The sequence below is a fragment of the Varanus komodoensis genome, unplaced genomic scaffold, assembly GCF_004798865.1.
Source record: "Varanus komodoensis strain SLA01 unplaced genomic scaffold, ASM479886v1 scaffold17, whole genome shotgun sequence".
Lineage (NCBI taxonomy): Eukaryota > Metazoa > Chordata > Lepidosauria > Squamata > Varanidae > Varanus > Varanus komodoensis.
In genome coordinates, this window is record NW_025335505.1 from 1,218,261 (window position 1) to 1,506,618 (window position 288,358).

Here is a 288,358-nt window from a genome sequence, read left to right on the forward strand (position 1 = left end):
TCATTCCTACATCTGCTTTTGTTTAAACCTCTGTGCATAGTTGATCAGATAAAAGGCAGCATTTTAAAATAAGATAAAGACTTTCCAGAATAATTCATGTGCACATTTCCCTCCAGTGAACTTGTGAAAATAGAAGAGGCCAGATCCATGATGACCTTTCTTTTTCAACATCATAAGCTTGAAACATTCTACTTGAACATTCTACTTCAATTTTCATCCCTGCTGAAATGTTACTGGCCTGTTCTGTTCTGCTGAGGACTGTGGTAGACCTCCATGGTGGAATGGCAGTGAGCCACTCCCTTCCATCATGAAGATAGTTTCCACTGTGAAATGGGTACACTGCAGAATAACCTGATCAGAGGCCTGATTTATGTGACCTCTCTCCACTTCTGAAAGTATCACAGAGGATCTTCCCTCTACGGAAAGAGCTGATTGATCTCACCATGAGTGAAGGAAGTCAGAGGAGCAAGATCATCTCAACTGACCAGAATAAAAGCCTTTGTCCTGCTGATGTTTTTTCTGCTGGTGGATAGCTGAATAAAACAGCTGGCTCTTTCCTAACTTAAATCTGGATGGGCTGGATGAGGGTCAATAAACTGAAACTCAATCCAGACAAGATGGAGGTCCTGTTGGTAGGCGGATCGGGCTTCGAGGAAGGGGACCTGGACCTTGTCCTGAATGGGGTTGCACTCCCTCTTAGGGACAAGGTCCGCAGCTTGGGAGTGCTCCTTGACCCAGAGCTTTCACTTGAAGCTCAGGTGACAGTGGTGGCACGGAGCGCTTTCTTTCAGCTTCAGTTGGTCCATCAGCTGCGTCCCTACCTGGAGAACGACTGCCTGGTGACAGTGACACACACATTGGTAACTTCCCAACTAGACTTCTGCAACGCGCTCTACATGGGGCTGCCCTTGAAGACGGTCTGGATACTTCAATTGGTGCAAAATATTGCTGCCAGGCTGCTGACGGGGATTGGGCGTTATATTCACATGACTCCAGTCCGTCAGCTTCACTGGCTTCTCATTGAAGTCCGGGCCCAATTCAAGGTGTTGGTTATAACCTATAAAGCCCTTAACGGCTTGGGTCCTGGCTACCTAAAGGAGCGCTTATGTCCATATGTGCCCCCCCACTCCTTGTGATCAATGGGAGAGGCCCTCCTCAGGGAACCCTCTGTGAAGGATATTAGGAGGGTAAGTACCCGGAGGAGGGCTTTCTCTGCAGTGGCACCCAATCTATGGAATGTGCTCCCCAGAGAAGTCCGCCTGGTGCCACCATTGTATGTTTTTTGACGCCAGGCCAAGACCTTTTTATTTAAATGGCATTTTAATTGTTAGCTTATTTATTGATTTAATATCTTTAGCCAGGGCATTTCCAATTATATTGCTTTTATATGATCATATGCATTTATTGTTGTAAGCCACCCCAAGGCTTCGGCGAATGGGGTGGCATAGAAGTTTACTAAATAAAATAAAATAAAAAATAAATCTTTGATATCAGGAGGGCAACTGGAGGGACGATTGCTCCTCATCACTTTTAGAACATGCTGTAGATGGAATTGCCCATGAGGGGCCACTATTCTTTAGGGGAAGAAGAGTGACGGGGAAATTCAGCATTCTCTTCCCTTGGTAGTTCCTCTCCCACATTCTGACACAATAAATTATTTCAATTTCACATTAAGGGACTTCTTACTTCAAATGTTAGATAATATTTCCAGAGATATTTTTTCTATGTCATATGCTTCTTTCTAAGGCTTTCATATCAGTAGGTCCCACTGGACTTGCAACTTAAGAGCTACATTTGACATTGTGGAAGCAGACTTTCACTCATGCAATTTAACTTTCCTTTCTTCTCCTCCCTATTGTGCAACCCACCTACCCTCACCACTGGTCCAGTTGGTCCCATAAGCCTCTAGTACAGTTGTGGGGGGGGGGGGCAATAGTGTATGTAGAAGAGAATCCATTCCACCAATGATGACCATTCTGATGGTGGATAGATACAACCCAGTATGTTGTTTAGTCGAAAGGTTAGGACTGTTTAGTAGATTTGGAAATAAGTGCTTTCAAAGATTTCTTAAGAAGTAGGAAGGGGATTTGGTGACTGATGTGAGGGAACAGGCACAGATGCTAAATGATTATTTTGCTTCTGTGTTCTCCCCAAAGCAGGATGGGGGGTATCAGCATAGGAGATTAGATGAGGCTGGGGATTTAGGGGCACAGGTTAGAGTCACTCCCCTAGAAGTTGAGGGGCTCCTCAGGGCACTGGACATTACAAAGACAACAGGTCCTGACAGGTTACACCCAAGGGTACTTCGGGAGTTGGCAGAGGTACTCTCATGCCTGTTGGCCTCCACCTTTGTGGCCTCGTGGAGAATAGTTGAGGTTCCAGAGGACTGGAGGGTGGCATCAGTGGTCCCAATCTTCAAAAAGGGGAGTAGAGGGAACATGGGGAATTACATGCCAGCTAGCCTTACATCCATTCTGGGAAAGATGATGGAGAGCTCATAATAGGGATTGCTCTAGAAACTCTGGATAGGGAAGGGAGGTTGGCAGCCACACAGCGCGGCTTCCACAAACACAGGTCCTGCCAGATGAACCTGTTTTTGTGGTGGGTAGACAGAGGGGATGCGGTGGGTGTGGTTTACCTGTATTTCAGCAAGGCCTTTGACAAAGTGCTGCATGACATCCTGGTTGAGAAATTGAGGAGATAAACCAATGCACTGTCCAATGGATTAGGGCATGGTTGGCAGACTGCAAGCAGAGAGTGACTATTACTGGGGAATCATTGGGATGGCAGCCAGTGATGAGCAGGGACCCCCAGGGCTCAGTCCTGGAACCGATCCTGTTCAATCTTTGCATCAATGACCTGGAAGAGGGGGTGACCAGTCTGCTGATCAAATTCACAGATGATAAATGGGGGTGATGGCCACAACTGAGGAGCACGTTCTCTGGATCCAGAAGGATCCAGGAAGTGGGCAGGGGACAACAGGATTGTGTTCAACATGGATAAGTGCAAGGTTTTGCACTTGGGACACAGGTACAGGTGTCCTAGGTACATGATGGGGGGCAGGTTGCGAAAGGGATCTCAGGGTACTAGTCGACAGCAGGCTGGACATGAGCCAGCAGCGTGATGCAGCACTTAAGGTAAATGCCGCCCTGGATGCATAGCCGGAAGAGTAGCTTCTAGATCAAGAGAAGTATAACTGCCACTCTTTATGACTTTGCTGCACCCACAACTGGTATATTGTGTTCAGTTCTGGGCAAGATAGCCAGGTTGGAATCAGTGCAGCGTAGGGCCACAAGGATGGTGGCCAGATTGTGGGGGAACCCATATGAGGTAAGACTGAGGGAATTGGCTCTTTTCAGCTTGGAGAAGAGGAGACCCTGAGCAGATCTGTTGGGGACATATAGTTATGTGAGGGGGTGTCAAGTAGAGGTGGGTCAAGGCCTCTTTTCCTCTGCAGAGGAGGACAGGACACATTCCATTGGGGCACAGTTCAAGGAACCAAGCTTCAGTTTGGATGCCAGGAAGTACTTCCTGACAGTTTAGGACCTTTAGGACATGGAATGGGCTTCCACGGGAGGTGGTTGAAGCCCCATCAGTGAGGATGTTCTAGGATAGGCTAGACATGCATATGGTAGGCATGTCATGAGCAGAGCCAGCTGGAGCTGGGGGTCAGACTAGATGACCCAGGAGACCTCTTCTGACTTGATTTGTTTCTATGATTCTAAAGAAACACCAAAAAACCTTGAAGGAAAAAAACAAGCATAACTTTGTGGTAGGAAACACCACAGGGTTTAAGCAACCAGGAATGCCTGTGATTCCAATGGATTCTGCGCCTCTTACTGTATCTGGGCTGCTTTCCATTTTGTTAGGATTGAAGAATTAACTACAATTATGAGCAAAATATTTCCCAGCCACAGTAGTGTGATGCCCTTCTTTAGAGCAGGTGGAAGTGTGGAGGAAAGATTGTTTTGCCTTGCTGGAATATTTCCTAGCCATTGGGAAGAAAGGAATCACCTTTCTTACCTCCTTAGATCACTGCTAATCCCTTGAACTGGAGATTACTGAATATGCGTAATCATAAGCTCGGTGCACAATCATTGTTTATGCTCAAAGTATGGTACAATCAGCTTGCAGTCCACAATGTACAGAGCAGGAATTTCCCTCCCCGCACCCCAGTTTGAATGTTTTAATACACCAAGCATCACACAGAGGCAGGATAGAAATAACAGTGCAATGCTAAGTTAATGGGGACTGATAAGGCATGAGAATCATAGAGAGAATGGCAATTCTTTTCTTTCTCTTTTCCAGTCCTGAAGGTTCATAACTTCTGCCATTTGTCACAGAACGACATAGCACTGGAGTGGATACACGAATCAAATATAGCAAGCCTGCAGAAGCTGTTCGTGATACAAAAGCACAGTTGGAGAACATTGTGGTAAGAACACATCAAAGGAACCACATAGCAGAATCAGCAGAGCTGAATCTTGGCTAGTGTTTGGCGTGATCCTCCATTTAAACTCTCTGGGACCTCAGGGTTAGTCCTTAACGTTTCTATAGTTAGGGTAGCATTTCCAAAAGAGAGCCTTTCTGGCTAAAGGGGCAGGATGGAAATCCAAGAAATAGTAAACAAAAGTAGAGCAGGCACAGTTTCCTCATGCATATGCCCTCCTCTTGAATGCTAGATGCCTCTTGAAGAGCTTCTAAAACATCATGAGGGTTTTCTTTGCAACTGCAGGACAGCCTCCCAGTCCTGTGCCCAAAGACCCATGAGATTCCCTAGTATTCTGCGGATGTATAAGAGTCCCAGAAAATGCTGAAATTATGAGCTTCTTTTATCCCTAGGTTTCTTTGTCAATATTTAATGTTTTAACCTTTAGGACACTTCAACTCAGCCAAAAAGACAGTAGCTTCTGAATTATGAGCTGATTCTTTCAGGGCAGTCCTAAGGTTTCTGAGAAAGTCTACAGCTTGAGGCAACCTTCTGCTAATAGTGGAACCCTTTTCCACCATCATGTTTTTGAGGGCTGTCGGACCAGTTACACTTAATGGGTCTTCAGCACCAGTTATGGGCTGTTTTTGCATATCATCCTCTTCCTCCGTATCATGACCACTAACTCAGTAGGGAGAAAGCCAGTGAGTAATCAGACATTGCTGTTGTTTTTGGCTTGAGGCAGAGTGAGGCACAGGTGAGGAAGAAGATTGAAATAGTGAAGAGGAGAAGGAAGTCCAAGGAGCTCTTGTAAGTGAGCCCCTGCTGGGATGAAGGTACATGGCAGGTGCCCAAACATGCCTGGCCTTGTGAGGGCACTGGCTTTGACAGAGGTTGGGAGCAAAAAGGAATGTGCAGGCGGCAGATTAAGGAAGGTTATGAATTTGCAGAATTCAAAGCTAGTATGATCTCAAATGGAAAAGTATCTATACCAGCTCTGGTGCTGGTGCCGCAAAAAAGAAAAAAGAAAAGACTCCATTCTTCTACCCTGAGCGACAAAACCCTGCAGGGAAGTCTTCCTCCCTAACTTCTGAAGGATTGCTCCGCCCATGCTATAAATTCAGTCAAACATCTCCTGTGAGTGAAAGGCACCCATTCCCAGAATGCCAGCTGTGTCTTTGCCAAATTTTCTGCTATAGCTTCGCTTCCTTCTAGTCAGCCACAACTATGGGCAGCTAACTCGAGGTATGATCTGATGAGAGATTTTTTGTCACATTGTGCATGACTTGCATTCTTTATGTGCCCTGTATATATATACGTGCATTCTATATGTGGAGGCAATCCCATATAAACAATTCCTGCAGAAACGCAAGGGCTAGGTGCTTCTGAGAGTGGGTCATTCTTAAATGCCATGGAGTCTGATAATAATAATTTTTGACAGTTTTCAGCATGCCTCTAATTTCAGTTCTGAACAATTGTTGCTTCAGGTCATTAGAAGTTTGGGAAACACCAATATAACTAGTGGGTGGAGGAGGGAATTCTTTAGTGGAAAAGAAAGATGTACCAAGGAAGTAACTGAAGCCCATTTCTTGCACAATGAGGTGAATGATGGCCATAGCCTTGATATAACACTAGTTCAGTTCAGAGACAAAAGGTGCAAAGTTAGGATATTTATTCAAAGATGTTTGCAATCTTCTACCTCTATGTTTGGAGTGCAGAAGCTGTGTTTGCTGTTCCAGTGCTCTTGTGCTGAGGGCCAAAGCATCAATAATACAAGGCAGGATAGCCCAAGCTATTTGAGGCAAAGAATAGGAGGTGTTTCCCCATAGTCTTTGTCTAGGAGCAACCTGGCCATTGAATCTCACTTCAGCGCTGGCAAAGGACACCTAAAGGGCAGCATTATAGCTCTCAGGGAGCCACATGAGCCCTGCCCTCCAGCGTCTTAACACTGGTCCCTGACTGCCAGCATCTGCCCTGAGACAGCTGCCCCTCTCTGCCTAATAGTAGGGTCAGCCCTGATGACTCTCTGGAGATGTTCCCAAGGGGCTCCATTGATCATGCAATTTCACCCTTATTTTGCCAACCAAGAACATAATTATGCAGGAGTGTAATTGCAGCAGACGTTTGTCAAGTCAGGATTTCATCTAAATTTGAACTGTTATGAGGGCCTGGTCATTAGAAAGGTGGAGAGCAAAGCTAACACATTAAGCATGAACTGGTGAGACATAAAATAGTACAGTTTTCTTCATTAATAGCCTTTGCTAAATTGGAGTACTGAGTACTGAATAGGAAAGCCAGTTAGTATGTCTTCCCCCGCACCCCAATGTGGCTGTGATACAAAGCCACTAAATTGCAGCCAAAGAGAAATTTATTAGCAATGAAGAAAGTACCCTTTTGTGCCCTGCCACACCTGTGAAATTAATCTCGTACTGCAAAAAGAAGGTAACAACTAATTGCCTAGAAATAGCACTTCTGTCTCTTATACATGCATACATTTCTGCAAACACTGCCAAAAATATGGTTATGGAACATTAGGGGAGGTTGTCAACCCATTAATTATACATGAAATTGCTAAAATGAACTGTAGTACTGATAGGACCCTTTCTTGGCACCTTCTGACACGGAGCCACAATCTAACCAATGGGCTTAAGAAGCACAGACCTGATGGAATCTTCCTGTCCATGCATATACCTATGTGGCACATTGGGAACGGCTATCTAGACAAGTGTCCAGTGCAGGAAGCTCTGTTTCATGCCCAACCTTTTCTAGAAGTGGATCTCGGGATTTTGTTCACTTGATACTCAATTAAAAAATAATGCTCCCTTTCTTTTGTGCTCAAAGGATTACGCTAGATATGACATCTGTGCCTTGTCTCTTCCTTAAAGTAGTCCAATACTTAGCACTACCAACAGGGCACATGAGAGCTGCATCTTTCTTTGTCAATTTTTATTATAACAGAATAGAACTTTTCAGATGTTTCTGGCAATGCCAGAAACTGTTTTGTAGGATCAAAACTGCTTTATCATCCAGGATCCTGGATTTAAGACACAGCAGGATGAATGTAAAATTGCATGCAGTCTTTGACTCTTAAAACCAAGGCAATACAAAGCTGCCTTGCTTGCTACCAGTTCACTGGGGGGAGTTGACCTGCAACTTCCAAATATATTGTGTGCTGCTACAATTGAGGGTAGGAGTCCCATGTTCTTACAATATATTTTCAGAAAACACTGATGTAATTTTACTGCTATACTTTGCTGCCAGTAACATGGGTGTCTCACACTGGTATTGCCTTCTGAGGCCCTGCATGGACTACATCAAGCCCATTTGGCTTAAGAGATAAAATTGACATGTGCCTTTGTGCCTATAGGTCATTTGTTTCCCCCAATGTTCTGCTATTAGAAGCCAAGACTTACACTGGAATCGTATGATGTCAGCCTTCCCCACTCTGGTATCTTGCAGGTTTGGCAGATTACCATTCTTGTCAGCCCAGCTTCTCTGACCAAGGTCAGGTATGAGAAGATTTGTTAACTGTTGGGCTGCTCAGGTTGGGAGAGGCTGCTCTTTACCATTAATGCATTTTTAGATTCAAAGCAGCATATGGCTGGTTACATTTAACGTACATTTCACCAGTACCACTGAAGCCCAGCGCATTGAGGCTGTTGCATAGGTTAACACATATGTTTCCTTTTAAAACTTAGAAAGCTTCTTTGTGTTCTGCTTCATTGCAGAAAGGAATTCTATATGATTCAATTTAAATTAAAGGACAGGAGAACTTATGCTTTAAAAAGTCGTTCAAAGTAACAGGTGAAATACTATAAATGGAAAGCAAAATAGCATCAGTCAGTAATTGCAAAGTTCAAAAGTTGGGCAGATTATGTGCTTGTTTCAATAAACAACAATTTAATGCTTGCTTCGCTCTCTCTCTCTGTGGATGGAAAGATTAGGACTGGCCAGTGAAATGTTGCATTCTTTAACATATTTCAGGGTTTCAGTAAAATTCAGCTGAATGTAAGTAATGGCAGACACTAAAATGGTACTTCACTGGATAATTCAAATACTCCATTCTGAAAGAAATATTGTTGCTGGGGTTTATTAAAACAGAAGCAAATTATACCTCGCTCACCTGATTACCTTAAACCCCTAAGCCTGGAAACAAAGTGAGATACATAATGCCACAACCACTCAAATATTAGTTCTTCTCATGAGTAGGCATCACTATATAGTCACTGAAGCTCTGGTATGTTAAGGGATATTGCAAGAATATCAGCCATTGCTTGGTTTGCTTAAGGTATCGTTACTGATACTGCACCATGGACTTTATTGAGCCATTAAAAATATACACAAAGGGACAATCTTTTCTCTTTTGGGAGTATTTTTTTTTCCAAAATTTGACTTTCTTCCAATTGAAGAACCCAGTTTCAAATGAGAAAAGGGCACTTGTTCCTACAGTAACTGTGCTTCTTGCTCAGTTTGTTCCAAGTACTGTATTCTCTCATATATGTATCAAAAGATATACAAGAATATATCTTTTGATTTTATACCATTGTTGCCATTATGTCTCCAAGTTGCTTGGTGAACTAAAATGTTCTTATTTAGGGGATGATAAAGATAATTAATTTGTTCTTTCAGATTCTATTTCTCCATAAAGTTCGGCAAGCTTCTTAAACTCTGGTCCCCAGTCACCAAGGTAATTATAATCCTGATCAGAATGTGTGGTAGCTGAATCCAAAGAGCTGATAGAACCAGCTTCTGACCTTTGGCCTTCATATGCATATGTCTGTAGTGAATCATAAGGGGGCACACTGGGATCCAGGTCTGCTTCTGCCAGTCTTTGCTTAATGAATTCATGGACATCTATGCTGTCAAGGCTAGATGAAGTGGGATGCCTGGGTGTGGGCTTTGTTTCAGGCCGAACATCTCTTCGATACTTCAGTTCTTCGGCAGCTGATGGGTTCCGCAAAGCAGTGATGTCAAAAGCCTCAGTGTCTTCCTCACCTCCACCCTCGTCATCATAGGTGACAACATTTTCCCGGACGTCCTCCTCCGAAATGATCAAAGGCTCCTTTTTGCTGCGTCTTAGAGTGATGAAAAGAACCACTATTGCTGATGGGAAAAATAAGGATATGAAATTAGTAGGACTGCTGGTGGGTTAATTCATTTTTGGTCAGTTAATTACCTCCCTTTAAGTAAATGTATCCTTCCTCCCTTCCTTCCCAGATGAATAGATTAAAATTGTGCCTCACCAACAAATTATAGTTTATGGATATACTCATTAAGATGATTAAAGATTACATCCCTAGATATTAGGCATATGAGTGAAAGGAAAGACAGATTGATTGGTACATTGGTGTCTGTCTGTCCTACAGAAATACCTGCTTTTAATGAATTATGATACATGGATATAAACCCACACTCTAATCATTTTCCCATGTGCTAGGAAGATGTAATTTGCCACATAAATAATTTGTTGAGAGATCATAAAGGGGGAAATCCAAATGTCCAGGTGATTTTTTTTAATAATTGAAGGAAGAACATATATCATAAAATATCAACATGAATATCAATCAACAGCCAGTGGTCCCAGATTCCATTGATTTCACTGGAATGACATTTTAATCCAGATTGGGGCATGAGAGATCAACTTAATGAGAAAGGGGGGAAAAAACTTTTGCTTTTCGTTTTTAACTTCATATGGATTGCTTCCTATCAGAAAACTGCAACAGCAATGGAAAATTTTCTCCAGTGAAGGGAGGCAAGACTGCTAATACAATTGTTTTAAAAATATTTCCATATATTGAATAAAACCTTAAAAGATTTTACTTTGAAGATAATTGATCTATGGCTCATTGAGTTGGATCCAAACTTATGGTGTGTCCTGTGGGAATACCTATAACCCCCGGAGTCTGAAACTCATGGCCATCCAAGGCAGGGGGAGCATCAAAGGAGATTTCCTCCCTTCCATTCCTCCTGCTCTGCATTTTTTGCGACTCAGACATTTTCATTTCCCTAGTGATGGCACTTCAGAAGGAGAGAGAAGAATGCTGGCTGCTCCAGTCTCATTCCCTTCCCACCCCACCCCGCCCTTCTCCGTCCCACTCCTTTGCTCTTCTAGGTTCTCTCTGATCCTCAGAGAGCAGCTGGTACAGTCCTTTCCAAGCTAGCTGTGAGGGGCTATGGAGGAGACTGGATCTCCAGTGCTCAGCTCCGGAGTCAGTGTTGCACCCAGTGTCAGATTTGGGAATTCAAACTATCTGATTCCCCCGGTCCCCCTGAGGATGACTAGGGGCCTTCATGTTTGGAGTAGAGCAAATCATGACTAAGTTGTCTCACAGACTTCAGTGGGTCTCCTCCTAGTGTTCTTAAGTCCAGAATTGCATATAAATCCCATTGTGTGCAAAGTTTCTTCTTCAGAAAGGACTTTATTCTGAAGCCCTGTTTGGTCTCTGTGTGCACATTGTGTGACAGTATGAATGAGCTGAACCTCAGCCAAATGAGAATATTAGCTAATGGGTACTATTCAAATTAGTCTAGGCATATAATGTGCGCAGAAAGAAATAGTTTCCCAAGGACACTTATCTAATGGAACCATCTCTTGTCTCTTTTGTCCCTCTCCCCTCCCAATTACACTCTGTGCTGTTATCAGTCCCTCCCACAGAGATAATTAGCAAATGGCTTTCATACACTCCTGATAGTGCCTGTGGTAGAGGAATCTCTTTCAAACCACCTCTCCTCATCTCTTCTTTTTCTCACTTCCCCCAGTAGTTCTGGACATGCAACTTGAGTTGGTGGTTTCCTGAAACCTGACCAAATTACCTGGGTAGATCGACAATGCTAATTACTGAGTGGCCAGTGCAAAATTAATTCCACTGAATGCCAGTAGTTCAGCCATCTGCTATAAAGGCTTCTGAGCTCTACTAATTTTAGTTTGAGCCTTTTAAAGAGAAAATAGAAAGATCAAAGCTTTATATTTCTAATCACCTCCTATCACAAGTGATTCTTAGTTTGGAGTAGCATTGCATTTAAAAGGCACCATGGTGCTGCAATCAGCTGAGGGCTACGGGAAGGACACGGATCTTTAATGCTGAGAGAGGCTCACCCAAGAGAATGATGACACACAGCAGGATGGCAATTAAGGCTCCTGTGCTCAGTCCAGCAGAGGAGAGAAACGCTTCTGCATGGCAGGTCCGTACCCGTCCATCCCTTTCGCAGGCACATACTCGTATCACAAGGGTGCTGCTGCTGCTAAGAGAAGGGACCCCTCCATCCGAGATCAAAATTGGCAGGTAATACACATCCTGGGTGGTTCGACTAAATCGCCGCCGCCGCGTCAGAATATTGGCTGTGTTATCTACAGGAGCAAGAAGCGGGTTGGTAGTCTTAATAAAGATCATGCTGTTTTTATTTCTGTTTCTCTCTTCCATTTTGGTCATCCATGAAGATAGCTTGATAGCTCACATAGCAAACTGAGGTAATTCTGGGGTCTGTTTCAGTGTCAGTGTTCCACCAGCTCAGACAGATTCATAAAACCCCGCTCCACTAGGCTCTCTTCCCTGTAACTATTCCTAGCTATGTCCTAAGGCATCAGGCTGGGAACATGGGATGCTCCAGCGTGGACATGTTGTAAGAATCACCATGCCAGCCAACAAATGCATTATGAATGCCCTTCGTTGCATCAATACTAAGGTATATTGTAAAACTCATGGTCCACAGGCAAAGTGGCCACAGGCTCCTCTGTGGAGACCACTGGAGACCAACTCCTCTTAAGTGTTTTGTGTGGGCCACCATGACTCCTGCTACCAGCATCTTACTGCTTAATATATTACACTGTTGATGTTGTTGAAGCAAAAGATTCTGTGTACCCCACTAGAGAGCCATTGATTTCTAGGTGATGCTGCAGGCCAGGCCAGGCCATCTCCTGGGAGACATTTTACAGCTCTTGTGGAAGGACCCTATGACTCTCTGATGGTTAGGGTTATTATTACTGTTGCTGCTAAGAGGAGGATGCAGAGGGTTTTTTGTTCGTTTGTTTGTTAAGTGTGTGCAAACCAAATTGATGCTGGAGATAAAAGGGAATTTAACATCAATTTGCATCAATTTAATGACATAACCATGGAAAATAAAAGGGATGGTGGAAGGAATGTTTGGACAGCAATTGGAAATTATGGCCAAAGTGTCCAATCCTCTGATAACAGGGCTAGTAGCTATTGATAGCCTCTTCCTTTCCGAATCTGTCCAATCCACCTTCCAAATTGGTGTCCATCATACTTCTTGTGGTGGTGAATTCCCTAGTTTAACTCCATGTTGTGTGAAGAAGTACTTCCTTTTATTTGTCCCAAATCTCCCACCAATCAGCTTCGTGGGATGACTAGTTCTAGTACTATGGAAGAGAAAGAAAAATGTTTCGCTTTGCCCTTTCTCCATACCATGCACAATCCTGAACATCTCAATCATGTCTCCCTTTAACCACCCTTTTTTCTAAGCTGAACAATGCCATTCCTACCATTGGTATTCCTCTCATCCCAGTAGCCATTCCTTTCCCCTCTGTCCCTGCCACTTCATCTGGATGGGGGCGGGGATGACGCACCCAAGGCTCCACAGCAGCTGGGGCTGCCTCAACAGGCTTGCGTGCAACTGTGGAGGAGGGACATCGCACTGCTCTCTGACTTGCTGAGTGCGTTTGTCTCTAATCGTAGCTTCTCAAACATTATAAATTGACCACTGTTTCGATGGTTGCTTTAGAAATGCCAAATTGTGCATAATAAAAGATGTACCACCCAATACAATTGCTTAAGGAGGTCTTTATGCAAGAACTAGAGACATGAGAAACAAAACGATGAAGAAACATTCATCATTTATGTTAAATGATCAGTAAGCTTCACTGGTTTTTTTCTTAACCTGTGACCCAATGTGCAGCAGCTGAGATAAAAAAGTAAATTCGAGAATGGGGATCATTAGTAAAGGGACCACAAATAAATCTGCCAATATACAAATACAATGTGCAAATCAGCCACATTGGGAATACCATGTATCATTCTGGATGCCACACCTCCAGCTTGATAGAACAAAGCATGCTGGATCATATCAAAACTATATCGATACAGTTCCTACCAGAATGTCTATGGGGAGCCTAGAAGCAGGATATGAATACAGTGTTACTTTCCCACTTGTATTCTCCAGTAACTGCTACTGAAAGTCATCTCTCCCTTGCTACTGCTGGCCATATATAGCCATCATGATTAGTAGCCACTGATAGTTTTATCATCCATGAATTTCTGCAGGTCCCTTTATAGATGCACATGGTTATGACCATCACAACTATGCTTTCTCAGAAGTACTTCCTTGCATCTGTCTGAATTCTCTCATGTTTCAGCTTCACTGGCTGACCCTTAGTTCTACCTCTATCACCTTTCTCCACCCTATGCCTAATTTTATATGCCACTATCATTTCCCCCACTCCTGTTTCACCATTTTTTTAAAGCAGAAAAACCACCAAACACACCTTGGTGCTTCAGCATTTTGCTCATTTTATTGTCTTTTCCTGCCTGTTTTTCCAGCTCTGTGATATCCTGTTTTTCAGATGCAATGATTACAGCTGTGCACATACTGCAAAGCTGTTAAAGGGGAAGCAAAGAGAACCTAAACAATCCCTCCCTTAGGAAAGGTGACAATTTAGGGGAATACTTAGATTAACAAAATGGTGAATAAATGGGGATATAACAGAGATGTATAAAGTAGATCTGGTATGAAGAGTGTATGTGGAGAACAGCCTTTCCCACTCTCATAAAGTTAGAATCCAGGGTCACCCAATGAAGCAGAATGGTGGGAAATTTAGGACGGAAAGAAGAAAGTACAAAGTGTACAGTTAAACTATGGAATTTGCTGCCACATGATGTAACAGCCATTCTTAAAGACAATGGCTTTAAAAGGGGATTGTACAAAAGCACAGCAGATAATGAACTCACTGACTAATAGTTATGATCGCTGTATAACCTGTTCCAGAAGTAATTTAGTACTAGTGGATGAGGGCATGCTATTGTCCACCAGACCAGAATACTTAATATGATTTTGAGATGGAAAATGAAATCAGGGAAGCTTCCCCATGAGGAAGTATAATAATAGGTGGCTTGAATTAGCCTCCTGTTGAAGGCATACATATATGTTCTAGTCATGACAACAAGGTTAGGGACATGATCCAGCAGCTCCATACTCTGATATATAACGCTCCAACGTCAAAGGCTTCCATGCATCCAATGTCCATAATGAGATGTGGAAGTCACAGGGGCAAGAGAAACTCCACAGTCACCATGCTTCACTCAATGCAATTTATCTAGATGGCCATTTTTGGGTGACTAGCTAAACCACTGGGGATGGAAAGGGAGGGCACCAAAGGAAAATTGCATAGTTAGGTGACCTGAGGCCCTTCCTCTCCCCATCTCCAGTATGCCCCTTACAACTCTCACCAAGATGTATTTCTGCTCTCGGAGAGGCAACTCTTCAGCATCTCCCCACATCAGCTGTGGAGCAGCGGAGCATGGGTTTGGCCTTCAAAGTCCCACCTCTGAAAAACGCTCTAGCCTCCAGGCAATGTCAGCAGGCCCTAAGACAGATCCCTAAAGTTCTCAGTTCCTGGGAGATGGTTGAAGCCCCATCACTGAGGGTGTTCAAGGATAGGCTGGACATGCACATGGTAGGCATGTCATGAGCAGAGTTGGCTGGAGCCGGGGGTCAGACTAGGTGGCCCAGGGGGCACCTTCTGACTTACTCTGTTTCTAAACCATTGTGTCTGGGACATTTGGCCATGAAACTAACCAGATGGGAGAGATCAATGGAGTTAATCCTAAGTCGTGCTTTCCAGGACCTAATGTGAGATGGTAGCATTGTCAAACCAACTGGAAACAGTGAGCACAGTGCTGTAGCTTTAAGTGGGAACTTGCCAAGGAAGTCCAACACAGCCACATTAAACATCAAAAGAGGAAATTTCTCTAAAATGAAGCAACTGTTGAAAGGAATTGAAAGGTGGAGTCAAAACAGTCGAGTCTCCTCAAAATGCTTGGAGATTACTCATATCCACAATAATAGCTAAGATATAATATATATCACAGATAAGGAAAGGTAGCACCAACTACAAGGTAAAAACACTTTATGAGTGGAGTCAAGAAAGTTATTAGAGAACAGAAAGTTCCTTCAGAAAATGGAAGTCCTGTACAAAGGAGAACAAAAATCGACACAAACACACTCAAAGAAAATGAGGGAAGAGGTGCAAATGAGTTTGAAGAGCATGTTGCTAACAACATTAAGACCAACCATAAATCCTTCTTTCAATATATCAGGAGAAAGAAAACAGCTAGGGAGCACAGTTAGACCACTGGTGGGATCTGAGTCAGCTGGTGGGATTTGACAAGAGATTTTGGAGTTGTGGTGGCCAGCTCAATGAAAATGTCAGCTTCCTAAAACTGAAAAGGAAGAGAAAAAAAGGGCAAATTCTGTACTAGGCCTAACTGAGAAGGGAACGAGAAAGGACAGCGTCAATATCAAATCTATGCTTTAACTGCACTTTGAATACCACGTACAGTTTGGGTCACCCATAAAAAAGGATATTGTAGATCTGCAAAAAGGCAGAGAAAGGCCAGTAAAATGATGAAGGGGCAGGAGAAGCTCCTGAATGAGGAAAGGTTACAGATGTGGGATGTTGAGCTTAGTAAAATGCAAGCTAGAGAAGACAACAATAGAGGTGCATTTTTTTGCCCCCTGTCTCATACTAGTAGAATCCAGGGTTATTCAATGAAACTGGTAGGAGATTCAGGATAGATAAAATGAAATGCTTCTTAACACAGAACATAATTAAACGACTCATAATTCACTGCCACAGGAAGCAGTGATGGCCACCAAACTGGATGGCTTTGAAAAGGGATTGCAGAAGTTCATGGAGAGGAAAGCTACCTATTGCTGGCTATTGCTACATTCGTCATCAGAGGCAGTATGCTTGCATATGCCAGCTACTGAGGGGCTTGGGTAGAGGGACCTCGTGCACTTAGAGTTAAACAACAAAATTTGCTACTGCAAGATGCAGTGATTGTTCCCAGTTTGGATGACTTTAAAGGGGGACTGGACAAATTAAAGGGGATAAGGTTATCAGTGCCTACTATGACTGTATACTACTTCACTGTTTGCTGGGAAACTTTCTTGGAAGGGGGCTGCTGCATGCAAGTCCTGTTTTGGGGTTTCCCTGAGGTATCTGGGTAAACACTGTGGAGCAGTGATATATAGCAGGGTTCTTCTTCTGTTATTGTTACATAACTGAAAGTCTATTTAATCCCAATATCACATTTTGAAGTGTTTTACCAACTGTGTGAGGGTTAATACATGTGTGTTGCAGTTTGCAACACATAACAGGGTTATATTAAAAGAAAACAGGAATGAGGCCCAGTCAAGTGCGCAAGCAAACCTTTCACACTATCAATTTGCCTGGACCGGTATGCCTGGCTTTCTCCTTAAATCTGGCCAGGAAAGTATAACCCCTTCTCTCTCCTTTTGACAAAGAAGGGCCATTCTGGTGTGTTTGGACATGGGAACCCTGACAAAAAGGCAGACTTTAAAAGAAAAGACACAGAGTTGTGCTTTGCAGATTTTTTAAAACATAAGAATGCTTAGATTCACAAACAGAGCATGAGTATCAGTCCAACAATGATGAAATAATTTAACCACAGAAGATTATCTGCAAAGCAGCAAAAAGTGGGGAGGGGATTGAAATGTGAGTGCAGATACAAAATAAAGGAGCAGATAAAAGCAAAAAAGGGAAAAAATAGTATTTTGAAGATTAAAACCCAAGCTGGGGAAAAATAGAAAAGTACAAAGCTGGAAAGAATGCAAAAACAAACCATAAAAACTGAGTTTGAGACAAGATGAAATAAAATCTCAAAGATGCAAGTTGGCAACTGTAACAGAATAATGGCTGCAGGGACCCTGAATGACCGAAGCTTAAAATAAGCTTTGGAAAAGCTTGCCAGATTTGGGGTGGTGCCGGTAGAAGACTTGTGCAAGATAAAATAAATATGTATAAGTCAAAGGCCCGAAATGTATAAGCCAAGGACCTGATATTTTGGTTATCTTAATCTTAGCAACTCTCCCAAAAAGGATCAATAAAATTCAAGGGCCATGGCTTCAAGTGTTTCCTGCTACCTGGATTCCTAGTGACAGCTTTGGAAAAGAAAGAAGAGTGTTCACATGCAACCAGAAGTTTGTCTTTCAACAGGTGACAACAAAAATAGCAGCAGCTTGCTGTCTTCTTCATCACAATCAGAAGTGGCAACTAGATTGTTGACATCTGTTGTTCAAAGCTAGACCTTGACTTGTGTCATGAAATAATCTCCCGTTCCCTGGCTCTAAAGCTGCAAAACAACAAACCATTTTTTCCTCGTGTCTGAAAATGAGAGCAGAGTTACTTATAGTTACAGGGAGTGAGGGTTGCCTGGGAAAGGCTTCTATATTGCATGATATCCCTGTGTGAGTCCATGTGTGTGTTGCAGTATAACTGTGTGTTCCCAAATGAAAAACTTTACTTACCCAATTCTATAGGTAGTTTGGCTGCTTATGCACCAAAAAATAGGGCAAAACAGGAGACTGATTCACACAACATTCGTGTATATGTGTATGCACAGACACACATTTAGAAATATGTACATCTCACAGTGGTGCAGAAGACTGTGACTAAGCTCCTGCTATCCAAGGGCTGACTCTTAATGAGCAAGCGGTCTTATGATTCATAATCTTTGTAATGGAATTAGACAGGACAGCTCTTCAAATAGAGGATGGCCCTTCAAATAGAGGACTGCCATCTATAAAAGAGGACACTTGGACACCCTTCCCATAGGACCACATGCCAAAGCATTTTCCTGTAATATGGCAGAAAACAAAGAAATGCAATTCGCTACAGGTTAAATCTGTTCCCTTCCCTTCCCCTTGATAGCCCCTAAGAATCAAGTCTGCTTTTATCTGGGTTGTTGAATCATCCCATCCTGAGTTGCTTTGATTAGTCCCATCTGAGGGCAGCAGAATTCTGGCAAACTAAAATGCAATGCTGGAAACTAATATATTAATCATTGTTAAAATATTGTAGGACGTTTTGCGGCCAGTTGGATATGCCATCTTGCAGGATGCATGTCCCCCTCCTTTTTCCCCAGTGGTGGCTCTAAGGTTAGTGAAGATTGTTCATTTAGAGTTTTTGTCTGTACTTTAAAGGAACCAACCACAGTGCTGAACACAGGCAGTCTTGTTCAGTACCATGGAGAGCTCCTTTAAAGAACAGAGTAGAACCCAGAGTGGATAACCAGTCCAATGTCACTGGAATCACCAGTCTCAACTACACATCCTCCCAAAATAACTTGGGGTTTGATGGCCATTTGACAGGTATTTTTTGAGGTTTGTTTTTGTACAAACTGAATGGTGGAAGTTTGGGGGAAAGATACACATACATGCATGCAGACACATATATCTATAAAATGAGACTTATGGATTGGTACATGCTTCAGCACATCACTGATCAAGAAAATAATACAATTCATTTCTCATTCATTCACCCATCAAAGTTTTTTCAGGATTTCCCAGTATTTAATTACAATCAGTCTGGCTGTAGCAGTCTTTTTCAGTGAAATATGTGCCATTTAATAACCAACTCCTTTGCAATATCCAATAGGAATAGTTCTGGACAAAAAGGTATTTCATACTCTGATAGCACTGGTATTCTTCTTATATTATTTAGGTATGTTTTGATTGCCATGCATTGCCAAAATATCTGTATAAATGTAAAGTTGTGGGAGCAGCACCTCCATCACCTGTCACTATTGGTATTGCATACCTTCTATTAGTTGAACTAGGATCAACTGTCTTCTAAACAGAGTTTTAAAATTGTCTTCTTTATAACTTACAATGCAAGAAGTAAGGCATATTCAACTGAATAAATGTGAGAAGAAAAGAAAGCTACCAAAGAGACAGGTAATGATGGAAGATGAGGAATTTCCCTGGTTCTCTGTTCAAATAACATTGAATTCACATAATGTTATTTTTCTCAAGACTCCCAGATGGAATTGTGCATTGTAAAAAGGCCATCTCCATTTGTTTGGCATGCTGGCTACCACAGATGTGAAGGGGGTAAATCTATCCATTTTGGTTCTGCCCAGTTTTTCTAAGCTTATGTTTCAGCCTAACTGTGCATCAGAATATTAAATTTTGCAGTACATATTTGCCTGAAAATCTGTATTAGTTTGTGTGCACTTTTCCCCCCTTTCGTGCTCACTTTTCTTTTGCTATTTCTTCCCCCTGTCCATAGTAGTTTCATCATTTTTCTTCTCACTCTAACTGGCTCTGACTGACTTCAGCCTAAGGCTTCAGCAGAGAACATACTCTCAAACTAACAAAACAGGAACATGCATACAAAACTGTAGCAAAGTCAAAACCAGACACCTATAGCACCCTTCACAATGAATGCAGCATTCAGCTTTTGTGCTCAGGTATGATTCCTGTCCCCCATCCCCCCACCCCCAAAAAGCCACTGAAAACTAGATATGTGCAGATGCCTGGTCAAATGCATAGGGCTACAAAACACAAAACGATTATTGAAGACTGGCATCCAATGTTTCATGGGTAGACTTTTGCTCATGCAGTATAACTTCACCTTCATCCCCGCAGGTGTTGTGATACAAGCTACCATTTCTAATTCTTTGTGAAGAATGGCCTAGCTACAGATGCAGTTTGATCTTAAAAATGCAAAATTCTGATAATCAAGAATCAAGCAACTCCAAATGTAGCTCTCCGAAAACAACTATTTTGTCAATTGTTTTCAATTATTATAAAGTATTATACAATGTTGTCATTTTATAGAATCAGTTTTTATAAGGCTGTAATTTTTATATTGGGAGTTATTGCCACATTTTACCAAGTTAGGTTCTGTAAATGCAAGTCTGATGTGACAAGGTGTTTTTTTTTTCTCTTTTAATTTTGTCCATAGATCAACTTTAAAGCCTTAGAAAAAGACAAAAGAACACAAGGTCATAAGATCTGTTACGAAGTTGGTGTCTGTGCTATTCAAGCAAGGAGCTAAAAGAAACTCTGTATCCCCAGCAGTTCTCTCAAAAACCTTTTAAACAGCAGGCAAAATGAGTATAAAACATAATGGAATATGGATGAGGAAGGAAATATTGTAATGGGATTTCCCCCCAGAATAATCCCTAGATATTCATCATTCACAATACAAAGGGTATGAATATGGTATCATCGTTATAAACTATTTCTGCCCTGGTGGATTATGGTTTTCACCTGCTGACAAAAAAACATTATGAAAAAAGAACTCATTTTGTTCAATGATACATCCCAGACAAATGTACAGTTCTGCCTATAGAGTAATATCTTTGATTTACCTTCATTGTCCTTTAATGTAAAGTTGGGATTCAAAGAAAAATTGTTGTCTAGAGAAAAATGGAATCTCTGTCCATTTGCAAAGTCATCTCTGTCAGTGGCACTGATTGTCTGAATAACCTGGAAAGAAAATTGAATAGTGGAGGCGATTAACTTCAACCTGGATCTAAATTCTGCCACAATTCAGCATGATTTTATAAGCTCAGCTTTCTTTCATAATTTTCTACTGGAGTAATGGAGCAATCTGCATGTGAAACACCACTGGCTTATTTTTGTTTTTGTTTCTTTCTTTGCAAGTCAGTATATTTAAATGAGAGTGTGAAATTGTGAGCTGCCCCGAGGCTTTGTTGCGATGGGGGTGGCATAGAAATGTTTTAAATAAATAAATAAATGAATGAACTTAGAGCAGCATCAATACTCTTGTAGTAGATTGGCAAAGCCTTTGATGACCCAAACACATCCTAAAGATTCACAGAAATATTTACTGAAAGGGAAAAAATGTATAGGTTAAACAAATATTCTGCCCTAATATGGACTACAAGGTCCATTCCCCTAGGAACCCCTTCTGAAGCATTTGCTATTTTTGATACTCTCTTGACCTTAATTGAAACCCTTTGCATGAGTATGTATGTATGTATTTTGCTGCACACTACACCTCTGTTGTAGTCTATCCTGTTGTGCAGTATAAAAAGGAAGATTCAGATATATGCCGTTATGTACAATTTGTGGTGGGAAACTTATGTACCTACTGAAATGGGACAACACGCCCAGACAGGGGAATTAAAAGACGATTCAGCAATTTTGTCTGCAATGCAATCCAAAAGGCAGCACATGTGTGCAAGTCTGTGCAAGTGGACCTGCTCGCCACATCAGGCAAAGCACCTATGAAGCTCTGAAAAGAACGTAAGAAGAGCTGTAGGTAAGTTATTGCAAGAATGAGGATAGACTACACCAACAGTGCACAGTGCTGATCATTTGCTTAACACAGTGCTTAACACCAACAGTGCACAGTGCTGATCATTTTGGCACTGCAAGTGACTTGCACACATGTCTGGATTGGGGCCAATGTCGCTTACTCAGCACAATGACAATTGACAGTTCCCCTGCACTGACATTGCCAGGCAAAGCTGTTAAATTGGGAACAGAGGGGTTTATATTATTTCCCTAGCTATGATGCAGCTGTGAACTGCAGTCTAAGCAAATATACCACAGCTATGGAGTTCATTTTGTCCTACACAAATACAAAGATGAACATCAGCTAGCTCTGGGAAATAAAAAATAAGATCTGGGGGGGTGGAATTCTGCCACCCCCCCCCACACACACATCTGCAGATTGCTAGAATACAATTCTGGACACTCAAGGGAGTGCCTCTGTATATGCCATGAACCCTTACAACCAACCCCACAAAATGCAGGGGTAGCGTTATCTCTAGGAGCACTTTATCCCTTATTTCTTTAGTTACTAATTTCTTTATAATATTTCTTGGTTGACTTTCAGGACACAAGTCTTCCAAAGGCAATGTGAACCAATAAAATGCATAATCAAAACAGACATAGTTCTGAACCCTCCCACTAAAGCAGCAGCAGCAGCAAACTTTCTAGAAAATGGCAAAAAAATCTCACGAGAGGCAACTGTAGCTACAACCCCATCCAATAAAACTTTAGCAGGAGAAGGGCCAATTAAAATAGAAAGTTTCAGGGCATTCTCATATGCCTCCAGTGATAAGACCTGCTGGACTCCCAATGACAGCCTATCCCAGGCATGATCCTGCCTGGTGCCATGGCCCTCAGAACCTACATTGGTGCTTATGGGGGGGGAGGTGGCTTTTTTGGTGGTGGTGCTCTGCCAACCCTCGTCATGGGCTGTGGGGTGTCATTCAGGAGCTTCCCAATGACTTTCATACTATTCAAGTATCTAATTCAATGTTGATCCTGATTGCATTCCTGCCATTTTTTTCAGGTCTTAAATATTCTGGTTGCTCTGTTCTTATAGCACATTGTTTGTATTAGAAGCTGTCCTCATGGGCTGAAGGGTAGCATGTAATCTGTATGTCATCCTATGCAAGAGTTTGCCTGGTTGCATGTAGGTGTAATGTGCTTAGGAGGACATGGCACATATGTAAGCTTCAGCCTTGGCATACCCAGCCACTGGCAGCAAAAAATTAAGCAGGCTCTGTAAACACATTAAAGAATTCCCATGAATGCAAACCCTTCTGATTGCAGAAACTATGTAAGTGTTTGCAGTAAATAGCTGAAGACTTTCCTGACCAGCACATTGAGTTCCTGTCCGTACAGTTTGAAGACATTGGGAAATTAGTATTATTGTTTTAGGCCCTCCCTGCTGGTGGAGGGCAGCCCATGCACTGGGAATGGAGTGCACAGACCCTCTCACATGAGGTTAAATGGCTGTATTATGGCCAGAAAAGTGGTTGGTATGCTATCAACATGCCTTCATAGGGCAGGCACAATGTGTCTACTTTTGCCAGCTGGTAACATCACTTGAAGGTTCTACTGTTATCAAACTAAGAGCTAATCTAACCAATGAGAAGCTGGGTCCACTCACTAGAATAAAATTTTAAAAATGAAAGAAACACAACTTTTGGATTGAGATGCTTTAAATTATGACATAAAGAGCGTATTTAGCATGTTACCTGGCCTGGTTTTGCATTCTCACAAACAACTACATCATAATCTCCAGCAAGCTCTGGAGGGTTGTCATTGATGTCAAGAATTTTAACTCCAACAGGGACATGGCTCAGGAGGCCAGGGCTTTCTGTAAAACAAAGAAACAAGAAAAATGAAGTCTTCCCTCAGTTTCAGAAGACACTTACCCTTGTCCCTGAAACATAATCTGGCCCTGGAAGTAGATACTCTGAACAGGATTTAAAGCAATGTCTTCTTTGAAGTTCAAAACATCACTGCAGAAACTGAAGTCCAAAGACATTTTTGGAAATATGTAGCTTGCTAAGTTTTGCTAGGTTTTTAAATAAATAAAATTGAAGTCAAGACATGAATGTTAAACTAGAGACTTTGAACATCTAGTGTGGTACATATTGAAAGACAAGAATGGGAGAAGTTTGGAGACTCTACAGAATGCTGTCATGTTCTGACCAAAAATTAACCAAGTGACTTCATGTTATAGTGTCTCATCCATGTTGAATGAAAAGCAGAAAGGGATTACCTTTTGATTTCAAGGACCAGAATTAAAATATGAAAAAGGACAATTCTGTTTCAATGCCACTTTTTACTGTGGTTGTTTTTGATGTTGCAATGTACAGTATAACTAGGTCAGCTTGTTTAATTGTATAGAATCATGGAACTGTAGAATTGGAAGGGGGCAGAAGGCGATCCAGTCCAACCTGCTGCTCAGTGCTGTGCTCAGTGCAAGTTTAACTGTCCCTCTCAAATGGCTGCCAAGTTGCATCCTGTATGCCTGTAGTGGAGACGAGCTCACAACCTTCTTATTTATTTGTTTGTTTGTTTGTTTGTTTGAAATATTTCTAGCCCGTCCAATCACTCTGCATCTCTAGATGGCTTAGCTCATTGGTTCCATTGCTGTTGTTCCAGATGCTGTCTAGGGACCATGTGATAGATCTACAAAGCAATTCAGTTTGGCTGGTCTGTGCCCATAAGTAATTATTTCATGGAAAGTCAGACCCAGGGTTTTTGCTGATCTCCCAAAAAAGGAGAAGGTGATCAGAAGAAGATCCTGATCTTTGAATCCATAGGGCTTGCTTATGCCAAAAATGCAAGCTGAAGCTCTTCATGCAGATGATCATTGACCTGTCATTGCCTAACCCCCCGCTAAACCTTCTCAGTTTCTAATGCCATATGATTGGCAATGGGTAGAAGATTCCTGCATTCCCTGAAGAACAGAGGAACCCACAGGGAATTTTACGGGTTGTCTGTAAAAGTCCAATAATAATTGAATTCCTAAAAACCACAGGAATTCTCAAGTTGATTTGAAGCATGACCCTGAGCATGTTCACTCAGAAGTAAAGCCCACTGAGTCCAATGGGACTTACTTTTCATGCTACACGTTGAGAAACTTGTAGCTTTACAATATTCATTTTATGTCCATAGAATCCTAGAATAATAGAGTTGGAAGGGGCCAGAGGGCAAGCAGGTCCTATCCCTTGCTCAGTGCAAGACTCCAGGTTAAACCATCCCTCTCAGATGGCTCTCCAGTTGCCTCTTGAATGCCTCTAGTGTGGGGGAGCCCATGACCTTACCTAGCTCATTGGTTCCATTGTCATACTGCTCTCACAGGCAGGACATTTGTCCTGATATCTAGCTGGAATCTGGCTTCCTGTAATTTGAACCCATTATTCTGTGTCCTGCACTCTAGGATGATCAAGAAGAGATCATGACCTTCCGCTCTGTGACAGCTTACTTAGTGCTCTCATATCTCCCCTCAGTTTTCTCAAGGCTAAACATGCCCAGTTCTTCCAATATCTCCTCACAGGGCTCTGTTTTTAGTCCTTGGATCATCCTTGCTGCCCTCCTCTGAACCCTTTCCAGCTTGCCTGCATCTTTCTTCAGCTCAGGTGCCCAGTGCTGGACACAGGACTCCAGAAGAGACTGAACCAGTGCTGAGTAAAGGGGACATAGTGTTTTTGATTTGGAAGTGATACTTCTATTCATGCAGCCTAAAAAAGCACCTGCCCTTTTTGCAGCTGCATCGCTTTGTTGATTCATATATTCAGCTTGTGATCTAAAACAATTCCAAGGTCCTTCTCGCTTGCAGCACTGTTGAGCCAAGTAATCCTACCTTGCAACCATGCATTTGCTTTCTTTTTCCTAGGTGTAGAACTTGGCATTTGTCCCCATGAGCTTCACCCCAGCAATCCAGCCTATCAAGCTGACTGAGCCAAAGTAGACTTTGAGCATTCTGCCATTTCTCTGTCATCTGTTCTTATTTTGCCATCCACACTGAGTAGCTGGACCCCCATTGCTTTCCTCTGTCTTTTACTTTGGTCATATCTGAAGAAGGCCTTTTTGTTGCTTTTAGTATCCCTTAATAGCCTCAGTTCCTTCCTAGCTACTGATAGGTTCAAAATTGGGAAAGGAGTATGGCAAGGCTGCATAGTGTCTCCCTGGCTTTTAACTCATATGCAGAGCACATCATGAGAAAGGCGGGGCTGGATGAATCACCAGTTGGAATTAAGATTGCCAGGAGAAATATCAACAACCTCAGATATGCAGATGATACCACTCTAATGGCAGAAAGTGAAGGGGAACTAAAGAACCTCTTGATGTGAGTGAAAGAGGAGAGCGCAAAAGTTTATTTATTTTACTTAATTTATTTAAAACTTTTATATGCTGTCCTCTATTCGTGGCATCTCAGGACGACTTACAAATGTTAAAATAAAAATTAATAAAGAATTAATACAAATGTAAAACAATATACAGCCAATAAAAATAAATTAAATCAAGAGCAACTGATTAAAACTATTAAAATACTATTTTTAATATAATGCTTAAATAAAAAGGTTTTAAATAAAAAGTTGGCTTGAAACTCAACATTAAGAAAATTAAGATCATGCCAGCTGGTCCTATCACTTCCTAGGGAAGAAATGGAGGTAGTGACAGATTTTATTTTCCTGAGCTCCAAGATCACTGTAGATGGTGATTGCAGCCAAGACACTTGCTCCTTGGGAGGAAAGCTATGGTAAATATAGACAACATTGTAAAAAGCAGAGACAACATCTTGCCCACAAACGTGCTTATAGTCAAAGCGATGGTTTCCCCAGTTGCACTGTATGGCTGTGAAAGTTGGAGCATAAGGAAGGCTGAATGATGAAGAATTGAGGCCTTTGAATTGTGGTGCTGGAGAAAACTCCTGCGAGTCCCTTGGATTGCAAGGAGATCAAACTAGTCAGTCCTAGAGGAGATCAACCCTGACTGCTCTTTAGAAGGCCAGATACTGAAGATGAAACTCAAATACTTTGGCCACCTGAGAAGGAAGGACTCCCTGGAGAAGAGCCTAATGCTGGGAACAATTGATGACAAAAGAAAAAGGGGACAGCAGAGGATGAGGTGGCTAGATGGAGTCACTGAGGTGGTTGGTGTGAGCTTGAGTGGACTCTGGGGGATGGTGGAGGACAGGGGGGCCTGGAGGAATGTTGTCCATGGGGTCATGATGGGTCGGATGCAACTTCCTGACCAGCATAGCATAGCACAGTACTGAGTTTATTAAAATTGGCTTTTTTGAAATCCATGCTACATCTCTGGCTACATTTGATTTTTGATTCCTTTAGAAAGGAAGGTTGGACAATGAAAAAGTTAGACAAGAGAAAATTGACTCATTCGAACTGTGGTGTTGGCGGAGGCTCCTGAGCATTCCATGGACTGCAGGAGTCATGAACAAGCAGGTGCTGGCGCATAATAACCCAGTTACATCTCTGATCAGCAAGATAACAAAACTGAGGCTCACATATTTTGACTACGTTACGCGATCAAGCTTGTTAGAAAAAAGATATAATGCTTGGAATGCTCAGTGGCAAGAGAAAACCAGGTTGCCAGATAACAAGCTGGTTAGACTCCATCAAAGAGGATGTGAGCCAGAGCATAGTTTAGCTTAAAGAAGTGGCATGGGATCAGAAAGTGTGGCGAGATTTGGCCCACAGGATCACTTATAGTTAGACACAACTAAACAGCTGAATAACAAGAATCAAGCCTTCAGGCATGGCCACTTTCCCTTAGAGTTCCTGTATCTGCCACTTTGTCCACTAGATCACCCCTGTTGATAGGATATCCATGGATATCCATGTTGGGGATTACAAGAGTGGAGCCAGCTAGAGCTGAGGGTCAGACCTGATGGCCCAGGAGGCTCCTTCTGACTTGCTTTTTTTCTATGCTTCTACATTCTATGTTTCATTGCTCTTTTTCCTTCCTCCAATTTCTCCTGGAGTAGACAACTGTGATGGGTAAGTAAAAATCTGGCACAGATTACAACAAACTACAAATCAGGTAACACATAGCTTCTTGAAAGCTTCCCTTCATGGTAGAATATCCCTCCTCTTAGAAAATATGCACAGCAGAAAATGGGCTGGACTACAACCTTTCTTCCGATTAAAAAGAGAAAAAAGAAGGGGCAGGGGTTCTTGGAAAGCAGCAGGACTTGAAAGATGCTGCCCTTGAAATACTCCACAGACATAAAATCCCAAGTAAATTAGCCACCAGGACCAACAAAACAGTTACATTAGCATTGTCATTGCACGGGCAATCATCCAGCACTCTCTGCCAAATACAAGGCAGGTTAGGTGATTAACACGCTGGAACAATTGAGTGTGCAAATAAATTTTACATTATCTTTTCCATTTGCAACCTGGTAATGAAGGTTGAACAATGAAAGGTTGAACTCATTTGCTTTAATTATCTGATATCAGACATTAGAATCACCTGAAAATTTGCTGTTTCAGGAATACTAGGATGAAAACAAAATAAACTTAAAATGTACTCTATTCCTGGATTTGTTTGTTTGTTTTTAAATCTCCTTAAATAATGTGTTCCAGGGGAAAAAGAAACACTTTGCTTCTTTATATCATTTTTAATGACCAGGGATGTATTGGTCATTAATGACATTATGATGGCAGGGTAGAGATGCTAAAATGTCATGTTTTCACACTGATGGGTAATGAGAGAGGCCCAAGTTCACAATGGAAAGATCCCTGTTGCAGCTTCTGAAGATGGCCAGCAGCCATGCAGTGAGGGGCAGTGTGGGCTTTTCCCCCACTGCATGTCACTCCAACACCCTCGGAAGGAACCACAGTTCCAACATTTGCACTGCGCAGAGGGCTGCCTTCTATCTTTGGTACTGCTCCCTGCATTATGATTTTAGGAGGTTACAGGCCAGGCCTGCTTTGGTCTCCTAACTCTATTCAAGGCCTGACTAAATTTGGCTAAAACTGAGAGGAATGGAGTTGTGGTTTTCATTAAACGCCACTACTACCTCACCATGTAGTCTGAGCAGCACCCCATACTTCCAGTGAAGTATAAAGGCCCCACCAAGAATAAGGTCCAGCTAACACGGTCCATTTGCCTTGGAGGAAGCTATCTGAAAGATGATCCTTGCGACGAGTTCTTCTCCTTCCATTATTTCTCCATGTTTCAGATGCATTTGCATGGTTGCTGCTTGCAGGAGCAAAAAATCTTACAATAGGGTGAATAGCAATAATAAAGCAGATTTGTGAACTCCCTAGCTGAATGCAGCCTTCGAGTCATGTATTTTGGGTGAAGCACTTTACAATGCTCCCTGCTCCTGTTACTTCTGTGCCTGGCAGGGCATAATACAAGGCGCTTTATCTCTGTCAGGCTAAATTTGGCTTGATAGGCAACGAAGAGGGTAGGCTTTGTTTACACTCCCAGACCTGTGTCATGTACCGTTAACAAGGACAAAGTGGTTCTTTGAGGGTAGGAGAGTTACACTAGATACATGGGAGTATTGAGTTCTGTGTCCTTTGCTATCCTACGGTTCTTCCATCCTGGAACTCAAGAGGTACAAGTGGGTTCCCAGCTGTTCTCCCATCCAACCATGGAGGCTTTCATGTCCACTTCAGGACATGCAGAGAAACCCCATGCATGTGCAGTGCAGCAGCCATCACTGCTGAAAGGAACAGGGAAGGCTTCTAACTGAATTCCCACATGGTACGTGAAGTCCCAGGGCAGGGGAGCGACTCCAAATTTCTCTGCCATTCACTTAGAAAAAGTCAGCTTCCTCCAACCTGCACCTTTGCATCTGGGACTGGTAGTACCACTTCTGGAAGGAAGTTCACCATAAGCCATGATTTTATTCGTATTTATGCATCTGCTGCATTTTCAGCTTTGTATTAAGATGTCTCAATAACTGAACAGCCTGGCTGCATCTCAGAAGAAGAGCGAAGAGTAGTTGCCTGCTGTTTTGCATGTTTCCATTGACTTGTTTTGATTAGAATTCATTGCTCCAACCTCAAAGTAGCTTTGAAAATGTTGCTACCTTGCTGAGCTATTGTACTGACAGCATTTTCTTGGAATTGTTTTCAGTTCCACTGGTGCATAACATGGAAGGTTTTATCCATATAGCAATGAACTGCTCCCTTTACACTTGTGGGATAAGAAATCTTGAAATTTTGTTTGGAACAAAAAGTCTGAAGAGGAAGCATGAATCATCCTTTCCTACATAGCTATAGCCTTGAGGATTGTGCTTTGTAAAATCATGCAGTCATGCAGGCGATCAAAGCTGTGTTTACATGTAGCAGCCTTTCCCATGGTCATTTCTCCTTACACTTTGGTATTTAAGGCAGGCAGAGCTTAATAAAGCCTGTGATAATCTGACATTTTCCTTCTTCAGGCATATCTATTATTCTCAGATCTTTTTCTTTCAGCTGTTCTGTACATCCTGTTCTTCACAATCTAGCATCTTCTTAGGAAGCCAAATAAACAAAAGCATTCAAATCTAAAAGAAATGTCCTGGATAGGGTCTTCGCAAACAATCCATTGAGAATTGCTTTGTGAAATACACTTCAATTGCTAAGGAACCATTTTTGTAATTTTCTTTTGAATAGAAATTTCAGAGGTTTTACCACCCCTTTTCCCTTTGGGAGCTGTTATACAAAGAAAGCATAAGGTAAATGTATAAATTTTTCAAGAATTATTTTCTAGCTATTCAGAACTATTTTGGTAGGACAGTACAGCATAAACATATGCATAAATAAATGGACTGAAAGTATACTTCAACTGTATTGCAAATAGAGAAAATGTTTACCCTTGGGGATAAACTGGGGAAAGCAATTCTATTTATTTAATTTCAGTTGACAAAAAGTAACTCATTTTAAAACAACACTGGCATGCAGTATCCCCACTGCTTCTGGAAAACCAAGCCACTTGTCTTTCAATTTCTCACCATGACATGAACAGTCAGGACCATTTGCCAGATGGCCCAGTGAACAAATTCTATGTATCTTTGAGAAGATAAACTTGTTGTTTTTTGTTTTGGTTTGTGTTGTGCTGCATTGCATTTTGTTTTGTTCCATTTTGTGGAAGGAAGCTCCACACACAGTTTGAGGATACCTTCATGTATACTGTAAACAAGTTCTGCCTTGTTTATTAATTTTTGTCCAGTGCCTAAAATTGTTGAAGATTAATCACTTAATGATAATATGTAATAATAATTAAAGATTAAGACTACTATAGATTGGCTTCAGATTTGCATTGGACTAATTATGCTGGCAAAAGAGGACTTCACCAGTCTCTCCTTCTCCTCACAGTGCTTCCAGCCCTATGAAAATGCTATATAGGGGGTCAGGAGACCTTGCTGAATAAACTGATTGTGTGTGTGTGTGTGGGGGGGGGGGGATCTTCCAAAACTGGGCAGAGGAACCTTGCTCTTACAGAAGGTAGACTTAAAATCCAGACCACCACCTGCACTAGATCATTGGAATCTTTGTACAAGAACAAATAATCTCTCTTTGTATTTGTCCAGTCAAAATTGAATGAAGTCTATTTTAACTCAGAGAAAAAGAACACAGCTAATTCTACGGCATGTATGCTTTACTGGAACAGGCACAGTTTTAATGTTTTGTTAAAAATCAATAATGCTCCGATTTTATTTAAAAATAATGTAAACATAATGTGTAAATGGATGACTGCCACCTGTATACATGCAGTTCTAAGATCTAAATCACTTTCCAATTGACTGGATTTGGTCATGATGCCAAACTGTAATTCAATAGCATAAAAGTGGGTTTGGGGGTTTTGTGTCCCCCTTTTCTTTGGTACAGCTGTGAGGTGACAGAAAGCATTTGCATCTTCAACTCATTGGGTTTTGTAATGTGAGAACCTGGTACAGTGATTACATTTAACTTTATCTGAAGGAAACAAGCCTGCTACCTTGTTTCCCTTAAGACTAACCATGTTTTCTTGGGGTTCACACATGACAAACTAACCATGGTTAGCTGAAATGGAAGTAAAAATTTCCAATATCCTCTCTGTGGCCAGGGGACTATGAACTGGTGGCTTGTTCAAATAGCACTAAATTATAATTTAGCATTATGTCTAAACACAATGCATTATTTCACTTCTCCAAACAAATCAGAATGGCTGAGGAATGGTATCCAAAGGAGCTGTTTAGAAGACTATAATTTTTGGCTTTGGAAGTAAAACTGTTTGATGTGATTTCAGTTCAACCATTTTTGGATGAACAAGAGTGTCCAAGAAGAAATTGGAAAAGTGATGGCTCATTTAAACTGAGCCAGACACAGATGACATTGACAGGATGGAAGAAGAAACACTGGTACCATGGCCAAAAACATCTGTGGACTGAGAAATCATTCCACCAAGATCCTTATGAGCTTCTTCCATTGTGTTAATTCTTGAACCATTCTGGCATTGAACTGCTTGAATGTCTTTCAACTTTAAACCTCATTGGAAGGCAGCAAACCCAAATTGGCATGATAGTGGGAGACTTGTCTTGCGTTGAGCCGCCTGCTTCATTTCCACATGCTGACTTGCACTTTGATTGCAAAAGAGTTTCCAAGTGGAGACTGCAAAAGAGCTACAGATGGTGTAGCATATGGCCATGCATCTTCAGAGAAATAAAAGGCAACGAAAGCATGTGCTTTCAGGGCTGTGCGTTTGGTGCTTGCACCTTGTTCCATCCAAGATTTGATTTCCCATTTCTCACCTGCCATCTCTCATTTTTAGGCCAAGGGAGCATGCAAGCAATATGAACAAAATACTTTCTGGATAAGAAAAGGACTGACCAAAGCACAGCACAAATTTCCTTTAGAAAAATACATACGTACATAAGCATGCACTTAAGTTTCTCCCACTGAAATCAGTGAGAAAGGAAAGGGCTTAATTTGGGCTGGATCTTAGGTACCCTGAATTTTCCATATGTCTGTGTATGTCCCCCCTGTCTGATAGACAGAATTGCAGAAATGCTGACTTTAAGACAGCATTCCATAAGTACTCTAAGCCATTCTGTTTCAGTTAAATAATGATGATAGTTGATAATGAGGAGGAGGAGGAGAAGGGGGAATGTTCTATCTTTCTGTGAAGTATCATTTCTGTGGCTGTGCCAATTTTATAGAAGGCAACTTTGGTATGGCAATGCATTTCAGCTAAACTGCCACGTCAGAGAGTTCCTTTGCCTCCACAACTAAGCCTCAATAGCTACTACAGGGCAGGCAAGTTCACAAATAAGCCCCTACAAGGCTTTTAAAACTTAATTAAAGCTCCCTCTTGCTGTACACCTGTTTATGATTAGAGCTAAATTATAGCTGCGTGTGGGGTGGTGGGAGAAGAGAACACAAAGCATGAAGACACTGCAGTGCATATCTAGGTCTCAGGGGCTGAGCACTTAGCTTTTAAATGATAAACCTGTAGAAATGTACCTAGTTTGAAGTATTAACTCAATCCCAAGAACAGGAATCACTATAAAAAGCAGTTTGTTGTCTTCATAAAATGTCTTTGCACAATGCTAAGACAGCCCTTGCCAGTGACAACTCCTATAAATTTAACTACAGAGAAAATTCCATTATCTGGTAGCAGAGAACAGCAGATGGAAATATGATGGCAGAAAAGAGGAGACCTACTGATATATTTGTCCTATGATGTGTTTTCAGTCATTCCACCTGGCATCAGCTTGTGGTGATCAAGGGCTACAGAGGTCACAATTGTGTGCACACATATCTAGGAGTAAGCTCCACTGAGTGCATTAGGATTTCCTAAGTAAACAGGAATAGAATTTGACTACTCAGGGCAGAAACAGAAAATACTTTCCTTCCATAGCCATCATAAAGACCGATGAAGAGAATAAAAAGGTCTGTCTAGACATTCATCGCTCTCTTTAGTCTTAAACAGTTGAGGGTTCTTCCCAGCCAGCCCTTCCACTCCGGAAGCTACACTGGTCTTCTCTCTGGAGTTCCCAAATGGGAGGTTAACTTTTGACTGTTATGCTCCAGCTCCCATATTGTCACTGAACAGAACTATTTCCAGCACAAAACACTCTTTAAAGTCCAGGACTACACACTGTGGCAAAGCTAAGGTGGCTTTTGAAGGTGACAAGAGCATCTTTCTCTTTCTCTCTCTCTTTCTCTCTCTCTCTCTCTGTGTGAATATAGAGAGTAAAAGAACCTCCATTGGAAATAGTACCTGGAGGAGGGCCTTCTCTGCGGTGGCGCCCCACCTATGGAATGCGCTCCCCAGAGAGGTCCGCCTGGTGCCGTCGTTATTTGTTTTTCGGCGCCAGGCTAAGACCTTTTTATTTAAAACTTATTTTAAGTGTTAATTTATTATGTAGGATTTAAAAAAAATTAAGCCGAGATGCACCGGGTTTTAATATTTTTTGTGTATATTTTTTGTATAATTTTGTATGTTTTTGTTTTTGTCATGAGCCGCCCCGAGGCTTTGTTGCGATGGGGGTGGCATAGAAATGTTTTAAATAAATAAATAAATAAATAAATAAATAGCAGCACCCTGAGCATTTCTGGCCCTTCTCACTTTACTTCATTGTCTAATGCTTACAAGGGAGGGGGAACTCCTACCTTGCTGCATGTTCCAAATTCTTTACTGGGAGACAGAGGAGATCTCTCCAAGTAGAGCAGGCAAAATGTGTCCCTAAAATCCAGTGTGAGGCAGCTTCCTACCCTCCTAGGAGGGGGAGATGTGAGACTGACACATTTGGCAACAACTGCACATCACTGATAGCATAGTTCTAACCACAGTAATCAGCTGATTGCATCTGTCCATTGATACCCCAAGTTCTCCTTTAACTAATCACTGCTGTAGGGCATGGCTTCTGAGCACATAATGTAGCAAGCTTGCTAAAGTTAAGCAGAAGTAGGGATAATTGGAAGGCTATCTGGGAACCCCAAGGTAACTTGTCTAGGGGTTGCCCATAAGGCCCTGGCCACACATTTTCCCAGGACTCTCCAACAACACTAGGTGCTACCATGTACTAGTTAAGAAAAGCATTAGCACTTCCCTTTTCAATCTGTAGCATGTGTGGTGAGATATATCAGTCCTCAACTCCATCAGGCCAGAACGTAAGTATTTTAAAGAATGGACTTTTATTTAACAGACAACATTCAGAACAAAATAATCTCATTCAATGATTAAAAAAAAAACCCTTGCCTGTTTAAGACTATGGTTATCTCATGTTGACTCAAGTTCTACAAAGGCCAGAATCTAAGAGCAATGTCTTTACAGATGTGTCCTGGAATAAATGACCATGTTTTGCAATGCCACAAACTGTGCTTGCTTAACATAACATTTCATGCATCCAGACTGGGATTTTGGGGGTGTGAAAAATTAAAGTCCCCCTACCCAGTGAACCCGTCCTAGGATTCCAATGCATTTAGTAACATGACTTTCTGATTGCCGTATTCCATAATCAAAGGAACTTCACAGTTGGTCCACTACTGCTGCTTTTTTTATATCCATGTACAGGGACTTGAGTTCCATGTTGGAAGAAAGGCATGAAGTGAATGTGCTAAAGAATAGGTAAATACAATGGCTAGAATCTATTTCCAGGCAATGTCAATGTTGTAAGTGTACACACAAGTTCCATTTCTGCATAAATGTTCAGTTGCTTCACTGAAATTTACACATGAAAAGTTACATATGAACACAGATTTAAATACATGTTCTAGGAATACATTTTCTTACAAAGCACACATTTCTAATTGTACATAGAAACATAGAAACAAAGCGAATCAGAAGGGGTCTCCCGGGCCATCCAGTCTGACCTCCAGCACCAGCTGGCTTCACTCACAACATGCCCACCATGTGCACGTCCAGCCTATCCTTGAACACCCACACTGATGGGGCCTCAAGGACCTCTCGTGGAAGCCCATTCCACACCCTCGGGGTCCTAACTCTCAGGAAATGCTTCCTGGAGTTCAAATGGAACCTTGGCTCCCTGAGCTTTGCTCTGTTGGAGCGCGTCCTGCCTTCCTCTGCAGAGGAGAACAAGACTCAACCCTCCTCTGTGTGACATCCCCTCACATACCAGTATGTCACCAACATATCCCCTCTGAGTATCCTCTTCTCCAGACTGAAGAGACCCAGTTCCCCCAGTCTCGCCTCAAACCCCATCCCCTGCAAACCAGCCACCAACCTTGTGGCCCTAAGCTACACTGACTCTAACCTGGCTATATCCTTTCTGTAATGAGGGGCCCAAAACTGAGCACAATACTCCAGTTGTGGGCACACCAGAGTCGTATAAAGTGGTAGTAATACCTCTCTCAATCTAGAAGCCACACTTCTGGCTATGCAACCAAGGGTGGCATTCGCCCTCTTGACCACCGCATCACACCGCTGACTCATGTTTAGCCTGCAGTCAACCAGTACCCCAAGGTCCCTTTCACAAGTGCTGCTCTCCAGCCACTTGTCACCTAACCTGTACTTAGGACACCTATTCCTATGCCCAAGTGCAAGACCTTGCTCTTATCCACATTGAATGCCATCCTGTTGTCTCCTGCCCACTTCCATAGTCTGTCCAGATCCTTTTGGATCTGGAGTACCTGCTCCTCAGTTGTAGCCACTGCTCCAGTTTTAGTGTCGTCTGCGAATTTGATCAGCAGACTGTTCACCCCTTCTTCCATGTCATTAATGAAAAGATTAAACAGGATCAGCCCCAGGACAGAGCCCTGGGGGACCCCGCTTGTTACTGGCCACCATCCCAATGATTCCCCACTAATTGTGTTTTATTTCAGTGGATGGATTTCTAAGCATTTTTCAGATCCTAAAATGCACCTTTTAAGTCGTTCTTGGTATGCTTTTGGAGCTGAGAACTGCAATACACAACTTGGAGAAGTGCAATATTTGAAGGCTACTTATATTGCAATCCATACATCCAGGAATTATGGATCTGGTTAGTTCACACCAGAATTCTTAAACTGTTCCTAATAAAATATAGGAGATTTTTTAAAAGAATTGTGTCCTTTTCCTTTCCTTTTTCATGGAAGTTTTGTATAGACTTTTGGCTGTATGAACGTCTTACCTACCCATTTCAGTAGCAGTGACTGTGATGTTATACCAAGGGGTTTCTTCTCTGTCAAAGACCTTGGCAGTCTTAATGGTCCCAGTATTTGCATCAATGGTAAAATAGTTATCCTCTTCTGTTTTGTGCTCAATGAAATATCTAAGGGAAAAAGCAAAACAAAACTGCTTAAAAAAAGAAATGTTATTCATTTAGTAGTGGGCTAAATCCTCAGCCACTGAAATCTCCACTGCAAAAGGTGAAAATGATGTAACTTGATGGTAGTTTTCCTTCAGTCCCTGGGATCTCTGATTGCAGGGCCGAGGAAGCCCACCACAGTCTTGAGACAACTCTGACTGCTTGGAAAAGGCAGTGTGGGGTTAGCTTACTCAATGCCCATAATGCATTTCAGACAAAATTGGGAGTTTGCCAAAGGAAATCAATATTTTCATTCATATATGACCTCATTTAAAGTATATTTACAAGCATACAGGGATCACATTCACAGAGAGAGATGTGCATTAAAGCATTCTGATCTCAAAATAGAATCTAGCCAACATTTAAACCAATCAACTCTAAACCTGAGATTGTTTATGTGGTTTGCTTAACCAACAAGTACTTATTTGAAGCCACTAAGGCTAGGTTCTCCCACATAACCAGGAATCTGTAAAAGTGAAACTGAAACCTAGTTCATTTTTCTTACATGAGTGAGCAGGAACGAGCCTTTGGGAATCAGCATAGAATCACTTTTATGGATTACTGGTTAGTTGTTTTGTGTGAAGTAGGAATTGATGGTTTAAAATATGTTCTTGTTTGATAAGCAAAGCACAAAAAAAAAAAAAAAAAAAAAAATCCACATTGGCAACCCAGGAATCTGCTAGAAGCCTTTTATTCCTTCTTCCAACCCTGCAGGCAGCAGAAAGAGGAGCGGGGAGGGCTTGAGTCCAATGGCTTGCATAGATGGGTTCCTGCTCATGCACATAATGCTAAATTATGGGTTAGAACTGTATGTTAACTTTGGGAAAATGTCTTAATGAAGTGTGAGTATTTCAAAGGAATTTTAATAGGAATATACCAAAAATAGTAATTTTCTTCCTGTAAGCGATCAGAAGAACCTGAGATAGGAGGGGAAGGGGAGGAAGTTGGTGAACCCAAAGCTGTGGGAGATTAGGTCGTAAAAATCTGGGTTTTAATTCATGGGTCTGTTCAACCATGTTAGTGTTGAATTAGGGTTACATTTTCTCATCTTTAACAGCTATATGCAAGGCAGAAAAGATTATTCATTCAATGCTGGGATTACTACAGTTATAAAACGAGTAATGAGGTTTCTTTTTCATGTTTTTAAGAATTTACCAAAATTTGCACATTTTTTCATATCTGGGACAGAAACCTTGAGATGATGATGATGATGATGATGATGATGATGATGATGATGATGATTTCAGGAGAAAGTAAAATTGACTTTGAATATCTGAATTTATGTACAGTAAGTTAGGGCTGTACAAAAATGTTTTGCTTCATTTTTTACTTGAATTTGTTCCAGTTTCATTTCTAGACATGAACACAAGTGCATTTTTCAGGGAAAACTTGCCTGTTTACAACTTTGCTTTTATGTTTATTTTAATTTTTGCATTTAAAATGCCCATATTTCCACACAGGAGTCTGTGAGGAAAACATAAGCATTTTCAACAAACCATTTCTGACATGTGTACATTTCCCATCTGAGTGAAAAGAAAAAAAGAGTAAAGCATACCAGTCTTCAATGGGGCACTCAAGCCCTGCTTGTCTCTCATCCCTACAATAAATAAGAAGCTATTTTTCTGTATTTGTTTTGCAAAAATCCCCAAAGGCAAAGACAATGACTAGCTGTTTTATATAGCTTTTACATCTCTGGCACAGAGCGCAAGAGACAGCATCAGCTCCTTATAAAAGACCCACAAACGAGCCCTGAACACAAATTTGCACTATCTACATACACATTGCATCTGCTGGGATAACTCCATGGATAAGCCACTCTTACACTGCTTGTTCTATGTGTGTGTGTGTGTGTGTGTGTGTGTGTGTGTGTACACGGATGCATGCACACACGTGCTGTGCAGGTACGGGCTTTAGCTCCTTCCATTTCTGTATGGAACCAGTGTTCACTGGTTTCTGTCACCATTCCCCTTACTTTCCTTTAAGATAACCATGCATTCTCCCATTTTTGCCTAGAATACCCCAGAAGGGCACATCATTAACTGTGTCCTTTTGGGGAAAAATACAAGGGAATGAGGATGCAGGAATGAATATTTACACATGGAATACTGGTAGCATTTTATTTATTTATTTATTTATTTATTTAGGAGACTTCTATGCCGCCCCATTCGCCAAAGCCTCGGGGCAGCTCACAAACATAAATAAACTTCAAAATAGAATAATATAAATTAACAATATAAATTAAGTCGCCCTGGCCAAAGAATAAAATGAATAAATAATATTAACAATTAAAATAACATTTGAATAAAAAGGTCTTTGCCTGGCACCGAAAAACAAATAACGATGGCGCCCGGCGGACCTCTCTGGGGAGCACATTCCATAAGTGGGGCGCCACCACAGAGAAAGCCCTCCTCCAGATACTCACCCTCCTAATATCTTTCATGGAGGGCTCCCTGAGAAGGGCCTCTCCTGCTGATCTCAAGGGGTGGGCAGGCACGTATGGACGTAAGCGCTCCTTCAGGTAACCAGTATCTGGTTTGATGGATGTAGCTGAAATTCTCAGTGAGTTCTCAAGGTGCTCATCAGATATTTTGGTTCTAATTTTACTCTTAGTTGCTCACAAATGTGGGTGTTGCGAAAAAGTGAAGATATGTATAAGGTGTGATTGTGAAGCGTAGGATATTTGTTTCTGGGGAAATAGAATCTATAAAAATTCATGATCATTTTTTCTTCAAGTTAATTGTCAGATGGCGGGTGTATGCATTCCATTTGAAAATTGGCAGGTAACATATTTATGTCAAATGAAAATGGAGTCGCAAACATACCAAAATAGTGATTATTTTCCTAGACATCTTGAAAGATGTTTTCAAATTCTTGTGTTGAAATGTATAAAATTGTTTGCAACGGTACATTGAAATAATATTGATAATAGCTGCATTTCACTCGCCAAGTCACATGTAATGTCTGATGGTGTCAATTTGACTGTCTGTAGATGATAACATTGTCACGTAAAATAAACATATGTATGCTCTTGCTTTTTGTATGCAATCATGGCTTCAGTTTTACAGTGGTGTGTGGCTTCCAGTGTGTTATCTTCCAATCACAAAGTTCACACTAGTGAACTGTGCAATTGAGTTGCAAAAAAAAAAAAAAAAAATCGCAAAAAAAATCTCATAATGTTTTCAGTAAGTTTATAATTTTGTGTTGCACCACATTCATAGCCAACCTGGGCTGTATGTGGCCCACAGGCCATGGGTCGGACACCCCTGTTCTATGTGGAAAATTTTTGCAATTTTGGAAATTATGTACTTTGCTAATTGCATGACTAGCTGAGAAATGCTGGTAGCTAAAGGACTTAAAACTAGGTAGATAAAACTGCATAGGACTGCACTTCAAATCCTAAACAAATGCATAGTAGTAGCCAGAGGTAAATCATGTAGAAACAAAAAAGAAAAGAGACAGAAATAGAACCTGGAAAACACAGAATAACATGTATCACAAACAAACAAACAATGGGATAAATTAGAGGTGGGCAAATTTGGGGGAAAAATTTTGCTCCTGGCTTCCCATGGGCTATACTCTATGGGGTGCCTATTTTCCCTTTAGATAATTAATGCTACAAGGTACAAAGGGGGCTAAATATTCCTTGTTTTTTAATTACCCCCTCCCAAATTTGGCCCATTTGGCATTCCATAGCATCAGCAGATATGTTTATACAAACACATACCCTGTCATGTAGTGATTGGAGGTATATGTTCCCCAACTTTGATATAAATACTAAAAGAACCAACATGGAACACTACCTCAAAGGCTACCTCATGTTCTCACTAAGGAGAACATGCTCAATACATCCAAAATGTGTGGATGAATGAAATGCTGAATAAACTATAGTAGGTTTACAGGGATATGAAGTTGCATGATAGCTCAGTCTTCAAATCACCTGAAACTGTCCCTGTTCACAAGTCCATACATAGATGCAAATTTCCTTTCTTCAAAAGTGCAAATTCTGAACTTATATTCACATTTGCAAAATTTTTACTTGGGAAATGAGCAACCTTCAAAGAATATGAAACTTTCTTAAAACACACTATGTACACAAGACCCATACTTTAGAGTCATGGGGAAATCTGTGCAAATTTGGGAATGGATTACACAACTTTCACCTCCATGCCTGTTCACTTTGCACAATTTTCCAGCTCATGCAAAATATGAGAGCAAATTGAGGAGACAAGCATCGGGCCTGATGTTTGGAGGATTTTAGTGAGCTCAAGTTAATGTTCATTTCCTCATATGAAGCATACATGGTGGGCTTGCATGCCTAACAGTCTCAATATAGACTAGATTTTGATAGAAGGGGGTTAGATCAGGGTTGGCATTTAAAAAAGAAGGGGCAGCCTTTAAAAAAGAAGGGGCAGATGATTCTTCTGAAGTGATTATTACCAGTAATTGAGATTATTATGAAGCAGGAAAACAATAATAGCAAATGCTATTAAAATGCTGTTTCCCTTTGCAATTTAATTTTAAAATAATCTTTTAAGACAGTCTTTCAGAGCCCCCATCCCCACAGAAGCCTGGTTTGGATATAGGAGCTCCACAGATGGAAAAACAAGAAGGGTTGACAGCAAAACTGTTGCTTCCACTGGATAGAACAATGCCATGCAATTGATTTCTTCCTTTCCATGAGAACTATGCTCCTTTCAGTTAAAGCAAGCTGTTGGCTATGTTTATGATACACACAAGCATTGCCAGAGGTTGCAATTTTCAGCAGCAATACTTAAATGAAACACGTGATGCTTCTTATTCTTAATGGCTTACTTAAGGCAGGGCGGTGAGGAAAAAGAAAGTCAAATGCATTACTAATTATTGGCTGCCATCTTCTTGATGGAGCCTGTTCTTCACTGCAGGGTGTCTTCTCAATGTAAATCGTGACGATAGAAATACTTCCCCCATACCACCTGATAAATGTGACAACAGGCTCATGGATGGTTATGAAGAAGTGCAACAACCCTAAGACACAACAAAGGAGTTCTGCTTGCACTGGAAGTGAGAGTATCAAAGCAGAGAAAAGAAACAAGCACAATGAAGGGGCTCTGGGGAAGAGATTGACAAGCAATGACCTTCAGTGAAGGTCACCATTCACAATTGAAGCAATTACAAATTTCAAAAAGGCTTCAGAGCGGCTTACAAAACTTGATTGAAAAGTAATGGAGGCGTTTCTCTTCCAGAAGCATGGCTTTGCTGATACTCAAAATGTTTTATGCCTCATTATGGCTTTTCTTTTGTTAACTATTATCTGCACTCCTCCATTCTTTCTGCACAGTCATACCAAGACTGTGTAAGGACTTTTCTTGTATCTGAGGTAGAATAAAAGCTTCCACTTAATTACTTTACAGTAAGAAATCCAAAAACCTTGGTGCAATGCATATGGGGAGAACATGTATTACATATGCATATGTGAAAACTGGGGGCATAGTCAATGTGATCTTAGTATGAATTTCAGAACAAAAACATCAAAACACCTTCAGGCATATAGGTGTTTTCTCCTATGGATAACCTATGCCCTCAGGTTTCTTTGTTGATCTCAACACACTGGAGCAATTTCTACAATGAGGGCTGGCTTGGCTGTCTTCCCTAACAGATGCAGCTAGTTGATTTCCTTGATGTTCATTAAAAAGAATCAGTATCACAGTAGTACCTCCATTTTCCTAAGTCTAGTGTAGTACCTGAAAGATCGATTGAAAGGCCTCTGTAACTCCAGCAAAGCTCTCAAGGTGCAGCAATCTGGACTTAAATTGAGCACAAAATGCTGGGGCCTATTTGATGCCACTCCATGCTGTTAAAGAAATTGTTTTGTTTTTGAGAGAGAGAGTTGGAAGACTGAGGAATGCATTGTGAGAGAGGCAGAGGTATATTCAAGACAGAAATAAAGCAGCCTAGCAAACTGTCAATCTAAAGATGAACTCACATTAGAGATATACAGCTGAAAAACCTATGGCTTGAAAAAGCACCCAGATATCTAGCAAGAGCATGGATTTGGGGATTAATTGGACTGGATTCAACTGAATTTAGTGAATTTATCTGAATGTAAGTGACTTTCATTGTCAATAATTTGTAAACCACCCAGAGTGTCCAATGGGCTTTGGGGCTGTCTAAAATTGTACTAAATAATTGAATGAAATTGTTTTTAATTTGATGATTTGATTAGATCACCTATGGTGATTAGGTCACTGCTTCCTGTGCCAGGGCTCTTGCCTGTAGATAGAGAGGTACCAAAAGAGGGACATTCAGCTTGTTTGAGCTGACCAGATTTCCTGTCTTCTTCTGGTTAAGATCTAGACCTGCTCCATGACCTTGGTAATACATTTATTTGTTTGTTTATTAAATTCATTTAAAAGCTACCCATTAGCGACATGCTTTCTGAGCAGCCATTACAATATAAAATCAACAAATGACATTAATAAAAGAATACAATTAAAATACCATAGTAAATAAACAAAATAAAGTAACAATAAAATAATCTAATAAAATGAAACATACACTAATGTAACTAACAAGTGTGCACTGATGTAATAGTCTAGATTAGTGATGGTGAACCTTTTAGGGACCGAGTGCCCAAACTGCAACCCAAAACCCACTTATTTATGGCAAAGTGCCAACACTGCAATAGAACCTGAATACTGAGACTGTAGTTTAGAAAAAACAACTCACAGCCAGTCCAAGCATTTCTCTCTCTCTCTCTCTCTCTCTCTCTCTCTCTCTCTCTCTCTCTCTCTCTCTCATCTTGGCAGTGCACTGACTGGCCATGTGAAAGCTTGGAAGAGTTGCGGCTCATGACATCATCGCCTGGCACCACGACTCCTTTCCAAGCATGTGCATGGCCTCTGTGTGTGCTGTTATCTGATGCTCGGCTGCTGGCTCTGCATGTCTGCTGCGGCACCCGTGCCATAGATTTGCCACCACTGGTCTAGATGGTGCCAAAGGTGTGCTGGAAAATGAAAGGTTTTTCCAGGCACCTGACACTCAAGAAGGGAGGAGCCTGGCAAATCTCTGGCAGTAGAGTGTTCCCCAAAAAAAAGTCCCTCCTCCCCCTTAACCTCCTTGGGGAGAGTCTGATACAAAGCAGAGTTAACTAGGTACTTGTCCATCACAGCTTCCAGCTCAAACAAATGTGTCAAGAAATTGGGATTTTCTATACCACCTACAAGAGTATCACAATATATCACTTAATACTAGATAAAAGTGCACAATTAGAAAAGTGGAAAGCCAGAGGAAGCAATAAAACTCTCCTGCATGCTCTACTAACTCCTCATAAATGAACGCCTTGAACAGCACAGAAAAAGCTCTTTAAAATTATGCAAGGCGTTTTTCATTTGGAATGGAAATTCAATATCACCTGGGAATAAAGCTGGTTCTTGTACTTCATACTGAAATAGTTCCTATATTTACTTATTTAGCAGTTTTCCATTCTTAAGCATTCCACAAGATGATCAGCAAAATGCCAAAATTGTTTGTGGGTTTCTATCTCCTATGAGGCACAGTCAGTGCCCGAGGAGGTGTTTACAAGAGGTTGCCATAGATTGGGGTGGCAATCTGTGGCCCTCAGCTTGATATAATGGGCTCCTCAGCCTAGGAATGTGTGAAGAATCCATTGGGGGGGGGGAATACATTGGGTTTTCTTGGACTCCGATCTGCCACTCCTGCATTGGTGTTGACTTCATTGGATGTGTGTTAAGCCAAGACACAGACATGCATTTTTAAAACAGGTCACAATGTGCATTTTAAAAGCAAGAGAAATTTATGAAATACCTGGGTTTCTGCTCTTCATACATTGGTACAAATTGCAGAGTGGAGGCCCAAATTTTGCACAAAACTTGAATTAGAAAATTCATGGTGGATTGCATCATATACGGTGAGTGGAGGTTGCTTCCATACATTTATATTAAATGCTACAAGAACATGCCATCATGGGCTACTTGATGGACTCAGTGCCTTCCCTCCTTGTCCAGCTGCTCTGCCACACCTCCTCTCCCTGTTCCAGTTAGCCAGTCTTGGCTGGTGGCAGCAGCTGGAGCTGAGCTCTTGGAAGGCGGCTGCAGCCAACGCCTGTGGCACCACCTGTGGCACTGAGGAGGAGGAGACAGGCCTTCTGGCCCAGAGGACATCTGGGGCCTATTTAAGGGCCTGCCCTCTAGAGCAGCACTCCTGGGTGGCTGCAAAAGGGTGTTGCTTCCAAGACACCAGGGCAGCAGGGGTGGAAGACTCTTGTTTGGGGGTTCTGGGCCTGATTTTATTTGGGCCTGAGTCCAATGAGAATCTAGTCATACCCACATTTTATTATGACACTGGTTGTGCCTGGGGAGTAATGGGGTGCCTCTATAAAGGTGATTGTGAGTAGGGGAAGAATGGTTTGGGAGGGTGGCTTGCCAACAAAGGAGAATGGGGGACAGATGTTGGATGACTGTCCCCTCTTCTGGTCACCCTCCAGACCTGCCAACTCCTGGCAACCTTATCAACCTGCCCTCAGGCATACTGGAGCTATTGCTGAATGTCAGGTCAGTCCAAAGTAAAACCTCTCTCATCCATGATTTGATGGGCTGACCCAGACCATATCACAGAGACGTGGATATGAGGAGAGGGAGTAGATTTTTCTCAGTTCTGCCCCCCTGGGTACTCTGTTCAGAAGAGGGGAGGGGAGGGGACGAGAGGGGGTGGCCATGATCTGTAGAAATTTTCTTTCACTCTCAAGGCTCCCTGTTCACTTGAGAGCAGGTCTTGCCTTGAACTCATGGGACAGATTAGGGATTTTGCTGTTACATTGCCCACCCAGCTGCGCAGCTAATTCCCTGCCTGAGCTGACAGAGATGATCTTGGAACTGGTGCTGAGGAGCCCCAGAATGTTGGTTCTGCGGGACTCCAACTTCCACACTGAGGCCATTTTATCTGGGGCAGCTCAGGACTTCATGGCTACCATGACAACTATGGGACAGTCTCAACATGTCACTGGCCCAACACATAAACGGTCACACTATAGACCTGATTTTTTCTACTGGCCAGGGATATGGTGATCTGGAGATGGGGGGGGGAGGGACTAACATCAATCCCTTTGTCATGGTCAGATCACTTCCTTTTGAAGTTTAGGCTTTTGGCCCCCTTTTCCCATCTGCAAGGGTGGAGGACCTATTAGAATGGCCCACCCATGAAGGATGGTGGATCCAGATGGTTTCCAGAGGACTCTGCAGGTGATTCTAGTTGATATGGCTGGAGCTCCTTTCAAAGCCCAGGAATCCAGAGATGGCCCAGGCAGCTGAAACAATCACACCCAAGCGTCCTTCTCCCTTATGTGGAGCCTGTACAGCCCCGTGGTATATGTTGCAGCTGAGGTTGATGAAATAGGTGGGAAGACAAGTGGAACTTAGATGGAGAAAAAACCATGATGAAGCTGACCAAACACGGCTTAGAGTTCATTATTAAGCCTACACTGTGGCAGTGAAGATGGCAAAGAAAGCCATTTCCACCTCCATTGTATCCTCTCAGTGCCATTCAGCAAAGCTGTTCCAAATGGTTCAGAGACTCTTACTGGCCGTATGAAAGAAAAGTGGCCTGCTGTGGCTTGGCCTTCCTCAGTGGCCTGATGTGAGGAATTTGCGTGGCACTTTGAGGGTAAAATTGCTCAGATCCATCAGGAGCTGGACTCCATAGTTGATGCAATTCCTCTGGCTGAGGTGTCCAGTGCACCCTCTGGTCCAAGTTTCTTGGATGAGTTTCAGTTGAAGAGGCCTGCATATGCAGACAAGGTGCTTGGATTGGATTGGCCTACTGCTTGTATGCACGACCCTTGCCCATCATGGCTGGGTATGCAAAGTACAGAGGGGGTGTACCTCTGGCTCCTGGGGGATTAGTCCCACAGGCTCTATTTATCCAGCATGCCTTTTAACAGACACGTGAACATGCTGGCACAGGTCAAAATGCAAAGAAAAACCCATTATCAATAGAAACATTTAAAACAATATTTATTTATTTATTTATTTATTTATTTATTTATTTATTTATTTATTTATTGCATTTATATACCACCCCAGTAGCCCAGAGGCTATATAAGATGGCCACATTTAAACCCAGAGTTAAAATGCTACTAGAACACGTTAACAATTAAAATAGCACCAAATAAAAAGATTTTCTCCTGGTGCCTAAAAGACTGTAAGGAAGGCACCTGGTGAACATCTCTGGGGAGCTCGTTCCTAAGTCAGAGTGCCACTACAGAAAAGACCCTTCTTATTTCCTGAGGGGTTTTCTTCAGAAGGGCCTCAGTTTGCCTCCTTTAATTCATGATATGCTGAACATCTGTGAACAACTTCCAGAAGGAATTTTCTCCAGCTTTTTAATAAAGTGCGGATGGCTTTATGACTAGAGAAGACGTTCTACTGAGACAGTGGCTTTTAGGCAATTGTTTGTCAGCTGGAAGGTTTTGTGGAAGAAATTTCTATCCAGCAGAAATATTTCTGTTAAGAAAAGCATTAGCTGTCAATGCTCTCATGATTGAAGAACCCTTGTAGCATGTTGTGAAAACCAATGGAACCCCTAAAGAGTTAAATCAAGCAAACAAAAAAGTAAAAACTAATAGGTGATTTATTTAGCAACTGCACAACACAAAAGACAAAATGTATATTCAGTGATCCTGATAGCTTGGTATATTATCATGCAACAAATGGGAAATTAAGATCATAGAAAAGTAGAGTTGTAAGGCACGAAGAAGGCCATCGAGCCCAGCCCTCTGCTGTTGCAGGCCACCAAATTATACCATCCCACTCAGATGACTGTCCAGCTTCTTTTTGAATGTCTCTAGTGTGGGACAGCATGCCACCTCTCTAGGTAACTGGTTCCACTGTTGCACTGGTCTGACAGTGAGTGAGGAAACTTTTCCTGATATCTAGCCTGAATCTCATTTGTTGAAACTTGAACTGATTATTCCATGTCCCACACTCTGGTATCAGCAAGAAGAGATATTTTCCTTCCTCTTCATGACAGCCTTTGAGGTACTAATCGAGGGATATCATACCCCCCCCGCCCAGTCTTCGCTTCTCAAGCTTAGCATGGCCACTTCTCTCAGACTCCCCTCATAGAGCAGTGATTCCAAACCCTGGATAATTTTTGTTGCCATCTCTGGTCCCTTTCTAATTTTTCTGCACCTTTCTTCAATCTTGCTGCTCTGTACCAGGCACAGTATTCCAGGTGAGGTCTGACTAGTGAGGACTATACGGGAACTACTACTTCCCATGATTTGGAAGTAATACTTCTTTTAATGCACCCCAAAATAGCATTTGCCCTTTTGGCGGCTGCATCACATTGTCAGCTCATATTTAGCCTTGCTGTCTACAATAACTCCGATGTCTTTTTTCTTTTTCAGTTCTGTTGAGCCACATATTCCCCATCTTGTATAGATGCCTTTGATTTCTTTTTCCTAGCGGGAGGACTTGGCACTTGTCCTTATTGAATCTCATTCTGTTCCTTTCAGCCAGCATTCAGGTCTATCAGTACTGCCCTAGATCTTCATTCTGTCTTCAAGGAATGTTTGCTATTCCACCCAGTTTGGTATCATCTGAACATCTGATTATCTTCCCTTGTACTTCCTCATCTAAATCATTGATAAAGATGTTGAAGAGCACTGGGTCTAGGACTAGGGGGCCTGCACCACCCCAACAGTTACCTCCCTCCAGGTTGAGAGGGTGTCAGAGGTGCCAAGACGTTTCACAGAAGCCAAGTGTCTTGTATCCAGCACTGCAATCTGACACAGTGCACAACGTGATACTGCTCTGACAGAGAACTCATGAACTTTCAGTCTATGAATGTCATTAGGATGGGCTGGGTGTTATAACAAATAAGCCACTAAAGAATTTTTTCATGCGTGATTCCTTGATCATAGAAAGCTACCCGATACTGAGTTAGACCGTCAGTCTACCCACTGGATGATTCCCCTGCCCCCATTTTCAAGTGGCAGCAGCGTTTCAATTTTTCCAGAACTGGTTGGGTTTTCCTAGTATTAATGCCCAAGATCCTGAAATTGAAACTCAAATCACATCCCCTAAGTATGGTGCTGTTCGCTAATGATCTCAGGGAGTAAACAATAACATGGCCCTCGATGGTCCCTCCTGATGTGGTCCTCACAGCTGCCTCGTGTTCCCTGACACATCCTGCACTGGAATTCCAAAAACAGCAAACAAGCAAACCATGAAAACAAAACAAAACGAAATATTTAGTCTTTAAAATCAGTAAATCCTCAGGTAAACAAATGCATCTCTGGCAGTGTTGGTGTGTGCACATGGGAGAGAATTCCAAAAGCTGGGTACCAAAACCAAGAAGCCCTTCCATTACCTGCCATCAGAGATATGCATCAGAGGTCCTGATTCATAAATCTCAATAAATGTGCAGATAGATATTGAGAAAGTTGCTTCCCCAGATACTTTGGTTCCCATTTATTTCGGGTCTACTATGTCAATAGCATCACCCTGAATGTGGGTGAGTAGCATATTGGCAATCAGTGCAAAGGTTGAGCAAAGGTTCAGGATATCCACTTTTAGGTGTATCTGTGCTATGAAAAACAGCTGCCATAGCCAAATTAGCATGCACAATGAGAAAACAAAGAAAATTCCAAAAGACAGTGGTAGATCCTAACAATGACTCTTTTTATCTTAACAAGCAGTAGCTTGTTGAATGGCATGGACATGATGCTGTTCTGCTCTGCTGAACTTATAATTAGAATGAATTTTGATACTGAGAATCAAAGAAAGCTCCTCTCAGAGAAAAAGAAAAAAAGGAGGGGAGGAAGGCAGGGAGGAAGGGGAGGGGAGGAGGGACAGAGTGCAGTTCATGTGAAAACAGATAGCAAACCTCTACATATGTTTCAAGGCAAATAGTCCTTGTCCAAGGACACCTAAGTTAGAAACATAGAAAACAGGGTGAGTCAGGGGCCTCCTGGGCCATCTAGTCTGACCTCTGGCTCCAGCCAGCTCTGCTCATGATATGCCTACCATGTGCATGTACAGCCTATGTTTAAACATCCTCATCAATGGGGCTTCAACCTCCTCCCATGGAAGCCCATCCCATACCCTAAGGGTCCTTACCATCAGGAAGTACTTTCTGGCATCCACCTTGAATCTTGGTTTCCTGAGCTTTGCTCCATTGGAATGTGTACTGCCCTCCTCTGCAGGGGAAAAGAGGTCACAACTCACCTCCACATACCTATATGTTGCTAACAGGTCCCTTGCAGGCACACCAGAGTAATATAGAGTGGCAGTATTACTTCTCTCGATCTAGAAGCCATGCTTCTGGCTATGCATCCAAGGGTGGCTTTCTCCCGCTTGACCAACATGTCGCACTGCTGACTCGTGTTTAGCCTCCAGTCGATCAGCACCCTGAGATCCATTTCACAAGTTCTGCTATCCAGCCACTTTTCCCCTTACCCGTACTTATGACACCCATTCCCACATCCCAAGTGCAAGACCTTGCACTTATCCAAAATGAATACCATCCTGTAGTCCCTGGCCCACTTCCATAGTCTATCCAGATCCTTCTGGATCCGGAGTACCTGCTCCTCAGTTGTGGCCACTGCCCCCATTTAATACCATCTGTAAATTTGATCAGCAGACTGGTCACTTCCTCCTCCAGAGGAAAAGACTGAACAGGATCAGTCCCAGGACAGAGCCCTGGGGGTCACTGCTTGTCATCGACCACCATCCCAATGATTCCTCACTAATAGTTACCCTCTGCTTTCAGTCTATCAACCATGCCCTAATCCAAGGGACAGTGGATCAGGCTATCCCAAAACTCCTCCATTTCTCAACTGGGATTTCTCCCATCCTGTTTTAGTGAGATCACAGAGGCAAAATAATCATTTAGCATCTGTGCCTGTTCCCTCACATCAGTCATCAAATCCCCTTCCTCCTTATTAAGCAGTCCCACCCCCTTTCTCCCCTTCCTCTTGCTATTTACATGTTGATGTTGTTGTTAGTCGTGAAGTCATGTCCAACCCAATGCAACCCCATGGACAACATTCCTCCAGGCCTTCCTGTCCTCCACCATCCCCTGGAGTCCACTTAAGCTCACGCCGACTGCTTCAGTGACTCCATCTAGCCACCTCATTCTCTGCCATCCCCTTCTTCTTTTGCCATCTCTTGTTCCCAGCATTAGGCTCTTCTCCAGGGAGTCCTTCCTTCTCATTAGGAGGCCAAAGTCATGTTGATAGAAACCCTTTTTGTTGCTCCTGATATTCTTTGCAAGTCTCAGCTTATAATAAGCCTTAGCCTTGCAAAGAATCCTTCTGTAACAAGCCTCTTGCTCCTGGTATACCCTCTTGTCTACTTGCTCCAGTGCCCATTTCCTGTGGGGGTTTCTCTTACACCTAGTGCCTCTTACCACTTCTCTTCTCATCCATGATGGTGCTCTCCTTCACCTCCCTGCCTTGCTAACTAGCAGTATCATCAAGACTTGCACCTCCAAGGCCTCCCTTTTGAGGGGTGCCATCCACCCGTCCTGAACTCCCTAGCCTTCCAGTACCCTCTCCCAGGAGACTTTCCCCAGTGTGGCCTTCAATTGAACAAAGCTGGCCCTTGTGAAGTCCCAGCTTCTAATATTCGACCTGCCACTCATCCCCATTCCCCTGATCTCAAAGCAAGGGATGGAGTGACCACTTGCATCCAGAGCTCTCCTAATCTGCAACCCAGCTATCAGCTCCTCCCTGTTGGTCAACACCAAGACAAGGATATCCCCCCCCACACCCTTCTTACCTTCAGACTCTCTGCATGAAAAACCCTCCCTCTGTAACATCTAGGAAGCGGCTTGATCTGGCCATTGTTGCAGAGTGAGTCTCCCAACTAATATCTGGGAGATTGAAATCCCAGAATTACCATGTCCTTCTCCTGAGATATCCTTTGAATCTGGTCTGTCAGGGGTCTCAAGTTAACTTGGGGGGTGATATCATACCCCCACTGTCTGGTCCCTCCCCCCATTGAAACCCTTTAGTTTTATCAGATCCTCATCTCCACCACCTTCTATCTGACTGCATCCTATCCCTTCCCTGACATATAACATTATGCCCCCTCCCCTCTTTCCTTTCTAAACAGGTGATGCCCCTCTTTGTTTACATTCCAGTATTGCCTTTCATTCCACCAAGTTTCCGTGATCCCCACCAGGTCATTCCCTCCTATTCCCAGAAGACCCTCAAGCTCTTCCTGCTTTGGCATGCATGCATCTCAACTTCTTCCTATAAACCCCTTTCTTTGGGTCCCCTGGCCTCTTCCTTCCTCCCTGCCTCTTCATAGGGGTCCCACCAGCCCCTGCACTACCTCTAACACCCTGATCCCAAAATCCTGGTGCTATCCCCTCACTTGTCCAATCAGGGCAAGTTTCTGGAGGGCCTGAGCCCCCTCCCCCCTTCCGGTTCAGTGGAAAGCCTTCCAGATGATGGTCGCTAGGGCATTTTTGAAGGTCCTTTTCCCCATCCCTGTGAGGTGCACCCTGTCCCTCGCCAGAAGTCCTTTGACAAGAGACCAGGAGACGTGGTTGAGGAACCTGTAGCGTTCCTTCTGACACCCTGCCATAAGCCAGGTGTTCATCTCTGCAACCCTCCTTTCCCTGGCTGGCCCAAATAAGTTAACACGTATTTGTTAATTTTTGATTAAATGGTAATGTATATGGAACTTTTTTTTCTACAGAGACAAATTAATGGATAAATGGTGTTATATTTTAAAACAAATTCTGGTAGGTCTAGATCTTAGGAGAAGATGTAATAAGTTGCATCTGATAGAGTTATTCTGTGTGTGTAGTTTTTATTATTTTTAGAAACCCTGTTTTCATTTTTGCACAAATGTCAAATGCGGTTTTTACCAACACAGCATTTCAGAGGTCATTAAGAGTTCATTATGCTATATGTTGTTTGCTGTTCTCACCCTGCTTCTTTCCCTAGGATGTGGCAGCACTGGGAAGTCCAGCTCTTTGAACTAAATAGATTCCCTTCCTTCTTGTGATCTGATCTGATGATCAGAAGAAAGCTGAGTCAGTTTTTTCAGCGGGCTTCTATCTTTAAGAAAGGCCACAGTTTGCACATTTTGAAGGTGAAGAAATCCCTAGTACTTCATGGAATCTGAATGAATTTACAGAAATGACACCAATTTACAGAAATAATGCTAACTGTGCATATCACAAGCAAGGAACTACATAGCTCTATTGCAATTTGTAAAAATGCTTGGCTTCCAATTTGCACAAATAGTATGTTTTGTGCAAATGTTCTTACTGTTTGTTTTCAAATGCACAAATCATGCCCTGTCTTAAAGACAGAAGGCCATGAGCCACCTCATTTTGCACAACACTGAATCAGAACCAGTACAGGGCTAACAAATCAAAATGGAGGGGAAGGGGTAAATCAAACCCCTCCCATTGAATTCCTCACACATGCACTAACAGAAGACTACCACTTGTACCTTTTCTGCTAGAGTAATTTTGGATACAATCTAGCATACGACTCTGGCATTACAGAATCCTTCAACCCACCCCCGCTTTCCAAGTTACTAAGAACATCAGAATTAAAACTTAAGATACACTAGGAAAAGTAAGAGATCCAGACATGTAAACATTAGGTAGAAATTCAGGTCACAGCAGAATCCTGTGGACAAATATGGGAAAGGGGTACGGTGACAATTGGGGAGCATGTGTCAGTATGGCAACACCAGGTGGCAACGTCCATTGCCAACATTTCCCTGAAGCGCATCATGCAGCTTATGGGCCTGCATGCATCCTATGCTTCCCTTGCTGTGGCCCCCACCGTTGAAACCACTGCCACAAGCCATGACAGCAACAATTGCCTATTTGTCAAAAATGGGTGGCAAACTACTGCTGCGCTGCAAGGCTGCCCAATTTAGCTTGTTTCAAGGTATATTTTGTCATTGCGGTAATCCATAGAAGAACTGTGGGTTTTTGGGGGGCAGGGTTGGTTGGTTGGTTTTGAGACACTGACATATTTCACAGGATCTCAGGAGCAGAGCACTGTAACTCATGAATGGTGTGGAAACAGCCCCTGGCTGTCCCAGAACTGTCCATCCCTGCCTTATACTGCAGCATTTTTTAAAAAGCATTTCCTTCCATCTCAGGCAAAACATCTGAAAATGTCAAGGATAGGGTGGGATGAAACCTTTCAGAATCCATTCCTTCAGCATCTGCAGATTTGCTCTCATGCTCCGCCTGGTCCTGCAGAGTGAGCCAAACCAAGAGGAGCTCCACAAACTTGGACAACCATTGCACAACCAGCAACCTTCCCATCAGTAGCAGCCACTGAAAGAGCTGCTGCTGCAGAGATGCTACATGCGCAGGCAAGGAGCTCCAAGTGGCCAAACCAGGCACCGTTCCCGGTGACCACCCTCCTTCCCTACCCAGTCCAGCTGGTGATGGCCATACTGGGCATGGGGGAGAGGTGCTGTGAGTGGCTGTGACAGGTGCCTTAACTGTCAATGAAGCTTCAAATGTCTTGAGAGAGTTTGGTCCTTCCTTAGGTTGACACGGAAATTTTGTTGAAAATAAAATTTGGAATTTTCCTCTCATGAATGCTCAAGAAAATTGTAAGAATTCTACACATCATTGATGGTTAACTCTCATCAGCTTGGTCATAAATGGCTTTGGCAAATACAAAAACTTTCCACCCAGATCAGAAATTAATATATCTTCCTTGCTTGTTCCCACAATTGGCAACTGATGGCATTATCAGGAGAGTCATGTAATGTCAATGCCTCCTCCACAAGTCATCTGTCTGTCCACTGAGTCTTCAGTCTCCCCAAGATGTGATCCTGGCTTATTTTCCTGGTTTGTTAACTGACATTAGGCCAGAGTTCCCTCACGTAGATATAACATGTCAGAGTATCTTAAGGATCTTCCTTTAACAAAGGGATGGGCAAAGTGCAGCGAAGAGCCACTAGGATGGTGGCTGGTTAGCAGGGTAAGCTATATGAGGAGAAACTGAGGGAGCTGCGTCTTTTCAGCCTGGAGAGGAGGAGACTCAGAGGGGACCCGGTAGCGACATACGGGTAAGTGAGGGGGTGCCACGCTTAGGTGGGACATGACCTTTTTCCCCCTGCAGAGGAGGGCAGTACACATTCCAATAGAGCAAAACTCAGGAAACTAAGATGCCAGGAAGTACCTCCTGACAGTTAGGACTCCTAAGGTATGGAATGGGCTTTCAAGGGAAGTGGTTGAAGCCCCATTGGTGAGGGTGTTTAAGGATAGGCTGCACATGCACATGGTAGACATGTCAAGAGTGGAGCTGGCTGGAGCCGCAGGTCAGACTAGATGGCCCAGGAGACCCCTTCTGACTCGCCCTGTTTTCTGTGTTTCTATGTTTCTAACTTAGGTGCCCTTGGGCAATTTGCTTTGAAATATACCTAGAGGTTTGCTATCTGTTTTCACACGAGCTGCATTCTGTCCCCTCTCCCCTCTCCTCCCCTCCCCTCCTTCTTCTTTTCTTTTTCTCTGAGAGGAAGTTTCTTTGATTTTCAGTATCAAAATTCATTTTAATTATAAGTTCAGCAGAGCAGAACAATGTCAGCATCCATGCCATTCAACAAGCTACTGCTTGTTAAGATAAAAAGAGTCATTTTTAGGCTCTACCACTGTCTTTTGGAATTTTCTTTGATTTCTCATTGTGCATGCTAATTTGGCTATGGCAGCCGTTTTTCACACCACAGACACACCTAAAAGGACATGAGCAGTTGTCTAACACTTTCTTTGGATTCCTTAAGTTTCTACTCAATGATTTTTAGTCTCTCTCCCCTCTTTGTTTCTATGTTCTAAAGGTTTGGGCCCAATGCTCATCCATAGCCTCATAGCTTGTTATGTATGAAGCCTCAAATGGATCAATATTTGTGTTGACAAATTAATACATTGTTTTGATCTTACTATGTGTCTGGATTTTACAGCTAGCTAGGAGAAAGAAATACTTAGCTCCCAACCACATCCACAGTTGGAAGGCCCTGGAATCCACACGCCTCAGGGCTTCTCGCAGGCGTGCGAATGCTGAGCATGGCTCTAGCAGAGTCCCAGATGCAAAATGCTCTCAGGATTGTGCTTTCCGTAGCACCAGCCATCCTTATGGAGCACTATGTTTCCCTCAGAGGCACTGCAGATTCCAGGGTTATTTACTGACCTGCACATGCTTAGAGGTCAATTTCCTTCCAACCCAGAAGAGGACATCTCAGTGATTCAGTGAAAAGTTTGAGCTGGTGAAAATTAAATATCTAAACAAATAATAACTAATCTGGCAACACCACTGTCAGGAATCCTAGCAATATTTTGTGGGGTGGCTTTCTCATATGCCTTGGGATAGAGAACTATCTTGATACAATCAATTGACAACCACTAACTGTCTCCAACTTCTGAGGATAAAAACATGGGTTGGAATGATTAAAATGGCATCCTGTAGTATTGCATGCTAATCATCTGGTTATATTGGTAATACCAAACACAAAAGATATGCTTTAATTAATAATCTATCTTAAAGTGCACAAAACATGATTAAATTTAGAAATTAATCTTCAGTTTCCTTCTGACAGTGTTAAATAACAAGTTACAACAATTTCATAATAAAAAGGATTAGGCTTATACAACACATATCCATTAGGATTTAGGTTCTTTTTGCTAAAATGGTTTATTCTAATGCTACCTTAGAGATTGCTGCTTTGCTTTCAGAATGCATACATTTAGAGACAGCAATACAATTTTAATTTCTTTTTTGTTAAAGGGGGAAAAGTCTCACCTCCCACATCCAACCATACCCCAAGCAAACAACTGTTCTATTTAAAAATCCCTGGCACATCGAAACCATGGTGCTGGATTTAATCTTTCATCTAAACTAGAAGAAATATATAAGGGAGGGAGCAGGTTCAGACTTGGAGAATGAACATCCCAACATTAAAATATTTCCATCATTAAGCAACTTCATAACCACATCCTTCCAGTTCCGATATGGTGTTATGATTTGTGACATCACGACAATGCCTTTTCTTAAACATTGTGATCCTAAACTACACAGAATAAGTGATTAGATAGTCTGTATTTGATCATTTGATTGTTTACAAATCCCAAGCTTTTGGGCACATTCTTGTCCTATTCATCCTTTAGGCATTTGTACACTTCATTCACTCACACTGAAATAAGATCAGCTGGGGAAAATTAATGGACTGAAATCAGCAACATGGTTGGGGAAAAGCAAAACCTGTGCTTCTCCAGGAAATGTGGGTCACTAGGGCCAGGCTATACTTTTGGCTCCTTCACCAATATTGCCTCTCAGGACACAAGTTCAGATTCTGTAAATAAATAGCTTAAATAGACATTCATACCTGAAAGGGAAAAACAAAGTTCTGCAGTTGTGGAATTTGTCTTAGTGGAAGAAAAACTCCCCCCTGCACCCCTGCCAATGTGCACCAACCTCCATTAGGAGATGCTTCACAGGAAGTACATCCACAATGGACTTAGCAGCGCACACACACACACACACACACACACACACACAGCCTTCCTTTTGGCATTTTGCCATTTAATATTTCCAGGTTGTTTCTCAGAGTTCAAAGAAACTTCAAGCATCTTTATGTACTCCTCATGTCAGCAGTGTTTCAGAGAAGGTTTTGCACAATATGTGCAACAGAGTAACTTGACAAACTCTCTGTCTCAGCATTCTTTAATATGCCACTTACTACCTAGTTAATTCATCACATTTAACCCCCTTTTTAACAGAAAGTACTATGAAGCATTATCTTTGCAGCGCACAAACCTACCTGCTATGAGAAGCAGGCAACAAGCATAGTTCTTCTTTTTAACTGAAGATACCAAAGTGATCTACCACTGAGGTACAAAGGATTTAAAAAAAAAACTTGACTAGCAGTTTTGCTGTCAACTTTGTCCCAGTCAACTTAGGAGAAAATTTCAGTGGTGAGTGCCAACAGGACTCTAGATAAATGGGGCCACCAAGATATAAGAATGAGGAATCAGCATGCACAAAGGAACCCCAGGTGGTTCAGACATACAAAAAGTCAATTTCAAAATGGGGGAAAATCCCCTTCCAAATTCTAGCCTGAGACAGGGGATGGACAGGTAGATGGACAGGTGGACTGGCATCCTGAATTAAATTCCATTCAGACATGCCAGATATGAAACAGGCCCTTAAATCTGGATGGCTATCCCCTCTCCCCTCCCTGCATCTTCTTGTAAACTTGGACTTAAGGCAAGGAATTCTTAAGACATCTACCTATAATGCTACAATAGTAAGAAATGCGACAGCATCAAAATATCTCATACTTCAGAATGGATCGATGCATCCATAAAATCAGTTTCATGACACACACGCATCATCGACCGCTCTTTTTCCCTCAGTCCATGCAACTGGAGTTCTGTGAAGATCCATTAAGACCACTGTACCTTACTAAGTTGTTAGCACCATCTGGATCTTGTGCTGTTACTGTGCCCACAACAGTCCCAATCTTGGCATTTTCATAAACGTCCATGACATAGGAAGGCAGAGTGAAGAGTGGAGGCTCATCCACATCCCCAACAATGATCTTCAACATAGTTACATCTTTAAAAGGTCCTAAGTGTGAGAAGCGGAAATCGAGGTGGGTATTTGCTCCTTCTATATTAAGAGTATAGGATTTCTTTTTTTCATAGTTGAGTGGCTGTGGGAAGAAAAGAAATGTAGCATTACCACTGTGAGTTTGGGTTCACTGATTTCACTGGAAGCTTGGCAGCTTAGCCAATCAGCCAATATAGTTGAGCCTACTTAAACCAGCTGCACCTTCCCTAAGACATCTTTCTAGTGGCAATGCTCCTACCCACACAGTGCAAGAGGGTGATGTTAGCCATCACTCAACAGAGCTAAGAAGGATTATTTTCCTCATATCCAGGGCCACTGGAAGAGGTGGCTTTTTATTTCTTTAATTTACTGTACTCTGTTGGCTGGTAGGGGAAGGGGAAAGGCTGAGCCATTTTGCCTCAAGTTAGCTACTTATTGTTGATGGGTAAGACAGCGACAGTTAAACTAGTCTCTTTTGACAGAAACAACCAAGAGACTTGGGGCACTTCCATCCATCACACATGTTAAGGTGCCAGCATATGTGCACTTACCTGGGAGTAAGCCTCATGGAACACAGCAGGACTTGCTTCCAAGTAAATATGCATATGATCGCCCTGTTATTGGAATATAAGTATTCATAGAGCACAACGTACTTCATCAAATGCCTGCAATGTTACCCTCGGTTGGTAGGGGTGTGAGCCACACACAGACACACACAAAAAACATGCAAAGCATGCCACTTTCAGAAGAGGTTCCTACTGTGCAATTACACTGCTGCACCCATCAAATGTTGTGGGGAGCTTCAGGATGGGGTCTGCATGACCAAATATCCCTACATTTTCCCACCACTTCTTCCATCTTTTGTATACCAGAAAAAAAGAAAAGAGCAGAAAACAAAGAGGGAAGGTGCAGTGCCTGTTCTCAGTAGAAAGCCTAAAATGGGAAAACATTCAGCAACTCACAGGCACATGTTGGATACAAACAAACACGCACGTGCGAATAGGAAAAAAGTAAATGCTGAACCCATGGAAAGTGCAAGATCAGTTTGGAACAATTCTATATAAAGCTCAGATATACATAAGTGCAGTGATAATTCACAACAGCTTAGTTTACTGCTTTTTGTGACCAGATTTGGAGTGAAATAGGGACTGATAGAGTTTAAATATGCGTTATAGAGGGGACTGTATAATGAGTGAATTGCCAAAAAAAAAAAAAAAGACTGGAATTGAATAAAATAATACATAAACACATACACACATTTATATGGAGCAAAATTAAACATTTTTAAAACACTCATGCCATTTGAAATCCTTGTTTTTATTCAATAGCCCCCTAGATGGTTTTTTTTAAAAAATATGCTTAACTAACTCAGTGTTACTTTTTCTAATTTATCTGTTATATTTATATCCTATCTTTTATTCCATCGAGGAGCTCAAGGTTGCTTACATAATCCTCCTCTTCCTCTCCATCTTGTCCACACAGCAGCCCTGTGATGCAGGTTAGTACATAACTGGACCCAAGTCATCCAGTGAGCTTCATGGTCCAGTGGGGACTGGAACGCAGATCTCCAGGGTCCTGGTGCGACCCTCTAGCCACTATTCCTCACTTTTTCCTGAACTATGCAATTTCTTAGGAGTTTACATTGCCTTCCAGACAGATTAACCCCCACCCAGCTTTGACTTTTCCACTTTTTGTTGTTTGCCACCTGGAATCAATTTGATTGGCATTGTTACCTTGTTACTACATGATGCACACAGGATACTCAATGGTGTGAAGGTGCAAAATTGCTTTACTGTGGCACAAAACAAGCTCCCATTTATCAATGGCACAATAATTCATTCCCCAAGTCACTGCTTGGGAGAAGCACCTTTGGCAGCAATGGCAGCTGTGAATCCTTCTGGGCAAATCTCTATCACCTTTGTACATCCAGATCTTGCAGTGAATGCTCATTCTTCTTAGCCAAACTTCTCCAGCTCTGTTTAGTTGGATGGGGGCCACACATCTTTGGACAGACTCTCAAGCAGATTGAGGCCTGGGCTTTGCCTGGGTCATCCTCAGACATCCAGGTTCTTGATTTTAAGCCACTCCAATAAAACTTTGAGTGTGCGTTTAGGGTCATTATCCTGCTGGAAGTGAACTTTCAACCCAGTTCCAGGTGCCTTGAAGACTGAAACAGGGTTTCCTCTATTTGTCTCCATTTATCTTACCCTCAATCCTGACTAGTTTCCTAGTCCTTGCCAAGGAAAAGCATCCCCAGAACGTGGTGTTCTCAGGGCAATGACTCTGGTTGGCTTTGTGCCACACATAACATTCTGCAGCAAGGCCAATAAATAAATGAATAGTTTCATTAGACCAGAGAACCCTTTTCCAGATATTTACAATATCTCCCACACTCTCCAAGCCAGCTTTGATGTGGCTTTGTTTCAGCAATGGCTGTCTTCTTACCACTCTTCCATAAAGGCCAGCTTTGTGGGGCATCTGGTGATAGCTTTTCTATGGATGGTTTCTCCCATCTTGGCTTCAATGCTCCCACGCTCCTTCAGAGTCACCATGGTCTTCTTGGTTGCATCTTTAACTAATGACTTCCTTACCCAGTCAGTAAAGTTTGGTGGATGGCCTTCTCTAGGCAGAGTCAATGTTGAGCCATGTCCCTTCCATTTTGCAATCATGGATTTAATGGTGCTCTGAGGGATTCTTACACTTTTGGGATTTTTTATGTATTGCATTTATACCCTGCTTATGGTTTTCCTGTGGAAAGCCAAATGGCATGTTGAGAATGGGATGCTGAACTAGATGGGTACCTTACATGGCTCTTCTGATGTTCCTATATGCAGTCAAAATAGCCATACACTGCCAAACATATACTTCCATTTCATTTGCAAATTTCCCAATTTGTGCAAATATCCCCCAAAGACAGTATCAGCCATACTTTAATCTATGGGAGAGAGCTACACACACATGCAGAAATCTGCACAAACTTCGCATTTGATCACTGCTCAATTGGTACAAATTCCCTATTTGTGCAGAACAAGCAGCAATCACAAATGCAAACCATGCACAAGACGGGCAGCAAGATGATGTGTCGAGAGTCCTGACCATAGAATCGTAGAATAGTAGGACTGGAAGGGGCCTGAAGGCCATCCAGTCCAACCTCCTGCTCAGCGTAGAACTTCCAGTTAAACCATCCCTCTCAGGTGGCTGTCCAGTTCATTCTCTAGTGTGGGAGAGCCCTCAGCCTCCCTAGCTCATTGGCTCCATTGTCATACCACTCTCACAGTCAGGACATTTTTTCTTGATATCTAGCTGGCATCTGGCTTTCTGCAAATTGAGCCCATTATTCCGTGTTCTGCATTCTGGGATGATCATGAAGAGATACTGGCCCTCCTCAGTCTGACAGCCTTCCAAGTACTTCTACAAGCTCTCATATCTCCCCTCAAGCTTCTCTTCTTGAGGCTAAACTTGCCCAGTTCCTTCAATTTCTCCTCATAGGGCTTGGTTTCCAGTCCTCAGATCATCCTTGCTGTCCCCTGGATTCCTCAGCAAGCCAGATTCTACTGAGTCACATGGATTCCTTTTGCTATTTTTCCTACATACTTTAAATAAAATCTGTAATTGTTTGCAAAATGTAGAAAAACACAGAAAGATCAGCCCTTACTAAATACGAGCATTTTGCCTTTAGACTGCAGCATGAAAAGACATATTTTCCCAGAAATTTGTGTATTTGGGAAGTGGGAAAATGCAAATACATGTAAACACATCTACACAAAGTTTGATTCTGTCAGTGGGGAGACAATGAAACAGAAGGTGCCTGACAATTCATGACTAGAATGCATTTCACAGTCCTTATGTCTCTGCTTGCAGATGAGGAAGTTCAAGTTAGGTAATACCAGTTCCTCATTTGATTCCCCTAGATAACAGGAGAGCAAATGCTTTTGAATATAACACTTGTCATTGCATATATGTTTGCTGGAAAAGCCCTTGACAGGTAATATTCCTGCCACCATCCCATCTTTTGGATCCGCTTCCCCAAATCAGCAAACTTTCAGAAGTTTTTCTAAAGCTTCCCAGCAGATTTGCCGACGTGATCGACATAAATGATCAAGGCTCAAGTGGTTCAGTTGGCACAGAGCTTCTTCTTAATACTGGCATATTTTATTACATGGCCCTTTAATGCTATTCAAAAGAAAAGTCAGATAGGAGTGTGCTTATATATTCCTTTATTTTAGCTGGTCTGTGGAATGACAATTAACGTAATGTGCACAGAATAATAATACACCGGGTAGAAATGTGCATGCTAATACTTTTCAGTGTGTTGCATTTTTACACAATAATTTCCATATAAAACACTGTGTATTTCCATATATATATAACACACTCTGTTCAATGTAGCTATCCATTTCCTTTGCAGCTGCAAGATGCCATGTTGAACTTTTCTGAAATGCTTATTTTCACCTTGCCCAAAGAATACTAGCAGCCAAGCACACCACACTGTCTTGTGTATAAAGGGTTGAAGACTGTAATTCAACATGCAATTACCTGGGAGTAGGTCCCACTGAATTCATTTGGGCTAACTTTGGAGTAAACATGTATAGACACTGTCAGTCACTTACCTTACCTGATACTTTGTGTGTGGTGATACAAGAACAATCTGTGTGTGTTTTGACCATAAGGATAACTGTAAGGTGAGAAAAGGATAATTTCTCACATCTTATAATAGAGAATCAGAGCAGTATTAACATAGCTTTGTAAGTGTTTCAGGAATGGGCTGCAGTTATCACAAGGCCAGCCTTCCAACTTCTCCTCATATACTCAAAAGTGGTCAATTTTGATCACACTTACTTTAGAAGTTCCATAACTGTGACAACAAAATATGTGCCATTGGTAAGACCTGGCAGGAGGCCTTGAGTCCTGCTAAAAGATCTGTTTTGAGCACTCCTTTTTGATGGGTAATTCTCACATAACACTCATAAATTCCCAAGGCAGCCTCAGACAAGAAAGATAAAAGCAACTTGATCAGCATCTGTAGTTCATCCAACAATAAAGAAGATTTCAGGAAGAGTTGGGGTAAGGGCCCTGTGAAAGCTGGGTGCACATGCTTATTATTTTGGAAATAATGGCTGAGCCATTGCACCCTTTAAGTGTCTCTGCTAGAAAGTGCCGCATGAAAGGCAGATATGCATTCTACTTAAGGTTGATCAATTAAGGCTGATCTATTTAGATCTGAGGATATACTATAGTAAATTCTATACCTAGTTTGTGAAATTTTAGTTTCTATTTGTCATTTCACTTCATGATAACAGATGGCCCAAAAAGCTAAACAAAAAGAAAACCCTTTTTTTACGATTTGTGTTTAAAAGCTTCATACTGAATGGCTAATTGTAGATCATAAACAGTCTTTTTCAGATTTCAGATTTCTCCTACTGCATGAGAGACTCCTGAAAGGAATAACCATACGATTTAAGAAGTGAAATATCCTGTTGTTGTTTCTATACCTACCAATGTATTTATTAGTAAAAATACACAGTGCCTTAATGCAATTAAGTGTCTTACTAAACAGGAAATAATAGCCATTTAGATAGCAGGTAGCATTCATACAATGCTTGTCTTCTCAGATATGCCCTTTCAGATGTTATCCTCATTACATTTTCCATACAGAGTTAAAGGCTCTAGATGAATTGGTACAGAGAAACTTTGGATCTATTCAGGCATTCAGGGTTCAGTAAACACTTGTGGAGGGGCATGCTAGCCCCTCTCCCTCTGTCACTGTTCCCATCATCCTCTACATACCATCATCCTCTCCTTTTGAGAGTGAGAGCCTCCATCTATTCATCCCATAATAAAGAACTCTGATTTTCCATGATACTAGTGTACCCTCCTTCTACTCTGAATAAAAGATCTGACTGTGGCTACTTTTGTTTTCACATCTGGCTGTTTTTCAGCCCCTTCAGAAATAGCTACCACTGACATAGAAAACTGGGCCAGGCCCTTTTCATGAGTGAAGCTAACAGGATCTCTTTTGTGTTTCTGGTAATTATGGCTGCGAAGCCCTTTCTTCTGTAATTCTGCAAATAATGATGTGTGTGGAATCCATTTTGGGGGTAGGAATCTATCAGATCTCCTCAGCTTGACTCCATTTTCTCTCTACCCTAAATATGCTTCCAACTGAGCATTTGTGTGGGCATCTGCCAAGAAGCAAGTCCAGGTGGGCCTGTGAGGTTGGCTTGTGCACAGGCCATCCTCTGTGCGGGGTTCTGCTTCTGCATATCATGGGCTCTGTGTGCTCCACATGCCTTGTGCCAAGAATTATGTACTCTGTGCACTTTGTGTTTGCATAAAGAAGTTGCTGGTGTTCCCAAGAGTTTGAGAACTTGAACTTGGCTTGGCTCACTTCCAGGCCATGGCTGGGAAAGGCATCCGGAGAGTGCAAGAGGACCTGATTTGGACCTGACCTCTGCATCCCTGTGTATCTCTGGTCATTTTTATAGGGCCAGGTCACTCTACACTCTGTTTTGTATATTTCTGCAGCCGGCACACCAGGCCCCAAGGCAGCCCAATCTGATGCAGTTTGACTCGAGAAAATGTCCCACTGAGTTCAAAGCTGCTCATATCATGTAAACATAAGGCTAAGTTTTGAAATGTTATGTGAGTGAGCAGTGTAACTTTCTCTTGCCAATGGCCTTTCTTCTATAGCCCAAGAGTTTTTCTACCACTGAGGGACACTCATTTTGCTGGTGCTTGGCTGAGAAGAAGAATATTCCAGAAAATAAGCTGTGGAGGTGGGTAAGTCACAGCTTTGGACACACTTCTCCACCTCTCATCCATGTTTCATTTTCTTTTAACATTGTACATTTTCAGCCTCTTCATACATGATAAGGACAATCACCGGTTTAAATACATGGAAGTGTTGCTGTTGTATTTGGCTTATCTCCTATGTTTTTTGCAGGACTGCAGCTTTCAGGATCTTTCACATAGGAACCTTTTACAAGGTAAGTTTTTGCTTACCTTTTTCAAGGAGAGAATTCCTTCCCGTGTTTCTTTGTCAGTTGATATGGCAAACACTGCAGCTCCATCCCCGTTTATGATGGTGTATTTCATGTCTGCATTTGAGCCCATGTCTGCATCATTGGCCTTGATCTTGCCTACTGCAGAGCCAACTTGTGCCGACTCAGGAACATAGAGCTGATAATGTTCTGGAAAAGACAATCGGGCAACTTTTCTAAAAAGGATGCTGAAAGAGCATTTCAATTAGTCAAAGTCATCCTCTAGCTGAGTACAGGTTTTCGGAGTTCAGTGCAATATACTAACATTGTTTTGCCAATCTAAAGTGTAAATTGCTTAAGAAAGGTTTTCCTGCCAGATTGAGAAATATTGTGCTCTGGAAAGAATGAAAGAATGAAGTAACAAGAGAAAATCTGATAGCTGTAACAATCAAAGACTAGCACCTGTCTGCCAATTTGGAAGCCCAGAAACATGGGCTGAAGGCAGGCCTTCTCACTATTATCCATCTCTAGAAGTTGATATTCAGAGAGATATTACGTTTGTTTGTTTGTTTGTTATCATGAATTAGAGTCACTGATGAATCAGTCTAATCCTGTCTTTCCCAACCTTATATGTTGTGAAATATAAGGTTGGATCATCAGATGTTGTAGGACTGCAGCTCCCAAAATCCAGGGGTACCAGTCATGTTGGAAAGAATGATGGGAGTTGCAGTTCCACAGCATATACAGGGCCCCAGGCTGGGAACAGCTGGATTAAAATGCTTCATATTAGATAGGTTATCAGTGTCTGGTCACAAAAAGGCAGTGCAGTCTTTTTTCCAGTCATCACATCTGGTGGCACTAAAACCCTTAGGTTAATTCAGCACTGTGTGAAGATGCACTTTCTTCTGTAAATCTGGAATTGGGAATCAATTTCATTTGTTTACTCTGAATTCTAGTACTAGAAACAGAAAAACTTGTGCAGCTCATTAGTTTAAAAATAGAGCAGGCAAAATTTTAAATTGACATAAAGCACCTGAGATCTTACAAGTTAAAAGCTAAGCAACTTTAAAAACTTTCATGAGTTCTCCTCCTCCTACATTCATATATTTTGTGGTTGTGAGAAACTTTACTGCTCAAAATTGTATTATGCTAAACCAAACTGGATTATATCCTGTGTGCGCCCTGTTTCTTGACCTTAATGAAAAAAGAAAAGAAAGCATATCCAAGTGAAGGGGCTGTGAAAGGTGAAATTCTGGCCGCAGTGGCCTGTGAAGAGCAGGTGAAGGCACAATCCTACACACGTTTAGCCAGGAAAAACATCCTACAACTACCGGAATGTTGTAGGAGTTCTTTTTCCTATTCAAACATGCATAAAATTTTCACATTAAGAAAACCTCTTTGGCTAAAAGAGAGGGAGGGAGGGAGGGAGGGAGGGGAAGAAGAGGAGGGACCAGCAGTGGAGGAGGCGGCGGGGCTGCGGCAGTGGCAACAGAGCTGCCAGATTGCTTACTAGGACTGGCAGACATGACCGCATAACATCAGTCCTATATCATCTTCACTGGCTACAAATTGAAGCGAGAGCCAAATTTAAGGTGTTAACTTTGACAGTTTAGGGACTGGATATCTGAAGGAAGATCCCTTTCCATTTGCAGCTGTCAAAATGCTGAGAACTTTCACTGAGATTCTTCTCCAGGAGTCCTCTATGAAAGAAGTTAAAAGAGTGGCTATGGGGGGAAGGGCCTTTTCTGAGGCAGCACCTTGGCTATGGAAGCTGCTCTCCAGAGAGGTACACCTGGCACCAACACTTTACTCATTTTGGTGCCAGACCAAAACTTTTTTATTTACCCAGAATTTGAATGGTTGATTGATTTCATTATACAATACAGAATTGTTTTTACTGTATATTTATATATAGATATTGAAACTATGTTATCTAATGAGCTGTTACACTTTTACTTTTGTAAGCAGTCTTGAGATCCATTCTCAGATATAGATGGGATAGGAATGTTTTCAATCAATCAATCAAATTTTTCCTGTATTTTAGTATACATCAAGCATTTCCGACAAAGAGCATTAAGATCCAGATGTGAAAACCATGCCTAGTCAGTGCAAACATCTCCAGAAAATATTGATAAATTTATGAAATAAGATATGACAATGTGAAAAATCAGTAAAAGAAAACATATTTCCAACTATTTTCTTTTCAATAATGGCTTTTCATTTGAAAAAACACGTAGTCCTTGACCTACCATAAGCTTTTGTAAAAAAATTAGGCAGACAATCATTGGGTTTCTATGCATTCCAGACCCATGTAGGAACACATTTAACTTGGGTAGACATGCCCATTCTGCTGTATGAATTCTGTTGCTGCCATTTTCCAAAATGGCTGACACCCGCATGGGGATGCACTATAACACCTAAACAAATGCATGCAGAAAGCTTACTTTGGTGACCAAATATACAGTATCTTAGTCAATTTGGGCAGAACGCTCTCTAATTATGGCTACTATCTTTATCATCTTGTAGACAGAATGTCAAATTTGGATTTGTGCTCTACTTTGAAGTTTTTCAAGGGTATTTCAGAAAATTACACTCTCCTAGACTAACCTACTTCAACAAGATTCCTCCAAGTATTAGATAACATTTACAGTATCCTGATTTCTTTGAAGAAAAAGTGGAATAAAAACAAATCTTAATTTAACAGCATTGAAATAGATACTAACACTGGGGGGAATGCAAAAAGCAGAGTTTCTCTCTAATTAATGTTCCTCCATGTTTTGGCTCCCAGCATGTCTGCACAAGGACATCCTAGTTTGCCAGTATAAGGCATGATTCAAGCAGCTCTGAAATTCAATCATGCATAGTGCATCTGAAGACAATTTGCCTCCTTAACAATGTTCTGCCCCTTCTCAATTTCAAAGACTGCCTGCCTTCTCGTTAGCAATCACATAATATTCATTCAGCAACTACTCACATATCATCATCATCATCATCATCATCATCATCATCATCATCATCATCGAGGCTTAAAATATAACTCCACAGTTAGCAGTTAGTGGTGCTTTTTTAAATAGGAAATTGGGTTCACTGCAGATCTCCATAGAATCTATGCCACTTATTATTTCAAGGTCCAGCTCAGGAATGCATGTAAGTGAATGGCTATAACTTAAGACTGTGCTTATTAAAAGGAGATAAATGCATGAGAATTACACTTCTGAGAAGAAAATCAGTAAAGCTGCCTTCTAAATGTTGACTGTAGCTCTTTAAAATGTACAAGTAGCCCCAAAGAAACATAAAAACTGAGCAAATCAGAAGGGGCCTCCTGGGCCATCTACTCTGAACTCCGGCTCCAGCCAGCTCTGCTCATGACATGCCTACCATGTGCAGGTCCAGCCTTTCCTTATGCACCATCACCGATGGGGCTTCAACCACCTCCCATGAAAGCCCATTCCATACCCTAGGGATCCTAACTGTCATGAAGTACTTCCTGCCATCCACCTTAAATCCTGCTTCCCTGAGCTTTGCTCCATTGGAATGTGTCCTGCCCTCATCCGCAGGGGGAAAAGGTCATGATCCACTTGTGCATGAAACCCTCTCACATACTTATATGTCACTAACAGGTCCCCTCTGAGTCTCCTCTTCTCCAGGCTAAAAAGACCCAGCTCCCTCAGTATCTCTTCATATGGCTTACCCTGCAAACCACCCACCATCTTGGTGGTCCTTTGCTGCATCAATTCTAACCTTGCTATATCCATCAAACCCTTGACTGCTGTGCCACACTGCTGACTCATGTTTAGCCGGTAGTCAACCAGCACCCTAAGATCCCTTTCGCAAGTGCTGCTGTCCAGCCACTTCTCCCCTAACCTGTACTTATGACGCCCATTCCAATGCTCCAATGTGCATTTATCCACATTGCATGCCATCCTGTTATCCCTGGCTCACTTCCATTGTTAGTCCAGATCCTTTTGGATCCAGAATACTTGCTCCTCAGTTGTGGCCACAGCCCCCATTGTCTATGAATTTGATCAGCAGACTTGTCACATCCTCTTCCAGGTCATCGAAGAAAAGATTAAACAGGATCAGTCCCTGGACAGAGCCCTGGGGTCCCTGCCCATCACTGACTGCCATCCCGACAATTCATCACTAATAGTTACCCCTGCTTTTGGTCTGTCAATCATGCCCTAATCCATGGGACAGTGCATTGGTCCATCCCAAAACTCCCAGCCCCTCCCAGCCCCTGCAGCACCTGTAACACCCTGGTCCCCAAACCCTGGCCCTCTCTCCTCACTTGTCCCATCAGGACAAGTTTCTGGGGGACTTGAACCCATCCTCAGGCTCAGTTAAAAGCCTTTCACTTGGAACTTGCTAAAGCATGAATGCATTTGTTACTTGATTTAAAGAAACAAATTTAGAAATAAAACATTATCTATGTCATAAGATTTGTGTAGGATTGCTACTATAGAGAACTGAGTAATATATTTCAATAACAAAGAGATATGTTTATATTCCATATTATTTAGAGTAAAATCTTTCATACAAAAATCTTTCATTTCATTCGTATACATGACACATTATCCCGTCCAGTAAACACTCTTGGATGTTGTATGCATAATAATGGCCAATTCTGTCAGATACTGCATCCACCCGTCTTTTCTGTGCATGCTCACAAGACTGGATTGCTGCATGAGCCCATGAAGAAGGAACACACTTCAGCCCTTTGTATGGAAGCAAAATGCACATATAACTCAACAGTTTTTAACCACTTTTGGTTTGTAGAATTCATGAGCTTATCAAAGACAGACATGCTCCTAACAAATTATTAAATGGGATCTAAAACACTGAGGGAAACGGCCACAATTGTTTTCCTGCCTTATTCCTGAAAACAACAGGGATTTGTGAACCTGCAAAACTCCAGCTTGTTAAGTTTCTCCAACTTGTACCTCAATGCTTTTTCCAGCTCATGCATATATCAGATTTCACACTTCATTTATCATACAAAAATGGTGCATATTTTCATGCATACATTTTAAAAATGTGAACATCAATTTTGCATGTTTTCTCATTGATTAAAGCTTGTCTGACTGCATTTTTCCATGTAGCTGTGGTGGTGGCTCTGTGCACTCCACCGTAAGTGTGGAAAGATGCAGATTTTGACTGAAGACTGTATTCAGCCTGACTGTAAGTGAGAGAGCAGAGGTAAAGAGTACAAATTAGCTAATCTGGGTTGGGGGAAAAAGCCCCGGCTGAAACAGATTTCTCATACATTCCTGGAAGATAATCTAGGCAAGTGACCCACGGTCAAGAGCACCATAGGTGTAGGAACTAATTTTCACTCTAAACATTGAGAAGCTATTCTTTCTGTCCTTTGAGAGAGTGATCTTGCTCAGGCATAACCAAAGCAATGGGGTCATGATCTCACACTGCTCTGTTAATGTTTCCAGGCTGAGATTTTGGGGGGTAAGAAGATCTTATGAAGACTATCCATCCTGGTTTGGGAATGGACAAAGTTGGGATATAAGTCCCAGTTGATTGAAGAGGAACAGGTAGGAACTGATGAGTGATCCAGTGAGGTCTGATTTCACACACACAATGGGAAGAAGTGGGGATGGAAATGAAGCACTGGCAGAAAAACTAAACATTCCATCCAAAGGAAGGTAATGTTAGGTTCCTAGCCAGATCCTCAAGGCAGTGTGTGGGTTACTCCATGAATAGAGATGGACTGGAAATATGAAATGTCTGTGTTATTGTCCATAAAGGATGCCACATTTTTCAAGGTTTTCAAAACCCTGCTCTTGCCCTTGTCACACAGTTTGTCCCATTTAAAGCAATACCCAAGAGTCTCAACACTGCTACTCTGGCCATCTGTCTGCTCCATCCCTTGCAACTGATTAATAACGTACTTGCCATACTCCATTCTCTTCAAAAGTGTATGTCAGTTTGTTAGGCTTTTATTTGTACAACTGAGGAGCAGAAACCCTACCATCTGACCAAATAGTATCTGTATATGTTGTGGAAGAATATTAAAGGTTAACAAGAAGCAAAGTATAACCAATGCCAAAGATCTCTCAGTGAACTCTATAGGCTATGTTTCTGGGGAAAACAAAACAAACCAAAACAAAACAAATCAAACCCTTTTATTTTGCATTATTTTATTTTTTTATTTTGCTGTTACAGTAGGTACTTTGAAATTGCTAGATCTAAGACCCAGTAAAAGTCACTACATGATAACTGTTTTGTATACCAGGTTCCTTCTTTCCTGTTTATGTTCCATGAAGAACTGGGTACAACTAAAATGGCATATAAAAAGCTGTCTTTGTAACTTGAGGGAGAGTTGCTCCTGGCTAACTACATTGGCACTCCGTAATGCTGACAAGCTGGTCAAGGACCTATTCCTACCATCTTGTAGCATTAATAAAAGTCTGCTTGGATTATAATTTTCTCTTAATTGGACTGGAGTTTCTTTTAATTTAAAGGGGGGGGGTTTCCCCCTTCCACAGTCTATCTATATTAGTTTTTGGATCACTGCTTGCAATACTTCACAGCTAGTTCTAAAGTAATGGCAGCAAAACACACACACATACAGAGAGAGAGAGAGAGAGAGAGAGAGAATCTGCATTGGACAGGACACAAAAAATAACTATGGTTTGACAAATGGGTGAAAATTCACGGTCATCCTTGAGATCTCACATACTATACACCACTGCTTCAAGCACAGGTAGAGTGGAAACTGTAAAATGTCATCCAGTTCACTGAGACTTATATCTTTTAACACTCTGTTTCCCTATGAAGATATTGATTTTTTTTTGCTCCTAAATAACCCTGCATTTTTACCTCAAGTGCTTTTGCTAGACAGGAGACTCTAAATAATTATTGCTGTGAGAGAGGAACAGATTCTGACAGATTTTGTTTCTCTATCACTTGAGCAAGTTATCTCAGTTTCAAAAATACCTCATGCAAATGTGTTTTGCTTCCCCACCACCCCACCCACTTCAGTTCAGATTCCAGCTGAGAAAATTTGTCAGGCTCTGCAAGCTGGGAAAACCAGATACACTAATAATCTAACCTCTTCGACTCCTAGCCAGCTTTGCCCTGAATAAAAGGTGCAGGGCATTTGCTGTTTTGCTGTTTTTAAATAAAGACCCATTAGATTCAAGTACACTGGAGACTTGCTGCATGAGGCATTTATTTGTTAACAGAAGGGAGGAAAATCAATGTATGCATTGCTAAACAATTACTGAAGTGTGGTCAATCATTAGGCTGTACAGAAAGATTGTATGCCACTGCAAATTGGTCTATATCCTTAGAATACAAGAAGGTTACATAGTTTTGTATTTGAAAGATATGGAACATTAACAATCCAGAACTTTTAAAATTATTTAGTAATTAATTTTTATTAAGTTGCAATCTTAAGCACTCTTGCTGAGTAATAATGTCACTGAACTTAGTAAACAGGAAGAGTAAACATGTTTAGGATGGGACTAATAATGTCACTCATTATTGGAAATTGTCAGTGATGGTTTTCAGGGTACAATACTATGATTGCTAGGGCCAGTAAACTGAAGCTGAATCCAGACAAGATGGAAGTGCTGTGTGTGTGTGTGGGGGTGGGGGGGAGATGGGCTGGTCAATGACCACAAGAGGATGTTGAGAAGAAAGCTCCCAATGCCTCATTAAAAATAACAAGCAAAACTAGGAGACAGCAAACAATTGTTGATGTGATCTGAAGAAGAGGGAGACTGCCACTGGAGAGGAATTTAATAGAAGGTGTTGTTTTATGGACTGTAAATAAATTCAATTTATAAACTCTCATTGGAAAAGCTTCAGTGGGGGGAATGATTGTGACTGTGCTGGATGAAGTCAAAGATTATGCTGGAAAAAATTGGGGGAAAGGAGCTTTGAAATGTAAAGCTAATTAAAGAGACTGGTTTATAGACTGTAAAAGTTTCAGCAGTTAAATTTAATTGAATTTGGCACAGTTCCAGTAGAAGACAATATAGTAAACAATACTAATGAGACCAATTTGTGATTTGTGAGAAAGTGAAAGCTTCATTTTCAGTTGATTAAAATGTTCAGTGGAAATGAATTTTAAAATAAGTAAAATATAAAGACTTACACGGATAATTGAAAAGCTATAAACAAAGAAGATTGTGTACATTCTTAAGTATCAGCTGAGAGTTGTTATGTCTCAAGAAAAGTAAACATTTTTTAAAGCCACTGAGAGCTCCCTCTGCTGCATGAAGGATACACAATGGTTCTAACTTGGTGGAATAAAACTCAGTAGCTGGATAAGAATACAGAGCTCCATCTGCTGGAAGAATATTGAATGGACTTTTACTCTGGTGGAATAAAGCTTAAAGAATATGCAATTTAATTGCATTTTGAACAGTGGCTGGTGGGTTGTATATTGCTGATGCCATGAAGACAACCACAATGAAATCTTACTTTGGCTGGATACATGAAATGGGAAGAGCATTGGATCGGAGCCTAACTAGGGCTTCTAAATTAATATGTAAAGAGAGTGAAAAAAGATAGAGGGATCCTCAGAAGTCATGGCAGAAGAAAAAATCCTTCAAGGATTTAAGATCTTGGATACAAGTATGATGGAATGGAAAAAAAAAGATAATTTTCAGGAAATGAAACAAATGAGAGAGCAGCTGAAAGAGGATAAAAATTAAACAGATTGAAAATGAGAGTGCTTTTACAAAATTGATGAATTAAAGGTCTTGGAAAAAAATTGAAGAAACAGAGGTACTGGTAAAGCTAATAAATTGGATATTTTTCTCCATTCTGAAAGAATAATGGAGTTGGAGAAGAAGATGATTGATTTGGAGGACAGCGATCACAGAAGGAACTTACGACTGAGAAATATATCAGAATGATAATCAACAGAAGAAAAGCAACTTAGGAATGATGTGCTTGCATAGTTTAAAGAACTCATGCCAGATGAAAAATGAGAAGAAGACAATATAGAGGAAAGACATCATATGGGCTCCCAATGCCAAGCTAGAATAACTCACAGAGATGTATTGATAAGATTTTTCTAATTATTATAAGAAGGAGCAGTTGATGACAAGGTTGAGAGAAAACATGGGTGAGCTAAAGTTTAAAGAGGCACCCATTTAGGTGTTTCAGGATCTATGCTTCTAGACTATTTCATTCAGGCATTTGTTGCAAGCATTCAAGATTATTTTGTTGGAAAAAATGGACAGGGAGTTGATGGAACAATTAGAAGATACTATTGAAAAGTTAAAAGTAGGGAAAACACCTGGGATAGATGGATTAGGTCCAGTATATTATCAAACTTTTAAGATGCTGATTCCAAAATTAAAATCTTTATTCAATAGTATATTGAAAGGAGATGAGATGCCAGCATCTTGAAAATACTCTTCAATACTTTAAATCCCAAAACCCAATAAGAATCTGACAGATCCTGGTGCTTATAGACCTATATCCCTGATTAATCAAGATGCAAAACTTTTTACAGCAATATTCACAAAGAGGATGAGTAGTTTTATTGGTAATTATGCAAATGTGGATGAAAGTGGTTTTATAATAGGTAGGCAGATGGCAGATTTGACTAGAACAGTATTAAATAAAATTGAATATATACACAAGAAAAATTTAAAAGCTGACATTATTGCATTAGCTATTTTAAAGCCTTTGACTGTGTGGAATGGCCACAATAAAGATATTAATAGAACTAATGGGATTTGGTACACAATTTAGAAATATAATAAATTGAGAAACTTTGCAATGGTAATAGTAAATGATGGCTTAACAGATCAAATACTCCTAAGCTGAGGTACTAGACAGGGTTGCCCTCTTTCTCTGATTCTGTTTGTTTTAGTTATAGAACTCCTTGCAAATAGTATTCAGAATGATAATTTAACGAAAGGTATAGGATTTCAGAATAACAAGATTAGCTTATCTGCAGATGATACATTAGTAACAATAAAGGACCCAGTTAAGGTTATGGATCAGATTAAAATACATTTAACAGAATTTGGAAAAATAACAGGTTTACAAGTAAATCAGAGATTGTGTTATTTAATTGTAATAAAGTGGAAAAGGATGAGATTAAAAGCAAGTTAGAAGTTATAATATGTAATAGTATTATGTATTTAAGAGTAAATATTACAAAACAAGTGTAATGTTTAAAAAAGAATAATTTTAATAAGTTAAAATATGAAGTGAAAGAGAAGATGAATGATTTTAAGAAGATTGGTCTATAATGGTTTGGTAGAATGCAAGCATTCAAAATGAAGATTTTACATAAGATGAATTGCTTGCTTATGATGTTACCAATCAAGTTAACAGAAAAAGATTTGAGAGAAGGGCAAAATATGATTAATAATTTTTAACAGGGATAGAAAAGCAAGAAGTAATTTAAAAAAAGATTGCATATGACCCAGAGAACAGGGTGTTTAGGCATCCCCAATGTGATTGTTTATTATATAGCTAATCAATGGAGGCAGATACCAGATATTGTATTGCAACTGAATAAGGTAATATGGGGTAAATTAGAATATCAAGATGTAGAGGGATCCTTATTAAGTAATTTTCTTCAACAAGATAATATTGTTATTAAAATGATAGGAAGCCCCTTTTTAAGAATATGGTTGACATTTGGAATAAATATAGGGATATGTTTATCCCATTGATCCTACCGTTATACCCAGTTATGGAATTAGAAAGATTCCCAGTAAATCTGAAGAGTAATTTGAAGGAAGTATTGAAGAGTAAACATGTCATTAGGTTAAAAAATTGGTTAGAGAAAATGAAGAGTAATGAAATGATACAAGCAATGCTGGGACAAGGTAAAATAAATTGGTTCAATATATTTCAATTAGATTATCGGACTAAGAATTGGTTGAAGAAAAATAGTAAATGAAGAGAATATATTAAATTTGAAGGTATAATTTTACAGAAAGAAAACAAGACAATATGTGGATGAGAGGAATGACAAGTAAAATCTACACTATATTACTAGAAGAGGAGGATCGCTATGATCCTCTTAAATAGTCTTGGGAAACAGATTTAAAAAGTAATATTAGTGCTGAAGAATGGAATAATATGTTGACCCTGGATTAGCATTATTGTTATGATTTGGAGAACAGATGGGGCGAAATACTAAAGAATTGATGATAAATTTATTAACAGCAGTAAGATTAATAATAGCAAGGAACTGGAAAACAAAAGGTGAATATAATATAGTTGACCGGTATAAAGAAGTTTGGAATATAGTTACTAATTCCAGGTAAGTTAACCTGTGATATTAAATGGAAAAAAGGTTTGACAAGTGAAAATAAATTTGATAATATTTAGAAACCTTTTATTGAAAACATTTTAATAAAAGGAAAGGGGTGTGAACCACCGCAAGAGTCAATGCAGTTCTGGAAGGGAAGTGGGCAACCTGAATGAATAAATGATCTTACATTAAGTAATTAGAGTAGCTGATCCTGGTGGAGGTAGCATTGATGTTGATGTGTTGTTTGATCAGTGATGTTTAGTCATAATTGTTGTTAATTCTATTGTTTTTCTTAGTTGCAAATCAATAAAGAAATAAAGCATTAAAAAGAGGAAGAGGAAGAGGAAGAGGAAGAGAAAGAAGTAGTGCTGTTTGTAAGCAGCATGAAATTTTCAACCAACCCTGGACTGGGTTGCACTTCCTCTGAAGGATAAGGTTCATAGCATAGGGGTGCTCCTAGACCCCAAGCTTCCCTGGTTTCTCAGGTGGGCTCAGTGGCCAGGAGCACCTTTCTTCAGCTTTGGCTGATCTTTCAGCAATATTCCTACTTGGGTTAGTGGAGCTGTGCCACAGTGGCCCATGTACTGGTAACCTCTCACCGGGATTACTGAAATCCATTCCACATGGGGCTGCCTTTGAAAATGGTCTGGACAGTACAACGAATGCAGAAAAGAGTGGCACAGCTGCTTATGAGGACCAGTTGGCGCAAGCATGTTACACCTGTCCTCCATCAGTTGCAACAGTGCCCTGTTTCAGTTTGGGCCCAATTCAAAGTGCTGTCTGACATATAAAGCCCTAAATGGCTTGGGACCAGGGTGTCTGAGGGAACGCCTCTTTCCATAAATACCTACCCACCCACTTAGATCCTCCTCTGACCTCCTCCTCCATATACCCCCACCTAGTGAGATCAAGCAGGAAAGGGCTAGGAGGGGGCATTTTTGGCAGTAGCACCCAAACTTTGGAAAACTGTTCAAACAAGGTTTTGGTTAATTTACTTTATTTAACTTATAATTTATATTTTATTGATTATTTATTTGGGCTGTTAATTTATTGGTTATATTCTATCATGCTGTGTGGTTTTGTAATTTTATTTGTGAGATGGCTATAATCTATCAATATTACTGTTTTTATCTATTTTACTGTTTTCAGCATTTGTAAGCCACCCAGAAAACCTTTGGATCATGATGATGATGATGATGATGATGATGATGATGATGATTATAACATTTCTATGCCGCCCCTTGCCGAAGCCTTGGGGCGGCTTACATGGAAACGGAATAAAATACATAGAATAAATAATCTTGGGTCTTGGCAACTGGACCACCTTTGTTTTGCTGCATGGATATTTGCATGGTAAAAGTTGTTGCATGGGCTTTTCCAATGAGTTATGTGGTATGGTGGATGCTTTACCCCTTTTCCTCTTGCCACTTTTTAAATGCAAACCTACTACACTAGCGTATTTTCTGTAGCAACACTGAGAAAATATTGGCAGTTGGGGAATCAAACATGGTGCAAATTTAAGCACCTTTCTTCCTGTCGCTTTTCACCAGCTAATGTTTCCATGCAGACGTGTAGGCCCAGGTTCCCAGTTCCAAGGCTGTGCCACCATAAAGTTGGCCCTTGCATGAATCCAAGTTGCACTGATTTCCTTGACTGGGTTAGCTACCTGCCGTCAAGAACATGCATGCAAGAGCAAAGGCAACAGCAAGAAGGAGGTGAAGGCAAGTGGGACTGCAGATGAATGTAATCACTGTGAATCTACTCCGGGGATAGGAGTGAAAGAATTTCAAAATCTCTCTTGATGATCCACAGTTTATCTGATTTTTTTAAAGCAAAGGCCTGCTGACAAACAAATAGCCTGTAATTATGATTGACTTAGCATTCGTGGGGAAAAAGTAAATCAGATCAAACCTTTACATACTCTGAGGAAACCTGGGGGGATTGTCGTTGACATCCGTGAGGGTTATATTTACAGTGGTAGATCCTGACAGCCCCCCAACTTGTCCAGCCATATCTTTGGCTTGAATGACGACTGAATAATGCTCTCTGGCTTCCCTGTCCATGTTATGCAAGGCTGTTCTGATGACTCCTGTGATGTTAAAAAGAAGAGGTTGGGGGGAGAGAGAGAAAAGCAGCATTACTCTTGACTTCTTAAGGAAGGTTCACCCACCTACACATCTTCTCATCAACAGAATGAGACATAAAACCATTTAACATCCCAAGCAAACTATATTTCATTGAAATTCTGATTTATGTTGAGTGGATTTTCCATCTTTACTATGCCACATCTCTTCTGGGAGAATGGCATATGTAAGGCATTACAAAGAAATGTCAACCCACTGCACCATTTTCTTCAAAGGAAATGGGGCAGCACATGACAGATTGCCAGCTTGCTGGAGGATATGTAGAAATTAAAAAACACTCCTATTACTAGAATGTATAATATATTAATAAATGATTAATACAATCTATGCAAACTAGATAATGCTGCCAAAAGAGATACTGTTTTATCACATATGATAATTGCTTAAGTAGCAATTGAACTGAATTATTAACACACTCAATATTGTGCCTGACCTGTGTGGCCTAAAAAAATCTGATTTGTTAAATGTTTTGCTTTTCATCAATGAGGTGGGTAATTCTCATTAATTATTTCCCTAATGCAAACCACGAATAAAGTTCCAAAACACAAGTTTCTTAGCTAAGGTCAGATTCAGTGGGCTTCAGTGCGATAGTATTCAGTTCCTGGAGAATGAATGGAACTGTTGAACTAGCTGTTTTAACTCTCAATAACTAAGGCTACATTTATAACTATATTTACTTGTCAGCAAAACCGTGGTACGTACTCATGAGCAGAAAAGCTACCACCAACACTTGCCCTGCTTTCTAATTTATTTAATAGCTTTCTACCCTGTGTTTTGAAGAAAAGCACTCACAGAGTCTTGCAATAAAAATACCTGCCAATCTAACTGATCTTAGAGGCAGGTCAGCAAACAGTTCTCTGAGGTTGCTCTTGGGGTCCGGGGAGGTTTATATGGGTCTATCTGGTCCTTCTAATGGCCCATTCCCCAAATAGTAAGATATTTAGGGTTATCCCTACTGGCAGTTTCCATTGATCCTCCAATTGATGCAAAAATGGTGCAACATGATCAAGCTGCCAAGCCATCACAATTCTAGTTGCTAATTTTTTCAGGCTGCCTTTAAAGCAGAGATGTGCAAACTCAGCAATGCTCAAGCTTGTTGCAATTCCCCTGATGCTCATTCTGACTTGTGCCAGAATCAAATGACAAGCTTTACTTTCACTTGCTTTTCTGTCATATGAAAATGTGTGTGTTTTTGTCCATTCTTCACCAAATTTCCATAATCAAATAGTACCTCGTTTTGAAGTCTAACTAATGTACCCTATTGATGAAAGCATTTTTCAAAAGTTTGCATGTTAACGCACCTTCCCTCGAAAGTATGCATATTCCATGCATATTTCAAATACATGCATTTTTTTCAAACACTTTTGCTCTGCAAGTCACATGGCAAATGCAGAAAATGAACGGACTCTGGCTTGGGTCTGTGTGATGTGAACTGGGAACATTCTACCTAAAAAGAATGGAAATGCATGTCTCAAACATCTTTTAACCTCAGGCAGATCTGCTTTCTCTTGGCAGGTGTGCTGTTTGTGAACCATCCCAAACTGATAAAAGGTACACCCAGTTCTTTTAAAATACTTATTTATTTAATTTCAGTTTTACACTGCCAAGGTTCTCTGGACTCCTGCTCTGAACATCATCACACATGCAAGTGTAGCTGCCAGAATAATGTCCTGTATAATGGAAATAGCTGTCATTATAATTAATCTAATAAAACTGCTTTGAAACCTGTCTCCTCCCCTGTCCCTCCCACCGCACCCAGGAGTCTGCTGTTCAGATCATATAGTGAAAATTTACATGTGTTGGTAGTTTAAGCTAGGTAGCAAGAAGAACACAAGATACATCAAAATTGCAGAACATAAAGGAATGTTTTAATAGAAGCAGCAACAGGAAAAACTATGTTTGCCTGGTGGTAGCCGTGGGATCCACAAGGGAGGAATGATATGATGCTTTCCTCCATCTCATACAGTACATGGTGCCAAGGCCACACCTTCACAGCATTGCGCTGGGAAAATAAAATGGCAGCTTTCAGGACAGTCACCATCATTGTCAAGTAAATTGCTCGTGGTCTGATGTCGTGAACTACCTTGAACAAGGATTGAGATAAGCAGCATTTAAAAAATAGGACTGGATCTAAGGTGTTCACACTTACATCCCATTGAAATCAATGTGAAAAGTTAGTCACAGAAGACACATCTAGTATTGATGTCAGCTGAAGCTACGTGCTACTCAATCTGACTTTGGCTCTCTATGTGAGCCTAGCTGTTTACCCCTCCCTTTCGCAAACAAGGGATAGTTTTGCAAAAGGGAGTGACACTTATTAGAGCTATACCCCCTTCTTTCTTTTAAAGAACTCAAAGCAACTTAGAGCATTCTCCTTCGCTGCTCTCAATCTTATTCCCACTAAAACAACCCTGTGTCTGTGACTTGCCCAAAGACACCCAGTTGGCTCCATGGTTGAGTGGGGACTAGAACTCAGATCTCCCAGGTCCCAGTCCTGCACTCTTAACCACTGCACTACATTGGCTCTTAATTAACCAAACAATTTGACTCCTTGTTTATTTAGAACATTTTAAATAAATGACTTATTCTTCCTTGCTTGTCTCTGAAACATTTATTTAATAATTGTGTAGGTTTATTTGGGAAAAGCATAGGGTTCTTAGAATTTTGGAAACTGTTTAGGTCTTTTTATAGTTCACAATCAAAAGTGGTTGTTGGGATGAGGGGGTATATTGACTTCTTCCTGCAGAGTCAGTGGCATGCTATCCAAAACATCACTCATGTTGTCTCATGAAGTAGTTCCTAGAGAAAGTTCAGAGCTTGCCAAAGAGTCAAAAGGTTGGGAACTAATTCAGGTAACAACAACTAGACTAGTACAACTATAAACTGTCATGGAACTGTGAGGCACAAACCCATTAGTTGCCCTCTTTATCCCTGCCATTACTTTGATGGCAAAGGAAAAACTGTTTGTTTGTTCATCTAGCATTTGCTAGCAGTATGTCTTACTGCTCCTAGCATTCTTGGCCAGCCACAATAACAATTCAGTATCCTGGATAATTTCTGAATGTTCCCACTGGTACAGTAATGTGCTCAATTCTGCTATCTGGATCCAAACAGTCAGGGTTCAGGTGTGTTTTTGGCATGATTGTATTGTATAATGACTTACTTAGGAACATGATAGCTGATGTATCTCCTGACATTCATCTACCCAGACACTACAATCAAATTTTGGGGCCTATCTCCAACTCCCTCCTCTGAGGGAGGCTTAGATGGTGGCAACAAGGAAACAGAGAAACATAGAAACAGAACGAGTCAGAAGGGACATCCTGGGCCATCTAGTCTGACCCTTGGCTTCAGCCAGCTCTGCTCACGACATGCCCACCATGTGCATGTCTAGCCTATCTTTGAACACCCGCACCGATGGGACCTCAACCACCTCCTATGGAAGCCCATTCCATACCCTCGGAGTCCTAACTGTCAGAAAGTACTTCCTGGCATCTAAATTGAACCTTGGATCAAGGAGAAGGGATTTTTCTGTGCCCCCCCCCCCTCCACCAGTTATGGCACAAGCTCCCCACTGAGGCCTGCCTGGAACCTACTGCACTATCTTTTTGGAGCCAGATAAAGACCATCCTCTGCTGCAGGACATACAAGTAGCCTATTGGGCCAAATAGTTCAATTTAGATGCCAGATCTAAATTGAAGATCTTTAAGATTTGGTTTTAAATGTTTTATTGTCAATTGTAATGACATGTTAATACATTTTAATATAATGCATCTTTTATTGTTATTTTTAATTTGCTTTGTGAACCACCCAGCAAGCTTCAGCTATTGGGCAGTACAAGAATTAATTAAATAATAAACTTAAATGATTAAAAACAAAAAACCACAATCCTGTTCCTATAAGCCAGGTGCAGGCAAATCATACTATCTTGACAATGTAATTGAATCATAATTTAATCATAAGTGATGGAGAGGATGTTTTAAATTTACATTTCGTATTGTAAGCTGAAAGAACGTAGCTAAGGCTATAGGGATGCTGAAGATCATCCACCATCCATAACTTTTCCCCCTTATGCAGTTAAGAATTTTCAATTAAAGACAATATGGAACATTTCTATGTCGCTTAAATGAAATTCCAACCTAACCTATAGAAAGGTCTCGAACTTTCTTGTTTTCTTTTCTTTTTGTAGATAATAATTTGACAATAAGGAGAGCAAAAACAATTAGAAAATGGTGAAGTCCAAGGCCCTTTAAGTCTAAGGTTAGGATGTAGCTTTCAATTAAACCTCAATCTCCCCCACCTATGGAATGCGCTCCCCAGAGAGGTCCGCCTAGTGCTGTCGTTATTTGTTTTTTGGCACCAGGCCAAGACTTTTTTATTTAAAAGTTATTTTAATTGTTAATTGATTATTTATGGGGTTTTATATTGGGTTTTATACTGTGCTGAAATGTCTCCAAAATATTTAAGGTTAATTTTTAAGGTTAATTGTGTAAATGATATTTGTTTTGTAAGTTGCACTGAGGCTCTTTGTGAATGGGGTGGCATATAAATGTTTTAAATAAAATAAATAAATAAATCTCCTAAACAAATTAGCTATTTAGGGCTAAATATGTTGCACAGTGATTTCTAGATCTATGCCTTTAGTAGCATTGATGCCACACTAACATCTTTATCATGATTACCCACCAATCCAATATAAATTCTTGGGGCACTCTTAGAACACTGTTAAATAAGTCTCTAATGCTATCTAAATTCTTCATATTTGCATCCCAAATAAAGATAATGTTTAGTTACTTGCATGAAATTGACTTATTGCATCACTTCTCATGGAATACCTTTGTTATGTAAATTTAGAGAATTCATGATTTTTAAGTGGTATATCAATGTTACAAATTAAAATAAAACATTATTTATACTGATTTATTCCTGGATTTAGGCTGCACTCTTTATCTTAGAGTAAGTCCCATTAAGTTCCACTTGAGTTAAAGCTGAATAGACATTCATAGGATTGCAGAGTTAAACAATTTCCCTGAGTAGAGTACTTCATTTTAGGCTTCACTGTTATGAAGGCCACTTAGGAAGATGAATGAGGGAGTGGTTTCCATAAAGTGAGCAGAGATATAAACCCACCAGTCTCTGGTGGGTTTCTAAAGCATCAATTTTAATGATATTCTTAGTGCATAACAAACATTAAGGACTGTGTGCATGGGTGTGCATGCACATCACTTAATGTGTAGACAGAAAGCAGTAGCATGAGTTATTGAGAGTTAAATAACCACAAGATTTGAAATCAAGTGATTTACATGCATGTATAAAACCATTTAAGATACACAAAATAAACAGCACTTCATTCCTTATGAATATGTAGCTGTGTGTACTAAAGGGTTGATGTAAACTTCCTCCATATTTCTATGTCAACATCATCCACCACCACAGAAGTGCATTTTTTCTATTTTGTATATTATTTTAATTTTATTTTTAATTAGAATGTATCAGCAAAACAATGCAAAAGCAAAAAAAAAAAAAAAAAGTGAAATGGGGGAAGTGTAGCTATATAGATTGAATATGTCCATTTCAATGAATGCATATGAAACCTGGTTGTGATTTGTTTCTGTCATGTAATATGCAATGATATCATGCAGCTGAAGACTAAAGTTCCATCACATTATTGAAACCAATGGCTGTTGATTGGCCCGTCTTCTATGAATTTGCACAGGTAGCTAGTGACTATCACAGTTCCTTGTCGCAGAAAATTCCATATCAGTTACCACTCTTCAGTATCTTCTAATCTGATCTCTCTTGGTAATATAAAGTAAATATTCTGGTACTGTTTTGGTGGTAGGTCCCTAATAATCTTAATATTCTGGGAAATGCTTGACTTAGCCCAGCTTTGGAGCCCTTAACTCTGCTTTTCGGAATTTAAACTAGAAAGTTGATCATTTTATATTTTGAAAGCAGAGAACTATATGAACACAGTATTTCATGTCAAAGATGCCCACATGAGTCTATGGAAAGTTTAATGAAAACATTCAGTTCCCAAGTAACATGCTATACAAGAAATGGCCCAAGTGAAATAAAACAAAAACTGTGGCGTTGCTAAGCAACCATTTTTGGAGGAAATTTTTTGCAGGGTTTATGAGCATTCCCTCCCCTGATGAATTTTATTCTTCTTATGGAAACTCTTCTTATCTATTTCAAATTTCACTCATTTTTGCCCCAGCTGGGGGTCTCCATTTTTTCCTTGAAATAGCACGTTAGGCAAATTTGATGGCTACTATAATTCCTTCTCAATTCTTCATGTGAAAGTAACCAATGCCTTTACCAACACACCTTTTCTGGCCTTATGGATCTTCTTCCAGCAATGTGTTTGAAACTTCAAAGCAGAGATGTACCAAAACCCATCTCACATGAAATGCTTCTTAACATTTTCCCATGAAATTTCATAATGGCATTAGAAATAACCCACACTTTGATCAAACCTGTTCAGCAAACAGCATGATATTTAATATTTTAATAACAATTGCTACTACTTCACTATTATATCTGATCATTTATTGCCTACAGATTTGGCAAATTACCGACAGAGCTGAGAAGTGGCATGAGACATGACTTTTAGTCATTCTATCATGTTCTTTATTATTCTGTTCAGAATTTGTATGGAGTGAACAGCTGCTTTTATTGCTTTCTGACACCAAGAAGATCCGGCAAACCAAATGAAAATCAATTCAAGAAGTCTATGGCAAGTGTCTTTACAAATACTGCATTATATTTTTGATCCAACATAACATTTGTGCCTATTAAGTTGTTTAATGGGTAGCTATTGACTTTGTCAAGAATTGATGATCAAGATTTATTGACCAAACAGTTAAATAATCCTTGAACTGAAGGTAAAGATTTGCCTGAAATGCCAATAAATCTTAACAGTAATTGTAAAAACTTATCCGTGCTGTTTTACTAATATGGGGATGGTAATATTAGTATAGACACTGTCAAGTACTGCTTTTCTTCTTCCACCTCATATCATATAAAGATCAGCATGATATCAGAAACTTACTGAAACTTAAATAGTTTAAACAATCTGAGTCACACAAATTTAGGACCAGGAACCACTGGGCTTAAGCCACAACTGCACAGCACTTTGACCATTGACTGCAGCAAGTCCATCTCAGTCCCCTAATCCAATCAAACATCAGATAATTGGTACTCCCAGACAGAAGCTTAATGAAATCCGCAATCCATTTAACCCTCCCACTGGACCCCAATATGATATGAAAGTGTATGAAACAGTTTTAGCACTGTACAAAACTGTGCTATCAGAGTTAAGTGTTCTGTGAAGGCCTTTATTCATTCATTCCATTTATTCATTGAATATATGTCTGTTATTACCAATAGCCAAAACAATTGGCAGTTTTCAAATGCAAATACAGCTGCATTTATATCCTTCATTTTTCCTTTTTGTGAGGAACCCGAGGTGACTCGCATAACTCCAGTTCATCCTCACAACAATAACCCTGGGACGTATCTTAGACTAAGAATGAAAGTGAGGCCCAAAGTCACCCAGTAAGCTTCATGGTTCAATGGGGGACAGAAGCCACGTCTCCCATCCCTCACTAATCACAACACCATACTGGCTATTATTAAAATCCTAATAATACAACTTAATAACCTATCTATTAACAGCTGTACATGTAAAGGCAGATGCTTGCTGGGTATGGACGAATGTCAATGGAATGCATGTAACATGCACGTCATCGGAATGAAGCTACTCAGTAGGACCCTATTTGTGTGTTCTTGTGAAATTAGTACCTGAATAGGTCCTAGGGTGTCACCCAAGATGTTACATTTCAAAATTTCAAAAAAAACCCCCAATGTTCTCCAGTTGAATTTTGAATCCATGAAATTTAGTTGCACTTTATGTTCTGGCACACAAATAGAGACTTTGAAAAATGATTCATCACTTTAGTTTGCCTTCACTTAGGTTTTTGCAACTTTATTTTTCTAAATTGCCATACAGAAGCCATTTTCAAAGAAATTCCAATACAAGAACAGACTTGTATTATCCTTCTGGAAGCAGCTATTCATCATGGGGAAAGTGAACCATAAATATCATCTAAAACTTCAGATATTTAAATCATGAGAAAAGCATACTTTGCAGAACATGAATAGATGGTTCAGTTATGAACAATGAGTATTCTCTGGAGAAAGCTGCAATGAAAAGGGAGTTTGGAAAGGATAGAATTTAACATAAAATGCTTGAATTTAAAAGTGACCTGCAGCTAAACACCCGAGTACATACTCTAAATCTGTATATAAAATCCAGCCTCCTTCCTTGGGCAATTCTGCATGCTTTTTTTGGTCTTTTTTAATGTTTCAAGTACAGTGGTACCTCAGCTCACAAACCTAATCTGTTCCACAACTCTAGTCATGACCTGAATTGGTCATAAGCCAAGTCAAATTTCCCCATAAGGTTCAATGTAAATAAGGTAAATCTATTCTGTAATTTTTTTTAATCACAAAAATTTGAAACAAAGTAACAAAGTATAGTACAGTAGAGAACATTAACCTAGGTGGGGCGGGGGGGGGGGGGTTATTGGTTGGAGGGAGAGTCCAAACCAGAATAAGTGATATCGATCTTGTGCCTGAAATTCAATCCCAAGATCACATTAAGGTTGGGTGGATGGAGGAGTTCCTGCATTTTATTATTTATTTATTGGAAGCTTTTATATCCCATCCAACTACAAGCATCTCAGGATGGTTTTACAATAAAAGCAACACAAATGAAATGTAGCACAGCATCCAATGCTTCAAGTATAACAAAACCCACATTAAAATCTATTAAACATTAAAATAATGGGAAAATTAAATGGTTTTCGACTGGCACCAAAAGGAATAAAGCATCAGTGCCAGGAAAACCTCTCTGGGGAGCATATCCCATAATCAGGGTGCCACTGCAGAGAAGGCATTTCTCCAGGTAATCATCTTCAAGCCCTAATCTCCTTCAAGGAGGGCTCCCGGAGAAGGACCTCCACCTCAGATTTTGAGGGGCGGGAAGGCACATAGGAAAGGAGTTCAGGGATGCAGGACCCAAGCCATTTAGTGTTTTATAGGTCATCACCAGCACCTTAAATTGGACCCAGTCTTCACATGGTGGAAGCAGTAGAGGACCGGCATTACATATGAATACCTGTCGGTTCCCATTAACATCCTGGCAGCTGTACTCTGAACCAACAGAAGTATCTGGACCGTCTTCAAGGGCATCTCCAAATAGAGCGTGTTTACAATAGTCCAGTTTGGAAGTTACCAGAGCACGGGTCACCATTGCTAGACATCGCTCATCCAGGTAAGGGCACAGTTGGTAGATCAGCTGAAGCTGAAGAAAAGCACTCCTCACCACTGCTGCCACCTGAGACTCCAGTGACAGCTCTAGGTCAAGCAGCACTCCCAAACTGCCCACCCTGTTCTACAGGGGGAAGTACAACCCTGTCCAAAACAGGGCTAAAGTCATTCACCCAAAGGGTGAACCACCCACCGACAGGACGTCCATCTTTTCTGGATTCAGCCTCAGTTTATTGGCCCTCATCCAGCCCATCACCCTGGACAGGCACCATTTATGGACATCCACTGCTTCATCTGGATTAGATGTAAAAGAGAGGCAGAGCTGAGTGGCATTAGCATACTGATGACTCCACTGTCCATACCCTCAGATGACCTCTCCCAGCAGTTTCATGTAGCTGTTAAAAAGCATGGGGGGTGATATGGAACCCTGCGGTACTCCATGGCAAAGCTGCCATGGCACAGAGCCATAATCCCCCAGCACCACCTTCTAGAATTGGCCAGTCAAGTAGGAGTGGAACCACTGCAAAGCAGTGCCTCCAACTTCCAACCTGGCCAGCCTATCCAGAAGGATGTCATATTTGATGCTATTCAAAGCCACCAAGAAGTCCAGGAGAACCAACAGGGACACACACCCCTGTCCCTTTCCCTGCACAGGTTATCATACAGGATGACCAAGGCAGTTTCAGTTCCATAGCCAGGCCTGAAACCAGACTGAAATGGGTCTAGATGGTCAGTTTCCTCCAAGAGCTCCTGGAGTTGTTTGGCCACCACCTGCTCAAGCACCTTGTCCAAATACAGGGTATTAGTCACCAGCTTATAATTGGCAGCTATACCTGGGTCCAGGGTCATCCTCTTCAGGACAAGCCTGATCACCACCACCTTCAAAGGGGCAGGGACCCGGCCCTCCTGCAGAGAGATATTGATGACCTCCCAGGCCCAGGTGCTTAACCCATTTTTGGCTTTCATGAGCAGCCACAAGGGGCAAGGGTCGAGTAGACAGGTAGTGGGTTAGACCAATCCAAGCACCTTGTCCACATGCTCAGTCTGCAACAATTGAAACTCATCCAATAAAGGTAGACCAGACAGCACTCCCCATTCTAGTAACATATAAACTGTGGAGTCCAGCTTATGGTGAATCTGAATGATTTTATTGTTAAAGTGCTGGACAAAGTCATCACAGCAAGCTACAGATGGTGCAATAAGATCCTTTTTAGGGCCGGAATGTAATAGTCCATGCACCTCTGGAAAAAGCTCAGCTGGACAGCACTGTGAGGATGCAACGGAAGTGGTGAAGAATTCCTTCTTCCCTGCCCTCTCCACCACAGCATAGACTAGATAATGAGCTCTTAGTTGTGATCCATCAGATTCGTCCCGGGATTTCCTCCACATGTGCTCCACTTGTCTCCTAGCCTGCTTTATCGCCCACAGCTCAGGCATGTACCATGGCACCTACATTCTAGGGGTCCTCAACACCAGCTCCAAGACAATCTCCGTCAGCTCAGGCAGGGAGTCTGCTGGGCAGAAGGGTGCATGGTACACCAACAGAATCCCAAATCTGTCTTGATCACCCAGTGCCAGACAGTCTAGATCTGGCCCTGAAGGGACAGGAAGCCCCATGAGAGAAATTGAATCTCAGTAAATTAGGGACACACACCCTCCCCTTCCCTCTAGGCAGGGTTGGTGCTGCACCTGATATCTGGGCTGGCACAGCTGGGTGAGCAACACAACCCCCACTTCTCCTGCCCAGGTTTCTGTGATACATGCCAGGTTGGCTCCCTCACCCACAATTAAATAATGGATGAGAGATTTTTTTTTGTATTTTGGACCAACCTGGCATTCAACAGCAGCACCATCAAGCCTGAAGGCCGGCTGATATCACTCCCTGGAACCTTGCAGTTGGGGTAGAAACCAGAAGAGTGGACAGGTAAACTGCCTCCCCTTCTTCTGTAATGACTCATTAAACCCTCAGTGCCATACCTTCCCCTGCCCATAACCACCCCAATGTGGGGCCCTCCTGCTCCCCAGGAACTCCCATAACCAATTAAAACCCGAATAAAAATAAAATACATTACAAGATAAAACTACAAGATGAAACTAGGATGCTGTGCATTAAAAACAGAGCCCTGCTGCACAAAATGCTTTTGGCTCCACACAAAAAGACATAGCATTGCAATAGTTAAAATTGCCAAACCCAGCCTCCCCCAGTACAAACCAACAAGGCCTTGGGAACACCTACTGGCCCCAAACAGCTGCAAATGCCTTAATGCCCTTTGGCCACAGCTGGAGAATTAAGCGCTCCGACACCACCCAGCCCCTCCCCCCATGAATACTCCCCCACCATAGACCTCATGGGCATTGTTGTGAGGGGTGGTTAAGTGCACAGGTGTTGGGAAGCATGGAAGCAGCGGTGGGAGGAGCCGGGCACAGACCTCTTCCCTTGTCAGCAGCACCGGCAGCAGCATCCCTGGAGGCCCTCATAGGACGGTACGATGTTGGGTGGGCAAGCGAGCCGGCAAGTGGCAGATGGTCATTTAGTTGGTACTTTCCAGAGGACTCTGTGGTAGTTGCTTTCCAGGCCCATGGAAACTATGATCTTGGGTTCAGACAGCACGGCAAGCCATGGTGGTATAGAGAAACCATAGGAAAAAAAATTGTTTCTTTTCATGGAAAAAGACCAAATTTGCTATGGACAAATACCATGACTGGGTTCGGACAAAACAACTCACCAACAACGGTCAGAGCAGAGCAGAGTACCGTGGCTTGTCATGTTGTCTGAACCCAGCCACCGCTTTTGAGGTTTCTCATATAGAGGCTTGTCCTACTTACTTCTGAGTAGACATGAAGAGGCTTGTCCTGCTTAATTTTGAATATAGAAACTTCATGTGCTCATGCTTATTTCCACACAGACATGCAGAGAAGCTTAGTGTTCGGCCCACTATTTGAAACTGCTCCTGAGTTATTCAGTCCTGCTCATCTAGAAAACATGTATGTTGGATATATGAAGAATACTTAAAATACTACCTGAAAGTGCTTTGAAATCATTTAGTAACATGTACTGGAAAATGAATAGAAAATGTTACATACCCTCCTGCATAACTTTGGTATAACTCTCCACCAAATCTCACACATCTCTTAAAACAGACACTAAAAAGTAAATTTTGAGGAAAAGTACACAAAGAAGTATTGTTGGTATTTATATTTGAAACCCACAGACTAATGCAGGAGCAAAATGGGATTATGGCTAAAAAGACATGAAAGTGACATGGTCAGAAATAGATAGATTTACTCATCTCTACTGTTTCCTTTCCAAAACTTCCTTCAGCAAAATCCACAGTGGTCCAACTGATAGGAGTGACTTACACTGATGTTGTTAGGCTTCCCCCCACCTCCGACCCCAGCCCTGAGTTCATCAGCTGAAAACTTTATCTCATCCTCTATTCTGATTTTCAACAGGAAAATAGAATGTGTGGCAGATGACCCCCCCGCCCCCGGGATCAGGGTTCCCTTGGCTTCTTTTTGTAAAAGAATACCAATGTTACAGTGAGCTCAATGTTTACATCCAGGCTGCAACAGAAACCACTCAAATGTTTGCAGCTGGACATCCATGTTAAAAAGTACAGGCATTTAAAATATATATTGAATTTAAAAGGCTGAGGAGGGAAAGGAAACATAAGGGGAAAGGGAAAAGTGAGTTCAGTTATATGACATTAACATGACCAAAACTTTCCCAAGATAGATAGGAACTACCCCAAGGTTAGTTTTATGGCTAAGCAGAGACATGAGAACTATACAGGCTAACAGGGATGGGCCATGGATGTGTCCACAACTTCTTTCTCCATTTTCTCATCCTCTCAGGCCTTAACTTCCCTGCACTGAAGAAGGAAGGGGCCACGCAGGGCTCTATTTGTGTTTGTTTGAACACGATGTGTAGAGACATCATGATCAGAAGTCCTCATAAGGCAGGTTTCCCAAATGCATGGAGGTTTCCATGCCTGTTCAAGCAAGTATGTGCAGAAGCCCCCTTCAGACCTTCCTGGGAAGACTGGGAAGCAAGAGGACAGAGATGGAGATATTAGGGTGGAGGGTGTTGAGTGTCCATCTCTCCTCCCTACTTTTAGCCCTCACAAAAGCAGGCTGAAAAATTCTTTGTGCTGATTGTATCAGTGGTACAATGGTAGTCCTCAGAATATGCATTCTCACTCAAAGAGTGCACTATTGACCAACATTGTATAGTTTGATTTTCTGTTTATCTTGGTTTTCTTCTGCTGCACAGGGCAGAGACAGAAACGGAGGGTGAAATGGTCTCATGTTACATTCAAAATGATTTGCAGATATGAAACCCTTTTCACAATTCATTGCTTATTACCAAGAGATAATGGTGTGGTCCTACTATGAAAAGTGACCTTGGAAAAATCTACTGTTACCGTTTTTGAACAATTTCCACACCATATTCCCTAAAAGCAACATTTCTAACTGTCAGCCTTTCAAAAGAGTGTAAAGCTCACTATTGTTCTTGCTGTCTAGAGTTCCGTTTATTTCAGAATGGGGCAAGGAAAACTATTATTAATCAAACAAAATGACAGTTCTCACAGAACTGTGAGTCACAAACACAGAAGTGACCAAATGCATGAACATAACCCCACTCTTCTTACCAAACATGGGACTCTCATGCTCAACTGCAAACTATTGTGTATTTTTTTTCTTCCAATGAAAAAGATAGAGCCAATCTGAACATGATGGGCTAAGATGACGCCTTCTGCTCTCCATCCCCCAAGTAACAGCATATTTCTTAAATAATCCAATCAAATCAATTCTTTATTCAGTCATTGACCAGCCAATAAATAAAACATAAAAGGACAATTAGTTAAAAATAAGAAATAGAAAATATTTATTAATTTGCTTTGATTTGGGTTCAAGATTCTGGAACTCTGATGGTCTTAAAAAAGGGAAACATTTTTTATTTTATTTTATTTTATTTTATTTTATTTTATTTTATTTTATTTTATTTTTATTTTTATTTTTATTTTTATTTTTATTTTTATTTTTATTTATTTATTTATTTATTTATTTATTTTTGGCAACAATCTGCTCTATCAAGAATAATGCCCATGGAACTCCATTTTTGTGGCCATGTCTGCAATCCCAGAGAAGCAGCTGGCACAGTTCATTCTGTACTAGCTGTGAGGAGGGGAGGTGCTCTGGGCTTGGGGCCTGAGCTCCACTAGGACTCCAAAACCTTCTAGATGCTGCAAGTACACATATAAAGATTGTGCACAGTTCACAATGTGAGTGATCAATATTGTCAACATTCCACACATGAAGAAAAAATGGTGGTATATAAATTCACTGTGATGGTGGTGGTGGTGGTGATGATGATAGAAACGTTGAAGCAGAGCAAGTGGGAAGGGGTTCCCTGGGCCATCTAGTCTGACCCCCAGCTCCAGCCAGCTCTGCTCATGACATGCCTACCATGTGCATGTCCTATGTATTCTTGAATACCCTCACTGATGATGATCAGACATCTGAGCTTTGTAAAAGAAAAGAAGGTAAAATGATCAGGACAACTACTGGTACTTTGGAAAGCAACAAGCATTAAGTTTAGACGGTAATTTTGTGGCGTATGCCAGTGTATTTATAGGGGCAGCTGACATTATATCTTTCTTTAGCAACTAAACTCTTTGTTGAAGTCACCTAATGAAACCAATTAATTATTTACTCTCTTCTTTCTTTTAAAGAAAAGAGGAAAAATTCAGGAAACATATGGGAAATAGAAAAGGAGAATGGTGCTTCCCTAAGCTGGAAAACATGGCAGTATATGCTTAAGCCTGACAATAAAAATAGGGAGAAATATAAGCTTTTTTCCCAGAGATTTTAACTAGCATAGCACACGTTACAGACAGTTTGATATTTCATTCCTGCATTCTGCAGCAGTGTCTGTATTTCACACTTTTCATGGCGTTTATAACAGAGAGGAGATCACCACGCCCTACACATATTCCTATATACAGCTGTTGAGCAATCCTGAAATCATTTTCCAGGTCATTAAGTGCATTTTGCCACTTTTAAAGACTGCGTTGTTGAGAATAAACCCAGAGACAATTCAAACAAGAGCAGGCAGGTGCAAATCTGTCAAATGGCAGAACACTAGAAGGGTAACTGCTCTGAACTACTACTCACAATTCCCTCCTTGCAGAAAAATTTAAGCATTCGATGCATATCCCTCCTGTGCAGATGGCATATTATGATCCTGTAGTATATGAACATTTGCACAGTCAAAACAATAGCATCCCCCAAAAAACATCCCAAAGTCTGGATATATTAGGTGACATCAACATAGGATCCAACAGGGAAATATAGACTATTATGGAAAGCCAGGTGCTCAAATAAAGTTACAGGAATAGTTCTGCAAATGTAAAACCAGCCACGGAGTACATAAGAGCCTAAAAGCCACCAACCTGTTGAGGTACAGATATAGCAGTTTTGCATATAAAATTACTTGCCCTGTTTTGTGACACTTGGAGCTGTACTCTCTAAACTAGACTTCCCCAACCTGGCGATAGCTTGTACTACCATTCCCAGCATTCCTGACTACTGGTCATGCTGGCTGGGACTGATGGGAATTGAAGTCCAGGACAGCTGGAGAGCACTAGGTTGGGTAAACAAACGAATTCTAGTGCTAGTGACCCAAATTAATTTATTATTTATCTGTTTAACTTCTTTTGGAAGCAAAAATGACAAAACTGAAGCTGCCATGCTTTCGGCACAGCATGTGATGGCAAGACTCCCTGGACATGACAACAATGCTAAGGAATGTCAAAGGCAGAAGAATGAAAGGAAGGCCAAGCAAGGGATGGATGCACCCCACAAAGGAAGCCACAGCCCGGAATTTCCAAAATCTGAACGGGCTGTCCAGGACAGGAATTTCTGGAGGAAACTCATGGTGGTTCATATCAGCAACAACACATTTGTGCAGGGGAAACTGACAGCTGAGAGAAGTGGTGAAAGAGCAATCTATGGCTGAGTTTTTCCAAGCTTTCAAGAATTCTGGGAGAAAACCTGAGTGTTTTGTGAGAATCTTCCAAAGAAGAATGGAAAGACCAGCCTGAGGCATGATAGGGACATCATGCCCATTACTAGTGCAAAACTGCTTGAAAAACTGCCATTGTTTCAAAGAGAAGCACAGAAATCAATTCCTTTTCTCTAAGGCATTGATGGCAAACCTATGGAATGCATGCCCTCTCTGTTGGCACACAATCACCCCAGCAGCCATGCACATATTTGGAAAGATTAAGGGTGCCAGGCAACGATGTCACTCATTAGCTGTGTCTCACCGAGCTTTCATATGGTCAGTCAGTGAGCTGCCAGGGATTTGCTTAGACTGTGATTTTAACAGAAGGTAGGAAAGGTAGGAAATACACTCAGATACCTTTTTCAGGGCCAGCCAAAAGCTGGTGGTCAGTGGAATGTTGCCCCCTTGTGCTGGTGGTCAGCAAATTCAGGTTTTATTGCAGTGTTGGCACTTTGCGATGAATAAGTGGGTTCTGAGTTGCAGTTTGGGCCCTCGGTCTCTAAAAGGTTCACCATTGAAACAGAGCGAGTCAGAAGGGGCCTCCCGGGCCATCTGGTCTGACCCCGGGCACCAGCCGGCTCCGCTCACGACATGCCCACCATGTGCACATCCAGCCTATCCTTGAACACCCGCACTGATGGGACCTCAACCACCTCCCGGGGAAGCCCATTCCACACCCTTGGGGTCCGGACTGTCAGGAGGTGCTTCCTGGCATCCAAATGGAACCTTGGCTCCCTGAGCTTTGCTCTGTTGGAGCGCGTCCTGCCTTCCTCTGCAGGGGAGAACAGGTCTCTACCATCACTGCTCTAAGGCAAAAAGAAGAAGGCTAGAAGGTTGGATTGGGATGCATGGAGCTCAGTGCTTGTGTTTGAGGTCAAGACCACTATTTCCATTGAGGATTCAGACCCTCCTTCAGGCCCACGAAGGAATAGATAATTCCTAACACCAGCATCTTAGCAAGAGGCCTGCATGCATAATGAACAGAACAGATATCTTGGCTTAATCTCTAGCCTGTCTTTCTCCCTGCACAATTCTTGCTGCATTGCTTTGTCTTTGCATCAATACGGTACCTGACTCCTGGACCTTTCACCATTTGACTACTTATTTATTCATTTAAATATGTGTAATCTATCTTTCTGAATCAAGTCTACCTAGAGTGGTGATAGATTTGTGACAGTCTATAGAACTCCAGAATGGGAAGTGTCCAGAGCTCCATCTGTTCTATCTTTATTGGATGAGTTCCAGTTGTTGCAGCCTGACATCCTACCACCTGTTTACTCAACTCTTGCCCTTGATGGCTGCTTGCCAAAGCCAAACATGGGATTGGCACCTGGGTCCAGGAGGTCATCAACCTCTCTGAGGGAGCACTGAGTTCCTGCCCCTTTGAAGGAGGTGGTGATCAGACCTGTCCTAAAGAAGGCATCCCTGGATCCAGAGGTGACTGCCAATTATAGATCAGTGGCCAACATCCAATTTCTGGGCAAGGTGCTTGAACAGGTAGTGGTGGGACAACTTCAGGCACTCTTGGAGGAAACTGCTCATCTGGACCCATTTCAGTCTGGTTTCAGACCTGGCTATGGTACAGAATCTGCCTTGGTTGCTCTGTGCAGGGAGAGGGATGGGGAAGTGCATCCCTGTTGGTTCTCCTGGACATCTCAGCAACTTTCAATACCATTGACCATGGTATACTTCTGGATAGGCTGGCTGATCTGGGAGTAGGAGGCACTGCTTGGCAGTGGTTCCACTCCTACCTATCTGGCTGATTCCAGAAGGTAGTGCTGGGGGATTATGGCTCTGTGCCATAGCAGCTTTGCCATGGAGTACCGCACAGTTCCATATCATTCCCCATGCTTTTCAACATCTACATGAAACCGCTGGGGGGTCATCTGGAAGTTTGGGCTGAGGAGTCACCAGTACGCTGATGACACCCAGCTCTACCTCTCTTTTACAACTAATCCAGGTTAGGCAGTGGCTGTCTGGAACTCGTGCCTGGCTGAGGTAATGGGCTGGATGAGGGCCAATAAACTGAGGCTCAGTCCAGATAAGATGGAGGTCCTTTTAGCAGGCAGTTTGGGTTTTCAAATAAGTGATTTTAGCCCTGTCCTGGATGGGGTTGCACTCCCTCTAAGGGACAGGGTCCACAGCTTGGGAGTGCTCCTTGACCCAGAGCTGCCCCTGGAGGCCCAGGTGGTGCTGGTGGTGAGGAGCACTTTCCTTCAGCTTCAGCTTATCCATCAGCTGCATACTTACCTGGAGAAGCACTGCTTGGCAATGGTGACACGCGCTCTGGTAATTTCCCGGTTGGATTATTGTAACATGCTCTATGTGGGGCTGCCCTTGAAAACAGTCCGAATACTTCAGCTGGTTCAAAACTGAGCTGCCAGATTTTTGATGGGGTGACATCATTATTCTCATATAACATCGGTACTCTGTCAACTACACTGGTGACCGATGGAAGTCCGGGCCCAATTAAAGGTACTGGTGTTGACATATATAACCCTAAAAAGCTTGGGACCAGGATACCTGAAGGAACATCTTCTTCCTTATATGCTCTCCTGCCCCTTAAGATCTGAGGCAGAGGCCCTATTCTGGGAACCCTCCTTGAAGGACGTTAGGAGACTGAATACCTGGGGGAGGGTCTTCTCTGTGGTGGCATCCCGACTGTGGAATTTGCTCCCCAGAGAGGTTTGCCTGGCGCCGACACTATATTCTTTTCGGCACGAGGCAAAGCCTTTTTATTTGCCCAGTATTTTAATATTTAATTATTTTAACTAGATTTTAACATCGTTATGCTCAGCTATGTTCTGTTCGCTGTTATGTTTTATTTCGCTGTATTTATAGTTTGATTTATTTATGGTTGTAATCATCCTGGGACATTTTGTAAAGGATGGGGTATAAATATTGTTAATAAGTAAATAAATGGTGAGTAAAATACAAGCATAAAAATACAATTATCTTTAATGTTTAAAAAATCAAGTATAATTTCATTGTTCTGTGCCAACAAGTTGTCTCTGAGTTATGGCGACCCTAGCTCTTCAAAATATCCTGCTCAGCTCTTGTATATTCTAGGCCATGGCTTCCTTTATGTAATCAGCCCATTCATATTTGGATTTCCTTAACATCTTTTTCTTTGATTTTCCCTAGCATGATTTTTTTCTCCCAGAAGTTTTGCCTTCTCATGATGGGCCAGAAGTATGAAAGTCTCAGCTTTGTCATTTTTGTTTTGAGTGAAAGCTCTGTCTTGATTTGATCTAGGGCCCATTGGTTCATCTTTCTCTCACTCCAGCATATTTGTAAAACTCTCCTCCAGCACCATGTTTCAAATGCATCAATTTCCCTCTGGTCAGCTTTCTTCACTGTCCAGCTTTCACAGCCATACACGATGATCAGGAAGACAATAATATAGATTGAGTTGAGTTGGCCTTGGTTTCTTGTGAAGTATCTAGAAATATTTCTAGAGTCATAGTCATAAAGCAGTAGCCTGAGCAAAATGACCCATCAGTTAAAAGACTGACCATCTAGTGCTCTGATTCCTGAATTTGTACCTCCTTTCTCTCCACCTTACTTCTGTGGTTGGCAATGATTAATGTTCCTTGTTCACCCACCCTGCTTTGGCCCAGATCAAGTTACTACTTACCACAAGATAGAGAAAGCAACAAGAATCCTCAAGGACATGCCAGACTTTCTGAAAGTATGCATTCTTTGTAAAGGGATGAAAACATAGGCACTCGTTCCACCAAAAAATATATCTGAGTCAGCATTCATCTAAAATTATCTTGTACTGTACAAGATGCAGGGCAGCAAATAATCAACTTGGATTTCTGCAGGGACTCTGTTGGATTACAATCCTGCTTGTATTTCTTCAAGATACAATTTATTTATTTGATTTTGAGTCAATGTCTCAAAACTACCCCTATTGCAGATATTGCAGTTTTAAATTGCTGAACATTACCTTGGTGGCTTTTTAGAAAATTCATATAAATATTGCTAATCATAGTAAATAACACTACATTACACTTTCCTATATATTTCATAAGTATTGCAGAAATTTCCTGGAAAGATGCCCTCTGTGTGGACTATCAAACACTAAAGCACTTTGACGTTAGTGCACTTTATTCATTAAAGGAATTACAATCCCTTTAATTGTACTTCAAAAGCCTTTATTACAGCACCAAGACCTCATTAATTTCATTGGTGTCCTAATAAATGACAAGGAATTCCAAACAAACAAAGAGCACCTACTAGTGAACCCTAGCATGATCAATCGCCAAAGCTTTCTAGCAGGCAGTGATAGATGGATTTGATAGTTATAAATCTACGTATGATACATACTTCACAAGAATCATCAGAACTGGTAAGTCAAAAGAAAAGAACATGCACTGTAACTATGGCACAAAGTGATCATCTGTAATAATGAAAATGCAGCAATAGGCCTACAGAATGTTGTACTCTTGCTAGCTGCATGGTTCTCTAGTGGCATCAGAGAAAAGATTTAATTAGAAGGATCAATTAAAGCCTTTCCTGTTGAAAGCTGTTTAATTTGTCAGCATTAAACTGAGGATGTTATGGCTTGAATGGCTATTGTATCATTTTTCCTCCACCATACACGTCTGCCTAGAAGGTTGTTTTTAAAAGGACATTACTGTGTTTGAATCCCTTTAATGTTGTTGCCCCTGGCCTCGTACCTCAGCCTCCTAATCATCTACTGGTGCATTCAAAGGCAGCTTGTCTTTCAGGGGGTTGTTTTGTAAGCTTTACTTCAAAACTGCAGGTAATGTTGTGCCCTCTCAGACAAATGCTGTGGGTGTAAAATACAGTCCGTTTTGGATGCCCATGTCAGTCCACCATTTGTGGGAGAAGGTGGGGAACTCCCAAGAATCCTAACATTATCCCCATTAATGTTATCATTGCCTTAATTTTGACTTCCCCTTAGCTATGTGCACCATTTGTGTTCTGCATGTTCCTCCCCATAGCAATCACACATAACATTCCTCTACTGTGCAACCTGGACTGTGCAACCTGTGTGTAGGAGGGAGGGAAAGGTGATAAATCAATGATGCCATTTAAGGCAAAAGGGTCGACTAGCACAGGCAATCAATATATGGCTTTAGCTTGTATTATTGCACTACTGCTCATAGGCCAGAAACTTTTTACCTATTCGAGGTAAAAAGTTGTAGGTTCTTCCAATAAGCATGGTGCAGTGCATATCAATGGCTCAGTTTGTACTCACACTGCCCAACTGCTTAGCTTTTCTATTTTGGCTGCCGTACTAAATATGGTTAGACAAAGAAAAAGAGAAAGGTGTAGTCTGAAATGGAGAAGAGGGAGGCGAATGTGTGCCCGGGGCATCTTCCCTCTGCCCCATGTGACACCTAGACTAAACACCTGACACTTTCAGGGAGTGTGAATGTATTCTTACTTTCTTCAATTCCATGAAGAATGTCAAGAAGAATCGGTAACAAACAAATGAAAAAATAGATTATATTTCTGAAACCAGCCTCCATTTCTATCTTTAAAAAAGAAGAGAGAAGAGAGAAGATTTTTCTTTCATCATAAGTAACTTCCTTTGGCAGAAGCCACCACTTTTCCAATGGACATGAATCCAACAGTTTTACTTGACAGTATTAGGACTACGCTCCTTCTCTTCCCAAGAAAGCATACACAGCCCGCGTGCTGCTTCCCACATAGATTGCCACTGGGTGTACACCCTCCAATTCTCTACTTGCTACATTTGTAGAAGGAAGGCATTTTTTCTGCATAAATCCATCACATGCTTTCATTAAAATTCTATCAGTTAACTAAGCATATACCCTTGCTGCTGCATTCATCATCATAATTATGTAGTGCATGGTGTATTTCTCCAATCAAGTACCTCCTACATATTTGATATAAACCTTTTGAGCTGCAAGGAAGAAATAAAATGAGACCAAGTCTCAGAGCTGTGTGGGGTGATTGGAAGAATCACTTATACATGTGTCACAGAGCTGCAGAATCAATTAACGTGTTTCATCATCTTCAGAAAGCGCTATCTACCACACTGCCTGGAACTAATTACTCTGGCTATTCCAAAAAGCAATTGCTTCCTCTATTTAGGATTAGGATTAAGTGAAACTGGTCTTTGCTTTACAAGTGTAGAACACAAGAAAGCATACTGATTGTTTGCAGCTCTTTAAATGCATTTCAGCAGGAGTTGTTGCACTGAACCACAATTTTCCAATTACAGTTTTGGAACATACATGCATGAGTGGTATGTGGAACAAATTAAAGCCAGAGACCAGACATGTTTGCAAAAACCTTTTCATCAAAAGAACTCTGGACTGATCTGCAAAAATCACTTTAGGGAGAAGTGACACTAAGTTAAATTAGCACTGAACAGGCTACTAGATGCTTTGTGTATTGTTAGTGAAAAACACTGTCCTTTTATATAATTTTTCAAGATTATTTGTCAAAATGTTTACTACTTCAGACATTGGTGTTAGGGATGGGTGTGGAACCCACCCTGAGGGTGGAAATTCATGGGATTCCCTCAGGGTGTATCCTCAGACACCAGCCCACTTTCTTGTGGACCAGAGTCTAACTTGGCAACAAGTGCACCAAATGTTTGCATGGGTGCACACCAGAAACCAAGTTTACACAAAACTCCACAAGCAATGCCCCTCTTCTGCGCACATGACTTGCGGCTTTGGTTCTGCTGTCTGCACAGTGGAGGATCAACAGGAATTTTGCAGACTTCCTCTCACTTTGGCTCACTTCTTAAGCCAAGGATGAGAGGAAGTCTGAGGAACAGGGAAAAGCCAGAATCTGGGAAGATCATCACAATCCTGCTTGGTGTTATCAGAGATAATGCCTGATGCCTTCTATTCCTCTCCTTCTCATATTGTATTGTGATGAAGCCACATCAGACTGAGAGTTGCCTTATTCATACTCGCTGGCCCTGCGTCCTTGTCAAAGCTCCACTGCTTCTCTCCGCTGTTTTCTGGAGATCCTTCCTATGCACTGCCTAAATGTTTGGGACCTCTCTGCCTTCCCCCAACATCTGGAAGTCTCTGATGCCAGGTGGCAGGGACATGAGCTCTTCTCACAAATCATAATCTTATAAGGATCAGTGTCCAAAATAGGGTGCAGGAGTCTCACAGTGGTGGTCTCTCCCCACTCCTTGCCACTGCATTCATAGCCCACCTCCTCCTCTTGCAAGGAATTCAAGGTGGCTTATAGTCTCCCCCAGCTCCATTTTATTCTCAAAACAATCCTGTGAGGGACAGTAGCTTGGGCCGAGAGTCTGTGACTGGGTGCTGAATACAAGCTTCTTTAAACCATTACTGCATCTACCTAGAAGTAAACTCCACTGACTATGATGCTAGATACTTCCAGGCAAACATAGAAACGTAGCAAATCAGGCCTCCTGGGCCAACTGGTCTGACCCCAGCCTCCAGGCAACTATGCTCATATAATATCCAATATGCAGGTGTCCAGTCTTTCATTGAATGCCCTCACCGATGGGGCCCTGGCCCCCTCCCATGGAAGCCCATTCCATATCCTAGGGGTCCTAATCCTCAAAAAGTACTTCCTGGCATCCAACCTAAAACCCAGTTCCTTGAGCTTTGCCCCATTGCATTGCGTCCTTTTCTTCACTGCAGGGGAGAACAGGTCACAATCCCCTACTGTGTGACACCACATACCTACATGTCACTATAAGAACCCCTCTCAGTTTCCTCTTCCCTGGGCTGAAAAGACTCAATAACTTCTCATTTGCCATCCTCCACAATCTGGCTATCATCCTTGTGATCTTGTGATAGACTGATTCTAACCTATGTCTCTCCAGCTGTGGGTGCACCAGAGTCTTACAGGGTGGTACTAACAACTCTCTCAATCTGGAAACCATGTTTCTAGCCATACATCGACGATTGGCATACACTGCCACATCACTCTGCTGGCTCAAGTCACAGTCTTCTAACTTGTGACGGCCCTCCACATTCTTACAAGTCACAATAAGATTCCCTCAGATTCTCTTCTTCTCCAAGCTGAAAAGTCCCCTGGTTCCCTCAATATCATCTTATATGCCCCCACCTCAAAAACATCTGGGTACCATCCTTGTGATCCTATGCTGAACTAATTCTAACCTTGCTATGTCCCTCTTGTAATGTGGAGCCCAGATATGGACATGGTATTCCAGTTTTGGGTGCATGTCAAGACCCGAGGCAGCTTCAGGACCAGCATAACAGCCCCAGTAGTTGTAGGATTACTGCCCCAATTTACTGCAGCTGTCAGGGCTCTCAAGAGCACCACCTGGGAGCCCTGAGGGTAAGGAAGCTATATAACAACTGGCTTTTCCCTCCAGAAGCTGCCTCGTTAATGAAAGTCTTCTGATTTGTTGTAGCATTCCTTGGTTCTTGGACTTTGTTCCTGGATGCTGCCCAGATTCCTGATCCTTGCTTGTTCCTTCTCCTGCTTCAGCTCTCAGGTCCCCACTCCCCTTGGCATTGTCTCCTCAGTTTCCTGGCTTGTTTGACCATGCTTGTCTCTTAGACTGACTCTACCTTGTTTTTCCACTCCTGGCTCTGACCCTGGACTGCTTTACTACAATTTGCACTGAGCCTTGAGCCCTAACCTGGTTGCCTGGGTCCTGGTGCCCCTGCCAGTTAGTCACCTGCCCATGCTCCAGAAGCTGAGAGCACACCAGAGTCTTACAGAGCAGTATCAGCACCTCTCTCAGTCTGGAAGCCCTGCCTCTGGCTATATATCCAGGGGTATTATTTCCTCTCTTAACTGATGCATCTCGTTGCTGACTCAAGTTTAGCTTGCTGTTGACAAGCACCCGTGATCCCTTTCACAAGTGCTGCTCTCCAGCCATTTGTCCCCACATTCTGTACCTATGACACTTATTCTGCTCCCGCTTTGGTAGTCTGTGAATTTGGTCACCAGACTGGTAGCCCCCTCCTCCAGTTCATTGATAAAAAGGTTGAACAGAATCGGTCTTAGAAGTGAACACATATCAGATTGCAGCCTTACAGGAAATGGCTTGGCAAGCCATTCAGAGCAAATTTTTGATGGGCATTTGATGCTGCAGTAAACCAACCAATGAATACTGAGAGGGAGAATCACTGAGGAAGCAGACTTTCTCTGTTTGCATTGCTGGAATAATACTGGCAGAGGAAACTCTCATATCTCTCCTATGGTGAGATGTGAGGTTTCAAGCTATAGGGAAAGTTCACACAGAAGAGAAAAACATGTTGTCCTTATGTACAATGGTCCAGAAGAACAAGCTATGAAGTGTGATTACTGTTCATATCTCCTTGAAACTACCCTAAATTGCTCTGGGAAAATTACCCACTTATTAATGCAAAAGTGTACCAGCACTTCATGGAGGACAACAGAAATAAAACTAAAAATTCTTCTGCTACTACAGAGTGGTACGCGGCCGAGGGGGTAACACAGCCATAAGTTTAAATTGCATTTTTATTATCTCTTAATTTTTATGTTTCTATTGTTTTCTTGACAAACTAAATGCAGAAAGAAGAAAGGTGTGTGCATATATGAAGAAAAGTAAAATTGCCAAGGCATTTTGAACAAGTATAACCAATACATTCAAGCCCACAATTGTCAAAGAGACTGAAAATATCCATCTTTCTATTATTCAATACTCTAAGGAAGTTCAGCAAAAAGGGGATTATTATTCTGCATACTGACAATCACTTCAAATCAATTATAAATCATCAGTTACTTTTAAAAGAGCTTTCTTTTACATTCTATTAATTGTACTGGGTATAATAGAATTTCCATTTGTCATTAAATTCTTCAACCAGTTTTCTGTTGACATAATTAGTTAATTGCCATCACTGCGTACTCTGCCAACTTACATTGCCAATCTTCCATTGTTGGGGATTCTGGTGGTTTCCAGTTAGGGGCAATTGTAATTCTTACTGCAGTTGTCATATATTTAAATAACTCTGACATATTCTTTGAAAAAGTCTCTGGCATTATATTCAAAAGCATATTCTTAGGACTCATAGGAAACTGTTTTAAAGGTTTTTTGTATTTCTGCATGTATCAATTTCTAAAATCTTTTAACTGTTTCACAATTCCACCACATATGGTAAAGGTCCCATCCCTGTTACATTTCCCATTATAGTTCTTATCTATTTTTTCTATATCTTTTTGGCTAGTTGTGAATTTAATGTCTTTCTTCCATAAAGCTTCTCATTGACAAGGTGATATTTCTTTTCCAAGATTTTACTTCCAAATTGTCATATATTTCTTGTTCTGTTGATTTTCAGTGTCATGCTGTAACAGTTGTTTGTAAAGTCCTCTTAATAAATGATCATTTTGTTGTGCAATCAACTTTTCAAAATCTGTCAAATCTCTTACAGGACCTTTCTTTGATTGTATTTCCCTTTTCAATCTTGAAGCCAGTTGGTGATAAACAAACCATTGTATATTTTTTCCTTCATCTTTTAGTTGTTGCCAAGATTTGACTTGTCCTTGTTGGTCAACCATATCCCCATAAATTAAAAAATCATTATTTTTCCTTAAGTATTTTCCATATGCTTCAACTGTGGGCATCAGAGGTTAGAGGACTATTTTTTTTTCTCATGGAATACAAAATTTTTATTAGGCTGTGTCTTAATGCATGATTATAATTTGATATCAAGACCTTTTAAATTGACTCTTTAACCCATAAGACGTTGTGTATTTCATCTTCAAGATCTGCTATTTCTAACTTCACTAGCCTGTCATTAGCATTTATAGTCTGATCTGCAATCCAAACTGGGGCAGTTCCATAGTAGTATTAGGTACTGCATGGTATCCTCTCTCCTTTTCATCCTGAATGATTTTAAATCTAATCCTCAACTTTTTGCCAATCCAAATAAAGATATTTAGATGTCTTTGCCGCTCTTGGAGAGTTTTTCCCCATATAGCAATTGCTATATCCCCATATAGCAATTCATCTGGAATAGAAAATTCAATTTATGTAGTACATTCATTTTTATAATGAACATTCTTCCCAACCCTGATACTTTTAGTTTAGTCCATTTTTGTAAATCTTTTTGTATCTCCATTCACATTATTTGATAATTATCTTGAAATAGTGTATCATTAAATCATGCTATATTTATCCTAAATATTTAACTGGGTTTGAGGTTATTTCACATCCTGAAATATTTTTTATACTTTCCTCTTCCTATTTTGTTGCAAATATTAGTATACTTTTTCTTATTAATAAGATAGCCTGAATAAAGTCCAGATTTTAAAATTTGCTCTATTATATATGAAATAGACTGATGTGGATTTAGAATGGTCAAGACTATGTCATCAGCATAACATTTCATTTTATATTCTACTCCATCTGCTATTAAGCCTGTAAATTTTGGATCTTGTCTTATCTTTTTTGCTAAAATTTCCAGTGCAAGAATAAATAAAAGAGGCAATTTAAAAAGGCATCCTTCGTGTGTTCCCTTCTCCATTTGAAAACTGATAGTTAATACACTATTAATTAAGATCTTAGAATGTTGCTTAATATAGTTTGCTTGAATCCAATTCATAAAGCTTGAACCACAGTCGAAGTATTGGAGAGTTTTTATTAAAATGGGCCGACACATTATTAAAAGCTTTCTCTGCATTTAAAAATATAAATGCAGCTATCTTCTTTTTCTTGGCAAATTCAATTGCATCAATCACAGAACAAATGTTATCTTTCATAAATCTTTTTGGAATAAATCCAGTCTGATCTGTATGAATCTGCTTTTTAATACATGTTCTTACTCTTTCTGCCTTTATTGAAGTAAAACGTTTGTAATCCACATTTAATAGTGATATAGGTTGGTAAGAATGTGATAACATAGGATCATTACCTTCTTTATGTAGCAATGTTATATGAGCTTCCTGCCATGTTGCAGGTAATAGTTTCACTTCTTTAATTCATTACTTGTTGAAGTAGTAATATTATTTTTTCCTCTAAACACTTATAATACATAGCAGTAAGTCCATCAGGACCAGGTGTTTTGTCTTTTTCAAATTTTATAATAGCTTGTGATAGTCCTTGAACAGTAATAGTATCATTCAGTATTTTCCTCTGCTCAAGTCATGTTTCTTTTACATACTGTTCCATTCCATTTCTTAACTGTCTGAGTTCATACACTCAGATTTCTTAACTGTCTGAGTTCAGCTAAGATTTATTTTTACTTTGTTTTGATTTCTCTATCTTTTTCTTAGACAAGTGTCCTCTCATATAAGCTTTACTCACCTCCCATATTGGAGCTATAGAGATGTTACTTGTATTATTTAGTCTAAAAAATTCTCCCACTTCTTCCAACTTTTTCAAGATAATTTTTTGAAGCAAAACGTTGTGATTGAGTTCTCCAACTTGGCCTTCCTGCTATGTTATCTCCAATGGGTTGTGGTCAGAAAGTATCTTGGGTTGAATCTTTACAGCCCCTAGATTCATATTGAAATTTTTAGAAACTCAACACATATCAATCCTTGAGTATATCTGGTATCTATTAGGGAAAAAATATAGTCTCTAGCTCTTGGTTTTCTGAATCTACATCTTCTAAATGTAAATATTTCTATAAAATTAAAAACATTTTTAGGAAGTTTGCTCCCTCTTACTTTTTTAAATTCATCCTTGTTAGGATCTATAGCTCCATATCACCAAAAAAACTTTTTGGAAATCCAATATTGATTGGAAAAAAATTAATAAAATTGTTCCTTTGCATCACTTGGAACATATATCATTGAAAGGGTATTTGGTTTCCCATTCAGGAGCCTTATGTTCAAAACAAGGAATCTTTCTTCTGGGTCTTAAATTCTTCTACAACTTTAAAACCTTGATTATTGATATAAATGGCAACCACTTTCTTTTTTGTGTCAGCTGTGGCTTCATACACTTTATCCAGCCTCTTGTAGTTCAAAATATGAGCAAAATCTTTTCTTTATGAGTTTCTCAAATACATATTATATCTGCCCTTTATTTTTTTTTTTTAAAGTTGAAAGCTTTAGTTCACTTGGAAGGGGAGTTCATTCCATTGATACTTATTGAAAAAAAATCTTCATTCTGTCTCTGTTATTCAATTTCAGGAGCTTAAGCAATTGTCTCCTTTCAAATATATTATCAATATTTATAAAGTTTATCTGATCTTACTCTCAGAGCCTTCAAAGTACCTTCTGATTCACAGATGGCTAAATTTTCTCCATATTCTCTGTCCATCTCCATTTGCCGCCCCTCCCCCAAATCTCCATCATCCAGTTCAGACTTTCTTTCTCGAATTTATTCTACTTTCCTCCTCCACACATCCACCCTTCACATTTCTTTGTAACTGAAAAGCAAGCTCACAATTTGACATAACACTTTAAAGTAGAAGAGTTAGAAGAGAAGGAGAGGCAAGAAAAAAATGGAGGAGACACAAGAAACAAAAATAGATCAAGTCAATGTGTCAGCCTTATAAGAATGTTACAGTTATTAGTAAGATTCTATCTTTATAAAAGTATTAGTTTAAATTAATTTGTTAGAAAAAGAAATGGTCTTGAGTTTTCCCATCACGGGCTTTTTTGCTTCTGTTTTTTACCAACAGGTGGCCCTGATGGTCTCCAACTCATTTTATTTCTGTGTCACAGCTTGGTCAGCCTTTGTTTAATTAATTCTTCCTTCAAAACTCAGGAGTGAAGGAGACCTTAATTCCCCAAATTCTCAAGTTTGGATCAGAACTGTCTGGGAGGCACAATTGTCCTTCACCACAATTTACGTCTAAGTCAGTTTAAGAGCAAGAAAAAGGGCAAGAAAGCACCTCCCCAGCTCAAACATCCATCGGATCCTATTATAGAAAAAGAATGGAGATGAAAGCAAGGAAAGGAGAGAGCCTTTTGTTGCTTCACCTGTATCAAAGACAGCTTTCGTTATCCATAATTCTTAGTTTCTTAAGCAAAGACATCAGACAACTTTGCAGCTGTTAAGATCCAATTAAAGTTCAGATAAAGCCTCGCTAATCACCAGCAAACTGTCCATTTCAAAATCCTTTCCAAATATGCATACAAAAATGCCTTAAAAATCTAGGTCGAAGCAACTTAGAACATTATTTCCTAAGCAAAAAAAGTAGAATAAAAATGAACAGTATGAAGAAAATCATAAGAAGAGAAGAGAAAGAAGATATATATATATAGGGGTCGATTCTGTAACATTTCAGTTTACCTTATCTGGCCATCTCGCTGTAATCAGAACTAAAAACAGAGAGTTTTCAAGCCCACCTGTCATTTAGAGAGGTAAAAACACTCTCAAAGATGAAATAAATGTCTCATATAAATGTCTAAATGAGAGAAGGTATGGAGCACTAGACAGTACTGCCTGTTGAGTTGCCATTTCCCCAGAAGTCTTAAAATTGATATCTATTACTCAGCAAGTGACAGAAAAGTAAATGCACTGAGATTCATGCAAAAGCTCTACTGTGTATTCACATCTGAACCAAACTCCCTGCATGTAAATCTTTAACTTACATTCTTGTCTATTGTGAGCTACCTGAAGATCTTCCTTTACTGGCATGTTCACCCCTTCATTTGATGCTTCCTTGGCTTAGTATCCAAATGCTTAAACATGCACAGAATCATGTACATGTAAAATGTATGCTTGTATTGACAAGAGAATTAATATTCTTAACCATAACTGCACTATTTTTAAAAGTCCTTAAGGCTGCAATCCCAGAAACATTTATCCATAAGTAAGTCCCATAAATTACACAGTATCAATGAAGAGGTGGAAACTAAGCATCATCCTTCCAGAAGAATTATTATGAATGTGGAGCTCTTTGAGAAACAAGGTGAGTTCTGATGCATAGTCCTCCAGAGATTCCAACCAGGATCGTGAAAATCCTCTCATCATCCTTCCTCACACCTCCTGAAGTTATGATCTGTTATTTTACTTGCTGGAAGTGGATATCCATGTACTCCATAGCAGGTCAATGTCTCAAACACAGTGACAGGGTTCTGATTAAGTGTGCCTCCATGAAATGAGAAAGGACTTGTTTCGTGAGATCTTCAGCATTAGGGTAGTACATGGAAGTGTGTGCATGTAAGCCCGTATATGACAAACAAGCACTTCAAAATATAGGAAAACATTTTAGCAAGGCCTCAAGCAAAGGCATGTTGTAATGGGAATGGTCCAATGCAGGGCTCACTTCACTACATCCTCCTAATGAAGTGAACTATGAAAGTTAATGCATATTTATTATTTTTAAGGAGACTGCTGCTTCTATTAGACTTAATAATGAACGATACTGAATAAATACAAAATCATATTTTAAAAAACCAAAACTAAAACAAACAAGAAGGATGCAAACAAGATCTTATGTTCAGTGAAGCTAATCACAAATCATATTTAGAGATGGATGGGGAAACCAGAAATTTCTAAGCTTGTCTAAATTCTCCCAAACCCTCCATGAAGCACTTTCCTTCACAATCCAATTTTGGGCCAGTGAGATTGAGGGTTGGGGTGGCGGCACATTTTGAATGGAAATGGGTATATTTTTTCAAAGGGATGCACATCCCTGCATTTATTAGAGAGTGAAAATGTGCATTTTTTTAAAAAAATGAATTTTTCAAATGTGAGTACAGATTCAAAAATTAGAGAAAATTAAAAAAAAAATCTTCTAAACACATTTACCTTTGAAAAATGTTCAGAATGCTATGACCAGGCTTTTCCCCAAACCATATAAGACTGCCTGGGTCTTAACATCTTCAGAAGAGACCCTTCCACTGAGACTGCCATCTTCAGAGCTGCTTTTGGTAGGCATGTGGAAGAGGTCTTCTCTGTCGCTGCAGCCAGACAGTGGCTCTCCCTGCTAAGGGAGTCTATGGTCACTCCCTCTCTGCTATTTTTCCTCTGGCAGGCAAATACTTCTTTATTCAAGTTGACCTTGAGTGTGTAAGTGGGTAATATTGAACTGAATGCTGGTTTTATCCCACTGTGCTTGGTCCTTTATTGTACTTGTTTTATGCACAGTTTAGTTATGACTGTAAAGTACCTTAATTGCCATTTTTTTCTTGGTAGAGGGGCAATGTACAGCTCAAATGATTAGCACACAGCCAGTGTGCTGTAGTGGTTAAGAATATGGGACTCGGTCTCTGGAGAACTGGGTTCTAGTCCCTGCTCAACCATGGAACTACCTGGGTGAGGTTGAGCCAATCACAGCTCGCAGCCCAACCTATCCCACAGAGTTGCAGGTCTGGGGATAAGAGTGAGAGAAGGAGATTTATATAAGTTGCCTTGAGTTCCCTGAAAGGAAAGCAGGTAGGATATAAATATAATTAATGAAAGCAAGCAAGCAAGAGTGTTTAGCAAGGCTTGGCCATGGTGGTGGCCAGGATCAGGCTCCCAGTGGTAGAATGAGTACAGCTCATCAGGTGAGCAGGTGTCTGTTCCTGCCAGCATCTGCCACTGGTCTTTCCACACCGAAGTAGACATTTCCTTTTTTGATTTCCACCATGTGATTTAGAGACAAAGAGGACCATGGCTGCAAGATATTTAGACATTTCACACTGGGATCCAAATTGTGGGTACTGTTTCTTCAGTGTTCATAGAAAACAGATCTCTGGAAATGCGCACTTCATATGTTAAGGAAAGATAGTACTCGATTTAAACATTTTAAATATGATGATGATGAGGAGGAGGAGCAGGAGCAGGAGGAAGTACAAGTCCCAGACAGGCCCTTTGACAACATATGCCCTCAAAACACAAATTCAAGAAGGTATCAAGTTTTCTCAAAAGCAACACTGTAGTTGGGAGTCATTTGTAAGCAGTTTATGTATTCTGTATAGGCATGCATAACACACACCAATCAGGATGCTAAAATTTGTAGCACAGCATTCACATTGTCACTGAAATTTCACCAGTGAAATAAAATTTGGAGAAAGTTTCCTCAGATGAAAGCTCAGAGGAACTTCTGGGGGAAGCTAAAAGTGCTTTCCTGAGAAAGGTGGCACACATACTGAACACCTGTGTTTGGGTAAAAGGAATCTTTTAGTATATATCACAGTATTTACACATGATGTCAGTGCCTATGAAAGTTATTACAATAGTCAGTGTGCAGTTGGGATGCAGGTGCAACAACAGGAATTTCAGCTAAAGGGCTATATAACATACTTAGTTTCCAAATCTAACTTCTAAAGCTGATTCTTTCATCAACACTGGTAATGAGCTTTGGCTCATTTTCTTTTTCTAGCTGTTACTGTGATCTGGCAGAATGAGATTAATGTCCGAAAGGCCATTAGAAGTTAACAGAATGTGTGGAAAAGTCTTATTCAAAAGTAGACATTCCCCAAATACTTTCAACATAAGGTCTTCTTCAAAGAGGCCTCATCCAACAATCACTACAACAAGCATCATAATCTACATTTTTTCTCAAGAAAGCATAAAGGGTTTTTATCCCGGGCTATAAGCTACCTATTATACTCTGACCTATATCTTCTTGAATTGTGCCCAGAATCAAATAGGCAGCAAACAAGATCAGTTCAAAGTACAACCCTAACAGATTGCTAAGTGCCTAGATACTCCACCTCATCCAAGAGTGTCTGGAATGGAACTGGTGCCACCTGCTCAACTACCTTGCTCCAAAAGGGCATATTTGCAATTGGACAAAATTTCTAGGTGTTTCTGGGTCTTTCCAGGAGAGAAAGCCTCTTATGCACAAAACAGCTTCCTTCAAGGTAATCACTAAGGAATTGTTATCCTTAACATCCAGACGACAACAACAAATTGGGTAATGAAAATTAGAGTCAAAGATTAACAAATCTTTCAGATATCTCAATATTGCATTTTCATTAAGAGACAAATATGGCAACTTCTTTGGAATAAAGCATTTGAGCTGATATGCTGCCCAACATAGTGCCATCTTTGAAAACCACTGGCTTGCAGTTATTTTCCATTCCAATCTTCTATCAAGCTACTTACATGCCAAAATACTAATACTAATACTAAATATTGGTTTACAGAAACAGTGCAAGGCAGTTAGTAGTAAGCAAAGCAGCTGGCAATACAAGTGTCATAAAAATCAAAACAATATCATACAAAGTTTAAACACACAAAAGGGTATGCTTTTTGTAAAAAGGATTAGCTCAGTTTGTACACTTAAATTTAAATTTTCATTCTGTCCATAATTAATAAAGAAACCAAATTATTTTCTCTTAAAAAGACAAGTTTGACCTGAGGTACAATGAATATCAATCTTATGTGTTTAAAACCCATTCTTTCTGTCTGTTTTTACATAACACCAGCAGTGGGCAAGAGAAGAGGAAACAAGTTCTACCAAGGAAGAATTAGTTTCTTTCTTCCTGCATGTCTGCTTAACAGTGGCTTCCTCTTCAGCCAGAATCTTCACTGACCAACAACATTTCATGTTTCTAGATACACCCTGATAAAATGGATGGACTGCATAAGGGAAAGACAGGATTTAGTTGGGTTTATATACAGCCAAAGTTTAGTAAGTATGGTGCTGGTGAGATCAGTAGCCCTTATGGAGGTCTGACAGGAAAGGGCAATGATAAGTCAATTGTCTAAACAGGGTTACATATTCACCCTATTGAGATGGAGGTCAGCATGAGACCAAAGTGAAGGACAGTGAATTGAAAGAGTTCATCTCCAACCTGAAAATGGAGGAAATGTCTCTATGACTTCTGGACTGAAATACAAAAATATGCATATTTAAGGTCCACCAAAGTGAAGCAGATATCTTTTTGCAATAGCAGTAAGATGGTTTGGAGTGAAACCATCCAGAAGCATTTGGCCCTGATAAAATAGTTGACTCCTCTGAGATCAAGGAAGGGCTCCATCCTTTGGAACAATAAAATACCTGGAGTAGAAACCAGGAGTTTTGGGGTGTATTCATTACATGGCTCCTTTTGGACTAGAGACAAAATCTCTTCAAGGAGGTTTTCAGAATATGTGTCCTCTTTATGGTACCAAGGTATGGGATGGTCTCAAACTGGATTCAGTATCTGTGGAGGATGATGGATAGTACCCATGAATCCGAGGTGATCTGAACCCAGGAGTGGAAAAGCGGGTGGAGGTGAGTGGTGTTCTTAGCCTTTTGAACAGAGTCGATGTGGTCATCCATCCCTTCATTGAACAGGTTGGCACCATCGAAGAGCATGTCCTCCATTCTGGCTTTTGCCTCTGTTCAATGTCCAGAGGATCAGAGTCAGGTGACGTGACAAAGACCTATCACTCCTACCATGTTTCTGGCACTGCATTCTGCCAGATGCCCAGCAGTATGGATCTTCTGCCACTAGAGGTAAGTGGCCTCAGTTCTCATCTCATTGGCCTTCATTTTCTTTAGGAAGGGATGAACACAGTGAGGCCACCTTGTCCCACAGCATTAAGTGATGTCTGGTAACTGTCCATCTTAATTGATAGTGCAGCAGATAAATAAAAGTGGTGACCAACAGCATCAAGGCATCTAACCTTCCCTATTGCCTGGAGTGGAGTGTTATCTTCTTGATGGTCGTGGAGAGGACTCCACAATAACAGAGGTGGAATGCAGGTGCTGAAATAGGGATTCTCTTTCCTGTACCCAATTTATATGTTCTAGGCTTTCAGGAGGGGGACCCACAGATGAGGGTGATTTCCACTCCTTGTGGACCATATCAAGCAGGGTGAGTAGGAGGAATACAGTGACTGGACCATTGGTTTCAGCATAGATCATTATGAAGAAAGGGTCTTTTGCTCTGCCAAGGTCTTGGCAAGGATTAAGACTTCAGCTGTGGGCCATTGAAGGACTTCGCTGAAAAATTGTCCAAGGTCCTCAGAAGTTCAGGGAAGATCTCATGGGGGTTGGGACAGGCCATGTGAGGAGGTCAGAAGACCAGTCTGGAGAAGAGGCTCTGAGCTCAAGGTATAGGGCTCAGGGCATGATTTCATGGATTCAGCAAAAGTCACATGTTGGTTGAGTGAGGGATGATGGAAAGCACTGAGTTGCCATCTCCCTAGCATCTTTTGATGGTCCTAGAACTGGTAGTGTTAACAGGATGACACCGAAGTGGGAGAGGTGGCCACAACTGAGGAGCAGGTGGCCCAGAGGAAAGGCTGTGGAAGTGGGCAGGGGACAACAGGGTGGCATTCAATGTGGATAAGTGCAAGGTCTTGCACTTGGGACACAACAATAGGTGTCACAGGTACAGGATGGGAGACAAGTGGCTGGAGAGCAGCACGTGTGAAAGGGATCTCAAGGTACTTGTCAACAGCAGACTGAACATGAGCCAACAGTGTGACACACTGATTAAGAAGGCAAATGCCATCCTTGGCTGTATAGCCAGAAGCATGGCTTTCAGATACCACTCCACATGACTCTGGTGTGCATACAACTGGTGTACTGTATCCAGTTCTGGGCTCCACATTATAGGAGAAACATAGCTAAGCTAGAATCAGTTCAGCACAGGGTGACAAGAATGGTAGCCAGGTTGGGAGGGATGACATCTGAGGAGAGATTGAGGGAACTGGATCTTTTCAGACTGAAGTAGAGGAGAATCTGAGGGGATCTTTTAAAGACTTATACATATGTGAGGGGATGTCATGTGGAAGAGTGCCATGACCTGTTCTTCCCTGCAGTGGAGGGCAGGACACATTCCAATGGGGCAGAGCTCAAGGAACCAGGCTTCAGGTTGGATGTCAGGAAGTACTTCCTAATGGTTAGGACCCCTAGGATATGGAATGGGCTACCAAGGGAGGTGGTGGAGGTACCATCAGTAGGGATGTTAAGGAAAGATTGGACAGCCACGTGTTGGGGATTACATGAATGGAGCTGGCTGAAGCTGGGGGTCAGACTAGATGGCCCAGGAGGCATCTTCCGACTCGCTTTTTTTCTCTTTCTAACAGAGGATCTGTATAGGTAGAAAATGGGATTCTAATGTGGCCTTTCACATCTGGAATTTAAAGTTGTACAACATTCTTTGTAAAAGTCAGTCTTGAAGTCCCACCCGTCATGAGGGGTTGGCCACCAAAGTGTACAATCCTGATCAATATTGTGGGGAGCAAGACAAGTACCGATGTCTGTCAGGTTTGGCAGAAAGGAAGACACCCAGGATCGACCATGGCAGGGAGTCATGCTTCAGTCCTAAGGTAGGTTCAGTTTGTTGACATACTGGAGAAAACAGTTCCTGGATCTCGCCTTCCAAGAATGAAGTGCTTGGAGCTGGTGATATTGGCTGGATTGGGAGCTCCTGTGCCAGTCTTGAAACCAGAGAGGAGTGCCTCGGTGGTTCAGGTTCTGGCACCATGTCTTTGGTACACCAAAGGCTGGTAGGGGGTGGTATGTAGCACCATTTGTTGGCTCACTTGCCAGCATATTGCCCTTTAGCCAGACTGGGTGTTTTGAAAACTTTGCCACCTTTCTTACTTTCTCAATCTTGGAAGAATGCCTTTTCTCCTTTTTGGAAGTTCTGCTGAGGATACAGAGGATCCTACTCCCAAGGTGGTTGGCTGAGGGAAGCTGCTTGCATTGAAGACCCTGCTCCTGAGTTCCTCTTTAAGGCAGTCAGCTCAGTGTTTCCTGGCCTGTTTTGTAAAAGCTTGCCAATAGTAGCAGAAGTCAACAACACGGGTCTCCCCCAAGCAAAAAATGCACAGGGACTGGCCATCAGTAGGCAGTAGTTTAAGGCTGCATTTTGTGCAGTTACAAAATGGAGCTGGAGCACCATTGCTTCAAATGGGAGGTGAGCAGGTGAGGTTGGGGGAACTGGGACAAAGCAGGGAAAAGTGGGAAAAGGTTTTTGTGCATGTGTGTGTGTGTGGGGGGGGGGTAGAAGTAGAGAAGAAAAACTAAGGAGAAGGTAGAAGAAGCAAGAAGATTTTAGAGGGTCAGAGGGGGAATGTCTAACTAAGATAAGTAACCAAAGGAAGAACCTTCTGATATGCTGAAGATGGCATTTGAAGAAGAACTGAGGTTACAGCGGGAGCCCTTCCCTGCACGCTGGGCATTCCTAGGAGTTGGGCACCTGCCAAATAATAATTAATCAGCTTTTGAATCTTCCTGAATGAGTTCCATGCATGTGCGCAGAGCCCATAAGTGGGATGAACAGAGCCACAAAGAATGAAAATTCATAGTACTAGGGCAAAGGCCTGCAGAAATCTATTTAAGTCTCTTCCTTCTCCTCCCCTACAAAGTGAGGAGAAAAGAATGCATACCACAGGGTCCTCAGACTTCTGCAACAGGGGGCCAGTTATATATTTGTTACCTTCAATCCTGTCTTTGTCTTCATCTTGGTCTCTCTTTCTCTTCTGCCTGCCTCTCTTCTGTTTCCTGTTCTGTATTCCCGCTCTGTATATGCATGCAATTGGGGGTTGTGGGGAGAGCCGGTGCACGTGCAGTTGAGCTGTTGCAATTTGGCACATGTGCCGGCTCTCTCTCTGCTCAGTTTTGAAGAATGCCTGTGCCAGCTCAGAGCTTTTGGACTTGCTCAGAGATTGTTTTCTCCAAAAGAGTCCAAAACCTCTGAGGTGGGCTGGATAAATGGGCATGGGGGGACAGATTTAGCCCACAGGCTGTAGTTTGAGGACCCATGGTATACCAGGTTACTAAATTGAGGCCATTGTGGTGTGGAGAGAGTGTTGTCTTTAGAGCACAAACACCTGGTCTCCAGAATCAGCTCATCCCTGAAGTTTACTGCATGGCCCTGGGCTAGTTATTATCACTCAACCAACCTGCCCTAAAGGATTATTGCTACATTACAAAGTCTGAAGAATTGTACCCTCTTCCGAGTAGAACTGTGTGAATCAGGCTATAATCACCCCAGATCAGTTTTGCACATATTCAAATTCCTCCCAATTTCTGTGTGTGTGTGTGTGTGTGTGTGGAGGGGGGTACCAAACAAACAAAGAGATCATAATTGTTTTTGTACACAAGTTTCCCTAACATGCATATTTCTCTATGCAACTTTTGATCTAAGAACTGCATACAAAAATCAAAGATGAAGCTGAAAGACAACTGTGTTCCAATCTGCATATTAGCTTGAGAAATGCAAATTATATCAGGTTTCTCAAAGTGCAGACCTCACTCCTCTAACGTTTCTCATGTAAGCTCCTCGTAGGAAAGGTAGAATTAATATGTGATTGGCACAATTGAGGAAAAGTCCTGTTACCCCTTACTCTTGATGCTGGATGGATGGAGAGAGACCACAGCCTTCAGAGTTCACAGGTTCTTCGAGCTGGGAGCCTAGCTAATTCTATGGCCCCCTGGATGATGTTGGGTGGTGACACTTGGTTACATACAGGCTTTTACCTGTGGAATAGCAATCACATTTTGCAGATAGTGAAATTTTGATGCCAATATTTTAAGTTCCCACATGGGAAATGTATCCAAAGAATTTTGAGGAAAAGAGAACAAATTTCAATCAAGTTACTGTTGCTGGTTTTATTTTGGTCATATGTGCTGGGAGAATTTTATCTTGCTTTAATTCTGGATTGTTTTAATATTTTATCTTAATATTTGAATTTTATGTTTAATGTACACTGTCCATAGAACTTTGGTTTACAAGTGGGCAGTTTACAAGTGCACTAAATAAATAAAAAAATAAACGAATACTGAAATTTCTCAGTGGGGGGTTCCAAATGGGCATATCACTTGCTCCCAATTCCTGCCCGGCTTCAGCAGAATGCACTGAAAACACAACCTTTGCAAATGCTGCTTGCACCTGAACCACATTAAATGATTCTGAATGAATGAATAATCCTTTCAAAACTGCAAATGCAGCGCATTGTGCAATTCACTGGAGAACTCTCAATAGCAGAAACTAGCCCCTAGCCCCAAGTTAAGTGCCATTTTCACAGCCCAAAGAATCAACAAATGGCTGTTTCCTTTTCTGCATTTCCCATTCAGACACCATGCTTGGCACATTCTTCTAACTTTTCAAGCCATTAAAACGAAAAGACAAGCTATTCAAATCCAACATGGGAAAGTTTCATTAATTGCAGTGGATAAACAAACCGAAAACAAATCACAGACAGAAAAGATGTAGGCCGAATAGGAAAATCAGAGAGATACTCAAGACAGTATTTTCAAATGAGGCAAAGATGGAAAATGGAAAGAATAGCACAGGGCTTACTAGGGAGAAACACTGTTCTGAAGGAAAATACTAGGGCTGTTTTTCAAGCATTACTAAAGTAACAGAAAATAATTACTACTTATTTACTAGCCACTAGTTTGTGGCTTTGTGTAGGTATAGTATTTTATGTTTTTGAACTATGATGTAATTAGGGATGTCATGTCATGCACCTGCCTCCATTGACCCTAGTCCCCAAAGCATTCATCTATTTACCTGTGACAAGTGAGAGCAGCAGAAGAAGCATCTTCAGCTAAGTCTCCATTCATGTTGGGGAATGGACTGGGACTACAGGTGAATAGCATCATCCTTCTATGAGGGATGTTGAGAGTTGTAGTCCTAGTCTCTGCCCAGACAAGAAGAGATGTTTGCTGCACTGGAGATCTGGAGGCTTTATCACCAGCATCTTCACCATTTCCCTTTTCTTCTGCTCCAGGTAAGGTTTTGGGGCCCTGCTAGTGGTGGTGGCAGCTTCATGAACTCATGAATATTTGCTTACATTCACTGGCAGCATGCACAAAAAACCAAGCCAATTTTGAGCAAGGAAGGAAGAAGGTCAGGGCTGTATATGCATTCCTACTTGTAACATGTAACAATGATTAATCATTATCACATATAGCATTCTTTCTACCCTCATATAGAATTGTTGTTTTGATGTGCAGTTAATCCTCTCTGACTTATGGCGACCATACATATGAAAGCTCTCCAAAATATCTTATCCAGGAAGAGCTCTGCTCAGCTCTTGTAAATTCAAGGCTGTTGTTTCCTTTATGAAGTCCATCCATCTCATATTTTGTCTTTCCTTTCTTCTTCTATCTTCTACTTTCCCTAGTATGATTGCTTTCTCCAGGGAGTTTGCCTTCTCATGCATCCAAAGTACGACAGCCTTTGTTTTGGATTTTTCGGTTCTAGAAAAAGTTCTAGTTTGATTTGATCTGGAACCCACTTGTTTGTTCTTCTGTTGGTCCAGGGTATTCACAAAGCTCTCATAAGAACATGAGAAAAGCCATACTGGATCAGACCAAGGCCCACAACAATCCATATACACAGTGGCAAACCAGCTGCCCCCCGGATCACTAAAGCAGGATCAGCACAAGCCCTCTGCCTATCCAAGCTCCTTAGCAACTGGTGAATGTGGCCATGCTACTTCTTCTAAGAGAGGAAGCACTTAGTTAGCAGTGCTAGTAGACACTAATAGCCTCCTCCTCCATAGATCTATCTAATCCCCTTTTAAAGCCATCCAAATTGGTGGTCATCACCACTGCACCTGACAGTGAATTCCATAGTTTAACTTTGTGATGTATGGAAAAACAACAAAACAAAACAACTTCCTTTTGTCTTTTCTAAATCTTCCACCAATCAGCTTCAGGGAATGACCCCAGATTTGACTGTTATGGGACAGGGAGAAAAATGTCTCCCTCTTCATTTTCTCCATACTATTGATTATTTTAAACACATGTCTCCCATTACTTGCCTTTTTTCTAAGCTAAGCAAGCCCAGTTCTTTTAGCTGTTCCTCAAAGGGACACTGCTCCAGCCCTCTGATCAGGTTTGTGGCTTTTCTCTGTACTTTTTCTAGCTCAATAATGTTCTTTTTCAGGTGAGGCAACCAGAACTGAACACAATATGCTGGTCATATGTACCAAGGATTTGTATAAGGGGAGTACAGTCTTGGCAGTTCTATTTTCTTTTCTGTTCCTAATTTTGCTAGCGCACTGGGCTGACATTTTCATCAAGCTCTCCACTACTACCACAAGATCCCTTTCTTGCTCAGTCACTGCTATCTCAGTCCCCATTAGAAACATAGAAACAGAGCGAGTGAGAAGGGGTCTCTCGGGCCATCTATTCTGACCCCCGGCTCCAGCCGGCTCTGCTCACAACATGCCCACCATGTGCATGTCTATTAGTGTATACTTGAAGCTGGGATTTTTTCGACCAACGTGCATTACTTCACACCTGCTTACAAGGAATTTGCCATTTTGATGCCCATTCTCTCAGCCAGGAGAGCAGCCTTGGAGCACCTTACAATCACTTACTGTTTTAACCATTCTAAATAGTTTGGTGTCTCTCCTCCAAACTCTCCTCCAGCACCATGTTTCACATGCATACAGAAATGGCCAGGAAAAAAGATTAAGCAGACGCTGGTACATTTGAACACTGAATAAATGATCCACTTTCTATGCATTTAATGCATAAAAGGTCCATCTGAGACTTTCCCCCCTTTGTAAGCACACACAACAGAAGACAGGAGGAGGGAGGGAGTTCACAAAATAGAATGATTGAATAGAAAAGCGATACCGACTCGTGTTATGTGAGGTGCATAATGGAGGGACTTGTCACACACCCACTTTGTCACCATAGAAAAGAAGTTAGGCGCTAATGGCCAAAATCACACACAATAATAGGCCACTATGAGAAAATGTAGTCACTGTTAACAGGTTATGAACCATGACAATGAAACAGATCAGGAGGAGAAGGGATGGCAGAGAATGTGTTACTGATTGTTGAATAAAAATGAAAGGATAAACAGCAGACAGAGTTTGGAAGGAAATAACAGGCAGAAGGGAAGCAGGAACATGTGCAAACCAGCTGAATTGGAAGCAGTGATATAAACAGTCACCCTAGGGAAGATGAGATTGCAAGAACAATGTGGATTACAAAATCCCTCAGCTTTGTGTATAACTGGAATTATTAGGGAACAACATCTTGTGAAAGGCCTGTGCATGGGTGTGTGTCTGCCATGCTATGCAGCTGAAATGGATGTTTTGATATTAACTGGAAGTGAGTTTCCTGGAGAAACTGCTGAATAGTAACTCAGCTCAATGTGCATATGACATGCATTTTTTTGCTTCCTCATTTTTTCAGCTGGAATCCATGAGTATAACTTTGAGTTTATTTATGGCTTATTTAAATTAGCAAGGAAATTGATAAAGAAGCCATGAAAATTCACTGCATTCCTTTTAGTTCATTATCTCTACTTACAAAAAAAGTACAATAATTTTTACTTGCTTTTAAGGCATTGAAGTAGTAACTTTCAAGTATCTTCTCACAGTCTGGAAGATTTAATTGTTAAAAATGGTAAAATATATATTTTAAATAATTTGCTGGCTGGCCAGTTACTTTAACTGGAATTAATTCTACTTGTGTTTGTATAAAGATTAGATGTCAGCCTTTACAAAGAGAATTGTAGAAACGGTCAGTGATAACCCTGAAGAATATTGTTCCCTTTAATTGTTTAAATTAATATTAAAAGATAATCTGATTTTTAAAAAATAAAGGTATTTGCAGTGCATGGTCCTTGCCAGTGTTTTTTTTGCCCTAGAATGCACCGGAATGGAGTTCTGGCACCTTTTTTTGACAGATCTTCCAAGTTTTAAAAGTAACTTTTGAAAATTTGATGTTTGGTCCATGTGGATTCGAATCGCCCTGTCGAGTGCTGCAGGTCGGCGGCAAAATCATTAAAACGGTGCATGCAGGCTGCTTCTGTGTCAAATCCGATGCACGCGCACTTCGTCCGCGCTGCTTGTGATGGCGCTGCTCGGCTTGTGGTGCTGCTTGGCTTGTGATTGGCCATGTGGTCGTGTGCTGAGTGCTTACTGCGGACGGTGACCATAATGTTTCATTACACAACTGAAGTGTGTGGGTGTGTGTCCAGTGATTGACTACGTGCAAAAGGTAAATACTTTCATGAGTTCCAGCACCATTTTTCTTACAAAAAAAGCACTGGCCCTTGTCAGCAGATGGGATGAACTGAATTGAGAATCACCTCTTTTAAAATGACAGCTGTCAGCTTAAAGAGGCAGAGACATCCATCCATGCTTGCCTATTCCTATAAAAAGATTGCTAAAGTTATAGGGGCTCTTTTCCAGGAGACCAGGGATCCCCAAAATGCACACTTTTCATTTTGACCCAATCCTAACCAGAAACAACTAAAGACAGCTGAAGGTTTCCAATGCACATCTTTAGAGAAGTCCAAAGCTTTGGGAATTCCCCTCTTTATGTTATATTTTGCATGGAGGAGGTTAAAATAACTCTGAAATGGTCCACTTTAATATTTCAGCTTTATCCCACAGAAATGCAAATCCCTCCCCATTCCTCCACAGAATGGATATTTTACATACTCCCCAATCCTTCAAATTCTCATCTCATAATATCTGAAATGTGAATTAATCTCTGATTTGGTTCTGATGACATTTCAAAGTCAATGATTCACTACTACCCTGAGCTCCAAGCTCCTGTACCAAATATAGCTCAGACAAAGGCTTTCTCCATGTCTCTCAATCATTCCATCAAAACTTCACATCTTACTGGAAGTGAAAAGGAAGAAGAGGAAGGTGGATGCGAGAAATAGATGCTTTATTCTTCCTTAGGGGAGGTGAAGTAGTGGATCATTAAAGTTAAATCTACCACATTCAACACACAATTTCCAGTGCCCAGCAGGTTGGCTGAGGAGAGAAATCCTTTTCCACAGGCTAGCAAGATTTCATTGGGACTGATTTCAAATGCATTAGAACTTCAGTTGCTAAAATTGACAGAGATGGTGGAATAGTTTGTTTCATATAACTATGCTTTGCCATTTATTTATTTTATTTCTAACCACCCCCCCCCCACCCCAAGAACTCACTGAATGTTGAGAAGGAAAAGGTGATACAGCCCAATCGTGCTAAGTTCAGTGGAGCTAACTCATGGGAAGGTCCACATAGGAGAAGGACTGTACTTGCTTGCTTCTGAGTGTACGGAAATGGCAGTGCTGGTCCCACTGGCTTCAGCCCCCACTGGGATGCGAGAATGAGAGTGAGCAGCAGCAGCAGCACCCCTTTTAGATGAAAGATGCAGAGAATTATACTGTTGTTTACACAAAATAGTAAGGATAGAAAGCAACCTGACACGTGAAACACTCTGCTGGCCAAACTAACTTATGTTTACAATAGGTGAAGAACAATTTTGAATGTAGCATGAAGTGACCAATCGTGAAGCACTTGTACAATGTGCTAGTTTGGGGAACACTGGTCTTTTGTCTATCTTTGGGGGAGCTCAATGTCAGCTGTGGCCAAATGACATTTAAAGAGGACAAGATTGGGGCAGATCTACACTACTAGACCTCTTTCCATTCAGGAGGGTGCTTAGTCATGGTATTGATGTAAACTACATGTTTTACACTTGTGGCAAGTGCTAATAAATACAGCAAAGTGAAAAATGTGAGCCAGCGTCACACATAAATGCAAATGTGGGGGAAGAAAAAGGAGTTGAAAAGGGCATGTACACATGGAAATGGTCTTTGGCTTTGTGTTTGTTTCTTAGCTCATTAGGTGTGCAAAAGGTGAGAAGGACTGAAAGAGCAGAGATATTCTAAAAAGTGGTGCTGCTGCTGCTGCTCACTCTCATTCTCACATCCCCCATGGGCTGAAGCCAGTGGGACCAGCACGCACATTTCCCTACACTCAAAAGCAAGCAAGTACAGGCCTTCTCCAAGGTGGAACTTCCTATGAATTAGCTCCACTGAACTTAGTATGATTGAGCTGTATCACCTTAAAAAAACAAAACAAAACTGATTTACTCCTAAGTAGACCTGCATTTCAAGTAGCTGTTTCTTGAGCAAGGGGATAAAGGAAGGATAACATGGAAAATCAAAATTGTGAGCTTAAGTGGACTCCAGGAGATGGTGGAGAACAGGAAGCCCTGGAGGAATGTTGTCCATGGGGTCACGATGGGTCGGACGTGACGTCACAACTAGCAACAACCCAACATTAAAATGCATGGCAAAGGAGAGCAGAGGGGAGAAGGCATTTGAAAGTCAGAGTGCGAGAGAAGTCATGGAGGATGTGAGGGAGGCAGAAAGGATGCTTTTACTCCCCATGCCCCGCAGCCCAATAGACAAATAAAGTGACTCCTCCTGACCCCTAGAACAAGTTTAGCGCTCACTGATAGAGATACACTGGGCGAAAACCACAACATATTAAAAAGCTGTGATGCAATAGGTCTGAGGAAGTCTGGAACACCTTCATGAGGACAGCTCACAATGAGCATCACATGACACACCACAGAATCAGGCATTAGAATGATGGTTAAAATACCCAGTGCAAATTACCCCTGGGCTGCATACTTGGTTGTAAAATACGAAGGGTACAGTAAATAATAACACCATCCCTTTATTACCCACCTTTGTTTCTCCCTGAAAAAGGAAGCAACTGTTGTTTTGAGTCACTCCTGGAGATATTGACTGCAACCTATTTGCTTGAGAGATACTTGCAAACTTCAAGACAATCAGCAAAGCATCCATCTGCCTTACAGTCTTCTTGGAGGATCACAGACAAATATATCAAGAAGTCTTTAAGGAAATGCAGATATGGAAACCCATTCCCAGCTAATAGCATATTTGCTTGTATGCATGCTCTTCATGTAAAATTTTTTATCTTTTCTACAGGGTGGGCACAGACTGGTATACTGCCATAAGAATGATCAAAGAATAATTTTGAGTTTTCTTTGAATGACCCCTGTCCAGCATAGGTTACATTTAAATGACTGAACTAGGCTGATTCCTTGGCTCTCTAAAGGGACATTTCTCTGCAGGCCTACTTTATTTTAAACCTGCTGATGAGCAAGAGCCATGAACTTTGAGGACAATGGTCGGCATTAGGGACCACATTGCTAGTAGGTAGTAGAGTAAAAACAGAAGGGAAAGGAAAATAAAGCCAAAGAGCAGTCTAGAAACCCTGGAAGGCTTAGAAGAAAGATGGAAGAATTATTTTGAAGTTATTTTGAACCAATATTTTCTAGTGAATTTCCTGCAATAAACAGAATACTCAGACAACAGCATAAATAACATGGAAGAAGCTTGCATTTGCAAAGACAAAAATATGCTGTGGGGAAGACCTCACACATTTTTTGGCTCAAACACTTAATATTTATAGAGAAACTGTGAAATAAGCATTAGCAGAGTTACCAGCAAATTTCAGTTTAAGTGGAGCTGAATGCTCTGTTGGAAACATATGTCGGCAATAAAGAAAGTCTTGACCAAGAAGATGAGCTTTGATTCTTTAATGTGACCTCCTCTTAGCACTCCAAAGTAGAAATCAATCACATATAATAATACATTTTGGATCACTCAGTTCAGGCTATCAGGAAACAGCTCCAGATGTAATTGAACATTAGATTTCCAAGGCACAGTCTCTTCTACATACTTGTGTTATGTTAATAGAACAGCAGTCCCTGGACTACTGATAGCTCTGGTACACTTGTCTCAAAGAATTAAAATCAGAATGCCACTTCACTCTTATACCCAAAAAAAGTTTACTCTGATAGCCCAATATTATGAATAAATATATGGCGGTTATTCTCACAGGTGCATAGCAGTACTGCTTGTCTGTGTGCCTGCTTCTGTCTCCACTCTCTGAGATCTCGGGTGACCTACTCAGGGTTAAAAAGAACAGAAAGGTCCCTTTGTGACATGGCCTTTGCTCTGCAACAATTCCAGCCTTCATCATTCATTCACACTGGCTAGTCCTCCTGGACTTACCAAGCGCACTTCATGGCTTGTGAATGTGTTCTTATGGCGCCAATACTGATATGCATGATATATGCTCTCGTATGGGTGCACATATCCCTCACAGGGAGATGAAGTAGAATTGGCTGACTGGAAGGAGGTAAGACCTAAGGAGTCACTCATAAATAGATGCTTCCTCTTTGAGAAGTTTCTGGGGGTCTGCAGGATCCTTTCATATTATTTAGAGTGGTGACAGGCAGATTTCAGGGAAGGCAGGGTTAGAAACATAATGGTGGATTAAACTGTGGCCTTCCAGATGTTTGCCTACAGCAGACACTGACTTTAATGCCAGTGTAGACAAGGACACAGATGAGTAATGCCCACTGCTGCAAGCACTGGGTAAGTTCAGCTGTGCCTCCACAGTCCATGTGGGAAAGGTGGAAGATACACAAAGCCCAAAAGCTGTAGCTCACTTCACTCACCCACCTGCCTGGCGCAGGGGAGGCAGAGGATAAGTGAAGCCATTCTTTTTTCACATGCATGAACTTCTGGAAATGCTGGGTAAGTGTGCAGCTGCTGTTCCCCCAATCTTGTATTATCTGATCATAGACAATGAGGAAAGGTCTCCCTCCATTGGGAAATCCGATCTGTGATTGGAGATAACAAGAGGATTCCTCAGCCTACCATCTTCCAGATCCCCCAATAGACTCATGGTTAGGGAAGGGGTAGGGCTCCAAGTGGGGCCTCAGAAGGAGCCCAAGATGCAGACCCATGCTTGAGAGAGCCACTGTGGTATAGCAGTTAAGAACACAGGTCTGGGACTCCGGCACTCTGGCTTCTAGTTCTCATTCAGCCCTGGAGCCAACTGGGTGACTTTGGGCCAGTCACAGACTCTCAGTCAAACCTACTTCACAGGGTGGTTGTTGTGGGGATAAGATGGAGAGCAGCAGGAGGAGAATGATGTAAGACAATTTGAGTTTTTTAAAAGGAAAAAGGTGGAATATAAATCTAATACATAAAATTAATAGTAATGCATTTAGAATGATGTTCATACATGATCGTACTGTCCATGTTATAAACCTGGATTACCAACAGGAAAGAAAATGTTATTCAGAACAATAGCAACGATAATTTGCAGTTTGCTAATGCAAAATATACATAAATTGAATCAGTGGAAACATGCTTACATTAACATAATATGCTATCACCCTATGCACACACATACCCTATAGAATCATTGAATAGGGATGTGAGAGAGAGAGAGAGAGAGAGAGAGAGAGAGAGATATTTCAAGCCATTTCAACACATTTTTTTCTCACTAGAAGTTGCTATATTCATTTTTGTTGAAAGGCAATGTTTTGCTGATTGAGTTGTAAATGTTTTGCTGATTGAGCTGTGTTATTTTAATGATGCAATTTTGTATTTGAAGAACAAAATGAAGAATAACACATTTTAACAGTGCAACATGTCATAATCAAACGACTAGCAAGTATCTTGTGTTCAAATCAAGGCTATATAGATCTCTAGTTGGGAGAATTCACTAATAAGCACAGACTTATTAGTGCTTTAAGTTTCTTTGTTGGAAAATACTAAAATGTACTTCTCAGAAATGTAAGTGTAATATTTCTTCAGTCACACACACACACACACATTTTTCCAAGCTCAGCCTTGATAATTGTTCAGTAAAGAACATTGTTTTATGTATTCGTGGTCTTGAGTGTTTTGGGTTTTTTTTACTTCATGCATGCTAAATAATCTTGTTCAGCTGTTCACAGAAAATGACTGAATTTCAAAATTCAAAAGGGAAAGGTTCAAGACCTAAAGGACCAGGCTGAAAAGCACAAAGCTGATATGCTGATAGATAAACAATGAACATCTGTTTATTCTGCTGCCCAAGCACATACAAAAGTGCTATTTTTCTGGAACTTATAAACAATAAACATCATATTAAAATATAATTCATTTTTGCTGTCTCTCAATAAACCCCTTCCATTGATTTATAGTCTCCATGATATGCATGGAGATGTGGTAAGTTTGAAAGTGAGTGGCTACCGAGGATAAATCCTTTACCAAGAGAACTGTCCCTAACACCCCACCATACTGCTGCCTCCCAAGCTATCCTCAGAAGAGGGTTGAACATGGACACTTACCTCATGTTGAAGGGAACAGGTCCTAACAGAGTCATGCAGACAACTTTCCCAGGCCTGAAGTCAGGGATCGTTTTTAACTGGAAGTACTGGGAACTGAATTTGGGATGTAGGCAAACTTGTGCTTTACCTCTAAACCATATCCCCATACCCACTGGCACATTGTTGAAATGTACAAAGCCCCTCAACCTGGTGGACCAGGATTTGAAACAAGCAAACTTAGTGGATCAGTCCAAATGAAGGTGCCATGTTTAAGTCACGGAACAAGATTTATTCCAGTCAACAGGTGTGAGATAATTTGTGTGCAGAACAAGAGATGAATCAAGAGAATTGATGTTCATAGTATAGCACTGTTACATACATTTCAAGTATAAGTTTTGTGAAATAATATTCACAACAGACAAGGGCTCAATTTCTGAAGATTGCAGAAAAACAAATTTAGACTATAGTGCCAAAAGTTTACATTGTAAAACTCTATTCCATTCCCTCTTTTCATAAGACCAGCTGCAATCCTATACTTACCTGGAATATGTTCCACTGAAAATAATGGAACTTACTATTTGATAGATGCATATAAGACTGCATTGATCTTTCATTTTGGTTTGTTGCCCCTTATTTATTTTTTATATCCTAATGTCTCACAAAAAAGGCTATCACTGAGGGGTTCACATTCTGTTAATATAAATATTGCATTGACTTGAAAGTGTGTGAGTGTGTGTTTAGTTCTTATTTAATTTCAAGAATGACAAGGTACATTTTAGAGTGGTACAAAAAAAATAGTCTACACAAAAAGTAGAAAGCTTATGAAAACATTGCTTCACAGCATTAAGGATGATCAATTAAATATGCCCCAGATCTGCCATTTATTCTTTACTCTTTACAGTTTGACATAAAGCCCTGTCCAAGAGCTCCAAAGAATCAACGGGTGAGCATTAACAAACATTGTTCATGCCACTCATGCAAATTAATTACAAAGGGGGAAAAGTCCTTTCATATGTCTGCCATGTGTCAAACACAATGAAAAGAAGATGCATGCTCACCTGTTTTAGGGTCAACAGAGAAATATGGCTGTCCCTGAAGAATACTGTACACTACCCGGGCACTGTTTCCATAGGTGGGGTCATCTGCATCTGTAGCTGTAACCTGAAGGACTGAGGTACCTGTGATATCCAAGAAAACAATTTTTAGTCAACAGTCGGCTAAACATGCAACACCTACATTTTTTAAAGATGCAATTTTAACACTTACTCCATCTAATGGGCTTTTTCAAGATATAATGCATTGGCCCACTGGGTTTCTTTCTAAAAATGTATAATCTTTTAATTATAAAATTAAATGTATAATTTGCAAACCTTATAGCAGAACCCCAATCCTGTGTTCATTCATGAGCATTTTCATTCATGAACCCACATTTGCTTTGAATGGGTATGTATGGTGTGTGGTTCAAACTTTAGGGGCAGTATCCAATGCTGCCCTGCTACTAGTGGTGGGACTGGAAACAACCAGAATTAGCCCAAGTAGCACTTCCAGAACAGGAAATGTATGCAGGAAAGGTGGAACTGCTTGTCTGTGCTATTTCTTGTAGTTGTTCTGTGAAGTCGTAGTTCCTATTATAGCAGCATTAATTCTTGCTGGCGATAACATGACTGGTGCTGGAGGACTGTCAGCATTGCACCTTGTCTTTCATAAGGACAAAAAAGATCCTGGTCAATACAGAAAGGTTTAACTTAAGCATAAGATTTATATACACTAAACTAAACCCACAATAGCCCCCAGAGGGAAAGATCTACAAACCAGAACATAGAACCCAAAAGCTATGAAACACACTCCAAAAATTTGCACATGTCTTGTGGAATTTTGATTTTCTTTCCTCTCATCTTTGGAAAGTGATACCAAATTGCAACCTGATTTTGAAAGTATTCTCATAATGTTCTGCTCATAATGGACTGTTTGCTAGATGTAAACGGGAAGCATGAAAACTGTGCATATTGATCCATCCACAGAAGCAAACTAAGCAACTGACTGGGATGCTTTGGTAATGCATGAAGTGTCTGGGAATAGCAAGCTCACTTCAAGGAAAGGTACTTTTCACATACAAGTAACAACTAAACCAGAAACTGGAAACTAAATCTGCAACACAAGCATGCTCACATGAAAGTTAGCTTCATCAAAATTGGATGGAGGTAACTAGTGGGGTGCCACAGGGTCCAGTCCTGGGCCCAGTGTTCTTCAACATCTTTATTAATGATTTACATGAGGAAGTACAAGGAAAGATAATCAAATTGGCAGATGATGCAAAACTGGGTGGAATAGCAAACACCCTAGAAGACAGAATGAAGATCCAGGGTAATCTTGATAAACTTGAACACTGGGCTGAAAGCAACAGAATAAGATTCAATAAGGACAAGTCCTCCACCTAGGAAAGAGAAACCAAATACATCGATAAAAGATGGGGAATGCGTGTCTCAACAGAACTGAAAAAGAAAAAGATCTTGGAGCTATTGTGGAGAATAGGCTAAACATGAGCTAACAATGCGATTCAGGCACCAAAAGGGCAAACACTATTTTGGGGGGCATTAACAGTAGTATTACTTCCAAATCATGAGAAGTAGTAGTTCCTCTATACTCCTCACTAGTCAGACCTCACCTGGAATACTGTGCCGAGTTCTGGGCACCAAGATTTAAGAAAGATGCAGAAAAATTAGAAAGGGTCCAGAGAAGGGCAACAAAAATGATCCAGGGTTTGGAAACACTGCCCTATGAGGAGAGACTGAGAGAAGTGGGCATGTTCAGCCTTGAGAAGAGAAGACCGAGAGGGGACATGATACCCCTCTAAAAGTGCCTCAAAGGCTGTCACAAAGAGGAAGATCAAGATCTGTTCTTGCTGATACCAGAGTGTAGGACACGGAATAATCAGTTCAAGTTGCAACAACCCAGATTCAGGCTGGACATCAGGAAAAGCTTCCTCACTGTCAGAACAATGTGGCAGTGGAACCAGCTGCCTAGACAGATGACGGACTCTCCCACACTAGAGACATTCAAAAAGAAACTGGATGGTCATCTGAGTGGGATGGTGTAACATGGTGTTCTGCAACAGCAGGGGGTTGAACTCGATGGCCTTCATGGCCCCTTCCTACTCTACTATTCTATGATTCTATGAACAGGCATAATTGCAGAGAAAATAAGTTTAGGATGGGAAAATATGTATTACTATTTCTATCTCAGAAAACTAATATGTAGAACAAAGTTCTTGCCAGAGAAATACACTTTCCTAAGCAATGGCCAGCCATGATTGGAGTGCCAACTTTTTAGTTTGCCCATCTCTGCCATGTAAATGTCTTCACAAAATAGCCACTGCCTACACTTTTTAAAATGGGGCACAGGAAAGACTCCTCTTCCAGGGGACATCACAGAGATGACTCTGGTCTGCATGGGCCAGCAACATCGATAAATTGCAAAGGAAAAGAAGTAAAGTAATGACCAACATTAAATATGAACGTAAGAAAATTACAAATGCTATGCCCCATCTCTGGTGGGATCCTGCTACTAAATGCATATTTCAAAAGCACATTTGTGTGCATGCATGTGTGATTAATTTAATGCAGAAACAGGATGGAATGGACTTCTGAGTGAACACTTGCAAAAGTGACACAATCCAAAGACTGCTTAGGCCTGTCCCTACCTATTATTTTCACATTCTTTACATCTATAGGTTTATCCTTTACAATTGGAATTTTGCAAAGTTAGAGACTCATGAAAAGCTGAAAAGGGAAGAATTCAATCTGCATCTCTGCAGACAAATCTTTAATGTTTAATGAGGCAGTTTAATAAAAAAAAAAACCACTGTCTGCTGAGAATACAAATTTGTATGCATGACTTGTCATCCTCTTGGTGCACTGTTAAAATCTGAGATGGATCAATGTTGAACAGGCACTCTGAGGAGTGAAAATCAGGCAAAGCCTTATGAAATCTTCAAGCATCTGGCTACCCATCCAAGGCTGTTTTCTCAAAGGAATTATCAGTGATTTTTTCCCCCTTAAAGAAAGCCAACAAGATACACATTTAAATTTTGTTTTACCCAGGCAATGAATTCTGTTCACCAGAAAACAATAAATAAGGCATGGGCTCAACTTCGTGAGTAATTAAAAAAAAAAAGTTCTGCATTTTCATTCTAAAAAACAACAGCCTTCCTCCTGTTCTTTCAAACTGGTTTCTTTTAACTCTGTTAAAAGTAATGGTTTAGGTGAGGATAACTTAATTAGAAATGAATCACAATACCATGATCAGATCTTATGTCTGTATTCCCTTTAACTAAACCAATAATGAAAGACTGCAGATAATTCTGAGGTACAATGATTTCTCATCACAACACAAAGCCATATTTCCATTTTTGAAACCATTAACTATGAATTGGATTAGAAATTTTTTTCCTGGAGGGGAAATATGCTTGTTTCAGGCACATACAAACATACTTTCGGCTATAGAACCTTAAAAACCAAGTCAGATGTGAGAGATCAGACATCCAGTTCACCCCTCCAAATAGACAAAATTAGTTGGGCTAACAACCGAATCTCCTAAGCTTAAAAGCAGAGAAGAACATATAGCATACGAGCCAGTGCGCTATGGTGGGCAGCATGTTGGACTGGGGACCTGGGGATCCAGGTTCTAGTCCCCAGTGGTCCATGAAACACATTGGTGTCTTCGGGCCAGTTATTCACTCTTAGCCTAACCTACTTCATAAGGCTGCTGCTGTAAGGATAAAGCACAGCTTGCCAGCTGCCTTGCATTCCTCACGGGAGGAAAAATAAGTGGGACGTAAATGCAACGTTTTTGTTGCTATCATTGTCATCATCTTCCTCTTTTGTAAGATCTAGCTGTGTACACTGAAGGAACCTCAAACAGCCCTTGTGAGAGGTCTCCTGCCAGAACAAACTCTGGAGAAGAATGGTGGCCTGTGGAACTGGTTAAAGAACCTTGTGGCCCAGTGACTATTGCCATCAGCCTGAGGACTACCTTTGGGATTTGAATGCTTCTATATTGCCTTTAGGGCTATGTCCTCTAATGAAGCCTACAAGCCACAGGGAGGCTGTTTCCATCTTGCCCATCCTCTCTAGAGCCACTCAGAAGGGAAATTGCCATGGTTATGGGTGAGCCCTTTCTAAGCCCAGGCCATGAGACTCTCATGAGAAGGTCTCTGTGTGTTGCTGGATAGTGGGATATGTATGATGTGCTATCTAGTTATTAAATGCTCAGTTTTCTGGTGCTGTAGGTGGGAAGCCAGTGAGATATCTGGAGCAAAAGTGATTAACACAATTAAACAATACATTAATATCAGTGCTACCTCCACCAGGACCAACAACTCTAGTTACTTAATGTAAGATCATTTATTCATTCAGGTTGCCCACTTCCCTTCCAGAACTGCATTGACTCTTGCAGTGGTTCACACCCCTTTCCTGTTATTAAAACATATTCAATAAAACGTTTCCAAATATTTTCAAATTTGTTTTCACTTATCAAATCTTTTCCCATTTAATATCAGACGTTAACCTCTCATTCATGGCTATATTCCAGACTTCTTTATACCATTCAACTATATGATATTCACCTTTTATTTTCCAGTTCTTTGCTATTATTAATCTTACTGCAGTCAATAAATTTATCATCAATTCTTTGGTATATTGTCCCAGCTGATCTCTAAATAATGACGATAATGCTAATCCTGGATCAACTTGAATATTTAAATTTCATATTTTACTAATTTCTTTAAAGACCATTTCCCAAAACTTATTTATATACTTCCACTTCCACCACATATGGAAATATGTACCCACTTCCTAGTCACATTGCCAAAAAATGTTGGAATATTAATTATTCATGCAATTAAATTTAATTGGAGTTAAGTACCAATTCCAACCCAGTTTATAAAAATTCTCTTTAATTCTTATTGACATAAATTTTAAAATTCTCTTATCCCACTTGTTATTCCATTCTTCAGCATTTATATTTCTTTCTAAATCTGTTTCCCAAGACTCATTAAGAGGAACATATTGAGCCTCTTCTTTTAGTAATATATTATGAATTTTACTTATCATTCCTCTTATCCACATACTATCTTGTTTTTCTTTCTGTAAACTTATATTTTGAAAGTTAGACTATTCTCTACATTTACCATTTTTCTTCAACCAATTTTTAGTCCAGTAGAATCATAGAAACATAGAATAGTAGAGTTGGAAGGGGCCATGAAGGCCACCACGTCCAACCCCCTGCTGTTGCGGGACACCAAGTTACACCATCCCACTCAGATGGCTGTCCAGTTTCTTTTTGAATGTTTCTAGTGTGGGAGAGCCCACCACCTATCTAGGCAGCTGGTTCTAACTTGCTTTTAATCTCATCCTTTTCCACTTTATTACAATTAAATAACATCATTCCTGATTTGTACCAATTTACTTGAAAACCTGTTATTTCTCCAAATTTTGTTAAATGTATTTTAAATGTACTTTAATGTGATACTTTTACCAGGGCAGTTGGTCTATGTCAGTGTGTCATTATATATTATGATTTACCTAGCTTGTTGTGATTGCTTCTTAGGGCACTTCACTTTTGACTTATCTTTCTGATTTCTAGGGAAAAAAAAAGATTTTTCTCTGGCCTAGGTATGTGTCAATGATCGCACAGTTGAACCAATGAAAATTTTACCTATTGATCTGTATATCACATTTGTAGTGTGGTTTATGTTCTTTTGCCATCACAGTGGCACTTTGGCAAGAACCCTGCCCCCAGGATGGTGAAGACATGCAGACATCAACTTTGTAAAATGTTGCTGTGCCAAGACAGGTAAGCCTGCTACAATTCCACCTGGAGACCCAGTGCAATGTATTTTCTTCTGTGTGCCTCCACCTGAGTGTTTCAGGTACACAGTTGTTTTTTGTAGGTTTAACCCAGTCAACAGGTGAAATCTCTTTGAGGTTTGATTTCATTTCCAAGGGCCAAGCTTTCTTCTTAAGTGCCATTGAGTCATCTCTGACTTATGGTAACCCTATGACAGGGAAGAATGTTGACAGGCAGAAATGGATGCATTTCAAATTACTGGAGGAGGGTAATTACCCTGCCAATCTGCCAGTAATTTGTAATTACTCTGGACTGACAGAAATACAAATAAGTCGATCCTGGGTCAGATTCAGGCACAAGGTTCCATCCCCAAACGTAACTTCATCATACATCCCAGTCCTCCAGGCATTTGTCTCCAGCCCCTGACATAAGCTTTAGGTCAGAGATGGAGAATCTGTTCTGGGGGCCAGATTCCTTCCTGGACCAATCAGGACACACCAATCCCTGCTCTCTTGCAGCATCACAGAATACCAAAATCCCCAAATGAAAGAAGCAATCATGTTTACGTGGCAGCCTCACAAAACCTTTGTTCAAATGAATAGATTGCCCAAACCACTTGGTGGCTGGTGGACTGCATCTGACAAGGCTTCCAAGGAAACCACTGATGAAACAACACTTCAATGTTTCCTTTTCACAGTTTTGCTATGTGCAATATTGAGGAGTTTAACATTCTAGATGTTACATTTATTTACTACTGGAAACATGACTTCCATGAGCATTTGACTCTTTGTGTAGCACATACATTTCCAATTGGAGAAGACAAATGAACTCAAGTTAGTGTGGGAGGAAAGAAGAGGCATAGAAAATTACAACACAAATTAGAATGGAAAAACAGTGCTCATTGAATGCAATTCTTTTCTATTAAGATCAATGAGAATTTTCCACAAGCCTTTATTATTGTCAGAATTTCATCCAAATTCACTGGAAAACAAGCACTAGCTGCATTAATAGGCAATTAGGCAAGCACAAAATATTTACCAAGCCACAAACCTCCTTGTCTATTTGTGGCTATATTGGCAAAATGAAGCATGAATGGGAAATTTGCTATGCCACAGGCCCAGAAGGAGATATTTCATTTTCTGAGCAAGTAGCCAGCTGCAGAGATGAACAATCCACTTCCTTTGGACAGCAAAGACAGTAAACAGGTAGCCTCTTGTGTCTCTAGACTATTAATTCAAGTGTATAGTAGTATCTTTTTGGCTTTTGTTGCCTCTGATCTACTGAGTTGGCAAACAGCCAGCAGTGAAACACACGGGAGTACTGAAGGGTCTTTCTGGGTGCTTGTCCCTGGTTCTACCATCACCCCCAACTATAGGTTTGACTCCCATGCATGCTGCTCAGAGCTTTTTAGGGAAGAATTAGATTAAAAACGTGTGAAAGGGACAAAGGATATGGAAAATGAGTCAGCATGCCTATCAGCATGCACAAAAACAAGCTGGAAACAGAGCAACCTTTATACATCTCTCTCATATGCAGAAAAACAAAAACCTCAGCCACTTTTTTCCTCTTTCCTGAGATGTGGAGATGGCTAAAGGCTGGGGATCCCACAAGCTTTGTACACTCATAGCAATTCCAGTGTGTCCTTTTCATGACAAGCTTCAAGGCTAGCGTTGGCTTTGAGGAAAAGGTACGTAAATTTAACTGGTGGCAGAGACAGAAATTCAACAGCTACCATTTAATTTCTTCTCAAAATGCAGTTAGCATCATGCTGCAGCATCATGGAGAATTTAGTATAGGAAGTCAAACTATGCAATAGGAGCTGGTCAGGGCAGGCATCATCACCCATGAACTCTGCAAAGTGACTGGTATCCTAGAAGTGAGTCAAAGATGCTGAGTGCTGATTCTAGACCTGAGGCAGACAAGTGTCTGCCTCAATAGCAGAGCTGCTCACATGCTCTGCTCCATCTTCCCAGGCATACTACAAACTCATGCTGCCTGCTCAAAATCTTCTGCTGCTTCCCATGGCTGGCCAGCTAGCAATATAGGTGGTCCACTGCAGATGTAGCAAGAGTTTGCTGCATATCTGGGCAGGAAAACAGGAACCTGCTTTATATCATGTTGGACAATTGGTCATCCATCTTCTTATCAAGATGATGCACACAACCAGGTAAGGGCACGAGCACAGGGTTGGAGCCTCAATCCGCAGCTCCAAGGTTAAAGTGACATCTCCAGCTTTCAAGCTAGGAAACAGAACTCCTTGCCTGCCTCCCCCCCCCCCCCCCCCACACACACACCAACAACATATAGTAGTTACTGGATAATCTCCTTAAGAGGAAGTAAGGGGGACCTTTTGAAACCCACCATACATCATGGTTTCCAGAATCAATAGTGGTGGTTGTCATGAGCTGGTCCTTTCCTTCCTTCCATACAGTTCCAAAACCCAAAACAATCTTTAAAAATGCAGTTCTTAAAGTTAAGAGTAAAATAAGAGGAAGAGTTGTTAGATGGAGCAGTGGAAGTGCAACAGCTAAGAGCATTACAGAAGCAAGAAGTGCTGCAACAAGACAAGGCAGAAGAAGAGAATCCTGCAAAAGTAGTTGCAAATTGCTTTCAGTCTTTAACGGAAGAGGCTGTGAAACTGGCTGTGAATGAACTTCATGACATGCTGAGAGACATTGAACAAGACAACCAAATAAGAGAACTGTTACAGCTTGTGCAATGGAAAGGGCATTAAGCCTCAGAGGGAGAAGAAAGGGTTAAGGACTGTAGCAAGCCGGCCAGACACAGGTGGCCACTTCAAGGACAAGCTGGTGCCTAGATTGGGCCAAGGGAGGGTATGGAGATTCTCAAGGACAGTCACATCCTCCCTAGGGGTGGATCCCAGTTGGAGACTCTGGAGATGTCACCTCATGGATCAAACGGTTTTGATTGCTGGGTGCCTCTGTAGGGACCAGATGGTTCCGATCCTTTGATGTCACACCAGAGAACAAAGGATTCCGATTGCTTAGGGAAGGAATAAAAGGAGGGCTTTGAGATCAGGCCGTGCACGCTTTTGGGGCAGAAGGAGGGACACCCGCTGCAGGACGCTTGAGCCACTGGAGTTTGGGACTGCTACTGTTGAGAAGATTGGTTAGGTACCATGGGAGTTATTAGGTTTTTAGCCAGCTTTTGTTGTTTTAGGGTCTGGGGTGGTCAAATGACCCAAGGGGGGTATATACCTGTGATTGTATTCCATTGATTAAAAGTTGCTATCCCATTTCCCTTTCCCTTCCCCCTTCCCCCTTTTCCCTGTGTGGTTGATGTTGCTTGTACTTTTTATTTTGATTGTGTGTGTTAAGTTTAATAAAGTTCCTTTTCCCCAAGACTTGGGTCAGCATGTGCTGGTCCATTTTGCTAAGAGCTGGGGTGGTTTTCCTGACCCTGTGGGCCGCTGGGAGGTGGGAACTCCTGGTAGTGTTGGTGTGCTACCTCACTGTTACAGCTTGCAATAATAATAACAATAACAATAACAATAACAATAACAATAACAATAACAATAATAATAATAGAAGAGTGTTCATTCTGGGATACTCTCTGCTATGTGGAATGGAAAAATATGCATGCCACAACGAACCAGAGAATAGCCAGGTATTCTGTATTCCTGGAGCCAAGAGTAATGATATCATGCATCTCAAACAACACACTTACGAGACATATACCCCTTCCTTCTCATCCACATGGGAACAAACAACATTGCCAGGAGAAGCTTTGATGAAATAACATCAAGCTTCAACACTCTAGGGAAGAAAATCAAAAACACTGGGGCTCAGACAGTCTTCTCCTCAATCCTACCAGTACATGGAAGAAAAACTGATAGGCATAGAAAAATCTATGAATGACTGGCTACAGTGGTGATGCAATACAGAGAGATTTGGATTCTGGGACCATGGGCTATGGTTCCTGGAAGATGGACTACTGGCAAATGAAAGGCTGCACCTCACAAAGAATGGAAAGCATGTGTTTGGCCACTACATGAAAAACTTCATTAGGAGGGCTTTAAACTGAAATATACGGGGGAGGAAGACATGGAGCACGGCATACCATCAGCTGACAAAGACTTATGCACTTCAACAGAGAAGAAAACCTCAAGCAGGGTCTGACACCAGTCTCCCAAAAAAGCAAGAAGAAAACCAGGACACAGCAAGAATGAACTTTGATGTCTCTACACCAATTCCCAGAGTATGGGAAACTAACAACATGAACTTAAGCTCATAGTACATGAAGGCAATTACAATCTCATAGAAATAACTGAAACTTGGTGGGACGACTCACAAGACTGAATTGAAGGCTACAACCTATTCAAGAAAAACAGAAGGGAGAAAAAGGGAGAAGTCACACTATACATAAAATGAGACATGTACATCTGCACAGAAACACAAGAAGAGGAAGTTAGTAGCCCCATTGAAATCATCAGGCTTAATATAAAGAGAGCAAAGAATTTGAAAAAGTGAGTTTGTTCTTCCAGTTCTTCCAGTGCTTCACATATATGGGCTCTGCAGGTGCGCAGGGCCTGTTGTGGGAGGGGGGAGACCTCCAATTAGGTGTTTTGGCAGGAGCACCATCCCTTTCCCCATAAAGGTGGGGCTCCTGCCATTTTCTCATATTTTTAGAAGACCATTGCTTGGGCTTTCGAACCAAAGAAGGGATGGCCATTTCCAGTCCTCTCTGCACTAGTATGCTATGGATGGAAAGGTAAGGGAAAGTAAGGAAAATGCCTTGGCTGATTATGATGTGATTATTAACAATGATGTAGGGCTGGTGGGTGGGTTGTGTGAATGCACAGATGACCACTCAAAGAACATTGGTTACAGGTAACCAACCTCTCTTCTTCATCGTTTCTGCATCAAACATATGGGCAATCAGAGAGTTTACTGTGGAAAACAGAGGAATGCCAGATTGGAGAAGGACAAACATTGTCCCCATCTTCAAAAGGGGAGGAAAGATGAATCTGGGAATTACTGACGAGTTAGTCTGACATGAATCCTTGGAAAAATTCTGAAGAAAATTATGAAGCACATAAAATAATTAATAAAAGCCAACATGGACTTATCAAGAATAAATGCTGTTGAACTAATTTAATCTCATATTTTGACTGGGTACCCACCCAAACAGAAAGCAAAAACACTTTGGCCATAATCAACCTTGACTTTAACAAAGATATACTTAGGATTCATTAATGAACATTAATGAATTATATGATGAGGTGGAATAGCAAACACCCTAGAAGACAGAATGAAGAACCAGAGTGATCTTGATAAACATGAATGCTGGGCCAAAAGCAACAGAATGAAATTCAATAGGGACAAATGCTGAGTCCTAGGAAAAAGAAACCAAATGCATCGATACAATGTGTCGCTCAACAGAATATGGGGAATATGTGGCTCAACAGACCTGAAAAAGAAAAAGACCTTGGAGTTACTGTGTACAACAGGCTAAACATGAGCCAACATTGTGATGCAGCTACAAAAGGGGCATATGTATTTTTCGGATGCATTAACAGAAGTATTACTTCCAAATTATGAGAACTAATAGTTCCCTTATACTCTTCAGTAGTCAGACCTTATCTAGAATAATGTGTCCAGTTCTGGGCACCAAGATTTAAGATGCAGAAAAATTAGAAAGGGTCCAGAGAAGGGTAACAAAAATGATCCAGGATTTGGAAACACTGCCCTGTCAGGAGAGACTGAGAGAACTGGCCCTTGTATCTGCTTCATGTTTCAGAGTGGACTGAGGAACGTGATTGGCAAATGAATACAGCAGATGTGATGGTGGCGTTTGGCTCTGCAGTAGCAGACTTACCCTGCAAACAAGCGAAAACACACAGAATAAGAAAGAAAAGATGCTGTTCAACTCATGTAGGGTTCTTTTAAAAGCCTCTTGGATCTGCATCCAGAAGTCAACCTGTAATGGCACCACCATGCATATTGTCTACACACCAACTGACTCACCAAGGTTTCAGAGAACGTTCCTTCTAAGTTAAAGATATGTAAGACGTCTGTTTCAGTTCATTTTTGAACATTTTCTCACTTCACAACTCCTGGACAGAACATGGACTTGAACCCAATCTATGATCGACTGTTCATGTGTCTGAGCTTGCAGCATGAGTCACAGTCTCCACCTTCACTGAAAAATGGGATTGATGGAATGTATTCATTTGAAAAATGCACATGATCAAATACGTATTTTTGAAAAATGTGTACAAGCAGGCACTGATCAGTGGTAGAATAAAGTTTGCATTTCAAAGATATACACAATTGATCCATAGATCCAGAAAAGTAAGCATGGAAGTACACATACATGTTCCTGCAGATACAAGATTGCATGCTCATGTAATTATAAAAACAGAAAACCCTTGAGGATGGGCAAGCTCAAATTTACTTGTACGCATGCCCCTATGCCAAACCTCACCTGGAGATACCAAGAGTACATGCATAGTGGAACCACATAGTGGGACCACCACTTCAGTCTGAACCAGTTTACTTACAGTCTTACAATGAACCATCCAAGAATTTTGAGTATGCCCAAACTGTGCCCACACTTCCCCAGCATTTAAAATTCCAGCTTTTAAATTCTGCTGCGACCTGTCTGGATCCAGAAGGGGATTGGGTTAGAAACTCAACAAATTCAATCTTCCTTTTTATTTAATTTATCATGAAATTAGTTGAACATTATGTTTCATGTTAGCTTTGAAGTGGTGTCTCAGGCTGTGCAATACGTGCACAGCAACTCTGAACCAATTATGGCCAACATTTTGTTCTGTATCATCTCTCTTATGAGGAAGAAAGCAAAATGCAGAAAGTGATACTTTTGGAGCATTATTGCACAGAAAAGACTAATGATTCACTGCTGATAAAAAGGAGAAAGAAGCAGTGATGTTGCCAGTTTTTGATTTTGAGAATGACATTGATGTGCCATTAACAGCCTCCCTACTGATGACTGGTTCAAAAGGCAGAGGGAATGAGTGAAATTAAACATGAGATTTAATTAAATGTATTAAAAGAGAAAGAAAGGGCTTGAAAAAGGTTACACTTCACAATAAACGGCATTGAAAACTAAGATTTTCAGATAGTCTGCATGGCGCACTAAAGTTTAAATCATACTTTTACTGTGGAATACCTCCCCAGAAATGAACAATGGGTTAACAAAGGAATGTTAAGAGTGACAAATGGGACCTACAATGACATATTACAGTGCAAGCTTCTACTGTTTAGGATTCAGATTCCATTCCAGCTTAACTCCCGCACCTGTTTCTCTGTTTCACCCCCATGAACGGTTTGCCAGTATCCCCAGCTCACTGAGCAAGTTGACATACAGGAGATTTTCCTTTACATACTTCTGCAAAATTTGGTTTCCTTCTGAGAGTACAGGACACTTTCTCTTGTGGACGGGTGGTGCAATTTTGGCTACAGAGAATTGCGAACATTATTAGTCAGTGTAATAATAAACGGAAAAATGAATGAATGAATGAATGAATGAATGAATGAATGAATGAATGAATGAGGGAGCTACAGGTTGCATAACCTGCCAGCATAATGTGTGGCTCCATTCCAGACAAACATAATCCTTTAGCATGTGATGTGTGCTACCAAGAACTTGACAACCCTTCTGTCAGTCCAATTCGGAAACAACAAAAGGGTTTCTAACCCCCAAAGGGCCACCACACCTGCTATCTCTTCTTGATACGTTATGCTAGTACTCTCAGACTCCTTCAGCTTCCCTCAAAAATCTTTAGTTGTTTTGCCAGGAGAGGAACATCTAAGCAAGCTTTCAGTTTCAGCACAGACCAGAAGAACACGGGAAGGACCATAGCTCATTAGTAGAGCATATGTTTGCAGAAGATCTCAGGTTCAAACCCAAACACCTCTGATTAGGGGCTGGAAAAGCTCCTCCTGGAAAACCTGGAGAACACCTGTCAGTACAAGTGTTGATAGAATTGGGTTAGCTGGACCAAGAGGTATGACCTTGTAGAAGGCAACTTTCTACATTCCTAACATCCCCCATTGTCATGAGGTCATAACTCACATTCCCAATTACTCACACAGACGCAGGCAATAAAAATTAAAGACTTCTATGCCAAACAACTACAAGAATTATGTTTACAACAGATAATATAGCAGCTACCGCAGAGAGCTCCAAGCAACACAGTTGCCCCCTCCTTTCTGACCTCTCTGAGATTTGTCATGTGGACCTTAATCTCCTAACACGCCCTTCTCTACTGGGGCTGGACAAACTTCTTTCTCTCCTTCTCTCTTGCAATTGGTCTAAGCATCGAAGTCTCCTCCTCAGTTGGGCATTTCCCATGGCAACCGACTCCTCTTCCTGATTTCCAGGAACTCCCTCAAAAACTTGAGAGTCAGGTGGCAGGGGGGCTGTTTGTGCCGTGGGCACCAAGTATAAATCTCCCTGCTCTAAAGCCTGATCCTCACTGGGGGCTTCTGGCCCTCTTTCACGTGCTAATGCCTACCCTGAGTTGTTAGGCACGACACCCATCCAAATTCACAGTCAGGCACAGCTACATGCTCAAGATCTAATACCCTCAGTGCGACGATCACCAGAGCTACAGCATCATGTTATCCCTACTGGCTACCATGTTGCATACAAGTTGCTCCCCAGAAGATACTTTGTATGTATACGTACCCTAAATGTTGTTAACTTAACAAGGAAATATCTAGGGAAGCACCTTGAACAATTCTACCAGTTCAGTTCTTTTTCCTACTGTTGACGAATTAGAGAATCAGTTATAGAGTTTTGTGCCTACAAATCAAGAATTGAGTTCAGTGACTGTTTAGACTTTGTTCTCATTAGTGAAGATCTAAGCATTAAGTAAAAGAGATAAAGTCTTCTTATTGGTGACTCAACAGCTATAGAATTCCCATTCCAGAAAGTGCCATCAAGTCCCCAGTCTCCTATCCTCAAATGGCCTTCCGAAACATTTTTTATTCCATCAGGATCATTGTTATTAAATCTTTGATGGCCCAAATAAACGTATATAGATGCATTAATTGTTTGATAATGTTAAAATTGTGAATACACCATGTTTTGCTGTCTTAGAAAATCAACACCTTTAGACAGGATTTCAACAACTAAAACATACAAAACTAACAGAGTTAGTGACACACGGGAGGTCAAGCTCATTGTGAATATTCAGAGTTGCACTCTATAAAACCCCATGTGGATACTCATTCAAAATAATGCTATAGCTACTCTAGGGAACAACCTAAATGTTCCCACTGGCTCATCTACTACTATCAAAAGATCCAGCTGCTAAAACACTGCTCAGGTCCTTTTAAGTGACATGGAAGTGCTTGTGACTACACCCATGGCCTCAGATCAAGATCCAGTTGAACAAATAGCACAAAGATATTTGTTTTCCTTACATTGAGAATTGCTGTTCCACTTTATCTTTTGTGTAGGGTGCATAGGACAGCTTCCTGAGGTGACAATCTCTAGAAGGAGATTAATATCTGTGACTAGAATTTTGCAAATTATGATACACTTGGTCTTTCTGTCATGGGAATATCAGTTGGGCAGTTACCTAATCTGTGCACATGCCTGCAGAAAAAGTACTCATTAAACACTCCAAAAGTTACAATTTAATACGTAATTATTAATTTGGTCTTAGGAAAGTGTCCTTGGAGGAAGTGCATATATTATTTCAAGGTTGGCTGGTAAATGTTAAAGAAAGTTACAATTTATTTATTCATCTATTTGAAACTTTTTTAGACTGTCTTGGGATGGTTTAGCAATAAGACAAATAGAATAAAACACAGAATCCTAGTCAAATTCTTGTCCAATCAAAACAGCCCATATTAAAACTATCAAACCTTAAAACATTGGGGAAATGAAAAGGTTTTAGCCTGGCACTGAAAAGAATAAAGTCCAAACAACTCAGGCCACAACAATTGAAAAGAAAGATGGACCTGACGGTGCTCTGGTCATCTCCCGTACAAGAACTACATCAACCATGGAGTCCAGCTCATGGCGAATCTGAGCGATTTTATCCCTAAAGTGCTGGGCACAGCGAGCCACCATTGGTGCAATGAAGACATTTTTTGGCCCAGAATGTAACAGGCTTCACACCATCTGCAAATATATGTAGAATGATTTCAACCTCTTTACAATGTCAGGTGCCATATATCATGTTGATGCCAATGGAAGTTTTGGTGCAATCCTATCATGATGAACATAAAAGTCCAAACTTGTAAGTTCATGCTCATCCAGTAAAGAGTGAGAATCATAGAATAGTACAGTTGGAAGGGGTCATGAAGGCCATCGAGTCCAGCCCCCTGCTGTTGCAGAACACCACATTACACCATCCCACTCAGATGGCTGTCCAGTTTCTTTTTGAATGTCTCTAGTGTGGCAGAGCCTACCACCTCCCTAGGCAGCTGGTTCCACTGTCACATTGCTCTGACAGCGAGTGAGGAAGCTTTTCCTAATATCTAGCCTGAATCTGGTTTGTTGCAACTTAAACTGATTATTCTGTGCCTTACACTCTGGTATTAGCAAGAAGAGATCTTGACCTTTGTGACAGCCACTGAGGTACTTTTAGAGGGGTAACATGTCCCCACTCAGTCTTCTCAAGGCTGAACATGCCCAGTTCTCTCAGTCTCTCCTCATAGGGCAGTGTTTCCAAACCCTGAATCATTTTTGTTGCCCTCTGCTGGACCCTTCCTAATTTACCTACATCTTTCTTAAATCTTGTTGCCAAGAACTGGGCACAGTATTCCAGGTGAGGTCTGACTAGTGAGAAGTATAGAGGAACTACTACTTCTTGTGATTTGGAAGTAATACTTCTGTTAATGCATCCCAAAATAGTATTTGCCCTTTTGGTGCCTGCATCACATTGTTGGTTCATGTTTAGCCTGTTTTCCACAATTACTCCAAGATCTTTTTCTTTTTCAGTTCTGTTGAGGCACATATTCCCCATCTTGTATTGATGCATTTTGTTTCTCTTTCCTAGATGGAGGACTTGGCACTTGATTGAATCTCATTCTGTTCCTTTTTGCCCAGTGTTCAAGTTTATGAGTATCACCTACATTCTGTCTTCTAGGGTGTTTGTTATTCCACCCAGTTTTGTGTCATCTGCAAATCTGATTTTCTTTCCTTGTATTTATTTATTTATTTATTTATTTATTTATTTATTTATTTATTTATTTATTAAAACATTTCTATGCCGCCCCTTGCCAAGGCCTCGGGGCGGCTTACAACATTTCCTCATCTAAATCATTAATAAAGATGTTGGAGAGCACTGGACTGAACCCAGTTGTACCCTACTAATTACCTCCATCCCATCTGAGAAGGTGCCATTGATGAGCATTCTTTGTGTCCGATTTAGCAATTTTGGATCCACCTAACAGTTTTCCCATCTATTCCAGTTTTTGCTTATTTTCTTAACAGAATGTCATGTGGCACTATGTTGAAAGCTTTGCTAAAGTGTTGGTAGATAATGCCCACAATGTTCCCTTTGTCCATTTGGGAGGTTACCCAGTCAAAACATGAGATTAAATTAGTCTGACAGGATTTCTTTTTGATAAATCCATGCTGGCTTGTATTAATCACTGCATTTTCTTCAAGATTCTTGCAATTTGATTTTTTAATAATTTGCTCTAGAATTTTTCCAGGGATTGATGTCAGACTAACTGGTCTATAGTCCTCAGGTTCATCTTTTTATCCCTTTTGTGAAGATAGGGACAACATTAGCCCTTCTCCAGTCCTTGCACTTCTCCTGTATTCCAAGATTTATCGAAGATAATAGCCAGTGTTTCTGAGAGTTCCTCCACTAGCTCTTTTATGACTCTGGGATGCAGTTCATCGGGACCTGGAGATTTGAAAGTGTTTATTCCACCAAGGTATTCCTTTACCAAAGATTATCTTGACCTCTTCTTGCTTCCAATCCTGCATTTTCACTAGATGGGCATTTTTGGCCATCATAAAGAGGGAGAGAAGGCAGCTAAGCTGAAACACCTTCAGGATACCTCCTACCCTGGGTGCTCCATTCGCTTTCCTCCCCCCCCCCCCACAAAATGTCCCCATGCCCCTCTTCTCTAAGGTCATTTTCCTGACTTCAGAGAGCAATTAGCATTCTGCTTCCCAATTCCAAGGTCAGAGTACTGTCCCTGATCCCAGAATTGGGAGTCCAAACTATCTTATATTCCCTCTGAAAATGTTTAGTTGATAAGATTGGTCCCTTAATCACAAACTTAATTCAATATCATAGCCAGTACAATGCTTAATCTGATACATGGATGTGATCTGGCTTTTCAGCCAGAATTGTTTGCGTAGGAGCGATACATATATACATACTGAAATCTCACCCACATAAAAATTATTTGCTTGGTCTATTCAATGCCCAATGTATTTCCATGTTCTAATTTTGTGCTTTCCCCCTTTTCTTTTCTGCTTTGCAATCTGACTATATTCTATCTTTAAAGAGTTAGAAGTGTGTCATTGAATCTGGATGCTTCTGTTGTGACTTGTCACAGCACCTAAGGAAAACCTTGTATGTAATGCTAATTTCAAACAATTAAGAGGAACTGAAGAACAAAAATCATACTTTGCCAGTGGGAAAAACTAGTAGAACAGGTTCAGTGTTGATCTGAGATCCTACCTTGGAAGATAATTCATAGGATTGCAACCTGGAAAATGCACGTTTGCTTCTACATACAGTTCAGCAAGAAACAAGAGAGCTATACCAGCCCCTACTCATTCCCCTCCTGGTCATTTTGTCTGCCCTTCTCCTCAAATATAGCAGCAAGCTGGATTCTGTTTGTCCTACAACAGGTGAAAGCAGAATGGCAGTTGACAAGGACAGTAGAGAAACTGATAGGAGTAGCTATGCATGTTTTTTCTCCTGCTTCATCAGTGCATTTTGAAGGAAACAGACATTCTCACTATTGCAACCTGGCAGTCTGAATCCTTTATTTTGATGTTGTACCTATTTCATATAAGAATTAAAAGAAGGCAGGTCATTATGTAAAGGGACCAGCCCAGAATATTTTTCTGCTAGAGATGATGGATGAGATGCTTCCCTGACCATTCATGTACAGAAGTTGACTGGGCAGAGAGTTCAAACTTACTTCAAAACAAGTACTTTTATTTACAGTATCTGAAGGCAGCCACCTAGCTTAGGAAGTGCAGGACAAGACTCGTTTGTAATAGGCTGATTATGAGCTGCGACTTGCAAAGAATATCAGGAGCAACAAAAAGGGCTTCTATCAACATGTAAACATAGCAAGAGGAAAGGGAGAAAGGTAGTGGGACCACTTAATAAGGAGGAAGGGAATTCAGTGACTGTTGTGAAGGAACAGGCACAGATGTTAAATGACTGTTTTGCTTCTGTATTCTTCCCAAAGCAGGATGAGGGGGAGCTGCATGGAGGATCAGATGAGGCCGGGGACTTAGGGGCACAGATTAGTCATCCCTCTAGAAGCTGAAGAGCTCCTCAGGGCACTGGATGTTACAGAGGTGCCAGACCCTGACGGGTTTCACCCAAGAGTACTTCGGGAGTTGGCAGGGGTCCTCTCGTACCTGCTGGCCTCCATTTTTAAGGCCTCGTGGGGAATGGGTGATGTTCCAGAGGACTGGAGGGTGGCGTCAGTGGTCCCAATTTTCAAAAAAGATAGTAGAGGGGACATGGGAAATTACAGACCTGTTAGTCTTACATCTATTGTAGGAAAGACAATGGAAAGGGTCATAATAGCAAGAGATCTAGTAACTCTAGATAGGGAAGGGAGGTTGGGGGCCACGCAACACGGCTTCTGCAAAAACAGGTCCTACCAGATGAACCAGTCTGCTGATTAAATTCACACACAATACTAAAATGGGGGCAGTGGCCACAACTGAGGTGCAGGTACTCCAGATCCAGAAGGATCTGGACAGACTATGGAAGTGGGCAGAGAACAATAGGATGGTGTTCAATGTGGATAACTGCAAGGTCTTGTACTTGGGGCATAGGAATGGTTCTCATAAGTACAGGTTAGCAGACAAGTGGCTGGAGAGCAGCCCTCATTACAGGAAGGATATAGCCAGGTTAGAGTCAGTGCAACATGGGGCCACAAGGTTGGTGGTGGGATTTCAGGGAAACTCATATGAGGAGAGACTGAGGGAACTGGGTCTTTTCAGCCTGGAGAAGAGAAGACTCAGAGGGGATCTGTTGGTGACATACAGGTATGTGAGGGGGTGTCACATGGAGGTAGGTAGAGACCTGTTCTCCCCTGCAGAGCAGGGCAGGATGCACTCCAATGGAACCAAACTCAAGGAACCAAGGTTCAGATGCCAGGAAGCACTTTCTGACAGTTAGGACCCCCGAGGGTATGGAATGGACTTCCATGGGAGGTGGTTGAAGCCCCTAGGTGAGGGTGTTCAAGGATAGGCTAGACATGCACATGGTAGGCATGTCGTGATCAGAGCCAGCTGGAGCTGGGGCACAGACTAGATGACCTGGGAGGCCCCTTCTGACTCAGTTTCTATGTAAAGGAATGCCATTTGGGATTCCCCACTCCCCTGGCCCATTGGGTTAACTCATGCCCAGAAATCCCTGGTCCAGAAACACTGGACCAGCCACTGCAATCAGCATATGACAAACCCAAATGGGGGAAACAAACAACTTTATTAAAAGGTTAAAAATAGGGGTGGAGGAACTAAAACATACTAGTATGAAAAGATAAAATCAGGGAAAAGGGAGAAGGAAGGGGAAAGGGGGATTTGGGCGGTCCAAAGAAAGTTATAGCCAACCAAGATCCCACTCACAGAGCCTTGCTGGTCCCCTTGAACAATAAGAAAAGAAAGTTTTCTATCTTAGCCTAGAGACAATGACTCTGCCTTCTAACAGCACAGCAAAACAGGTTACCAGATCAGTCATCAATAGGGAGGATCAGCAGCAGGACGAAATCTCCCCCAGGAGAGGAACAAATGCTTCTCAACTCCTGGGACTTTACTCCCCTGCAGCCTTGGTCAACTGACTAAGGGGTGTTTGCCTAATTCCCACTTTCTGGGGTTCACCCATTAACTCCAGCTGCTGACCATCAATTCATCATCACTGGTTTTCTCCTGTGGCCTTGAGACCAGTTGAAAGCTCTGACGTCCCTAGCCTGAGATGGAGGCAAAAATCTCTCCAAGGCCTTGGCTGCCTGATTTCCCCAAGGATGGTACCTGGTATTTCCAGAATTTTGTTTCCTGAGTTAACTCTTCCCCTGCCTCCTGAAGCCTGGAGAGCAAATTCACATTGTAACATATCACATAAAACTTTGCCTTGCAATAGCTGGCTGCCACAACTTTCCCCAAATGACTTTTGCCTGAGGCAGCAAGCTCACTCTGCCTAATGGTATGGTTGGCCCCAAGACCCACAATATCTTAGCAAATTCTAATATTTGCAGGAAATAGTCCTGTTAGTTCCAGGAACTAAAGAGTTCACAACAAACTCTCTCATGCCACTTACAGAAAACCTTAATAACATTAAGAAACTCTCTCTCTTTAGAGTAGACGCAAATATTTGGAAGGTAGGGGATTAAATTATTCATCCAAACTTAGAATAAATTACTCCCATCACAATTTATTAACAGCTCTGTCTGAAAGATGAGAAATAGTACTGTCATGAAAGACAAAAGTGTGTGTGTTGCGGGGAGATCCATTAGACTAATGAGTTAGACAGCAAATGAACTGCAAACTATAAGCAAAGAGCAAGATTATACAAAAGTGGCCCTTATCTCAACTTTTTGGGGGTACTTCACTTCCTCTCAGTCAGCCCTAAATGTATAGATCTGCCTAAAATCTGAAGATGTTAACACAACGGGTGCTGACAATGCTCCAACCAGATTCCTCTCTTCATGCTCTATGTCTCTGTAAAAGGCACCAGATGGTTCAAGCCAATGCAGGTCTCTGACGACCACAACCAGAAGTCTCTTGCCTGTGTCTCCATGGCAGCTTGTCAAAAGCTTGCTTCAATACCATCATTGCAGATGGCCAGATGTGGTACTGCAAGTGCTGGTTCAGCAGATGAAGCAGTAAAAGAAGCCGCAAATTTTAAAAAGACTCTTACTGGCTAGGCATATTACTCTCAGTGATTCTGTTTCTGGAACTGCCCTGCTCCTTTTCTGCTGAACCATTTACTGCATTGCTGGCTGGCTGACCTCCCTGCCTGCCAGTTTATTTGCCTGACAAGCTCGTTCTCTACCTTGTTCTCTCCCTCTAAACTATCAGTTCTAACTTCTGGTTCTCAAGGGGCTTTTTATATAAAGTCAGTAACAGTAGCAATCAGATGTTTTTATTCAAGAGTGCCCTTTCTCTAAACACTGCTGATTAAATCAAATTAAAACTTGCCTTTCAGAAAGATCATAGTATCATAGAATAGTAGAATTGGAGGGGGCCATGAAAGCCATTGGGACCCAACCCCCTGCTGTTGCAGGACACCAGTTTACACCATCCCATTCAGACGGCTGTCCAATTTCTTTCTGAATGTCTCTAGTGTGGGAGAGCCCACCACCAATCCAGGCAGCTGGTTCCACTGTCCTATTGCTCTGACAGTGAGGAAGCTTTTCCTGATATCTTGCCTAAATCTGGGTTGTTGCAACATGAATTGATTATTCCGTGTCTTGCACTCTGCTATCAGCAAGAAGAGATCCTGACCTTCTTCTCTGTGACAGCCCTTGAGGTACCTATAGAGAGATATCATGCCCCCCTCAGTTTTTTCTTCTCAAGGATGAACATGCCCAGTTCTCTCAGTCTCTTCTCAAGTTCTAAGAACATCAGACATTACCTCCTGAAATTTCAGTGGACTAATTCAATCCAATTGTCAATTACACATTGCAACCTTATCAATGAAATTATATATTTATAATAATGTCACGAAAGTTATGCAGTCTAGTTCACTGACATGCAAAGTTACAACCCTGCCTTAAGGAAACTGAACCTGTAAATACTAACTTGAAGGCCAGCTTTATTTTCCCCTTACAGCTATGCAAGCTGAGCTATGTTCTCTTTGAAAGGTCAAATGGTTCCTTTCACCTATCAGGTTAGTACAGGAGTTCCCAACCTGGGGGGCCTGCACCCCATGGGGTAAGAGAAGGCATTTCAAGGGGTGTGGCAAAGAGGAAGGCTGTGTCACAATTCACCAAAATTGGCAGATTATGTTCTTCATGAAAAATTATCCCAATAATAAAATTATTATTTAGTTTGCATTTGGATTCTATTTTCTTTTGTCAATCAGGACCAAATCTAGGAATCACCTGAATCCACAGGCAGTGTTGAGGTTTGCAATCAGCAAGAAAATTGCACATTTTAACAAAACTGTGAGTGAGATGCAGGAACAAAGAAGTCATTTAATTTTATGTTCACAGCTGGGATTGGTTTTACTGTTTACATTTCCTTCTAATTGCTCGATTTATATTTGAATTTTATGCACTGTGTTAAATGTTTGTTTTTTTAGTTTAATTTGTTCACCCACAGCACTGTATGTGGTTCAATTTGTAGTTCAAAAATTTGAAATGTGACTTCCTCATCTGCAAATATATTACTTTTGAAGGGGGTGCAAACATAAATCAAACATTTTCTGGGGGTGCAGGGCATAGAAACAGTTGGAAACCGCTGGGTTAGCAGCACAGCCTGTGCGCATTCCATGTAAAGGACCAGTCCTTGTTTCTCCAGGGAGATCATTCATGTGCCTTCTCTATTGCTGATTGCTACCTTCAGCCTCTCATGTGGTAAGCACACAGACCATTGGTCAATCTAGCTTAGTACTGTCTCTTCTGATTGGTAGCTACTCTGCAAAGCCTGGAAGTGCTTTCCTGACATTGTTGTTACTTTTAATTATAGATACCAGAGTTCAAAGGCATAATTAGATGTTAACAGATATGGAGGAAAAAAACAATCTCCCTTAGTAAAGTTGGTGGGACCTCCACTCCACCACCAACCACAGTGAAGCAATGGCAAGAAGAGCTTCAGCTGTTCAAAAATTCTCTGTTCGTAGCATATTAACTCGCAAATGACCCCGGTGCCTCAAATGGCAGAAATGAATTAAGGTTTGCTATGGCAGGTTTCTTAAAAGCACATCATTGCAGATACCTCAAAAAAGGGAGATGAAGCACCTGTTGACAGCATAGAACCAACTGCTTATCAACTCAGTTTCCCATATTTTCTTCTTACCCATATCAGACATCTCTGGCACAGTAACGATGTAAGGTCCATCTGTAAATTTTGGTGCATTGTCATTGATGTCTTGTACTTTGATAATAAACTCTGACTCAGGCTCAAGTGGCTTGTTGGTCCGTCTGTCAATTGCCTGGGCATGCAGCACATAGTGTGTCTTCTTCTCCCGGTCTAGACTTTTGGTTGAATGGATGTCTCCTGTTGTGTCATCAATAATAAAGATAGTCCCAGCACCTTCACCTGTAAGGATGTACTTGACCGATCCATCGCCTTTGTCAGAATTGGAGTGCAGCTGTAAGACACACACACACACACACACCATACATTATTAATTCTTTATGGTTCTAGAAACTTTGGAGAGAAAAATTATCTATGTCATCATCAATACTATATAATGAGAGGAGCCATGAACATTCACCAGTGCATACCACCTACCCCTAAAAAAACCCTGAATTAGTCAGACCATTGGATCCAAGCATAGGAAGCACAATAAAGGAAGTTGCTTGTTCATGTTCATTCTTATCCTTAGCTTGGGAAGAAAGAGCTAGAAATTAGAAAAATGTGGCTCATCACATCATTTTAAAATCTCAAGGAAGAAATGTGAAGAGGAAAAATTTAAGAGGAAACAAGAAACTATCTCACTGACTCTGAGCATAGCTGATTATAAGGCTAGGAGTTCCAGTATGAGGTTTCAAGTTCCTCCACTAAGCATACTGCATCTTCTGTTGAACTACTGAAAGAACTGACCATCATGCTGACTATAACTCAGTCAAGATGCACATGAAAAGGGCTTAAGAACAGCAATCACATTTATTTATTTATTTATTTATTTATTTATTTATTTATTAAAACATGTTTATGCCGCCCCATTCACCGAAGCCTCGGGGCGGCTCACAACAATGTATCTCTTTAACAAATCCATCCTCATCCTAGAAGTTGGCTAGAAAATTAGGTAACAGCATAAGGTCACAGAATATCATGTAGCTTCAAACGCTTTCACCAAAATAGAACTTTATCTTCTCTTGAAGTGATCTCATCACTGAAATGACTTCAACCTATTTACTTATTTATTTTTGTTTAAAGGTCACCCATTAGCATCATGGTCTCATCATACAATTGTCTTTTCACAAGCTTCTCTCACAAATGCTAACACAGGGATAGTTCACCATTCCAAAGCAATCTTTTAACTCAAGATAGTCCTTCCAAAGCATTGTTAAGTTACAAGAAATGCAAAAAACTTATGCTCTGAAATGGCAGATTTCTTTTGGATTTCATTTGTATATGACCAAAAAAGTGTCAAGCATTTTCAACACAGTTACAGCTGCCTTGAAAACAGAAAACTTTTTTTTAAACAAGGGGACTAGTGAAAGGGAAAGTCAGGAGAGTCAAATCTTCCCAGTGTACTTAGGAGTTATTTACAGCTATGACAACAGAGAGTCAGCTCCAGATCTGGTATGCTACATATCAGGAAAGGTACCACTAGATCTAGAATGGTTCATGTTCTTAACTAAGGAAGCTATTATGGCAATGCTGTGACCAAACAAAAACCTTCAGTCCACATCTTTCAACTACTGTCATTCAGTTCAATAGAAAAGAAATTCTTTCCTTTTTTTGGTGGTGGGAGAAGGAAGAATCAAAGGAGAACATTTTAATGGCATTTCTGACAGTGGCTTATGAGGTTCTTGTACTTACCTTAATTACAAGGTAGCTTAGGAATGCATGTCAGCACCTGGTCTTTTGTTGCAGAATAATATCTCTGGTGACCTGCAGCCTCACCAACTTTCTGCACTTGAATTAATGCCCAGGGGAAGATGTCATAAAGTTACTTATCCCTTCAGGCATTTTCAGATTAGGAAGTGCAGTCAGCTGGGGAGACAGGAAGGTAATGGACAGAACTGCAGAAGATGCGTGTGGCCCTCTTCCTACAGTAAGGGAAGTTGAAAAGCACCAGCAAGAGAAAGGCAGGTTGCTTACCTGCAACTGTCATTCTACGAGTGGCAACCCACCCACCGGCCCCACTATGGTGTTGGTGACTGGGTCAATATTCTACTACTGTAGTGCTTTTTCTCAGGACAAGCTGTTATACTCATGTTGTCTTGCCAGTACCGACTGGGGGTGAACAAACAGTCTCTAGTTGACTGGCAATTGGGCAGGGACTTTGCTCATTTATACTGGGGGGAAGGGGGGGCATGGAGTTCCCACCAAAAACCATTAAAGCTATGAAATCTTCCTGGCAACAGGCACCGTGCAGGCACAGCACCCTTATATGTGTGAATGCACAGATAACCACTCGAAGAAAGAGTGGTCATCTGTGCAAGCAACCTGCCTTTCTTCACTGTGGTCTCTGTGCATCACACATATAAGGGAGATTAACATGCTTACCAACCAGGAGATGGGTGTGGTGTCATCACTGGAGACACCACACCACACTGCACCGTCTTCCCAATAAGATGGTGCACCTGAAAGAGCAGTCTTGTCTGGCTCTGACATCTAATCAGTAGTGTCTCGCAAAGGTGCACAGGGTTGACCATGTAGCGACTTTGCATACCTCCTGAACTGAAATGCCTGCATGAAGGGCAGACGAGGCAGTGATGGCTCTTGTAGAGTATTCATTTGGAGTGAAAGGCAAATCCAGTTTGGCCGGTTGATAAGAAAGCTGAATCGTTTCTATGATCCATGTAGAGGGACTTTGGGTCCCGATAGGCACTCCTTTATTGTGTTCAGAGTATTCGACAAATAGGCATTTGGTTTTTCTGAATGATTCTGTATGGGACTGATAGAACGCTAGAGATTTGCACCCATCATGGCTGTGCAGGGATTGTTCGACTGGTGTTGATGGTGATGGAAAATACAATGGCAGGACGATGTCTTGATTAAGGTGGAAGGCTGTTGCCAACTTAAGGAAGAAAGGCTGGATCCATGTGAAGGGCCACTTTTTCTTTATGAAAGCTAAGGTATGGAGGGTCGACCCGAAGAGCACACAGTTCACTAGCCCTTCTTGCTGATGTAATTGAGACAGAGACATTAAGAAAAACAGTTTTCCAAGAGAGTAGACAGAGATCAACCGTTGCCATGGGTTCAAAAGGTGATTTCATTAGTGCCTGCAGAACAGTGGAGAGACTCCATGATGCGACGATTGATCAGATTGGAGGTTGGAGGCTTTGTAATCCTCATAGAAAGCAGCATATTAGTTGCTGAGAGAACACTGAGGAACCTTCAATATGTCCTCTGTGATGTGAGATGGCTGCAATTTAAACCTTGATGGAAGAAGGTTTGAGTCCTCCATGGTGTAATGAGAATAGGAATTGAAGGATATTCTCTATGAGTGCAGCTTGTGGCAAGAATTGTTGGAAGCTACAAAACGTAAAGTGTTTCTACTTCACATTATAAGACCATTGCGTGTTTGGCCACAATGCAGATTGTAAAATGAATTAGCTATCCAGATGTGAAAAGGTTGAGTCCAAAGTTGTTGTTGGTATCAAGGTAGATATTGAACCCGAAGCTGTTGTCAGTACCAAAGGAGATGTTGGTGGTGCTGCTGTTGATCCCAAAGAGGGAGTTGGCATGGAAGTTGTTATGCACAAAGAGACCAATGGTGTCAGTACCAGGAAGGTTGTACATAGGGAAGTCAGCAGATCAGCCATGCAGTTAGATTCAGAGAGTGTAAGTCTGGATGTCGAATGGCACCTTGTCTCTGTGAGATGAGATGTGGAACTTGGGGCAGATGGATGTAGGTGTTCTTGGACAGCTGAAGCAGAGTAGGGAACCAAGACTGATGGGGCCACCATGGGGTAATTAAGATGCTGCAAGTGTTGTCTCGGATGATCTTTGCTAGTGTCTTTGTTATTAGCCGGATTGGTGGATATGCATAGAATGTCATGCCCCTCCATGGGACCATGAGGGCATCACCGATACAGTTTGGGCCAATGACAGCTCAGGAGCAATACTTTCTGCATACTGAATTCTGGTGGGTAGCAAAGAGGTCTATCAGGAGTTCCCCACTGCTCAAACCATTAATGGCAAACACGATGGTCCAATTCCCACTCATGCATGGTAGACATATGTCTGCTCAAGGAGTTGGCTTCCTCGTTTTCGGTGCTGGCAAGATGGACAGCTTGTAAGCTGATTCCATGATCGATGCAAAAGGCGAGGTGAGCTAATGAGATCGACTTTGTTCCCCCTTGTTTGTTGAGATAAAATATGGTGATGATGTTGCCCGATGTAATCTGTACCATCCTTCCTTCCAATATGATCTGGAACACATGGAGTGCTTTGAAAACTGCCAGCAGTTCTAGGTAATTGATGTGCCTTGTGGTTTCATGGCTGGTCCAGATGCCCTGAGTTAGAAGAGCATTGCAGTGGGTGGCCCATCCCATGAAGGAAGTGCCAGTAAAAAGTTACAGTCAGTTCTGGAGGTCTGAATGGCATCCCTTGAGTCAGGTTGGTGTCAGTTGTCCATCAAGATATAGTTCGTAGGACTGAGTGCGGAAGCTGTAATGGTTGGTATGGTGAGTGTTGCTCTGGGCAGAAGCTGCAGTTGAACCATAGTTGGAGCATTTGCATCCACAGCCTCACATTCGATATCACTGAAACTGTAGACACCATATGACCGAGCCCCTGTTGGATGGAAAGAGCTGTGACAGTCCGTTTCAGGATGAGGATGTTCATACATTGTATAAGTCTCTTGAGTCTGATCAGGAGGAAGGTACGCCCGTGTGGAAGTCGAGTCCAGTCATGCTCCAATGTAATTGATAACCTGGGAAGGAACAAGGCATGTCTGAGTTGGCTGAATAAGGAACAAACTGTTCTAATAGCAGTCAAAAGGTCCTTCCTGGAGGATGAGACCAGGAGCCAATCATCCGGTCTGAGGTGCATGCATACCAGGGCCATACATTTGGTGAACACCCTCAGTGTGGTAGGGAGCCCAAAAGGAAGAATTCATAGACCTCAGTACCAACAGTAAATCTTAGGAAGCGGCTGTGAGACAGGTGGATGCCTATGTGAAAATAGGCATCTTTCAAGATGTGAACCAATCCTCTTTCCCAAGCAACGGAAGAATAATCTGGAGCATGGTCATCCTGAATTGCTTTGTTTCGATGTATTTGTTAAATCCACGCAAGTGCAGGATGGCACGGATGCCCCCGCCCCTCTTGGGTACAGTGAAGTAATGGGAGTAGAAACTCTATCGATTGCTCCCTAACGAAGCAGCTCGGTGGCTTCTTCCAGAAGAACTGGTGAGCTGTCATATAGTGGATTGCCCCAATAGGAGGCACAGTTTCAAACTCAATTTTATATCCATGCTCTATAACGGACAGAACCCAATGATCAGATGTGATGGACTCTCAGATGGGGAGACCATGTTGCAATCTGTCCCCAAAAGGGAGAGGGGAGGGAGGATTCAAGAGGTTTGCACATCCCATCAACACTGGCGTTTGTCATTGTCAGTGTGCTTCCTGGGTTGCTGGTACCAAGAGGATTTGCCCCTTTGGGATCAGATTGGCCATTGCTGGAAAGGCTGATGTCCCAAAGAGGCTGGAAAGGGTGGTATTGAGACTGTTTGCTCCAGGGCCACTTATGTCAAGTCTGGGAAGGATTCCATCCCATTCTGTGGGTGGTGAGATACGCCTTATGTATTGAGTGCAGCTTACCATCTGTTTTTGAGTTGAAGAGTCCAGTCCCATCAAATGGCATGTTTTCCACTCTCTGCTTCATCTCTTGAGGGAGATTGCTAGCCTGAAGCCATGCGTGTTATCAGAGGGCCACCACACCGACAAGCGCCCTCAAGTCACAATTGACATGGTGTCTCACTGTTGAGAGTTGTTGCTTGGCTCCCTAATGAAGACTCTGGCTAAGTCTCTTTGGTGGTCTGGGAGGAATGCAGCAAGGGACTCGATCTTCTGCCACTAGAAATACTGGTATCTCGCTATAGTGGCCTCATAATTTGAAATACAAAGACTGAGTCCCATGGTGGAATAGATCTGATGAGACAACAGGTAGATCTTCCTTCCTTCATGAACGATCAGTGTGGTGAGTTCCCTGGATTGATGCCCTTGAGTCAACTCGATCACAATTGAGTTGGGCTGGGGGTGGTGAAGCAGAAAGGGGATGTCCTGTTCTCTGACCCAGTACATTGATTCGAGGTGGTGGGAGGTTGATGTGGGTGATTAGGCAGTCCCCATGACTCCATCATAGCCTGGTGAAGAGTTGAAATAAATAACAGTGCTACTGGGATAGCATTCTCTGTGTGAATAACATTGTAAATGTTGTCCTGGTCAGGACTGATGTGTTGACATCTGAACCAGGAGCTCAGAAAATTGCCAAGGTTATCACTGGGTGATTCCAGGCCTTGGGTAGGGATTAGGAGATCAGGTGAGGTGGAGGCTTGCTTGGATTCTTCAGTGTTGGAATCAGAAAGGTAAGGTGGGCTGGAGGAGGAGGATCTGGCAGGAGACAGGTCTGGAGGAGGCATAGCGGCAGCCAAGGTGGAAGGTGTCTCCTGAGAGGCTGTGGAAGCTTGAGAGCACCGGTGTTGCATTGGTGGTGATGGGTAAGGATAGTCGTATGGAGGATAGCATTCCCATGGATACCCTTGATTGAATTGGTTGGGATCAAAGCTCCTGTATGGGAGTGGCATCCAATATCTTCTGGGCTTGCGATGGGATGGATCACTGTGAGACATTGGTGGATGGTGGGGTGCCCTAGGCAACACCTCAGTAGACAAATGCCTGGTTGGGACTGATGCTGGTGGTACAATATCACAGCGTTCAGTAGTTGCCTGAATGGAGCACTTGGATAGGGGCGGCGAATCAGTTGGCGATTCACAGATCTTCCCATCGGATATTGAAGTACGTGCAGTTGGTTCCGGGCCCTCAGGACTGGATCGAGGGGAGCTAGCCATGCAAAGCGTAGATGGAGGTGGTGTCACCTGCATGGTGAACTGACGGACTGATGGTTCACTCGCTACCGAGGTGATAGGTAGCTCACTTGTATTTTGCTGAGGCACATGAGTGTACTTTTTGTGCCAGTGCTCAGGTTTATCTTTCTTGGGCCATTTAGCCTTAATTGTCCCCTCAGTCCCAGAGTGCATTCTCTTTTCCTTCTTCTTTTTCAGGGAATGAGACCATTCCTGGCACTTGCCCTCAGTACCAGCGCTTTCCCTGAGAGATGGTGTGTGTGGGGGGGGAATGCTCTTGTCAGCAGAGGGAGCAGCAGAAGAGGGACCTGCAGTGACCTCCTCCATCACCAGAAGAGCTTGGTTCCAGAGGATCTTCTTCAGGCAATTTTCTCTATTCTTTCTAGCCTGCCGGGTGAAGACCTGACAATGAATGCACTTGTCCATTCGATGGCCTTCACGAAGGAAGAGCAAACCGAGAGAGTGTGGGTCAGTCAATGGCATTTTTGTCCCACACTTAGCAGACTTGTGGAATGCTGCCTGCTGCACCATCAGAAGAAGTAGGAGCTAGGAATAGGCAAAGCGAGTTGAAAGAAGGGGGGTTGTTTTTCAGGGGTTGAGATAGCACTGAGGGAAAAAGGGGGAAGGGGAGGAAAGTAGAAGTGAAAAGGAGTAGAGAAACTGAGAAATGATGGGGAAAGAGGCAAAAATAGAAGTAAGAAATCAATTAATGGCTGAGAGAATGCAAAAGGGTACAATATGAGGTGAGAATCGAAAGCAAGCAAAGGAGCCTGAGGCACGGCGAATGCAGTCACAAGCAGACTGGTAATTGGGTGGAGACTCCACTCATTTATACCGGGGGGAGGGGGGCAGAGTTCCCACCAAAAACCATTAAAGCTATGAAATCATCCCAGCAACAGGCACTGCGCAGGTGCAGCACCCTTATGTGTGTGATGCACAGAGACCATGACGAAGGAATTAAGTTCTAAAGTGCCTTGAAAGAAAGACAGAAAACTAAAAACCTCTTTCTTTCAGGAATAAAACTGTCCAGTTATTGCAAGACACATTTTGGCACAGCACTGGTGACATGAAAACTCTCCCTCACCCTGCCCCCCCCCCCCGAAAACAGCTGTTTTGCAAAAGGAACACAAACTTTGGCAAAGGCCATCCAAGTAGAGAATAAGGGATCCAAAACAGGAACTGGAGGAGTTTATAGCTAATAACATTAGGGCTAACAAATAAACATTATTTAAATACGTTAGATGTAGAAACAGGCTAGGAATACAATTGACCATTGAAAGAAAAAGGAATGCTCAAGAAGGAGGAAACAGCTGATTGCTGAATGAATTGCTTTCATCTGCCTTTACTACAAAAGCTGTAGGACAGATACCTATGCCTGATCTGACTTTTTCATGAAATAACTGAGGCAAATAGTGGTTCCAAAAGATGATGTTTTAGACCTTATTGGCAACTAAAACTTAACAAATCTGGATAGCCTTCACTTGCCAGCTCTCCCGCAACTGGAGTATTATGTTCAGTTTTGGGCGCCTTGTTACAGGAAGGATATAGCCAGGTTAGAGTCTGTGCAGCGTAGGTCCATGAAGTTGGTGACCAGTTTGCAGGGGATGGGGTATGAGACGATACTGAGGGAACTGGATCTCTTCAGCCTGGAGAAGAGGAGACTCAGAGGAGATCCGTTGGCGACATACAGGTATGTGAGGGGATGTCACATGGAGATGGGCAGAGACCTGTTCTGCAGAGGAAGGCAGGACGTGCTCCAATGGAGCAAAGCTCAGGGAGCCAAGGTTCCATTGGGATACCAGGAAGCATTTCCTGAGAGTTAGGACCCCGAGGGTGTGGAATGGGCTTCCACGAGATATCGTTGAGGCCCCATCGGTGCGGGTGTACAAAGCTAGGCAGGATGTGCACATGGTGGGAATGTTGTGAGCGGAGCTGGCTGGAGCCAGGGGTCAGACTAGATAGCCCTGGAGACCCCTTCTGAGTCGCTCTGTTTCTATGTTTCTATAAAATTCCTGATCTGCTAACCAAAGTTTGTTTCATATTCCTAAGATTAGCCTCACCATCAAAGGGCTGGAAAATGTCCAATAAAACACAATTAAAACAACAACAACAACAACCCAAACCCAACCCAAACACCAGGAATCCTGGAGAGATATAGGAAATTTAGCTTAATGCCTGTTCAGGCAATCCTGTAGGTCCTTTCAGTGTGTGGATTCTCTTGCATGCTATACGAAAGGAGGGTCTAAAGTGATCTCTGGGACTCCCAGGTATGGAGAAGGGAGGTGGGTACATTTTGTGCCAGCAAAACATTGTCCTGTATGAATATGATGTAAGAATTATGAAATACATGAATGTAGTGCAACATTCTACATATATGTGCTGCATCCCCAAGTTTGCATATGGTCAAAAATAGTTTTGCAGTACAATTCTACTTATGTTGACTCAAAAGGTGCAATCCTGTACAGTACCTACCTAACAGTACTTCCTGATTGCATGGGGATGCCCTACTAGGTAAGTTTGTACAGGATTGCAACCTTTGTCTTCTAAGCAATACACTGAAATTAGCCAAAGGTACATTAAATGGTAAAGGTAGACAAGGCTAAGGAAGATAGGCAGGCAGGCAGAAGATATAATGGCTTTGATTTGTAGGACTTGAGGGATTCCTGTCTTCAAATGTATTTTTTACATTCTACTTGTAAAGCAGTTGCTGGAATAAAGTGCCCAAGGCACTACTGTTTTTTTCCCTTGATAAATTTGCCAGAGCAAAAAAATATTCTGATTTTTTTATTCTTGTATGTCTGAAGACAGAATCCTAACTTTGAAAAAGGAAGCAAGTCTGAAATTTTTTTGGTTAAAAATGCAAAAAAACAAAGCAAAACAAAACAAACAAAAACCCAACAACAATCAATCAATCAAACAAAAATGAATCAGTCCATTTACTCAGTCCCAGGGTTAGTATTTTATGTTTCAGTTGAGTTAAAATATAAAGAAATATGGTATCAACTTGGCAATTAGCAGTTCCTTAGAGTGGATAATATATATTAAATGACTCTTCACAGAGAGTAATTTACATTGAGTCACTTCACACATTTTTGCATTGGTGCCTGAGCTAATTAATGGACTGGATGAGGATCAATAAACTGAAGCTCAGACCAGACGAGACAGAAGGGCTGTTGGAAGGTGGTATTCCTGAGAGGATGGGTGGCCATTACCCTGTCCTAGACGAGGTTGCACCCCACTCAAGGACAGGATCTGCAGCTTGGAGGTCTTCCTGCACTCAAAAGTATTGCTAGAGGCCCAGGTGGACTCGGTGGCCAGGATTGTCTTCTTTTAGCTATGGCAACTATATCAACTATGACCCTACCTGGATCATAGAGCCAGGGCACAGTTCCTCACACACTGGTAACATCCCAATTAGAGTTCTGTAATGTGCTTTATGTGGGGATTCCTTTGCAGAAGTTCTGGAGACTTCAACTGGTGTAAAATAGGGCTACACACTTAGTGACAACTACCAGCTCACAGACTCATGCAACACCTAGCCCATATGAATTGCACTGATTGCCAGTTGACATGTTGGCTAAATTAGAAGTGCTTCTAATACAAAGCCCTAAATTGCTTAGGATCTGGCTACCTGAAGGACCATCTTTTCTCATATATACCTACCCACCCATCAAGATCTGGGCAAGAGGTTCTTCTGAAGGAGGTGAAAGGGATGGTGAGTAGAAGGAGGGCTTTCTCAGTGGTTGCCCTCCATCTCTGGAATAGGCTCCACAGAGAAGGTCAGCTGTTGCCACTATTCCTTTCAATTGAGTGCCTGGCAAAAACCATTGTCTTCTCCAGATATTTTAACAACTGATTTTAAAAATGATTTGATTAATTGTTTATATTATATGATTCATTAACTGTTATATTAACTCACCTTAATATAATTCTAAGGACCATTGTTAGGCTATGGTTACATTTTTATCTGGCTGAATTTTATTGATTTTATTTTGTAACATTTTACATTTATTTTAATTGTTGCACACCACTTAAGAGAGTCCTACTGGACTATTTTGCGGCATAGACATCCAACAAGTAGACAAACAAGTAAACCCTCTTGCTATTACAAATGAGGGCAGATGGAGCTCTCGTGAGCTTGCTGATAAATGTCTGAAGCAAGAAGGAAGGATAGTTTGTATGTTCGTTGGCTTTTCTACCTCAAAGGAATGGATTTCATCTGTTTAAACAATAATAAAAACCTAATTAATCTGTTTTCTGACATACTAAAAAGTCTGTGGGTCAATTAGTGTCACTTTTTTTTCCCCTTTAGGACATTTTGAACTTCTGATTAGCTTGTGACACATCGATCATCTCTGTGTTTAAAATCCCTGAAGTGATGGCATAAAGGGAATTGTGACCATAAGTTTAGAGGTTGCTGTGCATATTTTATAAATATTAAAATATATTGTACATATGAAACATTCAGCAATGGCATATGTTTTCATTGCACCTTTCAATTATTTGTCATATTTCCATATTCTATTCCTGTAAGGGCAACAGCTGTTAATACACCTGGAAGAGTCTCCATGAGGAAGCACTTTGATGTACTGGACAGCTTCTGGTTGCACCACAGTTTTTATTGGTTTCAGGCTTCACTTGTTAAAGGAAGAGGCTTTTGCAAGTACCTGCTTTCCCTATATCCATAATAGGGGCTTTTCACAAAAGTTGGTACAGGAGGATGTTAGTCCTGTGAAACATCCACTAGTCCAGAGAAGTAGGGTACTTTACATCAATCTGAAATGAAGTGGCTCGTAACCCCTTCCACTTTGAACATTGATTTGGAATTCAGCAAATAGTTTTCTGACTTACAATACATATACATGAGCTGTAGGGCTTATTTCAGTGTTAGCATGTGTAGGATCTCAGGCTTACCTACATAAAACTCACTGAATTTCAGTACACTATTGCACTATAATCATATTAAAGAGACCATGCTTGGTAGCCACCAACTGACTTTGCTGAAAACGTACGCTGTTAGAATTAGGAATTTATCAGAATGTCATTGCTATGCGCAGTTCATACAAACATGCCTCCTTCATCCCTTAATAGGAATGTGAAAAGGAATACAATTCTTGGGAAATTTTTGTAATGTTGTGCATAAATGCCCCCATAAATGTCCATGCTTCAGCCTATGGCAGGAAAATGCAAAATTTTAATGAGGGCAAAATACTATTTTCAGACTCAAAAATGTCCATTTATCCTGATCAAAAACAAAAGAAAAAGTCAGTTTCAGAATGGACATTTTGAGGAAGAATTCAGACAACCTTTTTCAGTTATTTCACATTGGCTCATCCCTAGCTGATACAGATACGTCCAAAGGCTGACATTGTCCTTACTTGCCTGCACTGTTATGTGGTCTGAAATATAAGAAACTGAAAATAATAGCTTTGAAGACAATAAAACTCAGCAGGCCCTTTTTATCAGCTTAGAGGGCTTCAGTTTGTAACTTATCTAAGAAAAGTTTGGCTTTAGATTGATTTATGATGTCTCTTCATTTTTTAACTGCCCGTTTTCTTTAACACATGACTAACCTAGAGCAGAGAATTGAACCTGAGCGCTCCTTATATTTTGTGGAATGTTGTTCTTATTCAGGTCCTGTTAGTTATCTCCCTTTTCCCCCCTTCATTTTTTAATTATCTAAGGACTCATGAAATATAGTGGTTCTTTATGCAATAGAACACTGTCAAACACTTTTATAGCTAATGTTTGTTTATACCCCAGCACAAATACCTTCTGAGGAATGCTTTTAAGATAAGGCAGGAAAGAAAGACGTCTACCATAATGGTGAGCTGGTGTGCAAAGGTATGAGAAGCAGAGAAAAGAAGGACAAGAAACTTCCAGTTTCTATGGTATAAAGTAATTCATATCGGCCCCACAGAGGCTTTGTATATGAAAAGGAAAATATACGGCTGGCTCCATCAGTTTCCAGTCACAGCAAATACCTTGACAAAGTTGTATTTTTCTCTTCCCTGCTCTGCATACCACTTTTTACTGTATTTATGGATATTTATCACACTATAAGCCATCCAGAGACGATCCGTGTAGGATGGGATAAAAATATTCTAATTAATAAATAAATGAATAAGTTTTATTTCCTGATTCCCACTCATACATGTAGCATAAGCGTGAAGTGTACTGTGTCAGGCATCAGCACTTATCTTTATCTTCTTTTACTGTTTAACTTTCACTAAACATTGGGCACGGGCACAAACCATTTGGCTGATCATTTGCACAAGCCCAACCAGAAATGGTCTCAACACAGTTTCAGCTGGAACATGTGCACTAGCCCTTCTACTGGAAACGCCTATGTGTGTACTGTTTTATTAATGGAATGGAGAACTATGAACACAAGAATGTAAGAAGAGTCTTCCCAAATGCAACCGAAAGGTCCATTGAGAGCAGAATCCAGTTTTCTAAGCTAGCTAACCAAATAACTCTGGGAAATCCATGCACAGGGCAACGGGATGGAGAGCACGTTCCATTTGACCTTGACAGAGTATAAAAGGGTTTCCAACCTTAAGGCCAAAATTGGGATGAGTCATTGGGGGTCAGGAGACATTTCAGCTTCTATAAAATGGCCCCAAATATTCACATAGATTTGGAGCTGAGAACTGCATATTGCTAATACAATTTGTGCAAATTTCATAAATCGTTCATATTGGTCCTGATTCATCAGATTTGAATAATTTTCTTTATTCTTACTGTGGTGTTTAACATGTGTAGTACAGAGACAGCACTCTCTCATTACATATGCATGTACTCCACTTTGGTCACCTGGAATTTACCAACAGTTTACTGATAGATCTGGACAAAATTCAGGCTTCTGCTCCACAATTAGCACAACTGGTGCAAAGTGCAGAGTGGACCCTATTTTTTGCACGACTTTCTCTAGTTTAAAAGAAAGGTACAAAGTGTAGCCCGCAGTAGTCCAGCTGCTTCTGCTTCAGCTTGCATCAGATCAAGTTTGAGCCAGTACAGTGTTGATGAACTGGAATCTGCTGCATGAGTCAAGAAAATGCATTGGATTTTCAGCCCCTGCCCCATCAGATTCCTTACACACCCCTAGAAAGAAATAGCTCTAGCCATTATTAAGAACTAATCTGGGCATATCACCTCTGAATTGAAGGATTTCATAAAGCTATCAAGCACTTAGAGTATTAGCATATCCTTCCCTAACCTGGTGCACACCAAATATTTTAAACTATAACTTTCAGTATATCTAACCATTCATCACAGTGGCTACAGCAGGTAGGGAATAAAGTCTAACACATACGGGATGCGCCAGCTAGAGGAAGGCTTCATTAACACAAACTTTTCTGTTCCAGTGCCCTCCAGACAAGTTTGATTAGAACTTCCATGATCTTCAGCCAACACATGCTTTGGTTAATGCATACTCTACAACAACATTTAAAAACCAGGCATCTGAATTTGGAGATTTTGAGCTTTATTTCCATTCCCAGATTCACACATCAGAGATGAGAGCACCGTCTTTGTGTGGAGTATATGAAACTATCACTGCAGTAGGAATGAAAAGCTTTCGTACACAAGCAATGGCTGTGCTTCTGCTGTTACGTGCTGAAGCTAATTTCTAATTTCCTCAGAATCCACCCTGAACAAAGAGACACAGCAGAAGTGCAAGTAGTAACACCACCACTCAATTCCATGAGGCTTTAGATATGAATGTAAACAGGTTTATCTGGCTAAAGGCAGATTAGTTTTGCAAGACTAAGTTGCATCTGAGGCAATTAAATCCCACAGACTGCTTTGTGACTAATGTGTGTGCCAATGTCCCTGTGGGAAAGGATTGCACATAATGCTAAGTGCAGGAAAGCTGAACTGGATGCTGCTTGGGAAGAGAGTGAAAACCAATACATAGAATACACAGGATGAGGCGGGAGAGAAAGCGTCAGTCCCTGAGAGTGAAAAGAGAGTATAAAGGGCTTTAATATAGACCTCCAATCTAAATGAAAGATGATCAACAAGCAGAAGTGCGCAGTCAGCTAAAAAAGCCCACAAAAGCCACAATTAAGCAAGTATGGTTGCTTAACTGTAACTGTCATTCTCCAAGTGGTCATCTGTGCATTCATGCATAGGGTGGTGCTGAACCTGCACGGTGCATACATTTGGGAAGATTCTCCTTGCATAACAGTTTTGGTGGGAGCTCTGACCCCCTCACTGCTAGTATAAATAGGCAGGGCTCTTACCCTTTGTCCGTCCAGCTGGAGTTTTTGCTGTCCAGCTCTGGTGAGATTGTCTCAGAGTAAGAGCTGGTCTGAAGACACCAAAACTGATGTGGAGCTGATGAGTGGGTTTTGTGAATGCACAGATGACCATTTGAAGAACAATAATTACAAGTAAGCAACTGTACTTTCTTCTTCATGGTCTCATTGTATCTCACATACGGGTGACAAGCAAGCTCACCGAGTCTGGACATGGGAGGTGTCATGAGTGGAGAACAGTGGAGAGGACAGTTCGGCTGAAAGAACAGTCCTGCCTGGCCTTGACGTCGAAGTGGTAGTGATGCCAGGGAGGCCCCTTCTGACTCGCTCTGTTTCTATATTTCTATGTATACCAGATCCTTTCACCTCCCTTTTACATGTTCCAAAAAGGAAGAAAGCACAGCATCATTCAAGCCATTTGCCTTGACCATCCCATTCCTGAAACTGCAGGAAGACCATCCGGTATGCTGTACTGACATGCCAACAGCTGCATAGACACGCCAGCTTACCCAAGCAGCAGAAATCTCAGGTTTGCTGTGGTTCTTGGATCTCTTGCCATATGACAGCCCTAACAAAGGCATATATGCAACCAAAGAAGGGACTGACCTTAAGGAACAAGGATCCAGACAGGCATGTGAAGCCCAGCAACAATCATCAGCTATATAGAATGACTCCTGGCAACTGACTGCATTCCCAAAATGCAGGACTAAGGAAACAGGAGCTAATACAGGCTAATGCACAAAATTACAGAGCAGTGCCTTCGGTTCCTCACCACACAAATGCAATCAAGCTGGTTTCTGGAACTATTTCTGACCAGTGGACATAGCATGCAATTTATGAAAATGTTAATGCACTGAAACAGGGGTTGAAAGTAATGAAGCATAGGCTACTCAATAGGATAAATAATGCATAATGAGAATCCTGCTTGATAGCATGAAGATGCACAGAGGAGAGTCCAAAAGCACTGCCTTAGCACTACAACACTGGCTCGTATGCATGCTGCATCCTTGCAAGTCCAGTAGAAGAGGGCTGACTAGGAACCCCATCGCTGCCTAGAAAGTTCTAATACATGGGCCCGCATGGATCCAGCCCGCCATGCCCATTTCTCTGGCTGGCTCAGAGGTTTTGGACTTGCTGTGTGCACGCGCATGCACAGCAAGGCATCGGCTTGCTCACATGGAGATCGTTTTGAACTGGCTCAGCGAAAACGATCTCCACGTGAGCAAGTCGCTGCCTCGCCACACCCATCCACCCCCGCCTCGCCACGCCGCACGCGTGCCCCTCTCCCCTGCCCCGGCCTGTGCCCCCCACCAGCACCACATCACATTGGCTCATTTCTTCTCATCCCATTGGGTGGCCTCATACTCCCTTAGAGGCTTACCCAGCCCTGTTCAGTAGTGCCCCAACCTGCACTATGGCCCTTGTTCTCCCTTACAATTTCTTGTGGTGTTGCCTGGGTCTGGTAATTCCGTCAGGCAATGCATTTTTGTATATCGCTTGTTATGGTCAAACAGAGGTGTGGCATTTGGGAAGAAGAGGGTAGAATACCAAGCAACAGGGATTTATACTAAATCTCAAATGCCAATGACTCCTAAGCATGGGACAAAGGAAGGATTCAGAAGGCAAGTGAAGTAGGGTTGCAACAATCTTCCTGAGAATCCAGACTTCTTCTGTCCACTGGACTTCCAATGGTGCTTGAGTCTCCCTTAGGAACTAAGCTGAGCTAAGAGGAAGTCAAGTGTGCTTGCACAACCATTGACCTTCTTTGGCAGCACGTGCAGCACAAAAAGGTCGAAGATCATGTGCGCAGAAGAGGGGTGCCACTTGCATATCATTCACTTGGGTAACTGCCAGGAAGTCAGATTCATGGCTGCAAGACAGTGGGCCAGAATCCAGGGAGCTGAGTGAAGGGAATCCAATGAATTCCTACCCCCCAAAATTGATTCCTCACATATCCCTACATTGAAGGTTCATTATCCTGTCATCCAGGAACAACACAGCACAGCACAACACAACAAGCAGGCCTTGCAGAGATCTCCAGAAGCAAAGTAGAACCCCTTTCCCTTTCATCCTTAAGAACTTTACCAAGCTATGAACTACATATATATGGTAGTCAGGTACCCTACTTTACAGAGGTATATTCTCTATTTGACGGACTACCAAAAGGTAGTCCTGCTTTCAAAGGTTCTCTCTTTTGGAAGGAATGTCCAACCAGACATTGGTTTAAAGATAAAAATCCAAAACCCAGCTGGAGCTAGAAGAGCAGAAGGCTATCTAGTGAGATGGGCTTAATTTTTATTTCAGTTACAGTAATTATTTCAAAATCTTCATCTACACATATGAATTAGTACAAGTAGACTATCAAAACTGTGGTCACAGTTATCCTCTTTTTGGTGAAGCATTTCTTCTTTTTTGGAAAAGTATGCCTACCCTATATATAATACAGATGCAGGCAACCTTACAGGTAATAACTTTCTTTTACCTATACCTGACTACAAATGAAGAAGAAACAAGTTTTCTGCGCTAGGTCAGTGAATGATAACAAAAAAGCAAAATTTAAATTGGCCCATCTGGTGAAAGATTTTTTAAGTGTGCAGCAAATGATTTGATAGAAATTGTATCAAGAAAGGAGAGAGATAGCATTTATTTTGATAACCCACACAGTAGCAGACAAGTGTCTGTTTCTGCTTTAAGATGTACTCATTTGAAGTCCATCCCTTCCCTATATTTGAGCCATATCTGGGGCATACCGGTGCATTTGTGTTTTTGAAAGAACACCTGAAAACAGGGATTGATGTAAGTGATCAATGATAATTACTTCTATTGCCAAAGGTAGACAACTTTCAGACACGAAGAGCTAAGACAAGACGTGTCAAAGGATATGAACAGAACCCCCTCCAGGGCAGCCAAGGGGAGCTCCAGATACCTTTACTTTGCACAGTTAGTTGGCTCCGAACAAGAAAAGGGAATTTACAGTAAGTGTCTCGATGCAAATAGTCCTCCTTGGCAAAGTGCAGACAGAGATACTAGACCTTTCCTTCTTGGAAGATCGTCAGATATTGATTTTACATTACTGATTACTATTTTTCTTGCTCTCCTTGTTATTGCTTGGGTAGTTGCCGTGTTTTAGTATTCTAAAATGTTGGAACGCTACATTACATCGGGTCAGGCTCTCCAGGAACCCAGACAACAGACCCCAATTATCCCAGTGGAGCCTTGCCTGACTTTGTGGAACTGTGCTGTTGATCAGCTAAGCAGACTACAGAAAAACAATACACCAGGGTATGAGCTACATATCTACTGATCATTTCAGTCTGATTTTTGGCATGTTTACCACAAGCCATCACTGGTCACCACAGTATTTTGCTCAACAAATGAAAACTTGGCCATATTGCTTGCATTGCTTCACCGATGCAAGAACTGTCAGGAGCTTTGCTCACAGAGACCATTTGATACAAGGAAATTCATGTATCCTTCTCTCATTCAGGGAAAGGAAGGAATCCAGGAGCCTGCCTTATATCAGATCAGACTATTTGTCCACATAACCCAGTAGTGTCTACTCAGACAAACAGCAGAATTCTGAAATCTAAGGAGCAGCTCCCATTTAACTGGACTTGCCAGGGATGGAACCTTCTGCAGGCTAAGCATGGGATCTACCACTGAGCTATGCTCCCAGAATCCAAAAAGAGAATTCTATCACTCTTTCTGGAATTCCTCTTGGCTTCCTTACATATTTGGCTTTGGGTGGTGGTGCTTTAATGACTAAGTCATTAGTCAACACGATAATGACTTAGGATGTGATTTCCCCTCCACCCAACAAAATGACACTATTCTCATCAAAGTGCCTGAGGAACTTCAAGACTTGCTGCCAACAGTACTTTAGAAGTAAATGGGGGTTGTGGTGGTGGTGGTGCAAAGTTTAATGTAAATAAGTCAAATCTTGCACATAAGCCTGCAACTGTTGCTAGCTACAAAACATTGAACTAGCCTAGGGGCTGATGGATGGCAGTGGCGGGACAGTGTTCCACCCTTCCTTCACTGCATGCTTATGCTAAGCACAGAGAAGGAGCAGGACATTGTGTGCCTCCTCTGCCACCTTGGTCACTTGCCTGGATGCAACTGCTAGTGGCTTGTGAATGCCAGGCACGTATTTAAATAAGACTGCCATTAGGGTTGAGATGAACCCTTTTGGATTGGTCCATCTAGAATTCATGGATTTCCTCTTGCATTTGGCTTGGCTCTGCAAAGCAAGTTGAGACAAGTCGAAGTTCACAAACATTCACAGAACCTGCAACTTTCCCCATCAGGTTCAGCCACATAAAGAGTGGCTGCAGGATGTGAGCAGGCAGGCCAGGTGCCATTCCAGGCAACTGAGTTTCTTCTACCAGCACCAGACATGGAAGAAAGGCACTGCTTGATTCCTGGTGAGCCCCAGGTTCAGGGCTGCTGCAAAGTGAACTGGAATCCAGGAAGTCAAACTCAGGGAATCTGATTCCTAAATGGATTCCTTGCATATGCCTTGCAATAAATCAGAGAAATAAAAATTGAATCCATTCCACATTCATTTTCTGAGGAAGCTCTTTGCTTTGGCCATTGATGAAGGAAGGAAGATGTCATAATGGATTCTATGATGCATTGTTTGTTCCCAGACCTCCTGGTTCTTTGTGTTGTCTGTGGCCAAACTCTCATTCAGGGAGCATAGCCCACAGTAACTGAAATTGAACCTGAAGAGCCCCAAAACTCCTAGGAACATACTTGGAAAATCACTCAACTGGGACAAGCAAGTCTTCACCAAGAAAAATAATGGAAAGATTGGAAAAATGCTTAAAAATAAAAGAATCATAGAATAGTACAGTTGGAAGGCACCAAGAGGGTCATCAGGTCCAGCCCCTGCTGCCGCAGGACACCAGGTAACACCATCCCATTCAGATGGCTGTCCAGTTTCACATTAAATGTCTCTAGAGCAGGAGAGCCCACAACTTCTCTAGGCAACTGGTTTCACTGCTGTATTGCTCTGACAGTGAGGGAAGTTTCCCTGATGTCCAGCCTGAATCTGGATTGTCACAACTTGAATTGATTATTATGTGCCTTACACTCTGGTATCAATGAGAAGAGATCATGACCTTTCTCTTTGTGACAGCCTTCGAGGTACTTACAGAATGATATCATGTCTCCCCTCAGCCTTCTCTTCTCAAGGCTGAACATACCCTGTTTTCTCCATCTCTCTTCATAGGGCAGTATCTCCAAATACTGGTTCTTCTCTGGACCCTTTCTAATTTAGCTGCATCTTTCTTAAATCTTGGTGCTAAGAACTGGACACAGTAATCTAGATGAGGTCTGACTAATGAAGAGTATAGGGGAACTATTACTTCTCATGATTTGGAAGTAACACTTCTATTACAGAGCACACTAGCCACCAGCAGTTTTGAGAATAGATTTCTTTCAATTTAACTCAGGCAGTGAGAGGTCTGAAACCAGTTACAGAGCAAAAGAACAGGGTTTGGAGGGGGCGATGAATGGGTCAGCCACCCTGCATAACAACATGCTAGCTGTGCAGATATTCTGGATGTGAGCCACTTTAGACAAACATGCACCACAGCTGCTTTCATGTGTTTGTGTGTGTGTGTTTCGCTTCCATAAGCAAATATGGGAAGGCATTGCCTTGTTCTTTTACCCTTTCCCTATGCATAAAGCAGCACTAATGCTAATGCAGAAGTCAGTAAAAAGAAGATCACGTACGGAGAAACTCTGCAAAGGCAAAACAACAATTCAGCCAGCACATTTTGGAAATCATTTTTCCACCACACCAAAAGACAAGAAAGTCAGCAGTATATGGATGGGATTCAATAGGCAATTTTTTCAATGTCCATAACATAGTAAGTGCACATGGATGCATGAATGGCACAAGACAAGGAACACAGAGGAACCCAAGGCTTCATGGAAAACAGTATCATTAGTTTTAAAATACAATGATTTAGCCCTTTGTTATTGCACTAACACAGTGTCAAGGTGTAATTTAAAATGGCAACAAAAATTACATGCACCCTTTTATGATGCATGTGCGTTGGGGGAGGGAGTATTTCTTAACAAGTTTCAAATGCCTTGTGCACAAGACTAATTATAGACATGAAGATCCATCTGGAATCTTGGTCTCTTGTACTTACTGGACTTTTTTTCCAATGCTTGGCCCTGGCAAGCTGGGCCGAGATAAAGTTCACACACACTCAGGAATTCCGGTTCATGAAGTATGCAATGCCCACAGGTCAGGTGTGCAGAAGCAAAACTCCACTATACTTTCCCATTTGAGAATGCTGTTCTCCAGGGAGCTCCATAAGGATGGCTGCTCATCCTTCTTCTTGTGATCAATGTGTTAGACACAAGGAGTCTGGGCCTTGAGCCTGCTCAGCCCAATTAAGTATGGCAAGGGGGAGAGAACGAAAAGGTATTTTTATTCTTAAGACTAACTTTGATCACAGCAAAATGGCAATTGACTGCAGGAGCATGGTAGAGTTCCCTTTTATACCCTGTCTGACCAGGTAGCAAGGACAACTGCTTACTGGGTTGAAATTCCCACCATTGGCACATTTGAATCCATGGCTGGCACATTTGAATCTATGTGAGTGCTGCACACACTGAGGAGGCAGGTCTACTGGTGAGCTGAGGTGGAGGCTTTTGGGTGGAAGATTGCTCAGTCTCTGGCCACTGGTGATTCTCTGTTGGATTGTAACTGTGCTGTAGGTTCTCTATTGTTGTGTGTATGCTTGGGACATGACTGGCCAGCTCTCATCTAATGCTGGCCACCTGGGTATGTCCTACAAAGGGATGCCTTTCAACTCACTGAAACATTTCAGTGGCAATGGTTGTAAAGGGCTATAGTAGCAGGGATAGAACACAGAGGGCATCTTGCTGTTTCTTCCCACCGTTGCTGATCACTTGTCTGGAGGAATGAAAAGAGGTCAGCGACTGCACAATACCTGAGCAATGGACAGAGCAGAGCAGTCTCTTCTTTAGTGTAACATATGAGGCTCAGGTAGAGAATAAGCCACCCCAATTGATCCCTGGGTTGGTGTCCGGCCAAGGATGCCCTAAATCCTGGTATTGTTGGTGGATGTCCTGCCAAAGATGCAAGTCATGACCAATGGCCATGGTGGCTGGGGATGATGAGAGTTGAGTTTAAAACATCTGGTGGCACCACATTTGGAAACTTGATTTCAGGCTGTAAGGCCAGGGTTGGGCAGTCCATTAAGGGCAGTCCACCTAGCTGGCCTAGGAATGGTGATGTGTTATGGAAGTTGTAGTTCATTTTCTGGAGGGACTAGCAACATAGTTGCCTACCTCTGTTATTGGCAATAACCAGAATATTAAACTGGGCCTAGGTACTGGTTGGCAAGATATACCCTGTCTGTAGCTGAATCAAAGTAGGGGAGCAGCCCATTTTTTTCTGGGTGACTTTGGGCTCACATAAATGTCCTTTCTAGGACCTCAGACAATAAGGAGGCAAATGCAAAACAGAATAAAATGTTTCAAGACAAAATATACACTTGAGTGATCTTCTCCTGCTTGAACAGCTCAGCAAACTCAGGTCATGTTGCTAAGTGCAAAAAAGCATCTGGCCATATGTCACTGACTGGAAGATAATCGCAGGGTGTCAAGGCAAACACAAGTGCAAGCAAATGCAAAGGAAATGAATTTTAAACATGAACACATACATAGTTATATATATATATATATATATATATGGACAACATAAGAACGCATGAATTACCTCACTGGATTAGATCAAATATCTGCCTAGGAACCCTGCCATTTGGTCTCCAGGGACAGTGCCTGGGATGCTCATGAACAGACAGCCACCTCTGGCCTGCTCCCAGCCTTTTGTAATGAGAGGGATGCAGGAACTGTGCATGACTCCAGCTTTCATGGTAGCAACCCTGGACAGGCATGTCCAAAGTGAAGTTGTCTCTTCTCGCATGGCATCCTGACTTAATGTATTTGCCTATCCTGAAATTTGGATAAACAGCATAGCCCTCCAAATGCAAACAAAACATTAAGAAGTGCTAGATTCTTCAGGCTCATTTCCAGACTCTGCCAGTTTCCTTGTCTCTTGATACTATTAGTATTTAAATAATGAGATCATCAGTCATCAGCCAGGGCTATTATGAAATGATAAATAGCTGTGATTGTTAATAATACAGTGCTGGTATTATCTGAAAGTGGCTCTTTGGATTGTTCATAATAATCAGTAGGAAGCTCCTCTTTATTCTCAGATTACAGAACTGATAGTTTGCTATAAACGTAGATGTTCCAGGATGCTAGTTTATGTAAGACACTCCCCAGCAAATAACTGAGATAAAAACCAAGCATACTAATCATAATTGTAGCAACAGTTACTTGTATTTCTTATTAAGAGATCTAGCAATGCCAGCTCCAGGATTTGGGGGCTGTCACAGAAAAGTCTCCCAGTGGGGGCCCTTAATTTGGAAAAGGCAGTGAATAAAACCCCCACAGCCCTGGATGCTCCATTCAAATTGTGCATAGATGTCTGTTATGGCGCAGGAGGTTATGGACATAAAGATGAAACTGTAAATAACAGGGACAGTTTGCTATGCCAACCCAAAGGGCATATTAGTTTAAAGAAATAATTAATCCATACTCTGTTATTTTAGGGACAAACTATGAATCACACATGCATGTAATAAATTCCTGGTTTCTTTTTGTTGGTTTGCTTGTATAAGTAGGAGAGGTAAGGTGTTTGCCTTCCTATCTTGCCTGCCATTATTCTGTTGGTTTGAGGCATTTTTATACAATTCCTTTAGTCAAATGACTCAAACAGGATGGTTCTGTTAAAAATAGCCCCCACAAACCCATCTACCATGCAGTTTAGCAGGTGTATTTGTATTTGGACTGTTGGAAAAGGCACACGCCTGCAGCAGGTGGGTGACCACGTGTGGGAGGGGAGCAGAGTAGAGTGTTGGACCTGATGGCCTTTCCAACTCCACTACAATTCCCAGCTACTTTTCCTCCACTCCCAATCATGGTGACCAAAGGCTGAATTCCATTTTCAAAGTCGGGGCTTCTTTATTGCTGCATGTCTTGTTTGCCCTGTAGCTAGACTTTCAATGTATTCTCATTATGCCAACAGCACTTTTAGAACGATAATCAGGGTCTGCAAAAATCCACAAATATCAAAGATTAGCAAGTTCTTCTCTCCTCCAACCTCTCCCACTCCCACAAGTGTCACTCAGTTCAGAAAAACTCAGGAGATATCGCTGGAAGTATCCATGAAATCTCTGAACATTTTCTCTGCCCACTGCAGCGCTCTGTTATTTGACCCTTCTCTCTGAACAGAATTCTGGAGTATATGAAACATGATAAATTAATTACAGACACTCAGAGAATCAGGTCTTCCCTCTCCTTTGGGGGCCTTTGTGTGAGTTTCAGCACTGTCTCCTACACTAGGATGGAGGGTTGTCATCTATCATCTATGTTTCAGTGATTTTTACCTCCCAGAGAAGCCTTTAATGAATGTTCCAGCAGCTTTGGATTATGTTGCTCTGCACTACAAATTAAGCACCTTATGTGTCATTGGGCAATTTGATAGGATAACAGTATGACAAGTGAAATCCTTAACAAAAAATGCTTCATTTTGAGGAATAATGGTTGGCATTTCTTTAAAGGGTGCTACATACTCAGGCTGTTTTTTCAGAAGAAAAACCAGTCAATCCTAACCAGGTATACATAAATCCGAGATGTGTACAATGCTTTGTATCAATACATCTTGGCAGCATTACTACCAACAACAACAGTGATGACAACAACACAAAGGAAAGCATCATGTCATTCCTTCCAACACAGGCAGGATTAGAAAAAAATCATTGCTATTCACAAATGAAAGAAGTATTCTAAATGTCTCATGAGTAGATTGATCTCTGCTGAAAGAAGAGATAGGGGCTAGGACTGATTTTGCCTCATTCTCATTCTCAGTGGTCCTTCTCAGCACTTGCCAGGTGGGTAGGTGGGTAGCCAAATAACATCAGGTAGGAAAAGGGACTCTGGAACTTCTAGAAAGGCTCATGTGGAACCGGCAGTTTGTGGCACCGGGTAAAGACTTTATTTCCCCAGGAATTCCTCCTAGTAATTTTAGTTTTGGTCTGTTTTAAACTCTGTATGACATTCTACAGCTTCTACATGTTTATTTTATACTGTTGTCTTAATTATTTATTTTTTGACTCCATTTTATATTGTATTGTTTGAAATTGTTGTGAACTACCCAGAGAGCTTAAGAGATTGGGCAGTATTAAAAATGTAATAAATAAATGGCATTTTGGAGAATGTCAAGGGATACACCCTTGGTTCAATTGCTCTTACATTTTACCTCAGCTTCATTAGAGGTTAAACTCCTTAGTCCAGGAGGTCCATATGAGTATAGTGCATTGTGACAGAAGGTCCTAATAGTCTTCTAAACCAACCTGCTTTTATCTGACTTCCCTATGAAACTACATAGAGGTATGTTCGTTCACACAGTGTTTGAAGAGGCCTCATGATCAAGCCATATATATATTTCTACTGCTGTGAAAATTGTACAGTAATGGAAAAGGCAGCAAAGGAAACCCAAGTTTTCAAAACCAGCTTCACAACACAAAATAGATCCAGTTCTGAAGTAACAAAAATGATATATTTCACTTATTACAATGGACAGTGCCAAACCTCAGATTCCTTTTTCTCATACTCAAGGAAATAAAGCTTTAAAATGTCCTTTTGAGTTCTAAAACAAACTGCAGTTTCCCATTACAGCCAAATTTGGGAAACAGTGATTTGTTCAACCCATAGTGATAAAAAACTGAGACTAAGCACACCCCTGCCCTGCTGCCGATCAAATATAACACTTCTTCGTAGCATCCTGTGAAGATTAGAATTAACTACTGTTTAGTAGTAATTAAGGCTAAACAAAACAAATAGTTGGAAATACAAATAATTGAAAGGGCCAGAAACATGCAGTTGAGGAATTTCTGCAATTTTAACATGTACGCTTTTTTCTTTTCTTTTTCTAAAGTACTTGAGCAAGACTTTAGTCTTAAATATAAATTCTAAGAGCAATTATTTCAGTTTTTGGAATTGCTGTAAATTACAGTACACATATGTGAACAAGTTTTCATCGTTTGTCTCACAAGGTGTTTGTCTGTGACTCAATCAAACAAATCCTTACACATGGATATTTGCATGTGTGTGTTTTTGCAGCAAATGGAGGGTCCTTGCAGTCCCAGTGCAGACCCTGGGCAAATAACATCAGATTCTGGCTGTCTTGTATCCATATTTAATTAGCTGAGCAAGATTGTAGAAAAAGCTTTCTTTCTGAAACAAACTGCATCACATCCTTAGTTTGAACTCACACAGTTCAATGACCTTTACATTAAACTTTTCAGTGCTGACAGCGTATGTCAACTAAAATTCAACCATTATTTTGAATAGCAATGTCACAATACAGCACAGAGACAGAAAAAAATAAGCAGAATAGAAATAGTGGATGTGCTTCTTATGTGCTTGAGAGAAAGACATACATAGGTAGCAACCTGTTAAAAGAGACTTTCAGAAGCTACCGATCTTCTTCAAGGTCCATAAAATAGAAGATGGAACTGCACTGTGTCATAATTCTAACTAGCTAGTAAAGGCTTCTTGGGTTATTTATTCAGCTGCCTTTTGACATGGCTTAAAATATGCAAGCCCTTTCATGGATCACTGCCTCGTCATGGTGAAGGGGCTTGTATAGCGCAATGAAGTTATGAGCTATGCCGTGCAGGGGCACCCGAGACGGACAGGTCATACCAGGGAGCTCTGACAAAAGGTGATCCACTGGAGAAGGAAATGGCAACCCAGTCCAGTACCCTTGCCATGAAAACCCCATGGAGAGCATCAAAAGGCAAAGAGATAAGACCCTGGAAGATGAGCCCCGCAGGTTGGAAAGTGTCCAATGTGCTACTGAGGAAGAGCAGAGGGCTAGTACTAGTAGTGCCAGGAAGAATGAAGCGACTGGGCCAACTATGAGGAAAGCTATGGCAAATCTAGACAGCATACTAAAAAGCAGAGACATCACCCTGCCAACAAAAGTGTGTATAGTCAAGGTTATGGCTTTCCCAGTTCCAATGTATCGCTGTGAAAACTGGATCATACGGAAGGCTGAGCACTGAAGAATTGAGGCCTTTGATTTATGGTGCTGGAGGAGACTCCTGCGAGTCCCTTGGGCTGCAAGGAAATCAAATCAGTCAGTCCCAGAGGAGATCAACCCTGACTGCTCTTTAGAAGGCCAGATACTGAAGATGAAACTCAAATACTTTGGCCACCTAATGAGAAGGAAGGAGTCCCTGGAGAAGAGCCTAATGCTGGGAACAACAGATGGCAAAAGAAGAAGGGGACGGCAGAGGATGAGGTGGCTAGATGGAGTCACTGAAGCAGTTGGTGTGAGCTTAGGAGGACTCCGGGGGACGGTGGGGGAAGAAAGTCCTGGAGGAATGTTGTCCAAGGGTTATTAATGGGTCGAACATGACTTCGTGACCAGCAACAACAACAAAATATACAAGAGTAAAATTATACATGCATGCATGCATGCATACTCAGGTAACAGCAGTGGCGAGGAGCGCTTTCCTCCAGCTTCGGCTGATTCATCAGCTGCGCCCCTACCTGGAGTATAACTGCCTGGCGACAGTGACACATGCACTGGTGACTTCCCGCCTTGACTTCTGTAACGAGCTCTACGTGGGGCTACCCTTGAAGACGGTCCGGATACTTCAGTTGGTTCAACATAGAGCTGCCAGGCTGCTGATGGGGACTGGGCGTTATGGTCACATGACTCCAGTTCTCCGTCAGCTTCACTGGCTTCCCATTGAAGTCCGGGCCCAATTCAAGGTGTTGGTGATGACCTATAAAGCCCTAAACGGCTTGGGTCCTGGTTACCTGAAGGAGCGCTTACATCCATATATGCCGGCTGCCCCCTGAGATCAGCGGGAGAGGCCCTTCTCCGGGAACCCTCCGTGAAAGAAATTAGGAGGGTGGGTACTCGGAGGAGGGCTTTCTCTGCGGTGGCGCCTAAGTTATGGGATGCACTCCCCAGAGAGGTCCGCCTGGTGCCGTCGTTATTTGCTTTTCGGCGCCAGGCGAAGACCTTTTTATTTAAGCGGCATTTTAACTGTTAGTATTATTTGATCTTATCTGGCCAGGGCAGCTTATTTTATATCGTATTTTTGGATTTTTAATGTTTATATTTATTGTAATTTATATTATAATTATTTTATTTATTGTTGTAAGCCACCCCGAGGCTTCGGCAAATGGGGCGGCATAAAAATGTTTTAATAAATAAATAAAATACATATTTATGTATAGCAGCAGCCGCAAACTCCATCAAGTAGATTTCATTGGGGGAAAAAACAGCAAAGAAGGATGTTTTCATATTCCTTTTAAAATTCAGCCACCCATGAAACCAGATATCCTTTTCTCAAGGGATTTCCATAGAATGGGATAACCACTGAAAAGACGCAACTGCTAGGGCCTGATACTTACTGGTTCCAATTGGAAGCCAATAGGTAGCACCCCCAAAGAATGCAGTACAGGACAAATGTCAACAATGGAACAAAATGCTAGAAATTCATTTCTCTCTATTCCTAGTGTAAGGATTAATTAGTCAAGGAAGTCGTTTAGAATATAAAGATTACCTGGTCCATAGCTTCCATGAACTGAAAAGATTGCCTACCTCTGACCTACAGTTCTCTCCCCAACTAGAGAAGAAATGAAGCAATTCCCAGTTGCAGTCTCAGGTAGAAGGGTGCAGGCAAAACTGTATCATATGATGTTTTTGCATATGTAGATAAGGCCTTAACAGAGCCCATGATCCAGACACTTCCCAGGGGACTCTGTAAGTTAGTGGACCAGGATGTCTCCTCTTCCTTATGCACTTGGCTTCATGTAAGAACCGTGCAGCCTATGCTAACACCTCATTGCACAGATGTTTTTTCCCTTCATAAAAACAAAAGATGGAATAACTATGCCCCAAGACAGTCTTATAAAGGACATTGTCGGCGTGGTAAGGAGGAGATGTTCTGCTCCTTCACTTCATGAAAATCTAGCAAAAAAGAGAAATCTAAAGTGTGAGGTAGCAGTTAATCATATGCTGATCTATTGTAAGTGTTGCACAGGCACGCACATCCATATACTCTTCCTTTATGGTCAATAATTCCCACAAAAAGTATCTGGTATGCCTCAGATCAGACAAGAAAACTCAACAGGCACCAAAACTCCCACATCATCTCCCCCACCCCCACCCCTTTAACTGTAGAGACACTGAGCAGCTTCCACCTGTGCTCTACTATACCATTAGCTCATCAGTAGCATCATTAACAGATGGTTCTTTCTTTTGATCAGGACAAGTATTCAGCCAGCCAATGTAGTCTGCCTAATCAGTTCCCTTTAAAGCGTTTTAAATCCAAACATTTTCATTCAATTACTGCAGACACAGTACATGCATTAATCAGATTGCATTCTCCTTAAACCCCACACAGATGAATAATCCTGTTATAAAGCTTTCCAACTCATAGAGTGAGGCATATGCTATCTGAGTTGGTTCGTGGGGGTGGCCTTCCTTTAGACAAGCAGCTGGTTACTTAAATTTGCCGGTAGCTCATTAAAGTCTTACTCTCTTCCATATATTCATGTTGTGTCTGTTCCAGTGACCCAGAGATTCTGCCAAAGTCATTTGTAATTACTTGTTCACTTTTTAATTCAACATTAATAAGAGGAAGAGGCACTCTTACAACTCGGCACCTGACTGCCACCGGATGGACATGGATGCTGGCCCAGGCCGATCTCCTCGTACCTTCCATCTGCACACCAACCCTAGTAAGTGAAAGAGACTGGAGCCAGAGTGAGAAGCGCTGCACCTGTGGCCCCAGGGCAGGCACATCACCTTGGCTGGGCCCTTCAGCAACTCTGCACCTGAGGTGGCACGTTTGGGCACAGCCCTTGAATGGCTGTGAAAGGGTGGTACCTGTTGGATGCCAGTTTGGGTGCCAGGTTCTTTGGTGGAAGAGAGGATAGCATAGCACTCTGCAATTTCCATAGTAACTGCCGTTGAGGTATAGCATCAGATTTTAGTATTTGATCATTTTACATACATTTTATGTCTCTGAGGGATATGGGGAGCAAGGCGGTACCCCATTATTGTTTGTAGGGGGATGTATGGTGCTGTGGGATTAACAAGACAGTGAAGGATGAGAGGGCTCAGATATTTTACAGCTGTACCCTCTTCTGATTTTCCCCCAACCAGGCAATTCCTGGCAGCCATACGAGATTACTCTTGGACTTGCTGCTACTGCTGCAAGATGCCAAATCAGCCCAGCATAAAATCTCACTCAGCTATGATTTGACTGTGGGAGTGGGGGCTGACCTAGCCTGCCTTACCAAGACCTAGTTGGGTGAAGCAAGAGGGGTCACTATCTCACAGCTCTGTCCATCTGGGTACTTGGTGCAGCACCAGCCTCACCCTGAGGGCTGGGAAGGGTGATGGCCATGGTCTACAGGAATACAACCTACCTCTCTAGGCTTCCTGTTCACTCAAAGGTGGGATTTGAGTGTTTGTACCTTTTGCTGGGTCTTCAAGACAGATTAGGGATTCTGCTGGTGTACCTCCCACCCCACTGCCCATCAGACTCCCTGCCTGAGCTGACAGAGGTAGTCACAGACCTCTGATGGTTCTGGGGAATTTCAACTTCTATGTTTGAAGCTGCTTTATCCAGGGCTGTCTTACGTGTCACCAGACCAAGATACGTAAAAGGCCATACCCTGGACCTGTTTTTTTCCCCTTCCTCCTCCCTTCTTTTTGACCAGACAGGAGGATGGTGACCCAGAAGTGAGGGGGGGGGATAGTATTAACCTCTTTGTCATAGTTGGATCCTTTTCCTTTTGAAGTTTGCCCTCTGTAAGGGTAGGGGACATATTAGAATGATCTTCCTCCAGAAGCTAATGGATCCTGACAGTCTCCAGAGGGCTCTGGTGGATTTTCTAGTTGATGTGGCTGGTGCTCCTGTCAAAGTCCAGGTCACTCCATGGAATGCAGAAATGACTCGGGTGATTGACATGATAGCACTCAAGTGCCCTCTTCCCTTGAGCAGCTGATTGATATACATCTGAGCTGAAGTCTATGAAGCAGATGGAGATGGCTAGAAAGCAGATGGCTAAAAAGCAGATGGAGGAAAATGTGTGCTGAATCTGACTGAACATGGCTTAGGGACCATTATCAAGCCATGGGTGGTAGGGAGGGTGGCAAAGAGGCAATTCTTTTCCACCAGCAAAGCTTTCCTGAGTGGTTCATAGCCTTTTACAATCTGGCCAAGAGAAAGAAACCATAGAACCCTTGCTAGCTCAATGTGATGAATCTGCACAGCACTTTAATGATAAAGTCACCCAGATTTGCCATGAATTGGGTTCTGCATTCAATATAGTTCCTTTGAAAGAGGCATCCAGAACACTGTCTGGTCTGATTTCATTGGATGAGTTTCAGTTATTGATGCCTGATGATGTGAGCAAGGTACTTGCTTCTAAGGGTTGTTCTAAGTCCACTGTGGAAGGGAAAGGAGAGGGAGACTCCCAAAATCAGAACCAGTAGAATTGGAAGGGGTAAAGAAGGCCTTTGGGTCCAACCCCTGCGTGTTCAGTACATGACCCTAAATTAATCCATTCCCCTCAAATGGCTTTCCAGTTGCATTTTGAATGCCTTTAGTGTGGAAGAACTCATAACCTCACTCAGCAATTACTTCCATGGTTGTATTGCTGTAACACTCAGGAAGTTCTTCCCAGTATTCATCCAGAACCTGGCTTCCTGTAACTTGAACCCATTATTTCAAGTCCTCCACTCTGCACTGATCAAGAAGAGAGCCTGACCTGAGGTACCTGAAGAGTACTATCCTATTTCTCCTCACTCTTCTCGATTCCCAGTTCTTTCAATCTCTCCTCATAGGGCTTTGTTTCCAGTCCCCAGATCATCACTCTTACACTCCTCTGAACTCTTTCTGGGAGAGAGATGCACCCTGAAGAGGGAAAAGGCCAATGAGGTTGCTGACCTGATAGAAGCCCAATCTGCATGGAAGAGATTTTACAATGGAAAAAGGAATGTGTAGATTCACAAGCTATTGCTTGCCCTGATGGGCTTTTCCAGCAGACAAAAATTTGTTCTCTGATCATTCATACTTGTGGTCTCTTTCTCCTAAGGGGTAATGGGAGTTTTAATACTGCCAGGTACATATTTGAAAACCTTCAGGTTCTTTTACTTTCAAGAGATCATAGCCATTCCCAACTTACTTTGGAACAGCCAATTTTGCTTGCAAAACTATCTTCATCTAGAGTCCACAACAAAGGCATATTGGGGCTTCCAGTTCACTCAGGTCATGCTTACAAGTGTGATAGTTTGGCTAGTTTTCAGGTTAATATTTGTTGTGTTTCAGTCTCTGCAGCAGTTTTGGCAGGAAAGATTCTTTCCCCCAGTTGCAATTTTTGGTGGGACAGCATTGTGGGCCGAGTGTGTGCGCATGATTCTAAGACTGCATTCTCTTGGGAACCGGTTGGGAGCCACATCTTAGTGGTGGGCAGGACCAGAACTGAAAAGGAACAGAGCAGCTCAAGGAATTCTTATGTCTGTGGAGAGTCTAATTTGGTGGGGCCCTGAGCACACATGTGCATGCACAAAAGCTGTGTGCTGACTCTCCCTCCCTCTTTCTGTGACAGCATCTCCACACTTGCTAATACAATCTAACATGTCCTTCCCCAGACAAGCTGAGAAGATTGTCCCATAACCCTGGCTACTCCCCATTCCTACTGGGTTCCCCCCCCCCTTTCAAATGGGCTTGTATGGCTACTTGTGTCTTTGGCAGCAGCAAATACCAGTGGATTAGCCTTCAAGAATGGATTCTTCAGTCCATAGGATAGGGATGTATGAGAATTTCACTCCTGTTCATAAACCATAGGACGTATGGGTCCATACACCCATTCACAACCCAAAATGCAAACATGCATAGGAATATATTAGTTGGGAACTTTGCACAATTTCCCAAATGTATAGAAACACAGAAATTGAGTAAGTCAGAAGGGACCTCCCAGGCCATCTAGTCTGACCCCCGGCTGCAGCTGGCTCTGCTCATGACAACTTGTGCATGTGTTCAAAAGTGCATTTCTTAAACATGTATATTCATTCTTCTGAAAATGTACAGTTGTGCACAAGACACACTTCTGAAAATGTGAACTTGCAAACATACACATTGACACAATTGTACATGTACAAATTCCTGTTATTTCACATATTCAAGCTTAGCCTGTGTAGAGAAATGAACACGTTCAGTCTGGAAATATGCACATTTTAAACTGCTCCTTTTTAACTGGGAAAAAGTATACACTTTATGCAATTTTGCCTATCAGAAAAAGAAAGTAAAGAGGCTTATGTGTGGGAATGCAAATAAGAAGAAACAAGCTTTGAGGAAGAATCCAGAGAACCTCAGTGAATTTCAACATCAAAAATTTGTCCATTCCTACTGGAGGAAACCATTGCTTGATCTGCAGAGCTCCTAGCTCTTCCTTGACATCTTACACACAATGCACAGGAGGGGATTTATTTATTTATGTATTTATTTACTATATTTCTGTCCTGCTCATTAGTCAATATGGTCACTGTATCAATTATGTCAGTTAGGTAATGGCTGAAACAATTAGCTTTATTTCAACTTGATTTCAGCAAGTTTTGGGCTTCTTTGGTTAAATCTGAAATACTTTGAGCCAGACTGTGTGCAAAGCATGTGTGAACATCATCCAAGTAGACGGCTCCTTGATAGCACTAAACCATAGGAGAGCAAAGCAATCATAGATAAGTTTCTACTTACTTAGTATATGTATATATAGTATAATCCAATATGGTAGAGCTTGTCCCTGGAAAATCTGATAACCTCTGATTTGTAACTGACTAATTGCTGCCATAACTGCTAAGTTTGGAGAAGAGAAAAAAATGAAAAGGCCTTAGCCATGCAGAAAGTTACCTCTCACTGAAAGGAGACTTAACCTAGGCAGATTCCTTTTCCACACAATGTTCACAAACTACAGTCAATCAACAATGCACATCAAGGAGCTAAAGCATGAATTAATGAAACACTTGGAAACATGAAACTCTGCATGACTAAGTGCTGCTTGTGTGCCTTATATAAAACAATCCTTTGTAAAGCATTTTCTAACACAACAGAATGAGCAGATGCAACAGAATATTAGCTGATACGTTCTCTGAAACTAAACTCTTATATTGGTGTTGCTACAATGCTCTCTTTGTCCCGACCCATTAATGAGCTAAGTTACATAATACCATTGCATAAGGCAGGTCATCTTCTGAGTCAAAACAAGCAATACTTTCTGAACTTATAAACAGTTCTGGCAAGTTTTTTCCTCCCCCTGAATATTCAACTTCAAATTTGTACATGTTGACAGCTAGCTTTCAATTCATGTAATTTGCTTTGACAATCTTGACCTGGTTTAACTTGCTTGAAGAACACCATCTAAAATTGTTTCCTTTGCTATGGCAGCAGTGAGTGGTCCACCAAGTGCAAGTTCTCACACTGACAATGAGTTGCTCATTCATACCACTATACACTTATTTGCCTATTCACATAAAGGGCCATGGGACAATGAGAACAGCCAGGGTTGATTTGTATCACTAGCCATATCTTTCACTATAGCGGGGGTGAACAAATTGTGGCCCTCCAGATATTTTGGCCTACAACTCCCATCAGCCCTAGCCAGCATAGCCAATGGTCAGGAGTCATGGAAGTTGTAGGCCAACATATTTGGAGAGCCACAAGTTGTCCTCTGCTGATAAGGATAATCAGGGCAACCAAAGCTGATTCATCCCATAACCAGGTAGAAACTCGGACCAGACAATCAGTATCCATCAGCAGTGCCTGATTATGTGTTAAACAGTTAATATTTGGAGATTTATATTACTTTGGGGCGCACACGGGAACATCTGCAATAACTGTCCAATCATCTATCCCAAACTCCTGAAGGATAAGGCAGAAATAGGAAGAAAACCTTGTATTGTCCCAGCATAGCTACTTAATTCAAAATTAGCCACAAATCAAAACAACCGATTCTCCTTCAATTTACAAAAAATGCCGACCAGTAAGTTTTGTTTTAGGAAAAAACCAGTGGCAATCGTGTGTGTGCTAAATTTAGCTCCTCCACCAATATTCCATCCTTCTCAAGAAATTTAATTAATCATCAGATGTCTTTTGCTCCATGAAAGAATAGAACAGTTTTAAAATTTTCACTATAGTTTGATGTACATATTATTAAATTTTATTATTTTCTAAAATGAGATGGTCAAAGCATCAGACAGTCAAAGAAAGAACAGGTGCCAATAAGAACAGAAGGTTCATCAGGAGCTCAGAAAGATAAGGAGTGTGCAGAACAGGCTGCCAAGAAGTCTGCAGGTTGCAAGAAATAATTTCATTTTCTGAAGCAAAGTTTGCAATGAACTCAGCAGGAGGAAGATGGCGGAAGAGTGAGTCTTCCAGACTGGTCAAGATTTGAGTGTACCAGTTACTTTTAACTTATAAATGTTGAGTCTGAAAATAAAAATAAGAATCAGACGAAGCCTGAAAGAGAAGAATCTTGGAAGAAAACAAGAAATAGAAAAGGAATCAGGGTGATGTTTAAGAAGTGCTGAATGCTGAGAAGCTGAACACTTGGAGAAGCATTGAGAAAATAAGGACTCGATGCAGTTTGAAAGGTTTAACTGGGTTATTTTCTTATGCATTTGCTTTCATAGTTTAGTTTTGTGTGTCAGTGTATGAGATATTTGTTAAGGTTTGGTTCTGGTCAAGATTTTACCCAGGAGCAGAGCCTGGCTATTTTGCTTGGTCTTCCTTCTACATGCTGAAAAAACGCAGCTGCTCTCATGATACATGATGGCACGGGGGAGGGGGGGGCAGAAAGCAGTGGGGCAAGATTGGCAGTTTACTAAAGTTTTAGTGGGTTATTTTCCATTTGAGCAAAGGATAGAGTTAGGGTTATATTTTATTTTTATTTATTTATTTAGAAAATTTATATTCATGAATGTTGCAGCTGAAAAGTGTTTGTTCAAAGAACTGACTGTAGAAGGGGAAAATGCAGAGGTGTGAGTTCTTCTGATCCACACTGAGGCAGTGACCTCAAAGTCAAAACCTATAGGCGTCTATGAGAGACCCAGTGGATTTTAAGGCTGTTTGTGAAGGACTTTATTTGAACTGGTCTCCCTTCTGCTCATGGCCCATCACAGCCTCCAAGAGGGTTTCCCTTTCTTGCATCCATAAATATAATTCCAAAATATTACTTCAGTTGTCATTTTTGTGGCAGGACTCATTTCAGACATTGCCATCAAGGCAAGTAAGTTAACTCTTAGCCTGCCAAGATGAGAGCAGCTTCCTCGGCCACTTAGGGCTGTAGAAGCTCTGCTTTTACTACATAACTGGAACTGCAGTTTAATTTGGGCTTTGAAGCACCTCATTCAGCCTGGAGAAGAGGAGACTTCAAGGGAATCTGTTGGTGACATATAGATACATGAGGGGGTGTCACATGGAGGAGGGCAGAGACCTGTTCTCCCCTGCAGAGCAGGGCAGGATGCGCTCCAACACAGCCAACTCAGGGAGCCAAGGTTCCATTTGGATGCCAGGAAGCACTTCCTGACAGTTAGGACCCCGAGGGTATGGAATGGGCTTTGGTGAGGGTGTTCAAGGATAGGCTGGACATACACATGGTAGGCATGTCATGAGCGGAGTCAACTAGAGCCAGGGGTCAGACTAGATGGCCTGGGAAGCCCCTTCTGACTTGCTCAGTTTCTATGCGTCTATTGGCCACATTATTTCACTAGTGGGTGATCTTTCTATCAACCTACATTAACAGATATTCCTTTTCTACACTTGTAGGATGTTCTCAACATGCTTCCCGCACACCAAGTAACCATCACTGGCACTGAAATATCTAGTAATGTGAACCTCTGTACTGTAACTTTTAGGTGATTTTAATATCAGACACTTCAAATGTTTCCAATCACATTCTGCTGGTATTCAGGTGATCTAACCATCATTTCTGAACCATTAGCAGAGAAAAAAATAGTTCCTCTGGACAAAAAACTAATGGCTTCTAAAATAAATACAACTGTGCCAAATTTCCCAGCATCTTAACAAAGAGCGGCATGATCTCTTCACAGACATGCCATTTATCTTGGCGCACCACAAGCTCAATGCAGCTGCTTTGTGGAACACAGAGCTCTGGAACTACCATTAGCCAGCATGACTGCTCATTAATTTCAAGCTCCATTGAAGTACGAAGCATGCCTGGGACAGCAACACTGCTGCCACTGCAGTGGCTGTGGTTTGCCTTGTTTAGCACTGCGGCGGAGAGGTGTGCCTCAAGCTCTTTCTGACTACAAATCTGTATCTTTCTGTTCCAAACACTGCTCATGTCATGAAACCAGGGATTTGAAGACACTGACTGCCAGGGGGCACACATCAAGCGATATTTGTTTATTTATTTATTTATTTAGAATTTTTGTATGCCGTCCCATTTGCATGAGCCTCGGGACGGCTTCCATACAATAAATAAACAACCGTACAAATAGTGCACATAAAATCCAGATTCACCCTGGCTGCAAATTAAAACCTATAGATAATATTAAAAATTGTTAAAATATTGTTTGAATAAAAAGGTCTTGGCCTGGTGCCGAAAAACAAATAACGACGGCACCAGGCGGACCTCTCTGGGGAGTGCATTCCACAGATGGGGTGCCACCGCAGAGAAAGTCCTCTTCTAGGTATTCACCCTCCTAATATCTTTCACGGAGGGTTCCCGGAGAAGGGCCTCTGCTGCCGATCTCAGGGGGCGGGAGGGCAAATATGGAAGGAGGCGTTCCTTTAGGTATCCAGGTCCCATGGCAATATAAGACTTCTGTGAAGCTGGAATCGTACAGCTGGAATGTCTACATGCCTTAAGATGAACTGTGACCTCTACTAGCACTGTTCTACCTGAGCACATGCAACAATCAGGTGTTTTGTTTTTTTTAAATCTGTACGAACAAAATTTTGAGTGGATGTGCAGGTGGTGGGGGTCTTCTCTGTTATAACCAGGAATGTGCAGATCAGCAAAACTCAAGATTGCCAAGGTTCTCTGACTTCTATTTTGAATTTTCATCTGAGTCAAATCAGTATCAGATTCTGAGATTGTGTGTGTTGTTTTTCCCCCCTTTTCTTTTCATATACATCAGTTGAGCACATTTTCAAAACTTGAATTCTTCTACCACTAGTTAAAGTATTTCCAGAAAGAATGCATTTTTCAAGCTCATTTTTGAATGCATGCATGCTGTCAAGCACATTGTTGGATGACCTGCAAGTTCAGAAATGTATGGACCTTGACTACAGATTGCATCTGAGTCCAGGTTCAGTCCAATAGGGGCAAACTGGGAAAAACCTGAATTAAAAACAAACTAAAAATAATTTCTCATACCTCATCGGCTATATTTTCCAGAAAGAAAAGACAGATGCCTTCAAGAAACAAGCCTTCCAAATAAGAGAGCTAAATTTCTACTGCCATCTTCTCCCAGGAAGTAAAGCTGAAAGCAGAAGGGAATACTATACAAGTTGTGGCCCACAAGTCCAAACGCAGCCTAACAACAATGACAAATGCCTGCTTCTGCCAAACCTGAATACATGAGAGGATGCCAGAGGAAGGGCTGAGTCAGAGACTTCGACTGGCAGGAAGGGTATCCCCCATGGACTGGATGATGCAAGTTCAGCCTGGGCAGGACATCTGGTGAAGCAAGGAAGGTATCCTGCAGGTTCTAAAGCTGGGTCAGCAAAACTATTTATCTATTCGTGCATACTTTTTAATGTATGTATTTTATTCATTATATTTCAAAGCAAAAACAAAAAAGACAAAATTGAGGCTGTCATAGTTTAGGCACATCATGAGAAGGAAAGACTGCCTGGAGATGACAATCATACTAAAGAAAGTCGAAGGCAGAAGAAAAAAAGGAAGACCACCTATGAGATGGATTGACTCTGTGGAGGAAGCCTTGGATAGACAAGAGCTGAGCACTAGATCTAATTAGAAAGAAACAGAATACATTGATTTAAATTGTTAAGAGAAAGGAAGGAGGGAGGGAGGGAGGTCTGTCCAATACTCAATTTTTATTTTGGTGCTTTTCAAATGTCTGGTTTAAGGGAATTTGTGTTCAGTATATGTGGAGTGCTGGTCAGCTCCATGTCTTCAGTATGACTACATAAGAATGAACTGTGGGACAATGTACCCAGATGCAGAACACACTTTTGTTGGTGGATGCACACTGCCGGGGGAAACAGGTCCTGTCTTCCATGCACATGTGTCTGCTCTTCCTAATGGAAACACTCCCTCCACTGGGTTCTGCAGAACATATTTTGAAAAGCATTAATTCAGCAGGCATTTCCTAAGCAAAAAGGCATGCTAATTGCATGCTAAACCACATGTTCACTTGGAACACAGCCAAGACTGCATTAGGAATGAGAACTGGGATATTTATCTAGCATAATATTGGGAAGGATTACAGCTACCCTGCAGTCAAGCTGATTTAACAAAAAAAAAGAAGCCTTCTTAAAATCAACACAGAAGATTCCAGCTAGATGAGCAAGCTGTCACATAAAAATTATAACAAAGTGAAATGGAAGCTTGGTTGGAATGTAAGCCCATGAGTGGTGATGAGTTAAAAATAAATCAATAACCAAAGCACTAGCAGATTTACCTATCCCTGATACTGAAGAAGATTAGTGTGTCTGTGTGTGTGCGCGTGTGCTTTTTTAGAGGAAAAATATCACAGTGGAGTAAATAAAGGTGTGAGAAACTACTCCTCAAACATTTAAATACTACCACCCCTAAAAATGCAACTACTTTATTTCCCAAATCAATTAACTAGACTGAAGAATGCCTATGTTCAAGGCTCTTCATTTAACCTCAGCTTGTCAGTTTTCCTTTTCCTCCCAGTTCCACAACTCACATTACTTTGTGAGACAAACAGACATTACTTTGTGCCTCCATAATTCACAATGTGACCATGCTGAAACACTGGGCTTCCTATATTATACAGTCCAACTCACCTGCTATTAAACTACCTTTTTTCAAATCAGTCTCCTCAATTTTCAACATGCAGTGTGACATTTTTCAAGCTTTTCTCCTAGAAATAATGTTCACGAGCTTTCTGAAAGGTTTATCTTCTCCTCTCAAACCTCATCAGAGTGTAGATTCTTAATAACCAGAAACCCCAACAGTGCAGTGAAATGGGGGAGCACCAACAATTAAGAATGATGATTAGACTACCGAGCCAGGAAGATCCAGGTCTGAACACCAACTCAGTCATGAAGCTTTGGACAGGTCACATACTTTTGACCTATCTGTTTGATAGAGTTCTTGAGAGGGTACAAAATATGATCTCTCTCATTTGCACCACACTGCATTATTTGGCAGAAGAATGGAATATAAAAATGAACAATTATAGGAAGCTCATCTACGCTCAGAAGCACACGGATACAGGCTCAGAGCTTGCATGCCAAGGGATGTGTACAACAGAATCTCAATGTTCCACATCCACTAAGTAATTTATACCCAAGTATAAAGAGACCTGGTTAAAGATTGGGAGGTATGCATCGACCTTCCACTGCTGATAATTAGATATTCCAGTAGAGGGAGAGAGACGACAGGAGTTCATCATGAGCTACATGTACCACACCATGTATTAGCACCACAACTGCACTTTTGTCATGCCCCCAACCCATCAGAACAAGTGCCACCATATTTTATATCTGTGTATAGTATGAACAAACAAGCCAACAAAAGAAATGATCCAAGAGCAGCTGCAGTAGTGCATGGAAAGGAGTTGTGGTATTAAACTCTGAAGATTGTCATATAATGGGCAGCCCAAAGCTCAGCAGTTACTCCAAGATTAGTGGGCACCTTTCCATTATCAAAGAGGAATAAATAGACTGCCTCAAAAAGTGTGTTGGGGAGGGGATTCCATTAAAAATTTTTAAAATAGAGTTTTTAAAATAGAGGCTGAATGTCTACTTGTCAGGGAAGTCCACCTATCTGAGATGCTAAGTAGACCTGAAAGTCTTCTCACCAAACTTCCAGTAATACAGAAAAGCAGAAGAGGTTAACAATAATCACCATAATACTTTCCACAAATACAAGCCTAATTCTGCTTTTGCTCTAATGGCTTAGCTCCATCTGAAATGATTTACATAATTCTATATCTGTATATTTATTAAGCAATCAAAATTATAGGAAGTCCTTCATGTCACTGCATTTCAGCAGGGTTCTTGAGATTTCCCCCATCTCTAATAAAACTATGATGGAGCCCCATAACAGAAGGGGAAAAGTTGCAAAACAGAAGGAAAACAATGCACAAAATGTCCCTCACTGATAATATGTCTCCCCTTTTGCCTTTCCCATTTTTATTGAATTAAAAACAGCACAACTCAAGTCCCTTGAACATAAATTGATGTTTCCCAACCTTTTACATCAGTTTGAGACTACTGAAAGAAGCCATGCATGCAAATAATCTAATGAGGTGAGGAAGCAATTATAGAGAAGACAAGATGTTGCAGATCTGGCTTATGAATCATTACCTCTATACAGACTAAAATAAACAATATTGCTGGGAAAAGAATTATACTCATTGAAACACATTCTTCTGATTTCATGGTGATCAAGTTTCCATGATATATAAGAGGGAATGTATATGAAGTACAGTGCTACCTAGGCTCACGAACGCCTTGGTTCACGACCAAATAGGGTCACGAACAAAAATTTGAAAAGTTCACTCCTAGAAGAAAGGTTTCAGGTTTCCCAAATATCTATTACTATTGAGTATTTTCCCTGCCTGATACTTGTCTCACCTCCTCAGCAAAGTAGTCCAACAGACTGACAGAAAGCATTCTAAATACTTATAAACATAGAAAACATTCTGTTGGAAATCATCAAACATCATACTCTAAAATGTAAATATGTGTAAATATGTGTTTAGGGGATGAATGTTCTCCAGAATTTACAACATAGGCTGCCTGTGGGATTAGACATCGGCAGTAGCAGAGTACAGAATGACCCCAATCTCAGGTCATGTGTAGGTAGACATGGGCTTTTCTTTTACATGTTCTCAGTTACCGGCACGGTGTGCATTTCCCCTGACTGAAATGCCCAGGAGTCAGAACATCAGCAAATACCCCCATGTGTTGCCCTTGCCTACACTCAGAGAGCTGGCTACTCCTGTGTTCTACTTATAGAAATAAAACAAACAGGAAAGCACACACGCTGGCATTAAACATACAGAAGAGTTACCTGTAACAACCCCTATGCAGTTTTTGCCATAAGACTCTCAATTACAGTTGTGCATTGCACAAATCACTATGATAATATTCTCAAGAGAAGTACGTCTTGCTAGGGGGCATGCTGAGCTATGACCTTCCGTACCTTTTTTTTTTAAAGTTATTTACTGAGTAGCCATAGCAGCTGGCTACAGTTGTTGCTCTGGTTTCTAGTACTCCTGGCAGTTCATACACTTAACTGATCATGTGCAAACTCCCATGCATGCATAGAGTGGGCCAGTCTCTCACACACTGCCGACGGCAGGAGTCATGGTTGATTTTTGGGAGGAGGAGGAGGAGCAGGGAGTGAAGGGGCAGGGCCTTTGAAGCTCTGTCAACTGTCCCTAGTGAACTTTCTTAGGCCTAGCATGAGAATCAGCCTGGTTTGGAAGGGATGCAAGGGCTTTCAGGAGGGAGGGGCAGCAGGCATGAGACCCTGTCTTTGACCCAGCAGGGAGGCATCAGGAGAAATGAGCTGTTCAATTGGAGGGGCTTTGCTGGTCTATCCAGCAGCAAGAGCCACCCTGACACTTTACTGGAACAGAGAGACTCTTGGGAAAGTTTCTAGTTTAGATTCAATGATTTAAATGAGCAGATGCTTCTTTTTTCAGCTTTGGTAGAAGGCAATTCAGAGCTCAAGCCATTCTCAATAAAAGAACTGTGTTTCAAAAGGTTGCTTTGAATTTTGGAACCAGAGGGAAGGAGAGAAAGGATCAGGTCATGACACCAAGCTCAGAGCATCGCTGTGAAAGGGTCTGAGCCTGCTGGCACCCTAACCTTCAACCCTTGACCTCAGAGCAGAGGTGCAGCAAAATATCACTGCACTCAAGTTGGTAGCTGGTAGCCTGAGCAGTCTAATAAGAGATGACCCCTTTCCTTATCAAGGGAGGAGGACTTTTGGACATGGTGGAGTATCCCAGCAGCCAGTGCAAGCATAGTCTGCCTTTCCTTGAGGAGCTAGCTGGTCAGAGCAGCTTCAGCAGCAGCACCCTTCTCCTCCCTATTACAGATATGCTGTTATTTACTCTCTGGGGGACTTTGTGCATGTATATAGGTTAGTATGTTTTATTCGGGGATTGTGTGTATGGTCTAGGTTGTGTGTGTGTGTGTGTGTGTGTGTGTGTGTGTGTGTAGATGCAGTTTAGCCTGGTGAGTATGTGTGTACATGGTCTCTCTGAGGCTGTGGCTATAGTCCATGGTAGAGTGGATGTGTATGATTGCTATAGTCTAGTCCAGTGTTTTTGTGTATGGTCTAGAGTTTCCCTGGTGTGTATATACTCTGGTCTGGGGATTGGTGTGTATCGTTGTGAACAGGTCTCCCTCCCATTTTTCTTCTCCAGCAGATTCAAGTAAGACTTCAAAGCTTTTATTAAAGCTTAATGGGTTACAAAACAGTATAAATCAGAGTAATGTTTTCTTTGAGATTGGGGGGAGGAACATCTGCCCATATGAAGATATTAGAAAAATCATCACAAAGAGGAAGGACCAGATCTCTTCTCGCTGATGCCAGAGTGTATGACACAAAATGATCAATTCAGACTGGTCATCAGGAAAAGCTTCCTCACTGTCAGAGCGGTATGACAGTTGCCTAGAGAGGTGATGGGCTCTCCCACACTAGAGCCATTGATGGGCTCTCCCACACTAGAGCCACACTAGATGGGCTCTCCCACACTAGAGCCATTCAAAAAGAAACTGGACAGCCATCTGAGTAGGATGGTGTAAACTGGTGTCCTGCCCAAGTAGAGGACTGGACCTGATGGGCTTCTTGACCCTTTCCCAACTCTACAATTCTACGATTCTATGAAACATCCCCCCTTCCCTCCCCTGAGGAAAGGTCTTGACTCCACCGCCGGGGTGGCATCTGCTGCTTGAGACCCAGATGGTGGGAATGCCAGACATTTCTTAAGTGGTACACTGTCTTTGCCTGTCATTACCAAAAGAAAAACAAAATATAATGTAGCTAAAGCTCTTGAGATGTTTGTTCACTTGTGTACATAAGAAATCTCCAGCTAATTAAAAAATAAGCTATTTAGCTTAATATGTGAAGCTTCAGTGCTAATAAACAGTGCCTGTTTCTCATAAAAAATAAAAATACAATCTGGCCTGATTCAGGCAGGTGAAACTTAACCAAAAAAAGTAATTAATAGAGTAATTAATATCATATATTACAATTCCTTGCACAATAATTCCTACTGCCAACCAGCAGGCCCCAGTAAACAATTTGCCATATTTTATATGGAGATAAGTCAAAAGGATTGAAAATATTTTTTTCAGCATATATAAAGGCAAGTTTTCGGTAATCAGCTGCCATTCAGGTTCTTGGTCTTTGCCAGAGAAACAATTATAAGTCCCACTCTGTTAGAAGCAGCATAGCCTGTGTTCCACTGTAATCTTATATGTCTACTCAGAGATAAGTTCCACTGAGTTCCATGGGGTTTACTTCTAGGTAAATGTGTGCCTTACTGCAATATGTTCCCCTTTTCCTACCATCTGTTGCTAAGAGCTTTGTAAGTCACCTAAACACTTCTTCCTGTCCACTTCTGTATTCCAACGTGTTAATTATGAGCAATAAAATTGCTATGACTAGTTTGTAAATACAGGGGCAGGGGGTGAGGAGTGTTTCCTATGCATTCCTACATCATAATAATCTTGGGGTTTTGACAAGCTACATTAGGAAATACAGTTACCTCCTAATCAAACAGCACCCCCTCCAGAAGCAAGATAAACATTATTCATTCATCTTCCATTACCACTGCAATTTGCTGTCTTCAATTGTTAGCAGTTGTGAAATCTTGTAAGCTGGAGCATCTCCGAACTTCCTGCTCTTGGATCAATATGCCTTATAGTAAATTCTGCCAACCTAGTAGCACCTGCCTGGACTGAAACCATGGTTAAAATGGAATTCTTACCTTCAAGTCATTCATGTTTGCTAAAATGAAGTAACCTTCTAAAAACCTCTTCTCTCTCTAAACAGGATGTCAGCATATTCCATTCAGAACAAACACCTCAATTTCTTTCTGAATTGTATTGGGGGTGGGGTAATTCTTGTATACATTATGTATTAGGGGAGCTGCCTCTTACCAGTTTTAAATCTGTCTAACTATTCTGGGTCTGAACCAAGGAATCCTAAATTGTTGGACAGTGGCTCAAATGAGTCTAGGGATTGTTCACAAGTTTGTTCCTACACTTGCCCACTTCAGTTAAGAGAGGGAGCCACAGCAGTGGCATAGGTTTAAAGTAGTATTGTAGAAGTATTCTAGTGAAATGCATGCTAGAAAAGGAAAGAGAAGTTTCAGGAATCCCACCAGAAATGTGTGACAAGAATTTTCTGTGCAAATTCTGATCAAACAAGGCGCCCTTGGAAAGCACACCTCCAATTCCCTACTGCCTCTAACTTGTCTAACATGAAGGAGCAAGTTCTTTCTGACCCATATAATGAGATGCTTTGTTTTCTTCAAAAGTCAGCCAAGAAAACCCATGCTTGAGGCGTGAGTGGCAGTTTGAAGTTAAAGGTCTTGAGTTGCTTTTTTCTTTAGCAGAGGAAATTTCATGTAGTTTATTATGCCTGCGTATCTGACACGTGCAATGGGAAGCAAGGCAAGCACCACATACATCCTGTCCAATTGTCACAAGACCAGAGAATATTTCAGCGTAACCCTGAACTCATAACTGAAATAACATCATTGCCACAATAATATAAGCATTTAGATCAAGAGTGCACTTGACTAGATAAAGCCTTCAACAATTCACATTAGTGTGTGCATACTCAATGGTTTTCAATTGCCTGTTTTTTCATACCATAGTTTACTGAGTATAACAATACAAAATTGTGAACGTGGACCATTCTAATGTTTCTAAGTGAACTCTCTATGCTTTATTCAATGCAGCTGGGTCATGCAGATCATACAAAGGAAAGATGGTCTAAGTCAATGCACAGTTGTTGATTTATAGCACTGGGAGGTAATTAAATTTCAAGGAGCCCTTTTTTAAAAAAAGAAAGAAAAATGGTATGCATTAGAAGGAAAGGGAGAGGGAAATTTATTTTTTGAGAGAGAAACTACAAACAGGTAGGAGTAGTATAGCTCTGCTCATTCCAAAAAAGTAACACTAGTTTCTGGTAGCAGTAATGGCACCAGGAAAAATGTAATGGGGCAGTTCATTGGGAGGAAGGGACACTGGAGTGATTCAATGCATTAAGAAAGAGACTTGACATGTCTGCGAACGGGTGCCCGTCCCCACTCATGCACATGCCTGGTACTGCCTGTGTGCCAACAGTAACTTCAGACTAACTGAACCAGTCGGATTTAAACTTCCTGCCAATAATTTAAAAATGTATTCATACAATGCCTTCAATTTTAGGAAATTTGCTCTAAAGAATAATAAATTAGCTTTTTATCACAACACTATCAACATGTTTCAAAGACAGCAATTTTCACACTTTATAATGCAGGTCATCTTTTACAGCAACAGAGTAAGAAAATTAAGCACATTTTGTTGCTTTCCTTCTTCCAACTAAGTAAATCTAAGCAGAAGAAAAGAAGTTATTTATTCTACTCTTAGCATGTTCCTTCACCTGCTCCCTAACTTCATGTCAATGACTTGGTCTTACAAATTCACATTTCTATATTCAGGACTTTCCTTAACATTATGGTTGAGATGGTGGTTGGGAGTGAGCTTTTTCAAAAATGGATGTTATCTGCACAGAACTATATCTGAAAAATGAGGAAATTTGGAACTGTTAGGATATATGTATTTCAGATACATTATGCATTCATTGTTAGTTGGCGCTATATTTTCATTTCACAACCAATGCAGAATGTTGACCTTAACCAAGATGATGTGATACCAGTTTTTCATTACATTTTGTATGCTTTAGATAAGTGTTCCCTCTGTTTTTAATGTTCAGTCAGTTAAACTATAATTCAGCGGGAAGGGCATGACCAATCAGGAAAGAGCTGAGGAAAGCTAGTACCAGTTGTTTAAAAAAGGTCTTGATAACAGTGGATTTGATAATGGATATAATGAAAGAAATGGAATGGTAGCAGCTTATACATATAGTGCTAATGATGAAGTTGCACTATATTCTCTTTTGCTTGCTTGCTTGCTTACATGCATGCATGCTTTGTCTCCCACTGTTTTCCACAATAAACCCAAGGCAACTTACATAGTCTTCGTTTCTATTTTATCCATAAATAAACCTTGTGCAGTTGGGTGGGCTGAGAGTCAGTAATTAGCCAAAGTCACACAGGGAGCTTCATGTTCATGTGGGGACCAGAAGCCAGATCTCTCAAGTCCTCCTGCAACACTAAGTATTATGCTACACTGGCTATCAGGAAAAGCAAACAAACAACGGTCTTACATGCCTAAGATTGTTCTCTTAATTAGTAAGCTCTTCAGCTAAAGAGTGAATAGATTAACCATCAGAAATCCATTTTAATCAACAATTAATTCTAATCAGTGGATTAAGTTTAAGGTATACACATTTGTGCTCAAAGTAATTTTGGTTCTCGTGTTATTTTGAAACACTGGGCTCCAGTTCTTTGCACACTGTCTCCCAGCCGCGTGAGGGCAGTTTCTGCCAGGCATCACTGCAGACAGTTATAGCATGCTTGTGTAAATGTCATGGCCGTGTCAATGGGGCAAACTGTAAGAACTTTCCCCAGCAATCAGCACCCCACTGGGAAAGACCTCAGTAATCCACCCCACCTAGTTCTCATATTTATTATACTTACATCTCATATTTTAGAGTCAGTAATTAGCCCCAAGGTGTCCTGTGTAAGCCCCATGGTCAAGTGGGGACTTGAACTTAGCTCTCCTAAATCGCAGTCCAGCACTCGAACTACACCATGCTGCTTGGTAACTTTTAAGCTAAATTACTGCTAATGCTGTTCTGTCAAAGTGGGTAATTAACACAATACACTGATCTGCACAAATAACTCTTGTGGCAGAAGCATGTAGGAGGGACAGTGTCACATTCCACAACTGAGTGCATGCGCACATGCACACACACGTTTCATTGAAGGATTCAATCATAGGGGTAGCATAATACGAATACAATGGCACAGAAATGTATTAACTACACGTTGAGCTGTTTGTTTAAACCAGCCTTTGCCAACTAAAAGTACTTTAGGATCCATAAAATATCTCCCTCATGGTCTGTCTGGCCTCTTCTAGATTCTACCCCTTTTGTAAGCAATCCCAGGGGTATGCTCGCATCATACAACAAGCTCAATGAAACCAAGTAAGTCTTGTCACTAGGCTAGGTGAGAGACTACAGATATGCAAGAAAAGATAGGCAAGGAAAGGAACATACAGATGTAATAAAATAAATGCATACATGTCAGCCCCTACCTACCTCTCAGCATAGCATAACAACTGTAGCTATCCCAAGTCTAGATCTGATCCAAACACTTCCAGGTGGGAGCCCCAGAGGAAAGTAACTAGAGAAAGTGGTGGTATAGGATGAATTTCCAGGAGTGGGGTATTGGTAGGGTTCTAGGAAGAAATACACGTACTGGGCAAGGGCAGAAGAAGGTTAGGCTTTGCTTGCCAAGGAAAGAAATTAACATTGCATAGCTTTATTTCCTTCATGCTGAAATGATTCGGAGTATGCGATGGATCACTAGGAGAGGTCCAGGCCAACAGTCCAAGATACCAGAGCATTTACAAACTGCTCATGATGCTGCACAATTCATAAATATAGCAGGACCCTGTATCCATGTGGATCCGTTCCAAGCCCCCCAGCAAATGCCTGAAACCACCGATGACAGTAAACCCTACACAATACACCATAGGATAACAAGGAAGGGACCCTTCAGCAGCAGTGGTAGGCAGCAAGCTGCAAAGTAAGCTCAAATACACTAGTTACTCAAACTAAACACAAACAAAGTATATATATTTCTTTTCCCCAATTTTGTTCACTCTTATCTCAGCACTTTAGGACTTTCTTTGGCACTGTATGGCACTTTACGACCTCTCTTTCAGACTTTGGTCAACCACATTAGCTGAAAACACAGAAACCAAGCCAAGAGATCCAGGGATCCTGCTGTGCCTCTTTCAGTCTGCAATCCTTCACAAGCCCATTAGGGAGTAAGTCTCTTTTAATTTCCACTGATCACAAATTTCATGGCCACCCCTTATAGTTTGTTCCACAGCAGGGGGTGGGGGGAGAATCTCAATGCACATATATTCAGGTACATCTGAAGATTGCTTGTTTATAGTATGCAGTGTGCTCATTTTCAGATGTGCATGTGTGTTACTCCAGATCTGAGTATAATGTTAACAGTGAAATTACAGTTGGACTGTTCACTTTATTTCGCATTTACCCTTCTGGCAATTTCCCTAAGAAATCATTCAAAATATGCCATTGATTTGGAAACTGGCCAGTACTGCATAACAAAGGAGAATTCATTGACTCCTACATCGTAGTTTGATCACAGCTTGAAAAACTACAGCTTGAATTTTGAATTGGAACTAAAATTCATACTTCTGTTTACACTGTAGATAGGTATTCTCCAATAAGTGTGCCAAATATGAAGTTTCTGGTTCAAGTCCTAGAGTCACTGACCATTGAAACAACAATAAATAATATCAAAGAGAACAGTAAAACCAACCTTCCTTCCTTCCTTCCTTCCTTCCTTCCTTCCTTCCTTCAAACATGCAGTGCTCTAATAAGGCCATTTCTGCTAAGACCATGCATGCCACGCAAACCATTTAACCCAGGTACCTGTTTCAACTATCTAATTCTTTGTTGTATGTAACTCTGCATTAAAAAAGCATACTTCTGCCTGGCATTCCTGACTACCTTTTCAGCAACCAATTCATCCCTTAAGTAATTATTGCATCCTCACCCATTATTGCACTATGACACTGAAAAGCAATTAGGCTCAGTCAAGCACCGAAGACATTTGGTTACATTTATTAAGCAATTAACACTTTGGAGTGGCTCGGTTGCATTGTAAACTCACTGTGAGTGCCCTGACTGTGACTACTACAAGGAGTGGGCCATGTGCTAAGCGCCTGAAACAATGCTGCCAAAGTAATAACCTGGAATGGTCACATTATTGCTGGACAAATTAGGCCATTAATATGCGTCCTGCAGTGTATTTGCCAGCACATTCCCTGATACTAAGAAATAGTTGTTTACCATCCTAATACAATTGCCAAGAGGGTGTCGGGCCAGGGTAGCCTTGCTTTTTTCTGACTTTCTTTAATAGTGGCAATTGTCAACAAGAACAGAAATTCTTTTTATGAGTGTCAAAGCACTACAACCTTATTTTTATCATTTTTTAAATTTTTAACTTTTGGTGGAAGTCTCAAAAGGCCTGGAGGAATGTTGTCCATGGGGTCGCGATGGGTTGGACACGACTTCGCGACTAACAACAACAAAAGGCCTGCTTTGCCCTTCCTTCCTTTTTTTTTTTTTTTTAACAAGGGGTTGTCTGTTGAAGAGTAAAACAAACAAATAAACAGTGTTTCCACAATCTACAGTTAAAGAGAGACATAACAAGAGTAAAATGCTCTCAGCAAGCATTTACTATATACATGGAAACATAGTGAGCCAGAAGGGGTCTCCCAGTCTGAGCCCTGGCTTCAGTCAACTTTGCTCGTGTAATACGCAACATGTGGGTGTCCAATCTTTCTTTGAATGCTCTCACTGATGGGGCCTCCACCACCTCCCATGGAAGCCCATTCCATATACTAGGGTCCTAAACATCAGGAAGTACTTCCTCACATCTGACCTGAAACCTGCTTCCCTGAGCTTTGCCATAGTGGATTGAGTCCTGTCCTCTACCACAGGGGAGAATAGGTCACAACCCTCTTCCATGTGACACCACATATGAGTTGGCTAGAGTTGTGACTAAATGCACATTAGCTACTTATTATTAGATAGTAATTAGATTATTCCTCTCTGCCCTACCAGCCTTAAAAAACACACCCTTTATCACTTGAGGCAAGTCATGATGTCAAATCTATAATCAGTTAGTGCATTGGTGAAAACTCATCCATTTTCAGTGCTGATTTTCGTACGATGCTGTGTAAGTATGTTACGAATTTGTTTAAGTTCAGAATTGCTTGTGTGTAGAATTTGCATCTAAACAACACAATTCCTAAGCATGAACTCAGTTGATTGGTTTAGGGAAGGAAAGGAGCTAGACATTGTCCCAGGGGCCACAGGATAGTTTGAAGTCTTAGCTCCAACAAAGCACTCCAATCTCATAGTTTAGATGTCACTTCCCCCAATGTCTCACTGTTAATGAGGAAAGAACCACTCTGGTTTCTCTCTTTGGTAAGTCAAGCAATTTTGGAGATGACGTAAAGGGAGCATTTTGGAGTCAGGGAGGGAAAAGTTTGGAGCAGCCAGGATAAGAGATAACCTGATGTGCTGCAGTCTTCTTCCTTTCCAAACTGGGCCAAAACTGTCTGTCTAGCAATTTTAAAAAATATATTTTTTACAATCCTTAATAACAACAAACACGTATAATCATCCTACAGCATGTATATTTTCTACATAACAATAGAAATAGAAGCTTTAATTACATCTCTGTTCCAAATGTATTCCACAAAAAGATACAAATATAAAAAATTTATGGACTTAACAGCAGACCAATATACTAGTGGGTTATCCAACTTATTTATTTCAATATTTCATTCCAGATTCATCAGTAAGAGGTGCCAAATTTTAATGAAATTATCTATTTTTATTTCACCTCTCAGGATTCTAGCCCACGTACTGCAGTTCTTCATTAGTGCAACTTCCTGTATCTTTCCTAAATATCTTTGAAAGGAGAGCCCTTTGAAAGTCCCTCTTTTCAATTCTGCACAATTTCTAATCTTGCTGCTCCCATGAGGATCTGCACTAGCTCTTAATTATTTAGATTCTAGTTCCCATTTGTAAAGAGGGAGAATAATAGGAGAGTTTCATTACAAATTATTTTTTGATGTGTTAACTTTTTTAACCATTTAATTACCTCTTTCCAGTATACTTCCATTTTTGGGCAAGATATCCGCATATGTTCAAGCAACCCTTTTACCCCACAATGTTGACAACACATATCTGATATTTCCGTATTTATTTTATGAAGTTTTGAGGGGGATAAGGGCCATCTATGAATTGTCTTCAATACCATTTCCTTTATTTATTAATAATTTTCTAATACTTTCAATGTTCTAATAAGACCTAAAGTTATGTATAGTTTTTTTTGCAAAATCTCTTATTTGAATCAATTGCAACCAATTACTTTTTATTTGACTAATCTTTTCTTTTAACTGCCTAACTGAAATTGATTTCCTATGTACAAATAAATCTCTAATTCTATAGATGCCTATTTCTTTCCAACCTCTAAAATTGTACATAATATTTCTTGAGATTTAAATTTAGGATGCTGCAAAAAGGGACACAATGGAAATACTGATGGTACTAGGGTTTCATATATTTACAACATATTAATATAGTTTCCTTGATAAAAGGGTTTTGAATTTGTTCTTTATTCTTCAACTATTTAGGTATATATAAATAATAATTAACCATATGCTTTCCCTCTGCTCCCTCCATTTGAATCCAATCAGGAGTCTTGTTCATTTATATAAGCTTTACAGTTTGGGACATTTGGAAGGCTTCATAATATTTTATTAAATTTGGTATTGCCAATCCTCCTTCCACGGCAACTCTGCATTTCACACTAGATATTTAAATATTTGGGAATTTGACTAACAAAGATTATAAATCCATTGACATATAGAAATTATAAATATATGTATAATGAAATAAGGAAGAAAATTAAGAAACAGGATAAATTAAAATATCATTATTAAAGATAATTGTGGTAGTTAAAGCTCATATTCTGCCAACATTCTGCCCAATCTATGGAATGCGCTCCCCAGAGAGGTCCGCCTGGTCCGTTGTTTTTCATAGCCAGGCGAAGACCTTTTTATTCAAACGTTATTTTAATTGTTAATATTATTATTATTCTTTGGCCAGGGTGACTTAATTTATATTGTTAATTTATATTGTTTTATTGGATTCTTTTTATTTATGGTTGTGAGCCACCCCGAGGGTTCAGCGAATGGGGCGGCATAGAAGTCCCCTAAATAAAGAAATAAAGAAAGAAACATTTTTATTTTTGTTCTAAATTCTACAGTTTTAACCAGAAATGCATAATATAAAATTGTGTCAAAAAATTGGAAAATTTTATCTCAGGAAATCTATCTAGCAAAAATGCATAGAGGAAGGAATGCGGAGGCAAAGACTATCTTTACCATTCCATCAGTTCTGCATTAGATGAGTGTGAGCATAAGCCTCTGAGTTTGGGGGTGCATGCTCATCTCTTTAGGATTATTCCCTTAGCCCTTGAAAGAACTAGTGCGTACATCACTAGTTGCTGTTTTCTTGTCATCACCAGGAAGATGAGTAATCAGCAATAACTATCACATCATGCAAGCAGACTAAGTGAAAAAAAAAATAGCTATAAAGGTTAAATGACATACCTTCAGTGAGGATTTCTAAACAGAAACCACCCTATTACTGTCTTATATATGGCATCCCACATTTTAGAGAAGTTGTGATATCTTCTATGCTCCACTACCACCACCATCTGGAAGTGGGATATCTAATGTGGTGATCTATGATGACGTGCCACATTGTACAATGTACTGCTCCCAAGATGTACTTTAATATAGTGCATGCACAGAAACTTTTATACATGTTAATGTAGAATTCTTGTCTGAACTCATGAGTAGGTTATTTTGTTGTTTTCCAAGTAAATAGCCAGCATGTTCAGTGTAAATTTATCCAACAACTACTCAAGCTCTCTTCCACCTATGATCTTCCATGACATATCAGCCTACTAGGTACTCCACAAGCTCCATTTATAGCTCCATGTAGGCAGCAAAGGGGGAGGTATACCAAGTACCAAGTGGGCTGACACATTTAGATGGTAAATGGTATGTGGACTGGTGGAGCACAAGCTATGAAAGCCTGTGCTGGAGAATATCAGCCCATATTTGGACCATGGGACCTGGCTCTGAAGGGCATGAAAGACATCAAACCCCAAGTGTCCTACTTCATCACTGCTCAATTCTCCCATCCCTTACAGGCATTCCTTCAATGGTGTTTTGTGATATTCAAGGAAAATGGCCACCTACTGGGATGGCAGAAGCTGAAACTCAGTCCCTGGACTAGGATGAGATAGCTGTGCTGTTGGGACCTTTACTTCCAGTCCTCTGCCTTGTTGTTTCAGAGGGATTCCTATGATTTGATCTCTGAAAATACAAAACCCATAGTAATAGCTAGCAGTTAGGTGGATCATTACAAATAAAAACCTTGCATACAAGTAGGTAGTCAGATGTGCATGATGCAGCACTTCAGGAACCCATGAATGACCACCCTAGTGCATCCAGTTTATATATTCTACAGATTTAAACTTTAAAAATAAAATGTAAAAGATTTTTCATAGGTTTTAATATTTAAATCTTTTAGACATGTTATAGGTGTCATATACAGATAGATTTTAAAATGTTAAGCATTTCAATACAAAATGCCAGTTTCCGTCACAAATAGGAATAAGGTACATTTCTGCTTAAAAGTGGGATCAGGGACAGTTAGGAATCCACACAAACCTTGAGGGGGGAATATGGATTTACAGTCAGCACCTGCAAGCCATTGCTAAATAAGCTGCAGTAATAAACATCACGGGTTGTTCATGTCATCTTTTACCATGATGAAAATCCTACCTGTTGTTTCAATTTCTCTTCTGATTTCTCTCCCACATTGGCTGCATTCACAGTAAACCATGGTTTTTATTAACATGCATTTTTTCTTTAGCTATGAACTGTCGTCACTAAGCAAACAGAGTGAGGGCAAAATCTCTATTTCTGGCTTCTTTTCTGACCCTTTTGACAGCAGTTAGATCTCTTTCATCATCAAGTACCTCTCTTTCCAGGCAGGCAGCCTTGAAGCAATCTGGGTTCAGGCTTCAAGATCTGTCATGATATGAAGAAGTCAAATTTCATAGGTCAAAAAAAGCATGTCCTCTTCTTCTGTTGTAAAGCTGCATAATAAACCATGGTTTGTTTGCAGGGATGGGTACAAAATAGAGAAGCCAGATTTCAATAACCCACATCATGGCTTAATGTGAACCAGACCACAGCCAGCACTCACATATGACACAACAACAGCAACACAGAGAAGCTCAGTTGCTAATGTCCCCTATGACAATGTTTAAAGCTTCTGCCACCAATTTATCTGTAGATATCCATGAAACCTCTAATGGCTGATGATCTCCCAAACATCAACCCATTCCAAGATACTCATCTCTGGATAATAATTTTGCAGCTCATGGTTCTTAAGCCCACTGTAGAGAATGGCTCCAAAATTTCACAAGCTTGAGGGAAAAATGGAGGGGAGACCATGCAATGAAAAGGACACATCTTAGATTCTGACAAATGCCATTTTCCCCTTCCTTGATAAATACCTCCATTCTCAATGGTTAGGGGAGCCTGTGATGTAGCAAACTTCTAGACTATTTAAGCCAACTAAGACACATTGAGATCAAGGATTCCAAGCCAATTTAACACCAAGTCTAAGTGGGTCATGATTAAGGTAGTAGCTTTCTGTGCATTCAGAGATGAGTCATACAAAGTTGCTTCTGCCTACGAATTGCTGGAACAAAAGCTTTGTCATCCATAATCTAATTAAATGGAACATGAAAGAAAAGACCTGAACATTCAAAAAGCTCCCTGGAACAGAAAAGGAAAGAAAGTGGACATCTGTATTTCTATGTACAGAGAGGCACAGAGACATGGATACCCACAAAGAGAAAACTTTTTTTTGTTTTAAACAATTACATTCTCATTGTTCTAGCTATGTATTCTCCTTTATTATTCTTGAGAGCAACTGATGCTGTGGAAAAGATCATTCACAAAAGAAGGTACTTCATCTTCACTCTTCCCTTTGTGAGGAAGAACCTCAGCTGTGCCTCCCACCACCCTTAGTGCAACCTCATTATCTCTACTTACGTGCATTTTTCTCTTTTTTTCCAATCTGTGGCATGCATTTTACAGGCTACATGAAAAGTTCAGGCCATCACAGACTCAAATATTCTAAAACAGTTTCAGTTATTAAAGATTTCCCAACTGACATCTTAACTGCAATCACAAGGTGAACATGCAAAATTATACTTGGTCTGCCCACAAGACTGTGAATTTTGGGGAGCCAAGATGGAAAGCTATTATCTGAATATGGGCTGGCTGTTACACAGCACTGCATACAGTTGCTGGGTTCACACAACATGGCAAACAACTGTGCACTGTTTCCATGGTGTGTGTTTTTTGTCTGAACTTTCCAGCCAGATGATCATGTAGTTACCTGAACAGCACAGCTTGCACACTGCCTGAGAGGCAATACCTCCGTCCTGAGAGGCAATACCTGAGAGGAAAATATCCATCCTTTCCCTATTCTTGTCCGTGGATCACAGCAGCTGCCTCCTGATGGGTCCATCATGGCCCTGAGATGGGTTTGCCCTCCCCCCAAGTAAACCTGCTTGTTTGTGGCAGTTTCCAGCACCCCCAAACCTTATGGATATTTCTAATTAATGAAAAAAGTGTGCCCCCTTTTTTACTCCATATATTTTTGCACTGTCTACAAGGAAACAGGGATACATTGAGTTGTGAGAAAGCCTGATGGCAGACTTTGGCAAGTGTAGCCGTGGGACACCCAGTCATGCTGTTTTTTGCCAATTCAGATTCAGAAGAACCTGAATATTTTGTTGGGTTTGAGCAACAGGGGGCTTGTCATGAAACTGCTCTTATATTTTGTTCGGATGTGGTATGTCTTTAACTTGCTATTTCCCTCTCTTTCTCTCAGTATGTAAAGCTGCTACCAGGAATTTAATTTCAATCTTATTACTTGACTTCTCCCACAGTATTGTGCCACAGGTTATAGGGCTCTTTTGTTGGACTATATGATTCTGAGGATGAGACACTGATAATCAAAGAGCCTTTGAATTAATCAAACTGATAATCAAACATGACTCTGAGTTAATAATAAACCACATAACATTTTATTTGTACAACAAACGTATTAGAAACATAGAAACTGGGCATGCCTACCATGTGAGCGTGTTCAAGGATAGGCTAGACATGCACATGGTAGGCATGTTGTGAGCAGAGTTGGCTGGAGCTGGGGGTCAGACTAGATGGCCCGGGAGACCCCTTCTGACTTGCTCTGTTTCTATGTTTCTAAAGTATTGGGAACGAACCAGAGGGCATGGAATTAGATGAGATTAGAGCTAGCCGGGACATGGAGGAGGTGCTGCTAGAACATGGGAACAGGAAGGAGATAATCAGCAGGAGGGACCACTGTATGGAGAGAGAGTGCAAATGGGTATTACCAAGCTGAGTCCCATGGCTAGGTGGCAGCAGAAGCAAGAAGCACAATTGGATATAAAACATGTAGAGTGGAGGCGTACACACTTTCACAGAGCTCCTCCTCAAGCGTTGGAACACAAGTGCACTCATAAGGGAAGTTTTGGGGAGTGATCACTAGACTGAGGTCAACTAACCACTTTGTGTTATTCTCAGGGATATAGCTGGATGATTTATATGTAGAAACAATGAGGATTATTAAGCAAGGAACAGTTTGAGGCTGGTCTGGTCAGAGGGAGAAACACAGCTCATGAAACTTTGCTTGGCCAATAGGCATAAAGGAAGCAATGATACATCCACTGCAAGGGCACTGAGGGCAGCAGAGTTCAAAAACTAGAAGTGAGCATTTTAGGAGAAGTCATGGTGAAATGTGGAAATCTTAGATAGACCACTGATTCTCTCCATAGTTCCAAAAAACTAATGCTACCATGCAGGAACTGGATGACAAAACAGATCTATAATGGTATCACTGTATTACCATGGCTTCTCCTGCCATGTGAACCTGCCCACTGTGTATGTGTGTGTGCATGTAACAGGGGGAGGAAGAGGAAGAGGAGGGTAGAATTGAATGCTTTGACAACCTCCTGTGCTGCTTCTATGACAAAATTAGCAGCTCCCCTCTCCAGTGTGAGCAAATAATTTTAAAAAGGATTCAGAGAATGGTCCTGGCTTTCCCAATATTAAAGGGAACATATACTCTAAGTGCCAATCAGTAACCTTCCCAGTTTGGTTCCTTTACATTTTGTGGTTGCAGAGTCATCTACATTTAATCTCTAGCTCTGCAAATGTAAAGGCTAGTGGGGTCTCATCAATGCAGAGTGGAAATTATGTGTGAGTGGGTGGTAGGAGACACACATTCTTTGTGTCTTTGACTCAGTATCCTGCTTCTGGCCCACTTACATTAAACAAATAGCTGGGGGTGGGATGGGGGGAGACTACAGCATTTATTTTTCCAGTGTTTTTCTGCTCAGATTTACAGCTCACTGCTCTCCCTACTGTTGCTACATCATTTGGTTCTATTTTAAGATGTGCAATTCATCAGGATTCTCCTGGCTTAACAGATAGTTGCTTGAAAAGGCTGTACGGTCCCACCACGGAAAGTAGGAAAAGGTGTAAGTGGCATGTTCTTGAATAAACACAGAGAATGAGAACATTCCCCAACCAACACATTTATAGCTGTTAGTATCCAAGCTACAATTTAGGCATTTTTACAATTTTACAATTTAAATTAAATTAAATTAAAATTTTACAATTTAGGAAGAAAAATAACTAGTTTGCTGTGGTATTTTCTAACAGAAAGCTCAGGAAATAGTCTGCACTAATAATCCTGGGTTCTCTTTTCATGATTGAATATAACTCCTTGAAAACATGGCCATGTTCCCTGCCCTACTAAAACATAATTTCCTACAAAATCTCCAGCCCCTATACAATATTGTTCTCAGAAGCATTATATAAGCTACAAGCTAGGGGAGAGATTCAGGGCTATCACACATGTTGAGACATATTGTTGAACAAAATGCATGAGCTGCCTCACCACCTTGACCACGAAGCCATTTTGCAATTATCTAGAATATATGCATTTGTGTATGAGTGTAAAATGATTCTGGTGCTATGATTTGGCCCTTGTTCCAACATGGCTATAACAGATATGAAAGGACAGATATGTAATGCAATAGCAATGATGAGAACAAACCAGTGAAATGAATAACCTGGAGAGGTCAAGTTGTCAAGCTGATATTACAGAGATTTACCCATAGTTCTTTTATTTACATTAGTGGAATAAACATTTCCAGTAAAATTAGCAGCAAAGCTAACCTAGTAATTGTATATTATCATCAGTTAATAAAGAACAGACTGTAAGGGTGTAATGATTGACTGGAGAAGTCAGTTACTCCAAGCAGAAGCACTACAATTACAGGAACAAGCACACTGGCTTTCTTTCTTGCACACATCTATTTCTTGCAACATTGGCAACAACACAAAACTAGTGCATGTTTGTATACATGTTCACATTTTTTTCTCCAGTGCTCAATCTGTTCTTTACAAGAGAATTTATGAGATGGGATTTCTGTTTTTAGCTTAAGCAAGGATAAGCAGTGAGCATATCCCATTCTATTTCCTAGGGCTGTATTTTCATTTTGAGACCAAAGCAAAGATGAACACACAAATACTTTTAAGGTTTCTGATATCAGGCAAGTTTTTCCCCACTTTCAATTGTTACTTCTAATGAATTTTAAGGAATCCTTACATGAATATCAAATGTGATAAAACAGCATAGGTGATAAACAAATATGAACTCACGTTTCAAAAATTACGCTTTTAAGAATGGTTTCAGGAGCATGATTTCTTTTAAAGGAGAGCAATATCTTACCTAATCCATTTATTAATGGTTTAGAGTAAGAAGTACAAGGAAAGATAATCAAATTTGCAGATGACACAAAACTCGGTGGAATAGCAAACAAATACCCTAGAAGACAGAATGACGGTCCAGGGCAATCTTGCTAAACTTGAACACTGGGCTGAATGCAAAAGAATTAGATTCAATAGGGACAAGCGCCAATTCCTCCACCTAGGAAAAAGAAGCCAAAGGCATCAGTGCAAGATGGGGAATACGTGGCTCAACAGAACTGAACAAGAAAAAGATCTCAAAGTAATTGTGGACAAGAGGCTGAACATGAACCAACAATGCAATGCAGCCACCCTAAAGGCAAATGCTATTTTGGGGTGCATTAACAGAAGTATTACTTCCAAATCATGAGAAGTAGTAGTTCTTCTATACTCCTCACTAGTCAGACCTCATCTGGAATACTTGTGTCCTATTCTGGGCACCAAAATGTAAGAAAGATGCAGGAAAATTAGAAAGGGTCCAGAGGAAGGCAACAAAAATGATCCACAGTTTGGAAACATTGCCCTATGAGGAGAAACTGAGAAATGGGCATGTTCAGCCTTGGGAAGAGAAGATTGAGGCGGGACATGATATCCCTCTATAAGTATCTCAAGGGCTGACACAAAGAGGAAGGTCAGGATCTTTTCTTGCTGATACCAGGGTGCCAGACAGTTGTGACAATCCAAAATCAGGCTAGATATCAGGAAAAGCTTCCTCCCTCACTATCAGAGCAATATGACAGTGGAACCAGCTGCCTAGGGAGGTGGTGGGCTCTCCCACACTAGAGGCATCCAAAAAGAAACTGGGCAGCCATGCCCCTTCCAGCTCTATCATTCTATGATCCTATGATTCTACCCAAGGAACATATCTGAGTGTATATCAAAAGGAGTAGAAAATCAAAATGAGTACAGGTTTCCTGAGGTTTCTCTGTTTTGTGGCATATATTTATATAATTTAAATGGACTGCTCATCTGATGCTTTACAAAGAATGGAACTTAAACTCAGCATATTAACTATTATTTTTTGCATAATTGCTAGCTATGATTTGGGAATAATACCTTTACTTCAGATCCTTGTTAGCACTGCTGCCCAACACATTTTCTTATGTGTTACCCACAGGATACATGAGTCTAAGCCCCATCTGTACTTTCTTCCACAGTTTCTATTGTCTTAGAGTATTCAACTCTGAAGTGTTTTCCAGTTTTAGTTCACTTCCCAAAATATCTCATGGCCGTTTTTCTCATTTTTGACATACGCAGAAGATATGATGAATGTAACACATAAGAAGTCATTCTTCCTTTAGAGCACTCGTATCTGAAGCATATGTTGCTTTTGTTGACTATTAAGTGGGAAAGGGATCCACTCATGGTCCATATTAGTTTAAGAATAACTAGTTCAGATATCAGTGAAACATTCAGTGAAGGCCACAATCTGTCAGGATAAATTAATGTGCTATAAATAAATGGGTCTAATCTTTGTGTTAGCATTCAAACCAGACTACCCAAGAGATTAAACTGTGGTGAGTTGTTCTGATCAAGTGAAGTAGGTCTACTTCTTAATATTATACATGCTTTTTAATATTTATGGAACTTGTGGCTTATCAGAAGAATCTAAATATTTACAAGGTATTTGTGCAGCTTGATGCAGGATCTTTGCAAGATGCATAGATTAATGGGCATCTACATTAAATGCATTTAATTAAATACAAGCATCTCATTGGTCACCTGATTAAATCTGCTGTCCCCAATTCTTTCTGAGGACAGATGTGGGAGGTCAGAAATGCTCAATAAATATATGATAGAGCAGTCATGTTACTTCCACTGTGCAGTGAGATGGACAGAAAAATGAGAGTGCTGAACTTGTACTGAGCTGAGAGTTCCCCCCTGAACATAATGCCCCGACAGGCCAAACCAGATGCAACAGAAGCTGTTTGTTTGTTGAAGAAGTGGAAAAGGACCATGTGTGCTGCCCCTGATCCTGACTAACATGTCCAGCAGCTGTTCTGAATCATTCATGCACAACCATGTTGTTTAGGCTGTGCAAATGGGTACCCAACAGAAGGAAAGACTTAAGGTGCACAGGCTCTGCTCAGATCTTCAAGTAAATGTATGGAGGGAGTTCAAGGAGTGCAGCAAGAATAATCTGACTCTCCCCTTCATACATTCAGTGAGGGAGGGATTCTTGAAACATGGTGGGATGACTCACATGACTGGAATTCTACTATTGATGGATACAACCTGCTCAAGAAAAATACAAAGGACAAAAAGGAAGGTGGAGTTGTACTATATGTGACAGAGACATTTATTCATTTATTTAAAGTTTTTATATGCCATCCAATACCAGAATCTCTGGACAGCTTACAAAAAAACAAAAAACAACAAGGTACCAAGAAACAACACACTGCATCTGACCATTGATAAACTCAAAGATAAAACCAATTGAATGTTAAAATGTTGGGAAAATTAAAAGGATTTCACCTGATGCCAAAAAGAATAAAGTGATTGCGCCAGATGAACCTCCCTGGGAGAATGTTCCAAAGTCAGGGTGCCACCACCAAAAAGGCCCTTCTCCAGGTAGCTACCCTCCTAATTTCCTTCAAAGAGGGCTCCTGGAGAAGGACCTCTGCCTCAGATGTCAAGGGGGTGGGCAGACACATAGAGAAGAAGGTGCTCCTTCAGGTATCCAGGACCCAAGCCATTTAGGGCTTTATAGGTCATTACCAGCACCTTAAATTGGGCCCAGACTTCAATTGGCAGCCAGTGTAGATGCTATAGGACTGCCGTGATATGGGAGTATCTGCCAATCCACATTAATAACCTGGCAGCTTTATTCCAGACCAACTGAAATATCCAGACTGTCTTTAAGGGCAGCTCCACATAGAGCGCATTCCAACAGTCCAAATGGGAAGTTACCAGAGAATGGGTCACCATTGCCAGGCACTGCTCATCCAGGTAAAGGCACAGCTGACGTATCAGCTGAAGCTGAACGAAAGAGCTCCTTTCCATTGCCAACACCTGGTACTCCAGGAACAGGTCAGGGTTGAGGAGCACTCCCAGGCTACATAGCCTGTCCTTTCCAGGAAGTGCAACCCCATCCAGAACAGGGCAAAAATCACTTGCCTGGAAGGCCAAATCACCTACCAACAGGACCTCTGTCTTGTCTGGGTTAAGCCTAAATTTGACCCAATACCCCAGTCAGACACCAATTAAGGTCCAACAGTGCCTCATCTGGACGAGATGTAAAAGGGAGATAAAGCTGGGTGTCATCACATGATGACTCTGCAGCCAAAACCTTGGATGACCCCTCCCAGTGGTTTCTTGTAGAAGTTAAAGTGCATGGGGGATAAAATGGAACCCTGTGTAATGCCATATATCTGCACAGAAATACAAGAAGAGGAACTTAGTAGTTCCATTGAAAGCATCTGGCTTAATTTAAAGGGAGCAAAAAATAAGAGAAACACAGTTATTGGTGTCTATTACCACCCACCCAGTCAAAACGAGGACAAGGATGAAACCTTTGAAAAGCAACTTGCTAGCATTTCCAAGAAGAATGAGGAAGTCATCATGGGGGACTTCTCTAACATATGCTGGGAGACAATTTCTGCCCAACATGGCCCCTTCAAGAGATTCCTGCCATGTGTTGCCAACAACTTCCTCCAGGCAGAAGGTAGAGGAAGGAACAAGAGCATCAGCTATCCTCAATTTAATGCTAACAGGGATGGCCTGGTGGGCAAAATAACAACCATGGAAACTCTGGGGGAAAGAGATCATGCAGTACCTGAATTCTTAATTATACAGGAGACAAAGGTTAGCTGCTGCCAAATGTGTATTCTGGACTTCAAAAAAGCCAACTTTGGCAAACTCAGAAGTGTGTTAAGCAAATACCAAAGCAACTCACTCTTAAGGGAAAAGGAGTCCAAGAAAGGTGGAATATCTTGAAATAGAAGATTCTCCAAGCACAACTACAAAGTATTCGTAATCAGATAAGGCATATACTGAATATTATACTACAGCCAGATTATATGGGGTAAATTAGAATATCAAGATATAGAGGGATCCTTATTAAATATTTATTCTTCAACAAAATAAACATGTTATTAAAAAATAGGAAACCTTTTCTTAAGAATATGGTCAGAATTTGGAATAAATATAGGGGTATATTTATCCGATTGATTTGGCTGTTATATCCAATTACAGAACTAGAAAGATTCCCAGTGAGTCTGAGGAGAACTGAAGAGTAAACATGTTATTAGGTTGAAAGATTGGTTAGAGAAAATGAAGAGTAAAAAAATAGAAACGTAGAAACTGAATTAGTCAGAAGGGGTCTCCCAGGCCATCTAGTCTGACCCACGTCTCCAGCTGGCTCCACTCATGACACACCTACCATGTGCATATCTAGCTTATCCATGAACACCATCACTGATGGGACTTCAACCACCTCCCATGGAAGCCTATTCCATACCCTAGAGGTCCTAACTGTCGGGAAGTACTTCCTGGCATCCAAATTGAAACTTGATTCCTTGAGCTTTGCTCCGTTGGAACGTGTCCTGCCTTCTACTGCAGGGGAGAACAGGTCTCTACCCACCTCCATGTGACAAAATTGACTGCGAAATCAAACAGAAAGAGTGCTCATCAATGGCACCTTCAAAAACTGGAGGAAGATAACTAGTGCGGTGCCAGAGGGTCAGTCCTGAGCCCAGTGCTCTTCAACACCTTTATTAATGATTTAGATGAGGAAGTACAAGGAAAGATATTCATATTTGCAGATGATGCTAAACTGGGTGGCATAGCAAACAAATACCCTAGAAGACAGAATGAAGATTCAGGGCAACATTGATAAACAGAAAGCAACAGAATGAGAATTCAATAGAATGAGATTCAAGAGGGACAAGTGCCATGTCCTCCACTTAGGAAAAAGAAAACCAATGTATCAATACAAGATGGGGAATATGTGGCTGAACAGAACTGAACAAGAAAAAAGACATCAGAGTTATTGTAGACAGCAAGGCTAAATACTCCAAGAACTTTTCTTGTTTAGAACCAGAATGACTACTGCAAATAGAGTCCAACAGATATTTCAATTGTACCCTCATTCCTAATGGAGAACCCGCACCTCTTGACTGCATATTTTGTTTAGGGGAAAAAAAATACATAGCACATAACCAAAAGTTTTTGAAATGCATTACAAGTGAAAGCAATTGCTTCCTCCTGCACTCAGGAGATTTAGAAGTGTTTCCATGGAAATACTGAAGTTCTTGTGAACATCTACAAACGGCTGAAAAAGCCTACCAACTCAGCACATCCAGCAATCAAAATTTAAATTGGTGCATAGGAAGATAACTTTAACTCTGTGGATCTTGATGCCGTAATGTGTGGAAAATGAGGTACTGGCACCATGTATGTGTGTGGTTAAAAATGTCATATTATTAGAGAGGCAAGCATGTGTTATACATTCTTTTAAAAATTGGATGTGTGCAGTAAAGAATTGATTGATATTCTGATACCATACATCTTAACTGGTTGAACACACTGTTGCTTACTTGCATCACAGAAAAAAAATAAAGAACACAAGATCAAACTTGCCTTTCCAACATACTGTGGATCTGGTCCCATGTGTTCTTCTAAAACAAAGAACTGGTTCCACACCCATCCACGTTTTGGGCGATGATGCACTTCCGTTTCTCCTTCTATATGTTTTGTTTGGTTTCGTGTCACCTTGATGGAGCCATGATGCCCAGTTCCATAACACCTCTGCACAAAACAGAGACAAACTAGGACTGGACAGATGCAAGATGTGCTCGTAATTCTCATTGTAGGATCACTTTCCACTTCCAGATGCTCTCTTCCCCTTTCTTTGTGTTCCCTTCCCTACTGTATTCTTTTAATAGGCTTCCATGGGTGAAGGAAAGAGCTGGTTTTAAAATGCAGTCCAGAAATTTTGTTTTAGTCTGTCCATGGTTCAGCTGCCCATTGGTAAAAGGATATTTACATCATGAAAAGCAGTGTGAGGATGCCACTCACTTTGGCGATGCTCTCCACAGGCTGCTGGAGCTGACCATTTTATACCTAATGGGGAAGAAAAGAAAGAAAACAAATAATTACAAACAGGAATTTTAGATCGTTGGCCTCCAGGAATTAAGAAGTCACCCTGGCAAATATGTGTGTTTATTTATATGTCTTTAAATTAGCATCATATTTCAAAATCTGCATGTGTCAAGAGTGGAGTAGCTCAGGATACTGTGAGTGTGAACTGAAGCCTCAATACAGACAATTTATTGTATGTTTTATTTATAAAGATTCATGACCCAGTCAAATCCCTGAAGCCTTGACCTGCTGATACCATTTTCTTATCTCTTGCATACTTCAGAAAGCTGAACAAGAACTTGGTTTTAGAATCTTGGTCCCATGAATGCAGCTCATGTTGTACCATCTCAAGTGAGATTAGCCAGCCAGAGGAAAGTATAGCGAGACCCTACACTATTATTCTGGACATGGAGCATGTTCCCCATTAGGTGATTTTTAGGACTCTTCAGCAGGGAAAAGAAAAAGATAATGGCAGCATGTCAAATGTCCTTTAAATATAATATGTGGCACTAGAGAACAATGTGTGGTCTGAATGATATTGTCTTGTATACCTCTAAAGTGACGGCAACATGGATGGTGAAAGTTAGCACCTCACTCTCACTCACACAGATCTTCCCTGTTGCCAGGAGATGACTCCTTGGCAATTCAACCACTATGGTGAGCCACTGAGACTATAGTCCCAATAGCCGCTATGCTTATCACAGTCCAAATAGAGACAGTGTGAGGCCTCAGAACTCAAATTCTGAATGGCTTGTCTCTCTGCTTACATACTGGTAGGTACACGGCACATACAGAGTGTTGTTCCTTTCCCCTTGGTAATCTCATCTACTGACATCTGGAGTAAAGAAGCAGGGTTTGTGGCTTTGTGTCAGCAATGGCAGATCTGAATTGGAAATGCTACCAGTAGCAATGTGTGAGGAATCCAGCTTTGGGTGGTAATCGATCAGGTTTCCTTGGATCAGCTCCCAGGTCTCTGGTCTGCTCTCTCTGTGTCCTAAGTCTGCCTCATGCTGACCGTTCACATGGGCATCCGGCAGGAAGCACGTCCAAGCAAATCCGCAAGGCTGGCTCAAGCACATGCTGCCCGAGCACCCTCTGTGAGAGCCATGTTTGGCTCTGCATGCATGACTCGCAGCCTTTGCATACTTTGAGTAAAGAATTGTGTATTTTGCACAAAGAATTACATACTTTGCACAATGGCATGAGGTTGGAGGTCCTGAGAGTTGTGGAGTTGACTTTGGCTCACCTCACTTACTGGCCAGGGTTTAGCAGAGGAAAGAAGTCTAACAAACACAAGAGAGCTGTATTCTGGCCTGAGCTTTGCATGGCTAGCTATTACTGGCAGTCATCTCTATCACAAAAAGCAATATACTGGAGGAAAAAATGGTAATTACACAGATGGACACACATAGAATTGATAAAGAAAATCCAATCTAATATATTACTAGAAAACAAAAACACCACCACCACAACTTTATTGTATGTTTCTATCAATTTCATTAGATTCATTGTGACTTGGGGATGTTTTACAAAACATTGAAATAAGGAAAGATTGAAACCATTAACAACATATGATAATTATGGGGAGATGTGTTGGGCTGAGATATAGCAACATGATGAAACAGGTTATTTTGAATGATGAAAAAATCACTAATTATACTGCAGACTGAACATGCTATTCATCTGATCAGCTGTTCAGTTGTTGGATATGTTAGCATTTGCACATTTTTGGTGAAAAATGTGTATTTAACAAAGCTTAAACCTCAACATTAATATCATATATGTGTACCAAGCACAGTCCTTGTAAGGAAAAAAGAATGCTTGGTGGGGGAGAGGGGAGAATTTGGCTATTATTTGTTTATAGAAACATAGAAACTGAGTGAGTCAGAAGGGGTTCCCTGGCCCATCTAGTCTGACCCCCGGCTCCAGCTGGCTCTGCTCACAACATGCCTACCATGTGCATGTCCAGCCTATCCTTGAACACCCTCACTGATGGGGCCTCAACCACCTCCCGTGGAAGCCCATTCCATACCCTCAGGGTCCTAACTGTCAGGAAGTGCTTCCTGGCATCTAAATGGAAGCTTGGTTCCCTGAGTGGGTCCTGCCTTCCTCTGCAGGGGAGAACAGGTCTCTACCCACCTCCGTGTGACACCCCCTCACATACCTGTATGTCGCCAACAGATCCCCTCTGAGTCTCCTCCTCTTCAAGCTGAAAAGACCCAGTTCCCTCAGTCTCGCCTCATATGACTTTCCCTACAATCCAGCCACCATCCTTGTGGCCCTACACTGTCTCTAACCTGGCTATATCCTTCTTGTAATTTGGAGCACAGAACTGAACACAATATTCCAGTTATGGGCACGTCAGAGTCGTATAGAGTGGTAGTAATACTGCCCTCGATCTAGAAACCATGCTTCTGGCTATGCAACCAAGGGTGGCATTTGCCATCTTGACTGCCTGATGATTCCCCAGTAATGATTACCCTCTGCTTTTGGTCAGTCAGCTATGTCCTAATCCAATGGACAGTGCATTGATCTATCCCAAAACTCCACAATTTCTCAACCAGGATATCATGCCGCACTTTGTCAAAGGCCTTGTTGAAATCCAGGTAAACTCCATCCCCCACATCCTCTCCATCTAGCTACCTTGAAATCTTGTCATAGAATTCCACAAAGTTTGTCTCGCAGGACTTTTTTTTTTTTTTTTTTTTTTTTTTTGCAGAAGTTGTGCTGTGTGGCCACCAACATCCATTCCCTATGTAGGGTTAAAAGACCACTCACTATTACGAACCTTTCCATTGTCTTTCCTACAATGGACATAAGGCTAACTGGTCTCTAATACCCCATGTCCCCTCACGTACCCTTTTTTGAAAATTGGGACCACTGGCACCTCCCTCCAGTCCTCTGGAAACTTACCCGTTCTCCACGAGACCTCAAAAATGGAGGCCAGTTGGTGTGAGAGGATCCCTGTCAACTGCCAAATTACTCTTGGGTGAAACCCATCAGGGCCCATCGCCTTTGTAACATCCAGTGCCCTGAGGAGCTCCTCGACTTCTACGGTGGTGACTCTAATCTGTGTGCCTGAGTCCCCAGCCTCATCTGATCCCCCATGCGGATCTCCCCCATCCTGCTTTGGGGGGAACACAGAAGCAAAACAGTCATTTAGAATCTGTGCCTGTTCACATCAGTCACTGAATCCCCTTTCTCCCTATTAAGTGGTCCCACTGCCTGTCTCCCCTTCCTCTTGCCATTTACATGCTGGTAGAACACCTTTTTGTTGCTCCTGACATTCTTGGCAAGTCTCAGCTCATAATCAGCCTTAGCCTTGTGAAGAATCCTTCTGCAACGGGTCTCCCCCTCCCGGTATACACTTTTGTCTGTTCGTCCCAGTGCCTTTTTCCCCATCCTCGTGAGGTGCAACCCATCCCTCACCAGAAGTGCATTGGCAAGAAACCAGATACCATGGTCGAGGAACCCAAATCATTCCTTCCGACACCACACCCTGAGGCAGTCATTCACCTCGGCAACCCTTATTTTCCTGGCTGGTCCAAATCCCCAGACTGGCAAGATAGAGGAAAAGGCCACTTGGGTCCCTGAGTTTCTTGCCCAGAGATTCAAAGTTCCTGGTGATCCCACCCACCCCCTACCTGGCTCTGTAATTTGTCCCCACATGGATCACCAGAAATGGCTGGTGACCCCCGGATGGAACAAGATGCTCTATGCTGTCCTTCACATGCAGGATGCGTGAGCCCGGCAGGCAACAGACCTCCCTCACCAATTTATGCCATTTATATGCTGCATCCTAGTACATTTAAATGGTGTTCCTGGGCAGTTTACATAGTTAAAAAATATACGCATAGATAAAAATAACAATGTCACAGTAGAAACAGTAACAATATCCTATTAACTGTGGAAGGGGTTTTCTGATGTTGGGTTCCTATTCACTGCCATGAAGCAGTAGTATTGTGCTAAAATATAGATGTGTTTTGAGAGGGTTGTCAGGAAGAAGACGCAGAGCACCCGCACCCAGGAGTGCTATTTTTTAATGGCAATCTCATTTCTGCCCTTCATGGTGTGTTGTTTAGAATTCTGATGTTACACAACAAGGGGTTGATATAATAGCACTCAATGAAACCGAGATTTAAACACTCATCTGCCCTGGACATTCCTGGTCAAGCTCTTGAAGAAGAAGGGGGGAAAGGCAAAAGGAATAAACAGAATCCAACAGTGTCTGAGCTCCACCATGGCTTATGAATTTTTATCTTTCTATCACATACATACTTCAAAACCAGGACTCCCAGAAGAACAACAGACACTTTTACAGTGCTTGTACTCCATCCAGGTTCAGTTCCACCAGGTGTCATCAGGGCAGAGAGCAAACACCAGCCCAATCTTTTTCTGCTAATTAAGGAGGAAACCACCCCTGGAGAGGCACAGGTTTTCCAATACAAACTGAATAACAACAGAAAAGTGACACCAGAGCTGCTGTCAAAAGGAAAGGAAAAATAATACAAGATGTGTATTAACTTCTGCCATTGCACTTCCGCCGATCCTTCCCACCCCAATTACTTTTTCCTAAAGCACCAGGATCAATCCTGCTAGATTCACACCAGTACTTCACAGGCCAATGCTGCGTGATATATACAATATATGTTTAAATCAAAGTTAAATCTACCAATATGGTTTTGTGCATGAACTGCTGGCAGGAAGTTATTACAGGAAAATACTGTAATAACTTTAATCATTTAATATTTTAGAAACATAGAAAAAAAGCAAGTTGGAAGGTGTCTCCTGGGCCATCTAGTCTGTTCAGTCAGCTGTTGACAAGTACCCCAAGATCCCTTTCACAAGTGCTGCTCTCCAGTCACTTGTCCCTCATCCTCTACCTTTGACACCTATTCCTGTGTCTCAAGTGCAAGACCTTGCACTTATCCACATTGAATGCCATCCTGTTGTCCCCTGCTCCTCAGTCATGGCCACTGAGCCAACTTTGGTATCATCTGCAAATTTAGTCACTAGACTGGTTATCCCCTTCTCTGTATCATTGATAACAAGGTTGAATAGAATTGGTTGCAGAACTCAGCCCTAGGGATTCCATTGGTCACTGGCTGCCATCCTAATAATTCCCCACTGATAGTCACCCTCTGCTTGCGATCTGTCAACCAAGCCCTACTCCATCACACAGTGCTCAACAGTTTCTTAACCTGGATATAATGAGGCACCCTGTCAAAGGCCTTGCTGAAATCCAGGTAAACCATATCCACTGCATCCCCTCCATCCACCACCTCGAGATCTTTTCACAGAATTCCACAAGGTTCATCTGGCAGAATCTTGTTTTATGGAATCTGTGCTGTGTGGCTGCCAACCTCTCATCCCTACCTAGGGGTTCTAGAGTTTTCCCTATTATGAGCCTTTCCACCGTCTTTCCCAGAATGGACATATCCCCTCTGCCACCCTTTTTTAAGATTGGAAACACTGATGCTGCCCTCCAGTCCTCTGGAACTTCTCCCATTTTCCATGAGGCCTCAAAAATGAAGGCCAACAGATGCAAGAGCTCACCTACCAATTCCCAAAATACCCTCAAGTATAGGCCATCAAGGCCATGTGCCTTTGAAACATCCAGGGCCCCAAGGAGCTCCTCAGATTCCAGGGAAGTGACTTCAGCCTGTGCCCCCACAACCCCAACCTCATCTAGCCCCCACTTTGGGGAAAACACAAAAGCAAAATAATCATTTAACATCTGTGCCTGTTCCCTTAGTTACCAGATCCCCTCTCACCATTTTAAGCAGTCCCACCACCTGTCTCCCCTTTATCTTCCTATCTACATTAAGGTAGAAGCATGTCTTGTTGTTCTTGACATTCCTTGCTCATACTCAGCCTCAGCCTTGAAAAGAATCCTTTTGCATCATCCTGCCTCTTCCTGGTAAACCCTTTTGTCCACTTGCCCCAGCATCCATTTCCTGTGAAGGTCCCGTTTCTTCCCAGTATCTCTTGCCACCCCTCTCCACTTCCATGGTGGTTTCCTTCTGCGCTTCCCTGCTTTGCTAATCAATGGTATCATTAAGGCTTGCACCTCGAAGGCTTCCCCTTTTAGAGCCATACACCCCTCCTGAACTCCTTTGCCTTCCAGTAGCCTCTCCCAGGAGACTTTCCCCAGCCTGACCTTCACCTGAAGTCCCACCTCCGAGTGACCTACCACTCATCCCCACTCCCCTGATCTCAAAGCATGGGATGGAGTGGTCACTCGCATACAGAGCTCCCCTAACCTGCACATCAACTACCAGATCCTCCCTGTGGGTCAGAACCAAGTGTAGGATGTTAACAATGTAGTCAGAGGGGCAGAATCTGCAGTCAATGTTTTCCAGGTAATATTCTTCCTCAGGGGCAGTCTATCACAATAATAAGATAACAATTATCTTATTATTACTTTTTAAATCAAACATGTAGACTGTGAAACATCCCACATAACCATGTCAGTGTTTACTATTACCTTGAAATTTCAGGCAATGCATTCAACTGCATTTAAACACCATTTCATATAAACATTAACAAATTAGCCTTCCATACTCTGGGACAAATCTATAAAATGGTCAGGCCCTAAAAAAAGCATATCCCTAATGATCTAGATCAAAACAAAAAGCACAAGAATGAACAGTCAATTAAAATGTATTCATTTCTACCTAAAACTTTTCATGGGAAATTTTAATACATGGAGAAAATCTGTGTAGCAAATCTGCAGCAGCTAAAAGAAATCTATTAACCCACCTCTAAGAAAAATAAAATTATATAGAAGATTCTTCTTGACCCATCACCATTTGCATTACTGCCTCTTTTGTCAGTGCCTTCTGATAAAACATAGAACAAAGCAGTTGACATCATTCATAGTGTGCACCATGTCCTATCAAAATACAATTCCCATCTTCCACTCTGCAAACTAGAAAACAAAACTGCATTCTCCAAGAATGCTTCATAATAGGGGCATTCTCATTTTTAATATGGGCATTGAGCCAATATCTGTTGTTCTTTTTCCTACAAGTTATCCTTAATTAGATATTCTTTTTCACAAAATTCCTTTGCTACCTTTTAGCAATGTCATCCCTTTCATCAACATTACTTCTAAAACTATGTTAACTACTTTCTATAGTAATTCCAACAAAAACAAAAATTCCACCTCCCTTTTGTCTTTTGGTCACTGTGTTATGATCCACTCTGCTCATGATTGTGGTGGCCCCACCCTTTCTTGGGTTGTTTTATTCCCGTTTTAGTATCTGCAGATCATTTGCGGGAGGGGCATGGATTATTTTCTACTACTGTTACATCATTTCCCTTTATCCTCACTCTTTGTTCCATAACATGTTTGCGCCCTCAGAATTCAAGTAGAGATGGCAACCAGTTTAAATCTGAAGGAAGTGATACTGGTTTTGGAAGAAAAAGAGTACAATATGTGGCCTGCTCAGGTTTCTGAAGGAATGATGTAGTAAGACTAAAATGCTAATCTCCCATTAACTGGAATGTATGTTGCCTTTCTACAGATCATGTTCCAGTATTAGTGTGTGTTGAACACTTTACATTGTGCATGTGTTCAGATGTCTGCGTGAGAAGTAAAAGGTGAGGTAGCAAACAGGAACCTTTGTTCCCACAAACTGGTGCTACCCGCTCTGTTCCTATGCTTGTGGTGTGGGACAGCAAAATATCCAAAGGGCTTTGAACTTATATCTGCTTGAACACACACACTTCACCTCTCACCACTCAGTGAAGGGAGGGCAGGGTCCCGGTGATGGGGCTACTGATGCAGGGCTTGGTTGCACAACTGCTTCTAGTCCTCATGTGAGCAAGCTGCATGCCTGCGAAGCAAGACCTTCATCCAACAATCATGTAGACGAATTGACAAGGAGATTTTCCATTCTGATTGTAGTTATGAGTTGATTTGCCTGCGGCAGCTTCTTTCTCCGATTCACAAAGTCACTCCTTGTAAATGGTCTTTCACATCATTTCTCATACAACGCAATGAGTAGGTGTTGTGCGGGGAAAGGATCTGATTCAATACTATTTGTAGAATACTGTAGTACAAGGCAGATTGCAAAAAAAAATATGAGGAAACTCTGAGAATTTAATTGATAAGGATTCCCTTTTTCTTTGTCTTCAAGCATAATTCTGTCATTTCTTTAGAAGTATAATTTTAGTCAGGTTTCTTCAAACATGTTTGTATGAATCATTCATAAACAACTGTTTATACATTTAAAACATTTTTACCCTGATTTCTATTTTTCAGATGAAAAAGCCCCACAGAGTGAATTACAAATATCAATAATACCAGGACCTGGAAAGAACCCTTATTTCTCTATGCAAAGGGAGTGAGATCTCCATCTGTGGAGTGCAGAACTTCCTTCTAGGAATGCATAAGCAATCTGATGGGTGTGGGGAGCCACTGGGCTTTCTCAACTTGGTCCCTGGACTCCGTTCTGCCCACCCTCTACTGGTGCTGAATTGATCTGATGGGAGTCATGCCGGAATAAATAGCCCGTAGTTTGCTCTTTTAAAAAAAGCTGGAGAAATTTGGGCAAGCTTTGGGCCTCAACTCTGAGACTTCTGCAAAGTACACAAATTGTGCAAATTCACACAAGTTGGAGGGCAAAGGCCCCAATTTTGGACAAATCTAAATAATTGTCAGAAAATGCAAGGTGGGCATATGTAGCAAGAAAGAGGATGGTACCAGATTTCTCATGTTAGCTGCTACAAGAACAGCAGCTTGAAACTATGAATTGCATTGTCATGAAAATAGAAAACAGAAACCCAGCTGGGCCTGTTTTTGGCTATCAGGTTGGAAAAGGGTTGAAAGTCCATCAAGCTCAAATAGAATCAGTTTTCCAATGTTGCACAACCCTATACCCAGCCTTAGCCTTTTTAAAAACTAAATGAATAGGCAGATCCTACATCCAGAGGTAATAAGAGCGATTGTGATGCAATGGTTGCAGTTTGGCCTGGGATTATTCAAGAAGGGGGCTGATGACTACCAAGTACAGTTCAGCACTGCCTGGGTATAGAGGCAACAGTGTCCACCAGTCAGATAAGAGGTAGACTGAGGCTGCAAGTCTATACACATGGATCTGGGAATCAGTGTCACTGAACTCAGCAGACTGACTTCCATTTACATATGGATCAGATTGCACTGGTGAGACTGGGAAAGGTGTGGAAGGGAATATTGCTCTCTTTCCTGCTTTCTAGCTCCAGGGCTATAAGCAAGCTGTAGAGGCTTTGATCAGTGATCATGATCGCAGGGTACCTATTGTCCTGTGCCTGTGCGCTGATGAGATTCCCCAGCATGCACAAGAAATGGCCTGTCTTGGTGAGACTAATACCTGAGGTTGACCTGGGGATGGCTGAACCAGACCAGGCTCAGAGCTCAAACTCTGATACTGGAATTGCTGTAACAGACAGGCAGGCACCTGCAGACTCCACAGTGCCAGTCTGAGCCTGCTCGGGGTGAAAGTAGCTCAAGGACACCCACAGGGCCCAGTCTCCCTCCCTCCTGTGGGAATGGAGCAGTCGAAGGATGAGAGCGGAGAGATGTGGAATGAGTAGCCTCTCGGATGGAGAACACCAGCCTCCTGAAGATGAGGACCTGAGGGCCTGCGGACACAGTCACAGGCTGTACTATTTAGGAGCTCAGAGTGCAGAATGGAGGCATGCCCAGTGTCACAGCCCCTCTCATTCCAGAGACAGGCTCCAAAGGGTTCACGAGCAAAGCTTTGGGTGAAGGGGGGCAGAGAGGGGTCAACACATCTCCTTGTGTATTCTCAGAGGCTTGTGAATGCTTACAGTTTTCTGTGTAGAATAAAGACTCTTAGAAGAGAGAGACTGGCGAGCTGGAGAGACTGTCTTGCTTGGGAGGGGATGCCTAGCCCTCGACACCAATTAATGTAGAAACAATTGTTGGATTCCTGTTTCTTTTCACACGGGGCATCCCCAACCAACTTCAGAGGGAGTAACTACATGTTATATGAGACACGAAGCCAAAGCTGCTCCCCTGGGTCTCTGTCTCCACCGCCATGTACACACTTGCAGCGCCAAGATAAGCAAAACATCTGCTCCGCTCAAATGACCCCAGCTCCTAATTGGGAAGTCTAACGCTACCACCCGTCACTGGCAGTACCTGTAGCAGTTTTTCTGACCTGTCCGAGAGAAAACAGCATATGCTATTGCTGAGCCCTCTTCTGCTCTGTTAATCTCCCAGGAACCCTCACAAAATGAGTTCCATGTCTCAAGAGGAAGCAGCGGCAGGCTGGAATTAAAATAAATAATCAAATGAGTGGATCACACTGGGGGTGGAGTGTGTGTGGGGGGGAATAATGTTCTGTAGTGCTGCTGAAACTCATTAGTGCATACAGGTTCCTGCTTAGTGAAGTGGCAAAGCTCCAATAAATTCCCAGGGACCCAGCTCTGGCATCCTTATGCAAACTGAATGAAGCCTCACTGCCAGGAAGATAGCTCAGCCCAAGCTGAGCAGTAGTTCAGGAGCCCCTTTACCCAACTCTGAATTCAAGCAGCTCCTACTGAGGGTTAAAAGGGGATGTGTGAGAAATTCACTTTGGGAGTGGGAATCTGCCAGGTTCCCTGGGCTTGACTGCACAGACTCTGGCCTGCTTTCTCACTGCCAAAAGCCCAGTTTGCTGGTATGCATGCTGAGCGTCCTTGCAGCACTTGCCAGGACTTGAGTCCTGCACAAGCAGCATCCCTCTTCCACACCCATGAATTGCAGCCTTTGCTGCTGTTGCCTGTGCAGTGCAAGAAGGTTTCTGGCTGTGCAACTGGAATTCTGCAAGCGCCTGTGGCCTTGTGGTCAGCTCAGCCCAATTTCTACACAGAGCTGAGCACAAGAGGAAGTTCTCACACTGAACAGGGATGAATTCCAGGGTTCCATCATAACACTACTGTAGCCCCTGCTCAGGGACTCCCAGGGTTCATTCTGTGTACTTTACGCAGTGTGCACAGGTTAATCTGTCTCATTGCCCAATGCAAGCCTTTTTTTTCTCCCAAGGAGTTATAGGTTATTGGGAAAACATCTACACATCTCAGGCATATTTGCATCAAGGCCATGTCTCTCCAATCTCTCTTGCTTTCTTATATGCTAGTGACTTATAGAAGGCTACTGATTTGGCTCACTCTCTCAACTCACTCCAATGCAGAAGTGGAGATTTGGCCCTCCTGGGAACCCAATCCAGTCCTCTGGGGTTCCTCAGCTGGCCATGTCCCCTTCTCCTAGGCTTACCCCATTTCCTACTTTGTTTGATGATCCCCTAGCTGATGCATGTTTTAAAAGGCTGCAGAAGATCCCTTCAGACTTAGTTACAAACAAGAAGAGCTGTAAGCTAAATGTTTCACTGATTTTAGAGACCTGAACCTATCCTGTGTTGTCTTTGTTCCCATCACTGCAATGAAATCCCTGAGAGCATTTCCAGAATTGAGTTCAAGCTTTGGGCTAAAAAAGAGTTGCTACCTCAGGCAATGGAGCCTGTTCTTCTACAAAACCCATATGATTTTAATTGTACTTTAAATTTGTTTTTAATTCTGAGTTTCAAAAGTGAAAACCAAACCAGAATCAAAATAAAAGCAGAAGTGTGTATGTAGGGGGTGGGACAAGGGACGGGATTCCAACACTGCTAGCAAAAAGCCCAGCTTTGTGAAGAACAGACTTCAGCAATGGACCTAGAGAAAGGCTGTCTGCTGAGCTTAAGATGTGGAAAGAAAGAAACATATGGGGGAGGCAATTCTGGGGATAAATAGCACCTTGAATTGTTGCTGTAATGCTGAGTATTCATCATATCCCCTCCTCCACTCATAATTTGTTGGAGTTGTAAAATTTTAGGCCCATAGTTGAAATGTAAACAGACCCTTAATTGCTGCAGAAGGTGATTGTATGTGAGGAAGCAGAAAATGATTGACAAAATGGCCTTAAAACATTCAAGAGCTCATTAGTTAGGGCTTAAGCCATAAAGCCCTTTATCTAACTTTAGCTGTCCTCTTAGAGCTGATTTCTCAAAAACCTGTTTCTTAAGTGTTGATGGGAAAGCCAGCTTTAATAGCTCGGCTGCTGGCACAATGCCCAATCATTTATGACTGAGATTCACTGTGGTCTCTTCTTTGCACTCCCTTTCAGTCTGTTGAAGTCAAGGGTAACCAAAGCAGTGATCTGAACCTTCAACTCAGGGTCCTGATGCCAAGTGAACCAAACCTTTTACTGACATTTGGAAATGATCTTTTAACTCTCTTTCCCTACCCATTATTTTTTTTTTTTTCATTCCCACCTGCAAAGACTCAAAATGAAAGCACTAAAACATCACGAGGGAAAATCACATGATGGGTGGATAACATTCCTTATTTATATTTGAAAGTCCTTTTTTCCCCAGATCCAGCAACAGAGCTTTGTATTTTACAGCATTTGCCTGATTGGATCAGACCAAGATCCACCTAGTTCAACATTCTCTTTGCAATAACAACCAGCAGATACCTCAAGGCTAGAAGGACATCAAAGGATCACACATCATTAGAAGCCACTCAGGCAGTTGCATGGATGGAGTCTTTATTAAGTTTTTGTAATGTGAAACAGGCTTCCTGACTTTCCTGGGTGAGGATAGGGTTTAGACTTCAACTTCTAAGTGTTATAATTTCTGGTGCCGACTCAGTGGGAATCTGGCACCCAAGGTCTTGGGCATCATTCAATCCCTTTGTGATATATTATTGGGAGTTATCAGAATTATGAGGTCAAGGATGCCAGAGATGGCAAAGCTAAATTACTGATAGCCGGCAGCTGGAGCAAATGGGTGGTCTCAAAGGATTGGGAGATCGACCATCTCCCCATGGGTCAGCTGGTCTGCTGTAGGGGAATAAAGGTCAGGGAGCTGAGAAGTTTTATGTTCCTTTTTGGAGGTTCTGTTCTGCTGCCTTCTATATGAGCCGAAGAATTTTGTGATGCCTTGCTACAACCTGCAGAAGGTGGATCTTTTATGCATAGTTCAGAGGAGGGTTAACTTTGCTGTTTTTGAGTCCAAATGGTTCAGCAGGACCCCAGGATTGTGGGTGCTTGGTTTTCTGTGATTTGTAAAAACTGCTGTTTTCCAGCTTCTCTCTCCCTTCCCCATTTTACCCTGTTTTATCAATTTTAACCATAGTGTTTTAGCCCTCTCCACCCCTATGCTTTATCCTTTCAATAAACTTGTTTTATTCCCTATACTTGGGTCATCACATGCTAAATCCAGTGTCTGGTCCAGGATTTGGGGGCTGGGAAATTTCTGGATGGCTTCAGGGTCCAGTTGGTCAAGGGAAACAGGCAATCCCTGTTAGCATTCCATTACAGTTTTGTTTTGTTTTTAAAGCACCCACTAAAATCTTTCTACTCAATGAAAACAACAGGTCAGATTGAGACCACTGCAGGGAGGAAATGGTCAATGCGCACTGACTTAGATGCCAATCCGGATCTGGGTGCCATAACTGTCATGCTTTGGCTCAAAAAGATATTTTTTTCTGGGACATGCCCAGGAAGTATCAGTATATAGAGATACAGATACAGAATTTCCCTTTGCCCATCATTGCTAGTTGCCACTGAGAGACAAGACGTGAAAGCTTGTGCATGTCTATTTAGAAGTAAGCTTCACTGAATGCAGTGGGACTTACTCCCGGTGAGGGTATATAGGATTGCAGTCTTGTTTATTGATGTTTCTAATACTTGTGTAGAACAAACACCCCCCACACACACACTTACACACACCTGACCTAGAGGCCAGTATACTTTGCCATACAGAATTCCTGAAGCTATAAATTTGTACCCTGATTCTACTGCTGTACAGCTCCATGAGAAGAGCCCAAGCTCCCATATTATGAGAGCCTTCTGTCTGCTCCTACCGCACCAAGAACAGTTCTATAAAGCACTAAAATATTCCCGCTTTTTGTTATCTTCATGAAATCAGCAAACATGAAGCTGATTGGTGGGAGAGAAAGGACAGATCAAAAGAAGCATTTCTTCAGACAGCACTTAGATGAACAATGGAAACCACTTCCATGAGAAGTAGGGACTACTGCTAATTTGGACAGATTAAAAAGGGAATTGGACAACTTCATGGAGGGGAAAGCTGTCAATGGCTACTAGCCTGATGGCTAAATGCTACCTCAACTAGAAGCCGTATGCCTTTGTAGAGCAATTGCTGCGGAATCCAGGCAGGAAGATGCTGGTGCTCCCCTATCCAATTTTGGATCCACCCAATCGTTTTTCTATCTAGTCCAGTTTTTTCTAATTTGATTAGCAGAATGCCATGTGGCACTATGTTGAAAGCTTTGCTAAAGTGTAGGTAGATTATGTCCACACTGTTTTCCTCTGTCTGGGAGGTTACCCAGTAAAAAAAAATGAGATTAGTCTGGCAGGATTTATTTTTGATAAATCTATGTTGGCTTTTATTACTTAGTTTATTTTCTCGAAGATGCTTGCAGACTGATTTTTTAATAATTTGCTCCAGAATTTTTCCAGGGATTTATGTCAGACTAACTAGTCTGTAGTTCCCAGGTTCATATTTTGCCCTTTTTGAAGATACGGACAACATCAGCCCTTCTCCAGTCTTCTGGCACTTCCCTTGTTTTTCAAGATTTATCAAAGATAATAGCCAGTGGCTCTGAGAGTTCCGCCGTTTTCTCTTTTATGACTCTGGTATGGATTTCATCGGCCCCTTGAGATTAGAATGTGTTTATTCCATCTAGGTATTCCTTGACCATCTGTCTGCCAATCTTGGGCTGCCATCTCTCACTTTCAGCTTCTACTTCCTCTTAGTTGTAGCTTTTTTGTGGGAGAAGACTGAGCCAAAGTAGGAATTGAGCACCTCTGCCTTTTACTTGTTGTCTGTTATCACTCTTCCATTCACTTTAAGTAGTTGGACACCCTTCTCTCCCTTACGCCTTTTGGGCTGGATGTATCTGATAAAGGCTTTCTTGTTGTTTGTTTGTTTGTTTAGAGCATTTTTATGCTGTCCCATCACATAGCCTCGGGACGGCTTACATAAATAAAATAAAACATAATATAGATAAAATCCAGATCCACCCTGCCTGCATATTAAAACCTATAAACTGATATTAAAAGTTATTAAAATATCATTGAAATAAAAAGGTCTTAGCCTGATGCTGAAAAACAAATAATAACGGCACCAGGCAGACCTCTCTGGGGAGGGCATTCCACAGATGGGACGCCAACACAGAGAAAGCCCTCCTCCAGGTACTTTGCCTCCTGATGTCTCTCCCGGAGGGCTCCCGGAGGAGGGCCTCTGCTGCCGATCTCAAGGGGCGGGAGGGCAAATAAGGAAGTAGGAGTTCCTTTAGGTATCCAGGTCCCAAGCCATTAAGGGCTTTATAAGTAATAACTACCACCTTGAATTGAGCCCGGACTTCGATGGGAAGCCAGTGAAGCTGGTAGAGAACTGGGGTTATATGAGAGTAACGCCCAGTCCCCATCAGCAACCTGGCTGCTCTGTTTTGCACCATCTGAAGTATCTGAACTATCTTCAAGGGCAGCCCCACGTAGAGCGCGTTGCAGAAATTCAACTGAGAAGTAACCAATGCATGTGTCACTGTCGCTAGACAATTGTCCTCCAGGTAGGGACACAGCTGATGGATTAACCAAAGCTGAAGGAAAGCGCTCCTCGCCACCACTGTCACCTGAGCTTCCAGGGACAGCTCCAGGTCGAGGAGCATTCCCAAGCTGTGGACCCTGTCCTTTAGAGGGAGTGCAACCCCATTCAAGGCAAGGTCCAAGTCACCTACACAGGCGCTCGAGCCACCCACCAACAGGACTGCCATTTTCTCTGGATTGCGCTTCAGTTTATTGGCCCTCATCCAGCCCAGTTGTTCTTAGCATCCCTTGCTGTTCTCAGTTTATTTTCTGCTTTACCCTCCCTGATGATATTCCTGCAATTTCTTGCTAACTGTTTATATTCTTCCTTTATTGCCTGGCCCTGCTTCTACTTCCTGTATATGTTCTTTTTTTGTTTCAGGCTGTCACTTAACTTTGTGGAACTACATGGGTTTCCTCTGCTGCCTTCTTCACATTTGTCTTGATGGAATTGTTCATAGCTGTGCCAGGAGAATCTTCTTTTTCAAGATTTCCCACTCCTCTTAGACACCTTTCCCCTTAAGGGTGTGTTGCCATGGCACTTCACTTATCATTGTTCTGAGTTCGTTAAGTTGGCTTTCTTGAAGTCCAGGATGATTGTTTAGCTCCAGTTACCCTTTGTCTCCTTTACAATTGAAAATTTAAGTATTGCATGATCACTTTGCCCAGAGTTCCCATGGCTGCTATTTTGTCCACCAGGCCATCAGTTAGTATTAAATCGGGGATAGCTGATCCTTTTGTACCTTCTCTACTTTCTGTTGGAGACAGTTGTTGGTGACACATGTCAGGGATCTCTTGGAGGGGGTCATGCTTGGCAGAATTTGTCTCCCTGCATATATCAGGGAAATTGAAGTCCCCCGTGATGACATCATTCTTCTTGGAAATGCTAGCAAGTTGCTTTTCAAAGGTTGCATCCTTGTCCTCCTTTTGACTGGGTGGATGGTAATATATGCCAATAACTATGTTTTTCTTATTTTTGTTCCCTTTAAATTTAAGCAGCTGCTTTCAATGGGACTACTAAGTTCCTCTTCTTGGATTTCTGTGCAGTTATCTGTCTTTCACATATAGTGCAACTCCACCTCCCTTTTTGTCCTTTCTGTTTTTCTTAAACAGGTTGTATCCATCAATTTTAGACTTTCAGTCATGAGAATCATCCCACCAAGTTTTGGTTATTCTTATAAGCTCATAATTGGCCTCATGTACTATGAGCTCAATTTCGTGTTGTTTGTTTCCCATACATTAAACTGCATTCTTGCTTTCTTCCTATGCTTTTTGGAGACTGGTGTTGGGACCTGGTTGAGGTTTTTTCTCTGTTGAAATATACAATTTTTTTGCAGGTGATGATATGTCATGCTGCAAATCTCCCTCCCTCGTAGGTTTTAATTTAAAGCTGTCCTGATGAACGTTTTCATGTAGTGGCCAAACATGCTTTGTTAAATATGGTTTCATCCACTAAAAGGCAGTGATATGTTCAACTCCTTTACTCCAAGTCTCAAGTCAAGTCTCAAGTCTTTACTTTCAAGGCCATATCAAGTCTCAAGTTGTTGCAAGGATTTTTTGAGTCAAGTCTCAAGAGTCTACTTGAACAGAAAAAAGGGTGGGGTGTGTGGGGGGATGTGGGGTAGTTGTAACACCCCCCCCCTGAAGTTTTCATCTGCACTTTCAGTGATGCACTGAAGTCCTTTACTTCAACCACAATTTAAATAAATAAATAAATAAATAAAATCCCTATCCTTCCATCTCTTGAAACTCCCTCCCTCCCTCCCTCCCTCCCTCACACAAAGAGTTGAAGCCCTATCACAACCCCTTCCCCTATCACAAGCCCTTCTTCCTATCCTGCCCCCATCCTCTTGAAATGCCCTCCCTCCTCTGCCTCTCCTGTGTTTGTGCCCGCCTTCCAGGATATCCAGTCACACGGTACGCCATGGAGTGACTCGATCGTAAAAAATGTAGGTATTTCAAGTTGAGGCACTTGCTCATTGCTCCTGAGTTGAGTCCAAGTCAAGATGCTGACATGACTTGAGTCAGACTTGGAAGTGAGTTGCTAAAAGTTAATTTGACACCCACATTCTTGATGTTGGGGGTGCTTGAAACTATAAGGAAGAAATCTGTTTTCCTGGATCAAAGAAATGAAATTCTGTAGAGAAGCCAAGCATTGCTTCAAGCTATGTTCCTAATGCACCCTATAAATCCTTTTCCCCACTTTCACCCTATAGCACAAAACTGGATATAGGGGGAAATCTGATATCTGAACACAATGCAGAAAAGGAGCTTGACACAAAAGTCCTTGAGAAAGTTAGCTCATGAGTGATGCTCCATGTCACATGCTTATCTTTTTGGGGAAATAAAGTATTTCTCTGAAAGAATCTTAGAGGAGGAGAGGGCAACAGTGTCTGGTGAGGGCTGTCTGCACTCCTCAAGGCTGAACAACAGCAGCCATTAAAAAAGAATCCAACAAACATCATTTTCTGTTGAACAAGCCTGGCAGAGCCCTCTGCTCACCTTCTCTTTGCAGGCAGTGCCTCTCTTGCACAATGCAGCAGTACAGGAGAAAGTAAAATGGTAAAAATAATTAACACAACCACATTACATTGGTGCTCCTGCCTTCATGGCAGAGCAGACCGTTCATTTCTAATTAACTTGCTGATAGTGGATGAAGTCACTTCTCTCCCTTTTATACGCAAGAGCAGCTCAGCACCTGTCACTGTTGGGTATGCTGTGTCACTCGAGATTGGAGAAGCAAGACATGAATGCAGGTGTAGCACTTTCTCAGTTCTAAGAGTACAGTACGATCTCTCTGCTTGTGTTGCACTTGTTCAGGATAAGAAAGTGAATGGAAAAAGGACCTTTGGAAATTTCTTAGGGCTGAATAATATGTGTTTATGATACTCCTACATTAGGAGTAGGGATGCGTGTGGAATCTGCTTTGGGAGTGGAAACCCATCTGATTCCCTGGGCTCAGCTCCCAGACTCTGGCCTGCTTTGACATGGCCATGAGTCCAAGTTCTCAGCAAGTATGCTCAGCATTCACATGACGCTCACCAGGAATCAGTCCCCATGTGAACGCTGTGCAAGCAGGGTTTCTCTTTCATGCCATGAGCAGCAGCTTTGTTTGTGCCACTGGGTGGGACACAGAAGGTTGCCAGCTGCAGTGTCTTAATTCCATGAGTGCTCATGGGCTTCCTCCTGGCTCGGCTCCCCTTCCTAGACAGGTCCAAGCACAAGCAGAAGTCTGTGAAGGCTAAAGGAACAGAGTCCAAATAGAGTCTATGGAACTTTGATGCATCCCTTATAGGTGTTCATTGAGAATGTGTGGGGCCCTGGCTGGCTTCTCTCATATGCCACAGCTTTGGAACCAGAACAGGATACAGAGGAACCTTGGCTCACTAGCTTAATCCATTCCACGACTCTGGTTGTGACCCAAATTGGTTGTGACCCAAGTCAAATTTCCCCATAAGGTTCAATGTAAATAAGGTTAATCCATTCTGTAACCATTTTTCTTTAATCACAAAAATTTGAAACAAAGTGACAAAGAACAACAAAGTAACAAAGAACAAAGATCATGGCCATCTCTTCCTCCCCACCAAGCATGACTGCGATCACACTCGTCTTCCCTGCATGAGTGTGACCTTGATTGTGGCCATCTCCCCCCCCGCCCCGAGTGCAAGTGTGGTCGCACTCACACAGAGAAGATGGGCACAATCGCGATCATCACCCGATGCGGAGTTTGCGACCTGAGGCAATTTTTTTCTGAAATTTCTGTTTGCATCCTGATTTGGTCATGAACTGAGGTGCTCGTGAGCTGAGGTACCACTGTAATTGTCTGTCTAGAATCCTAGATGTTTCTAGAACCCAAGGCAACCGAATGAATGGAGACCTCTTGTTCTTCAGGAAGAAGTAGCTTACTGTAATTTTCAGCAGGCCTCTCCTCTCATCTGACTGTGCTTTGAAGTCACAGAACAACAAAATGTATGAAATCATTCCTGAATCATTTCTTAATCAGCTGTTGGGTTGCAAGTGATTGTGGCAGTATCCATCTGGCTACCTCTGATTGATGCCGACTTCCAGACTACTAGTACACTACTGGCCAAGTGTGGTTCCAACATGTTGTGAAAGAGTTTGTCATTTCTGGAAAAATGGCCATATTTGCTTTTATCTGCCTATATGATTTTACAAGGCTCTTAATCATGGAAAACCCTGCAGTCAGGTCAGGGGCATTATAGTGGTGAAATTAGGGTGAACAAACACGGCCCAGTTGCATTAAGGAAGACAGCATGCTCCTGGTGCACTCCCTGCCCCACCGGAATGCCTTCTATATCTAGAGTTAAGGGCTTGGTGCCTTGATCACCTTATGGCGGGTGCTAAAAATAACTCCTCTATAAACAAGGCTTTTATTAGCTGGGACAGATTAGTTTGACACACCACTCTACTAAATCTGTTAAGCTGGTTCAAAGTAAGAAGTGGCTTTTGTTTGTTTTTACCGTGACAGGTTATAATACAGGGCATTGAATTATTTCAGAAATTTAATTTAATAATTTTAGTGTGCAATCAGTTGTTGATGATTTGTTAAATTATTGTTTCCCTATTATTATATCTAGCCTGATTTTGTGAATGCATTTTCTGCACTGATACACTGGTTTTTAGTTTGATGTATATGCAAAATCCTGGTAGCCTATCATGCTACTAATTCCCTTCCTGACCTTTCTTTGAAATCAGAGTTAAATGCAGTGATGGGGCAACTTACCCCAAAGGAATTTGTTATCACTTGGAAAGTGATTAATTCCTCCATCTGATCTCAGACTAGAGTTCTCTATTATTATGAGATTTCGTTCTCTATATACAGGCTTTTGTGCATCTGCATTATATTGAAATGCACAAGCCACACGTGAGAAAGAAATGTGGGACACAGGTTGAGTAACAATGGACATGGCTGCTTGATCTGATGTGATTGCTTTGTGGAACGAGTTCAGATCCTACATTTTTACACTGCCTGCTTTGGAAGCAGTATCCAAAAGGTGAAGTATCATCATTACATTTCCTTCTGCAACAGAAAAAGGATTAAGCCACCCAGCAATGAACATGTGCCAAAATGGCACAGTCTAGCCCAGAGGTCTCAAACTCGTGGCCCGCGGGCCAATTGCCGGGACGGGCGGGGCACGGGGGAGGGGCCCTGCGGCCTTCAAAGCGTTGGCGGCGCCCAGTCCGGCCCTGGGATGAGCGGCCCACCACCACCGTGGTGGTGGAATACTTGATGCGGCCCAGCCTCACCCAGACTCTACTTCCAGCAGCCCCCCGGTAAGTTGAGTTTGAGACCCCTGGTCTAGACACAGACTGCCAAACACTCATAATCAGTTCCAGATCAACTAACAAAGCATAGTGAAATTCATGCAGGGCACTATTTAATATGGCTGCCTGCAAACTTCTACACTCAAAGGATTATGGGCATCAAATTGAACATGGGAAGAGAGTGGAGGCAAAGACTGCCTCCATGATTCTCTTCTCCTTCAAAGGACTGCTGATTTCAGCACATGATGGTTTCTGCCCTTTTGCAGAAGGAGCAGGAGGAGTTGAGGCACCCCTCCAGCATGAGGATGCCTGACTACACAGCTCCACCTGAAATCTTCTGTTCCCCCATGCACTTGGAACTTTTGGGATCCCACTGGCAAGGAAAGAACTGCACTAGCTTAGAAGGTTGAGAGAGGACACATCATGATCAGAGTTTGAGCTGGGCAAAGCATTTCTGAGGTCTGAGCTGGGACTGACCTATCCTATAGCCATATAGAAAGCAGCCAACAGCCACAGGATTACATCCTAAATAGACGGTCCTGCTTGCTACAGAAATGGATGTTATGAATACATGAGTTTTGACGAGCAACCCAACTAATTTTGTGCTTTGGTAGCATTAGTGAAATGTGCTTTCTCAATCCTTTCTTAATTCTTCATGGGCCATTGTGAGAGCCAGTATGGTGTACTGGTTAAAATCATGCAACTGGGACTTGGGAGATCTAGATTCTAGTCCCCCATTCAGCCATGGAGCTCACTGGATAGCCACTCACGGAATCTCAGACCAACCTACATGACAGGCTTCTTGTTTTGAGGATGATGTCAAAAGGAAGAAGAGAATTATATATGCCTATACATATAATGCACAAAAATAAGATAAAAATCTTAGGTATTCAGTGAGGATGTATGGAGTAGTCTGTCACTGAGTGATTATATATTTAATCATTAATCTTACTTAAAGCAGGTGCATTGGTACATGAACAGGTTTACACAGAACTAAGCACAGAGAACAAATGAAAGAGCAGATTATGTTATTGATACATAATTAAAATTATTCAAGTTAAGTATAAAGAAGCCTCAGAACTTATAAAGCCTTAAAACAGATTCTTATTTACAAAGCATCCTACCATGTTTCTGAGTTTCAAACCTTGATCAACAAGTATACCACAGTTCTTTGCTAAACTGAGTTCCATTACATAGAAACATAGAGCAAGTCAGAAGGGGTCTCCCGCACCATCTAGTCTGACCCCTGGCTCCAGCCGGCTGTGCTCACGACATCCCTACCCATGCGCATGTCCAGCCTATCCTTGAACACCTTCACTGATGGGGCTTTAACCACCTCCTATGGAAGCCCATTCCATACCTTTGGGGTCCTAACCTGATTGAACCAAATTGAATGTTCATTCCCTGAGCTTTGTTGTCTTGGAGCATGTTCTGCCTTCCCCTGCAGGGGAGAACAGCTCTCTACTCACCTCCGTGTGATACCCCCTCACCTACCTATATGTCATCAACAGTTCCCCTATGGGTTTCCTCTTCTCCAGGCTGAAAAGACCCAGTTCCCTCAGTCCTGCCTCATATGGCTTTCCCTGCAATCCAGCCACCATCCTTGCTGTACCGATTCTAACCTGGCTATATCCTTCCTGTAATGTGGAGCCCAGAAATGAACACAGTATTCCACTTGTGAGTGCATCAGAGTTGTTTAGAGTGCTAGTAACACCTCTCTCGATCTGGAAGCCATACTTCTGGCTATGCAACCAAGGGTGGTGTTCACCCTCTTGATCACCACATCACACTGCTGACTCATATTTAGCATGCAATGCCCTGAGATCCTTTTCACAAGTGCTGCTCTTCAGTCACTTATCCCCTAACCTGTACTTATGACACCCATTCCTACTCATCACAAACCACCATCCTGATGATTCCCCAATAATGGTTACCCTCAGCCTTTGGTCCATCAACCATGCCCTACTCCATCAGACAGTGCTTTGGCCTATCCCAAAACTCCTCAGTTTCTCAATTTGCAAGAGTGCTACAAAGCATTATATAGAAAGTATGCATATGTTCTTAAAGAACTGGACAAGTTTTTCCTCTAAGATCTCTTCCTGAAGACTACTAGAAGTTTTAGTAAATAATTTCTAGAAACAACATTAGGCAGCATAGGTACAGAGTACCTTGTTTGTGCTTTAATCTGACTACTCCTAGGTTATGACTTTGGATGAAAAAGGGAAATTTGCTGAGTAATAGAAAGCAGTACTCTTACACAAAGTCCATCCAACTTCAACTTGCTATTCAACACAGAGTAAATAATTCAACACTGCACTTGTATGAGTATATGAACTTAATTCCACTGAGCTATCTCAAGTGCCATTGAGAAGACAGACCATATCTTCAATAGTAAGGAAAAATATGCTGTATGGACTCATATTTCTGAATTCATATGCTATAAGAAATTTTCAGTTGCATATGTCTAGAGGTGTAACTGTCATCTCTTCACATGGTACCATCATGGAGGTTCCTACTTATTGCTTTAGGAGTCCCCTGATAGAAGCATTGAAGCCACACTTCAGTTTAGAATCATTTTACAGGTTTGCTCAAAAGCACAATCCCATGCACATGAAAAATTCATATGCCTGTTTTGACTTTGTACAGACTTCAGAAGCTGAATATTTTGTACTGCTTTGCATCTGATGCTTCATGCTTCCCAGTGAATATAATGGAAAATAGCATAGATTACTAAGCCACAGCTGAAGTGTCAAGGCATAATAAAATGTATAGTTATAAGAAGCATGCTACCAACATGTGAATTCATTACTCTGACAAAAGGCTGATGTAGTCACCTCTCTGTCGAGATATTGGCCACCTTGCATTTCAAATATACAAATGTCCTAACAAATAAAAGCCCTTAACTATTCCCATTTCTCCACCAATTTAGGCATTTCTGTGGGCTTTGATCAGTGCTTCAAATATTCACTGAGATAGTTATATGAAACAGCTATCATAAAAAACCAAACAATGCAATCATACATTGAAAGAAATCCACATTCTAAATAGAAAATGACCCTTTTGACTGAACATATTGGTTTAACTTCCAGATTCTGTTCCTAGCTGAAGTCCTTTATATCAATTTGTAACGTCCAGATCTCTGCAAAGAAAACCCCATGCATATGAGGTACAAGGAGGTGTAAGGGAGGTCTAGGGATAGCATGGTTAAATTAGTCCTTTATTTTATATAATAGGTTCTCCATTAAGATCAAGAGGAATGTATGATATATTTCACAATGCCTGGAAGTAGAGAGCTTTCAGTACAGCAGCTAGTCCTTCTGACATATCTCAGAAAGAACCATAGGATCTAACAAGACCTAAATGTAACTTAAAAGCTCATCTTCCTAAACAAAGTACATGGAGTGGTATTGCAGGCAGGATAACTCCAGTGGCTGATGAGCATTTCATTTCTTCCTTTTATATCTCTCTCCAGCTGATATTACCTAGATGAGGATTAGCAAGGAGGGAAATAAAGGTTTCCTTAACTGTTAACTGTTACTGTTGTTCTTTGAGTGGTCCTTTGTGCATTCACACATATGGGCTCCTCACACATGTGTGGAACAGTTTTTCCAGAAGATTCCGAAGCTGATTAATTAGTATTTGGTGGGAGCCCAGCCCCAGATGTGGCTAGTGTGAGGGTGGGGCCCCGGCAAGATCTCAGTTCAAGCTGAGACCACTATCATGATTGCGTCAATGATGCTCAGAAAAATCCACATATCAAAAGAGACACCAGAGGGGATGGCGGGTGGGTATGTGTGAATGCAGAAGTGACCACTCAAAGAACAGGTAAGGAAACCTGTCTTTATTCTTCATGGTCTCTGTGCATCACACATATGGGTCATCCAGGTAAGGATGCACTTGGTAGACCAGCCAAAGCTGGAGAAAGGCACTCCTCACCACCTGCCACCTGGGATTCCAGGGACCGCTCCAGATTGAGGAGCACCCCCAAACTGTGCATCCTGTCCTTTAGGGGGAGTGCAACCATGTCCAGAACAGGGCATATGACGCTCACCTGTAGGGCTGACCCGCCTACCAACAGGACTTCCGTCTTATCTGGATTGAGTCTCCATTGGCCCTCATCCAACCCATTACCTGGCCAGGCACCAGTTAAAGACAGTCATTGCCTCACCTGGAGTAGATATAAAAGAGAGGTAGAACTGGGTGTCATCAGCGTACTGGTGACTCCACAGCCCAAACCTCCCCTGTCCCTCTCCCTGCACAGGTCATCATACAGGGTGACCAACACAGATTCCTTTCCATAGCCAGGTCTGAACCCAGATTGAAATGGGTCAAGATGGTCTGTTTCCTCCAAGAGGCTGCTGCACCCGATACCCACATGCTCCCTGCTTCTCCCATTATGGATGAGTGTTTATTCTGGACCCACCTGGCATTCAGCAGCAGCAGCACCAGGCCTGGAAGCCAGCTGACATCACTTCCTGGAACCTTCTGGTTGGAGCAATTACCAGAAGAGGGGACAGATATAAGGCATCTCCCCTCCCTTCTGTAATGAGCCCTTAAATTGCCAGCAGTGCCCCTCCCTCGGGACTCACCAGTTGCTACTGCTGTGCTGTGCTGCACTCTGACATGAAGACAACAGCTGGGAAATCTACGCCCAGCCCCCCCCCCACATCCTGCACACCCCAACACCTGCGCTTTTGCCCCCTCCAATGATGATGGCTGGCTCTATAAATCCACAAAAATAAATAGAATGAAATGATTAACCAGCTTGTCCCACCCCACCAGTCCTTGGCCCAACCCAACCCTGACTGACCCTGAATGGCCCCAAACAGCAGTGTCCTTCAGCTGCTGACCCAAGGCCACCAGCCTAGGCCACTGCTGGCAAATTGAGGCCTCCAACACTGCCCCACCCTTCCCCCCATGGATGCCCTGCCTGCCCTCAACGTCTGCTCTCACCAGCCATTGTCATGGGGGAGGGGCAAAAGCACGGGTCTTGGGGTGCGCAGGACAGCAGGGAGCAGACACTGGGCACAGATCTCCCGGCTGTCGTCTTCATGTGGTGACGCAGCATGGCAGCAGCAGCTGGTGAGTCCCAGCTTCGAGAGGTGAGGAAGAAATAGTTATCTCAACTATAACTCATGAGTTACGTAGGAGAAGAAGTTCCCGATGTGCTCACAATGGCGGCTGAAGAAGAATTGAGGTCTCAGCAGGAACTCTGTCCGCATGCTAGCCTCAATGGGGGCTAGGCTTCCACTGAATACTAATTAATCAGCTTTGGAATTTCCCCAAAAACCTCTCCACACATGCACAAAGAGCCCATATCTGTGATGCACAGAGACCATGAAGAAAAAGAAAATATTCTATATATGAAGTGGGAGGGAGAGTCCAAGCAATATAGATAGATAGATAGATAGATAGATATGCAGAAGTCAGTTGACATGAACTTTAAAGTTCTCATCAATGACATTTTGAAGCCTGTCACATTTCAAGCTTTTCAATTATGTAGCAAAAGATCAGATTCTTAACCTGGAACTGAAATGCAGGTTCAAAAATCAGCAGCAAAATTTGCATGCAAATGTAAAGGCATTCTTTTTAAATTAAATATACCTAGAAGATACTATGAAAGCTGAAAGGATTTGCTCCCTTTCAATATTAAAATACGTGAAATAACAAAAATATCCTGTGTAACACAACCACACACAAACATGCATGCCACCAAATTATTTACATATGTACTTATTTGCTGATATATTTGGAAAAACCACATGGGATGCTTGCATTATTTCACATACTTCAACATTGAAAGGGACCAATATAAACCAGGTGCTATGCTATCAGTAAGGAGTAGGGCAAATTGTAAACCAACACTCACATTTCTACAAGTCAACTCTTACTCAGCAATTTCCTAGCCTCTGCCTTTTATTCCTTCATTCTCCTTGCTGTTGCTGTTTACTGGAATAAGTCACAGAAGCAGAGGAAGTCACATGCGATTTGGAACAGATGCATGCTGGTAAGTTTTCTACCTCATAGTACAGCATCAGCATTATTCAAACAAATGGGGAAGAAAATAAATGTCCATGTAAGCATAACATGCTCCCCCATCTACATGCACACAATGATTATTATTTTGCCCTCTAGGTTTAATAATAAGCTCCAATAATTCTATTTTGTGTTACTTGGACAAAGGGCTTCTTTGGGAAGAAAAAATGGAAAAAAATCTATTTCAGAAAGAGGATGCTAATATTACTTTTTATTAGTTTCTTCCATGATATTGTTCCTTGAAAGAGAATGAAAGATTGAAGAGCTCTAAAGTTATTGTTTTCTTCATGTCGTTACTAGCAGAGTTGGAACATTTTATTACCAAGCAAACAAATCCATTATTCCTTCTAGCTGTAGAGTCAGTAACATCAATGTAAAAAAAGACAGCCTTGCTGGATCCAGGACCCATTTCAGGATTCCATGAAATATGGAATTGATTTAGCAACTCCTAAACCTGCTATGAGAATTCAGTGTGATTCATCTACAAGTCTAGATGGCTAAATCCTCCAGGAATCCAGAGAAACTCACTTATAAGACAGATGGCCTCTTCTCACATGAAGGAGCCTCTAATACCCATGGCACCCATGGATGGTCACATTTGTAGAATGCTCCCTGACCCTTCCTAGATCTTTTGATGGCAGTGGGAATGACTGCTCTGCTCCTAGGTCAGCAAGTGCCTTGGTCAAGAAGGGGGTATTTTCAGGAATAATGTAGAGAGAAACCAGTCCAGTCCAGAAGTAACTATGAGAATTACAGTACAGTTAATGGCTGCAGGCAGAGGAGAGATCAGATCAGTCTAGAGGGTCCATATTTCAAGTATCTAGGCAAGTCAGGGATGTCTGGGAGAGTAGTCCAAGTGAATAGCAAAAGGAACAGGAATGCTGTCAGGTCCAGTGGAACACAGCAAAGCACGGAATTAAAACACTGTGTTTGCTGCAACTTGCTTGATCCAGCTAGGGTAAATTATAGCAAGTCATAAATCAGCACAGCTGGTTACAGATCAGCATTTTTCTGTTAAAGCATGCTTTGCCTTCTGTTTGAACTTCTGCTGCTCATATTTGATACTACACTGTGTAAAGGGGTGAATTGTCTCAACCTGATTCCTGCATTTCAGGAAGTACAGGAACAACCCAGGAGGGACCAGGCTGTTCTTCTGAGTGGGAAAGCTGTCAACCAAATCTTCCATTGCCTCACATGGTTCTGACTGGGACCCACACTGCTGGTTCTCTCCCTACTCTTGTGCATCAGATGAACCCTCCTCCAGGTTGGACATGACAAGGATTGACTAGCTGAGTGCGCTTAAGTCAGTTTGATGGGGCAACAGTTATCCATGCTTGGCACCATCACGCTTAAGCAGACCAATGTAAAGAATCCTTAAAAAGTGCCCAGAAGTTTCAATTGGTACAAAATGTAGCAGCTATGCTGCTAACTAGTGCAGGAAAATGGACCATACACCTGCCTTGAGCATCCTGTACTGATTAAAAATTGCTTTCTGGGCACAGCTCAAGGTGTTGATTTTAACTTTAACCCCCTGAATAAATCATAGTATAGTAGAGTTGGAAGGGGCCATGAAGGCCATTGGGCCCAATCCCCTACTGTTGTCAGACACCACATTACACCATCCCACTCAGATGGCTGTCCAGTTTCTTTCTGAATGTTTCTTATGTGGGAGAGCCCACCACCTCTCTAGGCAGCTGGTTCCACTGTCATAATGCTCTGATGCTGAGGAAGCTTTTCCTGATGTCCAGCCTGAATCTGGGTTGTCGCAACTTGACCTGATTATTCCATGTCCTACACTCTGGCATCAGCAAGAAAAGATCTTGACCTTGTTCCTCTTGTTACCTCTAAGTGAGGTGGTTAAAACTACCATGCCTGTAAAAATCATTATCACCATCTCTGCATCTGTGGTTAGTAGAAAGGTCAGGATAATAGTTGTGCAAAGCATTACTAAAAGCAAAGCAGTATCTTTCCACCTGGTTAGGAACAATCAGATTCACTAAGATTAATTGGCATAAGGTATACATTGAGATACAAGAATACAGCCAAAAGCATTTTAATTGCATTGTCGTAATTTGCCCACATCACTTGATCATTTTTATGCACTAAACAGTCCAGGTCTTCCCTTGTAATTGAAGGAAAAATCTCAAGGGAAAGCGTTAATGATTACTATTCAGAGCCTGTTTATACAACTCACTATGTATTTTAATATTGAATGTCTAGAGGTCTGCAGATAGTTCATCCCTGTGGGTGTTATTTTGGGCTGTGTGCCTCCTCTCTACAAATTCCTTCACAAGAGCTTGTGTGTTGCTTTTCCTCACTTCTTTTCAGCTCCTGGAACCATTTTCCTTCCTCTGCAAAGGCATCCAAAGCCTTTGGGCACCAAGAGTTGTGTATTTCACTAAACGCTGCAGGGTGAAGGATGGCTTCCATTTCTATCCTTTCTGTGACCACATAACGTCTCTGAAAGGGTGCTAGCTCTGCATGCAGCCTGCCACCCCACCATGGAGGACCTATGCACGTAATTGCTGCTTCTCCATAACCCCTGAAAAGATGTAAACCTGGTACTTAGCGCCACACATTTCCACAGTCTGAACCAAACCTAAATGCAGTAACCATCCAACGGTTGTAAGCTGTCTTGAAAAGGCACCCTATGTTGCTTCCTAATAGAACATGCTGACAAGTATATCCCAGCAAGAGCTGTTTTCCAGCTCTATTCCAAAGCAATAAACTACTCAACATTGTCACATCCTCCATGACGCTCTCCAGAAATGAACTCCTTTATGTTTGCACTTCTCTTTTTCTTTCCTTCATACCTCATGGTTATGTGACATGCCTTACCTCTGGAAGCAGAATTCATCATTTTCTTTTTGTGCACTCTTGCTCTGTTGAATTCCGAGCTAAGTTTAGAAACAAGAGCAGCACGCTAGGGAATTCACTCCCCTAGTACAGACATGAGATCTTCCATCCTATATTTCCAGCAATAGCATAAAATGTCAAAAATTATCACAGCGGTGCACTTCTGTGTATCAGCAAGCCAGGGAAAATAAGCCACTATTCACAAGGGGACCGTCTCACGTTCTTCATAAGGATGACATTTTCTTGAAAGAATACGGTCAGCTTGCTGAATTTTATGTCCATCTCCATATGCTAGACCTGTTATAGCACTTTTCTGTATGAAGTCTCATTTCTCCTCTCATAGCCATAAATGGAAAATATTATCATGTGCAATAATGTGAGGAAGGGTAACCTGAAAGGCAGCAACTGGCCCAGACCCATTCAGTGCCTCTCATGGCTGAGTGGGGACTAGAACTGAGATCTTTTGAGTCCCAGTCCAGCACTCTTAACCATTAAACAACACTGGTTCTCCCTATACGACACTTTATAAATAGGTATTTATTTATTAAATTTATATTATACCTTTCTTTTTCCTTTCAAGGAATTCAAGGCAGCTTATGTAAGTTTCCTCTTAATTTTATCTTTACAAGAATAACTCTGTGAGGTACATTGGGTTTGACAGTCTGGGACTAGGGTGGCCTGGGTTCTAGACCATGCTCAGCCATGCAGCCAATTGGGTGACTTTGGGCCATCACAGACTTTCAGCCCAACCCACCTCATAGGGTTCTTGTTGTGAGGTCAACATTGAGAAAAGAATTGTGTTATTTATTTATTTATTTATTTATTTATTTAGAAAATTTCTAGGCTGCCCCATTTGCCGAAGCCTCGGGGCGACTTACAAATAAATAAATTAAAATACATAAATTAATAATATAAAACACATATAACAGTATAAAATAAGTCGCCCTGGCCAAAGAATAAAAATAAATACCATTAACAATTAAAAAGTTATCCCCTTTGAGTTTTTTTAAAAAGAAAAGGGTGGACTATAAATCTAATAAATATGTTTTCCTATCTTGCAAAGTTGGGTACCAGGATAGATTTTAGCCTTTATGGCTGAATGCAAAAAAGGGACTACTGGAGAAATCAATATGAGAAAAAATATTGCGATTGGAATCTTTTATGGCTTTGTTCCAATACACATGCCCACTATCTGGTAAGCACATCACTAGCAATTAATAATTAGGATACGGGCAGTTGTTCTGTGATCACATTACAATGTTTTTAAATGCAGAGATATTTCACCCCCCTCACCACACACACAGAATATTATATCCATATATCACATTATACATGACGCATTATACATTTCTTATACGTCTGTCTATATTTTCAAATCCTCAGAAGTCACCTTCAGTCTTGCTTCAATTCAGAAACAGAAGAGAATCTGACAATTGTAATGCAGAGAAGCACAATCTCCAAGAGCATTAGAACCTGGCCACACATGACTTATAAAAAGGCACATTGCTTGTATTTTTCATTCAGTAAGTATTGCAAATACTGGCTCATTAGTTGTCCTGTTCAACCGAGTTTTTAATGCAGTGCCAAATCACCTAGTTTCTGCAAGTGACAACAGAGAAAGCATAGCTGCACGCAGAGCTATTTTCTTTAAGTTCCTTAGAAAAAGTGGAAGTGCAGGGAGTGAGACATAAAATGTACAGGGAGACTGCATGTATTCAGCTTACATTCAGTTTACAAAGCTTCACATAAATTGGATTTTGGCCAACACACACTATTCTATCCAGTTAATGCAGAAATATGACTAGCTTAAACTTCTGAAATTCATAATCAGAATGCACACAAGGGTCATCTAAGTGTGCACATTCATGCATGCACACACACACAATCAGACAAAAGTAATCTCCAATTTGGAAACCAACATATGTGCATTTCCTCTGGTTACCACAAGCTGTATCATCAAGAGCATCCTTGTACATTGTGTTCACAATAAAAGGAGATGTGGACAACCATTCTAAAAGAGACACAATAATCCTTTTTTGCTTGAAAGACAACTCCTGGCAGCTAATAAAAGATGTGGAGGACTCTCCAAGTGATTGCAGATGGAGGGTTCGTAGTGCTGCCCAGGAAAAGGCACTGCACAGCTATCTTGAGTTCCATTATGCTGAACTCTCTCCTACCTCAAATTTTGTGAACATGCCAGGATAAATGCATAATAAAGGGCTTGCTTGGAAGCTCCCTCCCCTTTTGAGGGGAATTACTTTTCTGTGAGCAAACTGTTAACTCCTGAGGTGCAGGAGTCTCAGTGATGTTCAACACAGTTTGCTTCTTGTGATGATTGCATGAAGTGCTGGTTGCCAGACTCCATATCACAAAGACAACAATATCACGGAGCACATTAAAACTAAGCTGGAAGCTAAAATGGAAAAGCCTTTAACTGCCTTTTGAAGGGAGTGATCTGGAATGTCTCCTGGCAGAGAGTTTAGGGGCAACCACTGATGAAGTCCTCTGGGTAGTTGACCATTTGTAAGATCATTCCCAGAGGACCTTAGCAGACAAGGATGACATAAGGAATTTTGGACTTCTACTGAATATTCAAGACATTTCTCAGGAATGAACAATGATTTTAAGAACACTGGCAACATTTCTCAGTATGGATTCATAAAACCATAAATTAAAAGGAACTTTTATTTCAAGTGAAATTTGAGGAAATACAAAATATTGCCGTGTGGGTGATGTATCTGAAGAACTGAAACTGAAAGATCCTGGAGGTCAGAATTCCACTCCTACACTGTTGCAGTGATTCTCCAAAACCATCAGTACATTCTACTGCATTCTAGAACTAGCAGCAGTCCTTATTTAAGAACACATAGGATATGCAACAAATTGTTGCCATACAGAGTTTTTCTATTTCTTACCCTCTCGATAGCAGTCAATTTTCCATGGACACTGAACATGTTTGGTCTTCAATGGCATATTTTGGTTCTCCATTCTACTATCTTCCTTAAAAGTGTTTTTCTTTTTGTTTCTTGTTTCTTTTTGTACGTCTGCAAACTTGGGGGTAGGGGGTATTGGGATTGTCCTAATAAAAATTACATTTTAATATTTTGAATTAAAGAATTCTTCACTTCCCTTCCTACATCTCCCTTCCAGCTAGATTTTGACTAGAAATCAGGAAGAATTACCTCACTGACAGAACAGTACGACAATGAAACCTATTACATGGGGAAGTTGTGGACTTTCTCTCACTAAAGACATTCAAAAAGCATCTGGATAGTCATCCGAATGGTTGCAATAGGAGGGGATTCAACCTGAAGGCCTTCTGGCCCCTTCCAGCTCTAGTATTCTATGATTTCATGATTCTATTATATTGGGGTATTACTTATTTCATTATTGATACTGGACTCCACTCATGTGATGCAGAGTGTAGTACAGAACTGTTTGAAAGGAATAATGACTGCCACAATTTTCACATAGATTATGATGATTAAAGCAAATGATCCATCATATTCATATTTGTTTTAATAACTTGTACTATCCTTTCCTTTGTAAGTATAAAGTCAAAAAAGTTTACATCATATGTTTAACAAAACATCTTATGATATACAAAAGTGAATTGTGACTGGTCTAGTTGTTAGTACTAGGAAAAGTAGAAGAAACATGAAGAATAAACCAAATCTATGTGTTGCTTGGACAATGACTTGAAGATCTCCTGGCAATGAGTTCTTAGATTCTAGAATTTAAAATTCAGAAAAATGGAAAGGAATGGAAAAGATACTGAAAAGCATACATATTCCATAAAAAGAAAGCCTTTATTAACACAAGCATAAAAATATCATAGAGCTTTCTGATGCAGACATCTGCCTGTAGTAACATCTTGTCATATTTTATCTTGTCACACTCATCTTGTAGTGTGAGGTTTTACTGGTGATGTTTCATAGCAGTGACACAACCAATAGACTAAATAGATAGGGTCAGATTCACCAAGGCAGGAGCAGGAAGGCTTAAATTACCACTCACCATGTCAGCCTGTCCCTTTGTATCTCACTTAAAGGCAGCAGGAAGGCAGATGGTACTGCTGGTGATAGTTCAGTCCTGGAACATTTGCCATGATGGATCAGCTTAAACACTCACACACCAGCAACAACATGGTATCTCTCACAGTGGCCAACAAAGATTCCCTTGGGAATTTAACATGGTCCTTCCTTGCCCAGTACTAGGGCAAAAGTTATTCAAGGAGAACCAGTGCAGTGTAGTGGTTAAGAGTGTGGGACTGGGACTCAGACGATGCAGGTTCGAGTCTCTGTTCAGCCATGGAGCCAGCTGGGTGACTTTGGGCCAGTCACAGACTCTCAGCCCAACCTACCTCACAGGGTTGTTGTTGTGGGGATAAGATGGAGGAGGAGAATGATGTAAGCTGCCTTGAGCCCTTTGTAGGAAAAAGGCAGGATAAAAATAAAAAAATTAAAAATTAAAAATCAAATTAAATTAATCCAGAATGCAATAGACCAGTGGTGTTCAACCTTTTTACAGGTGGGGACCAGCAAAAATAGGAAAATTATTTTGGGAACCGCTGAGGCAGAAATAAAAAGCATTATATACATAATATAGTATTTTGTGTATTTGTTTTTAAAATGTCATAACAAAAAAAGAATATCATCCAAAATAACCAGAAACTGAGTAGTAAAAATGCTAATAAAAGAATTAAATATTGAAATTAAATGTAATCAAATACAACTGAATTTTTTAGAGAAATACATGATTCAAATAAGGCTACTGCAAAATCTGCTGTTGTTTCTTTTCAAGAATACTTGATCAAAAGTTTACAACAGCAAAATACAGAATCAATATAAATGCAATACTATACTTATAACAAATACAAATTTAAATACCATATTAGTAGCAGAGCAATACAAAGTTACTTAATACAATAATAATCGTAATTTTATATACTGAAATACTACGAACTGCCTCTCCAATACATACCCCCATACATACCAGCACAGACTGCCTGAGAAAACACTCTTAACACAAGCCCATCTCAGCATTTCCCTTCCCAACGGAAAATGCAGCAGAGAAAGGAAAAGGCCTGGTCTTGGGTACCCACCCAGAAGGCGGACCCGGCATGACATGGCTCCCGGCTGGATCCCATTGAGCTGCCTCTCCCCTCCCTGGGGAGGAATCTGCAGTGAGAGCACAGTGAGCCCCACAGTGGTCTGTGGCAAGTGAGATGCCCATCATGTGCACACACAACAGCAGCAATTTTATGGACCTGCAGGAAATGCCAGAAGACCAGCAGTTGAAAACCACTGCAATAGACCATCCAAATCAGCTGTTGGAAGCCCACTGCTTGGACCCCACTGAAATCAAAAGGACAGCTGACGTGGAAACTATTAAAGCACTCTTGCAGTTAACTATACAAGTAGAAGATGGGTAGAGAACCATGGCGATAGGGCAGCTTCTGCTTAATATTGGTGTTGTCTGCTTCCCATAAAAGAAGGCAAGGCATGTTGACAGTGATTGAGAAGAACCAATCTATGGTTCTTGCAAGCTGTAATACAAATTTAAAAAACCTACTTTCGCATATTCTCATTTGCAAGGTGAAACACTATGTAACCAAAGCCATATGACACCCTGGAGATGAGAGTAATTTGAAATGAAACATAGAAGCAGAGCGAGTCAGAAGGGGCCTCCCAGGAGATCTAGTCTGATGCCTGGCTCAAGCCGGCTCCACTCATGACATGAGTGTCTGCAAGGGGAGGTCTCTTTTCACCTCTGTCTGATGCCCCCTCGCATACGTATAGGTCGCCTCGGAGTCTCCACTTCTCCAGGCTGAAAAGACCCAGTTCCCGCACTCTCGCCTCACATGGCTTTTATTTATTTATTTATTTATTTAATTTTATTTATTAAAACGTTTTTATGCCGCCCCATTCGCCGAAGCCTCGGCGAAGCCTTTCCCTGCAATCTGGCTACCATCTTTGTGGCCCTACGCTGCACTGACTCTAACCTGGCTATATCCTTCCTGAAATGAAGGAGAGAGCCAAGGGGCGGGGGGGGGGGGCAAGGAGGGCCATTTATGCAGCCTTTTCTCTGCTCATCTAATGGAGTTTGACTGCTAGCAGAGGGGCATTGTTTCATACTTCCATACCCTGCTCCCATGGATAAAATATCAGACATTGGCTTTCTCCCCCAGGCTTTAAAAGTGGTACAAAGCAAAAACGTATCTAAAAGAAATGTCCCTCCTTGCTTGACATAAAAAACATGTCGTCGTCGTCATCATCATCATCATCCTTCATCCATTCAGTGTGAGACTAGTTATGTTTTCTGTATTTCCACAAAGAAAACAGAAAATGTTTATAGGAAGAGGAAAAATCAATTTTGAAAGCCTTACCCTCTTAGAAATAAACAAAGGGGGGCACAAGCTTGCACAAAGGATGTGCAAGTGGACAATGAGAGGTGAAAAATGTGTTTTGAGGAGCATATTGATAGCAACATCAAGGACAGGAATACTGAGTTTTTAAAACATATCAGAATCAGGAAATCACCTAGGGAGGCAGCTGGACCACTGGGCAAGGTTATAAGAGTACTGGAGTAGAATATCAAGATTGCAAAGAAATTGAATAATGTTTTAATCTGTGTTTACTGCAGACAATACAGGATATATTTCTCTGCTTGAACAGATGTTTTCAGGAGGATAGCCACAGGCAAATACTGGAAAGAAAATAAGTTCTCCAATTATTGCAGAAGAATCTAAAGTACTCAAAGAACTCAGTTATGAAATGGCTGGTCTTTTAACTGAAAAACATGATTTGTCCCAGTAACCAAACAAGAAGGGCCAATGTAACAACCAATATAAAAACAGATCCAGGAGAATTCAAGAAATTACAAGAAGGATGACTTAATGTCTCTTCCAGGTTAATTGGTTGAAAACACTGTTAATGATAAAACCAGTAAGCATTTAAAAGAACAAGTTTTGCTTAAAAAGAATCAACATGGCTTCTGAAAAAGCTGTCTCTTTGAGAATGCCAAGAAACCCATGGACAGTGCAAATTTGCCATCATGGAGTAAGACAAGTCCTCTTATAGATCAGTAACTGATTAAAGAACTGCAAGCAGAAAGTAGTGTGAATGGTAAATTCTCTCAGATATAGACAGTGATGTCCTACAAGGATCTGACTTGAGACCAGCGTTCTTCAATTTATAAGTAATTGATCTGGGATGTGAACAGTTAGCATCAAGTGGATTGCTAGAGATGTGTCTCTGTTCTGTGGGTGGGAATGGACTTAGAATAATTCAAAAGTGATGCTCCCACAATGGTTGCTCCAAACCAGGAAAATGAACATCAAAATGGTAAATGGAATTCAATGCAAGCAAGTGTAAAGTAATGTATATTGGAGCAAAATAATCCCAAATTCAAGAATAAGCTGATGCAATCTGAGTTAGCAGTGTCTGACCATGAATGGGATCTTGGGGTTGTGCTGCACAGCTCAGTGAAAAAGCCAGTCTGTGACTGCTGTGAAATAGCAAGTTCCATGTTAGGCATTATTAGAACAGCCACCTGTTTTTTATATTACATTTTTATGGGTCTCCAAAGGAATCACCAGAAACACTGGAAGTCACTTCTGTATGCAAGACTTAATCAAGCCATAGATAGTCAAGGGCCATGTGTGGACTAGCTCTACAAATGCCAGTGCTTTGAAATAATGAATATCTAAAACATCTTAATATACTTCAATGTTTGATTTTCTGTTACAAGCAGGTTCTTGTGCATCTCTCATTAATTATCTTTAGATGTAGTAAGTCCAAATGATTAACTACTACTGAAGGAAAAGCAGGTCCAGTTAACCTTCCTTGTGTAGGAATTTCTTTAATTCATGAGCAGGTGTTTCTATTTAAACCGTAGAATCAAAATGAATTCATGAAATTATCATGGAATTCTGTAGCTACTCCTGCTCTTCATTTTATATTGTCAAATCCATCCAAAATCATATGCTCTTTATGTTCCCACCAGTTGGTTGGAATGAATAAAAGATCACAAGTATAAAAAACTGTGACACAGTTTTGTAAAGAGGAACAATTAATTTGACTACTGCTTTGCCTGTATTGGAATTAAAAATCACAATACATATATAAATATAAAATCTATAGAAGTTTAATAAAAGATGCACAGAAATATGCCAGTGACCCTGTGTCTGTGTTTCACAGACTAGTACTGGAAAGCCTTTTTCTATATTCCCATTCTCAGAAAAACCTGAAGGGAGCATCTGTACAATGACCAACTCTCTCTCCATTTGTAATAAAAACTAAACTAAATGTGCAGATGAGATTGCAGAAGGGAAATGGCTGGAAGATGACTGAATTCTAGAACTGGTCAGGAGTGAGGCAAGCTCACTTCCTGCCATGCCAGCCATTTTTCAGTTGTCTGTGCTAACTTTCAGCCAGAGGATCATGGGAAGAAGCAGCCTATGTGACTAGAAAGAAAAGAAAGCACTTCGTGTTTGAGTCAGGGGAACCTCGAGTTCAAATACATGGGGTCTTGCTATCCCTCCCTTCAGGCAGAATCCCATGGCTCAGGTATCATCTCAGCATGACCTGGAGGACAAGAAGAGCCACCCCTGTTCATGGTTGCTGGGACAAGTGCAGCAGTGAACAGTGATAAAGTGTTGCTTCCCTTCTCCCCTTCTTGCTGAATAGCAATGCAAGGAGGCAGATCAGCATTAAGTGCATCTTAACTAGAATTGGAGTGACTTGTCACCTTGCTTCAGGTTGAACAATAAAAAATCCCCAAACTGTGCAATAAATAAATAAATAAATAAATAAATAAATCACCCCCTCCCTCCCATTAGGATGGGTGTTTGGAGTAACTTTAGAACCTACACCCAGGGAAAGAGGTAAAACAAGAAAAAAAAGGAATAGTGCTTGGTGATATATAAACCTAAGAAACAGTAATATGGTAAGTAGTGGGAGGATGTTAAAACATCTATTTGGCTATGTCAAAAATACAAAGTTCAAGGATGAGATCAAGTTAGCAAATATCTGATGAAGCTATGATCTGAGCACACCCAAGTTTCTATAAAATACTTAAGAATATTATATACCCCATAGAGAGAGAGAGAGAGAGAGAGAGAGAGAGAGAGAGAGAGAGAGAGAGAGCAGGAGGGAGGAGGGGAGAGATCCTTTTTCCCTATATTCCATCCCTGTCATTTTACAAGATTCCAATTATTGAGGACAAAGATATAATATTCTGTAAGACTTCCCCCAAAGGAACATAAGGGAAAGTACTTCTTGAAACATGACAGAAAAACATGTTTTTCCCTCCTGCATATAGCGATATGTTATTTTACACATCAAGGAGTTAAACTATTACTTGTTTCTTCCTGGTTTAAATTACATGCTACTCATAGAATCACAGAATCACAGAATAGTAGAGTTGGAAGGGGCCGTGAAGGGCATCAGGACCACCTCCTGCTGTTGCAGGACACCAGTTTACACCATCCCACTCAGATGCCCATCCAGTTTCTTTTTAAATATCTCTACTGTGGGAGAACCCACCGTCTCTCTAGGCAGCTGGTTCCACTGTTGGAATGCTCTGGCAGTGAGGAAGCTTTTCCTGATGTCCAGCCTGAATCTGGGTTGTCACAACTTGAATTGATTATTCCATGTCCTACACTCTGGCATCAGCAAGAAGAGACCTTGGCCCTTCTCTTTGTGACAGCCTTTGAGATCTTTTTAGACCTTTTTCTTGTTCAATTCTGCTGAGCCACGTATTCCCCATCTTGTATCCTGTGTGTGCATGGGGGAGGGGGAGGATTCTGTCATGCATGTACACACACATACGCATGCATGCACACACTCATTGTTGGCTTCTAAGTATTTATTCATTCTGCATGCCATCACTTATTTGTGAAATAAAAGACAGGCTGTCAACTGAATATGCTAACATGCAGTTTTGGTCCCTTTTCACTGGGTATTACATATGTGCATTTTTAATATGCTACCTGAAGTCATCAGTATTATCCAGCTGTGACTATACTGGCCAAACACATATCTCTTTGTACTGTGGCGGATGCTTCCTGTCAGGAAACCAACCGTTTGTCCATTAAATGTTGAGAATGTGGTAGTTTTTCTGAATTCTTTTCAGCTTCTCAGAGACCTGCATTAACCCCTTTTCAGTACAGCAGAACCAATGAAAATATCCTCTTACTGAATTTTAATGAATATGCAAAGAGAACAGAGAAGGTTTTTTCTTTTTTCTTCATCTGACTGGATCCCAGATTGCTTTTAGATTTTTCTTTAAGAAAAGAAATTTCTTACTTAGAAAGTTGTCACTTCTCTAATAATGAAGCTATTCCTTGTAAGTTTTCTTGAGCTCCTTTTTGTGTACTTCTCACAGGGTTTTCTTCTCTTATCTTCATTTTCTTATAGAGATCCCACTGTAGAGCTCAGACTTCACTATTTTAAAATATTTTATTCAATTTCCCATATGAATTTTTTTCTTGGATTGTCTACCCTGGGCATTGTTGATCTTTACTCACCTTCATCTGAGCCTCTCCCTACAAGCCTTCAGCTGCTTCCCAGCCACAAGTCTCTAAACTTTCATTGCCCTATTTGCTTGCTCTTCAATCTAATGTAAGCCCTCTCCAGATATGCTTTGTCCCACATTGAAAAAATGCTTGAGCAGAGAAGTACTTCAGGCCCTCGCCCTCCTTACACATTTCCATTGCCCTGTATGTGTGGACAGTGATTGAGTAGCACAGTGTCCTGTATCTTTATACTGACTCTACATGAAATCCAGAACCCTGGAAAATCAAGGGCTTTCTTATTCAGACTGTCTCACTCTGCAAGGTGATAGATGAGATAAGATATGGGGTGGACCTGGCACACTCAAGAATGATTGTTTGAAGAGGGCAATAGTGGAATTAGTGGCATTGATCTCTAAAAATCATTGTTGTTGATATTACTATACCATTTGATATTACTATACCATTTACTATACCATGGTAGGAATGTCACTAGCAGAGCTGGCTGGAGCCAGAGATGAGACTAGATAGCCCAGGAGGCCCCTTCTGACACATTCTTTTCCTATGCTTCTATTTAAGGCTCACACTGAAAGGTGTTTGCAGCTATATAGAGAAGGAGCAAAAACTCCATTAGCAGCTGTTCAGCCATGTCACACGGTATACGAGGAGCCAACCCTGCTTTACCCACCACCCATGCCAGCCCACTCCCTCCTGCCCCTTGCCATCTCACCCACATACCCAGGATAATGACCTCTCCTCCTGCTTCCATCCCAGAGCATCGGGTGAAGGAAGGCAGGAAGATCAGTGCTCGAAGCTTTGTGTCACTCCCAGGTCGGTCTTCTGCCAGCAGCAAAGAGGGACTAGGCTGAGTTCCTGGGCCTTCTGGGCCATTCTGGCCTGGGGGGCCCCCTTTCGTATACTTCTCCTTACTTCCAGACTGTGTATGTATGAAACACTCCTGCTTTTCTGCCAGGGCAGGAATAGTGTGCTATGTGCTCTCAGCATAATCCATGTTCTGTCAGAGTGCTTAACTTCAGCTATGCAGCTTGCTATGCCTTTCACATGCAGGTTGAAAGTGAACTTCTCTCCTGCAAGTTAAATTTTCATAAGTTCAGCAAATGCATTTTAGATGATTGGAAACTAACGTTGGTGAAAACAGTATCCGAAACAACCAGTCTTTTGAAATACACAGAAAATGGATAGCCTTAAAATATTTCAAACAACTAATATTTCAAATAACTAAGTCATGTTGACTTGATTTTCCCACAATAGGATAGGTAACTTGGTTAAAACTGAGTCATCCACATTTTAGCAAATACAAATACTTCTCTCCTTCCTTACTGTGGGAGGAAACAATCCCTGCTTTGAGGGTAGAACCCAAACATTCAGATACAGGAGACTGCTCTGAAACAGTCACATATTACAGGATCCTCCAGAAGACTTATTTCCACATGTACCTCTCAGACATTCTGCTTCTCTGTCGAACACAATGAATCCACAATCAAAAGGAAAATACAGTGCTATACAAATATCCCTTACTTAAAACTATGATGTTCCTAGTCTTTTCTGTACCCCTTATCTCCAGGTCTCCATTCATAGAAATAGATACATAGGATCTCAATCTGCTTTTTTCCTACATAGGTTACATCCAATGTTGTACCCCCTCAGGGTCTAGATTTATCCACATGGCAGTCCAGATTAGGCTCACAAAAAGTGGCAATAGGAAGCAGGCCAGGTTTTTATATAGAGATTAGTGTATTAGTCTTGCATTAGTCTTAGAATTTATCTAGCACCACCATCAAAGGAAAGATTGCCATTTTATTCCATGTTACTAAAATGCTTGGGCTTCAGCCTCACAAACCATTCTGGCCATGGCCCAGATACTTCTTTTCCTTGCATTGTTTGCAGACTGTGATGAAAACAGGTGGAGTGGTTTGCCTCTTCTGGGTGAGGACAACTGCCAAACTTACCATGTATGCACAGCAGGGGCATTGCCTTCGACCATAATAATTTTCATTGATGCTCAATAAGATGTCACCTCATCAGATCAGATTGGCTGTACATACAACCATTACTCCATCATGTTCACTGCATGAGCTCTAATTCTAATAAACCATTAAAATGGGCAGGGAGAAGGATGGCACTAAAGTATCCATCAAATCAGCTACAGTCTGACTGCAAAATGTGCAAAAGACAGAGCTGGGTTTTTCAAGAGGTGAGAGGTTTTTAGAAAACACAAGATAGGGGACTTTCAAAAGTACTGCTTGCACCTCACAACCTGAAATATATGAATGTTCAGTGCAGCCTAATTTAAACCCATATTTACAGAATGTTCAGAAGGTCACTGTGGTACAATGGTTTAAGACTCAGGATACCTGGGTTCCATTCCCCACTTGGCCATGAAACTGACTAGATGGCTCTGGGTCAGTTACTAGTTCTTAGACTGACCTATCTCACAGGATTTTTGTGAGGATAAAAAGTAGAAAAGGACCATGCAAGTCCCTTGGGACTACTTGTGAAAGGAAAACAGGTGCAAAACAACAACAGAAGATAAAAATCTATGGTGGTTAATAAGTTCTTATAAAAAATGAACCATCAAAATTCACTTATCTGCACCAGCCAAAATCAAGAGCCACAGCTTTTTCCAACATGGAAAGGATCATGTTGTGCTTCCAATGTTACTAGTAAAGACAAGGAGTACGTAAAGAAATGGGTGACAATCCTATTTCAACAACACAAGCATGGCAGAAGGCACAAGGATTCAACCTCATACTTTTGAAAGCTACATACACAAACCCTTCTGCCTGGATTGATGATTTGATCAATGCCACTTTCTTTCTAATTAAAAAAGAGGGAAAGGTTTGGGTTGTTTCCACCCCATTTATATAAAGATTTTTGCAGTTTTGGGGAAGTTATTATTAAACAATGATCCAAACTAAATTCTTATGCATTCATATCAAAAAGAAACCTTTGAAGATTGATTAATGCTACAGTGCTGAGCTACCAAACCTACATAAAAAGCAAACCAAACTTGAAAGAACATTATTCTTGCCATTCTATCATCTTTCAACTTCTTATTTCAGTAATCCTCTGATGGAAGGAGAGGTTTACCTGAACTCCACTGTATTAGAAAGGGGGGCATTCCAACACAAAATAAATTTAGGCAGAACATGTTGTTCCACTTGTTTTGATGGAATCATTTCCTGACGGGTCTGAAGATCCACCACTTTCTGGCCAACCTCAGTTCTGTTCTGGCAATATCTTGCAAGGATAGAGGTACCATTCCTAGGCCTCATCCCTCATTCACAGAGTCTTCCATCAAGGCATGAGTAGGAACTGTATTGTCTAAGTGATCTTGTCTCTAACAAAGGTAATAATCCCAGATTCACTCCTAAATATGCACTGAAAAGAAAGAAAACCCTTTGTAAGCACCTCTTTATCATATCAATTGTTAAGTTTAAGTTTCAAAGCATAAATCTGCATACAATAACCTTGAGAAAGTACTCAGGCTTATGCTCTTAAATCACTCAGCTGTTCATTTCTCTTAGCCAAATGCTTTGCACTTCTTTTTCTTTATATTCTTCACCATCTTTACTAATTCATATGCAACAATATTTTCTCTCGCTGCCTGTTTCTCCCTTCTTTCACATGGGTGAATTCTTTGCTTCCAACTTAAGACAAAATATTTCATGGAAAAGTGTACAAGTGTTTCAGTGGGGTAAAATATGAACTGAACAGGAGTGAGACTGAAAGGCTTTTTATTTAATTCTCTTCATAAAATTGGTAAAATGAAATCTATATCAAGCAAGAATAAAGGTATCAAATTGAAGATATTAGTCATAAGAAGGTAGCATCTGACGGTTCTCACTGTGAAAGTTTTTAATGCATAACTACATGCACAGCCATATAAAGGGGACACATATGTGAATCCTCACTGAAAAGTACATGCCACCAAAGCTATATAGTGTGGATGGTTAGAGTTCCAGGTTATATGGTAACAAACAGGCACACCTTCCCACCTTCTTTTTGAGATAAAATATGCAGAAACTGTAGACCTCACAATTCTCAACATTTTTGTGGGCAGAGAAACTAGGGAACACATTTCACTAAATTTGTTCAGGAGCAGGTGAAAGTCTCCAGTAGGTTCTTGGGGACAGAATCACCATCAGTACTGGCAACAATGTAGTTTCCCTTGTTTTTCCTAAGGAGTTTATTTTGAGGCCACTGACAGCAACAGGCTTAACAGTTGGGACATTTTGCATCCTCTGCAATGCCCCAGGTCCTAGTGTTATCCAAGCTACCACCCAAAAACATGGTGGAAAATATTTGGGAGGGAATCTGCAAAGTGGTCTTCTTTATCGAGAGGAGTAAGAGAGATGAAAATCTCAAAAATGTTTTCAGAAACATGCCTTTTGAGAAATTTCAGTGAGCTCTAATTGAGAAGTATTTTGTCTGTTATTTATACTGATAAAATTCTTGCCACTACAGTAGATATCCCGAATCTAGACATGGGGGAACCCAAACCTGTAGATCTGTCGGAAAAGTAACATAGAAACACAGCAAGTTGGAAGGGGTCTCCCAGGCCATCTAGTCTGACCCCCGGCTCCAGCCAACTCTGCTCACGACATGCCTACCATGTGCATGTCATTCGTAGAGATGGTAAGAAACAGATTTTCTAATACTTGTGTATGGGATAATTAGCATCTCCATGGAAAGCAGCGAACTATGGAAAAAATCAGATAAAATAAAAGCTCCCACTCAACTCCAAGTTTTGATTGTTATTTTTAATGACATAAAGTAAGAGTCAGAAAAAGGTGACTGCATTTAAATAAATGGTCTATTCCAAGGAGCCTTGTCTGATTATTGATTTCAAAAGAAGTTACATACTTACTATGTAGCGGAAGAGGTTCCCCAAGATGGGGAACAATGATGGAGACAATGATGTTTTCCAAAATTACAGTGAATGAAGGGAACCATCCAGTTAGATAAGACTCAGAGATTCACCCAAGCTAGCATATATATGATGTAGCAGTATTTAGCACTGGCCTTCTCTGTTTCTCCTTCCTGTTGAATGATCCTGATATTCCTGATGGAGGGAATATTCAGGGTAACTCAGCTTACACAGTGGCTTACCTATCTTTGATTTTAAAAAAAAGATATTTAAGGGATAGATATCTGAGCTTTGCTATATTGCAAATTCCTATCAAATGTAGCCAATTTCTGATCCCAAAAATTACATGTACACAGAAGCTCATGTGCAAATGCAGAGCTGGTTCACTGAATTGGAGTAAGAATCTTAGACTCTCCATCTGTTGGCCAAAAAGTATTACAAGTAACCATATACAGAGTGCTGAGTAAATGATAACATGCTTTTATTGTGCTTTTTTCATCCGTGTTAAAAATGTCAGAAATAACTCAGGAATCAGATCCCAGACTTAGTCAATTAAAAAACAATACAAAAGAAGGGTTGAGACTCAAATGGTAAATTGTAATATTTGTCGACAGAAAAGAAAAAGCAATGAAATAACTCATCTCAACTGCAGGACCATTTTCCTGAAGATGATAAAGGCAATTATCTTTCTACAAGTAGGCGTATGCAGGTGAATGTTATTGGATAATCAGAAGATTTCTGGAATGTAGTAAACAAGCATATATACATCCATATATGCCTGCCCGCCCCTTGAGATCTGCAGGAGAGGCCCTTCTCCGGGAACCCTCCATGAAGGAAATTAGGAGGGTGAGTATTCAGAGGAGGGCTTTCTCTGCGGTGGCGCCCAATCTATGGAATGTGCTCCCCAGAGAGGTCCGCCTGGTGCCGTCGTTATTTGTATTTCAGCGCCAGGCCAAGACATTTTTATTCAAATGTCATTTTAATTGTTAACAGTATTTATTCATTTTATTCTTTGGCCAGGGTGACTTAAATTAATATAAATTAACAGTATAAATTAAGGAAGTTTATTTATGGATGTGAGCCGCCCTGAGGCTTCGGCGAATGGGGCGGCATAGAAGTCTCCTAAATAAATAAATAAATAGATAGATAAATAAATAAAACCTATTTTATATCTCAAGGACTTCTGCAATAATATTTCCTTTGCTGTTCCGGCATTGTTAGCTAGGACAATAAGCATCCTTTCTTGAATATATTGTTTGTCTCATTGTAAAGCCTTACAAAATCCACTTTATTGTTCTCCGAGTTAAAAGAAAAAATAAAACCACTTGCTGAATATGTTCCCAGCAGTAAGTATTATCTCAACTCAAAACAAGGACACATACTTTCTTTCCTCCAGAACAGACTAGAATGACTTATATTATGTAACTGGGTTTTTGTCCGTGTTTTTTTACAAAACACAGAAGCAGGGCAGAAGGGGCTGGGAGCTGGGGGTGCTTGCTAATTTGACATGGCAAACAGCAGCATGGGAAAAGCAGCGTTTAGCCCATTTCCTCCAAATAATTTTCACTGAATCATCCTACTAATTGCTCAGTGGAATAAATACATGCATAATACATACACCTATACTCCTCCCCCTTTGTATCAAGAAGTGTGATTTAGATGAGAAAAAATGGCATGGGGAAATGATTAAACATACTTAGCACCACTCTAACTTCCTCAATCAAATTAGAGCAGACACCCCAGAGGTTGCATTGGGTTAACAGAACACTTCCCATTTAGCATGTACTATAATGCACAGCAAGGGCAAGAAGCTGTAATGTTCACATATGTGTATGGTTATCAATTAGCTTGCAGGGAAAATCTGAAAAGGAAATGTCTGAAGTGGGGTGAAGGACCAATTTATTATTCAGAACAATGTCTCCTTATCTTCAAGGCACATGTCTTTGTAAGCCTGTCACCGTGTAACACATCTTCGAACACTGCAAATCAGGGAAGGGCAGTTAGAAACCTAGACATGGCTTCCACAAACAGAGACGGAAGCTGTAGTTAGAGTCACATGCAGATCTCTACTTGGAATGCAACAGATAATCAGAAGAGAATGATTGTGCAGCCTCCATTTTCATTATGTGGTACATGTGTTCCTGCATCCATGCACATTTCAATGCAATTGCAAGTAGATATGTCAGACTTACAAAGGTTGTCTCAAAATATCTTACACTGCACACACTATGTTCCCATGTCTATATCTGGTCTGGCAGGTGTTTTCTTACTAAATCACATCATATCCCACATAACTCCCCATAAGAGAACAGGCAAGTTGCCTCATCTGTAAAAGGAAAAGCAAGAATGGCCTTTTCCTAGGCATTTTAGCTTCCTTAAGTACAGGGCAGTCCCAAATATACAACATCCAACATTTATTGCCCATTCCAAGGAATATTAAACTTAGGATTTACAATCTTTTTACTTCCTATTTGTTAATTCTGTTCCCATAGTGAGGTCATGAGGATGCCACAGTGATTTGTATTGAAATCACAAACTTCAGAAAATGCATTCCATCTTGGTCACTGATGGCATGAATTGAGTTCCAAACTATACTATATATGAACATAGCCAGCCAATGAGTTTGATCATGAACTACTTGCATAGAATCATAGATTTATTCAGTTGAAAGGGACCATGAAGGCCATCAGGTGCAACCCCCTGCCGATGTAAGACACCACATTACACCATTCCATTCAGATGGCTGTCAAGTTTCACCCTGAATGTCTCCACTGTGGGAGAGCCCACAACTTGTCTAGGCAATTGGTCCCACTGTCGGAATGCTCTGACAGTGAGGAAACTTTTCCTGATATCTAGCCTGATTCTGGATTGTTGCAACTTGAATTGATTATTCCATGTCCTACACTCTGGTATCAGCAAGAATTGATCTTGACCTTCCTCTTTGTGACAGCCTTTTAGGTACTTATACAGGGATATCATGTCCCCCTCAGTCTTCTCTTCTCAAGGCTGAACATGCCAAGTTCTCTCCGTCTCTCCTCATAGGACAGTGTTTCCAAACCCTGGATCATTTTTGTTGCCCTCCTCTGGACCCTTTCTTATTTTTCTGCATCTTTCTTGGTGCCCAGAACTGGACACAGTATTGCAGGTGAGGTCTGACTGGTGAGAAGTATAAAGGAACTACTACTTCTCATGATTTGGAAGTAATACTTCTGTTTATGCATCTCAAAATAGCATTTACCCTTTTGGAGGTTGCATCACATAGTTGGCTCATGTTTAGCCTGTTGCCCACAATTTCTCTGAGCCCTTTTGCTTTTTCAGTTCTGCTGAGCCATGTATTCCCCATCTTGTATTCATGCATATGGTTTCTTTTTCCTAGGTAGAGGACTTGGCACTTGTCCTTATTGGATCTCATTCTGCTGTTTTAGCCCAGTGTTCAAGTTTATCAAGATCACCCTGGATCTTCATTCTGTCTTCTAGGGTGTTTGCTATTCCATCCAGTTTTCTAGCATATGCAAATTTGTTTTATCTTTCCCCTCAGTTTGAGAAAGTGCCATCAATGAGCACTCTTTGTGTCAGATTGAGCAGGCAATTTTGGATCTACCTAACAGTTTTTTCATCTAGTCCAGTTTTGCTAATTTGATTAGCAGAAGGTCACGTGTCACTATGTCAAAAGCTTTGCTAAAGTGTAGGTAGATTATGTCCACAGTGTTTTCTCTGTCTGTTTGGGGGGTTACCCAATAATAAAAAAAGAGATTAAGTTAGTCTGATGGATTTATTTTGTTATAAATCCATTTTGGCTTCTATTAAGTACTTCATTTTCTTCAAGATGCTTGCAGACTATTTTTTAAATAATTTGCTTCAGAATTTTTCCAGGGATTGACATCAGATTAACTGGCCTATAATTCCCAGGTTCATATTTTACCCCATTTGAAGATAGGGACAATGCTACCCCTTCTTCATTCATCTGACACTTCTTTGGTTTTCCAAGATTCATTGAAGATAACATCCAGAGTTTCTGAGAGTTTCTCCACTTGCTCTTTTATTACTCTGGGATGGAGTTCATCAGGCCCTGAAGATTTGAATATGTTTATTCCATCTAGGTATCCTTGACCATTTGTATGTCAATCTTGGGTCGCCACCTCTCACTTTCAGCTTTTACTACCTCTTGGGTGCAGATTTCCTTGTGGGAGAAGACTGAAACGAAGTAGGAATTGAGTGCCTCTGCCTTTTCCTTGTTGTCCACCCTGCCATCCACTTTAAATAGCTGGACACCCTTCTCTTTCTCATGTCTTTTGGCCTGGATGTATCTGAAGAAGGCTTTCTTGTTGCTCTTAGCATCCCTTGCTATTCTCAGTTCATTCCCTGCTTTAGCCTCCCGGATGCTGTCCCAGCAATTCCTTGCTGTGTTTATATTCTTCTTTTGTGGCCTGGCCCTGCTTCCACTTCCTGCACATGTTCTGCTTTTCTGTTCAGGCTGTCACTTAACCTTGTGGAGCCACGTGGGCTTCCTCTGCTGTCTTCTACACTTTTTTTCTTGATGGAATTGTTCATAGCTGTGCTTGGAGAATCTTCTTTTTCAAGATTTCCCACCTCGGCAGAATTTGTCTCCCTGCATTGTCATTCCATTCATTCATATGCTTCTATCAATTGCAGATGTGCAGTGGATATTATTGTTTTATGGTTTGTAAATCACTATGAATCAAACATTTTCCAGAACTGTCCAAGAGGGGAACTATGGATACTCACAGAATGAGCTGATGTATGTGCTACTCCAGCATTGGAAGGACACAGATTTCACACACTGCTCATTCCTAGAAAGTTAAGGATATTAGCATCCCTCAACTGGAACCGTTCCATGAAACAGAGGGGAATAGAATGCCCTAAAATATTGCGCAGAAATCTTCTGAAGGTTATAGGTTTGAAGAATTGGTAAGAAGTTTATGAATATGCTAGTTTCTGAAAGAAAGAAATTGAATAAATGCATGCATGAATGAACGAATGAATGAATGACAGACATTCCAACCACTTAGACTGTTTCAGGAAGAGTCTTTCCATGCCCTCAAATATTCTGTTCAAGCTCTAGAATAGAAAAGTTTTTAAAAAATCAGCTTTCATTCAAAAGTGATTCATATTCTGCCCCCACTTCAGGAAAACGTGTCTGTCCTGCCACCATTGGAATAGTGGAAGTGTGGAAAGAAGAAACATGAGTTACTCATACCTCCCTTCTGGCTGCTTCTGCGGAGAAAAAATAAGCAGCCCTCAGCATGGAGTCACAAAAATTTAGCTCCCTGAATAAGGCCTCAGCTTTCATAATTACCTTTGAACATATTAATGTTCAAGATCAAGAACCTCTTGAAACTTAGTTTGGCAAAATTATCTTTAAGCATCCACAGTCATCAAAACATGAATCACAGAAGCACAGACCTTCTACTAAAGACCTGTTGGGCAAAGAATAAATTTTAGGGAGGGGAGGGGAGATGCAACAACAGAGACTCCACCTGTTTTCCAAAACTTTCCCATCACCAAGACCTGAAATCTATATAGGCGTTGTTGTTGCTGTTGTGGCTTAAACTCAAAGATAACTGCAGATGATATTCACAGTAGATGATTTAAGGGTGGAAATTAAGCATCTGTCTCCACCCAGGGAGGGGTCCTACTAGCAGAATTATTTGTTAAGATTTTTGTGACTAATGTGGGACTGAGTAGATTTTTTCCAGTGAACAGCTAAATGGGATGAATGATAAATGCCTAAGTATGTGCTATCATCTCATTTAGTGGTGAGGCGGTCCTCAGACTGAAATGGTGCCAAGGGTGATGGACTGGTTCACACAACCCATCTACACTGCTTTTTCACTGCCTCCAGCCTCCATTTGCTAGAAGAGTAGTGCTTCTCAGTGATGTTGGCGAGCCAACTGTTGCTTCTGTTGCTGCTGAAAGGTGAAAGAGGTCCTACCTTGGCACTTTTGGTATGGGACTGATGTGAGCCGCCCCGAGGCTTCGGCGAATGGGGCGGCATCAAAATGTTTCAATAAATAAATAAATAAATAAATAAATAATGGGTGAGATGGAGGGTGAGATGGTCTGCAGCCCATTCATCTCGCCATTGTGCTGGCCTTTTGTACGACGTCAAACTTCTCATTGTTCCTTGCACTGAAGAGATCTTCCCCATCAAAGGCACGTCTTCAATGCAGGACCATGTTTCCTATAGCAGGTCAGCTGCCTGAAACCAGGAGTGTCACCCAATCACTATCACACTGACGAGTGCCCTGGAGTCAGAATCGACATGGTGACAAGTGGTATTGATCTGCTGCTTGGTCAGCTAGAATGCCTCTGCTTGGAATACCCTAGTGAGCTCTTGATGTTGTTCCAGGAGGAACTCTGCTAGGGCCATTTTCTGTGTAACGTAGACCTGATACCTCTCCATGATCACCTTACAATTGGATATGCAGAGGCCCAGTTCCATCACCACATATACTCTCCTTGCCATTGCATCCAAATGGCTTCCTTCACAATCCACTGGGGTGGAGTACTCACATTGTGAGCATCCCTGAGCTAAGTCCACAATGCCCGAGTCTGATCTCAGGTGATGAAGGAGAAATGTCCTCCTCCTAGACTCAGTACATGCTCTCCAGGCAATGAGAAGCCAGATGAGGCTGTGTTGGCATCTGCCATGGATCCTTCATGGCCTGCTGAAGTGTTGGTAGGAACAGTATAGCTGCTGGAACAGTGCCCTCCATCAGGACAACATAGTAGACCAGGTCAAACATTGGTTCAGTCAGCAGTTGTGATTGTAGACTGAGGGATGTTGCCATTCAAAGGACCTGTTCCAAGAACTGTCCCAAGTCTTCAGAGGAAGATCCAGAGCCCTAGGCAGAGATGGATATCATCCAGTGAGGTAGAGACTGGGTCTTTGTAAGGTGGGATCACATTGGAATCAAAGGTGTAGTGGACCAGGTTGGATGAGGATGAGCTAGTCGATGGCAAGGAAGGTTGTTGCAGTGATGGAGGATGGAGTGTCTTGTTGTCATCAAATTGGTGATGGAGGCTGGTGAATGGGCTTGCTGTACTGGCATCCACACAGTGGTTGGTGGCCACAGGTCACAGTGATATGGCCCAGATGGGACTTTTTCCCAGGAGTACCCTGTGCATTGTGGTTCCACAAAAGGAGGAATGGTGGTCCCCAGTATGTCTCTTGGTCCCAGGTTGGTGTTAGCATTCCAACAGCCAGTAGATAGACACTGGTGATGGCACCAGAGAGATGGTCCTGTAGTGTGTTAGTACTGCTGGAGAAGCCCACTGCATATCCTCATCCTTGTGTGGTGTGCTTGCTGGATGGGCTGGCAATGTGATCTGAGCAGCTGGAGATGGGGGAGGTGAGTTCTGTATCTCCCCTTCAGAAAAGAAGTGGGCTGTGGTTGGTTCGGATTGTTGCTCCAGTTGGACCAATGCTGGAATGGTCAGAGTGGTTGGAGCAGTACAGATCAGTTGTGGGGCCAGCACCGAAATGGTAGCCAGGGCCACTAGTGGGAAAGGTAAATGGGCTTGCTCCATTGTAGCCAGGGAGCAGTGACTGGTTCTTTTCATGGTATTTTGCTTGCCCCTCTTTATAGCTGTTACTGGCTATAAAGAGGGGCATGCAATAGCTGTTACTGGCTATAAAGAGGGACAAGCAATAGGAATCAATAGGTGATAAAGGGGTTTTGAGGTAAAGCATGAGGTAAAGGGTTACAAGGTAATTGTAATGAAAAATTGTGAGGTAAATTTGTGAGAAATAGGCAAGAAAGTATGAGGTAAAGTATTGAAAATATACAGCTAGGCAAGTCCTGAAGCACTCAAAACAATGGTCAAAAGTGAACTGGAGAAACTGGCTGGAGTCCTGCCATTTATACTAGGGGAAGCAGGGGAGGTTCCCACCAAAATTCTACCCTTAGCTAGAAGAATCTTCCCGAATGAAGGCACTGTGCAGACACTGCATCCATATGTGTGTTTCACAGAGACCACAAAGAATAGTAGACCAAAGAGAGACCAAAGAGAATAGTAGAATAATAGAGATTGAAGGGGCCATGAAGACCATCAGGTCCAACCCCCTGCTGTTGCAGGAGTGTTTTCTGTACCTTCGAGTGCTTACTGTACATTGCCAGAAAGTTATAAACTATAGGGCAACTAATACATTTTAGTAATAAAGAAATAATGGTCTACAAACCACAACATCCCTAAACAGCTTGACAACAGGCAAAAGGCTGCCATAGTGTTTGTAACCATGTTCATATGATCTGGCCATTAAACCTTTCTGCCTTGTTTCTAATGTTGATGATAATTTGTACTAAGGATGCTCCAAAATTTCCTCTTTACATGATTCTGGATATTTTACTTGATTCTGGATTCTGGATACCATGGAACATGAACCAAACATGACTTGGAAATTTGGATGATAACCTGAACACTACAACTGCCCCAATTTTTTGTCTGTATTTCTAGATTTAAGCTATTTTCTCTTATTCAGAAGTCTGTCCAACTGATTTCTGTAAGATTTATTGCCAAATATGTACAGTTAGCATTATGGTCTTGGACAAGGAGTAGAGTTAACTTTTCTTGATAGGAAGAGGAGGAGGCAGTGGCAGCCGCTGCCGCCACTGCCAACAAAAACAACAACCTTCTGACTCGCTCTGTTTCTATGTTTTCCAAATAAATAATAAAACAAAAAGGTTATGCATTTCGCTTAGCCTTCAAATCGCCATGGTAATTCAAGTGCAAGGAATGTATCCCAACTTAGTTGGTAAAAATGCTTTGAAAATATTTCATCTTGTCAAGAGGTGGTACTACCATTCTGATGCTGAAATTATGTCTAGACATATATAGTATACACATGTAATTATTAACTGGGCTAATAACTATTAATTGGTCTAAGGCAGCTATTATTAACTGGATTGGTGTCAAAGTAAGCAAAACAAGTGAATTAGTTAAGGGCTCCTCCTACAGCATCTGGATTAACCAGAATGCTTCCACCAGATCAAAATACCTGGTATATACAAAAGTCACCTTCAGTATATACCAAAAAGGTCTAAAGCCAATACTGAAATTTCAACAACAGCAAAATTTATGGGGGACCATTCCAGGCTGAAGAATCAAGGCAGGAGAAGAAATAATGTGATTTCAGATTCCTATGTAGCACCTCCAGATAGATCACTGCTTCTGTTTCACCTTGCCTAGCTTCATATGCTTCCAGGACTGAGACAACAGTCAGACTCTAGCCTTATTATGAATTTGTATTCTATGATTCCCCAGTGATTGTTTCTAATTAGCTTGCTGGTTGTTCCATTCCTCAAGGAAAGGCTCTCCTAATCAACCAGCCAGCAATCCTGTCCTCTTGCTTCCTTTCCCATCACTTGTTATCTTGACTTCACATGGGAAGATAAGAACAGAAATGCTGGACCAGACCAAGCATCCCTCTGGTCCAATATTCTGTTCACAGCTGCCAGCAGCTGCCCATGGGAAACCCACAAGCAGGACATACTGTATGTGCAACAACACCCTCCCATCCATGTCCCCCAGCAACTTGCACAAATAGATAAATATACAAACTCTGGAATTGGAGGTGGCATACAACCATTTAGCTAGTAGTAACGGATGGCCTTATCCTCCATGAATTTGTCTCATCCTCTTTTAAAGCTATCCAGATCAATAGCCATCATCACATTTTGTCAAAATGAATTCCATAGTTGAACCATATACTGCATGAAGAACTGTTTCCTTCTCTGTTCTAATTTGTGCACCAGTCAATTTCATGGGATGTTCCCAGGTTCTAGTATGACAAGTGAGGGAAAGAAAAAAAGTCTTCCTCTCCACTGTTTACATATTGTGCATACTTTCATACATTTCTACCATGGCTCGTACTCACTGTTTTTCCAAGCTAAACTATTCCAGATGTTGAGAGCCAGTGTAGTGTAGTGGTTAGAGTGTGGAACTAGGACTCAGGCAATCTGGGTTCTAGTCTCTGCCAGCCATGGAGCCAACTGGGTGAATCTGAGCCAGTCGCAGACCATATGTAAAAGTGGATCTGAATCGGGTTACATTACTATCTGTGACTGTATTTCATGTTGCCTATTCCCAGGTGGAAATGGAAGTACAGATCTTCTGATTCATTATGGTACATCACATGGACAATTCCCTTAAGCAAGGCAAAAGCTGAGACAACTGTAAAAATGAAGATAGAGCTGAATCTCACTTAACTGTATCATGTTTCCCCATCAAAAGGCAAGACAGGCAAGTGATACAGATGAATGTAGAATGAAACCATTGTTGAGCCTCCCATGTGCACAGACAGGTCAATCAAGTCAATTTTGATGTTTTGTAATTGAATATTAGCATGTACTTAAACTCATGGATACATGCAGCATCCTTAACAGTGCAACCTTATACATGCCTGCTCATAAATAAATCCCATAGAGTTTGATGGGCCTTATTTCCACCTCAAAGGATACAGGATTGTAGCCTAGGTCTAGTGATGCTTCTACAACTGGGTGCATATATCAGATCACAGATTCAATACTTTTGCAAATCAACTTCATTTCAGCAAACTGCTATCTTGATTGCACTCAGTAATTCCTGCATGTCTTTCCAAATGTGCTACCTGAAACTGTATAGTCTGGAGGAAAAGGTCAAATAACTGACTTCATTTCCTTCATCTTGCTATCAATATTTGCTCAGCACATCTCTCAGAATGATGTTGTAGTAGTCCATCATTCTAAGATATATACAAATTATATTGCTAATTACTGCAAAGGTCGCATGTAAGATTCATAGTCATGTACTGAAGAGTACAAGTTGCTGCTTGCCATTAAAAGAGTTCTATATCTTTGCTATGAATACTGTATTTGTTTTCAGATCAGATAATAAACTATCATAGCCTAGCTTCAATGAGCTTGATCACTTACTTTGCTGCCCTCATTGCATCCTTGAGTAACCATCCACTGGAGCTCTCCTGGGTGCTAATTCCCTCCCTAGCTCATCAGGCTTGGGCCCCTCAAAGACCCATTATGATCTTTATACATTACCTTGTGAGAGCAAAATTGCTCATTTCCTCAGCAAACTCAGTCCTGTTGTTAGTACAACTCCAGTTGAGATATCTGATGCCACATCTACCTATTTTTTTGGAATCCCTTCAAGTTGATGTGGCCTGATGATGTAGAGAAGGTGCTTGCCACAGTGTGGCCAAGCACATGCACTCTACTCATGGCCCTCCTGACTAATAAAACCTAGCCCTGATGGTATGACTGGGTGAGTCCAGGGAATGGAAAATGTATCTTCATATGAAGTGGTGGTTCATGAGAAGACAGTAATCCAGTCACTCCCAAAGAAATCAACTCTGAATCCAATGGTATTTGACAACCCTTGGAGTATTCATGTGAGCTGAGCAACTGCAGGTACTCTTGGAGGACACTGGCCACCAAGATCCATTCCAATCTTCATGTTGACCTGGTTGTGAGACCAAATCAACCTTGCTTACCCTATGGACAACCTTTATTGGGAAGACAAACCCTGCTTTGTCTCTTACCAGCTTTTGATGCAATTGATTGTGCTATTATCCTGGACCAAGTTCTTGTGCTGGAGAGTGGAGGTTCTGTGTGACAGTCATGTTGTTCCTATCTGCAGAGCTGACTTAAGAAAGTAACAGTGTCTGATTATTTCTTGGCCCCCTGGCAATTGACCATTCAACAGAGGACCATCTTGTCCCCAGCACAGTTTAACATCTATAGTGAGCTTCTGGAAATTCTCATCAGGGGATCTGGAGTCATGTGACATCCCTATGCACGTAGTACATGTAGTACTGTCTCCCTGTGAGGTCTGAATCTGGTGAAGTTGGTCAAGTCCTGGATCACTGCCTACACTCAGTGATAGCCTAGATGAGGACCAATAAACAGAAGCTGAATCCTGACAAATTGAGATCCCATGTACAAACAGTTCCCAAGACTGGGAAATAGGCATTTTTTGTTTTGGGTGCTGCTGCATATTATTTGAAGGGTCAGGTTCATAGTCAGGAGAAATTCTTAAATCCATCCCTGTCACTGGAAGACCAAGTGGCTTTTAACAGATATGGCTGGTTCATAAGCTACAGCCTTCCCTGCACAGAGAAAGTTACAAGCACAATTTGTTCACTGCAAACTGAGTTAGGACTCAATCAAATGGAGATGTCCAGAGCACTATAACCATGGAGGATTCTGGATACCCTAAGCATAGCAGTAGAAGCATGGATATAAAAGTCACCTCCATACTCTTCCTGCTCTACAAAGCAGCTGGACAACCAATTTTCATCCATCACTCTGTGGTTCTTAGGAAGAGGAGGTGAGGAGACTGAGATACCTTGAAGGCAACACCAGTCTCCTCCTCTCCCCAGACCTCCTTGCTTTCTAACCTCCCTCTCCAAGGTCACAGTCACAACCTCAGAAAAGCAGTCAGCATGGCTCTTTCCATGTTGGCTGTAATGGGGAGAGATTCAAGTGCGGATCCCCAGATGCATCTGACTTTGGATCTAAGAATCCAAAGAGTCCCACGGCCCTTAGAAACTGCCTAAAGGTAACAGGCTTGCTCTGCCCTTACTGCTCTTTAGCAGATGATATTTCAAACTCTTGAATCCATTCATATATGTGTATAACTACGGATATGCATTGCGAACCAAAGATAGGATATTATCGTAGACCGCAGTGCAATTTTTCTTTGCTGACCACTGAATTTTCTTAGCTTAAGGCCACAACATGGGAAGCTTTCTGAATTAAAAGAAAATCATCTGCTGCATTTGTCCTTTGTGGCTATGATCAGTAAAGCTATATGCACACTTGGGAAATAATTGTTTAAAGAACCAGAGGTTTTCTTTGAAGCTTCTACTGCAGATTCTTGTCCTGCTGAAAAAGCAAACCAGGTTTTAGTTAATCTGAAACACTGGTTTCCTCATCACTTTATGGTTGGGACATCAAAGGCATTCTGCTTTCCCTCTGTTATTTTCCTTGCAATCACAGAAACTGCCTGAAATTCATCACTCCACTATTAGTCCATGGACAGTCATGTAAGCAGCATTGAACATGATCTGTGAAGTAAAGTGCTTTGAGGATTAGCAATTTTTGCATCAAAGACAGCAGAAGTAGTAGCATACAACCTACTGGACATTTTTACATTCCTTGGAGCACCATTGATTCTACAGTGTGACAACAACAGAGAATTTGCTAATAACATGGTGAGTCCCAAAGGAGTAGTGGCTGACTCTGAAGATTGTCTATGGCAAGCCTCACCACTGACAGAGCCAAGGTAGGGTTGAAAGAGCCACTAAGGACACTGAAAATTTGCTGTGTACTTGGATGCGAGATGAAAAACCTGACCAGTGGAGTGATGGACTATGTTTCACCCAACTTATAAAGGACAGGGCCCTTCATTCTGAAATTAAGAGAATACCATGCAAAGCTCTTTTTGGCTGCAAAGCTAAAGTTGGTCTCACAATATCTTCCCTACACCAAGATGTTTTACAAGACATACAGAGCGAGGAATAACTGGAAAAAATAATAGAAGGAACTCAAACAATACAACAAGAAGAAACAGATCCCCCTGTTGAGAACCTATTGCACAAAGCACGGATGAGTTTGTATTCCACGATGGAAGAAACCAAAGTGATAGTGAAGACATGATTACTGATAAGGCTTCCATTTCTACTACCTGTTGTGTCTGCTTAAAGGAAACCAGTGGTGTCCATACATACAGAAAGTATCATCAAAACATTCATGCCATCTGTGGGCATGCCAGTAAAGACAACAGAGATGAGAAAATGGAAGGTTATAAGGGTAATATTTTGTGTGTAATATTTTGTGAACTCTTTGCTTCAATATTGAGGATGCTGTTGAAAATTAAATTGGATCCAATTTGAATCTGGAAATATAGGCAAAAAAAAAATTAAAAAATGAAAATGAACTCTGAAAGAAGATTTCCACCTGCATCTTTGGGAGCCACTGTGAGAGTTCCTATTCCTGACATCAACAAGGGACAGGATGACTCACGCAATCTGTTGGCAGTTGTTATGAGGGTGACAAAAGATGGTTTTTACCAACTTGGAACTGCTCAAGGAATTTTGAACCAGCTCTATGGCAGATCACAATTCACTTTATGTCCAAAGGATTTACTCAGTCGATAATGTTCTTGGCCATGAAATACTTCTTTGATCGGCTGCTATTGCTCAGTTCACAGGAAGCAGCCAAGGTTTCATGAGGTGTATATGCAAGAATAAGTGCCAAAATATGAAGTTCTCTTGTGTGAAGAAGACAATTAAGTGCAATTCTAAATGCCTTTCTAGCATTTCTTGTTGCAACAAGTCCTTTTCTCTTCCTTTTTCAATCAGAAAGTCCTGTACTTTAATTTGTATTTCTTCTTTCATTTTCATATACGTCTTTTCAATAAAAACCTTTCCATGACATTCTTTTCATACTTGGTGTAAATACTACTTGTCCTCCTGTATAATACCTAGGTATTATAATTCCAATCCCAAAGGAGGGCAGTGCCAAAGAATGTTCAGACTACCAAACAAGGAACTAAAGAAAATAAAGAGCCTCTTGATGAGGGTGAAAGAGGAGAGCGCAAAAGTTGGCTTGAAGCTCAACAATAAGAAAACTAAGATCATGGCATCCAGTCCTATCACTTCCTGGCAAATAGATGGGGAAGAAATAGAAGTAGTGACAGATTTTATTTTCTTGGGCTCCAAGATCAGTGCAGGCAGTGACTGAAGCCAAGAAAGACACTTGCTGCTTGGGAGGAAAGCTATGGCAAATCTAGGCAGCATATTAAAAAGCAGAGACATTACCTTGCTGACAAAAAATCATGTAGTCAAAGCTATGGTTTTCCCAGGTGTAATATATGGCTGTGAGAGTTGGACCATAAGGAAGTCTGAGCACTGAAGAATTGATGTTTTTGAATTATGGTGTTGAGGAAGACTCCCGAGAGTTCCTTGGACTGGAAAGGGATCAAATCAGTCACTTCTAAAGGAATTCAACCCTGACTGTTCTCTAGAAGGACAGATACTGAAGCTGATGCTCAAATACTTTGGCCACCTAATGAGAGGGAAGGACTCATTGGAAAAGACCCAGATGCTGGGAACAATTGAAGGCAAAAGGAGAAGGGGATGGCAGAGGATGAAGTGGGTGTGGGGTTGGGTGGATTCCATGGAATGAGGGAGGACAGGAGAGCCTGGCATGCTATAGCCCATGGGGTCACAGAGGGTCACACACAACTCTGCGACTAAGCATCTACAAGCAGAATTCTATACAAAGCCTAGGGAAAGTAGATATCATATTAAAATAACACTGAAATTTCATACTTTGCCCCAAAACATGCATTCTATAGATTGCCATGGCATTCTATACAATGCCCAATTTCACACATATATAACATATATAATACTTTGCACCAAAAAGGTTGCATTAAATTGACCCAGACTTAATTGAGATCCATGCTTCCAGGTATTCCTCTTCAAATATCACTGCACCACTCCATTTTGTCAAGATCATCAACTTACCATGTTCTCCTCAGATCCACTCTTCAGTGGAGTGGTATATCTACCAAAAGTTGATTGGCCCTTTCCAGAAGGCTCAAGTGAGATTTGCTGAAGATCTCAAGTCACAGAGATGACAGACAACATATCCAGTGTTTCACTGATCAGGAAGCACATCTCTCAGTTGCAAGACAACTACCTGAAACCAATAAAATGAATTTGAGTACAACAGCCAATAGCAGCCGGTTCCATGACTCAGAACAAATTAAGGAAGAAACACAAGGAAGACAAAAAAGCAAGCAGAGATTCTCTTGTTTGTTTGTAAACCACTCAGGGGGCCTTCCTGGATGAGAAGCAGAACAAAAAACTCTTAAATAAACAAAAAGAATGAAATAAACAAATGGCCAGTCCTAGAATAAGGCTGTTCCTGTCATGACCTGCAGTTTTCCTCCTGAGTAAGCACTCTACTCCAGAGTTTCTTTTCACAAGGTTTCATTATCCTTCATTATTCATTACCCAGAGTGAAGTGTTGACCCCTCTCTTATACCCCTCAGTCCCCCACTTCTTTATACCCCTTTCGCCTGCACATCTGAGCAGGTGGGGATCCGTGCAACCTACTTCTTCTCTTTCCTCAGTTAACTGAATTTCCTACCTATGCTGTCCTTTGGCAACCAGTATCACCTCCTCAAGGGGAGGGACCTTTATGTCAGGCTGCTCAGTTCCTGCAGTGAGACCTGCCCAGTCCAATTCCTCCTCTGTTCCCTTTATAGGCAGACCAGGGCTCTTGTCAGCCCCAGCTGTCAACTTACCTTACTGCAGGTGGTGACCCTGGAGCCCAAGAAAATGAAATCTGTCACTATCTACATTTCTGGATCTTAGTTTTCTTATTGTTGAGCTTTGAGCCAATTTTTGCACTCTCCTCTTTCACCCTCATGAAGAGGCTCTTTAGCTCCTCTTCATCCTCTGTCATTAGAGTGGCATCATCTGCATATCTGAGGTTGTTGATATTTCTCCCAACAATCTTAATTCCTACTTGTGATTCATCTAGCAGCTGTTGTGCTTTCTCCCCATTCCCACAGGCCAGTTGGCTGTCACCCCATCAACCTGGATTGTTGCAGGAATTGGCACCTGTGTAGACTCCCCTACATGCCTCATAGTTATAGGTAGTGGAATCGCCACAGACATATTGAACTTCCTGTTCCTGGAGGGAGTGGGGAGATGAAAGCAAGATGAACTTTGTATATCCTATTTTTGACAAGTCAGTATAATCTCAATTTGAGGATCAAAGGAGGGGGCCTAGGATGCTGAGAACTGGTTTGAACCACAATAAAAGTATCAAAATGCAATATGAATTGCAGAGGGTGCAAAAACAACAGACTGGTGTGAATTACAGAAGGAGATAAGGAATGGACATGAGGGAAAGAGAGTTCTCGGGAGAAGAAATCACTCTTTGAACTAGAGATCAGGGGGGAAGTATTGATGCACTGATATATCAAACGTTTATTAGGAAATCAAGCTTCTGGTGTAGGGTATATAATGTATGCTTTTGGGAACAAAGAACAAGACTTTGCTTTGGGAATGCAACCCCTCTGTCTTTGTTTATTCTATAGTGCACTAGAATAAACTAGTTTGTTTGGTTCATAGTCTCATCTCAGACGTTGTTTGGCTAGGATCAGGAGGTCCACTTGGGCTGACTGCCCCGCTTGCTTTTTTCCACTCAAGTCCCATGCCCCTGTTCACCTACTGTTCCTGGTAACATGGACTAATAATTCCTCTCTTTGCCCCTCAGACATTCAATACTGGAACTTGCTGCAATTCCCCAACAATTTCTTCTTCACTGTCTGAGCTTGAATTCCCATCAAAGCTATGGAAAGTTTGTGTGCATTCTGGCCACTTGCCACAGTGCCAGCACATGACAGCTCCTTCCTGTTCCTCTCTGATTGGGAGCAGCTGTCTGGAGAATTAATCAACATTCAAAAGGAGAAATAATGTTCATTCTAAGATATTATGACAGCAAGAAGAAAGGTTCCAGTTTGCATGGCACATGGAAATATATGCGTTTTACTGAATTCCACACTGACAGTTCATAAAAACAGATTATAATGATCCAGAAATGGCTGCAAATATGCCAAAACATAGGACCGAGAACTCTTTTGTCATTGTTACAAATAACATGTGCAAAGAAACAATGAAAAGGATCATAAAAACAAGGACAACCACTACTACAGTGACTACTGTGCTTCTAAAGTATAATCCAACACAGGTGTGACTTCAGGACTTGTTTTTGCATGTCAGAAGCTATCTGAGGCTCCTCTGATAAGGTTTGATGAGTGCAACTCCATACAATCATCAGTGCTGCTGAGATAAAGAGCACATGCCCAGGAAGTGCTGTCAAGTAATTAGCTCTGTGCCCTTGGCATAATTAGTCTGATAGGAAATGTGTACATGCATCCATGAGATAGGAGAATTCTTAGTGAACTGAGCAGCAGAAAATAAATGCTAGATAATTTGGACTTGTAGGAAAGGAAAATTAGAGAAGATTTGAAGAATGCAAGAAGTTGTACAGGTCTATATGTGTTTCTATGCTTCTATATTTCTTCTTGATTGTCTCGGTTCTCCTTGAATTTCAGCTTCCTGGCAACTTTGCCACTGTCTTCCTGGATCCCTAAAGGAATAACTCAGCTACTAGTTCATCAGGTGATCATGAAAACACGCACACATACACACACCAATCTTGAATTTAAGCAGTTTGATCAGATATACTAAGACAGTGTGTCAAAGTAACTGGGTCACCAAGACAGGCTAACCAGTGTACCTGGATGTGGCCAGTGAGATTTTTCTCAATTTAATGAAACCTCCTTCCAGCATAAATACATCTGAAGAACTCAACATTGACACACATGTTAAGTTTTACAGAGCTGCCTGCAATTCCATACACTAAGATTTCTGTAGCCTTGGAAACTGCTCAACTGGCCATCACAAAACACAATTTTTCAGGAAGTGTTCAGGGATCTTCAAATATTTAGAGTTCTGTGTCCCTCCACTTTATAGCACATAACATCCTTTAAATATAGTAATATTGACTGTGTAATGTTGTGACCCTTTAAGTGCAAGCAACACAGGTGCAACTTACAACCTCTACTGAAAACAGGCAGCAACAGGAATTCCTCACAGATATGAACCTTTGAATCAAACCCTACTTTTAATGACTTTATCAGAGAAGAAACACTTGCAAAAGCACTTTACTTTTCCCCCCAATTTATACACACTATCTGGAATCTAACAGAGAACACAGTATAAGTAGCATACTCTTTCCCTCTCCTGTCTATCCACTCATGTTTAATTGTTTTCTTATTTAAAAAAGCCTGAATTTTTATTTGCTTTGTGAATGTGAGATAGTAAAGAAAGGTAGAAAATTGACTAAGTGTTTCCCTTCTCTTCTCCACTGTTACTCAGGAATGCTTTGAATGACAGGGTTTTGTTTCAAAGGGTACTTGCACAGCTTGTGGAAAAATTCAGCTCAAATTCAAACTGTGCCATTTCCATTACATGACTGTGACATATTTTAACAGCATCCTTCCTTCTTTTAACAACAGAAAAGATTTCATAAAGAAATACACTGATAAGAGGACCCCAGAGAAAGGGCACTTTCAGAAAAAAGGCCCTGCAGAAGTCAGAAGGGGTGCATTTTAATATAGGGCCTCGGTGCTACAGTGGCCACATAGTAGTGAAGGTTCACACGCATGTGTGCACATACACAGAACCCGGTTCTACTCAAACCGGCTCAGAAGAAGCTGAGATAATTTGATGGAAGCAGAAGCTTGGGCAAGTTAGAAACAAGCAGGAACATGAAATGGTGCATGAGAGGCATTAAGTTCTTGGAGTTTGGCTGTTGAAATGTTAGTTATTATGTGACTTGAACCCAGCTGAGATAACTAACCATATTGCACAGCTCATATATGGTGTTTCATTCTTTACCATGACACATTAAGAAAACTGAAATACCATCTGAAAGATCTAAGACAGCATGGGGAGAAAGATTTCTGAATCTGTCAGTTAAGCAGTGCATGAATAACCCACAATGCACAACCTAACATCAAAGCACAGGTTCCCTTCATGAGCTTTTTGTGGTTAACAAGCCCATGATCTGCTAGCTCAGATGGGCCCAGACAATATGCTAACCCGTTTTTCAACCACAGTGCATAGGTGTGGCTGATCATGTTGCCTGAACAATTCAGAGTCTTGTGTTTGTGGCAAGCATTACAGCTGACCAAGGTTTGTATTCCAAGATACAAATTACACAATTTGGCAATCTCTCTACTAGCAAAGCAATGTAGAGGCTATGACATCCTTCAGTCTGCTCCTTTCCAATGTTTAGTCTCAAAAACTTGAAAGCTGTGGGGTATCTGCACCACACTCACACGTTCCTGGTAGTCACAGATGCATGTATTCTATGCAACATTTGCCAGGAGTATTTAGCTCTGGTGTAAACAGTTGATTAATGCTAAAATTTTGCCATGCAGTTGCGTACCTAAACATAAAGTTGAGGGTAGTCACACATATTTTGGACTCATTTGTCATGTACAACTCTTGCTAGATTGCCTGGATTAATTTCAGAAAGCGGCCCATGTACTAGGAGCATGGTACTAGGAGCTTCCTCGGAGCCTCCTAGGAAGGCCTTGGCAGTTATAGATGGACTATAAATAAATGAATAAACAAACAAACAAACACATTGTGTATACCAAATGACATTGCCAAGAGTGCAATGAGGTGTATAAGGGTTTGAGATGCTTTCCAACTGAGCACTGGCTCCTTCCTGGCCTCTGCTCTTCTCTGGATGACTTATTCCACTTAATAGACGCAGCAGAGAAAAACTGGTGGAATGCACTGCAGGGAACGGCTTAGCTCCCAAAAGCCTGACTGCTTTCCATCATACTCCTCAGGAACTGGGTGACATCAGAAGGCAGAGCCCCACTGCCAAAGCCTCTTGCTCAAAGCTCTTCCCTGTAACATCACGGAAGGCGGTTCGTAAGTACAGAGAGGGGCACAGAACAACTGCTGCTGCATGTGTGGAAAAATTTCTTTCTCCATACAGAGAGATAGAAATGTTCTTTTTACATGGAGATTTTTTCATGCAGAGAGAAGCAAGAGCAATGTCTCCTTAGTGCAGGGTTCTGAATCCCATGAAAGCCTGTGTCATGTACAGTTCCATCCACAATGGCCTGTATGCATAGCTCTGAGTAAGCTATGTTAGGTCATGACAGAAGGCATATTGCACAGCTCATATATGGTGTTTCATTCTTTACCATGACACAATAAGAAGACTGAAATGCCATCTGAAAGGTTCAAGACAGCATGGGGAGAAAGATTTCTGAATCTGTCAGTTAAGCAGTGCATGAAGTACAGTGAAAAGTTTCAGTATTGTATAAACAGTCCTGTCTTAGAGAAAGAATACCTTCTCACAGAACTTGCTGTTTTTATTTGCTCCAATTCCATGCAAAGATTTCAGAATGGGGGACATAAAAGACACCAGGGAAAGCTTTGTGCACAAAGGTCTTCCAAAACAAAAGTAATACTGCAGCTTGTCTGAGCATCCTCACGTAAAAAAGCTAATGAATGTTCACCATGATTTAGCAACCCAAGCAAAAAGAAAAGATATCACCTTAAAATAAAAAAGAATTGATATTTACTGGTGGGTGCCTGAAAGGAAATCTCTAATGCATCACATTTTGCTTTCAAGGGAAGCTTTAAAACAAAACGGAGGCACTTCAAAATATCTATTCATTTTGCTTGTGAGAAGAAAACTGATCTAACAGTCTGGAAGATGTTAAGAGTTATATGGTTTTCCAGTTATATAGTGTGTATAGTGGGGAGAACAGTTAGAAGAGTGTCAGAATGAATAAACATTGGGAGATTAGACTCACACAGCCTTTGGGAATCCATGCAATAACATTATTTTTGAGGCACCTCTAGCTGAACTGAAGTCCTGTCTGTCTGTCTGTCTGTCTGTCTGTCCTATAGCTATCCAATCAGGTACTATGTACGCACCCCCCAAACCCAAACCCAAACCCAAACCACCGTCCTGTAACCTGACAACTTACAAATATCACTGGTTTAGATCACACATTTAAAGGGTGCCATCCAATCAGGACACCCTGTGGGCATCCTACGCAGAACAGGGGAAGTGCTGGAGGCAATCACATCTTTCCAGTCTTTCCACCCTGCAAGCCAGCCAGACAGCCAATCTGAATTCCGAGGAAGGGAGTTTCAGTACCAGCCGAATATCAAATTCTGGTAGCTCCAGTCCCCTCCCTGCCCTGGGGACCCCTTGGCTCAAGTCACTTCTACAACAGTGGAGAAGAAGGCAGTGCAGTTATTTCCATGGCGATCAGAGTACAGTCTTCTATTATTTGAAGCTGGAATTGAAAGAATCCTGTGTGTTCCCAGAAGCTGTCTAGAGGGCATAGTGTCACATTGTCCAGGTGTGAAACTCTGCATATTTAGAAAGAAAACTTCCCTACTGTTCTCAGCATGACCCAGTCACCATGCTTAGAGCTGCAGAGTTTTGCTGTCCTTCTGGTTCCTGCCCGGGCTGAGCAGATCAGAGGATGCTGTCCCAGCTGGTCTAGGGCCTCTGGGATACAGGCAACCAAGATCCCAGCAAGCCAGCAACCAGGGAGAGCAAACAGGATTTCAGTGATGGAGTTCATCAAAGGAGAGGTCCCTAACATTTATTTCCTTCTTTTATTTTTGTTCCCTTAGCCTTGCCCCCAATGTGTTTCTTTCTTGTAACACCCTCCCATTCACTGCTAGGACTGTGTTGTTAACCTTTAGTGAAGACAGAAGAAAGCACTACCTGTCACAACAGCCCCCCAAGACAGAATAAGAAAGGTAGCACAAAGAATGGACTGAGAGGACTCCCCAGTGGTGGTGACCTGCAACATCTGTGCAATGGTTGCTTTCTTACCTGAGGGCAACATGACCTACACATGCAACAAGTGCAAACTAATAGCCCTGTCAGA

The 288,358-nt window shown here is 41.5% G+C and overlaps 1 protein-coding gene across 3 annotated transcripts; it reads right to left on the reverse strand.

Moving 5' to 3' along the window:
* Nucleotides 1-9,041: 9,041 nt before the first annotated feature.
* Nucleotides 9,042-220,312, reverse strand: LOC123021652 (cadherin-18). Of its 3 annotated transcripts, none has more exons than XM_044426624.1 (11): nt 220,085-220,312; nt 154,083-154,377; nt 130,115-130,234; nt 78,746-78,913; nt 65,599-65,786; nt 58,446-58,699; nt 36,829-36,965; nt 23,491-23,612; nt 20,842-20,959; nt 11,526-11,777; nt 9,042-9,526 (listed from the first exon to the last, which is right to left on the reverse strand). In XM_044426624.1, the coding sequence occupies exons 1-11, from the start codon at nt 220,310-220,312 to the stop codon at nt 9,042-9,044; spliced, it is 2,367 nt and encodes a 788-aa protein (XP_044282559.1). The 3 variants fall into 3 exon arrangements, with proteins under 3 accessions (XP_044282559.1, XP_044282558.1, XP_044282560.1); XM_044426623.1 differs by having other exon boundaries at nt 9,042-9,532; XM_044426625.1 differs by lacking the exon at nt 9,042-9,526 and having other exon boundaries at nt 11,652-11,671.
* Between the last annotated feature and the right edge of the window lie 68,046 nt (nt 220,313-288,358).

What these genes read in the sequence shown, in the direction of transcription:
- LOC123021652 (XM_044426623.1), bottom strand. Translation starts at nt 220,312, where the DNA reads ATGAGAATTACGAGCACATCTTGCATCTGTCCAGTCCTAGTTTGTCTC. An exon ending in GAATTCTCTCCTTGAAAAAG is followed by an intron (nt 58,700 to 65,598) that starts GTAAGCAAAAAC and finishes TTCTTCCCACAG; the next exon opens with CCACTCAACTATGAAAAAAA. An exon ending in TACATTAAAGGACAATGAAG is followed by an intron (nt 11,778 to 20,841) that starts GTAAATCAAAGA and finishes TTGCTCCTGTAG; the next exon opens with ATAACACAGCCAATATTCTG.